General features: G+C 43.1%; 8 protein-coding genes and 2 long non-coding RNA genes across 16 annotated transcripts; 2 read left to right on the forward strand and 8 right to left on the reverse strand.

Annotated features, from left to right (window-relative positions):
- Window positions 1–67,418: 67,418 nt before the first annotated feature.
- LOC143820665 (BPTI/Kunitz domain-containing protein-like) lies at window positions 67,419–74,649 on the reverse strand. Its single transcript, XM_077303731.1, has 5 exons — window positions 74,411–74,649; window positions 73,813–73,992; window positions 72,075–72,248; window positions 71,052–71,146; window positions 67,419–69,067 (listed from the first exon to the last, which is right to left on the reverse strand). The coding sequence occupies exons 1-4, from the start codon at window positions 74,532–74,534 to the stop codon at window positions 71,097–71,099; spliced, it is 528 nt and encodes a 175-aa protein (XP_077159846.1). The 5' UTR covers window positions 74,535–74,649; the 3' UTR covers window positions 67,419–69,067; window positions 71,052–71,096.
- A 2,000-nt stretch (window positions 74,650–76,649) lies between these two features.
- Window positions 76,650–84,059, reverse strand: LOC143820664 (BPTI/Kunitz domain-containing protein-like). Its single transcript, XM_077303730.1, has 5 exons — window positions 83,837–84,059; window positions 83,237–83,416; window positions 81,516–81,689; window positions 79,523–79,617; window positions 76,650–77,877 (listed from the first exon to the last, which is right to left on the reverse strand). The coding sequence occupies exons 1-4, from the start codon at window positions 83,958–83,960 to the stop codon at window positions 79,568–79,570; spliced, it is 528 nt and encodes a 175-aa protein (XP_077159845.1). The 5' UTR covers window positions 83,961–84,059; the 3' UTR covers window positions 76,650–77,877; window positions 79,523–79,567.
- A 12,234-nt stretch (window positions 84,060–96,293) lies between these two features.
- LOC143820489 (uncharacterized) lies at window positions 96,294–100,735 on the reverse strand. Of its 2 annotated transcripts, none has more exons than XR_013225367.1 (3): window positions 100,486–100,735; window positions 97,676–97,735; window positions 96,294–96,728 (listed from the first exon to the last, which is right to left on the reverse strand). It is a non-coding gene; the product is annotated as an uncharacterized LOC143820489 (long non-coding RNA). The 2 variants fall into 2 exon arrangements; XR_013225368.1 differs by having other exon boundaries at window positions 96,294–96,865.
- A 3,501-nt stretch (window positions 100,736–104,236) lies between these two features.
- LOC143820488 (uncharacterized) lies at window positions 104,237–110,222 on the reverse strand. The gene is made up of 3 exons (XR_013225366.1): window positions 109,978–110,222; window positions 107,177–107,241; window positions 104,237–106,230 (listed from the first exon to the last, which is right to left on the reverse strand). It is a non-coding gene; the product is annotated as an uncharacterized LOC143820488 (long non-coding RNA).
- Window positions 110,223–113,826: 3,604 nt separating this feature from the next.
- LOC143820487 (boophilin-H2-like) lies at window positions 113,827–135,112 on the reverse strand. Of its 4 annotated transcripts, XR_013225365.1 has the most exons (6): window positions 134,919–135,112; window positions 133,794–133,973; window positions 131,404–131,583; window positions 127,647–127,689; window positions 115,651–115,702; window positions 113,827–115,322 (listed from the first exon to the last, which is right to left on the reverse strand). XR_013225365.1 is itself a non-coding variant. In XM_077303392.1 (5 exons), the coding sequence occupies exons 1-4, from the start codon at window positions 135,040–135,042 to the stop codon at window positions 127,652–127,654; spliced, it is 522 nt and encodes a 173-aa protein (XP_077159507.1). In that variant the 5' UTR covers window positions 135,043–135,112; the 3' UTR covers window positions 120,764–123,446; window positions 127,647–127,651. The 4 variants fall into 4 exon arrangements, 3 of the variants coding, with proteins under 3 accessions (XP_077159507.1, XP_077159506.1, XP_077159508.1); XM_077303392.1 differs by lacking the exons at window positions 113,827–115,322; window positions 115,651–115,702 and adding an exon at window positions 120,764–123,446; XM_077303391.1 differs by lacking the exons at window positions 113,827–115,322; window positions 115,651–115,702 and adding an exon at window positions 124,948–125,647.
- Window positions 135,113–138,387: 3,275 nt separating this feature from the next.
- LOC143820773 (tissue factor pathway inhibitor 2-like) lies at window positions 138,388–150,306 on the reverse strand. Of its 2 annotated transcripts, XM_077304000.1 has the most exons (5): window positions 150,066–150,306; window positions 145,882–146,061; window positions 143,847–144,026; window positions 142,377–142,550; window positions 138,388–138,850 (listed from the first exon to the last, which is right to left on the reverse strand). In XM_077304000.1, the coding sequence occupies exons 1-5, from the start codon at window positions 150,181–150,183 to the stop codon at window positions 138,840–138,842; spliced, it is 663 nt and encodes a 220-aa protein (XP_077160115.1). In that variant the 5' UTR covers window positions 150,184–150,306; the 3' UTR covers window positions 138,388–138,839. The 2 variants fall into 2 exon arrangements, with proteins under 2 accessions (XP_077160115.1, XP_077160116.1); XM_077304001.1 differs by lacking the exon at window positions 142,377–142,550 and having other exon boundaries at window positions 150,066–150,291.
- A 1,733-nt stretch (window positions 150,307–152,039) lies between these two features.
- On the reverse strand, window positions 152,040–160,151 carry LOC143820772 (tissue factor pathway inhibitor 2-like). The gene is made up of 5 exons (XM_077303998.1): window positions 159,978–160,151; window positions 159,416–159,595; window positions 157,785–157,964; window positions 155,449–155,622; window positions 152,040–153,831 (listed from the first exon to the last, which is right to left on the reverse strand). Exons 1-5 carry the CDS (start codon window positions 160,066–160,068, stop codon window positions 153,803–153,805), a joined length of 654 nt encoding a protein of 217 aa, XP_077160113.1. The 5' UTR covers window positions 160,069–160,151; the 3' UTR covers window positions 152,040–153,802.
- Window positions 160,152–166,337: 6,186 nt separating this feature from the next.
- On the forward strand, window positions 166,338–169,355 carry LOC143820646 (guanine nucleotide-binding protein G(I)/G(S)/G(O) subunit gamma-11). The gene is made up of 3 exons (XM_077303699.1): window positions 166,338–166,784; window positions 166,884–166,981; window positions 168,984–169,355. The coding sequence occupies exons 2-3, from the start codon at window positions 166,886–166,888 to the stop codon at window positions 169,107–169,109; spliced, it is 222 nt and encodes a 73-aa protein (XP_077159814.1). The 5' UTR covers window positions 166,338–166,784; window positions 166,884–166,885; the 3' UTR covers window positions 169,110–169,355.
- A 2,688-nt stretch (window positions 169,356–172,043) lies between these two features.
- On the forward strand, window positions 172,044–212,583 carry LOC143820981 (putative acyl-CoA dehydrogenase 6). 2 transcript variants are annotated; one of them, XM_077304476.1, is made up of 9 exons: window positions 172,044–172,269; window positions 179,252–179,372; window positions 191,918–192,047; window positions 197,918–198,024; window positions 200,161–200,328; window positions 204,270–204,443; window positions 206,507–206,668; window positions 206,782–206,932; window positions 209,714–211,947. In XM_077304476.1, exons 1-9 carry the CDS (start codon window positions 172,090–172,092, stop codon window positions 209,811–209,813), a joined length of 1,293 nt encoding a protein of 430 aa, XP_077160591.1. In that variant the 5' UTR covers window positions 172,044–172,089; the 3' UTR covers window positions 209,814–211,947. The 2 variants fall into 2 exon arrangements, with proteins under 2 accessions (XP_077160591.1, XP_077160590.1); XM_077304475.1 differs by lacking the exon at window positions 209,714–211,947 and adding an exon at window positions 212,086–212,583 and having other exon boundaries at window positions 172,046–172,269.
- Window positions 212,584–212,732: 149 nt separating this feature from the next.
- BET1 (Bet1 golgi vesicular membrane trafficking protein) lies at window positions 212,733–222,659 on the reverse strand. Its single transcript, XM_077304477.1, has 4 exons — window positions 222,484–222,659; window positions 217,012–217,127; window positions 215,472–215,528; window positions 212,733–214,156 (listed from the first exon to the last, which is right to left on the reverse strand). The coding sequence occupies exons 1-4, from the start codon at window positions 222,500–222,502 to the stop codon at window positions 214,001–214,003; spliced, it is 348 nt and encodes a 115-aa protein (XP_077160592.1). The 5' UTR covers window positions 222,503–222,659; the 3' UTR covers window positions 212,733–214,000.
- Window positions 222,660–224,851: the final 2,192 nt, after the last annotated feature.

A 224,851-nucleotide genomic window follows, 5' to 3' on the forward strand; every position in this document is an offset into this window, starting at 1 on the left:
ATTCAAACACATCGAAATACAACACTACATGGTGTTACATAAAAACCCATCCCATACTAGTACACCTGCCCAAAGGGATCAGTCATACAACAGCTGGCCACCATTAAAGCTGTTCCAAAAAAATGGTGGCAGATCTTCCTTTGGGGAGGGCATCAAATACCCCCTGCTCTGGCCTCAGCCACATACCTGATGAAAGAACTCCATCTTACATGCCCTGCGGATTCATGCTGCTTTTCTATCTATGCCACAGGTCTGCAGTGCCCCAGATCCATCCAAACCTGTAAGTGGGTGGATTTGACTTCTTTGCAGAAAACATGCAGAGACAGAATTGACAGAATGAAAGACAGGCACTACAGAACAGATTGATAGATATGTGTGCAGTTAACAGACCATTGCCTTTTATATAAACAGTACTCACTTCACTGGAGATTTTGCAAAGATCTTTGGTAAGCATGGTCCATAAAGTGTAATATGATCATGAACAGTGAATATGACACTGGATTCTAACTTCTAAAAAGCTATACAAGCTCTGGACTGGTTTATACAATATCTTCTAGACTCATGCCTCTTTCTTCACCTTTGTGCTGTGAAGTCTAATTCCAATTACGGCGAGGCCTGCTCCGTAGGTTGGGAGGATCAACTAATTGATAATATACTAGGGAGAAGTCAAGAAGATATCAGGGTATGTGTCGGGTGTTCTACCTTTAAACAGTGAGAACTGCCACTAATTCTCAGGTTTGATGCCTAACGCCTTGGAAGAGAGGAACAAAGAATAAAGATCACACACAGAGTGCTTGTGGCACTGCTTTCAGGAAGGTGAGGATAAGAACGAGGAAGAATGCTTATGTTTGTAGACTTGTTTCAGAGCTATGTGGTGTTAGCTACATAAGTGTGGCGATTTAGAAGAAACTCCCTGGAAACTTTTGTACCAGTTATCTACACATTTGTTGTGCATAATTTACATGCGCTGGTCATATGCAAGTAATTGAATTTTCTATCTAAAACGTGTTAGGAGTTATTGATGTTCCTGACTCAAATCATCTGTTCCACTTAATATTTCTGGTAAGGCCTTGGAGGAGGATCATGTCTCATGGCTTAAATTCCACTCAGTGCTTAACACCCACTTAGGGCAGCTGTCCTGCTCCTGAGTGCCTCCTCCTCCAACCAGCCAGCCATCCCCCACCCCTGACCACCCCTCCTCCTTCCACTTCCCTCTGAGGCTTGGAGGCTGCAGATTCCTGCTGCGGGAGAGCTGCTCCTGCCTGTGAGTGTCTTAACAGCTGCCTGCAGCCTTTCCAGGTCCTGGGGGAAGAGGGAGGTCATCTGCAGAGTTCTTCCACTCCACCCCCATAATCTAGTGCCCATTGTATTCCTGAATGCAACGGGCTTGGCCCTTAGTATCATATAAGCAGCTTCTCCTGTGGATATTTCTTCTCCAAAAATAAGGTGTTGGCAAAGGAGGAATCGAATTATAGTTCTGAGAAATCAAGAAATTTTATTTTAAGTTACAGCAGTGTATGAAGCAATGAATGCTGGAAGATTTACCACACACCTCTGCCAATATGCCTCAGTCCAGGCTAAATAATCTTTGCTGTTCAAGCACTGGACTGTCTTTTAGAAGACAGAGCCAAATACGTTAAATCCTTCCAGATACCAGGAAGTTGGATTAATCTGACATATACTTATTGGAACACTCTGGCCACCTTGATTAGCACACAAAGTCAAACTTCAGAGATTAGTAAAACCACAGATGAAACATTGTTTTTGTTGAGGTATTGCCGAAGTTGAAAATAAAATCTCTCTGGCTACTGCCGAGATATTGGCATTCAGTGCGTTTCTTTTTAATGGCCTACATTTTTATATTGAAAAGGAATCATTTTAAAAGAAGAGTTGGCTTTTATACTCTACTTTTCACTACCGGAAGGAGTCTCAAAGCGGCTTACAATCACCTCCTTTTCCTCTCCCCACAATAGACACCCTGTGAGGTAGGTGGGGCTGAGAGACCCCTGAGAGACCCTTGAGAGACCCCTGATATTACTGCTCTGTGAGAACTGCTCTATCAGGACTAGGACTAGCCAGGGTTCACCCATCTGGCTGCATGTGGAGGAGCAGGGAATCAAACCGGCTCACCAGATTAGAAGCTGCCGCTCTTAACCACCACAGTTTGGTGCTGTGCATTTTACTGAAGTGAACCCGAAAGGGGAATGTCTGCATTGGTTTAACAGGGCTGCCTATGGAATATTGCTGGCCTCTAAAGTAATTTCTTTCCCTCGAAATCATTGGCACTTAACCTAGTTCATACAATCAAGCAGGCATATTGCTGATGTGCATGTGAAACTGCCTTCTATGAGGCCATTTCAGCTATCATCATCAGTTCTCTTACAATGCGAGCTTCCAGGTGGGCCCTGGGGATCCCCTGAAATGACAGCTCATCTCTAGACTTCAGTTGCCCTGGAGAAAACATGCTCTGGAGGGTAGACTTGTGGCGCAGAGTGGTAAATGGCAGAAATGTTGTCTAAGGCTGTCTGTCCATGAGGCTGGGAGTTCAATCCCAGCAGCTGGCTCAAGGTTGACTCAGCCTTCCATCCTTCCGAGGTCGGTAAAATGAGTACCCAGCTCGCTGGGGGGTAAACGGTAATGACTGGGGAAGGCACTGGCAAACCACCCCGTATTGAGTCTGCCATGAAAACGCTGGAGGGCGTCACCCCAAGGGTCAGACATGACCCAGTGCTTGCACAGGGGATACCTTTACCTTTAAATATGATGAGAACAAAGGCAAGTCTAAGTGAACTGTGATTTTAAAATTTGTCACAAATTATATCCTTAGCGCCCCCCCCCCCCAATACATTTCATCAGGATCTTAAGGTACAAAATATAGATATTCTCAATTGAATCCCATAATGGTGGAAGTTCCACGTTCCTTTATCCCCGAATCCTTTCTCAATGCCATGAAATATGCCTTTCAAGTAAATTTCACTGGTCCCTGAAGATGAGTTTTTAAGCACGCAAAACACGCATGCAAATGTATTTAAAAATGTGCACCTCTTGTCCTTTTGATGGCATGCATGGAGCTTGGAGATTCTCTGAAAAATGAAATTCAAAGAGCAGGCTCATTTGAGAGCCTAGATTAAGGGTGCAATGTGTTTATCTGATTTATCATTTGCTTTTGTAGTGCCGGTTATCAAGTTGTGTGCTCCTAATGGCATATTTGCGCCTGGAGGAATAACCATGCATGAAGAATGACTGGATGTTATAAGCCTATTGTCAGGAGAATCATTCATTTGCAGTGATGCAATGAAGATATCAGCATATTCATAACCTGAACATTCTAATGATTGGGACAATTCCTCCCCTTTACAATGCAGTGTGTAATCCAGACTGTGCAACTGATAATAATAATAAATAATAGCTTAATATCTATATTAGCTATTTATCAAATTAAGACTCAGCTGCCAAGCAATTACAGATTCTATTTAAAAGGAGTGTTCTTTTAATTTCACTTTAAGCAGATCACTAGAGCAGTAAATGGGTGAAATTTAAATATCTTTACATACTGCAACATTTCAAAGAGTGTTTTTTGAGTATTCTGAAGGAAGTGCTCAGGTTTGAAATAACTGGTGACCTACTGCTAGAGGGCAAAGACAGCTTTAATATTTATTCTTTCATTAAATTACCATAGTAACACACCAGAGTCAAAATGGTTTTTAAGCAAGCAGGATGAAATCCTTAAACTAAGGCTGTCACCCCAGAACCTGACTTCTCATATCTTGTGATGCTCAAGAATATTGGAGAAAGGACCGATAATGATACCCCTATCTGTGAAAATATTTGGTTATAAGATGTTATGACTAACAGTTTAGGTAGCAACATATGACTGCCTGGCCTACCTGTAACTCTGAACTTGTGGGGCCAAGGTTGTGGAGTGGAAAAGGTCATCACAATTGCTGTTTTCTATCTGCTATTTTTTTGTTTTGTAGTTTTCCTATTCTTCGAGGTTCTTTGTTATAACTGCATCGCCAGTGTTGTGTGTCCTTCATGCTGGATATTAGAATACACAGCAGCATCATTTTTAACAGGAGCACAATTTCCTGGTATGCAGCTTCCACAACTTCCTTTTTCTCTGTTCTTGCCCACACCACGTCCTAGAGTGGCCTCCAACAGTCTAAAACACTGCCTTGGATTGGAGAAACAAGAGTTATCACAAGCGCCACACCATTTACCTTGCGCTCAGGATGCAGCATAGATGTCAAGAGTTATCCTTGACCAGATTCAGAGTCTGATAATGAAATAAAATGTCAACAAATCTGATAGTGAGTCTTTCAAGTACCCTTTGCAAGAATCTTGATCTTAAAGGTAAACATCCTGAGTAGCTAAGATCAGGACCTCGGTCTTCTAAACCAGCTTTACTGTCCTCTCATCAAGATTGTTTCAGCTTGTTCACTCTTAGCCATTGAACCTCAGTCATCAGACATTGGATCACAGTCTCTACCAAGACAACAGATGTTTTGGATAAAGACACAAAGAGTTGGGTGTTGTTGGCATATTGAGGACACCCTATTCCAAAACCATGTAAGATTTTTCTTCAGGGTGTAGAGTTGCCATGCCTCCTGCTATGGGGGTAGGGCTCCCATTTTCTCAACAGCAACCTTCTTATGCCTGACCTGAAGGATTGGTCTGAGCAAATCCAAAGCACTACCATATAAATCCATGTTTCGACCTCTATGCATTTCAACAGGATTGTGTGCTCCACTGTACTGAAGGCTGCTGATAAGTTCAGTAAGAATGGCAGGGAGGCATCATTTGGTCTACTTCTAGTTATCATGGATGCTTTAGACTGTTCTTTCATTGAGCAGGGGGTTGGAATAGATGGCCAGTATGGTGCCTTCCAACTCTATGATTCTGTGTCACCTACTAAGACCCCTGTGATGTTTCTGTCCTGTAACCTCGCCTTGAATCAACCTGAATGAGGTCTAGGGCAGATTATTGACCCTGCTACTTCTTTTTCTATCATTTGGATGGGAAACCAGATGATAATTGGCTACATCATTCTTAGCATTCCCCGCCCCCCCCCAGCAACGGATGGATGGCTGCCTGTTTTAAAACACAAGGTAAGATGCACCTGGTTGGTGACTGATTTCTAGGCGCTGACTGATGTGATCTTTATATGCTCAAGGTGTCCAGGACTGGCAAGAGAGTAATGTACAAGCGGTGACCTTCACAAATGCCAGAATCCTGTCAGCATACATTGCAGTAAGCAGCTCAAAATGATCTGTAAAAGGACCAGATGTTGTGCTGGAGGTTTCTACTGTCTCAGCCATAGCAGAAGCAGTATCTACATTTGAGAGTAAAAATATTGCAAAAGCATCACAGCCAATTGATGGTTCCTGGGAGCTTAGAGGCTTGGTCTTTGGAGTTGGCAAGTGGTAAGCTGCTTTAAACAGCAGAGCTAGGTACAAACTAGGTGCCATAATAGTAGCAGCAAAGTCAGGTTTCTTTGCCACTGTCATTGCTATCTCATAGGTCTTCCATTGATTTCTGTTACCTGTCAAACTCAGAATGTGTTTTCCACCAATGACATTTAAGATGTCCCCACTCTCTTCAGGTCACTCAGTTCCATCATAAACCATGGGGCCAGATTAGTCTTGAGGGTCAGAGAGATTGATAGGTCCCCCCCCCATGTCAATAGCTTCTAGGACAGTGGCTCTCAACCTTCCTAATGCTGCGACCCTTTAATACAGTTCCTCATGTTATGGTGACCTGTATTGTCTGCCAAGAAAACCCTAGAGGGCGTCACCCCAAGGGTCAGACATGACTCTGTGCTTGTACAGGGGATACCTTTACCTTTACCTCCAGAGAGACTGTCCAAAATAGCATCTCTGTGTTGCATGTGAGAGGAAGCATTTCCTTACCTCACCACAGCTGCCTATGACACCAAGAGAGAGCTGTGGAAATCCATCGGAATCATAACAGAGACACTTGCTTAGGTTTCTTTAAAGGTGATACATACCTCATCATGTGTGAGTTCCTATACATCGCAGATGATGTATTCATCTCTACCCTGCTTTCCTCCCTAGTGGGTATGAAGTGGCTTACAACAAACAGTTTTTCCTTGTCTCCATTTTCTCCCAGCCTTGTGAGGTGGGTTCAGTTGAGAAAGCATGACTGGCTCGTGGTCACCATGCAGGGCAGCAGAAGTGGGGGAGGGACCGTAGAGGAGAACTTGGCACAGATGCTGTTTTCATCCCTGTGATTCCGGCATCAGGCACTTGCTTGTTGCCTTGAAGGGTGATGATTCTCTAACTTAATTACCAGAAGTCAGTGATTAAGAAGAATAAAACATGCCATCATATTAAAAAATGAAAAGCTGAAACCCTCCATAAATATTCAAGAGGTATTTCCTCCCCTAAAGATACAGAGAAAATACCATTCAGAAGAAGCTGATTTGACCTTGCCAAGTGGCCTGACACCACAGGGCCCTAGAGTAAAATACTCTTAACTATTATAAGGATATTATAATAGCTGCAGGAGACAGTTATCAGGACACAAGTAGCAGAGAAGCAGTCTCAGGAGGGGATTATTATCTGCTTGCTTAGCTCTGTAAAACAGCAGACTTTGAAGGCACATATCTAAAGGCATTCCTTCTTATCTTGGTACCAAGATAACCAAACTCAGGAAATGGGAATCCATACATTCCAAACTGTCCAAAGACACTATGGGGGAAAAAATAAGTTCAATTTAACAAAAGTAAAATTCCAGTTACATTGAGAATAAACCCTGACAAGCACAAGGTGTAGACTCAACTTGGCCCCTAGTAAATAAATAATAATAATGGGAAAAGGTACATACGAGTTTCATTGCATGAACTTTCAGAAGTAGCAATGTTACCACTGAAAGCCTGGGTTTCCAGGGCCTCTTCTGCATGATGGATAAGCTGATGAAAACTCACTAAATACATCGTTGTTTTTCTGATCTCTGCACAGCAGACTGAATTTACTCCAGAAAACTGATTTTGCTCTGCATGGTGAACTGCCTCTTCGGTGCTTTAAGCGTCCTTCAAGCGTTGTTTCGGAAAGATGCTTTTCATGGATTCATTTCTCTCATGCCTGCCTGAGATGGTCTTCTAGTCATGTAGAGAAGCTCCTTAGTTATGCAGATTAGTGACTGCATTAGAGAACAATGAGTTGACAAAATTACAGGGGGCAGGGCTATGAATTGTTTCAAGCAGAGAGCATTGCAACATAGTTTTTCAACAGACTATATTCAGTGCAGAACAAGGATTGTAAGATAATAAAGCGGTCTAATCTGGTTGTTTTTTAAACTGTTTTATTTGGGTCTGTGCAGAATACCTCCAGGTCAGAAGATGTGAATTCCAAGCTAAACCTGTACATCCTTCAGGCTGCGTATATCTGACACTCGGAGAAGAGAAGCCTGCAAGTTCAGGACATCCTGACTTGTGCAGATATATTTTACCCAGTTTGATTTGGTGCTTTGTGCTCTGCCTCCATTCAAGGAGGCGATCATCTTCTCATTAGAAACCAGGATCAAGGCACCTGTTGATCCAGAGAGCTCTCAAAAACACTCTGAAAGGAAAGGTGAAAAGAAACCTCCTCCGTCCCTTGCCACTTTTTAAAAGGTGCTCTTAGCGCATTGCAAGTGATTAAATTATTGTACAGCAAGTTGAGCGAGAGAAGCAAAAGTGGTCCTAGCTGTCCATGCAATTTAGCAAAATGGATGACTCCAAAGACCTTCCACATAAAGAGAGGACTGGCGCTATGGAGAGCTTGCAGTGACTCAGCTGCAGCTTGCCTGTTGCCTCTTCCATTTGTTTATTATTGAATTCGAAATCTTCTGAGCTCTTTCTTTAATGGAAGCCATTAAAAATCAAATGCAGCAAAAATGATCTAGAAGTGGGGAGGAACAGTTAAGGAAATTTATGCTTTGAAACTCTGGCAGGAGGGTACAATAGAGAAATATACTTTTGGGCTGATAATGCACATACAAAAACTATTACTATTATTCATTTATTTATTTCTCATATTTACATGCTGCCCTTCCCCAGAGGCTCAGAGCAGCTCACAATGATTTATAATTTACAATACAATATAATTTACAATTTAAAACACTTAAAACTAATAATTATTCACATCCATGTTCACTGCTATTTCTCTATCAGAGAAGAAAGGGAATAAGGCACTTTGTTAGTACAGTTATAGAGTTCATATTCAGTTGTTTCTGGCTATGCCCAGGCGTTCTTGGTTTAAGTTCTTTGTTTAAGTAGAGAGGCCAGTTCCTTGATGGTACAGATGTAGGCCTCAACCATATGCCAGGCGGAAGAACTCTTTGAAAGTTTTCTTGAAGTTAATGGATTCACACTCTGGTGGATCCTTTCTTAAGAATTTGCATCGGCTTCATAGAACAGATGGACATAAATTTATTTGCTTGGTTTAAATACTTCAATTTGTGGTTTGTAACGACCAGAGTAGAAACCATTCAGGATGTTTGTCTTGTATCGAAATTAAAGCACTGAATGTTTACCTGGCTACAGTGATCCAGCCTCTGATTTCATCCAGATTATGAGCTCAAAATGGGGCTGTCTTTGAAGACTGTCTGGAAAGTTCCCCTGGTCCAAAATGCGTCTGTCAGGCTGCTGTCTGGGGTGGCATAAAAGAACATAGTCTCTGTTCTGAAAAATCTGCCTGGCCATTAAAATTCTCCTCACAGCCCTGCCATCTGTGCCCTTGACAGCAGAGGCAAGGTGGGCAGTGACCACAGACAAAGCGTTTTTTTAGTGGTGTCACCTCACCATTGGATTGCTCTCCTCCTTGAGACTTTTTTGAAGCCTGCCTTACTTTCCTTACCAGGCGCTCAGGTGTTTAATTAAGGGGATGATTTTTCAAACCACTTCTTTTTTTACAATCCGACTTTAGTCTGAGAACTGTTGTAGGAGTTGCACTTCCAGCTGCTTAATGTTTTATGTTTTTTAAAATGCTCTCCGTGGGATTTCAGTATTGGGTTTGTAATCCTGAGGTTTCAGTTCTGGGTTTTCTTAGCAGCTAATTATTTTACTGCATTTGTTTTATCATGCTTTATTGTGTCAGGGTCAATCCTGGCTAATTCTTGGAAGAGCTTTACTGTGTTAATCTTGTCATACTTTACTGTCAGTTGCCTTGAGCAGTTTCCCTGGAGAGGCAGCGTAAATTTTGTCTTCAGTAACTGAACCATATTTTCAGCTATTTATAGAGTTGCCAAGTGCCAGGTGGGGCCTGGAGTTCTCTTGGCATTACGAGTATTCTCTAGTATACAGAGATCAGTTCTTTAAGCACTGTCTTCCCCAGGCATGATCCCTAAATCTCTAGGAATTTTCAGTCCAAAGTTGGTAACCCTAATTGTGCAGACCAACTTGTATGATCCTTGGAGGGATCATAGTCTGGACAACCCCCAATAGTCTGGACAACCCTGAAAGGAAGCGGCATAAAAATAAAATACCAAATGAATGAATGAATGAATGAATGAATGAATGAATGAATGAATGAATGAATGAATCTCTCTTGCTGCCTGCTAGCACTTCAGCAGCCACTGGGAGAATAGTTTGGGTCAACTGAATTACTGGTACCACTTCCATTGAAAATTTCCAAATGTGAAGTCATTACAAAGTGACACACTAAGATTTGTCAAAATTGTTGAATCATCTGTACAAACTATTAAATATATGGGTTCAATAAGACATGGACATTCAGATTCAACAACCAACAACTTTACTAGAACCAGAAATACTGAACACAGAAGACAATTATAACTGAGGAACTTACTTACATGCTTAAGACTTCTGCCAAGACACATGATTGGCTCTTAATGGAGGCCCATGATAGGTCCATAAGTTTGTTTGCTGATTGGCTGTAAACCAGGCCCTGGCGAATCCCTAACAAGAATTCAGAAACCCAGTCCTTGCTGCTAGCTCAAGGTTTCAGAATGTTCACAGACACAACACAAACTTTACCCTATGGCAGGGGTAGTCAAACTGCGTCCCTCCAGTTGTCCATGGACTACAATTCCCAGAAGCCGCTGCCAGCATTTGCTGGCAGGGGCTTCTGGGAATTGTAGTCCATGGACATCTGGAGGGACGCAGTTTGACTACCCCTGCCCTATGGTGTATGTTTTAGGTCTTAACTAGGTGTGGTTTTTATTGCCCGTAATTTTTCCATCTGTTTTTTTTGTTTTGTTTTTGCTGTTAAGGTAGAGTTTTGTGGGCTCTTTCAGATTATTTTGTTGTTCATCAACATCTTGTGAGCAAATGCATATCTGTTAGAGAGGCAGGGTACAAATATGTTAGATAAATTCTGCAAATAGAAGAGACTATAAGAGATCTGAACCTTGTCAGATCCATAAATGAATTCGATAGTCTCTTCAGAAAGAGCAAGCTGTAGTGGAATGAATTTTAATAGAGCTCCATTACAATAAAATAATATAAGGTTTTTGGGTTAATAACTCAGGGGACTCACATAACAGGAACATTGTGATTAAAGCTCTGGAGGATACATCACAAGTTCTTTGAGCCCAGCTGAAGTTCCTAATGTTACTGCTTCCTGCATAATATACTTAGTGGTAATGGTTTAAATAAAGGGAATAATTTTAAATAAATAGAGTAAGGAATAAGGTAAAAATGAACAATCTCTAATAGGGAATGAGTGCTTTGGAAAATGTCATTGCTGAGACTGTGAGAGTTAAAGTGCATGTTTACTTATTTATTTGTTTGTTGCATTTTTAGCCCACCACTCTCTGGAGACTCGAGGTGGGTTACAATACATATAAAACCCCATTAAAACCCCTAATCCCATAAGACTGAGCATAAAAACATAAACCAAGATTAGCAGCATAACCCCCCCTCTAGAAGCCATTCCCCTCGGGGTAGGGGGATTCGCCCGATGTTAGCATGTATTAGTATTAGTATTAGTATTAGTAATAATTAGATTTGTTACTCGCCTCTCCCTGGATGCTCAAGGCGATTTACAGCATAAAACCTATAGCTTGAGGAGGGACCCATAGATCTTAGTCCTGGCCTCAACCAAAGACCTGGCAAAAGAGCTCCATCTTACAATCCCCGTGGAACTCTGATAGGTTTGTCAGGGTCCTCAGCTCTCCTGGACGCTCATTCCACCAGGTCAGGGTCTGGACCAAAAAGGCCCTGGCCTGGGTTCAGGCTAGGCATATTTCCTTAAGGCCAGGGTTGAATATGGATTGAGTTTCCAAAAGCCATACTGTAATTAGAGGGAAAGGCTTTTTGAAAAATAAAGGAGAGCCCAAACAGGTTCAGAATGCCGCGGCAGAGGAGAGGGCTCCTGCCTCCCACCCAGCTATTTTCCTGTGTGGAAATAGCACACTGGACAGGGAGTTATTTTCTCCTTTTGCTGGGCACATATGCAGATTACTCCACTAAGAGCAGCAAATACAGGGTAATAACCCCCTTTTAGCATAGTTTCTGCATGGCAAAAATAGTGCCTGGGGGCATTCTGAACCTATTTAGGCTCTTCTTTATTTTTTCACAGCCATGCCCAATATCTGCTGTATGGCTGTGGATAACCCAGATCCAACTCCTCAAAAAACCTAACAATGTACTTTGGCCCTGAAAATGAAAATCTGGGTATATGGGGGTATACTCAAAGCAGCTGTCAATTCAAACTGTGTGCAAAATATATTTGAAAATTTGAATTTTTACAGATATTTTTAAACATTGCACATCTAACGTTCTTTGTCATAACATGCATGGAATCCTAAGCAGAGATGCAAGTGTTTAAATCCATTCCAGTCAAGTAGCTGAAGATAATAATTCTGCTTAGGATGGCACTCCATTTGCTCACCTATTGTGGGAAAGTGCAGTAACATAATGGGCACAAGTACTACAAACTGTTGACTTGGGACTTGTATGGTGTGGTTTCACTTCAGCAGATGGGTTTACAATTCTTCCTTTGGAAGACAATTCCCCATTACCCCTCAAAAGAGGCCCTTCAAAGCACTACTCCATGAAAGGCCAGGTAAATAGAACGCATGCTTGTCTCCTTACACTAGTAAAAACACTTTCTGGTTACTATAAGAACGGTTTTTATCTATTCCAAAACAAACCAGGGCACATTTTAGAAGTCAGTATAGTTTTCCCTGGGAAAAGAAATCCAAGTATAAACAGAAGAATGAAGCATTCAAAACTAGTTATAATGGAGCATTATGCAGAAGGGAAATTTGCATTCTTTAAACTGATTGAGAATATTATTACTTGCACTTATCTCTGCTGTCTTGTCATTATCTAATTTTGTTTTATATTTTTGGAGAGCTTCCCAAACCCCTTGAGAACCCTTCACAAAAACTGCTTCATCAGCATATTCTGTCACCTTGATGCTTACAGTATCTTCCTATTAGATCGTTAATATTTGGGACCCTGAACTGTCGCTTTTCCCAGCATGCATTTAGACTATAGCTTCACCATAATATTTTCTGCTGAAGGCTGTAATGTCAAAAACAAGGACCATTTAAGCACAACTGCAACCCTCTGCATTAGCGTCTTCAAATAACTAAAGTTTGTCAAATTTTCTGCACAACTTTTTGCTTCCTCAGGAATAGATCCAAATTTAGTGCCCTGTTACCCCCACACTTTCTGAATCCATTTTTCAATTCCCCCTTCAGACCTGCACACATAGTTTTCCAGTGAGGAATTCTCAATTTAAAATTTTGTTTCCCATTACCCTTTCATGTCATCAGTGTTGCATGCTCACTCCCCTCATCCGTCCCCTCAGGTTTCCTGCAGATAAATGCCCTTTGTGGAAAGGAAGCTGCAAAGTCGGAGCATCAGATGGGAATTCTACTCCTCCAGGAACAATGGGAACACTCAGGTGCAGAAAAGATCCAGCAGAATTTACTTAACACTGTGCCCACAGTAATCAATCAATCAATCAATCAATCAATCAATCAATCAATCAATCAATCAATGAACTACATTTATATACTGCCCTCCCCTAAGGCTCAGGGCGGTTCACACAGAACAATACATCAAACTCAGGGATCATAATGAATGGAAGGTAACAGTAATAATAACAATAAACAGAGAAGATAACATTCTAACACAGTGAACAATTGAACAGACCCGTGGTTGGTCATATCTGTCGCATGGGTTCAAGGGAGGGCGGTTTGGGGGCCCAGTAAATGTTGTTTAGTTTCAGTCGACCTCAACCAAATGCCTGGTGGAGAAGCTCCCTTTTGCAGGCCCTGAGGAACTGTTTTAGTTCTGTTAGTTACAACATCCATCTCAAATTGGTGACTTAGGTTTCTGTTGGTGTTCCCCAGAACTGCTTCCTTCAGAGCATCCTTTTCATTTAGTAGTGAGCTTTGATCTGTGCTCCCTGCTCCAAGTCTATCAGTCCCCTATTATTTACTCTGGGTGGCCATAACCTTATTCACAAGGTTTGTTTTAGATGAGGATCAATCTTATGAGGGACTTCTTATGAAAAACAATGTAACAGAGCTATGTAGAAGTCACTTCATTACACAGATTTACTGCTTCTGGGCTCTGATGGGGAGAAATGTTTTGTGTACATTATTGGCATCAGTGTTTCCAATTGACTTAACTCTGAAGGCATCATAAATCGAGTTCCAGGTGGGTGCCACGTGCATCTAGCCTACAGACAAGCCCACAGAATAAAATATATATCCAGCGCATGAATATGTGCATAGATGCCTGTTGTGAAATTTAAACAATTACTTCCTGTGATCCTTCACAAGAATTATGAGTAGTCAATTGTTCCTATAGTGACAGTGACTCGCTTTTACATTATCGTGGCTGCCAAGAGAGCCCTCCAGGGTTATATTTCAGCATACAATGAGCATGAGGGATTATAGTCTCTGACTGGTGGATCGGAGTAGTGAGCAAGGACTTGCTAGCAGCAATCTACCAGCAAGCTCAGCTTCATCTGGGCTAAATTTGTTCTCCTCTTCCTGCAGGCATCAAGAACCTGGTGAGGCCAGAGGCGTGAAAAGTAAGAGCAAAAGGGCTCAGCCTGTAGCATACAGCCTTTGTCTGGAGGCCAGTGTCAAAAGGATTTTTGTTCATTGCGTTTGTAAAACACAGCTCCTCTACCATGAATAAGGGTGGGGCTTAGGACTGTCTCGGATAATATCTGGGCTCATTCTGCATGTGCAGGATAATGCACTTTCAATGTGCTTTTGCAACTGGATTTCCCCGTGCAGAACAGGAAAATCTACTGCTAAAGTACATTGAAAGTGCAACAATCACTGTGTGTGAAATGGGCCCTGGTCTCCCTACTGAAAAGACTTAACAACTTTGACCATTATTAAAAACTCAGCCAAAATTGACATCCAGAATGCACCTTACGTTTCCCCCTTTCTCTAGAGAGAAGGGGGTGACTTGTTGGGTTTTCAATGAAATTAAGTGGACTGGTTTTTAAAATGTTTTTCATGTATTTATATGGTTGTATTCCTAATTATGTATTTTATAGAATGTTGTGAACCGTCCTGAGCCTTTGGGGAAGGGCGGGCTACAAATTTGAATGTGAATCAATCAGTTGCTGACTAAGGAAGTGGTACACACAGAGGTTCTGTCCAGACCTTTTGCTGGGATGGGGTCTTGCCATTGTAGTCCCACTCCTTCTTTCTCCATCTCTTCCATGTATCTAGTTAGGTTAAGACAGGAGTAACTGACCTAAGGTCAACCAGTGACTTCCATGAGTAAATGGGGATTTGAACCCAGGTCTCTCTGGGCCTAAGCATGATAGCTAGCCACGATCGCCTTTCAATTTAGCAGAGAAATGTTGCATCTATAGATTTTGTGACCAATGTGGCTTCATGTATCTAGTTCCTGTTGGTGTAGCTGGTGTTCGTTGCACCCCACAATGGGTGCAGAAGTTCTGGCAGCATTTCTTCTGAAGAATGCCCTCCATCAGGCTTGAAAAATATAAAATGAGAACCATCTTTTTGAAACCACCAGGTTTGAGTGGAGCCTTGAGGGTCTGTGTAGAGGATGGTTGCCAACTCTGGGTTTGAGAATTCCCAGAGGTTTGTGGGTAGAGATGGGGTGAGGAGGGGGCAGGGGATAATGCCATAGAGTCTACCCTCTGTAGCAGCTATTTTCTGGAGGAGAACTGATCTCTATCGTCTGAAGATCCAGTGCGATTTTGAGAGATCTCCATTCTCCAGGCCCCAGTGGAAGGATGGTAGCTCTATTTCAGAAGGCCAATTCTGGGGGGACCTGAGCACCAAAAGAGGCTTGCTTTAAGTGGTAAACTTGGCCTGTGTCCTCCGCCCTACCCTGAAGGAGGGAATCCAGCCTGGTGGCTCATCCAGACCAACTGGTGGCTTGAAGTGTGCCTGGCCCAGCAGTTCAGAGGACATCTATCTGACTGAAGATTTGGACCATGCCTGGCTGGCAAAGGTGTGTGCATGCTTAGGGCAGTCCAGCTGGCTCTAGGCACCAAAAACCCTACCTGTCTGTGGGGCTTGAACTTAAATGTTTCAGTTTTAGAGTAAATTATAAGGTGGGTATTTCAGTAACTCCAGGGGTAGTCAAACTGCAGCCCTCCAGATGTCCATGGACTACAATTCCCATGAGCCGCTGCCAGCAAATGCTGTTCAATGGATAAGCGAATGCTGGCAGGGGCTCATGGGAGTTGTAGTCCATGGACATCTGGAGGGCCGCAGTTTGACTACCCCTATGCCTGTTCAACCTGAACTGATAAAAGAGGTTGGTATATGAGGAAAGACTCCCAACTATTATATGAATTGGCTCTGTTGACAGTCAAACCTTTTAAGGACACAAACTTACTTGCCACCTTGGTGTAGTGGTTAGGAGTGCAGAATTCTAATCTGGTCAGCTGGGTTTGATTCTGCACTCTCCCACATGCAGCCAGCTGGGTGACCTTGGGCTCTCCACAGCACTGATAAAGCTGTTCTGACCGAGCAGTGACATCAGGGCTCTCTCAGCCTCACCTCCCTCACAGGGTGTCAGTTGTGGGCAGAGGAAAGGGAAGATGACTGTAAGCCGCTTTGAGCCTCCTTCGGGTAGAGAAAAGCGGCATATAAGAACCAACTCTTCTTCTACTACTATGGAATATATATAAATCTTCCAGTCTAGCAGAGGATTGGCCCCTTAAACATCAACAGTATTTTAAAAATATAAGCTTTGGAGAGTCAAAGCTCCCTTTGTCTGATGAAGGCAGCTTTGAGCCTCAAAAACGTATACCTTGGAGACCCTGTTGGTCTTTAAGGTATTACCAGACTCAAATATTGGAATTGTTCACTTTTTACATTGCTACCTGGCACCTTGATTTTGTTAACATGTTCTATTGGGTCTGGATCCATCTGATTATGTTCCAGCACTGAAAAGTTGATAATGAAGCCTTCAAATTAAATCAGCTTCTTTAATCACATATTGTGTTCATGTGGGTGGAAATCCATGGGATCTGAATAAAAGCACTGAATCACTGAATGACGCCAATAGTGACATTGCATCAATCTAGAATGCCAAAACAAAACAAAAAAAGCACCACCCAACCCTTGTCATAGTTACAGTTTTGGAACATTCTTCTGGAGGCAGTTTCATATAAAGGACTCCACGTGTTGATGGAAAAGACTTAGTGAAATGACAGTCATCTCCAGTAGGTGTCGCTGCAGCCAGTTAGAATGGAGGAAAGGGCTTTTCTCCGTAGACTGGACCAGGCTAGAACTGATAAGCAAAAAATCCAATCATTGATGAGAAAGAAACTTGATAAGCCACAATATTTTGCAAATTCATTAACAGGTTTCTCCAAGATACTTACTCTGGTGCAAAATGTTCAGTGCCTTTTTTATATGAATTGGATAACTTATAATCGAGCCAATTATTCTGCACAGAACTGGTAACCTTTCCAGTCTACTGGCAATGGAATGTTCTAGGAATACTAGATGAGTATTGAATTTACAATAACGTGTCACCTTTGACACAGCATGAACTAGCTTGGATCTGAATTGACTTCCCTCTTTAGAAATACAATTGCTTGCAAAGATGTAAGTTCTTTTGAATCATACATAAAGAGCATTTGCTCCCTGGAGTGGAAGGGGACAACCTATAGTTACTATATGAATAAAAGCAACCACAATTCTAAACAGGAATAATTCTTCATTGAAAGAAAGTTTCCATGACTTTATGGATGGCTGAGAAAAACAGTCTGCATCGAGATGTAATCAAAACTATTTCCATGCAAATTCATACTTCACTTCATTGTGCTGCTTGATTTAATACCCTGAATTGATAGTGGTATGCCAAGTGGAACCTTATTTTCTAGCATGAAATAGGTTTATGCTTAAACTTTTTGTAAAATAACTACAGAAAGCAGTTGACACCTAGCATTTTAGATTATCACATACTGGCAGAAATGGAGTATTTGGTTATATACCTCAGAGAGGTACCACAATATCCCACTGATTATTTAATTTTTAACACTGATCAATGGATAAGGTATGATATTTCACAGGTATCCTATTTCTGTTTTCGTCTAATGTGATATCCAGTGATCCACGTGACAGTCACCTCTAGACTCGGCTTCTGCAACTCGCTCCACCAGGCCTACCCTTAACCTTGATCTGGATTCTACAGCTGGTCCAGAATACAGTGGCCAGGGTCCTCACAGCAACATCATGGAGATCCTACATCTGGCCCGCTCTCCAACAACTGCACTGGATACTAGTCAAATTTCGGATCCGACTTAAGGTTCTAGTAATCACCTTTAAGGCCATGTGCAGTCTGGGCCCAGAGTACCTGAGGGACCACTTCTCTGCCTACACTCCTCAAAGAGTGCTACATCCTGCCACCTCCAACCGGCTGGTGATCCCTGGCCTGAAGGAAGCTTGCTTGAACTTAACCAGGGCCTGAGCCTTCTCTGTCCTGGCCCCCACCTGGTGGAACGAGCTCCCAGAGGAAATCAGGGTCCTGACACAGCTAGACATTTCCGCAGGGCCTGAAGAAGGGAGCTTTTCCGCCAGGCATTTGGTTGAAGGTGACTGAAATGAGCAAAATCTACTGGGCCCCGAACCTCCCTCACATGAAACTAATCGCCCTGAACCGACCAACCATGTGACTGTTAGAATGTTATTAATTATTGCTTTCTCTGTTTATTACTGTTATTCTGTTATCTGTCTGACATATATATATATACTGCCTCAGGGGAGGATGGTATATGTGTGTGTGTGTGTGTGTGTGTAGGTATAAATAAGTAAGTAAGTTCTGTTGCATATACACAGCTATGCTTCCCAACCATATTCTGCACCACCGTGCCACTTCTGGGGTTTCTTGAAGCCTGAAGAATGGTTCAGGGGTTTCTCAATGGTAAAAAAAACTGAGAAAGGCTGGCCTCAGCACTAACTTGTATATTAACATAAAAATGTATAACATTCATTTTTTCAGAGCATTCCAATTTTCATGGGATGACGGTCCAATGGGACTGGCCAAAATAAGAGAAAAGATATTTTACTGTCACATTATCATTGCATCATTTTAGGATGCTGTTATGAGTTTGGTCTCCAGTGTCAGTGTCTTTAAATGACTGGGTATCTCTAGGTGACGTGACCTTGATGAATCATTTTTGAAACACTCACCCAGAGTTAAAATGAAAAACATATATAGCTGTTCTGTCCGCTGTACTTCATGAGTGCACTCACGTTGCAAAAATGCTTTCATATCACAAAGATATTTTTGGTTGTTTAAACTATATTTTAAATAACATTTTAGGATTTATATTCCTTCACCCCTTCCCTGAGTCTAAGGTCTTTGCTAGTTAGGGGGGGAAATGCATATTATTTACAGTAGCAGGACTAACATGGCTCCGGTAGTCATTAGAGCTTATCTAAGGAATCTGATTCTCATGCCTCCCTTTAAGCCTTGGGTTTGGGAAGAGACATTTCCCATCCTGCATCTGTCTCTTCTGCACACAGATGGAAGGATGGGGTTGTTGAACTGATGCGTGGAACAAGGAGCTTAATTGTTACTGCATGCCATTACTGTAACGGTTTCATGAAATAACAGAAGGCGTGCCTGAAAAACACAATGCTGGGATAGTGTAAATCCAGAGGATTTGCTCTTTCCAGTGACATACTGGGACCGGTAATGGTAGCAATGTGTAAAGACTTGTGAGATGTTAAGGATCAACACTGTGCCTCTTGCATGAAATTGTTTCCCTGTGACTTCTTCATGGCCGGGTGGATGTGCTCAGCGGTTTGTAATTATTTGTTGGGAGAGGGAAGCCAACCAGCCTGCGGATTGTGCTTTAGTTACATCTAGACTGGGCTGTTGCAATGTGCTGTACTTAGAGCTACCCTTGAAGATCACTTAGAAGCTGCAGATATGATTAATTGATTGATTTGATATCATCTTTATAACACCTATCCTGGTAGACCAGCTCTGGCTGGTGTACAATATGACAAATCCATATACAAAAGGACAAGAATTCTAAAATTAAATCAAAACAGTTAAAAACAACAAGAATAAAGACTTCTAGTTAAAAATAATCAGCATCAGCAGTCTGGTATCTCAAATCTTAGTTAAGTCCGACACTGGTCTAGATCTCCTGCAGTCAGTGGTAGATGGTACAGATGTGGGTTGGTAGGGCCCAATAGAAATTAGGTGTTCACATTTCATCAGCCCCAAGCAAAAGCCTGGCGGAAGAGTTCCACCTTTCAGACCCTGAGAAACTGTGCTAGCTCCAACTGGGCCCAGGTGTGTTCTGAAAGCTCATTCCACCAGGTTGAGGACAGGATGGAAAATGTCCTGACCCTGGTTGAGGCCAGATGCATCTCCTTGGGGCCAGGGACCACCAGTTGGTTGGTGTTCGCAGAGTGTAATGTTCTTTGGGGGGTGTAGATAGGAAGGCATAGGACTGGGACCGCGGAAGGCCTTATGGGGGGAGAACCAATACCTTAAACTTGACCTGGAATTCAACTGGGAGCCAATGTGGCTGTTGGAGCACTGGTTCAATGTGTGCCCTGCAGTGAGGCTAGAGCCAGTGTGGCCTGTGTTATTGGACTTTGGTGTTGGACAGTGGGATCTGAGAACAACTGCTGTGAGACCCTGTGGTTGATGGAACTTGCTTCCGCCTGCTGGCCAGGACAGATGATGGTGAAGCTTCTAAAGAATGCTATCACAAGATCTATGCTCTTAATGTGTTCTGGACTGAATCCTTAACTTGGATTAATTTGGGGGCATCCAACAGGTGCCCAGAAACCCATAGTTACTGTGATGAATTCTGAAGGAGGCCTGAGTAGTTCCGCCCATTTCTATTTAGAAATCTCTTCTTCAGTATAATTTATGAGCTGCTATTCAGGCTTTATGTCAGAGCCTCTCTTTGAACATGAGACTGATTAGCAAAACTGATATTAAAGATCTGAATAGGGCTAGCAGTCGATGTTACAATCTACAAAGTAAGCTCCTCTGAAAAAGAGGAAATTGTGTACATCAGAAAGAGCCCTATATTTTTTATCCCACTGACAAAGATAGACACATATTGCGCATGACAATTAATATTTCCCACTTTATTGGGCCAGGTTTGTTTCTTGAGTTTCTATGGCTCAGTGGGGGGCTGAATGACCCCCATTCACTGAGCAGCTGTTAATACATGCCCCAAAGTTAACACAATTATTTGGATGCTGTTTGAGTCTCCTGGTTTGCTAATCAGTGCATTTATGAACAGTTATGGTGCCGCCACTAAATTACTGTTTCAATATAATAAGTCAATTGCACCCTGGAAGCTAATGCACCCATGGTTCCTATAAGAATACCTAGCTTTTCAGGTCATAGATGAACTCCATGTTATAAGGACCATGGATTTTAAACTCTAAAAATGCTCCAATTGAACCATCAGGTCTGTTTTCAAAAAAAGAAAAGAAAAAGAAAGGCATAGATTTTCTTTCTTTCTCCCCGTTTCCTATGCAATCATGTTTGGTTTAATCTGGCACTTAGGAAATGTGCTTGTTTGTTTATTTAGTGCATTTGTATCTCACCTTTCTTCCCAGCGAGGACCCAAAATAGTTTACATTGTTCTCCTAGTAGTGCCGAGACTGTGCATATATTCAACAAGGCATTGATTGCTCTGAAAGAGTCAGACAGTTTCCATTTATGCTCTTTCTGTCCCACTTGGCTCTTTTTCTGGTCCCTTTCATCCAGTCATTTCGATAATGAATGCACTAGCTCAAGCGAATAAGAAACTAGGTAATGTGATTTCTCTGAATTAGTTTGTCGATTACCATGACTGTCTGTATGATTATGTTTCAACTCTACGATGGCCATGGCATGTAATTTCTTTCTGTTTTAAAGCCACTGGTCAAAGTTCACTGCCAACATTTCACCTAAAATAAACTGTTAAATGAATGTGTGAGTTATTACTCAGGAAAAACAACGGACAGATTTTTAAGCAAACGCTAGAATGTATATGTGTGTGTTTTAACTAAAGGAGCTGGGTATATTATCGTTTCAGGTAAATGCAACCCGGTTTCAGCACAATTGACTCTGGGGGTGAAAATGTACTTTCTGCCCCTCCACGATTACAATCCAATCACAATGTTGAGCATAGAGCAAGGGGCTGATCTCATGCAGAGCTAGTCCTAGATTCAAGCTGACTGTATTAAAGATCTTTCCATTACTTCTGGAAGCGTATAAAGCTCTGTAGGTTTAACAAAGGCATGTCTCTTTATATTAAAAGGAGCAAAACTCACACAAACTCTTTGACATGAATAGAAATTGTGCTTGACGTTTTCACGGCCAGTGATATTCTGGCACTTTTGTTAAACCCAGCAAGACTTCCTAACATCTGTACAAATTTTCTATTATTTCAGTAGGTCTAATGATTGCCTGCAGTCCTGCCTGGATCCCATTTGAACATCTAGGATTAATGCTAGTGTGGAAACTGTAGAGAAAAACAGTTCCAGTTTTGCTGTATTATATCAGTGATTGAGCTTACAAAGTAGTTGAGACTAGTTATCTTTCATCTTAGCCTTTCCAATTTGACATGTGAGATTAAGAAACAAAACAACAGAAGCAAGCCAAAAATGGCTTAGTTTAAGAGGCTAATTTATCAGCCAGTGTAGATTATGAACAGCTTTGGGTGTTGGTGATGTGCTATACTGGACCGTGAAAACAGTACGTCCCAACATGTATCACAGCTGACTCAATCAGCGCCATGAAGCAAATTATAATGATTGAAGGAGAAACAAATGAGCAAACGTCCGGGTTGATGTGTATCACTTCAAAACCAGTGGAAGTCAATGGGATTTATTTTGAGGTAAAAAGGTGTAGCGTTGGCCTGAGAACTTTTTCATGAAATAACATTGAAAGTTACTATTCAATAGCAGCTCAAATGCGTCTCCAGAAGACAGCTTCCTGATAGCTAGGTAAGTTAGTGTCAGTATTCTGCATCCTGCAGGAGGGAAGAGTTCCGAAACACACGTACTTGAAGAAGGAGGCTTTTACAAACTGAGCCCAAATGTCTTTGTTCTACCCCATCCTTTTCTTTCCCTTCCCCCAAATCCTATCAATGCCAAAATTCCTGAGAATTGTAGTTTGTCAGAAAGGCTACCATCTCTAAGTCAGGAAATTCTTAGAGATTTTGGTGGTGGAACCTGGGGAGGGCGGTGTTTCAGGAGGGGAGGTGCTTCAACAGAGCACCGTGCCATTGACTCCACCCTCCAAATCCGCCATTTTATCCCAGGGGAAGAGATTAATGCTGTCTGGAGAAGAGCTTTAATTCTAGGAAATCTCTAGACCCCATCTGGAGGTTGGCAATCTTATAGCTGGAGTCCTTAATAATGAGCAAGGAGTCCTGTCAAAGGGTAATTCCCAGGCTAAGGACTGCGCTAGAAACTTCCTGTGGTTTTTTTGAGCAAACTGCAGGCCTTTCACTTCCTGTCCCTCTAGGTAAGGTAAGTCTGAGAAAAGGTAAGAGGGAAGGAAGAATCCTGACTAGAGGGAAGACTAGGGACAATAAGGTTGGCAGTGGAGCATTCGGAATAGGTGAGGGTTTTACAAGATTGCAAAATATGTGTGGTGAATAACAACTAGGACATCATTTCAATGTTACACCCACTTGCTAATCTCAGCAAGTCTGTCAGCACCGGTTATGCTGCTGTTCAGGTGGCAATCAGTGGGGTTGTGAGTGACTCAGTCCTAAAGAGTTTCAAGCTGCATCAGTGGTACAATAGAAAGTGCTCAATGAAATTACGGTATCTTAACTCTTGTTTTTCTCACCCAACTTGCAGGTTCTTTGCTCTGCTGATACCAGAAAATAAAAACTGCAATCTGTTCAAGAGGAAAGTAAATATTTATTTTGAACAACAAACAGTGAAATAAGTGCAGAGCCAGCAAGCAGCTCCCAAGTAGCAGGATTTTCAGAAAACAAACAGTATTAGCAAACAAAAGATATTACGCTTTAAACAGCCCTTACCAACAGAAGGAAATTTGCTGACCTTGCAGTTGGAAGGAACAGGAAGGTAGGAATTTGGGGGGGGGGGTGATGGAGTTGAGAAGGGCTAAGCAAAATTTAAGAGAGGACAAGAGTAAAACAATGGAGCATGTGAAGAGTCCAGGAGCCATTGGATAGGTATTGGAAATGTCTGAATGCCTGTTTGCCTGTCATGGGCAAACATGAAACAGTGCTCAAAACTATGTATGCATTATGTACATAGGCATAAGGACACACAGTGATCCTTTCTTCATCTTCTGGCGGAACCCCATTCATACTGTTCTCATATTTTCTGCACTTGCAGTTTCCACAGAGGAGAGAACTGGTGTTTGCAGGGGGATTTGTGCTTCTTTGCTGTGTGCTTTTCAGTAATGAAAAGGAGAAGGTTTCTGGAGGGGAACAGGTGACTTGAGGGCAGAAGGTGAGCTGAGGCTAGTTCAACAAACATTTGGAGGAGGATAATAGTCGCAGAACCCAGAAGTCCTAGATCCGGTGGCTGGTGAAAATGTCTATATATGTTTGTGTGATTCATCCTTAATGTAGTCAGAGATGCTAGAAAAAGACAAGGACCTTGACAACATTGCCTGGGAGAAAAGCAGAACAAAGAGAGAAAACGAAATCACAAGTCTTCATAAATGTAACTGTTTTTCAAGTGTCTGTGGATGGATTTAAGTGTAGTCAAGGACTTTAACTAATCATGGGGTGTGTGTTAAGTGCGATCAAGTCACTTCCAATTTATACTGACCCGATGAATTACTGTCCTCCAAAGCGTCCTAGGGCCATGGCTTCCTTGATTGAGTCAATCCATCTCACGAGCCTCAGGGGAGGGCAGTATATAAATGAAATGAAGGAATGTTCAGTCTTCCTGTTTTCCTGCTGCCTTCAGCTTTTCCTGGTATTATATTCACCTTTTATTTAGTCAAAGACTTTGGAATATGCAAGATCTGTAGAGTGCATGATTCAAAGGCATATTATGAATACCCTATAGGGGGCGTTGGAGGAGATGTATTTTTAGCATAATTAGAATCAGAACATCCCGATGTTTTTCAGATCTTCTCCAGTGTCCTGATTGCTCAACAGGAGACTTCCTGCTCTATCGAGCACATTTCCTCTCCGCTTGCCTCCAGAACAGAACAAACAGACTGACTGAATAAAGAAGCCAATTTGACTGTTAAGAATCTCTCGCTCTCCTGTTTTTACACAAAGTTTGTTTCTCTTCTGAATGAAACTATTTTATTCTTTGAAGCAGCTTGGTGCTCTGCTCTCTCAGATCTTTAAATTAAAACTTTGCCAACAGGAGACACCAGAAAAAAAGACAACAACCTGGACCATATTGCCCAAGAGAAAAGCGGGTGAAAAGAGAGAAATGAAATCAGTCCACAAGTCTTCATAAATATAACTGTTTTTCAAGTGTTTGTGGATTGATTGAATGAGTAGCCAAGGGCTTTAAATGATTGTGGTAAGCCTGCCTAATTCTGGGCAATAATGGAGTGAGCCCCACAGGTGCACGGTAGATATTCAGCTAATGCTTGGGGAACTGAGAAAGCAAATTAGCATTCTATGAAGAGATGTATTTTATTCAGCAGATTAATTAAAGAAATCAAGTAGCTGCATAAATTATACAAAGCCCTTTTCAAGTTGCAAAAGTTATGCATCTTTGATAAGTTTCTGGTGTTAAACCAGAGCAAGCCCAGAAGATGTACACTTGCCAGCCTTCCTGATGACAAAGGATTGAAAAGTCCTTTCTGATTTTAGTGTAGTAATCTTACTTCTCTGCTTAAGAAATTATCTTTTAAAATTTTGGGGTTTTGTTGCTTATGTTTCACCAAAGTCTTGACAAAAAAAATCTTGCAGTTTTGCATGTAATGGCATGTATCCAACAATGCAGCTTATCTGATGGAATGGCATTTTTTCGTGAAAAAATAGGGTGGCAAAACTTTTACCAATATATCTTCTCCCAATGCAAATTCCTACTTTGCCCCTTTCTTACTCTCAGAACAAAAGTTGCAGCAGAAGGGGGAAATGAGAAATCTCGACACTGTGAAATCCAGGTATTTTAATAAAGATTGTTTAATGTTTTGTTCTTCTTATTGTTGTTGTTATTTTTATTTTGTAAGCTACCTTGGGCAGGTGCCTGGATAGGCAGCACAAACATTTTCTGATTATATAAATAAATGGGCTATTCTGCTACTGAAGACCGATTATGCAAGGCAGCGGCTACACCGGGCTGCTGCTGGTTTCTAGCAGCAGGGTATTATGCCCTGCTGCTTCTGAGAATCCATGGGGGAAAGAATCCCCTGGCAGATGTCGACTGCTGGAAGAGTCCGCCGTGCTATGTGGCAGCAGTGGCAGCAAGGGGGGCAGTGGGGGGCACGGGGCCTCACCAGACAATGGCAGGATACCAGCGTGCCACTATCCTATCATTGTGGGTATAGGGAAATGCCATGTTCAGCTCCACGCTTCTATGGAGCTGACCAGGGCATTTCGTGACCCTGCAGGGACACCGTAGGATGGGGGAGGATCTGAGCCCGAAGGCCTGGCTCTTCCTGTGTGCATGGGGCTGCCCCGGCAAAGCCTCTGATGGTGACCACGGCACCACAGGGAGCCTCAGTCAGGCCAGGGTTGGGAGGGGGCCAGGATGGCATCGGCGCTGTGTGCAATCAGGGATTTTCCCTGCTGCCTTGCACCACCAGCCCAGACTTCCCAAGCTGTGCATAATTGGTCATACTGGGCAAATCTTAAGAAGACTTCCTCAAAGTGAAGTGCCTTTTCTTTTAGAGGAAGTTCCATGTAAGGTGGAGAAATGCTGGAGGAAATTTCCCTGGCAGCTGGTTGGATGCTTCTTACTATGTAGATTTTGGCTGAAATTATTTAAGAAGCAATTCCCCAACACCACTAGCTTTGAAGTGTGGCTCTGTTTTCTTGAAAATAGGTGGTTGTCTCCTTCCATCTTATTTTTTGGGTGACATAAAAAGAGAGACATTGAGCACGAAGAACCAGAAAATGGCATTGAAAAGGAAGCTTTGTGGATTGAGATTTCACAAGGTAGTTGAAAAGGCTATATTTGTACCCAGATATTACCTTAATATTACTTTAATTAAGTGCATCACGTTTCAAATCTATAGATAAAGTTGGCGGTCCAGTCATTTTTCTCCCAGAGATGCTTTACTCATAGGAAGCTGAGCGACTGCACAGTAAACAGTCATATTGGCTGTTCCCAGGAAAATCTATACAGCACGGCATCTTGAGCTTCAGAGAAAAAAACAACTTCCTTCCACTGAATTTCCCAACAATTCCATCATACTAATTAAGGTTGCTTTAGTATACGCACTTGCTTGTAAGCAAAAGCTGGTTTACAGGGGATGCCAGTGAATTTACAAGTTTCCAAGTGTGCCTCAAATATTTCCTTTATGACTTTCCTTCTGGCAGTGAATGTTGATGTCTGTGGAATTCACAACATTATTGTTTTGCTTCAGGTCACTTTAGGTCTTAGAATGTGTTGTTCTGTTCTCAGCAGGAATAATGGAACATCATCTTTCAAAAGCATGTTGTTTGGTTTGTGTTAGTTCTATAGATTCGGTATAATCTGTTTCTTTAGTCAAAAGTTTGTCTGATATAGTGTAGGACAGCAAACCGTCTGTTTTAGATTAGGGAACTGGACCTCGAGAGCATCTGGTCAGTAGTCTATTTTTCGTTATTCTAAGAATGACTGAATTGTGGAATTCACTTCCAATGGATAGAACTTAGATGGCTTTAAAAGGGGATTCGTGGGGTGAAAGCTCCATTTGATAGCTAAATGAACCTCCATGGCCAGAAATATCAAATGGGGATTAGTCCCGAATCCATGATGACACTGCCCCGGCGCTTTCTGCCCATGCAGAATTGGCCATAGTGTTACTCCAGACATTTGGGGGTACTTTGCATATATCTAGGTGGGAAAAAAGCATAACAATCTATATATGACCAGCAAATGTGGTTCAGTAGAAAGATCATTCCCCCCCCATCACTGTAGACGCTGGAAGATATGTCCATACAAGCATCTGGTTGCTGACCGATATCTTCACTGATATCTGCATCCTTTTCTTGTAACAGACACCTCGTGAGATAGGTGGGGCTCAGAGAGTTCTGGGATTGAGATGGGCCCAAGGAGCAGGGCATCAAATCCAGTTCTCTTAACCACTACACCATACTGGCTCTCTTAGGCTATTCTACTAAACCTGTTGTTGCTGCTGCTGCTGCTACTACTATGCTTATTCATAAAGATGAAGGACAGGAGGAGGATGTGTCCATGTACTCACCACTCTTTCAGAGATATGATCATAATGTTCTCAATTCTAATGTCCTTTGAGACCCTTTTCCACTTCAGTGACCCTATTTGGAAGCAGAAGATAGTTTTAACGACACCAGTTCCCCTCTCATTTCATTGTGCTATGGCTGTTTAAATGATTATTAATGTAAATAGTTCAGTGCTGTCATGCTGTTTATATCTTTACTCTGCAGAATGTACAGCATATGAAAATATATTTCAGCTCTTTAATGGACCGAAACTAAACTTTGATGGCTCATAGACTGTCAATTTACTGCCACCGGAGCTTTTAATGGCCTTATCTTCACATTTCCATTTTCAGTAATCTGAGGTGCTCTTTCTCTGCATGCTGCCCAAAATCTTCATCTGGGAGAGGTTTACAAAACACAGGGTCCGTAATGAAGAGTATTTCTGACAGCCTGTTCAGTTCTTGTGCATGACAGTCACAAACCTGTTAAGAGCTTCAAAATAGTATCTTATTTAGAACTGTGGTGCATTTCTTCTAATGTTCTCAGTACCTTTGAGGACTAGATTTACTGTAGAGTGTTCAGGAGTTTAACAATATTCATAAAATGTTGAACATTTTGGTAGCTATGGAGGCAAAAGCTGTAATGTGTACTATTTCGACACACAAATTATCCCCCCCTCTTACCTGAAAGTATTCTCAGTCTTCAGCAAACAATAATGAGTAATGATATAAAGGCTAGCGAGTCAGAATACAAATAGGGACATGTGGGTTCAAATCCCTAATCACGAAGCTCACCAGGGTGTAGTCTGCACAGGGCTTTTTACCCACTCCCAGATGGACTAAATCCCTGCAGTCTACACTGAATTTAATTTTCTTTTAGATTTCGGGGTGCTTTAAATTTTCCCTCTGCAGTAAATGTGCAGATTTTTGCTTTTTTTCAAATTAACTCACTGCTTCATGCCTCAAGCAGTCTTCCCAGATTGGCCAGGGCATCAGTTCAAAGACTTCCTGGTTCCCAATTACAAGGCTTCCCTTAAAGTGACTGTGCTCCAGAAGCCCTAACTTATCTCAGCAGATAAATCCTTCTCTCTTGGATTTATTCCCCCCCCCCTGCTGTCTCCAATCCTCTCCCCCCACCCAGTTCAAGAAAAGAGACTCCTGCTGCACTTGGCTCCCCTCCCCGTTCTGACCTTCCCCAATCGAGTGCAGAACATTTTCTGTTTAAATTGGGAGGGGGAATAGAGGAAGACCTGAGTTCAAATCAATCTGAATTCAGCAGGATCTACAATGGATAGAACAAAGTAAGAATCAGCCCAGGTGACTAGACCCATTATTACTTCTCTCTGTAACTTACCTAATAGCATTGTTTGTGTGTTTGTGAATCATGTACATGACTCTGAGCTCCTACAAGGAAGGGCAGGATACAACCATCATAAATTGCTGATCATCAGTACTCATAATAGTATAAAATGGAACTTACTTCCCTAGAAACATGGAAGGACCGTGGATCAGTTGTAAAAACACATACCCTGAATGCAGATTCAGTCCCAGGCCTCTCCAGTGAATGGATTCTAAGCCAGAGAAGGTGGAAGCTTGGTGTCACCTAGAAAGTGAGAAGACAACACTGTGAGGTCGAGCTCAGATTCATGTTTTCAATATTTATTTTCTGGAGTTTTTGAGTGGTCTGGGACAAGCATGTAACCTGGATTGCTGATTTGTTCCTGGGCTTTAACCATCCTTTAATTTCGAAATACATAGGTATTCCATCATTTTCATGCAAAACAGACACAGTTATTAAACAGACTAAAGTAAGAAAATTTGTATTTGTGTATAATTATTTCCTAATGGCAATTCGCAATGTACACAAAGTATCCTGATTAAAGAAATGTATATGCAGTGCCTTGGCTCAGACATTACACAAAACCATGGTTTATTTTAAGTATGGTTCGTTTGTGTAACCAGGTTTCATCTGGCAGACACTCATTTAGATCCTGGTTTTCCTCAACAAATGCTGGTTTCATTGCCTACTCTCTGTCACATGGGAGGGTGTTTCCATAGAACGAGCCAGAATTAAACCAGGGCAAAGAAAGGAAGTAAGCCCTCAGATGTCACAGGAAGCCATAGTCGAGGCTAATGGTAATAAACCAGCTGGGTGACCTTGGGCTCGCCACAGCACGGATAAAGCTATTCCAACTGAGCAGTAATATCAGGGCTCCCTCAGCCTCACCTACCTCACAGGATGTCAGTTGTGGGGAGAGGAAAGGGAAGGTGATTGTAAGCCACTTTGAGACTCCTTTGGGTAGAGAATGCGGCATATAAGACCCAACTCTTCTTCTGCTGCTGCTTTGGTCGATTCTAACTAATCTTAGTGGAGTGACTTATTTTAGTGGAGGCAGACTAACCGTATTTAGTTCAAATGAACTGTGGTTTAGTTTGTTTGAACCATGCCATTTTGCCCATTTCCCCCACAAATTTTGGTCCAGAATTAGAAATTTCAGGTTCAACATTTCATAGACTTATGCAGCTCATTTGGGGATCTCTCCTACTACAACACAGCCATCTCAGCATGACAGCTGATGTCAACAGCCTAAAGGGAAATAAATCTGAACGACTTTTCCCCTTTAAGAATTGCTCTCCCTGACAACGTAGAAGGAGTGAATGGCTGTAATTTCTGAAACGTATAACTGTTCATCAGTTGATTGGCATCTGCACATTGTCAATGTTTAAGCTAGCTCCTTGACCTGATTGCTGGCAAGCACGGAAGGAGGAAGCTGTTGTTCAGCTATTCAGAAGGCTTCCTAGTGTGCTAATAAGTACTGCAGATCTCACACAGAATGCCAATTCACTGAGAGATACATATTTTGTTCCTGTCTATATGAAACTCCACACAATTTAATATCAGCCAGGTGCCGGCTTACATGAATACCATGTGGACCTCTACAAAAGCCAGATGCTTATTGGTTGCTGCTCTAACCATCGAAAATGCCCTCCCTCAAGGAGTTAATCTGGCTGCCGCTCTGCCATTGGTAGTGAGGGTTCCTTGGTTGGTTTTCTGCTTCCCCTGTTATTTGCCCTGCCACTATGCTGTCTTTTGATTTTGTATTTATATCTTTAAACCACCCGTGGCACCGCGGGCACCACGGACTAAATAAAAGGCTAAGGGGTTCTAGGGCGGGATGTGTCTGTGATGAGGAAGGATCCGGATTGGACCCTTCCTCTGGACAGACAATCGGAGGGACCAGTCGCCAGGCGCGCAGCGCCAGCCAATTGGTCCCTCCAAGTCCCTCCAAGTCCCAGCCCCAGCAACTGCGCACAGCGCGGCTCGCAGTTGCTCCCTTTGCCACTGGCCTGCTGCGTCGGAGGCGCGAAGCGCCTCCAACGCATCAGGCCGCTGAGGGAGCCCCCGGCAGCCGCGCTCCGCTTCCCTCAGACACCGCAGCCCGCCGCCATTGCCACGCTTCCCCTCGATGCTGCAGGTTGCCGCCTGCCCGCGGGGAAAGGAGGGCCCAGCCGCCGCGCCTGTGCCAGCCCTGCCGACGCAGCCGATGCCACCAACGTCATGCCTACTCGCCGGCCCCCGCACACAAGAGCGGCCCGCACCACCACCCGCCGCTGCGTGGAACGGGGCCATCGCCGCACACCCTGCGGCTCGCACGAGGACGCATGCTGCCGAAAGCGCCCAGTCGCACTTCTCCCGGGAGCCGCGGCTGCAGCCCCGCCCCAGCCACCTCCCAGCCCGAAGCAATCCCGGAGCACCCTTTTACATCGCCGCCCACCGCGCCGCTGGCCCCGCCGCACAATCAAGCCTCCCGCAAGCACCTGCCTCCTGCCCTCCATGCAGCTCCAGAGATCCAGGTAGGCTGCGCCGCATGGGCCCCCGGCCACCACTCTCGCCGCCTCACTGATCGTCCTGCACCCGCCCTTCGGTCCGCCCCTGGCCCCAGAGAGCCATGCCGCCGAACTCCCCAGGCCCGCTAGCGCCCGCTGCATTTCAGGGGCAGTGGGCTTATTTACTAGTTTTTAATAATTTTACTTTGGACTTTTGTACATCTCAGTTTTCACCACAAGCCAGCCATCCTTTCTGCAGTTAACAAATTAATGCTTTCAAAGTATTGAAATCAACAAACACGCATAAATAAAACTATTGTAATCAAATGATTCTCTAAAATGTACATCGTTTTAGATCAACAACCAGCTCCAATCCAACAAGCGAACAGTTGTGACTCCTTGGAAGATGGGCCACTGCCTGGGCAACTTGGGCTCTCCTAGGATGTCTGATCTTACCATATCACTCCTAAGTTCTTCCTGTAGCAATTGACAGCTGTTCAGTCCCACAGTGGATGATAGTTGCAGAATGTTTATGGTTTCTGTTTGGTACATTTCCGACAGTCATGACTAGTCCAAGCCTATTAACGCCATTGTAATCCACAAGACTTGTTTGTTTATCCCTATCCTTTCCCTTTATCCCACATGGTGAGTTTCCTCACTATGTCATCACTTTTACTACCAGATAAGACACTGGAACAGTCTGCTAGCTCAACCACATTAAGTTTTTCCTATTAATGAGGGGCAACCATTTCTCTTCAATAAATATATACCCCCTGTCACAACAAAGTATTCAATAACTTTCCCAGGTATACTTCTTGGGGGGGGGGGGCAATTGAAAGTTCTCTAAATAAACATTGTTTGGCCAGCTCCTTCCTTCCAGTAAACAAGTTGAAACACTTGAAAGTCCAAAATCTCCATTATTTTTCCTTCTCTCCCTTTTCTGTAAACAATTCTGAACATTGTACACAAAAATGAGCCAAAATGGTTTCTGCTTTGATGTGTGTATCAGATTTTTGTTTACCTGTTTCCATGTGCATTTGAAGCTCATCAAGTCAACATCAAAGGGTTGCTCTAGTGCCACAAAATGGAAGTGAAGAGAGGAAAAGAAATCTTGCATGAAGAAATCCATGTGATTTCCCTCTCTTCATCTTTGTGTTAGAAGAGATGATTAAGAAACAAATGAGGAGCATTTTCTGTTGGCATTGAACAAATGCAACACCTTCAATCGTCTCGCGACTTCAAATGCCATCTTTGCTCTTCCAAAACAAAATAATTAATAGAGACATATGTACTCTACTTAATGCTATTCCATAGAGATCCATTAAAATGTTGTCTCATTTCTCATGACTTCAGGATGCCAAGACATTTATTTTTTCTTTTAGTTTCTTAAAACACTTACCTTCTCTTTTCACCCGATTAAGGTCCATACTAAACCATACTTAAGCTAACCCAAACCTCAAGCCATATGTAAAAAAAAAAAATCTTGAAAAAATACATATTTTTAACAGGTGAAATAATATTAAAAGAATACTTATACATCTCATGGACTTCCCTAATCATGACTCTAACTCTTCTCTAGCCCTAATGCTTAGTCAGAATCTAACTACTCACCACCTAAGCTAACCCTAACTCTAACCTTAAGCCTTAAATCTGTAAAAAAAAAAGTCAGAAAATATTTTTATATTTTAAATATTTAAATAATGTAAAAAAATTAAACATCCTGAAATTTCCTTACTTTTGGGCTCCTTTTCTAGCTGAAATAAACTCTAGTGGCCAATTTCCACTCTCTTGGGAAAAAACAGTGGTTGTACCACTGTTCAAGAAAGGTGACCCAAAGCTACCAGGCAACTATAGACCCACCAGTTTGCTATTCATGATAGGAAAGATCTATGCAAGCTATTTAGTACTGAGACTAACTGAATGAGTAGTTTCAAGAGTTGGCCCAGAACAAATCAGACCATTGTTTAATTATCTACCACTTTGCTGTCAAATATTCAAGATACTCTCATGGAAGACTTTATGCTGCTTTTTTGGATTTAAAGGCTGCTTTTGACTCCATCTCAAGATCCCACCTTTGGAGCAAACTAGTATACATGGAAATGGATACTTGGCTCCTATACTTAGTTTACAATTTATATACAGATATGAGTTGCCAAATTCACTACAGAAAAACAGGAGCTTTGACTGCATCGATAACCTCCAATAAAGGGATTAAACAAGGCTGTGCATTGGACTCGCATGCATTTAATCTGCATATTTAGGATTTGACACAAAACCTCCAAAGCAAATATTTCCATGCGCCGAAACTTGGGAAGACCAGAATCCCACTACTCTTATATGTGGACAATGCAGTTCTTCTTTCCGATACCAAAGTTGGTCTTCAGTCCTTATTGCAAACTTTTTGAGGATCTGTGAACAAAATGAACTTAAGGTAAATTTTGCCATATCATGGTATTTTCTAAATCAATAAAACAACAATGCTGGAAAGTCAATGGGCAAAAGATTGAGAAGATACATCAATTAAGTTATCTAGGAATCACTTTTCATCATTCCTTGAAATGGTCTTCTCATTGGAAACAAAGTCTGAACCTAACAAACCAGAAAACAAATTCTGTCACAAGGTTCTACTTTACAAAAGGAGGTCAGTACTTCCCTGCAATGCCAAACGTTTTTAGATCTGGACTGTTAACAAAACTTTTATATGGTGTTCCTATTTGGGGCTAGAAAAACTCCCCTGATTTGGGGAGCGTTCAGTCTTCCGTCTTGCAATGCCAGCTTGGCATTCCTAAGTGCATCTCCTATTTTACTATCTGTTTAGAGATGAGTGTTACCTTAATGGCCTCCCAAAGCTCTGAAAGTTTTCAAATTTAACAAAAACATAACCAGAAGTAAACTGTTGTATGCCATCATTTCCCAAGCAGTAGAAAATGAGAGAGACTCCAGGGTAATCATCTCTCCAACAGTTAGCAAGTTACTTTGATAAAATCAACTCATTCCATATGTACCACATTAAAAAAAACTGACTTCTAAAAAAGTATTTGTTTAAGAGGAAATTATGCATCTATTAGCATACTGACTTAGTTGACTTCACCTGCTCACCTGAGGAGGTGCACTCCTTGCTGATGGACAAGTAAAATATCTCTAATTTTCATAATTAAGGTCACCAATACAAATAGTTCCAGCACTAGAAAAGAACATAGTCATTCAGCAAGGCAAAGATCATCTAGAAACCCTACACAATTTTTGAGTGCTGTTTTAAAACTAATCCAGTTAGTTATTATCATGAACAATTTAAAATTATGTTAAGAAGCATTTTGCATAAAACTTACAGGTGTGGATTTTAATACTTGGTCAGGCTGTTCTCTTCTGTTGCCTCCTAAGCTGCTCCGCTTTCTACATGCACAGCTTCTCAAACCCAGATGACCAAGCTGTTGTTATTGTTATTATTTAAATTTTTATACTGCCCTCCCAGTATGGCTCAGTTGCTTTGGTAGGAGGAACCACTGAGATGTACCAGAGAGGAGGCGAGTCAGTTCCTTGTTTTCATGCTCAATGCTTAGCTTCCCTCCTCTTAATCTATTTCCCAATGATAATTGAGGAAAGAATCTTAGCTCAAGAGACAGAGAGTGAGGGACAAAGAAAATGTATATAGTTGCATAACTATGGTTGCTATAGCTCTAGTAGTATATTGTTATAGTGTAGAGAGCTTAGTTCTAATTGTTACTATTTTTTCTCTATAATTACATCCCATTTGCTTCTTAGCTTAGGTTAAAACAACTGAAATAATGTTTTTCTTTTTTCCCCTCTCATTGTTAGGCCCCTCTTCAATCTTTCAGGTCTATCAATGGACATTTGGGGGTAGTTAATATGGCCGTTTATGTTCATATCACCTAATAAATTTGTTAAAATATATATAAAAATTAATTAGCCCTAACCCATTCAGGAAACCCTTCTAGGGCCGTCAAGAAACCCCAGGGTTTCATGTAACCCTGGCTGAGAAAGCCTGTCTAGAAGGAAGCCATTTCAAATGTATTTATACACCATTTTTCTCCCCATTGAGGGGGACATCATTTTTACCTCTTCCATTTTATCCTCACAACAACTACTCTGTGAGCTAGGTTAGACTGATAGAATGGCCCAAGGTCATCCATCAGTCATCCAGTGGGATTTGAATGTGGCCTCCCAGATCCTGGCATGACACTCTACCTATTACATTCTCTTATCTTTGTCATCCATCTTTTCAGTAGCCTTAACCAGAGCCGAGAAGATTAGCAGCTTCCACGACATGTGGCATATTTTGGTATTTTAAAGGTAAAATGAATGTATATATCTTGGGCACATTTTGTTTTTCAGCTACTAGCTGATTTAAAAAAGAAAACTATGTGAAACAATGTGACATTTTGACACATTTCTGTCTGGATGTGAATACTGCAAGGGGCTTGCCATTCTGTGTTCGAACACAAAAAGAATAGAGTGGATTCCTCATGATTTCTTATTTGAGGACAATTTACATACAACAACAATTTGGTTTTGTGTCTGAGAAATAACACAAAGCGATTGGCTGTAATCCCAAGCACAGTACAAAGGAAATATTATTTCTACCATAAATGATAGGTAAAGAGGGAGAAGTGTGAAGTTTCTTTTCTGGATTAAGCAACCCTATGTTTATTAAACACAAAAGAGGGCGGTGGGGGAAATGCTTCCCTGCTCTGTATAATTCCTAAGGAAGATGTAATCATTGTTTCACTTGAATGCAGCAGCTGACAAAGTGAGGGAAGATCTTTCCCAGTGCTATTTCCAGCCGTCTACAAAGGATCTTTTCAAGTCCACCTACCGACTTAATCTTTTCATTTCTCCTGTACTATAAATAATTATGCAACATTTCAGCACTCTGTTGTTTGCAGGTGTTCTACTTATTGGACGTTGTCATTTTCATTAGAGGGAAAACATGCAGAAAGTACAAATGGAAATGGCAATGACCAATAGTAAACACCCCTCAAATAGCCAAATGCTGAAACATTCCAGAATTGTTTTCATCACATTTTCATCCAAGGACTCGACTGTGATGATCTGAAACAAAGCAATATAACCTAAATGCCTAGATCATTCTGAAACATTATTTCTCAAATACATTTCTCTTGTCTCAATGTCAGCTGGGATTTTAACCTCCAAGTTCTATATAGCTGGAGCTGTATTAAAAAAAAATTTAGCATTTGAAACCATCTCCTCACAGTTGGATACATTTTCACAAAGATTTGTTTTCCCCAATCCCATAGGAAGGTTGACACAGATGTGTTCAGACAACAATTTGGGACAAGAATGAACCTTGTTTATTCTTGGGATTGTGTACTTTGTCTCCTTTCCTCTAGTTTAATCCAGTTTTACAATCCCAGTTCGTGTACAAGAAATAAAATTTATTAAGGCACCCAAATCCAGACATGACTATATTTTATCCTTAGATCAAAGGTTTCTTAAACCAGGAGGTCTTTGATCTTGGCTTGACATGTGGTTAAAGAGAGGAGAACGAAGCACATGAACCCAAAATAACTTAGACACTGAATACTTGAATGAATAAATCATACTTCCTCTTTGCCTTGATTGTTGTGTGTTGCTATACACGGGTGGTGATGGGATCCTTGATTTTTGTTGTTATCTCTGAATGAGAACTAGCATTTGTTCGGTATCTCCTCCACCTTGCCTTTTAGAAAGGGACTTTCATAACAGATTAAAATGCAATTAAATTAGTGGGGTGGGTGCTTCCATACTTGCCATGTGTCTGGGGTAGGGATGCCAGCCTCCAGGTGGGACCTGAGGATCTTCCAGAATTACAGCTCATCTCTTGACTAAAGAGATCAATTTCCATGAAGAAAATGAATGCTTTGGAGAGTGGATTGTACAAAGTTGAAGTCTCTGTCCTTCCTGGGCTCAGTTGCCAAGTCTCCAGCAGTTTCCCATGCAGCAACTCTACCGACCTCCGTTCCTTTCCGATGGCCATGGGGGTCCTGGCAACCCTAGTGTGGGATGGCATTTCCCACAATTCTCAATAAGGCATTTTGTCTGTTCTCTTCCTGTTTCATTTAATTCCACTCCCCTAACCACCACAAGTCTCTTGATAGTGGTGGGATATAAATCTAAGAATAAATAAATAAAATAAAAATATTGGCAGCTGAATGATCAGCAGCAAGGCTGAGCAGTCCTAACAGTTCATATCTAAGAAAAGATTTTTCTTAGAAAAGAACACACACATTTAGCATAGTAAAATGATGTTCTGGCTCAGGCAGTAAACTTTAGGCTACTCTCTTGGTGTACAGTGCTTGCTCTTTAGGACTTTTGTTGTCAAAACCGTAATTGGCCTCCAGGGAGGCCCAGGGAGAAAGGCAGGCTATAAATAATGTAACTGAATAAACCAGAGAGGGGGCTGCAGCTCAGTGACATGGCATAGGTTTTGCATGCAGGATCTGCAGGTTTAACCCCCGGAACCTGCAGGTAATAAGACCTGGTAGTAGTTGTTGTTGAGAAAGACCCCTGCCTGAGAACCCACAGAGCCTCTGAAAGTCAGAGCAGACAGTGATAGACCAGGGATCCGACTCAGTAGAAGGCAGCTCCATGTGTTCATTTAAAAACAATATCTGAATTGTTTTGTTGATGCCTCATTGAACTGCGGTTAGGATTGTCAGCTCTGGGGTTGGGAAACTCTTAGAGACTTGGGGGTGGAGCTGGGAAAGGGTGGGATTTGGGATGGGGAGCGATCTCAGCAGGGTATAATCCCATAGAGACCGTCTTCCAAAGCAGCCATCTTCTCCAGGGGAACTGATCTTCTTCATCTGGAGATAGTTTATAATAGCAGGAGATCCCCAGATACTATCTAGAGGTTGGCAACCCTTGGGTGGTGGAAGGTAGGATATCAATAGATAAATAAATGTTGAGCAGTGGCCAAGAAATAGAGACAGCCAATCTGCAGGTATGTGGCAGAAGAACATGCTTCCAGGGTTGCACAAATCCTCCCCCCACCCATGTAAGGTGCAGCTATATCTGTAAATAACCCTGGCCGTATGTCATGCTACTCCTCCTCTATGTGTCCTGAGAATAATCCATGTGCATCATGCAAATGTCAGTTTAATATATGTAGGTCAGCTATTAAAGTCACTGAATGATTGACACAGCCTAATTGCAGACCACCTTTCCGATTCCACAGAAATACTTATTATTCTTACAGATTTGGCCATTAAGCAACACATAGGTGCAAGTGGTTCAGCAGCGAGGAAGAAAATAGTAACGCTTAAAAGGAAGTCATGCCATTTCCTTGGCCTGATGCTTGCTTGAGTTCATTGCTGCAAGCTCCAGAACAAAGCAGTCGATTTCCTTTGCCTTTCCTGAACGCTACCACTTCAGATTTTGTTCTGCTTTCTTTCAGATCTTGGACAGCTGGGGATATGTTACCAATTTACTCCTCTGATTGTGTGTGTGTGGGGGGGGGAGTCTTACCTGAAGCAGCCTGTGTTTTGCTAGCACTTTTTCTCTGTTTTTCCATATATAGAAGATTAATCTTCCAGGCATAGCTCTGGGTTTGCTCACTGTCTGATTTTAACTTCTCATTACATGACTTACACACTGCGCGGGGGGCTCCAGGGACACTGAAGCCTCCTGTCCACACACAAATGTAGCGCTGGCAGCAGCAGCAGCAGCAGAAGAAGAGTTGGTTCTTATATGCCGCTTTTCCCTACCCAAAGGAGGCTCAAAGCGGCTTACAGTCGCCTTCCCTTTCCTCTCCCCACAACAGACACCCTGTGGGGTGGGTGAGGCTGAGAGAGCCCTGATATTACAGCTCAGTCAGAACAGCTTTATCAGTGCCATAGCAAGCCCAAGGTCACCCAGCTGGCTGCATGTGGGGGAGTGCAGAATCGAACCTGGCTTGCCAGATTAGATGTCCGCGCTCCTAACCACTACACCAAACTGGCAGTGGCAAAGATACCGATAGCAAATGTGGATTCGGCCTCATAGCTTGTGTGAGACCATTTAGCTCTGCTTGAACAAGAGATGTTCGACCACCCCACGGTTCAGACCCTGAACAGCCCACCGCTTCTCCTCTAGCTTATAAACTGTTTTTGGTTTGTGAGAGGTGGCCTCTGAAACCTACTTGCATAGCTGAGATTAAGCAATGATGGCATATATCTGCCTTTCTCAATTTTTTTTTTTTTTTTTACCATTGAGATACTCCTGAAATATTTTTCAGGCTTCAAGAAATCCCAGAAGTGGTGCAGTCCTGCAGAATATGGTTGGAAAGCATAGCTGTGGACATGCCCAACTGGGGCTCCTCCCCTTCCTGCCTCCTCTAGGACCATCATAAGCCATTTTGTGGAGGAGCAGATCGATATGACCATATATGTTTATAAACAGAGAGACAGAGTGATTCACTCCCAGCCATAAAGGAAACCCTTCTAGGGCCATCAAGAAACCTAAGGGTTTCACAAAACCCTGACTGAGAAAGCCTTGTAGGAATAAATTGGTTTGACAGTGACTCCTCACCTCCCCAAAAAAACTGCTGAAAATTCACAGTACTGATCTAAAACTGAAATAAGGTTGTATTTTATAAATGACCTAAGTTCCTGGGAAGTATCAGTATTATGTACATTGGAGGTGAAACTTGAGCATATTTTTCAAAAAATATGTAGAAGTAATGTAGAAGAAAAACTGCTGCAAAGTTGAATGTGTATTTACTTGTTTGTTTCATGTGAACCTTGCCTTTCTCCCCCCAAAGGGGATGCCAAGAGCAAACGGTGGCTCTTCAGATGTCCATGGATTACAATTCCCATGAGCGCCTGCCAGCTGGGGCCAGTTTGGCTTCCATAGTAGAGCGGCAATTTGAAAATGGTTCACCCAAATCCTAGTTTGAAACATTCAATATATTGATATATAGTGAATATATATCAATATATATCATGCTAGTTTGACACAATTTATCAATATATCAATATTTATTTGGCTTGAGATTTGATGGGACTCCATTTGACTAACCTTTTAAAAAATTTCTTGGCAGAAATAATTGTGGTATTTTGTGTATTTTTTTTCATTGTTGGCCACCTTGGGATAACAAACAGTGGCAAAGTGTAGCTCAGACTCAGCAGGTCTTGGAAGCAAAGCTGTGTTAGTACTTGGATGGCCACTAAAGAAGACTTTACAGAGGAAAGTAGCGGCAAACCACCTCTGCTTCTCACTGGCCTTGAGAGGTCCTTGCTGGGATCACCATAAGTTGGTTATGACTTGATAGCATGTACATATATAAACTGCCTTCAGGTTCACAAGGTAAGAAGTCTAATAAATGTTTCAAGTAAGTAAGTAAGCAAACAAGCAAGCAAGCAAGTAAGTAAGTAAATAAATACTGTACTGGGTGAGGTCAGGACTGCATTGTTCTCAATCAATACACAAGTTGGATTTCTTAGACTTCTCCAGGCAAAGTCCTTTAAAATGTACGTTCTATAAGAGTAGGGTTGCCATCCCTGGGTTGGGAAATACCTGAAGACTTTGGGAGAAGTGCCAGGAGTGGGAGGAATTTGGGGCTGAGATGAACCTTAGTGGAGTCCACCCTCCAAAGAAGCCATTTTCTTTAGGGCAACTGATCTCTTTAGTCAAGCGTTGAGCTATAATTCCAGGGGATCTGCAGGTCTCATTGGCATCCTTAAGAGTCTGTGACTGGATGAATAGGCTGGCTCTCGAACTTGTATAGTCACTTGTTCAACGATACCATAAGCTTAGGGTTGCCAGCCTCCAGGTGGTGTCTGGAGATCTCCCAGGGTTATAACTGCTCTCCAGGTGACAGAAATCAGTTCATCTTGAGAAAATGGCTGCTTCCCCTCCACAAACCCCACCCTCTTTGGGCTCCACCCCCCAAGTCTTCAGGTATTTCCTTGCTCAGAGCTGGGACCCCTACCCAAGCTCAAGATTTAAGAATGTTCTTGATAAAAAGTGACAATGTATTTAATTATCTAAGGATTTCACACAATTAAGCCTTTCATACTGTTTGTCTCTTGAGCAAATAATATGCAGTATTTTCTCAGGAGATCTGTCCTTTTACTTTAGTCAAATTGATCTATTTGTAGATATGGAATAGTCCTCTTAAAAGCCTAATTAGATAAGAGATTTTCATGCCAAAACATCAGCAGTAATGCAAAACAGCACTTAATTCCCAGCTACCTAATTAAATTTAAACAATCCCTTCAGTGTCTCATTTTCCTAGGATTTACGATATGTTAAGCATATACTAAGGAACTTTGCTGATGGAGAATAATCATTATTGTTGCACACGTCGTGATGTGACATTCCAACATTTCCTGCAGGCAAAAGTGGCTCTTGGTTAGCTTGTAAGAATATCTCTTGTATAATGGGGATCAATTATAATGATTGTAGGATTGTAGGAGTCCTTTGCTAATTGTTTATACAATACAGACAAAAATTAAGCCTTATCTTATGCAAAGCCCCTACTCAGACAACTCTGAGTAGCTCTGCCAGTCGTTTATTAACTGCTGAAATATGTACTGTTTAAAACAAAGGGATGGCAAATGAATCATGCTTTTCCACAGATGTTTTGATATCCAAAGTTTACATAAATATCCGTGTGTGCATGCATTATATATGTTATACAGAGTGCTGTGTGTGATCATATACGTGTAACATAACCAGGGAAGATCTGGTTGTTGCAGATGAGACATTCCAAACCTGAACCTGCCTTGGTTTGCAGTGCTTATTTTATCTTGAGCTGAGTGCCTCATATGACTGAACTGATGATTTTTAATGTGAGAAATATTTCAAGTAGTTATGCGTTTGTGCAGTTGATGGCATTCAGCGTGGTGGCTAGCCGCGTATGTTTTTGGACAGGGAAAGCTGTGGAGTGACTATGAAACGGCACACTCGTAGAACACGGGTCATATAGTTTACAACCTCGTTTACTGAAAACAGAGAAAAGAACTTGAGCTTTCAAGGCTGCTACTTGCTGTTTGCAATCAACTTGCTATTTGAACAGCAGGGTCACTGACAGGAATGTGAAACTATGGGCAGTCAACAAGAAGCCAAGTCAATGTGGAGCCATTCTGTGATGGAAAGAGCCTTCTCTGGTAGAAGAAGCCTTCGTCCACTGGAGGAAAACTCCCCAGTTAGAGGAATCAAGTACCTATTGGTACCTATTGGTTGACTCCAAGGATTCCCCTCCTCATTTCCTTCTCGCACACATTTCTTGGACCCCATGAAGGCTCTCTGTAATAGAAGACACATAAAAGCAGAGTATTTTAGGTTCTAAACGTCAATATCATTGACAAACGTATCTGGATTGTACTTTAAATTTGCAGTGCAGAATTAGGACATTTTCACCAGTTTCCCTCTGAATCTATACACAGAAACTAGTAAAGAAGAGCTGGGGGGGATTTTTATGTACAACCTTTATTTTTTCTAGGAAATAGAAGTGTAAATGGCGAAGGGAGCAGACCAATAAACTATCATTTGGCAGAGTCTCTATTAAGGACAGTTCTTGGGGCCTCTTAACCTTTACCTAATAAAAGGAATGCTGGACCAGGGGGTCAGCTATGTAGGCTGCAACCAGCATCCATTGATGTGGCTCAGAGTTTCCATATATTTAAGCCAAAGCTATAAATCCCATAATCTTTTGAGACTTCCTCGTGGAAACTTTGATGCTGTTTAGCTATAGCAGTTGCTTTTGAACCCATAAATCCAGACTGAGTCATGCTTTCTGTTCAGAAATCAACAGACACACCACCAGAGCCCCTGATGGCTTAAGATAAGGTCCAGAAGTTAGCCTCTTCTAGGCCCAAGTCTCTCTGACATCCAAGTTTTCTTTTGTACTGCCATCTGGTGGTCTGTCGCAGAATATTATTTTCCACCTATAATAGTCCTATGGAATGATCCCTGGAACTTCAAGGACTATAAACAGAACATCAGAAAGTGCATGTTGTGTATGGAATACAGAAATACCTTTTAAATCCTCGTTGCAAAGCAAAGGAGATTGTAAGCCAAATATTTTCCATTTAAAACTGCCTTTACTTGCTTTGAGCACATTTGCATGAGAGGCAGGCAATGATGTATATAAATAAACATCAGGCTCTGGATCTCTCCAATCCAATACTGTCTGTTGCTCCCCAGCAGACAACAGTCTTTCCTAATACCAGCTACCTGCAATTATGTAATTGAATCTGAGACATCATGCATGTAAATAAAGAGCTTTCCTTCTGAACGATGGCTCATAGAGCCAGTGTAGTATAGTGGTTAAGGGCAGTGGTTTCTAATCTGGAGAGCCAGGTTTGATTCCCCACTCTTCCACATGCAGTCGGCTGGGTGATCTTGGGCTAATCACAGTCCTGTTAGAACTGTTCTCACAGATCAATTCTGCCAGAGCTTTCTCAGCCTCAACTGCCTCACAGAGTGCCAGTTGTGGGGAATGAAAGGAAAGGCAATTGTAAGCCACTTTGTGATTCCTTCAGGTAGTGAAAAGTGAGGTATACAAACCAACTTTTCTTCTCCTGATGTTAGGAAGATCTGTGGGTCAACCAGGGAAAGACTTCAGATTAGGTATCTGCAAATTACATCATGAAATTTCAAGTATAAGGCTTATGATAGAGGTGTACACATGGAACTGCCTTATTCCAAGTGAGCCTTTTGGTCTATCAAGGTTACTATAGTCTACACTGAACAGCAGCAACTCTACAGGGTCTCCAGCAAAAGTCTTTGACATCACCTTTTATCTGATTCTTTTAACTGGAATGCCAGGGACTGGACTGGACTGGACTGAACCACAGTCCCATTCCCAGTCCTGGTTGGATGTGATAGTAGCTGGTTGGCGATGACACCAAATGACAGGCAAAGCCATTTACAATCACACATTTAATTTTCTCTAAGTGACAAATTCAGACGTGAGAGAAAATTATGATTTATTCGGAGTTCTTGTAGATAAAAAGGAGGTTGGCTTGCCAGTCACCCTCTCCAGTCCTTGAATGGATTGGGAGTCTTTTTAAATTTTGCATAGCTAAAAGTGAAGGGGAGAGGCATGCATAGCTGCCGCTGAGAGACCAGGGAAGACGCCACACAACATGACCAGAGTTTCATGTGCAAGGAAATGGCATTATAGATGGCTTTACATTTTGCTTCCACCGAAAGACAGACAGGAATGAATGTTCATTTTTTTTGTAATGATGCTTAAAAATTCACTAATAGTATGCACAAGCAAATCTTCTCATGCATTGACTGTAGTGCAGCTACGCATGCCGATCGGCTTGCATGTATGTGTGCAGCAGCACTCCGATTCTGCCCCACATCTATGAGAAAGACAGTCCTTTATGTGCTCAAAATGGTTGTTTTGATGGAAAAGCCAAGGCAAACCAAGTGTCCTACGTTTTTACTCAGTTATTGCATTCTAGCAAACAATGATGTTCAATTTATCACAAGATAATTGAGGTTTTTTTTATTTTAAAAACCCCAACTAACCAAATGTTTCTGTTGTGTTCTCACAACGAGAAATGAGACCTCCTTTTTATCTACAAGAACTCCGAATAAATCATAATTTTCTCTCACGTCTGAATTTGTCACTTAGAGAAAATTAAATGTATGGTTTGTAAATGGCCCTGAATAAAATTTTCACTTCAGTTTGATGTCTGTGACCATCGAAGGGCAGAGTGTAGAATGCAAAGTGCCAATTAAATTCTAATGAGGGGAGGTCAGACTCCTTGTCTCAATCAAATGCTTCGCCTTGGCTTAAATATGAATATTTATTTTCAAGATCCATATTTCATTCAACATTCACTTATAACACTTCGCCAATTGAACAACTGCCCTGAGCCATATGGGAAGGCGGTATAAAAATCAAATAAATAAATAAACAAACAAACAAACAAACAAATAAGGTTGCATTTCACACCAGTGTCTATTGGACTACATTAGTAAAACTAAACTTTTTCTTTGCTGGAATGAGCAGTTGGAAATTTACAGACAATGACCTGGCTTGAACAATGGCCATTCGTAAGTTTCTGAAAAGGTCCATATCTCAAGAACATTAAATCCAATATTTGAGAGACACTGGATACCTTCTTTTATCACGTTTTCATTTGCAAAGGCAGTGGGAGGAACTGGGAGAGTGAAGGAAAAGAATGATTCAGCATCAGGTCAGAGACGTCACTCAACTAGTAATCCCTTGGGCTAATGGAGTGGCAGAGTATTCATATCTGGAACAGCTTTGCTGTATAATATAAAAAGCTAAGGCTTCGGTGGGAGGAGAATGGATGGGGCCAGCCCAATCTTTGGACCAGTCAGAAGGTGAGAAGCCCTTTCCCGCTCCCTGGACATTGGACCAATAGGGAGGCGACACAGCCCGACCCCCAGCCCAGCCAGGGGCAAGAGAAACCAGAGTATTTTATCCAGTCCTTGAATCATATTTCCTTCAAGATCAAATTCTGACATGGGAAATTGGGCAGATGGGGGGGTAGAATTATTGAAAGAAATGAAGTATTATGAGGAGGAGGGTGTAAGGTTAAGGTGCTCTTGCCCTCATATTCCCCCTTCCCACTTTCAGAGGTCAGATTTCATTTCCAGGTTCAACAGGGTTGCTGTTCTGGACTGTATGCAGGTGGAGCAGCAAAGCAAGTAACTAAACCAGATAGACTATTATGCAAGATACGCTCCAGATCACAGCCTCCACTTCATGAAACCACTCCCTGCTAGGGTGTAATTAGTTTGGAAATTTGGTTTGTAATATATGGCTACATTCATTTACATTTGGACTTGAGGACTTCTGGCTTCTCACCCTCCCATATGAATATGTGAGAAATGGTGATTTATAAAAATCCATGGTGCAACAAAGACATTTTCAGGTTTAGGTTCAGATAGCTGTTGTATTAATTGCTCTTTATCAATAAGATATTAAATGCTAATGAACCATGTGTGAAAAACAGTAAGTAGAACACTGATAAGAGACAGCTTCACAACCGCTAACATGGAACAGGAGAAATATCCTCTTCAGTTACTAGGCAACTGGATTAGGGTACACCACAGAGATTCCTTGGAACAGAAGACAACAATTTCTGAAAATGCTATAAATTTACTTTATGTTTCATAAGGGACTTCTAAAGCTTAAGGTACATGCTACTTCTACAGCATGTTGGCTAAAATATGCTCCCCTGTGATTGCACATCCATTTTTCCTTGATAATGTGCTGAAGTATCAGTCTTTCAGGTTCGCTCAGTGATGTGGTTACTTTTCATATCCACATCAGAAGCTTTAGTGAGGATGCAGTACAGGTGTGGGAAGTAAGTAACCATGCTCTCCAGGTAATTCATAGGAATCTTCCTTCTTCCTGTCATGCCATGGTATACTGTAGTTGTCTTTAGCCTTTCCAGACCTAGTAGGATATATGTTGAATCCCAAAAGGCTGCCTGGGACCCCAATAAATGACTAAACCTTGGGTTAAAGACCCCTGGCATAATGCAAATAATGAAGCATAGAAAGGCCAGATGAGGCTGGATATCTGTAATTAGATTTCCCATCTCACATCAGCCAAACTGACAAAACAGTTATCCTGAAAGTTGCTCTGTGTGGTAGATTAGGTTAAGGGATAGTGAGTGGCTGTTTAAAAGTCATTGTTCCATATTCCTTTCTTCCCCTAAATAAAAAGGGGCCACCAATTGATATATTAATAAACCAGTAGCACCTCGCCCAGTCTGGTAGACCTTCCCCCCCACACACACACACAATTACCATGGCCACTGGAGACTGGGATTATAAAATCTTGGACCCCTCCCTCTTTTCTTGTAATCTACCCCCCCCAAAAGGCCTAACAATGCCATGGTGATCTGCTGGAGTGATAATGACTGTGAACAGTTGAGTTGAGGGTCTGCAGGGGAATCTAGAATGTTGGTTTTGCTACCATTGATTATATCAATTATGTTGGGTTTTTAAATATATATTTTATATTTTATGTAAACCGCCAAAAGCCGGCCAGACCAAGAGTGGCAGTCTAAAAATTTGAAAAGGAAATGAGTGAACAGCCCATGGAAGTGAAATATGAAACACATGCTGGTTGGTGGTAGACATAACATTTCAACATGCGTCAACGACACATGTCTAATGAGCTAAAGCAAGTTAATCACTGACTGTTAATCTACATTATCAGTGGAGTATGGCATAATGTGTTTCATATTTAGCCCTGTACTGGATTATTTTCACCTAGGTGCCTGTTGATTTCTGTGCATTGTGTTCTAATCTAGCTAAAGAAGGTTTCAGAGTCAAGTTGCTCCTTAGATTTATTACATTACACAATTGATCCTGGGTATAGATACTGAGCCACATGAACTGATTTGTGGATCTGTATTGGCAAGGCTATTTAAGAATCCAGTTAGATAAACAGAATGTTTATAAGGTAAGTTCTTTTAGAAAAATACAGTATTTGCTGGCGTATAAGACTACTTTTCCCCCCTGAAAAACATGCCTCCAAGTCGTCCTATACGCCGGATGCACTTCAGTTGGGATGGACATAGCTGCCCATAGTGGCCCATAGTACTGTAATGTAATGTAACAAACTCTATATTTTGAGTGGAAATGTTGGGGGTCGTTTTATACGCCCGGTCGTCTTATATGCTGGCAAATACGGTAATAGCAGGTAAGATGCATATAGAATTCCACACTATAAAAGCCAACACACCTCTTCATTTGCATCAGCCACAGGCAGAGCTCTCATTAAGGCAAGATCTAAGAATGCAATAGGTATATTCATTATTTATGTATTTAAGAACTTTCTCCAGCACCTGCTTTCAGATGGCCTCCAGATGGCTTGCATGAAATTAAGAATAACTATAAATAAAGCAAAATACACTGTAAAAGAAATAGTGTTTTTGGCAGATGGAAGGAATCAGAGGTAGACCTGTTCCTCCCACCCCTGTCCGAATGAGATCTTATGGAGTACTTTTTCAAGGAACAACTGTGGAGTCAGGCACACCTAGCCTGATTCTGGTTTATGGCTCTATTTTACCTGCAGACCCTCCTGTATACTAGGAGCCCCATGTGGGAAACTATGTTGCTGTCATGGTTCCCTTGTTCATTTCCTGTTCTCTCCTTCACTAGAAGAAGGCTTATATACAGTGCTGGACCATTCATCAGGTCTGGGAGGTGTCGCTGAAGACTTTTCCATTGAATAAGTATGTATAAAATATATGAGGCTGCTTTTTATGGAATCAGGCCATTGGTGCAGCTAACACTACACTGTCTACTTCCCCAGGTCTAGGTGGTTACCAGTTCTTGCTACCTGAATTTATTATCTCTTTATTCAGCTTTTATACTGCCCTCCCAAGTGGTATAAACCAATGTGGAAATTAATGTGGAACTTCCTGTACATAAACTTACTTTCTTAAGTCTCTCTCTGGTCTTACTTCAAGGATCTCAGGGTAGCATGCATTGTTCTGTCCCCTCCTCACAACCGCTAAATGAAAAACAAAAGTCGGTGTGGTGTACTCTGCCATGGAAGCTTGCTGGGTGACCCGTGTGCTCAGCCTAACTTCCCTCATGTCCTGAAGATAAAAAGGAGGCAAGAAGAATGATGTCAGCCAAAATGGGTCCACACTGGGGACAAGGGAGAGGCATACGTAAAATAAATGAATATCCTAGAGTCACAGTCAGTTGAATGGTGAGTGAGATTTGAAAATGGGTCACCGAGTTCCTAGTCCAACATTCCTATCACTACATATAGATTTTCTACATACCAAGTTATAGCCCCTTCCATAAGATGCTCTGTCGCCATGCAAGAGTGCACACATTCAAGTTATATTGCAGACTGTTGTTTATAAGTTATATGATCTCACTTTGGGTGTAGAGGTGATACTGGAAACTTTAGATACAAACATACTAATGTTCACTTCTTCCGTGTAACTAGAATGCACAGACTGGCAGTCCTGCAAATTTTCCTGTAGAAATGCTGCAAAACTTGAATTTGTGTGTGACTTTTTCTTATTTGAACTTGCACTGAGGGTTGGTTGAAGCTTGTCAAGAGGATTAGGCATTCTAGCATCTGTCATGTTTTAAGCTATTCTGATTGGGCTTTGATGCCATTTTTTTATTGGATTTAATCATAGCTGTTTAGAATACGGTAGATTAGTCACTAGAATTCTTTTTAAGTTACCCTCCCAACATGCAGTGACATTTCTAAACCTGCTATTTTTATTTATTATATATCTATTTAGGATATTTCTAAGATGCTTCGTCATAATCCTGCTGGGGGAGGCTTACAGTTATAATCATATTAGAATGCTAGAAACAAGCCTGTTGAATCATATGGGCTCATGCATTCTATGGGCGCATTGCTACAGATCTCTTCCTTCGCTGCCCACAAGTCACAGCCATTGCTTGGCTTATTTTACAAATTATCACACAGAAATAGAAGTGTAGCATTTTCCATTGCTCTTCATCTCAGTTCACGGCCTCGTAACTGCTGATGCTGTCATTTGGTGACTGGAACTGTGCACTGAGCCTGCCCTCAAGGAGAAACTCTGTGCCCTCTTGAAGCTTATGAACTTCTCACTGTCAAGTATGTCTTTGAAGAGCCTCTTTAGAGAGCTTGCTGAAAACCAAGGGAAACTCTTGCCAAATTGAAATTCAAAGAGAATGTGAACTCTTTGGAAACCAAACCAAAACCTGCAAATGTGAGCTGAGTGAACCCAGGCCACATCCCAAAAGAGCCTAATCCACATGCAGAAAAACAGATCCAGAAAACTTGTAACTAAGACCCTTACATTTATCCTTACAGTAGAATTATGATTGCTGTGTGTACTGCAACATCTGAACACACATAAAAGTTGGAAGCCTATTACAATACAGGCTCACAGTGATTAATGGCTCCTATGTTTTATAATAATCCCAAATAAATTTTAGGTGATCCTTACATGGGAAATTGGACAAATGATGAGCATATCACAACAGTCAATCTGATCCTGTGACATAAGAAAGTCCTAATCTTATGAAACAGCTTTTATAATGAGTTGAAAACAAGCAGACAGGAGTCCTGGTTTAGTAATCCTATAGCCAAGCAGACTAATAAATTGCAGACAAACTGACAATTGTAGAGAAGCAACAAGCATCTAGATGCAGGCCCATTTTGTAGTTGATTTTCCTCAGAGGTTATTCTTACCAGGTCTTCCTCAAGAGGCCTCTTCCAAGAATTAGCCGGGATCATTACAACTTAAAAAACACCACACACCTGAATGCAATTTAAGTAATCTAGGGGGACATAAATTACCTCATATTGACTTTCCTATTATTTATAACTCTACACTTGTATAGAATGCAAGCCCGTCTTCTTTTCTTAATCTGCTGCATTGCCTTCTGTTCTAACATTAGCTGGCAAAAACACTCCCTAAGCATACTGAATGTACTACCCAACTTAAAACAAACTTATCCCAGTAATTCCATGTAACTGCATGTGAAACTACATTCTAAAATAGTTCTGCAGGGCCTGCAAAAGGGAGCTCCTCCACCAGGCATTTAGTTGAGGTTGACTGTACCCAACAACACTCACTGGGCCCCTGAACCTTCACCCCAGTAATCCATACACCTGACTTGGACAACCATGGACCTGTTGGATTGTTGTTCTGTTTGATTGTTATTATCTTGTTATTATCATTATCTTGTTATTATCATTATCATTACCACTGCTGTTATTCTATTCAATATGAAAACCTGGTTTGATGTGGAACAGGCTTCCTCAGGAAGTGGTGGGTTCTCCATCTTTGGAAATTTTTAAACAGATGCTGGATAGCCATCTGATGGAGAGGCTGATTATGTGAAGGCTTAAAAGAGTGGCAGGTTACAGTGGATGAGCAATAGGGTTGTGAGTGTCCTGCATATTGCAGGGGGTTGGACTAGATGACCCATGAGGTCCCTTCCAACTCTATGATTCTATGAATAATTCCTGTGTGTTCCATGTGAACCACCCTGAGCCTCAAGGGAGGGCAGTATACAAATGCGATAGATAGATAGATAGATAGATAGATAGATAGATAGATAGATAGATAGATAGATAGATAGATAGATAGATAGATAGATAGATAGATAGATATTTAAAGCTACAGATCACAATTATAACCTTTGTTAATATCCAGCCAACAATTAGATTACAATGCATTTACAATTGTGCAATGTATATTAGTGATATTAATGTTATTTTATTTATTTAAACTGGCTGGATTAGAATTATAATTGCAGTTTCGAAGTGTGTGAATTGCCACATCTGAACATATGTAAAAGTTGGAAGGGCAGCATATTCCACTTTGTGATATTCTTATATCTTAGTGGGGTAGGGTTACTATAAAATAAAATACTATAAAATAGTGCTAGATCTGTACCCAGATTTTCACATGTTGTCTTATTTGTTTTAACAGATGTCATTATAGAGCACCCCAGAAATACTTTAGTAAGTCAAGAAATGGCTCTAGATATACCTTTCATTTTCATCAGAAACCTAATAAAAGCCAGAATGTGCATTAGAAATTTTAAAATGGTATGGTTCAAAAGAAAATTTGTAAAGATTTATGATGCTGTAATTAAGGAAGCTCTGATTGGATCTCGAAATTACCTGTTCCAGGTGGAGGAGACCCAACTAGTCAGAGATGACATTTATTTTGATTTATTAAAGTTCAATAATGAATTATTGGTGTTTTTGCTTAACTCTAGAGATATAAATATTTATGGAAATTACAACCAATATGAAAAATAACATGATACCTCTTAGAGTTTATTAGTTTTATATTGTCAATAAGAAATAACAGTTATTGTTCTGAGGTAACTTGTTTTTCAATTGACACATTTGTTTGCGGATCTGTCTATGTGTGGTGCCTTTTAGATCTCAGTTATTCACTTAGAGATCTGAAAACCAGTCACTGAATCAACTACATTACAGGGGGGAAATGAGCGAGTTCCCAGTGCAGAAGGCATCTCCAACAACGTTCTTCCATGCAGTTCATTTTGTCCCATCTGTGCACTTTCCATCATTGCTGTAGAACAGATACCACTACAGTAGTTGTGAGTTCCTGCATTGAGCTGGGGGTTGGACTAGATGACCCTGGAGGTCCCTTCCAACTCTGTGATTCTATCATAGATTTATAACAAAGCATTTTCAGACACATGACCCTGTAGCTGATATATGACACTGTAGACTAATGTTATTTTTTGTTGTCTTAGTTTCTTTTAAAAACTAATTCAGGAGTTTACAATTGCTGCTGGAGGAGAGGACAGCTATGCCTTTTCCCTCCAAGACAGATTCAAACAGGTAGCCATGTTGGTCTGAAGCAGCAGTATGAATTTTGAGTCCAGTGGCACTTTTAAGGCCAACAAAGTTTTATTCAAGGTATGAGATTCGTGTGCTTGGACAAAATACTTTGACATTGTATCCGAAGAAGTGTTTGTGCACACGAAAGCTCATACCTTGAATAAAACTGTGTTGGTCCTAAAGGTACTACTGGACTCAAAATTTGTTCCTTTCCCTTCCAGCTTTCCTTCCTGAAGAGTTCTCCCTCCTTGTTCCCCCCTATGCATTTTAAAACCTAGCCGTGTGTAATTTCATGCTCAGAGGCATCGAAAGCAAATGTCATCTAAACATTGTCATCATTTGCTTCACTGAAGACAGAAGTAACATTTTAATATGATATCTTCAAAGCCGTATTCACATTCCCTGCATTCTGTGCATTTGGCTTTAGGATGTGTGCATAAACCCCATGTCACACTTAAAAAGTGACATCTATCCTCATCTCATCCTTACTTTCCTTAAGTAATATATCAATAACAGGGGCAGGGTTAAGTGCCCTGTTATGGCCAGTTGGACTTCACAGATACTCAGAGAAGAACCAGATAGAAATAAAGCCTGAATTAGTAGTTGGTCCATACCTGAGGCACAGCAACAGATGACAAGGATCAGCTGACAAGAGAGGAACTAAAGCTCAGAAGCAGCATCTACAGACCATGGACAGCTCCACGGCGATAGTCAAGAGATCAGTCCTGGGGCCGAAGCACTCCTCCTGATGCTTCTCCTAATGCTGTTCCCCCACCCCACCCCCTTTTACCAAGTGCAGCTGCAGAAGCTGCAAGTTGAAGTGACAGACCAAAATGAAGAACAAAGTTTCTTAATCCCTTCCTCTTCATGCAATTGTCTCCCCCCCCCCTCATGAAAATCCCCTCTCATTCAGTAACTCTTGAGGAACCGCCACAAACTGCATCAGAATTTGGGAAAGTTCATGGCAGTTTTTCAGTTCACAAACATTGTTTTGCAAACCATGAACCAGCCAAAATTCATGGTGAACTTTAGTTTGTCAGCTGATTCGGGCCCATCCCTCATTATTACTGCTTAGAATTGTGATGTCATGATTCTCATCTCATTTCAACTGCAGAAATCCCCCTTCCAGCTTAAGCTATTTTACTCAGAATGTGGCTTTTACTTCCAGCTGCTGTCGCCTGGACAGCCTGATGTTTTTCTCTTTACTGTAATCCATATATTTCTCTCCTGGATTTTCACCTAAACTACCTTTCCTTTTGGAACTGATTAAAGCTATCTTGCATAGACTGAGACAAGGAAGGTGATGATTGGTTTAGGCTCCCGGCGTTTTTTGATGAAATCCCTGCTTGATGGATATGGGCAATTTGATGGGTTTTCAAGAAAGAAACAAGATCCTAGGAAGAGAAGGGGAGAAGGGAAAATCTTTTGAGAATGGAGCTGATCAGGTGAGATCTGAAGTAGGTTGAATGTTGATGCTACTATCTTCCATTTAATTAGAAACTTTTGAAATGGAACTAGAACTTCTGTGCCACTCCCTTCATGGTCACCCAGTGCATTCCATAGGTCATATATTCCCTTTTTGGAATGGTTACACCTGCCATCTTTGTCAATTTTTAAACTGTGGTTATTGGACTGTATTATTGTAGAGATGGTAATCTTGCCCTCCTATGTTTTTATGTTTTTATTATGTTGTGAACTGCCACAAGCCAGCCAGTCCAGGAGTTGGCAGTATAGAAATCTAATAATAAAATATTGATGGTTGGCATGCAGAAACTTGCATTCCAATTATGGAGAGGGTCAGAGTCAAGCAACGTCTTTACTTGTTCACCAACAAGGAGAAACCTACCTTCATTCCAGGTTGTCCCCTACTGTTGCAGCTGATCAAGGATTTTTCCATTTTATCAAAGACTCTGATTTATCAAAGGCAAACAATAAATTGTGAATTGGCTTTGACATAAGCTGCTGTCATAGACGCAAAGCTCAAGGAGAATAGGTTTGTGTTGCTTGAAATAGTTTCTCACTTGAGCCACACTGGTCTAATTCAAACCTCTTGACACCTTCCCTCTTGAAAATGAAGGAGCTGTGTTTCTGCAGGGTGCAGATGAGTGCAAGAGTACTACCGCAGCAACTAATCAAATGTCAACTCTTATGGCTGTGCTCCCCCCCCCCCCCATGAATCAAAATTCTAACAAGAAAGGCATTTGTCGACTAGGAGAGTGTGGTGTAGTGGTTAGGGTTACTATTAACCTCAGACTAAGGAGACCAAATTCAAATCCCTACTCATTGGCAAAGACCTTTGGCCAGTCTCGCTCTGTCAATGTAGCCTATTCCACAGGGTTGCCTGGGAGATAAAATGCAAACAATGAAATAAAAGCCACCTGGAGCTCACTGTGATTAAAATGCAATACATAGTCGAGTCGTACTAATATTAGATGACGCGTGAAAAACATTAGTTTTGTTTTTTACAATTCATCTGGAGAACTCAAAAGGGTATTTTGCAGCAGTTTGACAAAAATGTACTACATTTTGAACAGAAAAACATCATTTACTTGACAACCTCAAAACATGGTGTCTTTAACGATCCACAAAAATAGCTGCCATGTACAAGTTAACATTTTCAGACTAGGCTCAGGGAGTTTAAGGTTTAAAGTGACCTCTGTAGATGTTTTTCAACCCATCCACACCCAAGACCATCATGTTGCAGGCTGGAATTCGATATGAGACAGAGTAGGAGGGCTGTCTTCTGCCTTTCACTTGCACACAGCTTTCTTTCAGTTGAGTCTTCGTTACTTGCTTGAGAGCAAAGGTACCTTTACGGGGGGACTTTAGTCAAGGCCAGATGGGTACATCAGAATGACGTCCACCTGCCACAGCGGGCTTTATCTTAAATATGGGAACCTTGAAACTATTTCATATCTTGAGGCAAGGCTTAAAAATTACTTCCTAAGGAGTCTCATGACTTTGTTGAAAGTTGACGTGGACAGATATGTTAAAGGATGGTAAATGAATGGTAACAGCTGGAAAAAGCCTATGTCACAAGCAAAACACATTCCTTCCTCCATCTTTCTCATGGTGCAATACAGCCAGAGCAATACGATATACTGCTCATTATCTTTAATGTGACTATAGGCAGATTTTGGGGGTTCTGGGGGCTGACTGATTCCATTATTGGGTGAGACCTTTGTGCGTTGCGTAGTAACTTATTATCTTTAATGTGAAACAAATTTTCTTTCATCTGTAGAAATATTTGTTTCTAAAATAAGATTTCCAGAGAAGAAAGAGCGAGTCATTATCTATTAATTTCATGCATCAAGAATATGATTCACAAAGCAATGAGGATGTTGTTGACCATGCATCAGAGTAATTTCTAACTACAGATCCTGTTACTCATGACTGCCATATGAAAATCAAATTAAAAAATAGGATTCTATTTAATATCTTTTCTACTTCAGAGAATAATTTGCAACATGAGGTACTTTTGTAAGCTTTTTGTTTTGCTTTGGTTAGTATTTGTCGCACTCTGACTGTGTATGCACTGGGAACTTCACTGCCCCAGCTCCCGTGCAGGAGCACAAATTGGGGCAGATGAGGTGCACCAGGCCAAAAGCTCCCCCGTGTGGGTGCAGGGAGACGTGGGGCAACCTGCCATGATTAAAACTCCAGCCTGTAGCCTGGCATGAAAGCCCCAGTGCGTAAGGTAAGTTTAAGGTGCTTCCAATTTTAACACAATGGAATGAAACACCCTGCAAAGATCAAAACAACATTGAGAGTCTATAAAACTGCCTCTGCTTGTCACTAGACATGGTATATTTGATCCAAAGGAATTCATTCAAAAGGAAACAAAAGTCAGTGTGGTTTTTTTGGTCTATTACGGTTAATAAATATACCTTAGCTGGAGAATTTCAGTTTCCTTGTTTGACAAGCTCAGGTATATTGCTTGTCTCCTCTATCACAGAGGCAAATTCATAAAAACATGACCAAAGTCAAATGTTCTGATAACAAAAAAAAGTGAAGAAGATGAAATACTGTGTCCTATGGGTAGAAGGTTTTGGCTTCTAGGTATTAATCATATGAGAATCATATTAATCAAATGATTTTAATGCACGTACTGAAACTGCCTTAGAAGTAATTCATTTTGTGTCTCTGGAAATATTAATGAAAGAAACAGGTTTGATAATCTAAGGATAACAAGTTCAATGTATCTGGTAAACTAATGGCCATATTTATAGATAGTCGAGAAATAATTATTATTTTAAATGGTTTTAAGGAGAGAGTAGACCATTGGGGAGTTTACATTTGTGGGCAAGCGTTATAGACTATTTTTATCTTCTGATTTGATTGATCTGGTAAGCTTACCTTGAAGTATAACATGTGACCTTCGAATGTAATTACTTTTCTGAGGCTAGAAATCTTTTAATTCTTCCTTTGCTCCAAAATAGAGATTATATGGAGACATCTCAGGTTTTTTATTGGACTATAATAGCAGACCTATTACTCTTTTAGCTGTGAAATTTTATATATCTGTGATGGCTTTTAGCAGGCACTCAAATGGGGTCTAACTTTTAATATATTTTAGAAATCTGCTTAGAAGTATTACGTTAAGAAGCAGTCCAAGATAGCAAGATTCCTGGTGAATTGCTACAATTGCTCTGACTTTGTTGACTTTGTTGAAGAAATAGAAACCAAGTTGTCCACGAACTTCTTGGGAAGAGATACAATGGTACTTTATATCAGCTCTCTTCATGAATGCTTCATAACTAGGTTAGGGACCCTGTGGGCTAAATGTTATTAAAATACTACTGGTTGTGTGCCTGTTTGCATGAATAGTGCTAGACAGATGGAGGATGAAGGGTAATCTCCAGGCTTGTTTATGCCTTTCAAGTACTTTGTTGTGTTAATACAGGGCAAGTAATGGCTGTGTTATTTCAGATATCACTGCACACGCAGCATACTGTGCTAGGCTTCTCTGAAGAATGCATTTGAATATATAAAGCTCTTTTATACTTTTATCATGAGTCCCTCTAGCCAGGAATTCCTCTGTCTGGCAGAAGCTCTTAAAGGCTTTGGGTAGATCTGACACTTGAGATCTTTTAAAGTGGAGATGTTAAAGACTGAAATTGAGACCTTCTGTAGGCAATGCATCTACAACCACAGTCCTTCCGTCCCTCCTAAAATGGTCAAAGCAATAGAGAGGGTTGACTCACCAAAAAGACACAGGGAACATGAATTCTAATTATAGCCTCAACATGTTGGGCGTTTCTCAAAAGTGAAATACTGAAGGCACAATTGCAGACAATTCCCCTGAGAAGGAAAACTGTGAAGAACCTAAAGAAACCAAGTTGGCTCCATAAACAGATTTTAAAAGAATTAAGTAATAAAAAAGACTCATTGAGGAAATGGAAGGAGGGCCTTATAACAAAGGAGAATAGAAACAAATAACTAGTGCATGTAGGGAGAGTGTAAGAAAAGCTAAAGCTCAATATGAGCTTAGGCTAGCAAGAAATGCTAAAAACAATTTAAAAAGTGGTTCTTTAGTTATATTCAACATAAGAAAACAAATAGGGACATGGTAGGACCATTGTCGGGGCAAGAAAGTGACATTGTAACAGGTGATGAAGAGAGGGCTGAACTGCTAAATTCCTATTTCTCCTCAGTCTTCTCTCATGAGGCGAATCATGTTTGATATAGCAAAATCATTTCACATAATGAGGGATGGGAATGGTGGCCTAGGATCACTGTAAGGGTAGTCCATAAATACCTCGTTTCTTTAAATGAAACCAAATCCTCTGGGCCAGATGAATTGCATCCAAGGGTACTAAAAGAACTTGAAGATCTAATTTCTGAGCCTCTGTCTATTGTTTCTGACAATTCTTGGAGAACCGGTGAAGTGTCAGAAGATTGGAGGCAGGTAAATGTTGTCCCCATTTCAAAGAAAGGGAAAAGGAGGATTCAGGTAACTACCAACCTATCAACTTGATGTCTATAGGTGGCAACATTTTTTAACAAATCATCAAACAGTTGGTCCTTGAGCAGTTAGAGCAGATGGCTGTAATTACTAAGAGTCAGCATGGCTTTCTCAAGAACAAGTCATGTCAGACTAACCTTATCTCTCTTTTTTGAGAAAGTTACTACCTTGCTAGATGAGGGGAATGTTGTGGACATAGTATACCTTGATTTCAGTAAGGCTTTGATAAGGTTCTACATGATATTCTTATTGACAAGTTGGTAAAATGTGGTATGGATCCTATTACTGTTAGGTGGATTAAGAACTGGTTGACAGATCGCACCCAAAGAGTGCTTGTTAATGGTTCACCATCATCTTGAAGAGGAGTGATGAGTGGCATGCCTCATGGATCTGTCCCGGGCCTTGCATTGTTCATCATATTTATAAATAATCTGGATTGGATGAAGGAATAGAGGGGCTACTTATTAAATTTGCATCCAATTGCAAGAGGTGCCTGGTCTCAATAAGGTCTCAGATCATTTTAAAATGTCATAAAACAATTTAAAATGACACAAAACATTTAAAAATGTCATGAAGTCTAGAGTATCTAACTGAGAAGATTATAGTCACCACAAATAATAGTTCATTTTGAGTGATTTTTAAGTACCCCCACATGACTGGTGGTGGTCTGTACACTCACTGCTTCATTCTTCCACTCATGTAATAAGAAATAAAGGATAAAATTCATAGTGGTAATCCAACAGATTTTCAGTTTCTTTTAAAGTTGTCACACAAGCTAGAAGCAACGTGTTGCGGGGAACCTTTAAGTAGCAGCATGAGAAGTTGATAGTTCCTTGAACCTTTTGTATGTTCAGAGCGTGTATCATTGTACTGCTCCAATGGGGTCCTCTTGTTTGAACCTCAGTAAATAATTGCTATTTTCGTGAACAGACCCAACAACCTTTACAAGTGAAGTCCTCTTGAGCAAACATGTTCTAAAGGAAATGACTGTTCTGAGGTTTGAAAGAACCTGTTGAAAAAGTTTTACCTTACAGTGTCAGCATTCATTATGACTGGCTTGTCACTTTGTGAAAGGTTTCTTCTTATCCTTACAAAGAAGATTTCACAGATAAAAGGATCCCAATGCCCTGTATACTTGCCATTGATACAATCTGGATGAAATTCTCAAGAAACATGCAGGCAGCATCAGGTACTTGGGGATGGCTCAGTGGGAGGCAGAAGCCAGATGGAGCAATGATGGCAGCAGGATCGGTACCCAACCACATGAGATGAGGCACCCTCACTGGGACCAGTGGGAAGGCACATGAGGCCTGTCTTCAAAAGGGCCAGGGAGGGACTGAGGAGGAGCTTCTAACTGTCTACTTCAGGCTGGAGAAGGAGAAAGAGGAAGAGAAGGAGTGTTTTGAACATTGAGCCCTGATCTGACCAATGATTGCTCCTTCCACATCGATGCCATGGGTCAGTCCCTCTGCTCAAATGTGGCCCAAAAGGCTATTGGTAATACTGGGTGCATTAAACCCAGCAGAAGCTACCTTCCTCTTGGTGCTCCTGGCCCTCCTTTCCTGTCCCCTTCCCATGAAACAACACGTGTTTAGCCAGTTGCCCCTCTAATCCCAAATATAAATTTTTGGGTTGCCTATGAATGGTTGAAGTAGGGGATCCTAGGGTTTGATTTAAATAGGCCTAGTCTTTGGAGGGGTTAAGAACGGATGGCAACTAGTAGCACATACACCCCACAGCCATTTTTCTACCCAAAGGGTTTGCTTCCATGTCAGAGTGGCATTGGGAGATCACATGCAGGGAAGAAACCGTTTGGAGAGGAGAGCACAAGTTGGCGACAGGCTCAGCATTTTTCTCTGGCTGACACCCACTATGAGTTAAAATGCCCCGGACAGTGGCACCCTAAGAATGATTGCACGTGTTTCTTTTGCCATCAGGTCTGCATGATTCAGTGTTCATCCAATTCAAGATGGCTACAGAGCCCTGACTTCACCACTGGTGGTGGTCTGTACACTCACTGTTTCATTCTGCAACTCATGTAATCTGTAAACAGCCCGTGGCGCCATGGGCGCCACGGACTGTATAAAGGAGTAAGGGGTAGTGGGGAGGAGTTAGGGCGGGACCGGTCCGGGATAAAAACTCGGAGGGGCCAATCAGGAGCCGCAAAGGGGCTCCTGATTGGCCCCTCCAAGTGTCCATCCCGCCCGAAGAAGGCAATGGGGAGCCGTGCAAAGCGCGGCTTCCCATTCCCTGCTTCACCCGCACAGGCACAGGTGAGCGGTCCGCCGTGCCGCCTTCTCCCGACCGCCGGAGCGGCTTCGCGGCGTCGTAGATGCCGCGAGGCCACTCCGGTGGCCGGGAGAAGGCTTTGGGGAGCTTCGGGGGCGGGTGGGCCTCTGCGGGTGGACCTGGCCGCCTTCTCTCGCCCGCCGGAGCCGCTTCGCGGCGTCTACGACGCTGCGAAGCTGCTCCGGCGGGCGAGAGAAGGCGGCCAGGTCCACCCGCCGAAAATGGCCGAAAATGGCCGCCGCAGCCGCCGCCAGCCAGCCACCACCTGCCACCCAGGCACCGCCGAAAATGGACGCCGCCGCAGCCTGCCAGCCAGCCGCTGCCGCTGCCAGCGAGCCAGCCGCCCAAAATGGCCGCCGCCGCCGACAGCGAGCCGCCGCCGCCCCCAGCTGAGCCGCTACCGCCGTGACTGCCCCGCTGCCGCCCATCAATACAGGTAGGCCGCTTCCCCGCAGCCCCGGCCCCACTGTACCCTTATGCCGGCCGGAGGGGGGAGGAGGATAAAGACTTCTGCGGCCCCACAGCTGCGGAAGCCTTTGAGAGTCGGGGGCAGGAGCCCGCGCCCATCTAGCGCCCATTTTATTTCAGATTAAAATGGGCTTTAGATCTAGTAAGAAATAAAGGATAAAATTCATAGTGGTAATCCAACAGATTTTCAGTTTCTTTTAAAGTTGTCACAGCCTGTAATGAACTGTCCCACTCATGATAGCTGAGTATTGTTTAACTTTAAACAATAGTTCACTATTGTTATCATATTCACGTTCAGTGACAACACTGAAAAGCTAAATGTTCTTCCTGGAAAGGCAGCCAATGTTTTGTTCCTGTCTTCTACTATAACTCATTACATCTTGTGTATGAGAAGGGTAGCTTCTGCTAGAACATCCAAGATCTGTAGCATGCATGGTTCAAAAACATGTGCAGAATTTCCTACATCAGAGGAGATGTGCATTTAACATAGTTAGATCATGGACTTCCTGATAGTGTTCAAGTAGTCTCCTTCTATGTCCTGATTGGCTCGTTTGGAGACTTCCTACTCCTTTGAACATACTTCCTCCCTGCTTGCCTCCAAAACAAGCAGAATTAATACAGAACAACAGACAATAAAATAGGTCTTCCTTCCTTTCCTCCCTCCCTCCCTCATTCCCTCCCTCCCTCTCTCTCTCCTCTTCCTATGTAGTTTGTTTCTCTTCTTAATAAAACTTTTATTCTTTTAAGCTTTTTAGTGCTTAACCCCTCTTTGCATATTTAAACTCTGTCACCAGATTCTTGCTTGAGTCATCCGCCTTCTGACCTTTCCCCCTTGGATGCCAGCGGTTCTTATCCTAATTCAATTAACCTTTAAAAGTCACATATAATATTAATGCAACAGGAATTCTTAATGGCGTTGGACCAACAGGGATAATAATATAGTCAGAAGCTAACCTACCTCAAAATCTGCTGGCCGGACCGCTTCATTCTGTGTAGCAGCAAGTCAGGCTCTGATCTCAACTGAGAATGGCTTTGGTAATTACTCATTGGCTGGTAATTGGTAACTGATGCTGTTGAAACCTGCTTGGCAGCACACTGAGCTCTGGGTAACATGTTGTCATAGTCTCTTTGGTGCGTACAGAAGAAGACTTCCTCTTTCAGAAGAAGACTCAAAGAAATAATTAAGAGAGATCACAGCCCAGAAATATGTTCTCAGTGCATAATTTAAATATTTCTAATATTTTCAAAGAAAAGAAAATAATTATGAGGTTTTTAGGAGGAAATATTTGTGCATTATATCCCAGATAATTGCTACTAGTCCACATCTGCTAATCTCCCTTATTTACTGTACTAAATTTCTGGTCTTTGGAGGTCTAATTCTTATATTTAGTGCTAGCATGGAAATATAAGAAGAGCTCTGCAAGATGGTACCAATAGTCCTCTGTTTTCCAATTGCACCTTACCAGACATAGAGTTTCTTCCCCCTAATTTGCACTAATTGGACCATATTTTATATAAGGTAAATATAATGCAAATTTGGGAGATCAACAAAAGGGGCATGGGGTTTAAGAGCCTTCCCTTATATATCTTTTTGGGATTCTCATAATGGTCTCTCTCTATTTTCGGGTACATTTTTGATAGACTGGCCATGGTAACTGAACCCTGATTATTTGTTCACAGTACCAATTTAAAACACAGAGCATGGATGCCCTGCTAATAGGGAGAGTGCTGTTTCATGCCCCTGGTTGTGCCCCGGATCGCAGTGTGGCCAGATGAGGGAAATTGGAATTTGGCAATTTCCCTCGTCGCAGAGCAAATTGTGAGAAAATTCACACCAACCACTTGAGAGCTCTGTGTTGCTGCTGACATCATGTGGAAACAGCACTAAAACCTGAGAGCAATGGGAGGCTGTCCTGGGGGCAAATTCCTCATGCAGAATCGGTCAATGAATTAATCATCTGGACAAGCAGGCAAAAATTTTAGTTACCAGGAATTTGCTTGTCATCTAAAGGTTAAGATGTCACAAAAAAGGCTGCAAGGATCTGGCTGAAAAGAGGAAGGGTAGCTTTAAATCAAGATAAGGGTCATGCATAAGGAATTAAAGAATTCCTTGCATCCTGTTTTGTTCTTTGCAAGGATCTGGAATTAAGGATATTGTTGTAAGGAAGGATGGCAATTTGTCTTTTATGTACACCTTTCATCTGGATGTCAGAGGAATCTGTAATTGCCAGTCAAATTGTGCTAAGAATCAATTCTATTGTATGCTTATAACATAGTTGCCTTTTTACAACTTTAAGAAATTGACTGGCTGATGAGCTCTCTGCGTCACTTGTCATCTGCTCATTCCATGTACATTCATCTGGTTTTCATACAGTTTATTTGTTTTCAAGCTCTCAAAAATAAGGAAGGCTAAGGACCAGTAGTAAGAGATCCTAATATTCAAACAAATGCAGCCAGCCACTGTCCCAAGGTCACCAGAAATGTGCAGGTATGCTGGTTGTCCTTTTCCCTTTTGAGAAATATATGCCTCACTAATCTCACAGAGTGCTCCACTGTATGGGTGATTGTATTACATTCAAATGGAAATGACTTCCTCAGCTATTGACTTGAACCATATTTTATCAGAGACGTAGAAATACAAAGCTCCATTTTCACTGACAATTCTTCACTACCTTGTAAAGGTAGTGGGATCCTGAACTCTCTGTGCACCAAGCAGAATTCTGGAGTGCCCAAACTCATTATAGACTTCCTGCTATAATAATTATGCTCCACTCAGCCAAATATGGTAGATGTTTTCCCCTCTGAATTTTTGCACATCAGCTTCTGATTAAACTAGTAGGTATTTTAAGTTCTGTTCTCTTTTTATATTATGTGCATTTGTAGAACTTAATCGTTTTCATAGAAAGCTTTTCTCTTCAAAGGTAGGTAGAATCCCAGACCCTCTGCTCCCATCACTTCTATTTGCACCTAAAGGCCATATTCAGACACGGCAATAAATCATGGTTTAGTCAAGCCCCAGTTACTTGTGAGATCTAAAAGTCGATGGTTCAAAACATGGGACTTCCAAATTAGGTATTGTGGCTAGTCTGTTAATTACAGTTTAATTAATAGCTTCAGTGGATGGAAATCTTCCTAGTCCGTGGGAATTTTTGGTGGGATCCAAGCCAGAGCTAGCCGTCCCTTGCTTACCCTTTATTCTGCACTGTGAGAAGAACTTTCTTGGCTAGCAACCACAGCGTCTTTACAGTTCTCATCAAGGCAGAAAAATAAGAAGGTAGAAGAAACACTTATTTGTAGGTTCCAGGAATAGTCTTCCATCATAATCTCAAACATGTTTTCTTGGACTTAAACCCCCTTAGAATTTACCCCCAAATAAACATGTATTTCTTTGCCTCAGCCCTAAAAAGAATGAAGTACCCGGATGCAAAGGGAATTCAAGTTTCTAATTTGGACCTCTTGTGGATGGGGCAAAGTCAGGATTTGCAGCTTGGAATACAGAGCTCAGGAAAGGAGCACCCACTGACATTCTCTCTTCTAGATAACTATCAAGAAGTGCAGGATCCTGCCTTTCTCCCTAGTCACTTGCCCAAATTCTACAGGCTTCAGTAGAACTGAATGCACAAAGTGAACTGACGATTACAACCTCAAGAAATAACTTGCTGGAGATGTTCTGAAATGTAGCTCAGCGTTTCCCGTGATGCATGTTAAGTCCTTACATTTGACACAATTCTCAATCACGTCTCCTGGGAGCTTCCAACTTGTATAAGGCCAGGACGTTAGCTTTATCGCTGAGTGAAGATTGAATTAGCATCCTCCCTGCTTTCTGACCCACACATAACATAGAGGGCACAATGCATTTGGAAGGGCTCACCCGCTCTTCTGTGAAAGGCAACAATACATGTGACATATCCTCACTATTCATGCTGAGTGTTAAGTCTATCCACAATAGCGAAAGAGGAATAGAGTGAGACATCTGGGTGTGGTGAGAGATTTAAAAGTAAAACAAATCTCTGAGCTGCCAGTCTGGCAGTCCTAGAGCAGCTGTATACTAAGTTTTATTTATTCCCCTTGCCAAATTTCCCCCAATGGATTTTTGCAGAGCTATTTAATATTTGCTTCCCTTCCCTTTTGTCCCAAATGAGACTCAAAGCAGCTTACAATATAACCCCTGCCCCCCCCCATAAAACAGGAGAAAATGAGGCTTCTGCATAAAGATCGGGTTCTTATCAGAGCAAAACGCTAAAGCCCTTCCGCTGAAGCAGCCTGGCCATGGCCAGAGATTAAATACCTGTGAGCAGAGGAGAAACAAATGCCACAATATCCTATTCAGCTCCTGCTAGCCAGATAGTGGAGCCTTCCCAATTTCTTCTCTTGCCAGGAATGAGGAAAATCATTTTTATTTGAAAAGTAGCTAGCAAGTCCAAAAGGTTTTTGCTGTTGACAGCAGAAAAGATTTGGGGAGCCCAGTTTCCTGATAGCTGGAGTCCACAGAGAAATATCTTTGTTATTTAAATATTTATTCCCCACTTTTCACCACCATCACCACCACTACATTCACCTACTGCTGGTTAGAGTGCGACCATTGGTCAGATGACTGTACCCTCGAACTTGAGTGAGCGAGGTAATTCTTTGTACATCTTAGTTTTCTTCAATACTGATTCCATGCAGTAGGTCATGTAACATGTCACAATTTGGTTGTAGCCGCAGGTCTGGATATATACACTACTTGTATTAAAGCAGATATATTAGGAAGAGAACTTTAAATGTACTTAGTAATGTGAAGCTTTAGAAGTGTGAGGCCACCTTTCTAAATAATCTGACTTCATTGGACTTAGGAAGGTCCAATGCTTACAATTGTACTATAAATGATAGTATGTGTGTATCTTTCATCTTTTTAGCCCAATCTTCCTCTACAGCACCCAGGATAGAGTATATGATTTCCTCCGTTATCATTTTTACCTTTTCAAAACATATAGGAAGTAAGTTAGGCTCCAGGATAGGGATTTGCCCCAAGGCTCACAGTGACTTAAAGCAGGATTTGAACACACAGCCGTTGAGTCCAAGTCTGACCTCACAACCATTACCTCAAAGCAAGTTACTGCATCCCAATCTGACAGCCCAAAGGATTGATGACTGTCTTTTACAATCCTAGCTCAAGAGGTCATCTACAGCTACTAAAAGAAATCTTGAGAGAAGTAAAAGTTGTCTGCTTAGAACAGGGGTAGTCAAACTGCGGCCCTCCAGATGTCCATGGACTACAATTCCCAGAAGCCCCTGCCAGCATTCGCTGGCCATGGACACCTGGAGGGCCGCAGTTTGACTACCCCTGGCTTAGACTATCTCCTGCAACCTTCCTTCTCCTTAGTAGCAGGTCCAGGCACCTTTGCCTACATTTTATACCTCCAAAAATCTGCACTAGGTTTTTCATCGCTGAAGAGAATCATCCCTGAATGTGATTATCTCAGCTTCCCACAACTATATCCATGACTCTTCCATGTTATTCCATCATATGGTCAAACCTTTCCCCTAACTAAGATTCTTTTAATGGTGTCTCTGTATAAGTAAGGCATCCCTCTTTAATAATCAGAATAACAGAACAGAAGGAACTTTATACATACATATATACATATATACATACATACATACATACATACATACATACATACATACATATCAAAGCTCATAAGGCATCTAAGGACACCTACTGCATTTATTAAGTTGAAGGCAGCTAAAAGAAAGCTCCAGCTATTAGAAATCAGCAAGCCACAAAGAATGTCAGAGCATAAAAATCAACTTTATTATGAACAAGCTAATAATCATAATATGAATTTTGGGAAGGAAAGTGAAGAATCAACACTATCCAAATTCTACTCCATTTGCACATGGAAAACCTTCAGATATTTCCAATTTCCCAATTACTGCCTATTATTTAGCATACCTTATAACAGAAGAGATTGAAAAATAGCTAGCAAGTCCAAAAGGGTTTTGTTGTTGACAGCAGAGGTTTTGAGGGCCTCTGTTTTATGCTAGTTGGAGTCTACAGAGAACTATATTTATTACTTAAGTACATATTTATTCCCCACTTTTCTCCTCAAAGGGCCCGATCATAGAAAAATGCATTTAAATAAAACAGGTGAACAAAAATAACCACCTTCATCTTTGGCTGGTCCAGGACCCAGAGAGCCAAGTCATCTGATGTCAGAGGGCAGAAATCATGAGCTAAAAGCCAAGAGTTGTTTAGTTCCTGCCCTTTGGTTTGTACCAACATGATCACACCTTTAACCATGGTCAAAATTTATTCCGGGCAGCAGGAAAAGAAAACTAACACTCTGATACTGTATCTGGCAGCAATGTTCTTTCCCAACTTTCTCCTTGTGCTTTTCTAATGTGTTTCCATTAGAGTTGCGGGCCCTGCACTGGTACCCAGTGAGAAATGATGGACTGCCTGATTAGCATCACGTTAACATCAGCATGTCACTTCCTGTGTACATCAGAGGTGATGTCATCACACCAGAAGTGATTCCCTCATTCCACTTGTCACAGTGCTAATGCTTTTATTCTTTCCTTGACAAGATGATGAACAAGCCATCTGTAATTCAGATTGCATCAAGCCTTTCGTCTACACCAAGGACTTCAGAAAAATGGTAATCCTTTCATATGCTATTGCGACTCCAAAAAGGGCAGCCGTTAGCATGCTCCCAAACAGCCCCTTTCCCTTTAAGAAAGTTTAAAAAAAAAAAACACACCCATTGCAACGAATCTGTGTTGATTTGTTGCAACGGAGAGACCCATCCAGCTGCCCGGTGTGTTTGAGCTGTCGTTTCATTGTTGCCACGCTCCCTCCGAGTGAAAAAAAAAATCCCCCCCCCTCTCACGGGCCCGATTTTCGGCCGAAAACAGTGTAAAAAATAAAGGGAAAATACATCAGCAAACGGGATTCTCTGTTGTTTGTGCTTAGTGACTCTGGGGAGGGACTGAAGCCGGGGAAGCCTCTAAACAGAGGCTCGCTGGTGCGTTTATCCCCGCTCGCTCGGAGAAAAAAAAAATGGCGATCGCTTCGCCGGAAGATCAGAGGAGAGAGCCAGGGGGAGGGACTTTGTAGAAACCGCAACAATGTTAACGCACAGGTCTTTTTCGCTAGTGTTGCAGATTGGTTGCAGGAGTGTATCGCTTTCCGGAGATTGAATCCACTTTTGTGGATTTCCCTGAAAGCGCTACAACGAAGCGCCTTTTTGCGGATCGGTTTCAGGTGTGTGGCAGATTGTCAACGACGTTGTGCATAACGGCAAATCAATAGCGTTTTCAATTGGCAATCATTGTGCGATTTTGAAGGCGTGCGAAAAGCCCCTAAGTCTCCCAATCGGTGAAAACAGAGCATGTAAAGAGTTCAGATATGTGATTTGATGTGCCATGCAGTGATTGTTTGCTGTATACTTCTCATCCTTATGTTGATGTTTGTCTTTTCCTATTAATAATAAAAAAAAAACCAAATCACAATTGGAGTATTTTTATTCCCCCTGAGTGATACAGGGCTTCCTTCATCACAACTCCTTGCACCCTTTCAGTCTGCAGAAAGCAGAGAGAGAAGGGATGGCGTTCCCTGTGACTGTGGTTATAATTCTTCATGTAAAACGTTCATTTCCTGTCACATATTTGATGCAGGGAAATGTATGCTGGACTAAATGTAGCTAAATATGAAAGAGGCAGCTTGATTTCTGTTTTCCTAATATAGCTACCTGTTTGAAACAGAGTAGACCAAGGTTGTATATTTGCAAAGTCTAGTTATTTAAACTGATTTAAAACGTTTTAACTTCAACTACAATTCCTTCTTTGGAAATTGATAAGCAGAGGCTAGGTAGCCATCTGACAGAAATGCTGATTCTGTGCACTTAGTCAAATAGTAAGTGGATGGGCAGAAGGGCATCTTCTGGGCATGGAATTGGGTCACTGTGGTGGGCAGCTACTTGTTAATTTCCTGCATTCTGCAGGGGTGGGACTAGATGACCCTGCAGGCCCCTTCCAACTCTTGGATTCTATTTAATGAGCTGACTTGGACTGTGATCCTCCATTTGTTCTTGAAAGCTCAACTCTTATTTAGCAATAGCACCGAAGGTGAAGTTTATTCAGTTTAAAGTAATGGTTTTCAACCTTCCTAATTCACCCCATGTCGTGGTGATCCCCAACCGTAAAATTATGCAGAAATTAAACCGAAACTGACCAATGACGTGAAGCTCTATTATTCATGATTGTATATAAATTGTTTTTTCCCCCCAGAGTTTGTCAGGTCAGTTCTGCCTCTCGTCCCACCAGCTGTGCCTGGCAGGAGACTGCCCTAGAGGTACTGCTGGAGAGGCTGGAGGTCAAGTGGTCCTGACCCACAGGTTGAGAACCACTGGTTTAAAGAGATACATAGATAAATGATTCGGGATGTGGTGGAAACAGAAACTATTTTGCTGAGAAAAAAAGACTATAAGAGATCCTGCAGAAAAGGGGACCATCTTTGCTATGGCAGTTTGTTACCGGCATTGCAGCAATAATTTAATCCAGGGGTAGTCAACCTGTGGTCCTCCAGATGTTCATGGACTACAATTCCCATGAGCCCTTGCCAGAAAATGCTGCCAGGGGCTCATGGGAATTGTAGTCCATGAACATCTGGAGGACCACAGGTTGACTACCCCTGCACCTGTGAAGTTTATCTACCTCAGAAATATCCCTGGTGCTATCAGCCCCAAACTGCTGACTATCCCCACCTCCAAAAAAGCTACAGTCCTATGTATATTTCCACTCAGCTCAGTACCCTTCCTTCTGAATAAATATACATAGGTGTGGGCCACATAAATCCTCAACTTTAAAGGAACAGCTTCCGGAACTGACTGAAGGGAGTGCATGCGAGCAGAAATTCTAACGTGTCCTATAGTACAATGGTCCCCAACCCCCAGTCCAGAGACCGATTCCGGTCCGTAGATCAGTTGGTACCGGGTCGCGTCTCCTCCTCACCCTCTTCCCCAGCTGCTGCCTCGGGGGCTGCCCTGCGATTCTGCAGCCTTCTCACCTTTGGTGCTCTCCAATGGCGACCATGGCTGGGGCTCCCCCTCAGCATGGCATTGCGCAGCTGCTGCTCGCAGCGCCCCACAGTGGGTCTCAGCAATTCAGGGATGCCAGCAGGAAAGCAAATGGAGCAGGGGCTCAGGCGGTGGTGACATCCCTCAGCAAAATACTACCCCCCCCCCAGGCCTCAGTAAAATTGTCAAGCGTTGACCAGTCCCTGGTGATATAAAGGTTGGGAATCACTGCTATAGTAGAATCTACCCAGATGGCCCAAACTAAAAACTCGCACACTGTTTTGTATCATTTTGGATTAAGGTTAAACCTAATACAAGGCATGATTTCATTTCCTCTTTTGGATTTTGTACTGATTTTCTTGAAAGTCTGTGTTCCCCTCCCCTTACCTGCAGTTTATTTTTTGCGATAAATAAAAGGTCACATTCTTGCCTCTACTCAGGCAACCACGATTCCGTCAAGATGTCATCTTCAGGCAAAAGATCTAGAAATCCAAGAAAGGGGTCATTGCATAATTTGTTCTCTTTAAATCCAACAGAGAAGGAATCAGCAGGGGAATCCCCATCAGTTTTCCCCCTGGGCAGTAGACAATGATCCTGCCCCAAGCCCCAAATCCGACAGAACTCAAGCTGGAGCACACCTTAGAGGGGCTCCCTGAAGCAGAGGTTTGGTGTGTGCTGCCTCAGTTACCCTGATTGCAAAATGTTTGATGGTATCAGACTAAACTATCAGCATGGAGCAGCTGTTTGTCCCTTATTCAGACACTGGTTTCCTGTTTTTATAACCGATAGGGGTCCAAAGTGGCTAACACATCTTTCCTCCCACCCTCCTGTCCTTCCCACCACTACCCTGTGAGGAAAGTTGGGCCGAGAGTCCAGCTGGCTTAAGTCGCTTCTCGCAAGAGTGGGGAACTTAATCTGGCGCAGCCCAATCCCAATCCTGAATTCTTGCCACTTAGTGTATAATGAAAGTGAAGGAGAAAAGACAAAGGGTACAGCAGACTGGAAGGGAAGGACCCATGACCTTGAGAAGGCACCCTGGCCTTCACCTCTGCCTCCCCCCCCCAGGACTCCACAGTCTCCTAGAGCTCCCATTAGTATCCTGATAATCTAGAAACAAGTGCACACATTTCCCCATATATCTACTTAATGAAAAGGAAGACAGTAAAAAAAGAAGAAGAAGAAGAACGAAAGCTGGGACTTCAGAGGGACCACATAATTTTGTGAGAACAGTGCCTCCATTTGCCCCCCTGTTGGTGTGGGCATGATGACCAAGAGGGGAGGTAGACTCTCCTCTTCTCTAGTGGACTTTAAACAGAGATGGGTAGCTGTCTAGCTTGAGATGAGACCAGATAGTCTAGAAGGCCCCTTCCAATCCCCGCAGTCTAGTATAGAAAGTAGTATTACGATTACCAGGATCGCAGTACTTCAAACAAGCATTTTTGGTTTTAAATCGGTTTAAATTTCCTTCACATCCTCCATAGGTGAATGGATAGCAACCCCTTTTCTTTAGGTCATAAAAATAACTTTTGAAGGAACCTTCGCATGGTCCTGGATCAGATGGTTGTCGGCATGAATATTTCACATCTAAAGGAAAAAGAATCTATGCATCAATCAAAATCCCAATCTAAGGTCAATTTATGGGCCATGCTACCTGGGCTGGTTCTGTACTTAGTTTTTTCCGTTATCAATCCTGCTGAATTCAGATCGATTTGAACCCGGGTCTTCCTCCTTCCTACCCCCCGAATTGAAACAGAAAGTGTTGTGCACTTGATTGGGAAAGCTCAGAGTGGGGAGGGGAGTGGTGATCACAAAGCTACGTGTCTAGTTTTCTTTTCCTGAACGAGTGACAGGGTGGGGACAGAGAACAAGGCAAATCTCTACTGAGAGAAATGTGGGCTTCTGGAGTGCTGTCACTTTAAAAATAAATATTGGGAGGGAAGTCTTGAAACCGGGATTCAGGAACTCTTTGAACAGATGCACTGGCCAATCAGGGAAGACTGGTTTGCTACGTCAGCATTGGAGGAAGTTAATCCGGCAAAATGCAGAAGATCTACACATATATTGGGGGATTTAAAAGCCGGTTCTTCAAATACAGTGAGTTATATCCGCTCCTGCATATTGCAGGGAAAAGGTAGGGTCATGGATGTTGCAGAGGGAAAATTAAAAGCACCCAAAATCAAAATGGAAACTGAATAGAGTGCAGAGGGGAGGGGTGTATTCAGACTGGGAGAGGATAAAAATCAAAGTGCAGATTTGACCCAGGTTGAGCAAAGCATCCATCCATGCAGGCTTTGGTATGGCTGGCAGGACCAATGGCCCATGGAGTACCTCAGTCCTTCCGTAATCCGTCTACAAGCAATTACACTGTGGCATGTTCCAGGCATGGAACACTGACCACATGCTGCACATTGGCAACAAGGTTATGAAAAGTATGTGGCCTTTTAAAGATGGAAGGTTGTGTTCTCACTAATCACAGGCAATTTATTTCCCTATTTTTGTTCCACTCTTATCCACAGTGGGGACCCCCTGCATTCTATTTCAAACCTCAGTGAGGTTGTGTCAGGCAAAGATGGTTTGAGGAGACCCCAGCAGGGTTATTAGATGAGAACAATATTCTGTAGAGCTGAAATGACACAGCATGGCCATCTCGCAAATGATGAGTATGCATAAGGTAAAGGTATCCCCTGTGCAAGCACAGAGTCATGCCTGACCCTTGGAGTGACACCCTCCAGCATTTTCATGGCAGACTCAATACAGGGTGGTTTGCCAGTGCCTTCCCCAGTCATTACCATTTACCCCCCAGCAAGCTGGGTACTCATTTTACCGACCTCGGAAGGATGGAAGGCTGAGTCAACCTTGAGCCGGCTGCTGGGATCGGCCTCCCAACCTCATGGACAGACAGCTTCAGACAGCCTTTCTGCCACTTACCACTCTGCACCACAAGAGGCTCTTGTGTATGCATACTTTAAAAAATAGGTTTCAAAATCCCATTTTACAATAAATTTGTAGAAACCAGTGGCTATATAAGAGGTGAACAATAGAACCAGCATTCTGTGGCCATGATGGTCGGAGTACAGATCAGCCATGAACACTTAGCATGAGAAGAAGCCACCATTCGAGAACAGAATTATACAACAACTGGACTTACAATGAATCCTATGGCACAGTGATGCGCATTCATTCAAGGTTCTGAAGTTATTGGCATTCGCGTCACATCCACCATAAGTAAACCTCCTGCAGTGTTGAGTGTACCTGTCGTAATACCACCTAGGAATTGACGCCTTACAAACTCCTCCGTGTTTGGGCTGCAGGCATACATCATAGGGGTCTATAAGAAAAGGGGAAAGAAAAGGGGCTTCAGCACAATCCAGTTGCAGTGTCTAGGCACATTATAAATACATCCCACTTCAACAAACGCAGACTTGGCAGCAGAGTATTATGGAAAGTTAACCCAAAAGCAAGAGGTAATTGTCTCATGGCCATTTTGCAAAGTCTTGCACCATCTTCCAGTTGTCCTTCAAGAGGCAACCTGATATTGTGGTTACAGGATGGGACTAGGACTAGGGAGGCAAGATTCAAATCCCTCCCCTCCCCTCCCACCATCCATTTCAATCTAAAAGGGTCAGATATAGCAGGTAAGACGAAAGACTTCTAGAGGCCGCGATCGGGAAGAGCCCTTGCCACCGTGCGTAGAAAATACTCATTCGGGTAGTTGTCTGACTCAAAGCCTCTCCGAAGGCGATTACCCGGCTCTTCAGCAATGCTCAACGACTGGACGCGCCCCACGAGCAGCAGCAGCAGCAGCAGCAGCAGCAGGAGGGCCCCGCCTGGCAGGAGGGCGTCGTGCCGGGAGCGAGAGAGCGGCGTCATGGCCCGCCAAGAGGAGTTTGCGGCTCTGCCCCGGCCAGCCGCCGTCCTTATAGGGCCCGAAGCCGGGGCAAGGAAGGCGCGGCACCCCTGCGGCCTCGCCGCTTCAGCGACTACCCCAATGGCATGAGGAGTTTCAAGGGGAGGGGAGACAGGCCCGGGGGGGGGGGAGACTAGGAAGGGCTCCGCTGCGGGGTCAGGGGAAGGCGAAGCAGTCTCGCTGCAGCGTCAGCCTTTCTGGGCTGATCCCGGCCGGGGATGCTCCATGCCGAAGTCAAAGCAAAAGCAGGGGCAGTTTCTATTTGTGCTTCCAAACTTCATTTTCCTTCCTCTTTCTGAGGTGTCTGATGCAGGTGAATTCCCCATGATCGGTTAGACATTTTGGAGGACGATTATAACTAAAATGTTTGTTCTCCTCAAAGGTGGGTCAGGTCCAGACATGCTGAGGCCTTAAACTGTGTCAGAGCTCACAGCCTTAACCTTACAATGGGCATTTAGTAACTTGTAGGGCCCCTCATCACCTATATATTTTTGTGTTTCTGTTAACCATAAACCTAATTTATCCAAGGATCCTGGGAAGGGCGTTCATTCATTATATCTGAGTAATCTGACACTTCGAGGGATGGAAATATATTAGAAATTGGAACAGAATCAGCAAGATGTCGTGTTAGACGAGATCCATGATCCGCCAAGAGAAGGAAGAGAGAGTTGGTTTTTATACCCCACGTTTCACTTCCTGAGGGAATTCTAAAGCAGCTGCTTCTGTTCTACTTTCTGTGGATGTTGGAGGAAAACAAATTTTGCCATTAGCTTACTGCTGGTTAGAGTTTGAACACTGGGCATACAATGACTGAACCCCTGTGACTGAGCAGGTGAGGTAATTATTTGCACTTCGCAGTTCTCCCCAATACTGATGCTGCACAGTAGGTGATGTAGCTGGCCACAGTCCAATTGTAGCCTCAAGCCTGGATATACACAATACTTGTATTAAAACACTTATTCCTTCGGGAGTGTTAGGAAGAGAACGCTCAGTGTATCGAGGTATCTGAAGCTTTAGCCGTGCATGCACAGCACGGTTACACCTTTCTAAACCAGTTGACTTCAGTGGACTTAGGAAGGTATAATTCTGTTTAGGACTGCACTGTAAATGATAGTAGGTGTGTGCGATTATCTTTTTAGCCCAGGCTTCCTGTATTGAGCTCAGGAGAGAGTATATGATTCTCATGTCTCATTTGGAACAAGGACCTCAACGGGGAAAGACTCTTTGGTACTTCCGTGTTCTTCTCATACTTATTAGTCATGAAGGTTCCTAGATGTTCTTGGTCCAGTTGTTTCTTTCAGCCTAATCTGGGTTAAAGAGAAGTAGGCCCATGTGGGATTCCCAAATCATACCCTGACCTAAACAGAACAGGTTGCTGTTTGCTCTGTATATACATCAGAACCTGTCATAGCTTTAGAATCTCAGGGGTGGCCAAACTGTGGCTCTCCAGGTGTCCATGGACTGTAACTACCATGAGTCTGATGACACGAACTCCCAGAGAACAACAGGGCCCTGAAGGAGCTAACATTGTTCTAGAAGGCCTGCAAGATGGAGCTCTTCCACGAGGCATTTGGTTGATATGCTTGGAATACTACATGGGCCTCCCCTAATGGCTTGCAGTTGTCCTCCTACATTTCCCTCTCCCATGGGGGATTATCAGATCAATATTGAGTTTATGATATCAAACTGCTAGTTTTTTAGTATTTTAACTGTATGTATGTATCTCATGGTTTTAGTGCTAATAATCATGCATGCTGCCGCGAAGTGACTGGCTGAAGACACGCGGCCTATACATACATAAAGTCATCTCTCCTTAAGAATCAGAAAGCCAGAGCAGATGGAACTTTTGAAGAAATGCTATATATATGGTAAAGCTTATAATTCATCTAGGGCGGGGGTAATCACCCTCCTGGTGGCAGGGTCTCATGGGAATTGTAGTTCATGGACATCTGGAGGACCACAGGTTGACTACCCCTGATCTAGGGGATACCAACTGCATTTACTAAGTTGAGGAAAGCTGAAAGAAAGCTCCAGTCATTAGAAATCAGGAAAGTACAAAGACCATGAGAGCATCAAAATCGGCTTTATTAGGAACAGGCTAATAAGTCTTTTGGGAAGATGAAGAGTCAACAGTACTCAATTTCTACTTCGATTGCATGTGAAAAATTTCAGATATTCCAATTTTGCGATTACTACGTATTCTTTAATGAGCTTTATATAGGAAAAGACTGAAAAATAACAAGGGAGTCCTAGAGGTTTTTGTTGTTGTTGCTAGCAAAGACGTTCTGGGGCCCCCAGTTTTCTGATATTTCTTTATTACCTTCTCACATATTTATTCCCCACTTTTGTCCTCAGAGGGCCCTAACAGGAAAAAAAATGCCTTTAAGTGAAAGAGGTGAACAAAAATAACCACCATCTTTGGCTGGTCCAGGACCAGCAATGGTCTTTCCCAACTTTCTCCTTGTGCTTTTTTAATGTGTTTCCATTAGAGTTACCGGCCCTGCACTGGTACCCAGTGAGAAATGATGGACTGCCTGATTAGCATCATGTTAACATCAGCATGTCACTTCATGTGTACATCAGAGGTGATGTCATCACACCAGAAGTGATTCCCTCATTCCACTTGTCACAGTGCTAATGCTTTTATTCTTTCCTTGACAAGATGATGAACAAGCCATCTGTAATTCAGATTGCATCAAGCCTTTCGTCTACACTAAGGACTTCAGAAAAATGGTAATCCTTTCATATGCTGTTGTGGCTCCCAAAAGGGCTTCGCTCAGAAGCAATTTGAGTGGATTTCCGTTATGGGACAGTACTCTGTGCCATAAACTCTCATAGCTTCTGCCTCAGTGTATGAATGCCCATTCATCCCACTGGATCCACATCAATCTCCTTTTCCAGAGATGAACTTTCATAAGGCTGGCCAGTTTTATGCTCCAATGTCAGAACCTTACAGGACGCATACTTTGGCTAGGCTGTGCTGCACTCCATCTTAACCTGGGTCAAGGAAAGGAGGGACAAGCTTCTGTATCAGACCCCCCCACACACACACACACACATCCCTCCTGTGCAACACACAGATTTTTCTAGCTGGACCACAATGACTCTGGCGTATTACATTTTTAACTATTGTATACGGAAAGGACAGTTCTATAATATCTACATATGATAAGCAAATGCTGTAAATTATAAGTCTCCCAATCGGTGAAAACAGAGCATGTAAAGAGTTCAGATATGTGATTTAATGTGCCATGCAGTGATTGTTTGCTGTAGACTTCTCATCCTTATGTTGATGTTTGTCTTTTCCTATTAATAATAATAAAAAAAGAACCAAATCACAATCGGAGTATTTTTATTCCCCCTGAGTGATACAGGGCTTCCTTCATCACAACTCCTTGTACCCTTTCAGTCTGGACTGTGATCCTCCATTTGTTCTTGAAAGCTCAACTCTCATTTAGCAATAGCACCGAAGGTGAACGTGAAGTTTAAAGTAGTGGTTTTCAACCTTCCTAATTCACCCCATGTCGTGGTGATCCCTAACCGTAAAATTATGCAGAAATTAAACCGAAACTGACCAATGACGTGAAGCTCTATTATTCATGATTGTATATAAATTGTTTTTTTCCCCAGGGTTTGTCAGGTCAGTTCTGCCTCTCGTCCCACCAAGCTGTGCCTGGCAGGAGACTGCCCTAGAGGTACTGCTGGAGCAGCTGGCGGCCGAGTGGTCCTGACCCACAGGTTGAGAACCACTGGTTTAAAGAGATACATAGATAAATGATTCGGGATCTGGTGGAAACAGAAACTATTTTGCTGAGAAAAAAAGACTATAAGAGATCCTGCAGAAAAGGGGACTATCTTTGCTATGGCAGTTTGTTACCGGCATTGCAGCAATAATTTAATCCAGGGGTAGTCAACCTGTGGTCCTCCAGATGTTCATGGACTACAATTCCCATGAGCCCTTGCCAGCAAATGCTGCCAGGGGCTCATGGGAATTGTAGTCCATGAACATCTGGAGGACCACAGGTTGACTACCCCTGCACTTGTGAAGTTTATCTACCACAGAAATATCCCTGGTGCTATCAGCCCCAAACTGCTGACTATCCCCACCTCCAAAAAAGCTACAGTCCTATGTATATTTCCACTCAGCTCAGTACCCTTCTTTCTGAATAAATATACATAGGTGTGGGCCACATAAATCCTCAACTTTAAAGGAACAGCTTCCGGAACTGACTGAAGGGAGTGCATGCGAGCAGAAATTCTAACGTGTCCTATAGTACAATGGTCCCCAACCCCCAGTCCGGAGACCGGTTCTGGTCCGTAGATCAGTTGGTACCGGGTCGCGGCTCCTCCTCATCCTCCTCCCCAGCTGCTGCCTCAGGGGCTGCCCTGCGATTCTGCAGCCTTCTCACCTTTGGTGCTCTCCAATGGCAACCATGGCTGGGGCTCCCCCTCGGCATGGCATTGCGCAGCTGCTGCTGGCAGCGCCCCCCAGTGGGCGGCAGCAATTCAGGGATGCCAGCGGGAAAGCAAATGGAGCAGGGGCTCAGGCAGTGGTGACATCCCTCGGCAAAATACTAACCCCCCCCCCCCAGGCCTCAGTAAAATTGTCAAGCGTTGACCGGTCCCTGGTGATAAAAAGGTTGGGAAACCCTGCTATAGTAGAATCTACCCAAATGGCCCAAACTAAAAACTCGCACACTGTTTTGTATCATTTTGGATTAAGGTTAAACCTAATACAAGGCATGATTTCATTTCCTCTTTTGGATTCTGTACTGTTTTTCTTGAACGTTCTTCCTGGAGCCCTTTCCTTTCTTTTAAAACCCCTCCTCCAGAGGACTAAAGACCCTTCATGTTAAAGGCCCTCTTTACCATCAGGAAAACGAAACCGTTTCCTCCCCTGCAAGTTAAATACTTCAATTTGATTTCCAAGTCTGTGTTTCCCTCCCCTTACCTGCAGTTTATTTTTTGCGATAAATAAAAGGTCACATTCTTGCCTCTACTCAGGCAACGACGATTCCAACAAGATGTCATCTTCAGGCAAACGATCTAGAAATCCAAGAAAGGGGTCATTGCATAATTTGATCTCATTAAATCCAACAGAGAAGGAATCAGCAGGGGAATCCCCATCAGTTTTCCCCCTGGGCAGTAGACAATGATCCTGCCCCAAGCCCCAAATCCGACAGAACTCAAGCTGGAGCATGCCTTAGAGGGGCTCCCTGAAGCAGAGGTTTGGTGTGTGCTGCCTCAGTTACCCTGATTGCAAAATGTTTGATGGTATCAGACTAAACTATCAGCATGGAGCAGCTGTTTATGTCCCTTATTCAGACACTGATTTCCTGTTTTTATAACCAATAGGGGTCCAAAGTGGCTAACACATCTTTCCTCCCACCTTCCTGTCCTTCCCACCACTACCCTGTGAGGAAAATTGGGCTGAGAGTCCAGCTGGCCTAAGTGGCTTCTCAAAAGAGTGGGGAACTTAATCTGGGGCAGCCCAATCCCAATCCTGAATTCTTGCCACTTAGTGTATAATGAAAGTGAAGGAGAAAAGAGAAAGGGTACAGCAGACTGGAAAGGAAGGACCCATGACCTTGAAAAGTCACCCTGGCCTTCACCTCTGCCTCCCCCGCCCCCAGGACTCCCTGTTTCCCTAAACGTTTTTTGCACCAGCTGCTAATTATGAGCTCCCTTTCTGACCAAGATGGGCTTCAGAGCTTTTCTTCCAGCCATTCCTGGATTATGATTTTGGAGACGTCTCCATTAGTGCAACATCAGTGGAGTGTGGAGAGGGAGAGGGAGATAGAGTCACTGAGGAGAGAAGTGATATTGCCTGTGAAATTTGATAGCTACGTGGCCACCCTCAGTATAAGACAACTGAGAAATCCCAGGGCATGCACTTGGCCAGCACCCCTTTTAAGAAGCTGGATCCGCCTCAGGGCTGATAGGCACAGAAAAGAAGTGCTAGCCCAGCATGTTCAGCCACTAGTGTGAGCATGTGCACTGCCACCTCCTTGCCAGAAAGTCTCCCCCCTCCAACTCCACCTGCACAGATGAGGGTGCCACCCCTGTCTCCACCCCCAGGGAAGTTTATGTGCAGACAGGTTGACAGGGATGGCAGTCCCGAGACCCAGAAGCAGACTTCTCCCCCCCCCTCCGCCTCTCCCAGGTTATTTGCACCTCCCTTTGAGCAGCAATGGCCTCCTGGCCTAGATGCCATGGCCAACCTGGGTACTATAGGCATGGCTCCCTCTGTCTGGTAATGATAGTGATGCCAGCCTCCTTGCTTGTCTATCTAGCATGCAGGGATGCTAGAATTAGGCCATGTCCTTCACTGGCTAGGTTTTGCCTACCTGCCCTCCTCTCTACCCCCAGTTGGCTTGAGCAAGGGGGTACAGAAGGTGTGGTTTTCCAAGGCTTTTAGACAACCAGTGTTTTTCCAGGTGTCCCAGATAGGAAAGTAAGTAAACATGGTCAAGAATAGATTTAAATGGGTAGCCATGTGGGTCTGAAGTAGCACAATAAAATATTTGTTTAAAAGATTTAAATGTTTGTTGGTGCTACTGGACTGTGATTTTATTGGTCAAGAATGGTTTAGTAACTCCACAGCCTCTTAGAGCTCCCATTAGTATCCTGATAATCTAGAAACAACTGCACACATTTCCCCATATATCTACTTAATGAAAAGGAAGACAGTAAAAAAAGAAGAAGAAGAAGAAGAACGAAAGCTGGGACTTCAGAGGGACCACATAATTTTGTGAGAACAGTGCCTCCATTTCCCCCCCCCCTGTTGGTGTGGGCCTGATGACCAAGAGGGGAGGTAGACTCTCCTCTTCTCTAGTGGACTTTAAACAGAAATGGGTAGCTGTCTAGTTTGAGATGAGACCAGATAGTCTAGAAGGTCCCTTCCAATCCCCGCAGTCTAGTACAGAAAGTAGTATTACGATTACCAGGATCGCAGTACTTCAAACAAGCATTTTTGGTTTTAAATCGGTTTAAATTTCCTTTACATCCTCCATAGGTGAATGGATAGCAACCCCTTTTCTTTAGGTCATAAAAATAACTTTTGAAGGAACCGTCACATGGTCCTGGATCAGATGGTAGTCGGCATGAATATTTCACATCTAAAGGAAAAAGAATCTATGTATCAATCAAAATCCCAATCTAAGGTCAATTTATGGGCCATGCTACCTGGGCTGGTTCTGTACTTAGTTTTTTTCCATTATCAACCCTGCTGAATTCAGATCGATTTGAACCCGGGTCTTCCTCCTTCCTACCCCCCGAATTGAAACAGAAAGTGTTGTGCACTTGATTGGGAAAGGTCAGAGTGGGGAGGGGAGTGGTGATGACAAAGCTACTTGTCTAGTTTTCTTTTCCTGAACGAGTGACAGGGTGGGGACAGAGAATAAGGTAAATCTCTGCTGAGAGAAATGTGGGCTTCTGGAGTGCTGTCACTTTAAAACAGGGCAAAAATAAGTATTGGGAGGGAAGTCTTGCAACCGGGATTCAGGAACTCTTTGAACAGATGCACTGGCCAATCAGGGAAGACTGCTTTGCTACATCAGCATTGGTGGAAGTTAATCCGGCAAAATGCAGAAGATCTACACATATATTGGGGGATTTAACAGCCGGTTCTTCAAATACAGTGAGTTATATCCGCTCCTGCATATTGCAGGGAAAAGGTAGGGTCATGGATGTTGCTGAGGGAAAATTAAAAGCACCCAAAATCAAAATGGAAACTGAATAGAGTGCAGAAGGGAGGGGTGTATTCAGACTGGGAGAGGATAAAAAGCAAAGTGCAGATTTGACCCAGGTTGAGCAAAGCATCCATCCGTGCAGGCTTTGGTATGGCTGGCAGGACCAATGGCCCATGGAGTTCCTCAGTCCTTCCGTAATCCGTCTACAAGGAATTACACTGTGGCATGTTCCAGGCATGGAACACTGACCACATGCTGCACATTGGCAACAAGGCTATGAAAAGTATGTGGTCTTTTAAAGGTGGAAGGTTGTGTTCTCACTAATTACAGGCTATTTATTTCCCTATTTTTGTTCCACTCTTATCCACAGTGGGGACTGCATTCTATTTCAAACCTCAGTGAGGTCGTCCCCAGCAGGGGTATTAGATGAGAACAATATTCTGTAGAGCTGAAATGACACAGCATGGCCATCTCACAAATGATGAGTATGCATAAGGTAAAGGTATCCCCTGTGCAAGCACCGGGTCATGCCTGACCCTTGGGGTGACACCCTCCAGCATTTTCATGGCAGACTCAATACAGGGTGGTTTTCCAGTGCCTTCCCCAGTCATTACCATTTACCCCCCAGCAAGCTGGGTACTCATTTTACCGACCTCGGAAGGATAGAAGGCTGAGTCAACCTTGAGCTGGCTGCTGGGATCGGACTCCCAACCTCATGGACAGACAGCTTCAGACAGCTTTCTGCCACTTACCACTCTGCAGCACAAGGGGCTCTTGTGTATGCATACTTAAAAAAAAATAGGTTTCAAAATCCAATTTTACAATAAATTTGTAGAAACCAGTGGCTATATAAGAGGTGAACAATAGAACCAGCATTCTGTGGCCATGATGGTCGGAGTACAGATCAGCCATGAACACTTAGCATGAGAAGAAGCCACCATTCGAGAACAGAATTATACAACAACTGGACTTACAATGAATCCTATGGCACAGTGATGCGCATTCATTCAAGGTTCTGAAGTTATTGGCATTCGCGTCACATCCACCATAATTAAACCCCCTGCAGTGTTGAGTGTACCTGTCGTAATACCACCTACGATTCTTCCTCTTACATAATCCTCCTTGTTTGGGCTGCAGGCATACATCATAGGGGTCTATAAGAAAAGGGGAAAGAAAAGGGGCTTCAGCACAATCCAGTTGCAGTGTCTAGGCACATTATAAATACATCCCACTTCAACAAACGCAGACTTGGCAGCAGAGTATTATGGAAAGTTAACCCAAAAGCAAGAGGTAATTGTCTCATGGCCATTTTGCAAAGTCTTCCATCATCTTCCAGTTGTCCTTCAAGAGGCAACCTGATATTGTGGTTACAGGATGGGACTAGGACTAGGGAGGCAAGACTCAAATCCCCCCCCGCCCCCCTCCCACCATCCATTTCAATCTAAAAGGGTCAGATATAGCAGGTAAGACGAAAGACTTCTAGAGGCCGCGATCGCGAAGAGCCCTTGCCACCGTGCGTAGAAAATACTCATTCGGGTAGTTGTCTGACTCAAAGCCTCTCCGAAGGCGATTACCCGGCTCTTCAGCAATGCTCAACGACTGGACGCGCCCCACGAGCAGCAGCAGCAGCAGCAGCAGCAGCAGGAGGGCCCCGCCTGGCAGGAGGGCGTCGTGCCGGGAGCGAGAGAGCGGCGTCATGGCCCGCCAAGAGGAGTTTGCGGCTCTGCCCCGGCCAGCCGCCGTCCTTATAGGGCCCGAAGCCGGGGCAAGGAAGGCGCGGCACCCCTGCGGGCTCTCCGCTTCAGCGACTACCCCAATGGCATGAGGAGTTTCAAGGGGAGGGGAGACAGGCCCGGGGGGGGGGGGGAGACTAGGAAGGGCTCCGCTGCGGGGTCAGGGGAAGGCGAAGCAGTCTCGCTGCAGCGTCAGCCTTTCTGGGCTGATCCCGGCCGGGGATGCTCCATGCCGAAGTCAAAGCAAAAGCAGGGGCAGTTTCTATTTGTGCTTCCAAACTTCATTTTCCTTCCTCTTTCTGAGGTGTCTGATGCAGGTGAATTCCCCATGATCGGTTAGACATTTTGGAGGACGATTATAACTAAAATGTTTGTTCTCCTCAAAGGTGGGTCAGGTCCAGACATGCTGAGGCCTTAAACTGTGTCAGAGCTCACAGCCTTAACCTTACAATGGGCATTTAGTAACTTGTAGGGCCCCTCATCACCTATATATTTTTGTGTTTCTGTTAACCATAAACCTAATTTATCCAAGGATCCTGGGAAGGGCGTTCATTCATTATATCTGAGTAATCTGACACTTCGAGGGATGGAAATATATTAGAAATTGGAACAGAATCAGCAAGATGTCGTGTTAGACGAGATCCATGATCCGCCAAGAGAAGGAAGAGAGAGTTGGTTTTTATACCCCACGTTTCACTTCCTGAGGGAATCCTAAAGCAGCTGCTTCTGTTCTACTTTCTGTGGATGTTGGAGGAAAACAAATTTTGCCATTAGCTTACTGCTGGTTAGAGTTTGAACACTGGGCATACAATGACTGAACCCCTGTGACTGAGCAGGTGAGGTAATTATTTGCACTTCGCAGTTCTCCCCAATACTGATGCTGCACAGTAGGTGATGTAGCTGGCCACAGTCCAATTGTAGCCTCAAGCCTGGATATACACAATACTTGTATTAAAACACTTATTCCTTCGGGAGTGTTAGGAAGAGAACGCTCAGTGTATCGAGGTATCTGAAGCTTTAGCCGTGCATGCACAGCACGGTTACACCTTTCTAAACCAGTTGACTTCAGTGGACTTAGGAAGGTATAATTCTGTTTAGGACTGCACTGTAAATGATAGTAGGTGTGTGCGATTATCTTTTTAGCCCAGGCTTCCTGTATTGAGCTCAGGAGAGAGTATATGATTCTCATGTCTCATTTGGAACAAGGACCTCAACGGGGAAAGACTCTTTGGTACTTCCGTGTTCTTCTCATACTTATTAGTCATGAAGGTTCCTAGATGTTCTTGGTCCAGTTGTTTCTTTCAGCCTAATCTGGGTTAAAGAGAAGTAGGCCCATGTGGGATTCCCAAATCATACCCTGACCTAAACAGAACAGGTTGCTGTTTGCTCTGTACATACATCAGAACCTGTCATAGCTTTAGAATCTCAGGGGTGGCCAAACTGTGGCTCTCCAGGTGTCCATGGACTGTAACTACCATGAGTCTGATGACACGAACTCCCAGAGAACAACAGGGCCCTGAAGGAGCTAACATTGTTCTAGAAGGGCTGCAAGATGGAGCTCTTCCACGAGGCATTTGGTTGATATGCTTGGAATACTACATGGGCCTCCCCTAATGGCTTGCAGTTGTCCTCCTACATTTCCCTCTCCCATGGGGGATTATCAGATCAATATTGAGTTTATGATATCAAACTGCTAGTTTTTTAGTATTTTAACTGTATGTATGTATCTCATGGTTTTAGTGCTAATAATCATGCATGCTGCCGCGAAGTGACTGGCTGAAGACACGCGGCCTATACATACATAAAGTCATCTCTCCTTAAGAATCAGAAAGCCAGAGCAGATGGAACTTTTGAAGAAATGCTATATATATGGTAAAGCTTATAATTCATCTAGGGCGGGGGTAATCACCCTCCTGGTGGCAGGGTCTCATGGGAATTGTAGTTCATGGACATCTGGAGGACCACAGGTTGACTACCCCTGATCTAGGGGATACCAACTGCATTTACTAAGTTGAGGAAAGCTGAAAGAAAGCTCCAGTCATTAGAAATCAGGAAAGTACAAAGACCATGAGAGCATCAAAATCGGCTTTATTAGGAACAGGCTAATAATTATAACAGTCTTTTGGGAAGATGAAGAGTCAACAGTACTCAATTTCTACTTCGATTGCATATGAAAAATTTCAGATATTCCAATTTTGCGATTACTACGTATTCTTTAATGAGCTTTATATAGGAAAAGACTGAAAAATAACAAGGGAGTCCTAGAGGTTTTTGTTGTTGTTGCTAGCAAAGACGTTCTGGGGCCCCCAGTTTTCTGATATTTCTTTATTACCTTCTCACATATTTATTCCCCACTTTTGTCCTCAGAGGGCCCTAACAGGAAAAAAAATGCCTTTAAGTGAAAGAGGTGAACAAAAATAACCACCATCTTTGGCTGGTCCAGGACCAGCAATGGTCTTTCCCAACTTTCTCCTTGTGCTTTTTTAATGTGTTTCCATTAGAGTTACCGGCCCTGCACTGGTACCCAGTGAGAAATGATGGACTGCCTGATTAGCATCACGTTAACATCAGCATGTCACTTCCTGTGTACATCAGAGGTGATGTCATCACACCAGAAGTGATTCCCTCATTCCACTTGTCACAGTGCTAATGCTTTTATTCTTTCCTTGACAAGATGATGAACAAGCCATCTGTAATTCAGATTGCATCAAGCCTTTCGTCTACACCAAGGACTTCAGAAAAATGGTAATCCTTTCATATGCTATTGCGACTCCAAAAAGGGCTTCGCCCAGAAGCAATTTGAGTGGATTTCCGTTATGGGACAGTACTCTGTGCCATAAACTCTCATAGCTTCTGCCTCAGTGTATGAATGCCCATTCATCCCACTGGATCCACATCAATCTCCTTTTCCAGAGATGAACTTTCATAAGGCTGGCCAGTTTTATGCTCCAATGTCAGAACCTTACAGGACGCATACTTTGGCTAGGCTGTGCTGCACTCCATCTTAACCTGGGTCAAGGAAATGAGGGACAAGCTTCTGTATCAGACCCCCCCCCACACACACACACACACACACACACATCCCTCCTGTGCAACACACAGATTTTTCTAGCTGGACCACAATGACTCTGGCGTATTACATTTTTAACTATTGTATACGGAAAGGACAGTTCTATAATACCTACATATGATAAGCAAATGCTGTAAATTATAAGTCTCCCAATCGGTGAAAACAGAGCATGTAAAGAGTTCAGATATATGATTTAATGTGCCATGCAGTGATTGTTTGCTGTAGACTTCTCATCCTTAGATGAAGGTGGTTATTTTTGTTCCCCTGGCAAGGGCTCATGGGAATTGTAGTCCATGAACATCTGGAGGACCACAGGTTGATACCCCTGGATTAAATTATTGCTGCAATGCCGGTAAAAAACTGCCATAGCAAAGATAGTCCCCTTTTCTGCAGGATCTCTTATAGTCTTTTATAGTCACACACACACACACACAGGATCTCTTATAGTCACACACACACACATCCCTCCTGTGCAACACACAGATTTTTCTAGCTGGACCACAATGACTCTGGCGTATTACATTTTTAACTATTGTATACGGAAAGGACAGTTCTATAATATCTACATATGATAAGCAAATGCTGTAAATTACAAGTCTCCCAATCAGTGAAAACAGAGCATGTAAAGAGTTCAGATATGTGATTTGATGTGCCATGCAGTGATTGTTTGCTGTAGACTTCTCATCCTTATGTTGATGATTGTCTTTTCCTATTAATAATAAAAAAAAGAACCAAATCACAATCGGAGTATTTTTATTCCCCCTGAGTGATACAGGGCTTCCTTCACCACAACTCCTTGCACCCTTTCAGTCTGCAGAAAGCAGAGAGAGAAGGGATGGCGTTCCCTGTGACTGTGCTTCTAATTCTTCATGTAAAACGTTCGTTTCCTGTCACATATTTGATGCAGGGAAATGTATGCTGGACTAAATGTGGCTAATTATGAAAGAGGCAGCTTGATTTCTGTTTTCCTAATATAGCTACCTTTTTGAAACAGAGTAGACCATAACTTTTGAAGGAACCGTCACATGGTCCTGGATCAGATGGTAGTCGGTATGAATATTTCACATCTAAAGAAAAAAGAATCTATGTATCAATCAAAATCCCAATCTAAGGTCAATTTATGGGCCATGCTACCTGGGCTGGTTCTGTACTTAGTTTTTTCCATTATCAACCCTGCTGAATTCAGATCGATTTGAACCCGGGTCTTCCTCCTTCCTACCCCCCGAATTGAAACAGAAAGTGTTGTGCACTTGATTGGGAAAGCTCAGAGTGGGGAGGGGAGTGGTGATCACAAAGCTACTTGTCTAGTTTTCTTTTCCTGAACGAGTGACGGGGTGGGGACAGAGAACAAGGCAAATCTCTGCTGAGAGAAATGTGGGCTTCTGGAGTGCTGTCACTTTAAAACAGGGCAAAAATAAGTATTGGGAGGGAAGTCTTGCAACCAGGATTCAGGAACTCTTTGAACAGATGCACTGGCCAATCAGGGAAGACTGCTTTGCTACATCAGCAATGGAGGAAGTTAATCCGGCAAAATGCAGAAGATCTACACATATATTGGGGGATTTAACAGCCGGTTCTTCATATACAGTGAGTTATATCCGCTCCTGCATATTGCAGGGAAAAGGTAGGGTCATGGATGTTGCAGAGGGAAAATTAAAAGCACCCAAAATCAAAATGGAAACTGAATAGAGTGCAGAAGGGAGGGGTGTATTCAGACTGGGAGAGGATAAAAAGCAAAGTGCAGATTTGACCCAGGTTGAGCAAAGCATCCATCCGTGCAGGCTTTGGTATGGCTGGCAGGACCAATGGCCCATGGAGTTCCTCAGTCCTTCTGTCATCCTTCTACAAGCAATTACACTGTGGCATGTTCCAGGCATGGAACACTGACCACGTGCTACACATTGGCAACAAGGTTATGAAAAGTATGTGGTCTTTTAAAGATGGAAGGTTGTGTTCTCGCAAATCACAGGCTATTTATTTCCCTATCTTTGTTCCACTCTTATCCACATTGGGGACCCACTGCATTCTATTTCAAACCTCAGTGAGGTCGTGTCAGGCAAAGATGGTTTGTGGAGACCCCAGCAGGGGTATTAGATGAGAACAATATTCTGTAGAGCTGAAATGACACAGCATGGCCATCTCGCATACTGATGAGTATGCAGAAGGTAAAGGTATCCCCTGTGCAAGCACAGAGTCATGCCTGACCCTTGGGGTGACACCCTCCAGCATTTTCATGGCAGACTCAATACAAGGTGGTTTGCCAGTGCCTTCCCCAGTCATTACCATTTACCCCCCAGCAAGCTGGGTACTCATTTTACCGACCTTGGAAGGATGGAAGGCTGAGTCAACCTTGAGCCGGCTGCTGGGATCGGACTCCCAACCTCATGGACAGACAGCTTCAGACAGCCTTTCTGCCACTTACCACTCTGCACCACAAGAGGCTCTTGTGTATGCATACATTAAAAAATAGGTTTCAAAATCCCATTTTACAATAAATTTGTAGAAACCAGTGGCTATATAAGAGGTGAACAATAGAACCAGCATTCTGTGGCCATGATGGTAGGAGTACAGATCAGCCATGAACACTTGGCCACCATTCGAGAACAGAATTATACAACAACTGGACTTACGATTAATCTTATGGCACAGTGATGCGCATTTCTTCAAGGTTCTGAAGTTATTGGCATTCGCGTTACATCCACCATAAGTAAACCTCTTGCATTGTTGAGTGTACCTGTCGTAATACCACCTACGATACCCCGCCTTACAATCTCCTACGTATTTGGGTTGCAGGCATACATCATGGGGGTCTATAAGAAAAGGGGAAAGAAAAGGGGCTTCAGCACAATCCAGTTGCAGTGTCTAGGCACATTATAAATACATCCCACTTCAACAAACGCAGACTTGGCAGCAGAGTATTATGGAAAGTTAACCCAAAAGCAAGAGGTAATTGTCTCATGGCCATTTTGCAAAGTCTTCCACCATCTTCCAGTTGTCCTTCAAGAGGCAACCTGATATTGTGGTTTCAGGATGGGACTAGGACTAGGGAGGCAAGACTCAAATCCCAAACTGCCATTAAATTTGCTGGGTGACCACGAGACCACATCCTTTCTCCCTGGGTGACCCCATAGGGCTGTTCTTGAACATGAAATAGGCAAACTTATGATAGAAAGGTTAGGAAACAGGTGTGAACATTTTAAAACGTTTGGGGAGGGACCAGGACAAAGTGGCAATTGTACTTTTATATGCTATTAAAGGCTTGTTGTTGTCATCTACTGACAAAGTGGCAAAGCAGCTGCTTGGCATTCTGAGGGCCCCAGGTTTGGTACAGAGCCCCCCCCCCATCCATTTCAATTTAAAAGGGTATAGCAGGTAAGACGAAAGACTTCTAGAGGCCGCGATCGCGAAGAGCCCTTGCCACCGTGCGTAGAAAATACTCATTCGGGTAGTTGTCTGACTCAAAGCCTCTCCGAAGGCGATTACCCGGCTCTTCAGCAATGCTCAACGACTGGACGCGCCCCACAAGCAGCAGCAGCAGCAGCAGCAGCAGCAGCAGGAGGGCCCCGCCTGGCAGGAGGGCGTCGTGCCGGGAGCGAGAGAGCGGCGCCATGGCCCGCCAAGAGGATCGGGGCGGCTGGGGACTTTGCGGCTCTGCCCCGGCCAGCCGCCGTCCTTATAGGGCCCGAAGCCGGGGCAAGGAAGGCGCGGCACCCCTGCGGGCTCTCCGCTTCAGCGACTACCCCAATGGCATGAGGAGTTTCAAGGGGAGGGGAGACACGCGGCGGGGGGAGACACGCGGGGGGGGGGAGACAAGGGCTCCGCTGCGGGGTCAGGGGAAGGCGAAGCAGTCTCGCCGCAGCGTCAGCCTTTCTGGGCTGATCCCGGCCGGGGATGCCCCATGCCGAAGTCAAAGCAAAAGCAGGGGCAGTTTCTATTTGTGCTTCCAAACTTCATTTTCCTTCCTCTTTCTGCGGTGTCTGATGCAGGTGAATTCACTACCATCGGGTGAGATATTTTGGAGGACGATTGTAATGAAAATGTTTGAGTCCAGGAGCAGCTTTAAGACCACCAAAGACTGATTCAAGGCGTGAGCTTTCGAGTGCAAGCACCCTTCGTCAGACTACGATCTTCTTACATGACAGGGAATGTTTGTTCCCCTCAAAGGTGGGTCTGTTCAAGACGTGCTGAGCACTTAACATGTGTCAAAGCTCACAGCCTTAACATTACAATGGGCATTTAGTAACTTGTGTGTTTGTGTGTGGGGGGGGGGGCAGTATTGAAGCCACCCTCATGACTGTTATGCCTAAAATCTTCGTGCACAAAGCCCAAAATATCAAACGTTCCAATAATCCAAAATAAGTCACACAACGAAACTTCTGGATGAAGCAAAGAAAAAAGTTTATTATGAGCACAATAGGGAGATGAAATGGAGATGGCTGAAAATGTGGTCCTCGCCCTTCCAGGGCTGGAGACAGTTTTAATCCTTTGCATTCCCATACTCTTAAAGTATCCATCATTGATTGGTTCAGGGCAGATGCTAAATAATGAGGTTGGCTAGGTATCTGATTTGCCATAGCTTTCCTCCCCAGGAGCAAGCGTCTTTTAATTTCTTTGCTGCAGTCCCCATCTGCAGTGATCTTGGAGCCCAGGAAAATAAAACCTGTCACTACCTCCATTTCTTCCCCATCTGTTTGCCAGGAATTGAGAGGGCCGGATGCCATGATCTTCGTTTTCTTGATGTTGAGTTTCAAGCCAACTTTTGCACTCTCCTTCTTCACCCGCATCAAGAGGCTCTATAGTTCCTCTTCGCTTTCTGCCATTAGAGTGGTATCACCTGCATATCTGAGGTTGTTGATATTTCTCCCTGCAATCTTGATCCCAATGTAATCCTGCCTGTCTCATGATGTGCTCCGCATACAAGTTAAATAGGAAGGCCTGGAGGATCATTGTCCATGGGGTCGTGATGGGTCGGACACGACTTCGCACCTAACAACAACAACAACAAAGGTATCTGATGCCATGTTTGAATTCTGCTCAGCTAGGTCAGTGGGCATCAGAACATAATTTCCAAACCATTTTCATGAGAATGGGAATTGCCCTTGGATGGGAACATTCTTTACCTCCCGTGAGTAACAGTTACAGTATAAAGCAGGGGTGGCCAAATTGTGGCCCTCTGTGGACTACAATTCCCATGAGCCCTTGCCAGCACATGTCCTGCATGTATTAGCAAGAGTTTGTGGGGATTGATTTCCATGGACATCTGGAGAGCCATAGTTCGGCAACACCTGGTGTAAAGGAACAACAACTAGTCCCCCTAGAAACTTCTTTGTATTAGTGCTACCAAATGCCATGGGGCATTCCATGGGGATGTGCTGTCTCCACTTGCCAAGCTGTAGCAGGCCTCAAAAGAAGGGGGGGTGTTTGTGTGTGGGCCAAGGGACCAAGCCCTATGAAGATAGGTAGAGGGACTTGAGAATGTTCAGCCTGGAGAAAAGGAGGTTGAGAGGGGATGTGATAGCCTTCTTTAAGTATTTGAATGGTTGTCACTTGGAGGAGGGCAAGATGCTGTTTCTGTTGGCTGCAGAGGAAAGGATGGGTTTAATTAATTATGGGAATTCAGAGGGACAACGTAATTTTGTGAGAATACTGCCTACATTTGCCCCCTGTTGATGCAGGACTTCTGAACAAGATGGGAAGTGGACTCTCCCCTTCTCTACGAGACTTCAGAGAAAGCTGGTTGTCTACGTCAAAATTTCCTGCACAGTAGATAAGGTCAGACTAGGTTGCCCAGAAGGCCCTGTCCAGTTCCAAGATTCTTGTATAGAAAACAGCATTATGGCCATGAGGACTGCAGTAATTGATACAGGTAATTTAGAGGGAAGTCAGTTTTCATTTCTTTTACATCCTCCAAATATGAATTTCTTGCACTTGATTGTGTTTAGGTTAAAAAAAAATCTTCCATGGGTGGCTTTACATGGTCCTTTATCAAATTTCAGTTGGCATTGTACAGGAACTTCTGAACTAAAAAGAATCTACTTATCAATCAAAAGTGAAATCTAAGGTTAATTTATGAACCATGTTACCTGGTTGAGCAAAATGTCCATCCCTACAGCCTTGATAGGGACCAGTGGTCCATGGAGTTTTGAAGTCCTTCTATCATGCGTCTACAAGCAACTACACTGTGGCATGCTTCAGACAAGGAACACTGGCCACATGCTAACCATCAGCAACAAGGTTATGAAAAGTGCATAAGCTTTTTAAAGATGGAAGGTTCTGTTCTCAGTAACCACAGGCTATTTATTTCTACAATGACGCCCCACTTTTCTCCACAGTGGGAACCCACTGTATTCTATTTCAACACTCAGGACAACTCTGTGAGATTATGTCATGCATCTAGCCAGCAATAGAGGGGAACAGTTACTGGACTTGACCAAAAAGATTGCAGAGAAGCATGGACAGCCTGGCCTCCTTGCTACACATGCCAAAACAAGAGTTCAGAGACCCAATCCAGAATAGGGACAAGAAACAAGCAACACAATAATATGGCCCTTTTTGGATTAGAAGCTTCATTACCCATGTACTCAACCTGAAAGCCTCTACCACTATATCTACTATCACTGCTCATCTCTAGATTATGGTGATAAGCTCTACAGGCAAAAAATGGCTACTTTGGTGGACCATTTTAAGGCCCTCCTCCAAACCTCCAGGAATATTTCCAGCACAGGGATAGTCACTCTCCAGGCCTGGAGAGCTCCTGGAATTACAACTCATCTCCAGACTATAAAGATCAGCTGCCTAGGCAGAAACGGCTGTATTGGACGGTGGACAGGGTTGTTGTACAGAAGAAACATTTCAGGCCTCCCACACAGGTTGATCAAGCACTTGAGGCATACTGCACAGGGTTGTTTGCAGATGAAACAAGAGGAAATTCATCTGCACAATAACCTTGTGCGGTAGGCCTGAAATGTTCAGAGAGTTGCGGAGAAGAGACATGGATGTGTCTTCACTCAAGCAGCAAGGCTGGCCACAGCAGTATTTTAAGCGAGAAGGGGCTTTTCTGTGGTCTCCTTGCCAACCAGCTGATAGGCAGAAAGGGAAAGCTTTCCCCCCTCAAAAGGAATGCACGCCCATGGGCCATAGATTCCCTTGTGTTGCTCTTGGAAACACCTCCCTCCCCTCAGTCAGAGGCTCTTAGAGGCTTCCTTCACAGCAGGCCTGAAGGAGGGGTGTGTGTGGAATCCTGAGCAAGAGCAGCAATTGGCCCTGGGGGAGAGGAGATTCCACCAATAGGAGTCTTTGGAACCTTCAGCATGTTGTCAGAAGTATGAATCATTCTTTATAGATATAGACTAGCAGTAGAGCCCGCTGTTAAAAAAATACAGCGGGCCCTAGGGGATGGTTTGCCTCCCCCCCCCCGGGTGTGCGGGGTTTGAAAACGCCGCGGATCGCGTTCCCCGGGGCGTGAGGAGCATTTTTCGGCGCCAAGCAAAGTTTGAAAACACTCCACAGGCCCCGTGGAAGGCAATCCGTGGCTCCCGGAGGAGCGAATCAGCTTCCACTGGAGTTGGGGAGAGTTTTTCGGCGGTGAGCGAAGTTTGAAAACGCTCCCCAGACCCCGTGGAATGCGATCAGCGGAGAAAATAATTCAAGACCGACAGAAGTTGAGAGAAATTAGAGCCTTCTCCTTTAAGGCAAACTTGTCATATGGCCACCTTTGGCCAATCAGGCCAAACAGCCTGCTTTCTCTAATCCAAATCTTGAAATATTGAGCATTAAAAGCACGCTAAGATGTCACACAATAAAGATAGGGTCACTCCGGATCAATCCTTCTTGCTGCAGAAGGAAAATTTAAATCGCCCAAAATCAAAATGGAAATCGCATTCTGTGTAGACGGCAGGGACTGAATCGACCTGGGATTGGAATAAAAGCTCCGTGCAGTTTACACCTAGGAGTCCCGAATCATATCCTGACCTAAACAGAACAGGTTGCTGTTTGATCTCTATGCACAGCAGAACCTGTCATAACTTTAGAACAGGGGTAGTCAAACTGCGGCCCTCCAGATGTCCATGGACTACAATTCCCAGGAGCCCCCCTGCCAGCGAATGCTGGCAGGGGGCTCCTGGGAATTGTAGTCCATGGACATCTGGAGGGCCGCAGTTTGACTACCCCTGCTTTAGAATCTCAAGGGTGGCCAAACTGTGGCTCTCTCAGGTGTCCATGGACTACAATTACCATGAGCCTGGACAAGGAATGCTGTGACACTTTGCAATAGAATCAAATCAAGTTACTGCATCCCAATCTGACAGCCCAAAGGACTGAGGACTATCTTCTGGAATCCTAGCTCAAGAGGTCATCTTCAGCTACTAAAAGAAATCTTGAGAGAAGTAAAAGTTGTCTGCTAAGACTATCTCGTGTGACCTTCCTTCTTCCTTGGTAGCTGTTTCAGGAACCTTTACCTACATTTTATACCTCCAAAAATCTGCACTAGGCTTTTCATCCCTGAAGAGAAATATCCTTGAATGTGATTATCTCAGCTTCCCACAATCATATCCAAGACTCTTCCATGTTATTCCATCATATGGCCAAACCTTCCCCCTAAGACCCATTATGCACGGGGGTTTTAGCGCACATTCGGGGTGGAATGGCGGCGACTAAAATCACGGATAACGCACGGAGCCGGCTGCAACCGGCTGCAGCTTCGGTGCATGCCGCCGAAAAAGCCGCGTCAGTGAAACGCGGAAGAAAGCGCAGCTTCCGGGTGAGCGGGGCGCAACCAGAAGCGGCGCCCGGATCAGCGCGTGCATAATTGGTTACTCTGGGTTTTGCCGCCGTCGCACCCCGCCCCGTGTATAACCGGTATGCGTCGCGTCTTCCCCCTCCGCGTTTTCCATGTGATCCGAAATCGCCGTTTCGGCGGCCGTGCATAATGGGCCTTACTGAGACTCTTTTAATAGTGTCTCTGGAGATCTCTGTATAAGTAAGGCATCCCTCTTTAACAATCAGAATAACAGAACAGAAGGAACTTTTGAGGACATTCTCTCTCTCTCTCTTTCTCTGTATGTGTATATACCCACACACAAATATATAAGGCACCTACTGCATTTATTAAGTTGAAGGCAGTTAAAAGAAAGCTGCAGCTATTAGAAATCAGCAAGCCACAAAGAACACTAGAGCATAAAATCAACTTTATTATGAACAAGTTAATAATCATAATATGAATTTTGGGAAGGAAGGCAAATAGTACTCGAATTCTACTCCAATTGCACCTGGAAAACTTCAGATATCTCCGATTTCCCAATTACGGCCTATTATTTAGCGTACCTTATAACACAAGAGATTGAAAAATAGCCAGCAAGTCCAAAAGGGTTTTGTTGTTGACAGCAGAGAAGTTCATTCCCCCGTCTGCCCACCCCCCATCCCTCCTGCTCAAAATACAGATTTCTCTTGCTGAACTGCAATTACTCTGGCTTATTACATTAAAAACAATTGTGTATGGAAAGGATAGTTCCATAATATCTATGTAGGACAACAGAATTATATAAATTATAAGTCTCCCAATTGGTGAAAAGAGATCATGTAAAAAGTTCAGAAATGTGATTTAATGCAGCATGCAGTGATTGTTTTCCGTAGAGTTCTCATCCTCATGTCGATGTCTGTATTTTCCTATTAATAAAAAAAAAGAACCTACTCACAATTGGGTTAATGTGAGAGTTTTCTTCCAACTGGGTAACATGGGAATCCTTTCAAGTAGACCTGATTAGGATTGCTAGCTTAGTCGCAACTCCTTCTGTTCTTTCATTCTGCAGAAAGGAGAGAGAAAAGGGATGGCTCTCCCTGTGATTGTGGTTCATGCAAAACGTTCATTTCCAGTTGTGTATCTGAAGAGAGATCTGATGCAGGAAGGTGCCCTCTGGAATAAAGGTGGCCAATCTGAAAAGGGCACTTAGATTTCTGTTTTCCTAATATCACTACCTTTCTGAAACAGGGTAGATCAAGGTAGTATATTTTTGGAGTCAGGTTTTTAAAACTGATTTTAAATCTTTTAATGGTCATTTAACAACTGGACACTAACCGTGTTCCTCAACTTCTGTTTTGGAAAGCTCAGCTCCCAACAGTGTCAAATATGAGTATGTTTGGTTTAAAGAGGAACACAGATAGCCGGTTCACCGACACAGGATGCGGTGGAAACAGAAACCATTTTGCTAAGAGAGACTGTAGAAAGGAAAGTGTCTTTCCTACCGATGGGGCAGTTACTGGCATTGTTGCAATAATCCAATCCATTTGTGAAGTTTATCCAATTCACAAATATCCCCGGTGTTACCAGCTCAAAACTGCTGACTATCCCCCCCAAAAAGGCTACAGTCCTATGTGCATTTTAACATATGATTCAAAGATTGGGTGTACTGGTTGTGAGCCAGAAGATACTCAAATGCATGAGACGCTTGTACTCCTTATTTTTAAACAGGCTTTGTTAAGATGAACAGTAGCAAAAATGAACTGACAGCTCTTATATATTTTAAGAAGCATTTTCAATTTGCTTTCCTAGTTTGTGTTTCCCTCCCTTTATCAGAAATTGATTTTTCCCAATTAATAAAAGATCACAAACTTACATGAACTCATGACAAGATAGTCCTTTCCATAGGGGTGGTAAACATTCGGGTTAAATTCATCTAGAAATCCAAGAACAAGGGTCATTGCACAATTTTACCTCTTTAAATCCAAAACAGAAGTAATAAGCAGATGAGTCCCCATCAGTTTTCCCCCTAGGCAGCTGGCAATGATCCTGCCCGAGTACCCCAAATCTGACAGAATGCAATCTAAAGCATACCTGAGAGGTGCTCCAGAGGCTTTGTGTGAGCTGCCTCAATTTCCCTGATTGTAAAACATTTCAAGATATTAGACTGAACTACCAGCGGGGAACAGCTGTTTATTTCCCTTATTCAGAAACCGATTGCCTGCTTTCCTAACCAATGGGGATCCAAAGAGATTAAGCACATCATTTCTTCCTATGTAAGGAAAGCTGGGCTGAGAGTGCAGCTGGCCTAAGTGGCTTCTTGCCTGAGCAAGGATGTTAATCTGGGGCAGCCCAATGTCAAAGCACTCCGGTGCCATTGACACAGAGTAAACTATCATGACGTCATGTCCTTTATTGGATTTCAGTTGGAATCGTTTGGGAACTTCTAAAGTCAAAAGAATCTGCATATCAATCAAAAGACCCATCTAAGGTCAATTTATGAGCCATGTTACCTGGTTGAGCAAAGCGTCCATCCCTACATCCATGGTATAGCTGGCAGGACTACTGGTCCATGGAGTTCTCAGTCCTTCCATCATGCGTCTACAAGCAATTACACTGTGGCATATTCCAGACAGGGAACACTGACCACAGACTAACCATCAGCAACAAGGTTATGGAAAGTACATGGTAGAAGGTTGTTCTCAGGAACCCCAGGCTATTTATTTCTACACTGATGCACCACTTTTCTCCACAATGGGAACTTACTGTATTGTATTCAACCTTCAGAACAACCCTGTGAGGTTGTGTCATACATCTAGTGAGCAATACAGGGGAATACTTGCTGGACTTGGCCAAAAAGATCACAGTGAAGCATGGATCACAGAGAAGCATGGCCTCCTAGTTACACACACTAAAACAGGAACTCAGAGACCCAGTGCCTTGGGAAGGGACAAGAACCAAAGTGTAACACAATTATATGGTATTCTGTGGATTAGAAGCTACAGGACCCATGTCGATATTCTTGAGGTTCAGGTACAAAAGTCTGAGAGGGGCAAGAATGTCCAACTTCAGGGAAGTGGACTTATGGTTCAAAGAGGGGGTGTACTGGTTGTGAGCCAGAAGACATTCATATGCATGAGACGCTTGTCATCCTTATTTGTGAACAGGCTTTGTTAAGATGAATAGTAGCAAGAAGAAACTAACAGGTCTTCTATATTTCAAGAAGCCTTTTCATGTATAGATAACCTTGTGTGGTGTTTGAAGATACATAGTTAGCTAGCTCTTGTCAGGAGATGTTGTTCAAAAACTAAGGCTATGGGAAGTTGGACTGACTGAGAGCTTCTTCCCAGAATGGGCTACTTTTTGTCTCATGTAATTGCTCTCCTGTAATTATTTGGGTAACAAAATTGATAGATATTACGGATGGCCCAAGATCACCCGGCCAGCTTCCATGGCAAAACAGGGATCCAAAGCTAGGCCTCCCAGTTCTCACCCTGGCACTTCAGCCACTGCGTGAAGTCTGGCACCTGCCTCCCTAAGGTACAAGTGTTCTAATGTAAATGTAAAGGTATCCCCTGTGCAAGCACTGGGTCATGTCTGACCCTTGGGATGACGCCCTCCAGCGTTTTCATGGCAGACTCAATACGGGGTGGTTTGCCAGTGCCTTCCCCAGTCATTACTGTTTACCCCCCAGCAAGCTGGGTACTCATTTACCGACCTCGGAAGGATGGAAGGCTGAGTCAACCTTGAGCTGGCTGCTGGGATTGAACTCCCAGCCTCAAGGGCAGAGCTTTCAGACTGCATGTTTGCTGCCTTACCACTCTGCGCCACAAGAGGCTTATTCTAATGCCAGTGGAGTTGTTGTTTACGTGGGGCAGCCTCTCTCAGCTTTTTTACCATTGAGAAACCTGAAACATTCTTCAGTCTTTGAGAAACCCAGATGTGGTGCAATTGTGCAGAATATGGTTGAGAAGCATACTTGTGTGCTCCCCCCACCCAGGGCCCCTCCCTCCACACTCACGGCCCCCTCTGCCACGAAATTTACTGGGCGCCCTTGAGACAAGGCCAATGAAGGGAGGTTTATAAATCCAACGGATTGATAGGTGATAGATGCATAGATAGAGCTAATGTTGAGGATGAAATAGGCAAACATAGGAGAGAATGGTAAGGAATGAGTAATGGACATAGCTAGAAGTTTGTGGAGGGCCTATGACCTGTTTTGGAGACCCCGAAGAGCCCTGGCCAGCATGAGTAGAAAATGCTGACTCGGGATAATCGTCTGACTCAGAATAAGGCGGCTTCTTCCTGTGACCCTAAATGAGGCACACAGACCTAATGGGTAGAATTCCAGCCAAGGGCCACGTATCCCATTCTTTTGCGGACTTCGCATTTTATATTCGGGTTCCTTTAATTGTGGAAATTAAAGTGAGGAAACAAAAATGCCGGCATCTGCCATGTACTCTATCTATCTGCCAATAGATTTGATTTTTTTGGAGGGGGGGGAACCAGATCTAGAGGGGTGGACTTCTGAGAATTAAACGTGTCCCAAACGTTTTGAGTTTGGAGGGGAGAGGCAGATTTCTTGGAAGGCGCATCACGCTGTGCAAGCGCACCCTCCGTCCCTCAAGCAATGAAGAGAGCAGCCGGCGCGGAGGGCCACGGAGAAGCCCCGCCGAACGCGATTACCTTCCTCCGAGGTCGGGCTGACGCGCCCCTCCAGCAGCAGCAGCAGCAGCAGGAGGTGGAAGAGGAGGAGGGCCCCGTTTGCCAGCAAGGCGTCGTGCCGGGAGCGAGAGAGCGGCGCCATCGCTTCCCAAGAGGATCTGGGCGGCAGGGGAATTTGCGGCTCTAGGCCGGCCAGCCGCCGTCCTTATAGGGCCCGAAGCCGGGGCAAGGAAGGCGCGGCACCCCTGCGGGCTCTCCGCTTCAGCGACTACCCCAATGGCATGAGGAGTTTCAAGGGGAGGGGAGACACGCGGGAGGGGGGAGACACGCGGGGGGGGGGGGGAGACACGCGGGGGGGGGGGGAGACAAGGGCTCCGCTGCCGTGTCAGGGGAAGGCGAAGCAGTCTCGCCGCAGCGTCAGCCTTTCTGGGCTGATCCCGGCCGGGGATGCCCCATGCCGAAGTCAAAGCAAAAGCAGGGGCAGTTTCTATTTGTGCTTCCAAACTTCATTTTCCTTCCTCTTTCCGAGGTGTCTGATGCAGGTGAATTCCGCATGATCGGTTAGACTTTTTGGAGGACGATTATAACTAAAATGTTTGTTCTCCTCAAAGGTGGGTCAGGTCCAGACATGCTGAGGCCTTAAACTGTGTCAGAGCTCACAGCCTCAACCTTACAATGGGCATTTAGTAACTTGTAGGGCCCCTCATCACCTATATATTTTTGTGTGTGTGGGTGTGTAGTTTATCCCAATTCAATCTAATTGGTAACCCAAGATTCTGTTAACCATAAACCTAATTTATCCAAGGATCCTGGGAAGGGCGTTCATTCATTATATCTGAGTAATCTGACACTTCGAGGGATGGAAATATATTAGAAATTGGAACAGAATCAGCAAGATGTCGTGTTAGACGAGATCCATGATCCGCCAAGAGAAGGAAGAGAGAGTTGGTTTTTATACCCCACGTTTCACTTCCTGAGGGAATCCTAAAGCAGCTGCTTCTGTTCTACTTCCGTGGATGTTGGAGGAAAACAAATTTTGCCATTAGCTTACTGCTGGTTAGAGTTTGAACACTGGGCATACAATGACTGAACCCCTGTGACTGAGCAGGTGAGGTAATTATTTGCACTTCGCAGTTCTCCCCAATACTGATGCTGCACAGTAGGTGATGTAGCTGGCCACAGTCCAATTGTAGCCTCAAGCCTGGATATACACAATACTTGTATTAAAACACTTATTCCTTTGGGAGTGTTAGGAAGAGAACGCTCAGTGTATCGAGGCATCTGAAGCTTTCGCCGTGCATGCACAGCACGGTTACACCTTTCTAAACCAGTTGACTTCAGTGGACTTAGGAAGGCAATTGTGCAGGCGCACCGTTACCCAAGGCTGCTTTCTTGTACAGCTGTATGAAGATACATTGCCAGTCACAAGCCCCTATTGTCTGATATTTGAAGGTTAGCTTCTCACAGTGGGTGACCACATCATGTTAGCCACATCCCTATTGTCTATTGTTTTGAAGGTTAAACATCAGGAAGTGATCATGCAGTGTTCTCCTGTCATGTTGGCAACTGGCCAGGAGGGTGTGCCCAAGTCACTGAAACCTTAGTCACTAAAAACACAGATGAACACAACACTTTTCAATATATATATGAAATAAACCAGGCTTCAGGATAGGGATTGCCCCTAAGTCTCACAGTGACATAAATCAGGATTTGAACACAGATCCATTGAGTCCATATCTGACCTCACAACCATTCCCTCACATGAGCTACAAAAGGAGACTTTTGGTAGGGCCTTTCTAGGTTTCCTTTGTGGTCATGATGGTGTCAGAGAAATGTGTCCTTACATCATATCAGGAACAATGACCTTCTAGGGCAGAGTCTACACTTACTTTTTTTATTCCACTGACCCATTATGCACGGGGGAAATAACGCACATTCGGGGTGGAATGGCGGCGACTAAAATCACCGATAACGCACGGAGCCGACTGCAACCGGCCGCAGCTTCGGTGCATGCCGCCGAAAAAGCCGCGACAGTGAAACGCGGAAGAAAGCGCAGCTTCCGGGTGACCGGGGCGCAACCAGAAGCAGTGCCCGGATCGCCGCGTGCATAATCGGTTACTCTGGGTTTTGCCGCCGCTGCGCCCCGCCCCGTGCATAACAGGTGTGCGTCGCGTCTTCCCCCTCCGCGTTTTCCATGTGACCCAAAATCGCCGTTTCAGCGGCTGTGCATAATGGGCCATTGTCAATCCTGTTGAATTCAGATCACTTTGAACTCGGGTCTTCCTCTCCCCCCCCTCCCCATTGAAACAGGAAAGTCTTCTGCATGTGGTTAGGGAGGCTCAGAAGAGGGGGGGGAGGCAAATGGAGACTCTCTTTGTTTTCTTGAAGGGGGAGAGAGGATACAAGAAGTCAGAGGAGGGAGGAAAAATCCTTTCTTTTCTTGAAGGGGGGGGACGAAGAAGGCAGAAAAAAAAAATCCAAGGCCGACAGAAGTTGAGAGAAATTAGGGGCTTCTTGTTTGAGGCAGGCTTGTCACATGACCACCTGTAGCCAATCACAGGTCCTCTACCACAGAGGAGAGCCCAGATTCAAAACAATGCGATTTTCTGAATATATTCAGGATTAAAAGCAGTCTCAGATATGGCACAATAAAGGTAGGGTCACTCCAGATCAATCCTTCTTGCTGCAGAAGGAAAATTTAAATCACCCAAATCCAAACTGAAATTGAATTCTGTGTAGAGGGCAGGGACTGAATCGATCTGGGGTTGGAATAAAAGCTCCGTGCAGTTTACACCCAGGTCTCAGAGAAATATATCCTCATGTCTCATTAGGAACAAGGACCTCAACGGGGAAAGACTCTTTGGTACTTCCGTGTTCTTCTCATACTTATTAGTCATGAAGGTTCCTAGATTATCTTGGTCCAGATGTTTCTTTCAGCCTAATCTGGGTTAAAGAGAAGTAGGCCCATGTGGGATTCCCAAATCATACCCTGACCTAAACAGAGCAGGTTGCTGTTTGCTCTGTATATACATCAGAACCTGTCATAGCTTTAGAATCTCAGGGGTGGCCAAACTGTGGCTCTCCAGGTGTCCATGGACTGTAACTACCATGAGTCTGATGACATGAACTCCCAGAGAACAACAGGGCCCTGAAGGAGCTAACATTGTTCTAGAAGGCCTGCAAGATGGAGCTCTTCCACTAGGCATTTGGTTGATATTAGTATGCTTGGAATACTACATGGGCCTCCCCTAATGGCTTGCAGTTGTCCTCCTACATCTCCCTCTCCCATGGGGGATTAGCAGATAAATATTCGGTTTATGATATCAAACTGCTAGTTTTTTAGTATTTTAACTGTATGTATGTATCTCATGGTTTTGGTGTTAATAATCATGCATGCTGCCCCGAGATGACTGGCTGAAGACACACAGCCTATACATACATAAAGTCATCTCTCCTTAAGAATCAGAAAGCCAGAGCAGATGGAACTTTTGAGGAAATGCTATATATATGGTAAAGCTTCTAATTCATCTAGGGCAGGGGTAATCAACCTGTGGTCCTCCAGATGTCCAAAGACTACAATTCCCATGAGCACCTGGTAGCAGGGTCTCATGGGAATTGTAGTTCATGGACATCTGGAGGACCACAGGTTGACTACCCCTGATCTAGGGGATACCTTCTGCATTTACTAAGTTGAGGAAAGCTGAAAGAAAGCTCCAGTCATTAGAAATCAGGAAAGTACAAAGACCATGAGAGCATCAAAATCAGCTTTATTAGGAACAGGCTAATAATTATAACAGTCTTTTGGGAAGATGAAGAATCAACAGTACTCAATTTCTACTTCGACTGCATATGAAAAATTTCAGATATTCCAATTTTGTGATTACTACGTATTCTTTAATCAGCTTTATAAAGGAAAAGACTGAAAAATAACAAGGGAGTCCTAGAGGTTTTTGTTGTTGTTGCTAGCAGAGACGTTCTGGGGCCCCCAGTTTTCTGATATTTCTTTATTACCTTCTCAAATATTTATCCCCCACTTTTGTCCCCAGAGGGCCCTAACAGGAAAAAAATACCTTTAAGTGAAAGAGGTGAACAAAAATAACCACCTTAATCTTTGATTTGAAAACGCTCCCCAGGCCTCGGGGAAGGTGATCCGCGGCTCCCAGAGCCACGGATCGCATTCCCCGGGGCTTGAGGAGCGTTTTTTGGCGCCAAGCGAAGTTTGAAAACGCTCCCCAGGCCCCGTGGAAGGCGATCCGTGGCTCCTGGAGCAGCGGATCAGCTTCCCCGGGGGTTGAGGAGTGTTTTTCGGCAGTGAGCGAAGTTTGAAAATCTTGAAATATTGAGCATTAAAAGCACTCTAAGATGTCACACAATAAAGATAGGGTCACTCTGGATCAATCCTTCTTGCTACAGAAGGAAAATTTAAATCACCCCAAATCAAAATGGAAATCGCATTCTGTGTAGACGGCAGGGACTGAATCGACCTGGGATTGGAATAAAAGCTCCGTGCAGTTTACACCTAGGAGTCCCGAATCATATCCTGACCTAAACAGAACAGGTTGCTGTTTGATCTGTATGCACAGCAGAACCTATCATAACTTTAGAATCTCAAGGGTGGCCAAACTGTGGCTCTCCAGGTGTCCATGGACTACAATTACCATGAGCCTGGACAAGGAATGCTGTGACACTTTGCAATAGAATCAAAGCAAGTTACTGCATCCCAATCTGACAGCCCAAAGGACTGAGGACTATCTTCTGGAATCCTAGCTCAAGAGGTCATCTTCAGCTACTGAAAGAAATCTTGAGAGAAGTAAAAGTTGTCTGCTAAGACTATCTCCTGTGACCTTCCTTCTTCCTTGGTAGCTGTTTCAGGAACCTTTACCTACATTTTATACCTCCAAAAATCTGCATTAGGCTTTTCATCCCTGAAGAGAAATATCCTTGAATGTGATTATCTCAGCTTCCCACAATCATATCCAAGACTCTTCCATGTCATTCCATCATATGGCCAAACCTTCCCCCTAACTGAGACTCTTTTAATAGTGTCTCTGGAGATCTCTGTATAAGTAAGGCATCCCTCTTTAACAATCAGAATAACAGAACAGAAGGAACTTTTGAGGACATTCTCTCTTTCTCTCTCTCTTTCTCTGTATGTGTATATACCCACACACACATATATAAGGCGTCTAGGACACCTACTGCATTTATTAAGTTGAAGGCAGTTAAAAGAAAGCTGCAGCTATTAGAAATCAGCAAGCCACAAAGAACACTAGAGCATAAAATCAACTTTATTATGAACAAGTTAATAATCATAATATGAATTTTGGGAAGGAAGGCAAACAGTACTCGAATTCTACTCCAATTGCACCTGGAAAACCTTCAGATAACTCCGATTTCCCAATTACGGCCTATTATTTAGCGTACCTTATAACACAAGGGATTGAAAAATAGCCAGCAAGTCCAAAAGGGTTTTGTTGTTGACAGCAGAGAAGTTAATTCCCCCGTCTGCCCACCCCCCATCCCTCCTGCTCAAAATACAGATTTCTCTTGCTGAACTGCAATTACTCTGGCTTATTACATTAAAAACAATTGTGTATGGAAAGGATAGTTCCATAATATCTATGTAGGACAACAGAATTATATAAATTGTAAGTCTCCCAATTGGTGAAAAGGGATCATGTAAAAAGTTCAGAAATGTGATTTAATGCAGCATGCAGTGATTGTTTTCCGTAGAGTTCTCATCCTCATGTCGATGTCTGTATTTTCCTATTAATAAAAAAAAGAACCAACTCACAATTGGGTTAATGTGACAGTTTTCTTCCAACTGGGTAACATGGGAATCCTTTCAAGTAGACCTGATTAGGATTGCTAGCTTAGTCGCAACTCCTTCTGTTCTTTCATTCTGCAGAAAGGAGAGAGAAAAGGGATGGCTCTCCCTGTGATTGTGGTTCATGCAAAACGTTCGTTTCCAGTTGTGTATCTGAAGAGAGATCTGATGCAGGAAGGTGCCCTCTGGAATAAAGGTGGCCAATCTGAAAAGGGCACTTAGATTTCTGTTTTCCTAATATCACTACCTTTCTGAAACAGGGTAGATCAAGGTAGTATATTTTTGGAGTCAGGTTTTTAAAACTGATTTTAAATCTTTTAATGGTCATTTAACAACTGGACACTAACCGTGTTCCTCAACTTCTGTTTTGGAAAGCTCAGCTCCCAACAGTGTCAAAGATGAGTATGTTTGGTTTAAAGATGAACACAGATAGCCGGTTCACCGACACAGGATGCGGTGGAAACAGAAACCATTTTGCTAAGAGAGACTGTAGAAAGGAAAGTGTCTTTCCTACCGATGGGGCAGTTACTGGCATTGTTGCAATAATCCAATCCATTTGTGAAGTTTATCCAATTCACAAATATCCCCGGTGTTACCAGCTCAAAACTGCTGACTATCCCCCCAAAAAAGGCTACAGTCCTATGTGCATTTTAACATATGATTCAAAGATTGGGTGTACTGGTTGTGAGCCAGAAGATACTCAAATGCATGAGACGCTTGTACTCCTTATTTTTAAACAGGCTTTGTTAAGATGAACAGTAGCAAAAATGAACTGACAGCTCTTATATATTTTAAGAAGCATTTTCAATTTGCTTTCCTAGTTTGTGTTTCCCTCCCTTTATCAGAAATTGATTTTTCCCAATTAATAAAAGATCACAAACTTACATGAACTCAGTATATGACAAGATAGTCCTTTCCATAGGGGTGGTAACCATTCGGGTCAAATTCATCTAGAAATCCAAGAACAAGGGTCATTGCACAATTTTACCTCTTTAAATCCAAAACAGAAGTAATAAGCAGATGAGTCCCCATCAGTTTTCCCCCTAGGCAGCTGGCAATGATCCTGCCCCAGTACCCCAAATCTGACAGAATGCAATCTAAAGCATACCTGAGAGGTGCTCCAGAGGCTTTGTGTGAGCTGCCACAATTTCCCTGATTGTAAAACATTTCAAGATATTAGACTGAACTACCAGCGGGGAACAGCTGTTTATTTCCCTTATTCAGAAACCGATTGCCTGCTTTCCTAACCAATGGGGATCCAAAGAGATTAAGCACATCATTTCTTCCTATGTAAGGAAAGCTGGGCTGAGAGTGCAGCTGGCCTAAGTGGCTTCTTGCCTGAGCAAGGATGTTAATCTGGGGCAGCCCAATGTCAAAGCACTCCGGTGCCATTGACACAGAGTAAACTATCATGACGTCATGTCCTTTATTGGATTTCAGTTGGAATCGTTTGGGAACTTCTAAAGTCAAAAGAATCTGCATATCAATCAAAAGACCCATCTAAGGTCAATTTATGAGCCATGTTACCTGGTTGAGCAAAGCGTCCATCCCTACATCCATGGTATAGCTGGCAGGACTACTGGTCCATGGAGTTCTCAGTCCTTCCATCATGCGTCTACAAGCAATTACACTGTGGCATATTCCAGACAGGGAACACTGACCACAGACTAACCATCAGCAACAAGGTTATGGAAAGTACATGTTGGAAGGTTGTGTTCTCAGGAACCCCAGGCTATTTATTTCTACACTGATGCACCACTTTTCTCCACAATGGGAACTTACTGTATTGTATTCAACCTTCAGAACAACCCTGTGAGGTTGTGTCATACATCTAGTGAGCAATACAGGGGAATACTTGCTGGACTTGGCCAAAAAGATCACAGTGAAGCATGGATCACAGAGAAGCATGGCCTCCTAGTTACACACACCAAAACAGGAACTCAGAGACCCAGTGCCTTGGGAAGGGACAAGAACCAAAGTGTAACATAATTATATGGTATTCTGTGGATTAGAAGCTACAGGACCCATGTCGATATTCTTGAGGTTCAGGTACAAAAGTCTGAGGGGCAAGAATGTCCAACTTCAGGGAAGTGGACTTATGGTTCAAAGAGGGGGTGTACTGGTTGTGAGCCAGAAGACATTCATATGCATGAGACGCTTGTCATCCTTATTTGTGAACAGGCTTTGTTAAGATGAATAGTAGCAAGAAGAAACTAACAGGTCTTCTATATTTCAAGAAGCCTTTTCATGTATAGATAACCTTGTGTGGTGTTTGAAGATACATAGTTAGCTAGCTCTTGTCAGGAGATGTTGTTCAAAAACTAAGGCTATGGGAAGTTGGACTGACTGAGAGCTTCTTCCCAGAATGGGCTACTTTTTGTCTCATGTAATTGCTCTCCTGTAATTATTTGGGTAACAAAATTGATAGATATTACGGATGGCCCAAGATCACCCGGCCAGCTTCCATGGCAAAACAGGGATCCAAAGCTAGGCCTCCCAGTTCTCACCCTGGCACTTCAGCCACTGCGTGAAGTCTGGCACCTGCCTCCCTAAGGTACAAGTGTTCTAATGTAAATGTAAAGGTATCCCCTGTGCAAGCACTGGGTCATGTCTGACCCTTGGGATGACGCCCTCCAGCGTTTTCATGGCAGACTCAATACGGGGTGGTTTGCCAGTGCCTTCCCCAGTCATTACTGTTTACCCCCCAGCAAGCTGGGTACTCATTTACCGACCTCGGAAGGATGGAAGGCTGAGTCAACCTTGAGCTGGCTGCTGGGATTGAACTCCCAGCCTCAAGGGCAGAGCTTTCAGACTGCATGTTTGCTGCCTTACCACTCTGCGCCACAAGAGGCTTATTCTAATGCCAGTGGAGTTGTTGTTTATGTGGGGCAGCCTCTCTCAGCTTTTTTACCATTGAGAAACCTGAAACATTCTTCAGTCTTTGAGAAACCCAGATGTGGTGCAATTGTGCAGAATATGGTTGAGAAGCATACTTGTGTGCTCCCCCCACCCAGGGCCCCTCCCTCCAGACTCACGGCCCCCTCTGCCACGAAATTTACTGGGCGCCCTTGAGACAAGGCCAATGAAGGGAGGTTTATAAATCCAACGGATTGATAGGTGATAGATGCATAGATAGAGCTAATGTTGAGGATGAAATAGGCAAACATAGGAGAGAAAGGTAAGGAATGAGTAATGAACATAGCTAGAAGTTTGTGGAGGGCCTATGACCTGTTTTGGAGACCCCGAAGAGCCCTGGCCAGCATGAGTAGAAAATGCTGATAATCGTCTGACTCAGAATAAGGCGGCTTCTTCCTGTGACCCTAAATGAGGCACACAGACCTAATGGGTAGAATTCCAGCCAAGGGCCAAGCATCCCATTCTTTTGCGGACTTCGCATTTTATATTCGGGTTCCTTTAATTGTGGAAATTAAAGTGAGGAAACAAAAATGCCGGCATCTGCCATGTACTCCTCTCAATAGATTTGATTTTTTTGGAGGGGGGGGGACCAGATCTAGAGGGGTGGACTTCTGAGAATTAAACGTGTCCCAAACGTTTTGAGTTTGGAGGGGAGAGGCAGATTTCTTGGAAGGCGCATCACGCTGTGCAAGCGCACCCTCCGTCCCTCAAGCAATGAAGAGAGCAGCCGGCGCGGAGGGCCACGGAGAAGCCCCGCCGAACGCGATTACCTTCCTCCGAGGTCGGGCTGACGCGCCCCTCCAGCAGCAGCAGCAGCAGCAGCAGGAGGTGGAAGAGGAGGAGGGCCCCGTTTGCCAGCAAGGCGTCGTGCCGGGAGCGAGAGAGCGGCGCCATCGCTTCCCAAGAGGATCTGGGCGGCAGGGGAATTTGCGGCTCTAGGCCGGCCAGCCGCCGTCCTTATAGGGCCCGAAGCCGGGGCAAGGAAGGCGCGGCACCCCTGCGGGCTCTCCGCTTCAGCGACTACCCCAATGGCATGAGGAGTTTCAAGGGGAGGGGAGACACGCGGCGGGGGGAGACACGCGGGGGGGGGGGAGACAAGGGCTCCGCTGCGGGGTCAGGGGAAGGCGAAGCAGTCTCGCCGCAACGTCAGCCTTTCTGGGCTGATCCCGGCCGGGGATGCCCCATGCCGAAGTCAAAGCAAAAGCAGGGGCAGTTTCTATTTGTGCTTCCAAACTTCATTTTCCTTCCTCTTTCCGAGGTGTCTGATGCAGGTGAATTCCGCATGATCGGTTAGACTTTTTGGAGGACGATTATAACTAAAATGTTTGTTCTCCTCAAAGGTGGGTTAGGTCCAGACATGCTGAGGCCTTAAACTGTGTCAGAGCTCACAGCCTCAACCTTACAATGGGCATTTAGTAACTTGTAGGGCCCCTCATCACCTATATATTTTTGTGTGTGTGGGTGTGTAGTTTATCCCAATTCAATCTAATTGGTAACCCAAGATTCTGTTAACCATAAACCTAATTTATCCAAGGATCCTGGGAAGGGCGTTCATTCATTATATCTGAGTAATCTGACACTTCGAGGGATGGAAATATATTAGAAATTGGAACAGAATCAGCAAGATGTCGTGTTAGACGAGATCCATGATCCGCCAAGAGAAGGAAGAGAGAGTTGGTTTTTATACCCCACGTTTCACTTCCTGAGGGAATCCTAAAGCAGCTGCTTCTGTTCTACTTTCTGTGGATGTTGGAGGAAAACAAATTTTGCCATTAGCTTACTGCTGGTTAGAGTTTGAACACTGGGCATACAATCACTGAACCCCTGTGACTGAGCAGGTGAGGTAATTATTTGCACTTCGCAGTTCTCCCCAATACTGATGCTGCACAGTAGGTGATGTAGCTGGCCACAGTCCAATTGTAGCCTCAAGCCTGGATATACACAATACTTGTATTAAAACACTTATTCCTTTGGGAGTGTTAGGAAGAGAACGCTCAGTGTATCGAGGCATCTGAAGCTTTCGCCGTGCATGCACAGCACGGTTACACCTTTCTAAACCAGTTGACTTCAGTGGACTTAGGAAGGCAATTGTGCAGGCGCACCGTTACCCAAGGCTGCTTTCTTGTACAGCTGTATGAAGATACATTGCCAGTCACAAGCCCCTATTGTCTGATATTTGAAGGTTAGCTTCTCACAGTGGGTGACCACATCATGTTAGCCACATCCCTATTGTCTATTGTTTTGAAGGTTAAACATCAGGAAGTGATCATGCAGTGTTCTCCTGTCATGTTGGCAACTGGCCAGGAGGGTGTGCCCAAGTCACTGAAACCTTAGTCACTAAAAACACAGATGAACACAACACTTTTCAATATATATATGAAATAAACCAGGCTTCAGGATAGGGATTGCCCCTAAGTCTCACAGTGACATAAATCAGGATTTGAACACAGATCCATTGAGTCCATATCTGACCTCACAACCATTCCCTCACATGAGCTACAAAAGGAGACTTTTGGTAGGGCCTTTCTAGGTTTCCTTTGTGGTCATGATGGTGTCAGAGAAATGTGTCCTTACATCATATCAGGAACAATGACCTTCTAGGGCAGAGTCTACACTTACTTTTTTTATTCCACTGACCCATTATGCACGGAGGAAATAACGCACATTCGGGGTGGAATGGCGGCGACTAAAATCACCGATAACGCACGGAGCCGACTGCAACCGGCCGCAGCTTCGGTGCATGCCGCCGAAAAAGCCGCGACAGCGAAACGCGGAAGAAAGCGCAGCTTCCGGGTGACCGGGGCGCAACCAGAAGCGGTGCCCGGATCGCCGCGTGCATAATCGGTTACTCTGGGTTTTGCCGCCGCTGCGCCCCGCCCCGTGCATAACAGGTGTGCGTCGCGTCTTCCCCCTCCGCGTTTTCCATGTGACCCAAAATCGCCGTTTCAGCGGCTGTGCATAATGGGCCATTGTCAATCCTGTTGAATTCAGATCACTTTGAACTCGGGTCTTCCTCTCCCCCCCCTCCCCATTGAAACAGGAAAGTCTTCTGCATGTGGTTAGGGAGGCTCAGAAGAGGGGGGGAGGCAAATGGAGACTCTCTTTGTTTTCTTGAAGGGGGAGAAAGGATACAAGAAGTCAGAGGAGGGAGGAAAAATCCTTTCTTTTCTTGAAGGGGGGGGACGAAGAAGGCAGAAAAAAAAATCCAAGGCCGACAGAAGTTGAGAGAAATTAGGGGCTTCTTGTTTGAGGCAGGCTTGTCACATGACCACCTGTAGCCAATCACAGGTCCTCTACCACAGAGGAGAGCCCAGATTCAAAACAATGCGATTTTCTGAATATATTCAGGATTAAAAGCAGTCTCAGATATGGCACAATAAAGGTAGGGTCACTCCAGATCAATCCTTCTTGCTGCAGAAGGAAAATTTAAATCACCCAAATCCAAACTGAAATTGAATTCTGTGTAGAGGGCAGGGACTGAATCGATCTGGGGTTGGAATAAAAGCTCCGTGCAGTTTACACCCAGGTCTCAGAGAAATATATCCTCATGTCTCATTAGGAACAAGGACCTCAACGGGGAAAGACTCTTTGGTACTTCCGTGTTCTTCTCATACTTATTAGTCATGAAGGTTCCTAGATTATCTTGGTCCAGATGTTTCTTTCAGCCTAATCTGGGTTAAAGAGAAGTAGGCCCATGTGGGATTCCCAAATCATACCCTGACCTAAACAGAGCAGGTTGCTGTTTGCTCTGTATATACATCAGAACCTGTCATAGCTTTAGAATCTCAGGGGTGGCCAAACTGTGGCTCTCCAGGTGTCCATGGACTGTAACTACCATGAGTCTGATGACATGAACTCCCAGAGAACAACAGGGCCCTGAAGGAGCTAACATTGTTCTAGAAGGCCTGCAAGATGGAGCTCTTCCACTAGGCATTTGGTTGATATTAGTATGCTTGGAATACTACATGGGCCTCCCCTAATGGCTTGCAGTTGTCCTCCTACATCTCCCTCTCCCATGGGGGATTAGCAGATAAATATTCGGTTTATGATATCAAACTGCTAGTTTTTTAGTATTTTAACTGTATGTATGTATCTCATGGTTTTGGTGTTAATAATCATGCATGCTGCCCCGAGATGACTGGCTGAAGACACACGGCCTATACATACATAAAGTCATCTCTCCTTAAGAATCAGAAAGCCAGAGCAGATGGAACTTTTGAGGAAATGCTATATATATGGTAAAGCTTCTAATTCATCTAGGGCAGGGGTAATCAACCTGTGGTCCTCCAGATGTCCAAAGACTACAATTCCCATGAGCACCTGGTGGCAGGGTCTCATGGGAATTGTAGTTCATGGACATCTGGAGGACCACAGGTTGACTACCCCTGATCTAGGGGATACCTTCTGCATTTACTAAGTTGAGGAAAGCTGAAAGAAAGCTCCAGTCATTAGAAATCAGGAAAGTACAAAGACCATGAGAGCATCAAAATCAGCTTTATTAGGAACAGGCTAATAATTATAACAGTCTTTTGGGAAGATGAAGAATCAACAGTACTCAATTTCTACTTCGACTGCATATGAAAAATTTCAGATATTCCAATTTTGTGATTACTACATATTCTTTAATCAGCTTTATAAAGGAAAAGACTGAAAAATAACAAGGGAGTCCTAGAGGTTTTTGTTGTTGTTGCTAGCAGAGACGTTCTGGGGCCCCCAGTTTTCTGATATTTCTTTATTACCTTCTCAAATATTTATCCCCCACTTTTGTCCCCAGAGGGCCCTAACAGGAAAAAAATACCTTTAAGTGAAAGAGGTGAACAAAAATAACCACCTTAATCTTTGGCTGGTCCAGGACCCAGAGAGCCAACTCATCTGATGCCAGAGGGGAAAAACTGTGAGCTAAAAGCCAAGAGTTGGGTTTTGCCCCTTGGTTTGTACCAACATGATCACACCTTTAACCATGGTCAAAATTTATTTTGGGCAACAGGAAAAGAAAACTAACACTCTGATCTGGCAGCAACGTTCTTTCCCATCTTTCTCCTTGTGCTTTTCTAATGTGTTGCCAGCCCTGCACTGGTACCCAGTGGGGGATGAAGAAGGACTGCCTGATTAGCATCAGGTTAACATCACAATGCCACTCCCTGTGTACATCAGAGGTGATGTCATCACACCAGAAGTGATTCTCTAATTCCACTTGTCACAACACAGTGCTAATAATTTTCTCCCACCCTTGTCAAGATGATGAACATGCCCTCCATAATTCAGATTGCATCAAGTCTTTAATCTACACCAAGGACTGTATCTGGCAGCAATGTTCTTTCCCATCTTTATCCTTGTGCTTTTCTAATGTGTTGCTGGCCCTGCACTGGTAACCAATAGGGGATGATGAAGGACTGCCTGATTAGCATCAGGTTAACATCAAAATGTCACTTCTGGGACACCAGAGGTGATGTCATCACTCAAATGATTCCTTCATTCCACTTGTCACAGTGTGAAGAATTTTCTTCTTCCCTTGACAAGATGAACAAGCCATCTGTAATTCAGATTGCATCAAGCCTTTTAGCTAAACCAAACACTTCAAAAAAGTGGTCATACTTTCATATGCTGGTTGTAGAAAATGGCTTGACCCAGTAACTCACTGAGTGGATTTCTGTTGTGGCACAGTGCTTTGTGCCATAAATTCACATGACAACTTCTGCTTCAGAGCATTCATGCCTATTAATTCCACTGGGTTCACATACACATAGACCTCATTTCTCAGAGATGAACTTCCATAAGGCTGGTCAGCTTTATGCACAAATGTCAGAACCTTGCAGGACATATCCTGTACCTAGGCTGTGCTGCACTCCATCTTCTCCTGGCTCAAGGCGATTAGGTGCAAGGTTCTGTGTCAGTCCCCCGATCCCACATGTGCACAACGCAGATTTCTCTTGCTGGACAACAATGACCCTGGCTTATTACATTAAAAAAATGATTTTTCATGGAAAGAACAGTTCTATAATATCTACATATGACAAGAGAATTATACAGATTATGTAAAAAGTTCAGAAATGTGATTTAATGCAGCCTGCATTGATTGTTTGCTGTAGACTTCTCATCCTATGCTTGTCTTTTCCTTTTAATTAAAAAAAGAAACAAATCACAATTGGTATAATTTTATTCCCACTGAGTAACATGAGACTTCCTTCCAAGTGGACCTGCTTAGGACTGCTCCCTTAGTCATAACTCCTTGCACCTTTTTGGTCTGAAGAAAGAAATGAGAAAGAAAGAGAGAAGGAGGGCTAAACACGCATCATGCTAAAGGCCCTGTTTGCCATCAGTGAAATGAAACCTCTTCCTCCCCCTAAATACTTCAATATGCTTTCCTATCTTGTATTACTCATCCTTTATCTGAAGTTTATCTGTCCCAATAAATAAAACATCATAGACTTCCCTGGACTCACCATGTTTCTTCCATAAGATGCCCATAGGGAAAAAGCATTTCTGTGGCATGACCTACAAATTAAAAAAAGGGGTCATTGCACAGTTTGAGCTCTTAAAATCCCAAAGAGAAGGAATAAGCAGAGGAATCCCCATCAGTTGCCCCCTAGGAAGTAGGTTATGATGCCATCCTATTCCCAGAACCTCAAATCAGACAGAACTCAAGCTGACGCATACCTAAGAGTGACTCCAGAGAGCTGCCTCAGTTTCTGTGATTGTAAAATGTTTGAAGGTATCAGACTGAGGAAACAGGGAGCAGCTATTTATGTCCCTTATTCAGAAACCGATTGCCTGCTTTTCTACCTAATGGGGATCCAAAATGGCTAAACATATCCTTCCCTCCCACCTTCCTTATCTTCCAGCCACCACCCTGTGAGGAAAGTTGGGCTGAGAGTCCAGCTGGCCTAAGTGGCTTCTTACCTGAGTAGGGATCTTAATCTGGGGCAGCTGAACCCCAATCCCAAATTCTAACCATTTAATGTACAATGAAAGGGAAGGAGAGAAGAGAAAGTGTCAACAGACTGCAAGGGAAGGACCCATGACCTTGAGAAGGTACCCTGGCATTCACCTGTGCCTCCCCCCTCCCCCAGGACTCCCTGTTTCCATAAACCTTTTGGCACCAGTTGCTAATTATGAGCTCGCTTTCTCACCAAGATGTGCTTCAGAGCATTTCTTCCAGCCATTCCCGGTTTATGATTTCGGAGACTTCTCCATTAGTGCAACATCAGTGGAGAATGGAGGGGGGAAGAGAAGCAAAGTCAATGGGGAGAGAAGGGATATTGCCTGTGAAATTTTATTGCTATGCGCTCATCCTCAGTAGAAAACAACAGGCAAGTCCCAGGGAATGGACTTGGACAGCTTCCCTTTCAAAAAGCAGGACACATCTCAGGACTGATAGGCAGAAAAAAGAAGTGGCAGTCTAGCATGTTGAGCATGGCCATGGACAATGGTGTGAGCATGTGTACTGCCTCCTCCTTGGAAGCAAGTCTTCCCCTCCCCCCCCAACTCCCCGCATCTGAGGGTACCGCATCTGCCTCCACTGCCAGGGAAGGTTCTGTGTGGGGAGGCTGTCTGGGACAGGCGTCCTTGGATCCAGAAGCAGCCATCTCCCCCATCACCACCGTTCAGCCTCTCCCAGGCTATTTACATCTCCCTTTGAGCAGCAACGGCATCTTGTCACAGATGCCATGGCCAAGCTAGGTACCATAGGCATGGCACCTTCTGTCTGGTAATGATAGTGAAGATAGGTGCCCTCAGCAGGGGGGTTCAGTTGGCCAACATAATTTTGTGAGAACACTGCCTACATATACCTCCTGTTGATGCAGGCCTTATGACCAAGTCCCTGGTGGACTTCAGAGATAGGTTTGTCTTGAGATTTCATGAGAGGTGGAGATAAGACTAAATTGCCTAGAAGGCCCCTTCCCATCCCCAGAGCTTAGTATAGAAAATAGCATTATGTCTATCAGGATCGAAGTACTCCATAAAGGAATCTTTAGTGGGAAATCAATATTCATTTCCTTCACATCCTCTAGATGAATTTCTCACACTTGATTCAAAATTACATTTTAAAAACGCCCCCAAACTTGTATAGTGACATTTACATCTTCTGGTATCAGATCTTGGTGGGCATTTTTTTTGAAATTGTAGAGTACCAAGAATCTACATATCAATCGAAAGTCCAATCTATGGTTAATTTATGAGCCATGCTACCTGGTTGAGCAAAACGTCCATCTCTGCAGGCTTTGGTATGGCTGGCAGGACCAGTGGTCCATGGAGTTCCTCAGTCCTTCCATCATTCATCTAAAAACAGTTACACTGTGGCATGTTCCAAGCATGGAACACTGGCCACATGCTAAGCCTTAGCAATAAGGTTATGAAAAGTTGATGGTCTTTTAAAGATGGAAAGTTCTGTTCTCAGTTATTACAGGCTATTTGTTTCCACCTTGATGCCCAACTTTTTTTTTGCAATGGGGTCCCTTAATGGCTCATAATACTGCATTCTATTTGAACCTGCAGAACAACCCTGTGAGGTCATCTTCTATGGCCTTGTGTGGATTAGAAGCTGCAGCAGAAGAAGAAGAGTTGGTTCTTATATGCTGCTTTTCTCTACCCGAAGGAGGCTCAAAGTGGCTTACAGCCGCCCTCCCATTCTTCTCCCCACAACAGACACCCTGTGAGGTAGGTGAGGCTGAGAGAGCCCTGATATCACTGCTCGGTCAGAGAAGTTTTATCAGTGCCATGGCGAGCCCAAGGTCACCCAGCTGGCTGCATGTGGGGGAGCGCAGAATCGAACCTGGCATGCCAGATTAGAAGTCTGCACTCCTAAGCACTACACCAAACTGGCTCTTGATATTGTTATGGTTCAGGTACAAAAGTCTGAGAAGGGCAAGAATGCCCAATTTCAGACAAGTCAACATAAGGTTCGATGATAGGGTGCATTGGTTGTGGGCCAAAAGATATTACTATGCATGAGATGCTTGCAATCCTTTTTTTAAAAAAACTGGCTTTGTTAAGATGAACAGTGGGTGGGTTGGGACAACATGACCATATATGGTCATATCGCCCAGTAAACGTTTAACAGTTTAAAAATATACATATTCAAAAATTAATCAACCCCACCAAGAAATCTGAGGGCTTCACAAACCTTGGTTGAGAAAGCCTGATGTAGGGGGAGAACAAGAGTCTCTACCTGCCTGATTCTGTGGTGTCTCTGGATACAACTTCAGTAAAGAAAGTGGGCAACCCTAGGAGCACAACAAAGCAGGGGCTATCTGCTCTTTAGCTCCCTGGAACTGGCACATGACACAGCATTGGGCTACCTGTGCTTATAAGATGCAAAGAGAGTTTGAGGAGACCACAGAATACCTATCTAGAGCTAGTCACTACAGCTGTTGCAGGAGAGTAATATTGTGAGATGACACACATGGCTATCTTGCACATGATGAGTATGCATACTTTAAAAAAACAGGTTTCAGATGGATAAGTACAACTGCTCTGAAGAAATCAGTCACTTTGTTAAATAGAACAGTGGAAGCAGCAGTCTGTGGCCATGATGGTAGTAACACAGGTCAGCAGTGAAAACCTATCATGACAAGAACCCACCATTCACTTAGGATCACAGTTATACAAAATACGGATTTATGCTGATTTAGTTTTGATGATCACAGACCCTCAAATATCTTTGCCAAGACTTCTAAGCTTTTTGAATGTGTTTGCACATTTTCTGGATATAAAATAAACAACACAAAGACAAAAAAAATATAATATATGGACAAGACAAGATCAAAAAGCAAAAGAAACACAATCAGACAAAGGATGTGAAGTAAATCCAATCAAAGTTAGAGAATACCTAGATAAAGATCTAAATAAGCTATTAAAATAATTATGAAGAAACCTGGCAAAAGATAAAGAGAGACTTAATCTGCTGGAACAAACTGAATTTATCATGGTCTGCGAGGATAGCGACAATTAAGATTCATGTATTGCTTCGGTTGAACTTCTTGTTCCAGACATTACCAATAGAGCTTAGTGAAAAGACTTTATCAATATGGCAGAGCAATATTAATAAATTTATATGGAATAAAAAAATACTTTAAATTGCCTTTAAAACACTGCAAGATTGGGGGGGGGGGAGAGAAGGACTAGGATTCCCCAATATTAAACTTTATTACCATGCAGCAGTCCTGATATGGATCACAGATTGGATATAAAAACCTGGGGGAAAGATCGATCAAATTTGAATAGAGGAGCTCGGTTATAGGGCTACATAATTTATTGTGGCCATGCATGAAGGATCCTGATCAAAAAGATAAATGACAGCAAATCCGGAAAAACAGCTTTATGAAGATTTGGTTAAAATATAGAGAAAAAATAAGCCCCAGCTCTTCCCCATTGAAAATAATTATTCAAAGATGATCAAGAAATGAATAATTGGAATGTATTCCCACTCAAGACTTAGTTGATGAACAAAGGAAAATGAGAAGTTGGCAAAAACTGCAACAAGAGGGGAAATCAACCAGTTGGTTTGTTTATATGCAATGGGCATCAATGATGAAAGAACGAAGAGACTCTAGTGAGAAGCTAAAAGAACAAACTGATTTTGAAAAGATGATTATGCAAGATAAAACACATCTTTTGGGTAGAATTTATAAACTTCTACTTGCTTATGAAACTGAGACAGAACAAGTAAATAATTGTATGATAAAGTGGATGCAGAATTTTGGGGAATCTATTCTGATGGAAAACTGGGAATATTTGTAGTATAAAACTGTGAAATTAACAAAATGTCAGGTCTCAAGGGAAAATTGGTCCAAAATGTTTTATAGGTCGTATTTGACTCCTAAATGTCTAATCAAACAGATAATAAATGTTGGAAATGTCATACAATAGGATCCTTTTTCCACATGTGGTGGAATTATAAATATAATTATAAATACAATTTATTTATGACTGCTACAAATCTGCCCAACCCACTGGGTCTCAGTAAGAGCTGAGCTGAGGCTGCTTGTAGTTCCACCATTTCTTAATGTTATTGCTGTTATTATGTTAATGTTATTGATGTTATTCACCTTGTTGTTCTATAAATCAGTGGTAGTCAACCTGTGGTTCTCCAGATGTTCATGGACTACAATTCCCATGAGCCCCTGCCAGAAAACACTTGCAGGGGCTCATGGGAATTGTAGTCCATGAGCATCTGGAGGACCACAGGTTGACTACCCCCGCTATAAATGATGTCACCTGGATCATTTTCTTGTTTCATGTAAACTGCCCTGAGCCTTCAGGAGGGTGGTATATAAATACAATAAATAAATAAAATAAACTGGTTAAGAAATTTTGGACAAAACTCTATGCCAAACTACAAACAATCTGGAAATGTAAATTTGCATGTGAACCAAAGGACATTTTATTGAGTGTTTTTCCAACAGTTACCTAAGGTTAACACTGAATTTTGCTTTTATGCGACAACAGCAACAAAACTTAGCATTGCTTCCTCATGGAAACAACCAAAAGAGCTGCAGATGAATTTATGGTGTGAAAAAATTAGAGAACTGGCCATTATGGCCAAACGAACAGCTATAGTTAATGAAAGATGAGGCGAAGAACTTCGAAGACACTGTGGCAACTTTTTTTTTTTTATATAATGATTTTTTTATTTTCATAAAGATAGAAATATAATCATCATTTGAGAATATACGACCCCACATTGACTCCACAGTAATATAAACTTTTGCCCAAAACTCTAAGAGCCATGAGTCTAAGAGCCGTCCACATTTCCACTACATTAAAAAAAAAAAAGGCCTGTTTAGATATACAAAAGAAAAGTTATTATTAGTCAACTTACTTGAGAGATCGTAGACCTCACATTAACTGCTTGATACAGTCTAAGAGCTATCCTAGCAGATATTTCTAGGTTTGAGTTAGATGCTTAACATTAAACATTTCTTATAGCACAGTATGAGTTTTGGCCCTGTATCAATACCCTGATGAAGGGAGAGGAAAGTAGGGCTTTGCCTTAAAGATGTACAAAGAAAAAAAATTACAAAAGGATTTCATAATTTCTCCTTATCCTTAATACAGATACATCTACAAACCATTTATACTTGACCCATTCTAAGAGCCATCCTGACAGGTATAAGTTGAGAGCTTTGCATTTTCTACAGATCAATATGGGCTTTGGCCCTATAACAATACACCAATAAAAAAAAAATAATAAGGGGGGAAAGCCCCATTTTATATTTCTAACGCTAACGATTATATTACCTATATGCCTACTAAGAAAAAGAAACAAGAGAGAAAAAAGGCACTGCTTCCCCTTTTTCATAAAAATAGCAATGTAGAATACAATATATGTTGTTAATACAGAGAATAATAAGATTTTCAGGTTTAGATTAAATGCTTAGCATTAAACATAAAACAATATAAGCTTTCAGTCTTCTATAGCTTCTCCTTATCCTTGGTTCTGATACATCTACAAAACAATTTATGCTTGACCCATTCTAAGAACCATCCTAACAGATATATTTTCAGATTGAAGTTGAAAGCTTAACATTAAACATTTTCTACAAGTCAGTGTAGGCTTTAGTCCTAGGACAATACACTAATAGAAGAAAGAAAAAATGAGAGGGGAGAACCCCATTTTACATTTTCAGCACTAATGATTATATTACCTATATGCCTACAAAAGAAAAGAGACAAAAAAAACAAGAGAGAAAGAGACACTGCTTCCCCTTTTTCATAAAAATAGAAATATAGAATACAGTATAACATTAAACATAAAACAATATGAGCTTTCGGTCTTCTTAAGGAGGTCTCATCTCGAGGCTTGCTACATCTTGTCGTTCCCGTAAAATTATATTCTGTCCCATTGGCCTTTGGCGTAGAAAGTGCAGTTGTACTCTTTCCCGCAGAGTATGCATCGATAAATCTTGAGGCCGTTGCACCTCCTGGACTCCAGTATCAATACAATTTTTTCCCCAGAGAGATCCTTTAAATCGGTTACTTTCACTGCAGATCCATATTTCTTTTGATTGATTTTTGTACACTGTTGCTTTGAGATGGCTGTATGTCTTTTTAAAAAGGGTGTCCTTATCTGGGCTGCAGAACTCCGGCATCCCATTTTCCGTCTCCAGAATTTCAGATTTCTCTTCTACTGTTGGTTTTCCACCTTGTTTAGAGCTGTCATCAGCCACTGTTATTGATCCATTATTCCTGTTAAAGACGTCTTCCTTGGCTTCTTGGATCTCCTTGAAGATATGAATTTCAGATTTCTCTTCTGCTGTTGGTTTTCCACCTTGTTTAAAGCTGTCATCAGTCACTGTTATTAATCCATCATTCCTATTGAAGACTTCTTCCTTGCCATCTTGGATCTCCTTGGAGATATTTTTGATCAATCCATCTAAGAATACTTTGTAATCTTGGGTTTGTATCTCTATTAGATGAGCCAATCTTTTTAACATAGACATGATTTTGACTTTAAAAAAAACCGGCCTCAAACAATTTTACAAGTGGCCAGTAGATGTCCTCTGTTTTATCCTCTAATGTTCCGGCACAGTCAGTTAAGGCAGAGATTCTCGTACTGGCACAGAGTTCTCATGAGATTTTCCCATTCACAGCTCTTATCTTCTTATCTTCGAAAACCAAAACAATTACAATAAGAGCTTTTGCCAATTAGTTCGAGTTGATTTGAGTCCTTCTTCTGCTTAGTTAGGAGAATTAGCCTGCCTCTTAACGAGGTGGCTTCAGGCAGAGCAGAGTAAGAGGAGGGGGGAAACAAAGGGCTTTGATGCAGGAAGAAAGACGAAGAAAAAAAAACGAGAGATACTTGCAGTAAATGATGTTTTGGAACTCAGCCGATGTCCTCCCCTCAGTTCAAAGCGTTCATTTGTGGTAAATCATCATGTAGGGTTGAAGCAGATACTTTAAGATTAAAGAAAGAAAGGAAAGTCCGAGGTAGAAAATGGCAGTCGTCCTCTGGACCTGGAACGCTGACAGCCTATAATCCAGGGAGATATACTCCCTAAAGGATTGGAGACCGCCCCAAGAACTTCCTGGGTAGAAAGGTGAGGTGGGGTTTGCGTACCCCTCCTCTTTTCTGCCAATTGCTTGCACAATTGACCCCTGTCAGGCTTCAGAGATAGCAGAGCAGATGCCCTGCTACCCTCTCAGGACGACATCTTTAGCCACACACCCCGACACTGTGGCAACTTTTGAACGATGTGTAAATGCTATTTCGTTATTCTTTATTTACTAACTTCATAATCTATAAAGATAAAATAATAAATATATATATTTTAAAAAATTCTGCACACATCCAGTATAAATAAATAAACGGCTTGCATACTTGATTGTATGGGTCGTAAAACCACCTAGGAATCCTCAACTATCTCCTACTTTTGCAGCAGGCAGATCTCTTCCTTGTCTGTTGTACACATTGTCAATAGATCCTTCTTCAACAAAAGCAGACTTGGCAGCAGAGTATTATGGAAAGTTAACCCAAAAGCAAGAGGTAATTGTCTGATGGCCATTTTGTACAGTCTTCCATCATCTTCCAGTTGCCCCTCAAGAGGCAACCAGATATAGTGGTTACAGGATGTGACTAGGACTAGGGAGGCATGACTCAAATCCCAAACTGCCATGAAATTTGCTGGGTGACCTTGAGATAAAGCCAATGAGAGAAGGAATGTAAATCCAATGGATGGATAGATGGGTAGATGGAGAGGGAGAGAGCTGCTATTGAGGATGTAATAGGCAAGCATATGATAGAAGGACAAGGCACTAATAGGATACATTTCTAGAAGTTTGTGTCTTGTGTCTGAGACCTGAAAAGTAGAAAATGCTAATTTCAAGAATCGTCTGACTCAGAATGGGGCAGCTTCTTTGTGTGCTCCAGGCTGACCTTAAATGAGACACACTGAGACATACTTGACTATTTGTTAACAGGCTGAAGGAGATCCAAGCTCCAAGCATCCTATATCGATATTCTTTTGTGGACTGTGTATTTCATATTCAGCCTGCTTTAAATATGGGAATTTATGTGAGGGGGGGGCACTAACACCTGCCATATAGTCCTCTGAATAGTTTTGGGGGTTGTTTGTTTGGGGGGAGGGGCGAACCTCCTGGCCGCAGATCTAGAGGGCTGGACTTCTGCGAGTCAAACGTATCGCAAACGTTTCGTGCTTGGAGGAGAGAGGAAAGGGCGGCAGATCTCTTGGAAGGAGCATAGCGCTGAGGAAGCGCACCCTCCGTCCCTGAAGCGATGGAGAGAGCGACGCGGGAGCCGCTCCGGAGGGCCCTGCAGAGCCCCCGCCAAACGCGTTTACCTTTCGCCTTGAGGGGACAGACGTGATCCACAAGCAGCAAGAGGAGGACCAGGAGGAGGAGGGCCCCGCCTGGCAGGAAGCCGTCGTGCCGGGAGCGAGAGCGCGGCGCCATCGATTCCCAAGGCGATCTGGGCGGCAGGGGAGTTTGCGGCTCTGCTCCGGCCAGCCGCCGTCCTTATAGGGCCCGAAGCCGGGGCAAGGAAGGCAGGCCCACGAGGTCGCCGCTTCAGGGACTACCCCAATGGCATGAGGAGTTTCAAGGGGAGGGGAGACACGCGGGGGGGGGGGGGAGACTAGGATGGGCTCCGCTGCGGGGTCAGGGGAAGGCGAAGCAGCCTCGCTGCAGCGTCAGCCTTTCTGGGCTGATCCCGGCCGGGGATGCCCCATGCCGAAGTCAAAGCAAAAGCAGGGGCAGTTTCTATTTGTGCTTCCAAACTTCATTTTCCTTCCTCTTTCCGAGGTGTCTGATGCAGGTGAATTCCGCATGATCGGTTAGACTTTTTGGAGGACGATTGTAACTAAAATGTTTGTTCTCCTCAAAGGTGGGTCAGGTCCAGACATGCTGAGGCCTTAAACTGTGTCAGAGCTCACAGCCTTAACCTTACAAAGGGCATTTAGTAACTTGTAGGGGGGTTTATTATTAAAGGGCCCCTCATTACTTATATACTTTTGTGCATGAATGTGGTCCGTCACACTTTTGGGTGTGTAGTTTATCCCGATCCAATCTAATTGGCAACCCAAATTTCTGTTTGGCAAAAACTTTATTTATCCAAGGATCCTGGGAAGGGAGTTTATTCAATACAGCTGAGAAAACAAGACACTTTGACAGATGAAAATATGTGAGATGAAATTAGAACATGATTTGAACATAAAAGAGATGTGGTGTTAGACCAGATGCATAATCTACTCAGAGAAGAAGAGAAAGTTGATTTTTATACCCCACATTTCACTTCCTGAAGGAATCCTTAAGCAGCTACTTCTACTTCTTTGGATGTTGGAGGAAAACAATTTTTGCTGGTTAGTGTTTGACCAATGGACAAACTGAGACACTGGGAATTGAGTGGGTGAGGTAATTATTTGCACTTCGCAGTTCTCAATACTATGCAGTAGAAGGCAGCTTCTTCCTCTGCTCCAGGCTGACCTTAAATGAGACACACATACTTGACTGTTAACAGGTAGAATTCCAGCCAAGTGCCAAGCATCCTATGTATTTTTTAGCATACCTTAGAACCAAAGAGATTGAAAAATAACTAGCAAGTCATAAAGCTGTTTGTTGTTGCTAGCAGAGGGTTTGGGTGTCAAAGTTTTCTGATAGGTCCAGAAAGAAAGATCATGATTACTTCAAATATTTATTCCACACTTTTGTCCTCAAAAGGGCCAAACAATAGAAAAACACATTTAAATAAAACAGGTGAACAATAAGAACCAGCTTTATCCTTAGCTGGTTCTGAATCCAGAGAGCTGACTCATCAGATGTCAGAACCTTACAGCAAGGGTAGGCAACCTGAGGTCCTCCAGATGTTCATGGACTACAATTCCCATAAGCCCCTGCCAGCAAACGCTGGCAGGGGCTCATACGAATTGTAGCCCATGAACATCTGGAGGACCATAGGTTGACTACCCCTGCCTTACAGGATGCATCCTTTGGCTAGGCTAAGCTGCACTCCATCTTCTCCTGGGTTAAGGAAATGAGGGGCAAGATCCTGTATCAGTCCCCTCTTCCCTCCTGCGCAACACACAGATTTCTCTTGCTGGACCACAATGACTCCGGGTTATTACGTTAAAAAAATGATGGTGCATGGAAAGGACGGTTGTATAATATCTACGCATGTCAAGAGAATTATGGTAATTGTCTCCCAGTTGGTTAAAACAGAGCATGTCAAGAGTTCAGATATGTGATTTAATGCGCCATGCAGTGATTGTTTGCTGTACACTTCTCATCCTTATGTCAATATTTGTCTTTTCCTATTAATAAAAAAAAAAAGGAACCCAATCAGAACTGGTGTGATTTTAGTCCCACTGAGTAAGAAGAGGCTTCCTTCCAAGTGGACCTGCTGAGGGCGGCTCCCTTAGTCACAACTCCTTGCAGCATTTCGGTCAGCAGAGAGATAAAAGTGACGCCTCTCCCTGTGACTGCGGTTGTGAATGTTGACGTGAAATATTCATGTCCTATCACATTTCGGAAGAAAAGATAAAGATGGCTAATCTGAAAGGGGCAGCTGGATTTTTGTTTCCCTGATATGGCCACTTTACACAGGCAGAGTAGATCAAGGGAATACACACTTGAGAGTCTGTTTGTAATGTTTCAGTATCACTACAACATTCATTTAATAACTTGACACCATCTGTGCTCTTCAACTTCTGTTTTTGAAAACTCAGCTCCCAATTTGCAACAGTGCCAAAGATGGAGTATGTTCGGTTTAAATAGATAACAGATTCACCGATACAGGATCCGGTGGAAACAGAAAGTATTTTGCTAAGAGAGCCTGTAGAAAGGGAAGTTTCTTTTCTACCGATGGGGCAGTTACTGGCATTGCTGCAATAATTTAATCCATTTGTGAAGATTATCCACTTCACAAATATCTCCGGTGCTACCAGCCCCAGTTGCTGACCATTCCTCCACCAAAGAGGCTACAGGCCTATGTGTACTTCCACTAACCTCAGTACCCTTTCTTCCAAATAAATAGGTGTAGGATTGGGCTAAATAAAGGGCAGACTTAAAGAAAGAGCGTCCAGGACTGATTTAAGGTAGTGCATGCAAATACCATCATTTTGCTGTGGGTCACCAAAGAAAAGCCCCAGAAGAGAAACGGTATTATGCCCTATAGTAGAACCAACCAAAATGGATGAGACCAAAAACTCACACATTGTTTTGCATCATTTGGGGTAATCCTAATACAGAATATTATTTCTGTTTTTGGATTTTACTGAAAATTCTTCCCAGAGGCTTTTCCTTTCTATTAGAACTCCTACTCCAGAGGGCTAAATATGCTTCATGTTAAAGGCCCTCCTTAGCATCATGGAAATGAAACCCCTTCCTCCCCCCAAATACTTAAATTTGCTTTCCTAGTCTGTGTTTCCCTCTATCTGGAGTTTATATGTCCCAATAAAGAAAACATCACAGACTTCCTTGAACTTACCATGTTTAATTGATAACATGCTCAAGCATCTCTGCAGCACGACCTACAAATTGAAGAAAGGGGGTGATTGCACAGTTTGAACTCTTGAAATCCCAAAGAGAAGGAATCAACAGAGGAATCCCCATCAATTATCCACCTAGGCAATTCTCAGTAATCCTCCCCCAATAACCCAACTCGCAAATCTGACAGAACTCAAGCTGAGGTATACCTGAGAGGGGCTCTTGGAGCAGAAGCTTGGTGTGTGCTGCCTCAGTATCCCTGATTGCAAAATGTGTGAAGGTATCAGACTAAACAATCTGCAGGGAGCAGCTATTTATGTCCCTTATTCAGACAATGTCTACTTTTCTACCTAGTGGGGATCCGAAGTGGCAAAGCATATCTTTCCTCCTGCCTTCCTATCCTTCCAACAATTCCTCTGTGAGGAAAGTTGGGCTGAGCGTCCAGCTGTCCTAAGTGGCTTCTTGCCTGAGTGGGGATCTTAATCAGGGGCAGCCAAATCCTAATCCTGAATTTTAACCATCTGATGTACAATGAAAGGGAAGGAGAAAAGAGAAACGGTGCGGCAGACTGCAAGGGAAGGACCCATGACCTTGAGAAGGCACCCTGGCATTCACCTATGACTTCCCCTGTTTACATAAAACATTTTGGCACAAGCTGCTAATTATGAGCTCCATTTCTGAGCAAGATGTGCTTCAAAGCAATTGTTTCCAGCCATTCCTAGATTATGATTTCAGAGACTTCTGCATTAGTGCAACCTCAGTGGAGCGTGGAGAGTGTAAGAGAGGCAAAGTGAGTGAGGAGAGAAGCCATGTTGCCTGTGAAATTTGATTGCTATGCACTCATCCGCAGTAAAAGAACAACTGACAAATCCCAGGGCATGCACTTGGCCAGCTCCTCTTTGAAAGGGCATCATACGCCTCAGGGTTGATAGGCAGAGACCAGAACTAGTTGCCTAGCATGTTGAGCCTGGCCATGGCCCACAGGGTATGCGCGTGTGCTGCCATCTCCTTGCCAGAAAGTCTCGCCCCCCTCCAACTCCACCTGCACAGATGAGGGTGCCACCCCTGCCTCCACTGTCAGGGAAGGTTATGTGAAGCCAGGCTGGCTGGGACGAGAGTCCCTGGACCCACAAGTAGCCAGCTCCAGCCTCCTCAACCTCTCCCAGGCTATTTGCGCCTCCCTTTGAGCAGTGGCGGCATCCTGGCACAGATGCCATGGCCAAGCAGGGTACCATAAGCAAGGCTCTCTCTGGTAATGTTAGTGATGGTGGTCACCTTGCTTGTTTGTCTGGCCTTTTGCCAGCTGAGCAGAGATGTTGGGATTTGGCCATGCCATGCACTGGCTAGGCTTGGCGTATCTGCTGTCCTCACACACCACCAAGATGGCCTGAGCAGGGGGGTTCAGAAGCTGTGGTTCCCCAAGGCCATTGGACTATCAGTGTCTTTCCAGGTGGCGACAATGGCTAGTCTACTTCTGGTCCCGGACAGAAAAGTGAGAAGAGTGAACTTGGTCAAAAATTGGTTTAGTGACTCAACTTCAGATCTTCTTACAGCTCCCATTCCTCCCCTGACAATCTAGACAAAAACTGCACACACATTTCCTCTTCTATCTACCCAATGAAATGAGTGAGACACTTAACAAAAAAAAAAGCAGGAAATTCAGAGGGGCAACATAATTCTGTGAGAGTGATCACTTGTTCCTTAGATCAGTGGTCCCCAACCTTTATTAGGCTGGGGACCGGCAGGGCATTGGGCCGCGCCCGCAGGGACCGCGCGGGCCACGCCCACGAGCCGCGCCCGGCCGCGCCCGCAGATAGGGCCGCGCCCGGCCGCGCCCGCGGGCCGCACCCGCAGATAGGGCCGCGCCCGGCCGCGCCCGCGGGCCGCACCCGCGGATAGGGCCGCGCCCTCGAGCCGCGCCCGGCCGCGCCCGCGAATCGGGCCGCGCCCGCGAGCCGCGCCCGGCCGCGCCCGCAAATCGGGCCGCGCCCGCGGGCCGCACCCCTCTCCCCGCCCTCCCCGCAATAAGAAGCTTCCCGGGCCGCAAGCTTGCGGCCTGGGAAGTTTTTTACTGCGGGGGGGGGGGGCGGGGAGAGTGAGCCGCGGCCCGGCGCCGGGCCGCGGCCCGCAGGTTGGGGACCACTGCCTTAGATCCCTGTCCATCCTGGCTGCTCAAATCGGGCGACAGGTGGCTAGGAGGTCTCTTGAGAGACACTGTGAATCTCTCCCTTACAACAGGGGAATTCCCTGAAGGGCTTAAGGAGGCAGTGATCCAACCTGTAACTCGCTCTACACGGGCCTACCTTTGTCTTTGATCCGGAAATTGCAACTGGTACAGAATGCAGCTGTGAGGGTCCTCACTAGGACAGCTTGGAGGGCCCATATCCAACCAGTGCTGAGACAACTGCATTGGTTACCAGTCTGCTTCCAGATCCAGGTCAAGGTTTTGACCTTCAAGGCTACACACAGCTTGGGTCCTACCTTTCTGAGGGACTTCTTGTCTGCCTGTGCCCCCTGCAGGGCTCTACACTCTGCAAGCATAAATCTGCTGGTTGTCCCGATCCCCGGGACGTTCACCTGGCATCGACTAGGGCATGGGACTTTTTGGCCCTGGCCCCAACCTGGTAGAATGAGCTCTTGGAGGAGGTAAAATGGGCCTGTAAAATGGGGCTCTTCTGCCAGTTGGGGCCAAGGAGTGCCCAGAGTTAAAAACTGGGAGTTCCAACCCTATGCTAGCACTCAGCGCTGGGTTTGGAAGACCAAGGACCTTGAGTTTATATCAGCCAGTATTGTGGGAGCAGTTCTGAGATTGGAACAGCTGGGTCAAATGAGGGAGAACTCCTGAGTTATACCATCATCTTGATTGATTAGGAATGTTTACTGGGAGATTGATGTGGGGGTGTTGGTTTTAAATACCTATGGGGTTTTATGGGTTACTCTGTTTTATTGTTAAATTCTGTAAGCCGCCTCAAGACAACATTGTCAGGAAAGGCAGGATATCTAATTATAAATAAATAAGCTTATCCATTGTTCCTCTTAATATTTGTGAAACAGCCTGGAGGCTGGAACGGGTTCGGGGTGTCCGAGTTGGATTAGGGCCAATCAGGGTGTGGCCAGCAAAGCTGCCTGCACCCTGATTGGTCCTGGCCCTACAGCTCCCACCCTCCTTCCAGCAGGAGCCAACACGTGTGTGAGAGAGAGAGACAGAGACAAACCATTAATGAGCCCTGCTTCCCTGCTACACATGAACCCTGATTACCTGCTATGGCGCCTGCTGTGACTGAGAGACATACACAGAGAGAGCTCCCCCAACTGCCAACGAGGTCTGCTTCCCTGCTAGAAACAAGCCCTCATTACCTGCTATGGCTCCTGCTCTGAGGGCAGGGGGGGTAGAGAGAGAGAGAGGGAGGGAGAGGGAGAGGGAGAGGGAGAGGGAGAGGGAGAGGGAGAGGGAGAGGGAGAGGGAGAGGGAGAGGGAGAGGGAGAGGGAGAGAGAGAGAGATGTGTGCCTGTCGGTGTCCCATTGCATTCCTGGTTGCAATGGGCTTTCTTGCTAGTAAATAAATAATGCGCAAATGCCCCCTTGATGCAGGCCTGCTGACCAAGAGGAGAGGTAGACTCTCCCCATCTCAAGTGAGCTTCAAACAGAGATAGGAAGTTGTCTGTCTAGAGAGTTCCTGCAGAGTAGATGAGATGAGACTAGATTGCCTAGAAGGCCCCTTCCCATCCCAAGAGTCTAGTATACAAAACAGCATTACGTATATCAGGATCGCAGAACTCCAAACAGGAATCTTTAGTGGGAAATCGATTTTCATTTCCTTTGCATCCTCCGTAGATGAATTTCTCGCACTTCATTGTCAATAGGTTAAAAAAAAATCTTATATAGTGGCCTTTACATATTCCAGTATCAGATGGTGGTCGGCATTTTTTCTCAACTTCTGAAGTAAAAAGAATCTACGTATCAATCAGAAGTCCAATCTCATGTCAATTTTTGAGCCATGTTACCTGGTTGAGCAAAACGTCCATCTCTGCAGGCTTTGGTATGGCTGGCAGGACCAGTGGCCCATGGAGTTCCTGAGTCCTTCCGTCATCCGTCTACAAGCAATTACACTGTTCCAAACAGAGAATACTGACCACATGCTAGCCATTAAGAACAAGGTTATGAAAAGTATGTGGTCTTTTAAAGATGGAAGGTTGAGTTCTCAGTAATGATAGGCTATTTGTTTCCACATTGATGCCCCCTGTCTCTTCACTATGGGGACCCATAACGGCTTATAATATTGCATTCTATTTGAACCCGCAGAACAACCCTGTGAGGTCATCTTCTATGGCCTTGTGTGGATTAGAAGCTGCAGTACCTATGTTGATATTGTTGAGGTTCAAGTACAAAAGTCTGAGAAGGGCAAGAATGCCCAATTTCAGACAAGTCAACATATGGTTCAAAGATGGGGTGCATTGGTTGTAGGCTGGAAGATATTACAATGCATGAGACCCTTGTAATCCTTTTTTTTTAAAAAAAACCTGGCTTTGCTAAGATGAACAGTAACCAGAAGGAACTATCAAGTGTTACATCTTTGAAGAAGCCTTTTTCTGTACATATAACATTGTACGATGTTTGGAGAGAAATGGTTAGCCAACATGTACCCCTTTATCAAGTGGGTCAGCTAGTTTTTGTTAAGAGATGAGGTTCAAAACCTTAAAATGTGGGAAGTTGATTGAGAGCTTCTTCCCACAATGTTTGTCTTATATAATCATTAGCATAACGCTAATGACAGATGGTATGGATGTCTGTGGATTTGTTGAGAATGTGCCACCGCCTTAATAAAAATGCTTAAATAAAATATTAGTTTGGGTGCAGAGATTCATTAATAGTATTAGTTGTATACTCTACCCATAAGAGATCTAAAACGTTATGGGGTCGTACCACCAACCAGGAGCTAAATGACTTTATGTTGGACAGACAACTGGGTGCCCAAGGCTTCGTATGGGCATGCCTACCCAGAGTTGACTGGAGTCATCCAGAACAGGCAGTCAGGATGAGAGACAACAAGACTGGCCCAAGATCACCCGGCTCACTTCCATGGCAGAACAGGGATCCAAAACAGGGCCTCCTGGTTCTCAGCCTGGCACTGCAGCCACTGCGTGAAGTCTGGCACCTGCCTCCCTAAGGTACGAGTGTTCTGATGCCAGCTTTTTACCATTGAGAACCCACTGAAATATTCTTTGAGAAACCCCAGAAGTGGTGCAATTGTGCAGAATATGGTTGAGACGCATACTTGCGTGCCCCCCACCAAGGGCCTCTCCCCGTCCCAGGGCCCCTCCTTCCAAGCTGAAATTGGCCATTTGGTGGGTGGAGGTTGGGTCAACATGATCACATATCATCATATCACCCGGTAAATGTTTAACAATGTTTTCAAAATATCTTCAAAAATTAATTAACCCCACCATTTGGGAACCCCTTCCAGGGTCATCAAAAAATCCGAGGGCTTCACAAAACCCTGGTTGAGAAAGCCTGACCTAGTGGGAGCAGAACAAGAGTCTCTAGCTGCCTTAGTCTGTGGTGTCGGTGGGTACAACCTCAGTAAAGTAAGTGGGCGACCCTAGGAGCACAACAGCAAAGCAGGGGGTTATTTCTATCTGCTCTTTAGCTCCCTGGAAATGGCACATGACACACCATTGGCTACCTGTCCTTATAAGGTGCAAAGAGAGTTTGAGCATAGCTATTTAGAGCTAGTAACTACAGCTGTTGCAGGAGAATAATATTGTGAAGGGCTGAGATGACACACATGGCCATCTTGCACATGATGAGTATGCATACTTGAAAACCTGTGGTCCTCCAGGTAGTCAACCTGTGGTCCTCCAGATGTTTGTGGACTACAATTCCCATGAGCCCCTGCGAGCAAATGCTGGTAGGGGCTCATGGGAACTGTAGTCCCTGGACATCTGGAGGACCACAGGTTGACTACCCCTGCTTTAAAAAACAGGTTTCAAATGGATAAGTAGAATTGCTCTGCAGAAACCAGTCACTTTGTTAAATAGACCAAGGGAACCAGCAGGCAATGGCCACGATGGTAGTAATATAAGTTGGCAATGAAAACATGAACCCACCATTCACTTGGGATCACAGTTGTACAACAAGTTGACTTACTCTGGATCCTAATGCACGTTTTCACACACTGTTGACCATCTTGGAATTTATTTTTATTCCCTCCACATCCACCGTAATTAAACCTCCTGCAAGTCTGAGTGTAACGGTCATAATACCACCTGGGATCGAGCGCTTTACATCGTCCTGGATCTTTTGGCATCAGGCAGATCCTTCTCTTGGCTATAAGAAAAAGAGGAAGACAAGGTGCTCCAGCACAATCCCACTGGGGGGTTGATGCACACTCTAAATAGATCCCACTAAAACAAAAATTTGCTGGGTGACTTTGAGACTAGGCCCTTTCTTGCTGGCCTACCTCATAGTGCTGTTGTTGAGGATGAAACGGGTAAGAGGAAGGATGGGAGTAACAATATGATAGAAAAATTAGGAAACGTAGGTTAACATTTTTAGAAGTTTGCAAAGGGACCAAAGCATAGTGGCAAAACACACAGTATGTTCCTCTAGCATGCAGCAGGTCCCAGATTTGGTACCCAGTCCACTTTCCATCTAAAAGGATCTGGCAGCAGATAAGGTGGGGGACTTGATTGATAAGGTTGATATGTTATTTATGACTGTGTTATTTGTTTAGACTGTTCTATGTATGACCCCCTGCAATGTTTTATGTGAACCGCCCTGAGCCCTACGGGAGGGTGGTATAAAAATCTAATAATAAATAAATAAATAATCGCATGACTCAGATTAGGACAGCTTCTTCATGTGCTCCAGGCTGACCTAATCTATGAGATATAATAAATACTTGATAATTGGTTAACAGGTGAAACTGGAGCCAAACTCCAAATGTTCTTTTGTGCACTGTGCATTTCATACTCTGGCTCCTCTAATTGTGGGAATCCACGTGGGGAAATAAAAACACTGACACGTGTCATGTAATCCCCTGAGTAGGTGGGGGGGGGGGCGGGGGCGGGAAGTTGCTCCAGGTCTAGAGAGGCGGATTTCTGCAAGTCAAACGTATCCCAAACGCTTCGTGCTTGGAGGGGAGACGAAAGGGCGGCACGTTTCTCGGAAAGCGCATGGCGCTGAGGAAGCGCACCCTCCATCTCTGAAGCACCCTCCATCTCCGGGAGCCGCCCCGGAGGGCCCTGCAAAGGCCCCGCCGAACGCGATTACCTTTTGCCCCGAAGGGACAGACGTGCCCCACAAGCAGCAGCAGCAGCAGCAGCAGCAGCAGGAGCAGCAGGAGGGCCCCGCCTGGCAGGAGGGCGTCGTGCCGGGAGCGAGAGAGCGGCGCCATGGCCCGCCAAGAGGAGTTTGCGGCTCTGCCCCGGCCAGCCGCCGTCCTTATAGCAGGGCCTTGCCCAATGGGAGTCTCCACGAGGAGTGCCGAGGGGGCGGGGCTCGCAGGGCGTTCGGGGAGAGGCTGGCGGGGGCTCCGCTGCGGGGTCAGGAGAAGGCGAGGCAGTCTTGCTGAACGGATCCCAGCCGGGGATGCTCCATGTCAAAGTCAATAGCGGTGTGGTGACTCCTTCGCCAGTTTCTTTCCCTGTTTCCAAACTTGAACTTCCTTCCGCCTTCTAAGGCGTTTGATGAAGGCGAATTGACTACGGTTGGCTAGACATTTTGGAGGACGATTGTTACCTAAATGTTTGAGGAGGCACTAAAAGGAATGACAAGAATGCCCTTTGGAAACCACGGGAGACGCTGGAAGCCCCACTGGAAATAACGGGAGGCCCCAAGGCCATTTGACTTGCATGGGCTCCATTGAAAAACACTACAGTAGGAAGTAGACATTACAAGAAGGATCCAGAAAATGTCCCCTTACAGGGCGAACTGTTGAACAATGCCTGTTTCATATGGATTCTGGTGCATGCACAGTTTGCAAACAAAATACATTTTGGCAGTTTGATTGTGTGACTGCAGGTGGGGAAGCTTCAGGATACCATGGTCTGCAGCCCCAGCAGAACACCATGCAGTCTTCTGGGGTGAGGTTGCCCTGGCAGGAATCCTCTGGACAGGTTGTCCATCTAATGACAAAGGGTACTATATCAGGCATTTCTCCCAAATGCATACTTCGGTAGCCATGGAAAAAAGTTTGATGATGTAATTTCTAGAGCCCGCTTTTGTCCTGTGTTCCTCCTGCAGTTGTAATTCATGCGCAAAGCAACAAAGGGTAGGGGTGTCTGTCAACAGGTGAAGGTCACGGGTGTCAAATGGAAGACAGGAAGCAGAGGAATGTCTTCTTGTGCATGAGATACTACCAAGCCAGTGTAAGTCAAAGCACTTGTCAAGACAGGTAACTGATGGGATGTGAAAAATTATTTCAGGGGCTCTTCCACAGTCAATGGGTTGGAAAAGGCTGTTATGAGGAGTGTCATTCCACTCTGGGGCCTGTCATTCCAGGCCCAGATTACCCATGGAACTCCTAAGGGGGTGTCATTCCACTCTGAGGGCTGTCATTCCAGGCCCAGAGTTGTGTATCTGGCCATAATGGAATAATCTCAGATTGTGGTGTACAATTGACAGCTAAGTTTTGACAGACCCTTCTGAGATTGATGGGCTAGCTCAGGGGAAGAGCTCTGCCTACCACCCCACTAGTAATGGCTAGACCAAATGGGTCAATCAGGTGTTGGAACAGTACCTGCAATTCTTCATCAACTAGGGTACCAGGGTCTCTCCCTTCAAGATAGTCCATGGCTACATGATACAACCTTTCCATGCTCTCGTACTCCCACCAGGAGATCAGGAGGGGATGCCCCTGGCCTTGGAGGGGTGGGCAACAAAAGGGACTCCAGGGAGGGTGTGGTTTGGGATCTGGATGAGTCTAAGGCCACATATATAAAATGGTTTGATTGCAAGAGGTTTCCTGCACCTGGGCTGGGAAGGGGAATGTGGTCTTCATTTCCAAGAACAATTTGAAAAACAGGCACCCAAACAATAAATTAAGTTACAAGTTAATGGGCTTATTTAAGGTTTTGGAAATGGTCAGTAAGGTGGCAACCAGAGTAGATCTGCAGCCTTCAAATAGGAAAACACACGTAGTCTTCCATGTCAGTCTGCTTAAAAAGGCATCACTGCCAGAAGAGTCGCACCAGCCCAGTGATGCTCTGGCCCCAATCATGGTTAATAAGGATACTCACTTTGAGCTCTTGGGTGTCCTGGACTCCTGTATGCATTGGAGTTTCCTCCAATACTTGGTATCGTGGATTGTTTTGGAGACCAAGAACAAATGGGTGGACACTGCAGAATGTATGCTCTGATCTTTGTATGGTGCTTCCATGATGCTTACCTGGAGAAGCCCCATCCCCAACCACCTTAAAAATAGGGGTGGGGTACTTTAGGAGTGGGCAAGTGTCATGTAGCCCCCCCTCAATTGTTTGAAGTATATTTTGGTATGCTGCATGACTGATCCTTTCCAGGGTGTTCATTCTGGTTTTACTGATTCTCTGGGGTTGTCTAGCTCCCCTCTCCAGTCTCCATTTGGTTCCCAGGTCACTTTACTGCTCCATTATCTCTGTCCTTTCTGGGCTGTGTCTAAAGTACCAAGTGGCCTTGCTGGCTTATTGGCATCTGGGTGCAAATACTCTCATAGAATCATAGAGTTGGAAGGGGCCATACAGGCCATCTAGTCCAACCCCCTGCTCAACGCAGGATCTGCCCAAAGCATCCTAAAGCAACGATATCTACCCTCCAGAAGTGCTGTGGGTCTGGCTGAACATCTTGCTAATGTTAGCACTCTCCTGCACTTGTTGATGCCAACTGATAAGAAGTAGGCAGCTGGTTTTAATCTGTGTCTTGTGGATGGTGATGAGAGAAAGGCTTTAGCATTTGCTAAGTCCATTTGTCATTCAATATCTTGTATTTTTTTGCCTGAGAATTCGCTTTGCCTGATTTTCACCCAGTCTGAGTTGATCTGCTGTGGAGAATCCCAGGCTTGCAAGCTTGATCTTGGTGGTTTTACACCAACTAGATTGGAAGGGTCAAGATTTGAGGAATCCAGTTTCTCCCATAGCTTGACATGGGAGATAGAGTCAAATGCCGCCTTCAGATCTCCAAAGGCAGCATAAAGGGAGCTTGTGCCCTTTTACCATACTTCTCCACCAGGTGTTGCAGTGTAATACAGTGACCTATGGTAGCTCTTCCTTTCTGGAACCCTGCCTGTTCAGCTGCAATTAGATCTTTCTGTTCCAGCCAATCTTGGCATTTAAGAGGTGTCTAGCATCAACTGATAGTAAACTTATTGATCTATAATTTGCTGGGTCCATTCTGCTTCCTTTCTTGTAGAAGGGGATAATGACTGCCATATTCCAGTTGTTGGGAACATGTCTGATCCTGTCAATGAATGTAAAGAAGGAATCTGAGAAGGCCGAATTGTAAAGAAGGAATCCCATCAGTTAATATTTCTTTCAGACACTCCGGAGAGATGTTGTCTAAGCCAGTGTCTTTGCCACTTTTAGAGATGTGATTTTGTGTCCAGTCTTTAGGAAGTTTCAGATTTCTACATTATTGATTTGTGTTTGTTGTTCCACATTGTTGTGTCCATAACTTATCATCAGTAAAAATAAATGAGTGATGAAGTTAAATCCATTTGTTTTACAACCAAATCAAATGATAAGGAAACTGTAATCAACAGTAAAGAATATTAAATAACTTATTTGCTTTGTTTGCTAATGTAAATCTTACAAGTGCTAGATCTGAAATTACTCAATTTAATCTCCTGAAACAAAATTTGGGAGGTTTAATCTTTCAAGAGTCAAAGCTCCCTTTGTCAGATACTAGATAAGTTTTGACTGGATATGTGTATTTAGTCCACTTGTGCTCATCAAGTTCTTGGAATGAGTTTCAGCAACCCAGGTGCTAGATATTTGAGCCTAGCTCCTCCAGAAGATCTCACAGGATCCAGTCCAGAAAGGTGAATTGTATAACAATTGTCCTGACTGAATCTGGTTTGCAATGTTGAACAATTAATCATACAGGAAAAGTATATATTATGAAAATAATTATAAATTTAAAGCAATTAAAGACCTCTTCAGTGTAAAGACAGTAGGTGGCATTCCATCTGACTTGCTGAAACACCTCTTCCTCCTGAGGTTTTTATTTTCTACCTGATAAAAAACAAAGAACAGAAATCAAATCACACATATTTAATCACTCTACTCACTGTAATGGCTATAACTGTGGGTGGGAGGGGGAGTTCTACTAGTTCTAGAAAAAGCCAGATAGGATCCACTGTATGACAGGGAGTGAAGAGTGAAATAAAATAAAGTATTTTAACCATGGGAAATGCCATTAATGTGGCATAATTGCACAAAACTGTCCAAAGTATGTGATTTCATGACTAGTTGCTTAAATGCAAACTTGCAGTGGATTTGATTTCAATGTTCACTTCTTCCTAGAGCTGCTTTGAGCAGGATTGGAGAATCAGTGTACATATTTTCTAAATAAAGCAATAGAGGGGCCACAGAGCTAGGAGGGAAAATGGTGTCCTTTGCACTGCCTCACAGGACAACAGGACATTTTTCTGGCTTCACTGGGACAGCTACATGGATGACAACCACATACCACATTCTCAATTTGTTCTCCATAAAGTTGCCCAAGTCTGCTTCCGCATGGGGCGATTATCTATCTTGCTTTCATCAGTGTCACTGTTCCTTGGCAAAGGGAACTTCCATATGTGGGAGCGTTCTATGCACATTGCTGTATGTTTTTTCCATACACTCCCCCCACACACATGTGATATCCACTGGGTCAAGAGCATGGTCATTCTGACAGTCAGGAGGACCTGTATTGTTCTTTCATTCATGTGTGTGCTACTATAATGGTTCTATTAAGATTTGTAATGAATGCCTGGCATTAGATTGCTATAATGCTTGAACAGTTACTAGGTTTTTGCTCAGAATGCCCTTTGGTTGTGTGGCAGGAAACAAAGGCTGGTAAGATGGTGCCTGTGAGGGACTGATGCTGGGGAACTAGGCAGGAAAATGTAACCATTCCTTTCAGTTAATGTGCTAACATGCTGGGATTGCCTTCTTTCTAAAAAGATCAGCATAAACCATACTTGAGAAGGAGCATAGTGAGGATGGGGAAAACCAGAAAAAGGATAATTACATCATGGGAAAGCTCCCTCCTCCCCAAAAAAAGTCACAGTGTGGACACTTCAAGAACAGCTGTAGAATCTTTATGCAGTGGCAACCTATTGTTGGCCACTGGGATAATTTTTCAGTTCTCCACTTTCCCTAACAGAGTGGGTGGAGTGAAGAAGAAGAGCTGTTTTTATAGACCCTGATTTTTGCTACCCGAATGAGTCCAAAAGCTGTTTATGAAACTCATCCTTCCTCTCCTCAAAACAGGCATCCTGTGAAATAGTTGGGGCTGAGAGAACTCTAAGAGAACTGCTGTGTTAGCACAGCTCTGAGAGAACTATGATTAATCTAAGGTCATGCAGCTGGCTGCATGTGGAAGAAGTGGGGACACAAACCTGGTGCTCCAGGATAGAGTTCACCACTCTTTAAGCCATACACCATGTTGTCATCTATTTATTACCGTCAAGAGATGACCCATGATCTTCTTACTTAACACATTCTGCAGAATCAACAGGAAACAGGCCCCTGTGCCATAGACAACCCAATCACATGCAGGTTTACAAGGAAATATGTCTTCAACAGTTTGATCCAGAATAAATCTTCTGCCCACGCAAGGCAGAAATCTTCTGCCTCCCTGCTGCAGCTCAGCAATCTCTCTCAGGAACAGTGTGAGGGTCTAATTGGGAGGGGGCTGCAGCAGGAAGAGGGAATTGAAAGGGAGAAAGAAAATTTAGTCTGAATCCAACCAACTGAATTCAACATTATAGCACTATTTTCTCCCATTTGTGAAGCCTATTTAATTTACCATAATTTACTCCTCCTCAAGCATTTGGGGTGGACTAAAATGCCCATAATTAGCCTGATCTTATTGGAACTTGAGAGCTAAACAGTATGGATCTGGGTTAGTGCTTGGAGGAGTGACTCCCCCCCCCCCCCCGAAGTCCAGGGCTGCTACACAGAGTCAGACAATGGTGAATCACTACTGTTCTTCTCTTGCCTTGAAATCACCAAGAGGAATTGCTATAAGTCAGCTGCAACTTGTCAGCATTTTACACACAGACAAATGTACACTGCCCTGATTCAGCTCACTGGGAAGGCAGCATAGTTAAATAATAATAATAATAATAATAATAATAATAATAATAATAATAATAATAATAGTCTACAACTACAACTGGCCATAGGATTGGAAAAGGTCAGTTTACATTCCAATCCCAAAGAAGGGCAAGGCCAAAGAATGTTCAAACTACCACACCATTGCACTCATTTCTCATGCTAGCAAAGTTATGCTCAAAATTTTACAAGCTAGGCTCCAGCAATATGTGGACCGAGAACTTCCGGAAGTACAGGCAGGATTTCGAAGAGGCAGAGGACCTAGAGATCAAATTGCCAACATACGCTGGATCATGGAGAAAGCTAGGGAGTACCAGAAGAACGTCTACTTCTGCTTCATTGACTATGCCTTTGATTGTGTGGAGCACAACAAACTGTGGCAAGTTCTTAAAGAGATGGGAATACCAGAGTATCTTATTTGTCTCTTGAGAAACTTATATGCAGGTCAAGAAGCAACACTGAGAACCGAACATGGAATCACTGATTGGTTCAAAATTGAGAAAGGAGTCCGGCAAGGCTGTATACTGTCGCCTTGCCTATTTAACTTGTATGCGGAGCACATAATGAGAAAGGCGGGATTAGAAGAGTCACAAATTGGGATCAAGATTGCAGGGAGAAATATCAACAACCTCAGATATGCAGATGATACCACTCTAATGGCAGAAAGTGAAGAGGAACTAAAGAGCCTGTTGATGCGGGTGAAGGAGGAGAGTGCAAAAGTTGGCTTGAAACTCAACATCAAGAAAACGAAGATCATGGCATCTGGCCCTCTCACTTCCTGGCAAATAGATGGGGAAGAAATGGAGATAGTGACAGATTTCATTTTCCTGGGCTCCAAGATCACTGCAGATGGGGACTGCAGCAAAGAAATTAAAAGACGCTTGTTCCTGGGAAGGAAAGCTATGACAAATCTAGACAGAATCCTAAAAAGCAGAGACATCACCCTGCCAACAAAAGTGTGTCTAGTCAAGGCTATGGTATTCCCAGTTGCAATGTATGGCTGCGAAAGTTGAACCATAAAAAAAGGCTGAGCGTCAAAGAATTGAGGCTTTTGAACTCTGGTGCTGGAGAAGACTCTTGCGAGTCCCTTGGACTGCAAGGCAAACAAACCAATCAGTCCTAGAGGAGATCAGTCCTGACCTCCTTAGAAGGCCAGATCCTGAACATGAAACTCAAATACTTTGGCCACCTCATGAGAAGGAATGACTCCCCGGAGAAGAGCCTAATGCTGGGAGCGATCGAGGGCAAAAGAAGAAGGGGATGACAGGTGGCTGGATGGAGTCACTGAAGCAGTAGGTGCAAACTTAAATGGACTCCAGGGAATGGTAGAGGACAGGAAGGCCTGGAGGATCATTGTCCATGGGGTCGCAATGGGTCGGACACGACTTCGCACCTAACAACAACTAGCTATCAAAGCCAAAGGAAAACAGCATACCTTTCTTACAGATTTTGTTACAAACTTTCTTTTTTACAAAATTGTTTTCATTTCCACCACATCCAGTATAAATGAATTTTTCACATTCTTTTGTCTTTCTGTTGTAGTAAAAGCGAGTTACTGAAGCTAAACAGACCCCTTCATCTTTAGGGCTATAGCAAAATGAGGGTCCATCTTCAAATTAAAAAGAAAAAGAGAAATTGATGAACATGATCGATGTTGCTCAGTAAATGATTATCATAGTGAAGAGTTCAAAACCAAGGCTGACTCCAAAAATAAGGTTCTTTGGTATATTTACATATTCTCCATGCTGACCCCCCCTTGTAACTTGTAAGCTTGTAACTAAGATGGTCAAACAATTGCAAAATTTAATGGATTGAATCTCCCCCCCACCCCCATTTTAACCAGATATCCCTATGGCCTTTCTAAGTGCATTCAGGTGCTTTCTTCCACAGAACAAATATAAGGGTGTTTCAAAGGGTGGATATCTTAGATATTTTATATATAAAATACCCCCCCCAACCTATTAGAATGCAAGCATATGTGTGCATACATTTATAAACAAATAGTAGCACAGATGCTTCACTGACAGACTGGGGGAGACATCAGAAGATAGGGTACTACCTGAAGAGACAGAGATTTAACCATTAGCACATGTGCTGATTGCTAGAAAAATTCTACATTTCTTTATTTCATGGTGTACCCTGACTTTATTAAACAAGGGAGCAAAAGATAGCCCTTTCCTAAAATTGCAAATATTTTCAGACATCTGGCTGTGGAAACTTGGGGCATGCCATTTCTTTGATAGAAGCCAACATGCCAGCCAAGACATGGGAGAAAATATTTTCTGGTTTGAACTTAGGAAAGGAACTCACAATGGAGCCAGACACACAGCTCTACGCTTAGACAATGCTGTTCCCTGGTTCGTGCAAGAAGGATATCTGATGTTCTCAGCTGTCCTAGCATAACTAGACTACAGATGCTCAGAGGAGGTATGCAGACAGGAATAAGCCTGATCCTTAATTACTTAAGTCACAAACAGTAAGAGGCATTTTCAGTTGCTTGATATTAGAAGCCAGCATTCCAGAAGAAACATGGGAGAAAATAATTTCTGGTTTGAACTTAGGAGGGGCACTTACAATGGAGCCAGAAACTGCTCTCTGCCTGCACAATTCTGTTCTCTGGTTCATGCAATAAGGATCTCTGACTTTCTTAACGGTGCTAACCCAACTAGACTACAGAATCCCAGAGGGGGTATGCAGAAAGAAATAATGATCAAAGTCACCAGCAGTAAAAGGAATTTTCCGCTCCCACCGCAGTGGGAGCCGGCAGGTGCTTCTTTTGTTTAAATGGTGAGAGGAGCAAAAACTTGAATCCTCTGATGTGAGCTTGAGTTTCCATTTATACCCTACAAATCAAACTAGACAGGCCCTTGCATCATTGTAACATCAACAACAAAAAAATCCTTACCTTCCTGAGGCCAGCAGTAGTCCATACAGGAATCTCTACTGTCAAATTGGTTATCATTGCCAAAACATCCCCCGTAGTAAAATTTCTCACAGGTCATTGAAATTAGATTGAAGAAATATTTCGGTATTAAAGCCCTGCAGAACCCTTCATCAAATTCCGGTCGGCATTTCTCGGGAACTCCTGAAGTGAAAAGAATTTATCAGATCATCAAGATGGCAATCCATAGTGCTGGATCCTGCAGGTAACATTCCCTGGGGAGTTTTTGTGTGGCCCAGTCCTTCTCCCATGGATGTTCTCATGCTGGAATAGTGTAGAGCAGTGGCCCCCAACCTTTTTATCTCCGGGGACCGGTCAATGCTTGACAATTTTACTGAGGCCCGGGGAGGTAGTCTTTTGCCAAGGGATGTTGCTGCCACCTGATCCCCTGCTCCACTTGCTTTCCCACCAGTGCCCCTGACTTCCTGCCATCCGCTGGGGGGCGCTGCCAGCAGCAGCTGTGCAGTGCCACATCAAGGGGGAGCCCCAGCCATGGTGGTCGCTGGAGATCACCAAAGATGAGCCAGTGGCAGGGCAGCCCCCGAGGCAGCAACCAGGGAGGAGGGCAAGAAGGAGCCACGGCCCAGTACCAATTGATCCACGGACCGATCCCGGTCCCCGGACCGGGGGTTGGGGACCACTGGTGTAGAGGTTAGAGTGTCAGAGTAGAGCTTGAGATGACTGGCTCAAATACTTAGCTCAACCCTGGAAACCTGCCAGGTGACCTTGGGCATGTCACAAATCACTCAGGCTAACTGACCTTCACAAGGTTGTTGGGAGGATTAAGTGCAGTAGCATGGAATGAAGCGAAAAATCCCTGATCAGAGAGAAAAGTGTGAGATAAAAGAGGAGAAGAAGGACGTCAGAAGTTCATGGTGTCTGAAAAGGGGGGATTGTGTTATCAGCTTTCATAGCTGGTAGATACAGTCTTCAGCTGCCATCTGATAGGTTTAAAACAGTTTTCAGTAGTTTTTCTTATGACCATTTATGGTAATTGTCTCTATGGCTATCTGAAACATATTTCTTCTGCTGGACTAAAAGCTGCCATTTCCCCATCAGTAGCCCTTTACGGCAGGGGTAGTCAACCTGTGGTCCTCCAGATGTTCATGGACTACAATTCCCATGAGCCCCTGACAGAGTTTGCTGACAGGGGCTCACGGGAATTGTAGTCCATGAACATCTGGAGGACCACAGGTTGACTACCCCTGCTCTACGGTTTCCCTCTCTTTTCAGTCCCAAAAGCTTTCTTGCATTGCCCAAGGTCTTTTCAGATCTGTTCTTCAGTATTCTTCCCCCTCCATAGACTTTGCTTGTGGCTGGGTCTAAACATTTGACCAGACAATATAATCCTGAGAAGGAAGAAAACATAACTTGGGGAGTATTTTCATACCTGAAAAGCAATTTTAATTTTTTAAAACTGAGTACATGTGGAAATCTAGTGTTGTGTTTGTAGACCTGCCGAGGACCAGGCTTGTGGTTCAAGGCAGGACTGAAGGGAGCAATAAGGGTCAGCTTGGTGTAGTGGTTAGGAGCGCGAATTTCTAATCTGGCGAGCCTGGTTTGATTCACTGCTCTTCCTCCACACGCAGCCAGCTGGGTGACCTTGGACTTGTCACAGCACTGATAAAGCTGTTCTGACTGAGCAGTAATATCAGGGCTCTCTCAGCCTCACCTACCTCACAGGGTGCCTGTTGTGGGGAGAGGAAAGGGAAGGCGATTGCAATCTGCTTTGAGACTCCTTGTAGAGAAAAGCGGCATGTAAGAACCAACTCTTCTTCAGTGTAATTGACCAATGCACGGCAAGATCCTGACAGCGGGGTCCAGTCTGTTTAAACTTGAAATTGACCAACATCATGCACTGGTGGTAAAATCCATTGTCTGCTGGTGTATATAAGTTGGGTTTTTCAGTGGGTAGAGGAATATGTGGACAATGGAAGTGTCTCAGGACAAAACCCCATAATGCCGTTTGGGTCCATCGTTCTCCAGTGGGGCAACTTACTTCTTATCATCCAGCAAGTTTTCTCACAATCTTCCTCACTTAGGAAGTTATTGGTGTTCCCCTCACAACCGCCGTAGGTAAACGTCTTGCAAGTCTGCGTGTATCGGTCATAAAACCACCTTTCATGAAGAGCCCGGCAGCTTCCTTTATCTGGTGGCTGCAAGCAGATCTCTCTGTTGTCTGCGGAAAAGACAGAGAAGGTGCCTCAGTTATCAACCAGTTTGACCAAGAAGACTTTGCATGGGGGAGAGGAGGAATCATACAAATAGATTCCACTTCAAGAAGACCATTCTTGGGAACAAAGCAGATTGGGCAAAATTACCAAATAATAAGCTGGGAGTGACCCAGAACCCCAGATTCAGAGTCCCAGAAGAGCTGGGAGCTGCCCCTGCCAGGCCCTCCATGACCCCAGGCTCAGCTACCCCCCACAATGAAACTGAAGCTCACCAGGTGCCGCTAAGGAGCTACAAGACCCCTCCCCAGCTGAGGGAGCCATTGCCATGCTTGCTGCTGCCCTCACATCAGCCACCTCAGCCCAAGGCCCTGTTGAGGCTGGTGCAGCATGGTCCGCCAACACCACAGCTGACAGAGAGGAGCTGGGTCCTAGTGCTGATCCCCTCATCCTGCTCAGAGCAGCCTTCTTCCCACCTGCCATAGCAGAGCCGGGCCTGGGACACAGGGCAGTGCCAGGGGAACACAGAAGGGATGTGGCAGGGGACAGGAAAGGAGAAGAACCAGCCTCCCTGGCTTCATTCCAGAGAGCAGGCTAGAGCTGGGAGGGGCAATAAGAGACAGATCCTAGACCCTAACCTCAGAGAACCATGGAGAGAGGATATGGGGCTAAGGACAGGCGCAGCCATCCAGAAGGGGCCCTTTGCATCACCTAACGGAAGGAGCGGGGACGTTAAAAGGGAACCATATAGACTCAGCTACAGTTGAGGACAGGAAGGAAGTAGGGAGGTAAATAGTATAAAGGTGGCTCTATCAAGAAGCCAGGGAGGTTCTCTGATCCCATACAAGAAGAGTCCAGTAGGTGAATGTAAGCTATATAAGCAAGGCATTGCTAGGATGAAGAAGTTTGTAATTCACTTAAGCAACAGCTGTCAGCTTACACTGTTTTTGGGAAATGGGCCACTGCATATATGTAGAACTAGGAAATAAGTATAAGTTACACTGCACAATGCTCCAGCATGCTACAGTTTTATTATTGGAAAATATATGTCCCTCTATTACATCCTCTGCTATTGCCCTTCCCAGGTCAACTAGTTCCCAAGCACATTTCTTGTTGGGTTGATTGGGCAGAATTGGGAAGGGCAGAAAGTTGTCTTTAACCACACATCACACTGTAGTCCACTGAACAAAGCAACTAGAGGAGAACAGCCCCTTAGAGTGACCCTCAAAGCACCTCCCAAAGAAGAGATTACCTTTCCTGACCACCTGGGGACAGACGTGCCCCAGAAGCAACAAGGGCCAGCCTGCTAGCAAGATAACTCATGGGGCTGTAGAGGGCAGCTACATGGCGAACGAGGAGGATCCCAGAGAGTGCTGCAGATGAAGAGGTATTTAGAGGCCTCTGCCCAATCCAACCCCCTTTATATGTGCCCCAGCTTCCCTGCCTCCATTTATTCATCACATGGGGTATATGGGTAGGGGGGGAGGAAATCCTCTCAGCTGATTCATGCTGCTTGCTGGAAAGTGATGTGAGTCTTTGAAAGCTACCTGCGTGTGCCGTACACCACTGGCCTTCTTCCCCAAATAATGCTTCACTGGTTCATAATGGGGGAAGAGGTGAAGGGACGGGGAGAGGAGAAGAGATCCCAGGGGTATGAATGGGGATCCAAAGTGGCTAAATACATCATTCCTAATGCCTTTTTATCCCTGTGAGGAAAGTTGGGCCGAGAGTCCAGCTGGCCTAAGTGGATTCTTACCAGAGTGGGGATATTAATCTGGAGCAGCCAAATCCTAATCCTGAATTCTAAACATTTATGGTACACTGAAAGGGAAGGAGAAAAGTAAAAGGGTACAGCAGCCTGCAAGGGAATGACCCATGACCTTGAGAAGGCACGCTGGCTTTCACCTATGACTTCCCCAGGGACTCCCTGTTTCCATAAACATTTTGGCACCAGCTGCTAATTATGAGCTCCCTTTCTGAGCAAGATGGGCTTGAGAGCATTGTTTCCCAGCCATTCCTGGTTTATGATTTCGGAGACTTCTCCATTAGTGCAACATCAGTGGAGCGTGGAAGAGAAGGCATATTGACTATGACATTTGATCGATATGCGCTCATCCCCAGTAGAAAACAGGAGGCAAATCCCAGGACATGCACTTGGCCAGCTCAACCTTTTAAAAAGCAGGATACGCCTCAGAGCTGACCAAAAGGAGAGGTGGACCAAATTTATGAACCATGTTACCTGGTTGAGCAAAGTGTCCGTCCTTACAACCTTGGTATGGCAGGCGGGACCAGTGGTCCATGGAGTTGTCCTTCTGTCATGCATCTATAAGCAATTACACTGTGGCATGTTCCAGACAGGGAACACTGTCCACATGCTAACCATCAGCAACAAGGTTATGAAAAGTACGTGAACTTTTAAAGATGGAAGGTTGTGTTCGCAGAAACCACAGGCTATTTGTTTCTACACTGATGCCCCACTTTTCTCCACAAGAGGAACCCACTGCATTCTATTTCAACCCTCAGAACAACCCTGTGAGATTATGTCATGCACCTAGCCAGCAATACAGGGGAACAGTTGCTGGACTTGACCAAAAAGATTGCAGAGAAGCATGGACAGCCTGGCCTCCTTCCTACACATGCCAAAACGGGAGTTCAGAGACCCAGCGTGGAATAGCCTTGGTAAGGGAGGAGAAACAAAGTAGTAACACAATTATATGGCCTTGTGTGAATTAGAAGCTGCAGTTACCCATATTGATATTGTTGAGGCCTGGGTGCAAAAGCCTGAGAAGGGCAAGAATGTCCAACTTCAGAGAAGTGGACTTTTGTTTCAAAGGTGGGGGGCATTAGTTGTGGGGTAGCAGAAATTTATATGTCTGGAATGCTTGCAATCCTTATTTTTAAACAGCGTTTGTTAAGATGAACAGTAGCAAGAAGGAACTAACAGGTCTTAAATTATTTAAGAAGCCATTTAACATAATCTTGTGTGGTGTTTGAAGTCAAGGAGTTAGCCAAGCATGTGTATCATTATCAAGTGGATCAGCTAGTTTTTGAAAGGAGATGATGTTCTAAACCTAAAAATATGGGAAATTGATTGAGAGATTCTTTCCAGAATGGGCCACTTGTTTTTCTCATGTAATTGCTCTCCTGTAATTATTTGCATTACACTAATAATAGATGGTATGGATGTCTGTTGATGTGTTGAGAACGTGCCATTGCCTTAATAAATTTCTTTAATAAAAGATTAGTTTGGATGCAGAGATTCATGAATAGTATTAGTTGTATACTCTACCCGTAAGAGATCTAGAAATGTTATAGGGTCGTACCTCCAACCAGGAGCTAAATGACCTTATATTGGACAGTCAGCTGGATGCCCAGGGCTTTGTATGGACATGCCTACCCAGAGTTGACTGGAGTCATCAGAACAGGAGGGCCTTCCAGTTCTCAGCCTGGTACTGCAGCTACTGCCTAAAGTCTGGCACCTGCCTCCTTAACATAAAAGTTAAAGGTAAAGGTATCCCCGGTGCAAGCACCGGGTCATGTCTGACCCTTGGGGTGACGCCCTCTAGCGTTTTCATGGCAGACTCAATACGGGGTGGTTTGCCAGTGGCTTCCCCAGTCATTACCGCTTACCCCCCAGCAAGCTGGGTACTCATTTTACCGACCTCGGAAGGATGGAAGGCTGAGTCAACCTTGAGCCGGCTGCTGGGATTGAACTCCCAGCCTCATGGGCAGAGCTTTCAGACTGCATGTCTGCTGCCTTACTACTCTGCACCACAAGAGGCTCTTCCCTCCTTAACATAGGAGTGTTCTAATGCCAGTGGTAGTATAGTCCTCTGAATAGACTTTGGGATGCTGGGGGAGAAGACGCCGAGGGCTGGATTTCTGCGAGTCAAACGTATACCAAACGCTTCGAGTTTGGAGGGGAGAGGAAAGGGCGGCAGATTTCTTGGAAGGAAGCAATGGAGAGAGCTGCCCCGGAGGACCACGGAGAAGCCCCGCCGGAAGAAATTACCTTCCTCCGAGGTAGGACTGACGCGCCCCACCAGCAGCAGCAGCCGGAGGAGGTGAAGGAGCAGGAGGGCCCCGCCTGGCAGGAGGGCGTCGTGCCGGGAGCGAGAGAGCGGCGCCATGGCCCGCCAAGAGGAGTTTGCGGCTCTAGGCCGGCCAGCCGCCCTCTTTATAGGGCCCGAAGCCGGGGCAAGGAAGGCGCGGCACGCTTGCGGCCTCGCCGCTTCAGCGACTACCCCAATGGGAGTCTCCACGAGGAGTCACAAGGGGAGGGGAGAGCTGTCGTGGGGTGGGAAGGCGCGCAGGGCGGCCGGTGGGCGTGTGTGTGTGTGGGGGAGGCTAGCGAGGATTTTGCGGTAGAAGCAGCTCCTTTTCCAAATGTCTCATAAGACAGCAGGGGAAGTTAAGGCAGTGTTGCTGCAGCGTCAGGGAAGAAAGTAAAAGAAGGATTCTACGCGCATCCTCATGTATCCTCCCCTTTTAAAAATGAACTCTTAAGAAACCCCATATCAAATCACACGTGGAAGCCAGGACTGTGGACTGGACCATTAAAAAATAGATCCAATACTTTGTTGCATTGCAGAATCACAAAAATATGGATCTGAGGCACGGATCCTGATGGATCTGAAGGTTACATTAAAATGAAACAAGACCACCTTCGTAGTAGACCATGTCTTATATAGGCAGCGGCACAAAAATCACGTATCCACTTCATTGTGGGGCTAAATAGCACAAAAATGTAGTTGAAATAGATAGATGTTCATGGCCCCTAATGATTTTTGCACTCGATCTTTAAAAACTCACCATCAAATCACATATCATGTCCGTGGCGGCATCTTGCACCACAAAAACAATGGATCCGCTGCATTGCTTGAGTGCAAAAACATGGCTCCAAAGCTTGTATCCTGAGAGTTTTTCTGTTGGATCACCCCATACGAATCATCAAAGCATATATCATATCCATGACTACAGCTTGCACTGCAAGAAATGTGCACCCACAGATTTGTTGGTCATCCCATATTCATTGTCCACTCACATATGTTGTCCATAGCCAGAGCTCGCAACATAAACATCACATCGAGCACTTTGTTGCACTGCCGCAGGGTAAAAGCATTCTTCCAAACCACAGAGCCCCCCGGATCCTTCGGGGTTTTATGTTTGGTCACCTTGAACTCATCACACTTCATATCCATTCCATGACCACAATGAACCACCAAAACAAAAGAGCACTGGTAAGGTACAAACACTGTATTAAATACTTTGATCAATGTGGATCCTCATGAGTGTTGAATAGGCTCCACCAAAATACATTGTAAGATCAGAGCAATGTCTGTGGAATGGCCCACAAAAAGATATCTGAAATGGTTCTACATTATCACGAACACTGTATTAAAATGAGAAAGCACATTCATGTCCACTGCTTCCACTGTAAAGAATTGCATCTGGAAATGCCTTGATGCCACCAAGCTGCCAAAATACCCAAGGCAGAGACGGTCATGGTCTTATTTGTGAGTACAGAATATCAAACCCATTACATGGAGACCACCAAAATAACACAGAACTCTGAAACAGTTCTCAGTGAAACAGGATCAAGAGGAGGGAGTTTGAGAGCATTTACTTGCCAGATGAACAAGATCCGGACTGAATTGTTCCTTCTCTGTTATGGGCATTTAAACCCTGGGTGTGATCAGCAGCATGAGTCTTTGGGAAGAAGCAAACCTGTGGCATGCTACCTGTGGCCTTAAATGGGTCAAAATATTATAAACTGTGCGAGTGATGGAACACGTCAGCTGCTTTGAGTTCTCAGATGAGGAGAAAAATAGACTATGAATATCTAAATAAATAGACAATTAAATTCATGGCCATGGTGATATCAGAAGCCATTAGCCACGCTCAACTGTTACAAAACAAGGGTAGAAATAAAGAGGAGCAGAAAAAAATACACCACTTACTGGAACACAAGGATAGTATGCTGAGATTTAATGTAAATAAACTTTTTATTTTGCAACTCATTTAAGTCAGCACATTTACAGTGGAAATTACTTATATTTCCATAGAGCCATTTAGCATATAACCCTCAACAATTAATACTTTCTCAACAATTAATACTTTACCCAGCACAGGTGCAAAAATACCTAGTGTTTGCTGGCAGGGGCTCATGAGAATTGTAGTCCATGAACATCTGGAGGACCACAGGTTGACTACCCCTGCGCTAGAGAATGGGCAGCTAGGGTTGAGTCAGGTTTAGAACAAATAATCCAGCAAATAACAAGAGATTAAGAGCATATATAAATGCATATGTAAAAAAGGAGATGTGATCTTACTTCCAGTTGTTAAGTTTCAGATTCCTATGTAGTTGCTTTGCATCTGTTGTTCCCCAGTGTAGTGTCCATAATTTATCATCAGTAAGAATAAAGTTATGTTAAAATAAATCCTATTGTTTTACAACCAAATAAATTGATGGTAAAATATGTAAACATTACTGCATTCACTGGTCGACATTGTTAAGTAGCTAATTGGCCTTATTTGCTCATAAAAAGCTTCCAAGAGCTAGATCTGAGTGTAATTCACTTTAATTCCCTGAAACAAAATTTTGGAGGTATAAACTTTCAAGAGTCAAAGTTCCCTCTGTCAGACATCAGATAAGCTTTAATTCTAAAAGATACCCCCAAAATCTTGCTGGCCTCTAGGGTGCTCCCTGAATTGCATCTAGCTTTCTATTGCAGCCCAACATGGCTACCCTCTTAAGGCAAGCTTACAGTTACCTGTATTAGTAACACCCATGAAACATGCACAAGTCATATTTACTAAATACTGCCCCCTAAACTTGACAAAGAGACACTCAACAGTTCAAAGATATGGCAATACCATATCATTTTCAGCAGACATTTACAACTACAATACTAACAGCAGTGATATTTATTTTTACAGTCCTGGAAAATGGGACTACCACAGCTGTACAGTGCTTAAGCCCAGCTCCCAAAACAGCAGGACAATTTCTGTATACTATACAAAAGACCATGTTTTAAACGAATGAAAACACTTACATAAAAAAGACCCAAAGGCATCAGGAAAGCTCCCCTTAACCCTATAAAGCTGTGACATCTTCTCTGTATGCCCTAACCACATGTTAAGGCAGAAAAAGCCAGTGTAGTGCAGTGGTTAAGAGCAGTGGACTCTAATCTGGAGAACCAGGTTTGCTTCTCCACTCCTCCACATGCTGGGTGACCTTGGGCTAGACACAGTCCTCTTAGGGCTGTTCTTGCAGAGCAGTTCTGATGAACTTTTTTAGCTCTACCTATCTCACAGGGTGTCTGTTGTGGGGAGAGAAAGTGAAAGGTATTTATAAGCTGCTTTGGGACTCCGTCAGTAGTGAAAAGCGGGATATAAAAAACAGCTCTATCTTCTCATTCCCCACATTACAGCATGGTGTGAAGACAGCCCCTGTCATCCAGAGGTGGCATAGAAAGATGCACATGTGTGTGGAGTCCACTTGTGCCAACCAAGATCTCTGAATTAGGTTCAGCTACCCAAGTATCTGAGTCTAGCTTCTCCAGACGATCTCTCACAGGATCTAGTCTACTGCCCTGTCTGAATCTGGTTTGCAGCATTCAACAACTGATCATACAGGGTAAGTGTAAATTATCGAAATGATAAATTAAGTTAAAGCATTCGGTGACTTCTTCTGAGTAAAGACAGCAGGTGATATTCCAACCGACTGTTGTTGAAAACATTTCTTCCTCATATCCGGGGTTTTGGTTTTCTTTGTGCTAAAAAAACAACAACAACAAAACCCAAATTACAATTAGCAATAGCTGTGGGGGTGGGGAGGCTATTATCACTCTTTCTGGAAGAAGCCAAACCCCATCCATTCTTTGACAATGGAAAGAAAGTGATATGAAATAAATCATCTATTTATCTATTTGAATTTATATACCGCCATTCCCAATATGGGCTCACGGCAGTTCACACAATAAAAGAATAAAAATACAATAAAACCCCATAAATACCCGAATCACATTACTAAAATTATTAAGACTAGAATTAATAAGACTAAAAGATGGTGGTGAAACTACTAACTCCATTTATCCCCTCGACCAGCTTGGGCCAACAGTCTTCTCATCCTACTGATGAGAGTGGGAACTGATGGACATAGGCATATGCTTTTACCACTGGAAAAGCCATGAATGCAGCATAATTGCACAAAACTGTCCAACATATATGATTTCATGACTAGGTGATTTACATACAAACTTTGCTTGCAGTAAATTTGATTTCAACATTCTTCTCCTTGAGCAGGTCAGGAGAGACAGTATACCAATTTGATAAATAAATCAATAGAGAGGCCATGGGGCCGGGAAAGAAAAGGGTGTCCTTTACACTACTTCAAAGGACAACAGGACATTTTTCTGACTTCACTGGGACAGCTACATGGGCGACAACCGCATACCACATTCTCAGTTAGCTCTGTTCAAGTCTGCTTCCATGTGTGTCAATGGTCCATGTTGTTTTCATCAATGTCACTGTTTCTTGTCAGTGGGAGCTTCCCTATGTGGGAGCTTCCTATGCACATTGCTGTATGATTTTTCTACCCATTCCCCCCATGTGGTACCCAGTGTGTCAAAAGCACTGTCATTCTGCCTGTCAGGAGGACCTGTATTGTTCTTTCCTTCATGCGTGCGCTACAGCACTATAATGGTTCTATTAAGATTTGTAATAAATGCCTGGCAGTAGGTTGCTATAGTGCTTGGACAGTTACTATTGTATAGTTCTTTCCTTCATGCATGCGCTACAGCACTATAATGGTTCTATTAAGATTTGTAATAAATGCCTGGCAGTAGGTTGCTATAGTGCTTGGACAGTTACTAGGTTTTTGCTCAGAATGCCCTTTGGTGGTGTGGCAGGAAACAAAGGCCAGGAAGATGGTGCCTGTTAGGGAATGATGGTGGGGAACTAGGCAGGAAAATGCAACCATTTCTTTCAGTTAATGTGCTAACATGCTGGGACTGCCTTATTTCCAAAAAGGTCAGTGTAAACCACACTTGAGGAGGAGCATACTGAGGATGCCACATTGTGGAAAAAGCCACATTGTGGAAACAGCAAAAGCATCCATAGAATACAGTGACAATTTGTTGTTGTCCACTGGGATAATTTTTCAGCCATCTGCCTTCCCTTACAAAATGAGTAGAGTAGTAGTGAAGAAGAGCGGGTTTTTCTACCCAAAGTGGTTTACAAATACCTCTCCCTTCCTGTCCTTACAATAGGCATCCTGTGAAATAGGTGAAGCTGAGAGAGCTCTAAGAGAAATTCAATAATAATAATGACAATGATGATGATGATGATAAATGCCTACAATTGGCTATCAAAGCCAAAGGAAAACCGCATACCTTTCTTACAGACTTTGATGCAATCTTTCATCCTTGCAAAATTGTTTTCGTTTCCACCACATCCGGTGTAGATGAATTTTTCACAGGTTTTTGTCTTTCTGTTGTAGTAAAAGCGAGTTACTGAGGCTGAACAGGTCCCTTCATCTTTAGGGCTATAGCAAAATGAGGGTCCGTCTTCATTTGTTTTTGTTTTAAAAAAAGAAGCATAAGTTCAAGAGCTTGATCAGTGTTGCCCAGTAAATTATTATCACAGTGAAGAGTTCAAAACCAATAAAAGCCTAATTCAAAAATAAGCTTCTTTGGTTTATTTAGATATTCTCCATGCTGAACCCCCCTCTCATGAGTCCTTTCCCAATTTCTGTCTGTCAAATGCAAACCCCTCTGTAAGTAGAAAAGGATAGCAGTCTTATTGATTCTGACTTTCAGATGAGATTCCATGCTGTAATTGCTACTTTGAATGATAGACTTGTCTAAATTTCACCCAGAGTTATGACCTTTCATTGAAGCTTGTAGGATAAGATGCTCAAACAATTGCAAAATGTAATGGATTGAATCTCCCCCCCCCCCACACACAAACTTTTACCCAAATATTCCTATGGCTTTTCTAAGTGCATTCAGGTGTTTTTTTCCACAGAACAAACAGAAGGGGGTCAAAGGGTGGAAATCTTAGAGGGTGGAATATATATATAGAATACCCCCCCAACCTATTAGAATGTTGTGCATAGATTTATAAACAAATATTAGCACAGATGCTTCACTGACAGACGGGGGGTGACATCAGAAGATAGGGTACTTCCTGAAGAGACAGAGATTTAACAAGTAGCACATGTGCTGATTGCTAGGAAAAAATTCTACCTTTTTTATTTCATGGTGTACCCCAACTTTATTAAACAAGGGAGCAAAGGATACCCCTTTCCTAAAATTGCAAATATTTGCAAATATTTGCAGACATCTGGCAGTGGAAACTTGGGGCATGCCATTTCCTTGATAGTAGAAGCCAACATGCCAGCCAAGACATGGGAGGAAATATTTTCTGGTTTGAACTTAGGAAGGGCACTTACAATGGAGCCAGACACACAGCTCTATGCTTACACAATGCTGTTCTCTGGTTTATGCAAGAAGGATATCTGATGTTCTCAGCACAACTAGACTACAGACGCTCAGAGGAGGTATGCAGACAGGAATAAGCCTGATCCTTAATTACTTAAGTCACTAACAGTAAGAGGCATTTTCAGTTCTCATCACAGTGAAGAAGGAGGAGGATGGGTTTTTATACCCAGCTTTTCACTACCCAAAGGAGTCTCAAAACGGCTTACAATCACCTTCCCTTTCCTCTTCCCACAGCAGACACCCTGTGAGGTAGGTGAGGCTGAGAGAGCCCTGATTACTGAAGAAGAAGAAAAGAAGAAGAGGGGGTTCTTATGTACTGCTTTTCTCTACCCAAAGAAGTCTCAAAGTGGCTTTCAGTCGACCTTCCCTTTTCTCTCCCCACAACAGACTCCCTGTGAGGTAGGTGAGGCTGAGAGAGCCCTGATATTACTGCTTGGTCAGAACAGCCTTATCAGTGCTCTGGCAAACCCAACGTCACCCAGCTGGCTGCATGTGGAAGAGCGTGGCATCAAGCTTGGCTCACCAGATTACAAGCTTCCACTCTTAACCACTACACCACACTGGCTGGTGGTGTTCCCACAGGTACTTCTTTTGTTTACGTGTCAAGAGAAGCAAAGATTCCCATTCATTTCTGACAGAAAAAAATAAAACAGGCCTTATGTTCTTATGGCATCAAACCATGCCTCTCATGCTTGGTGGCTCAGATATCCTAAATTGCAGAGCATAGACTATTTTTCACCCACCCTGGAAAATTAACGGATGCAGGAGAGAATATTTTCTAACAAATATTAGAAAATCTAACGAACACCCCCCCCCCCCCCAGTATCTCCTCATAGCTAACTTCAAAATCCTTGAGGCCTTTGTAGAGGAGAGAACAAGGGACATGCAGAATAGTACCAGCTAGATATGGGGGAGGGAGGAGGATTCACAGTCAGAGTAGTTCAGCCATAGAATTGGCTACCTAAGGAGATGGTGAGCTGCCCCTCAGTGGTGGTCTTTAAGCAGTGGCTGGACAGATATATTTACCATGGATGCTTTAAGCTGATCCTGCATTGAGCAGGGGCTTGGACTAGATGGCCTTTGTGGCTCCTTCCAACTTTATGATTCTATGTTTCTATGACATGGATGGGGCAAGGAGGGGGCTGATGTGGGCTAGGGCTTCCATTTATTCCCTACCAATCATGCTAGGCAGGCCCTCGCATCATATTAAGAAAAAAAATCTTTACCTTTCTGAGGCAGGCAGTAGTCCATACACGAATCTTTACTGTCAAATTGGTTATCATTGCCAGAACATCCCCCGTAGTAAAATTTCTCACAGGCCATTGAAGTTAAGTTGAAGAAATATTTCGGTATTAAAGCCCTGCAGTGCCCTTCATCAGATTCCAGTCGGCATATTTTGGGAACTCCTGAAGTGAAAAGAATTTAACAGATCATCAAGATGGCAATCGGAGTTAAACTTACAAACCATGGTGCTGGCCATGTGTGGCCCAGTCCTTCTCGCATGGATGTTAAAACAGAGACTCCTGTCTCCAAGCACTGTACCTTTCACCACACGCTGGAATAATGTAGGTTAGAGTGAAAGCATAGAGCTTGGGATGACTGGCTCAGATCCTTGGCTGAACCCTTGAAGCCTGCCCCATGACCTGTCACAAAATCACTCAGGCTAACCCAGTGGTCCCCAACCTTTCTGAGGTTGGGGACCGGAAGGGCATTGGGGCGCGGCCCGCACAGGCCACGCCCACACATCGGGCCGTGCCTGCGGCCCGTGCCCGCGCATCGGGCCGCGCCCATGCATCGGGCCGCACCCGCGGGCCGCGCCCACACATCGGCCCGCAGGTTGGGGACCACTGGGCTAACCGACCTTCATCAAACTGGCATTTCCCCATTAACAGCCCTCTTCCCGCCTCCAAAATCTTTCTTGCATTGCCCAAGGTCCCGTCCCTTCAGGTCTGCTCCGCAGTACTGTTTCCCCCTCCGTAGACTCTGTGTTTGGATCTAAACACTTAAGAAGATGGAATCCTGGGAAGGTAGAAAATGCAGCTTGGGGAGTACCTTCATGCCTTAAAAGCAATTTTAATTATTGAAAAATTGAGTCAATGTGGAAGCCTAGCATGTTTTTGTGGGCTGTGCTAGAATCTGCTAGTCCCTATGCACTACTATTCCTCTTCTGACATTCTCTGTTAGTGATTCTCTCTCATATATCTCACAAAAGGCCAGTTTGAAGGAATATAGTCCAGCTTTCCACCTCCTTATGGAGCATGCATGGACACAGCCCAGCTGAGTGATGGCCTCCCAAGCAATGCACCTGGAGCACAGCTCCAAAACAGGAGCTTATTTCTATCCTCTCTTGAACTGTCCATGCACAGGTGGTGGTGAACAGGTGGGCCACCATAGTTCCCAGAACTTCAAGGACATTTCAGGAGGTTGCAGAATGTCGATTTAGAAGCAATGAAAGGAGATGTTGCAGCAGAATCATATTTCCATAGGTTCAGGTGGGTAGCCGTGTTGGTCTGAAGTAGCACAACAAAAACAGAGTCCAATAGCACCTTTAAGACCAACAAAGATTTATTCAAGGCGTGAGGTCTTAAAGGTGCTACTGGATTCTGTTTTTGCTGTGATATTTCCATAGGGCTTAAATTATACCGCATGAACACCTCGAGTATTCAAATGTGACAGAAACTGGTTTCAGAATCTGGATCCGCACTGATCAGAAACCAAGAGGTAGGCTGAATTAAGCAGTGCAAAGAAGGAAGTGGTCTGAGCGGTATCAGAGAAGAACATATTGGCAATAGAAGCGTTTCAGGACAAATCCCCACAATGCCGTTTGGGACCCTCGTTCTCCAGTGGGGTGACTTACTTCTTATCATCCAGCAAGTTTTCTCACAATCTTCCTCACTTAGGAAGTTATTGGTGTTCCCCTCACAACCGCCGTAGGTAAACGTCTTGCAAGTCTGCGTGTATCGGTCATAAAACCACCTTTCATGAAGAGCCCGGCAGCTTCCTTTATCTGGTGGCTGCAAGCAGATCTCTCTGTTGTCTGTGGAAAAGACAGAGAAGGTGCCTCAGTTATCAACCACTTGGACCAAGAAGGCTGAGGGTGGAGGAGAAGAGGAATCATGCAAATAGATTCCACTTCAAGGAGACTATTCTTGGGAACAAAGCAGACTGGGCTAAATTACTAAATGGCAAAGGGGGGGGGGAGAGAAGTACCACACAATGCTGACCCCACACAAAAAGCATCCAGCAGGTGAAAGTAACCTATATAAGCAAGATTCAAATTGGTAGCTGTGTTGGTCCAAGCAGCCCCTTTAAGACCAACAAAGACTTATCCAGGGCATGTGCTTTCGAGTGCAAGCAAGTCGCCGGAGCAAAGCCACTGGAGAACAGCCCCTCGGAGCGACTCCCGGAGAAGCCATTACCTTTGCCGACCGCCTGGGGACAGGCGTGCCCCAGAAGCAGCAAGAGCCAGCCTGCCAACAATGTGGCCCGCGGGGTCCTAAAGGGCAGCATCGGAGCGAGCGAGGAGGGTTCCGGAGGGCGCTGCCGAGTCGACTCGAGAGGCGTTTGGCAGCCCCTGCCCCGTCCAGCTCCCTTTATACGCGGCCCTGCTCTCCTGCCCCCCGCCTCCTTCCCTACGCGGGGCGTCCGGGGGGGGGGAGGGCGGCCTCTTTGCTGATTCACGCCGCTTGCTGGAAGGCGATGCGAGTCGCCGCGCGTCATCGGCCTCCTTCCAAAATCCTGCTTGGCTGGCTCGTGTCGGGGCAGGACGCAAAAGTTGAACAAACTTTCCCCCCTTGGGTCTACAACTCTGTCTAAGTCAGCAGAACTTTGGCGAAAACGATCAAGTCCGCTTAAAGAGCGTTATCAAAAGAGTTGGGAAGGGACGCATTAAAACTAGAGGCAGCGATTGTCTATAGAGAAGACTTGATTGGCCATAGGGAAGGTATGATTGCCCATAGAGAATAATGGAAACATCTGTTGTGAATGCCTCAGATCCCACGCCTGGTCTTTTCTGCCAAAAAGCTGGGAGGGAGCCCAGCCCACAGGTGGCCCTATTACCTGGAAGGAAGTCCCACTGAACACGGTAGTGTACCTTGTAGTACTCCAAAATAGGGAACCTCCCTATTTGTGAGTTCCTGCATTGTGCAGGGGGTTGGACTAGATGACCCTGGAGGCCCCTTCCAACTCTATGATTCTATGTTTCTCTCTGTCCTGGCTTGGAAGCATTCTGAGTTCTTTTACTCCCAGCAGCTGTATTTACCTCTGCCCACCTATTTGCTCTGCCTTCTGTGAGTTGGCTGCCCAAGAAGTCAGTTTTGGTAAGGATGGTTAGAGTGCCGGACTAGGATCTGGGAGAGACAAGCCTGAATCCCACCATGGTGGGTGACTTGATACCACCCTTCTCTTTAGCCCTACCTCACAGGGGTATTGTGAATATAAAATGGAGGTGGGGAAAGTGATGCTCTAAGCTGCTTTGGGTTCCCACTGAGAAATGCAAGGTATAAATACTGAAGTAAAGAAATTAAAATAATTTAAGAGGAAAAATGTGCTCCAATCTATTCGTAGACATTCAACATCTACTTTGACAGGTGGAATGTGTGAATCAGGAGGCTTATGTGTACAGAAATGTATGCTAAACAAAAGATGCATTTGCTTGGAAAATTTCTAGACATCCCCCTCCAGGGGGGAGGGTAGAAAAAAGCAGACCTTGAAGTTGTCTGCCAACAAGCAAAACTAACATAAAATCAGTACAGAAATTAACCAAGGATAGAAGCCACAAAAGACAGACTATTGGACAGCTTGAGTTACTATCTAAAATTCGATTTCCTTTTGAATACGTATATATATGGTCAGGGTCCATGCTATAGACACCTTGTGTTTAGAAGTTCCTGCACAGGTAATATGTTTGTTCTTATCCACAGACTTCTGTCTGTGACTGGGTGCTTGCAGTTTTCAGTTATTCAATGTGCTTTAATATTTTAGGGCTGTTAAGAAGCAACAGTCATATTATTGCCTGGTCTGCTGCTCTCACTAAGCCTCTGTTGAACGGGGGGGGGGGGGGCTTGCCCAGGTTGTCCTGTGGCAGCTATAGTACTGCAAGTTTTCCTGAGAAATCTGCGGCTAAACATTATGAATTTAAAACATTAGAAATGTCAAATTATAAGGTAGTAAAGGCCTGTCAATATGTATTAATATTTCATGCCTACCTGTGTCTATATAAATAATCATGAAAGAAAATCTATTATTCATTTGTACTATATTCCTCACACTTGGCAAGAATTCAGTAATTGTTTGGAAGAGTACTGCTTCATCCCTAAAAAGTGGCTATCATTGAAGATTTCTTTCTCAATCAATGTGTTCAGCCTCAAAATTCAGCTTGCAGTTTAAAAGTGCACTGGAGCAAATGTAGTGGCTTTTCTGTTTAATGTGCAGATCTTGGAGGCTATCATGCCTGAAGCATCTCACTTTACACGGAAAGAGAATTCTTTCCTCTGACCTCCAGCCTCCTTTTTTATTATTATTATTATTTAATTTTTAGACTGCCCTTTTCCCAATAGGTCTCAGGGCGGTTTACAACATAGATAGTTAAAACACAATAAAATCCCCATAAAAACCCCAATTAACATCAGCAAAAGTTACATATAACATATAGCGGCGGTGGTCACAATTCTGATCTTAGTTCAGCCTGGTGGAGAAAATAATATTCAGAAGAGGGTGGCACCAATACAAGGTCAGAGAGCACTTGTGTTAGTCCTTGGGCCAAGCCGTGGTTACACGGCAGACGCCCGAGGCGTGCTCGCTGCCCTTCTAACCTCCGTCCCATCCCCAACCTGGTGGAATGAGCTCCCGGAAGAGCTGAGGGCCCTGCGGGAATTACCAGCATTCCGCAGGGCCTGTAAGACGGAGCTCTTCCGCCAGGCTTATAACTGAGGCCGGGCGGAAAGAAGATCAGCCCCCCCCTCACAAACTGGTGGTAGAGAGCGTCACCCCCCACCGTAGATGAGGATGCGGAGAGCAAATGAGTAGGCTACGCCATCGCTGTTACAATTATTGTAAATCATTGGTTTTTATTGTCATTTTATGGTTTTAGGGGACGGGTTTATGTAAGCCGCCTCGAGCCTTCGGGGGGAGGCGGGGTATAAATATAAATATAATAATAATAATAATAATAATAGATCTAACAATGATCTCGATGTTAGAGATCTCAATATTGGAGGGGATCCTCTGATGGATTAGTGGGAGAGCTGCCCTTGGGGTTGGTTCTTTCATAGGCTTCTTGACATCAACACAACACTCCTTTCTATGCTACTGGGGACATGTGAGAGGACCACCAAAGGAGCTCCTCCCAGTGCCAGCATAAAAACGATATTCTGAATGTTAATGCTGGGATGGAACGGGAAGGAATCACAATTCCACAAATATCTGATTTTACCTCTATGTGATTCTGAAAGCTTAGATGTTAGAAAGCTTAGATCTCTGATTTATGGATTTAAATGATAGAGGATTTCATTAACATTAGTTATGTTAATAAACTAGTCTATTGCTTTGCATTCCGATTATCATTAGCCTAATAAACTACAAGGCCCAAAAAATTGGGGAAAAAATTAACTGTACTATTTTTTTCAGGATCTGCACAACCTCGGTGACTTCAGTGATTGACTCTCTGCTGGTCTGTAGGTGATTGAATTTGAAGACAGCAGTGACTGTATAGAGCTGCATCTAATTGGGTTTCTGTCTTCATGAAGCTGGAATTTCTCCCTGGAATTTAATAATCTCACTATACCTGAAAATAATTCATGGACTTTCCCAGTTGAGCAGGTCACTTTAGAAGAAAGAGGATCATGGTGTGTTGTAATTTTTATTGTATAATCATCCTCCTTTTACTGCATTAAGAGCCTCTTGTGGTGCAGAGTGGTAAGGCAGCAGTCATGCAGTCTGAAAGCTCGGCCCATGAGGCTGGGAGTTCAATTCCAGCAGCTGGCTCAGGGTTGACTCAGCCTTCCATCCTTCCGAGGTCGGTAAAATGAGTACTCAGCTTGCTGGGGGGTAAACGGTAATGACTGGGGAAGGTACTGGCAAACCACCCCATATTGAGTCTGCCACGAAAACGCTAGAGGGCGTCACCCCAAGGGTCAGACATGACTCGGTGCTTGCACAGGGGATACCTTTAACTTTTACTGCATTGTATTCTACCTTTGTCATATTTTTTCTGATGCTCTGTAATTCTGCTTCTATTGCATTATTTACAGGAGGTCTTCGAGGACTGATTTAATTCCACCCTTAAAAAATTGTAATCCAGTTTGAGTCTGAGAAAAGCAGAAGAAGTAAATAAAATAAAATAAAAATTGTCTGCCAATCTGCTCCTGGAAAATTCTTCAGGAGAGTTCCACATGCAGCCAGTTTGCTCGGGACATGCAACTGCATGCTCAAATTTGCTTCATCCTTTGACTTAGAAAACAGGAAGTGAACAATACAGAAGCAACTTCTCAGTTTCTTTTTCTGGTAGATGTCCATGAAGCATATTGGCCATCACTGGAGACAGGAGACTGGAATTAACAAAAGGTGGCCCTTTATTGTAGTTCTGCTATTTTTGGAGCTAGGTTACTGTTAGTCTTCCAGGAAGGCTCTTGAACATACAGAAGAATGTTAGGAGTTGACTCCTGCTGCTTCAGACCCCAAGTCCATCTCATCCAGCATCCTGTTTCCCATAATGGTTTCTAGATGCCTTCAGGAAGTACGACAAGGGCCATTCTTGCTGGTGATTTTCCCAGCAAGTGATATTCAGCCTATACAAAGTGAAATATCTATTTTGCCGTATCTGCACCCCCTCAACTGATTTGTTTTACTGTGTCAGGTGTAAAGAGTAGTGCTGGCATGAGGGATAAGGATGAAGGTAGAATAAGTGGTGTGCCAGCCTCAGCTGTAAGTCATGCTCACGGGGCAGGAGGTTAGAGCGCTTGCACTCATAATGGCCAATTTAACAACAGCAACAAAAATGAATCCCCGAGAGACCAAGCCTAGTGCAATCAGACGACAGATGGCAGGATATGACTAACACTGTCGAGAATGGAATTCCTGACATTCATTTCCCCAGAACAGAGTGAAAGGGAGGCAGGGATCACACATATTCAGGCAGGAGAAGTCTCCAAAAATAACTTCCACGGGAGGATTCCCTGCCACCTCTCACCTTGATTATGCTAACCTTTTACTGTTCTTTGACACAGTCTCCTTTTGGTTCTTACCAGCTCATTTTATCCTTGTATCTGATTGCTCTGGCCTTGTGCCACTTATTTCCCCCCTTCCGTCTCTTACTCCTTCCAATCACTTATTTCTTCACCTAACTTACAGTCTGCCTTTCTCACTGAGATTCAAGGTGGGTCACACCATGAAAACAATGCAAAACAGTGAGAATGCTGCACAGCAAAATTGTTGCAACCTTTTATCCTGCCTTCCTCTTTCCTGTCCCTCCTCCTTCCAATGGGGCTTTGTCAGGTTTTTGGCTGCAAATCAGAATGAAGTTCTAAATGGTTTTAAGTGTTTATTTTATTGAATAATTATATTGTTTTATTGATACAGTATTGGATGAATGCACATTTTCACAGCTGTACGCTGTCCAAGACGACTGATTTGAGACGGGTAGTACATAAATTAAGAAATAAATAAATAACTGTGACTAGCCCAAGGTCACTCAGCTGGCTGCATGTGGAGGAGTGCGGAATCAAAGTTGGTTCTCAAAGTCCACCACACCACGCTGGCTTTCAAAAAAGATACCCAATCAGCTCCTGATCCATATATGAACCTATAAATACATATTGGCGAAGGAAAGGACAGCATGCCTCTCAGAACCTTACGGTGTGTTATAAATGAGGGAATGAATAAGGATCCCCAATTAAAAATAAAACCCATGGGTATGCTCTTGGAAAGGCATTTGTGCAGCATGTTACAGATGATTAGTGCTGCTGATCTGTAGCTTGCACTTTACTTGGATGTGTGACATCAAGTAAGATTAGGTGTAATATCACAATTTTAAAATTGAACCTGGACTGCAGGAAACAAATTTCAGTGCTGCTGGGCAGAAAAATCCCTCCCACAGGTGTGGAGCTGGGTGGCTGAATTAAGGGAGATGCTATTAGGCCTGAGGTGGGGAGCAAGAGCCCAGGCACGATTGCTCAAAAAGAGTTGGCAAATGATTTAAATGCATAATTTTTGACTTGTCGTGCCAATCATCACCCTAAAGTTTTAAACATACCAAAAAAAAAAAACTCTTCCAGGATTAGGAAGAAAGGGGGAGGGACAGTGGCTCTGGCAGTGCATCGGCATTTCATACAGAAGGTCCCGATCCTCCATGCCATTGAAAGGAGCAAGGAATAGCTGCTGTGAAATAAGTTTTCAGACCCTAGAGAGTTGCTTTTGGTCATGAGCAGACAATATCGACTTCAGTCAACGAACGGTCTCACTCCGTTTGTGCTCTCTGCACGGATAAAGACAAATCGATTCATCTTAATATAAACGTTGAAAGAACTAAAGCATAAATAAGCAGTCGCCAGAGTGTTCTTTGAGAGAAAGTCTGCCCTGACAGCCTTTCTAGATGCATTTTAAAAATATATATCATTCACGACCCTCCTCTAAGCCCTCCTATTGTTTGGCCTCTCCAGCCTGGCATAGAGAAGGGCCAGACATTTCCTTCGCAAACCTGTTTCCTCTTGACCGCTCTGAATGGCTGGCTTTCGCATTGTGGGGAAAGTTACAAGCCGGCATCCTGTCTCTACGGGCTTTCCGTTCCCCCTCCCCTCAGTCCAAGCACTGCTAGCTCTGTTCAAGTACGCTGGAGACGACGGTGAGGAACTTTTTGCCTCTAGGTGTACTAATCCCAGATTAACAACTCTAGGATTTCAGGGGAGCTCCCCAGTCTCTTGTTAGTGACCATCCACTATCCTATGTAGTACACAAATAGTGACCTTGAGTCTTATGGTTGTACTTTAGGAAGGTTTGAGAGATTTTGGAGTCTTGTGGAGGACAGGATGGTTTTCTGAGCACGTGCAATGGCAAGGTCTGATTGAGACAGTGGAAGGAGGGAGGTCAAACAGTGTCTTTTAATCAGCTTAAGTTAGGACAGATTCTGCTGATGAATTAAAATCCTGTAACTAGTTACAAGGAGTCTGGAAAGAGAGTTGGCTGGAGAGTCTGCTGCCAATTCGGGAAATCAGGAGACACTCGTAACAAAAGTAAGGAGCTTGGGGTGGAGGGGAAAGAGGGTGTTGGGGAGGGGGGCTTCTTACACAGCCGGATGCATTCCTCAACCCATTGCAATGTGTGTCAACCAGCAATGCCAGCGATTAATATCGAGGATCTGAGCGAGAAGGATAAACTGAAAATGGAAGTGGAACAGCTCCGGAAAGAAGCAAAGTTGCAAAGACAACCGGTGAGTGAGTACCTGGCAATGTTTTTTCCCCCCTTTCAGAAGAAGATTTCAGAAGAAGTATTTGAAGTAGCTCTTGTTTCCCTGACAAATCAGTCTCTGCTTGCTGGGCTTTTGGAGGATGGAAGGGAGGGAAAGAGAAGCAGCATGTGCACAATTGAAATGAGAGTTGGGGGTGTTGTAAACAAAGCTAGTACCTTCAACAATTTGGAGTGATTTGCCTGGAAGGAGGTTTGTTTTAGCACCATTTACCTCCACTGCAAGCTAACCCCCTGCAACCCTCTCCCTGACAATTCTTGGGAAAACTGCACAAGTTACTTCCAGCTTGAGAAACTTCTCTCTTTGGATATTCTATTTTGCCTTCTTTCAGTGTAAATATAAGGGGTAAAGTCCAAGTGTATTTTATTGCAGAAAATGAACACAGCAGGGCTGCTCTCTAATGAGTATCGCATTAGATTCCACAACTTGTGGAGGGGAGTTCTGGAAAAATGCAGAAAGGATTAATTTCCACACACTGGATTACCCCTGCCCCTCCTTTTTGCTTGGTTTCTGCCAACTCCTTACTTTCAGTGGTAAAATAAGGGAAAATGCAATAGGAATATGTAAGTAAATGAAACACGGCAGATTTTGTTCAGTGATCCTGCTGGAAGGACCAGGCTCCACAATCCAGCATCACAGCTCAGGTGCTTTCCCCTTACTACAGCCTAACTCCTCCTCCTGTTCCTAAATCTTTTGCAGTGCAGCCCCATGGAGGGTTACTGCATCTTGAAATCAATGGGTTTGCACTGGAATCAGTCTGCATAATCTCACCCTGTTGCTAGTAATGATGCCAAGCCCCATCATGCCTGTTATCCTTTTATAGCCCCCTGGGGGGGGGGGAGGAATATTTGGATTGTCTTCGCACCCCCCGAGTGTTCTGTGTTCTCTACCTACTCTTCTTACATTCCCACCCAACAGAAGCATGCAGCTTGGAAACCACTCCTGTGAGGAAGTGGCTATTGACTTCAGCCGTAGTCCTGGTGGCATAGCTTGAGGAAAAATGGAGAGCCTGTAATTCTAAAGTCAGAGAGAAGCGTGAACAGGCTGATTGTGGGGTATGCTGCAAAGGGCTACATTTGGAACCTTTTACTGCTGTGGTACAGCTCAGAGGAAATAAACAGTCTGATGACTCAGGAGGGAAAATGGGCACCCGCTGGAAATTTCAGCACTGTGATAAAAATGTTTCCATATGGTACACAATACGATGCATTTGCCACTTGACCGTTGGATTGCTTTTAGAAATCTGGACGGCGTGCATTTCCTGACAGCTTTAGCGTGCAGCCTTCAGAGAAGGAAAACAAACTGCATGGAATGGTGTGTAGCAGGGATGTCACACCGCCGCTCTGAAACACTGAGGTGCCTGTGTCACTTGAAGGACAAGGCACCACAAAACAAGGACTACACCACTCAATGTGCCATGACATGTTAACACTTTTCATTGGTGATGAAGTCATAGCTGACTTATGGTGACTCTGTGGGGTTTTCAAGGCAAGAGATTTTAGACGTGGTTCTGCCTTTGCCTGCCTCTGTGTCACAACCCTGATTTTCAATGCAGGTCTCCCACCCACATCCTTACCAGGGCTGACCCTGCTTAGCTTCTGAGATCTGATGACATCAAGTTAGCCTGGGCTATCTAGGTCAGGGTCTCTTTTTTTGTGTGTGTAAAAATGAAATATTCCCACAATGAAAGCATTGTTTGAGATACATGTGAATACTTTGTGCGGCAAAAATTATGATGTAGCAAGTTCCTACCGTTTAAAGTGTGTTTTTACTGTTTGGCTGTTTCATAGCTGCAACGCAAAGTGTGCATAAATGTGTGTATTGCTTTTGGTACTTTCATGAACCACAGCAGCCAAAACTGCATGGGTACAGCCAATTAACTTTGGAAAATTCTATTTTGCCTTCTCCCAGTGGAAAATGTTATCCCTGCATATATAAACCAGATGTGTTTTTCCCTCCTCTTAAGGTTTCTAAATGCTCAGAAGAAATTAAAAATTACATTGAAGAAAGATCTGGAGAAGACCCTCTTGTGAAAGGTATTCCTGAAGACAGGAATCCTTTTAAAGAAAAAGGAGGATGCATTATTGCTTAGAAGAACGAGACCATTTTGTAACTGGAACTTAAAATGCTCTTGAAAATGAAATCTAGTTCTGGGTTAAGTTCTAGTGGTTCTGAACTGACTTCTTATGAGAACAGAAATGCCTGTTTATAATTGAATCCCATGGTGGGTTCTTATTTCTTAATCTCCTGTACATTCTAATTTTAAGAAAGCTATTTCTTTAGTGTTATTTGGGTAATACCAATTCAACACACATGATTAAAAAACCCTTCCTTTTCATTTACAGAATACAGAACTTAAGTTTAGTAGAACCACCACATTGCACTGCATGTAAAAATAGGATTTTGTTAAGATAAACCATGAAACTATGGCAGTGTTGATCTGAAGAAGTATGCCTGCACATGAAAGCTTATTAAAGAATTAAAATTTGTTAGTCTTAAAGGTGTCACTGGACTCAAACTTTGTACTATTGTTTCAGGCAAACATAGCTGTCCACCTAGATGTAATGTCAGTGAGATGGTTATTTTAAAAACCAGATTATTGGGGGGGGGGGCAGGGAGGTCACCAGCGCAGTAATTGTTGAAATAACAAGATTGGGAAGAACTGACAAAAATTCCCAAAATTATGCTCAGGATTTTAGCCTTAAGGAAGAAAACACAAGCACCAAGGTGAGAAGATGTAGGCTGTATCCTAAGTACACTTTTTCCTAGAGTAAAAGCCACTGAATAAAATGGGACTTACTTTTCAGTAGATCTGTTTAGGATTGCTTCCATAAATTGGACTGTACGTTTTCTAACACTGCTACATAAATTAAAATTCTTTACCACGAAGCATTGTCTTAACAAATTATGCAATTTAGATTTTTTTTACCAGTTCATATTTTATAATTTTGCAAATCTTTTATTTCTACTTTACTAGTCATGGGGAGAAGCAAGAACCATGTACTGCACTGAAACTCCACCCACAGTGACTCAGAAACTTATACTGTACAATAAATTCAAAATCAAATGTTACATAGCTATTAGATCACAGGATCATTGACAGGTAACAAAAAACAGCTGGCAACTTTAAAGCCCGCAGAGCGGCATGTTGTTTACTCCTTTCGGAATTTCAGAGATCTTAAACTTTGTTAAGGGAGCAATCCTACACACATGTACCTGAGAGTAAAGGTAAAGGTAAAGGTATCCCCTGTGCAAGCACCGAGTCATGTCTGACCCTTGGGGTGACGCCCTCTAGCGTTTTCATGGCAGACTCAATACGGGGTGGTTTGCCAGTGCCTTCCCCAGTCATTACCGTTTACCCCCCAGCAAGCTGGGTACTCATTTTACCGACCTCGGAAGGATGGAAGGCTGAGTCAACCTTGAGCCGGCTGCTGGGATTGAACTCCCAATCTCATGGGCAAAGCTTTCAGGCGGCTGCCTTACCACTCTGCGCCACAAGAGGCTCTTGTACCTGAGAGTAAGCACGTCTAAATAAGCATTTGTTCTGTCATGTTAGCTTTCTAGATGTTGGTGGTTTCTTCACGTTTTTGTGTGTTATTTATAATCTGCTTTTCTCACTGACACTCACCCTGTGGGGCCTGTGGGGTTATTGGGATTTGGGGAGGGTTGTCAGATTGGTTTTATTATTATATATCCTTTTACTGTGGTTTTTACTGTTGCACACTGCTGTGAGCTGGCTGGCTGAGAGTGGTGGTAAACAAATATAATTAATAATAATAATATTATTATTACATAGTATAAATCCACAGGCATGCTCATTCAGGTATGCAAGGACACAATTTATGTTGAATGAATCAGAAATCAGATATTGCCTGGCAGGTAAATGGCCAAAGGAGGAACAAGAAAGAGGGTGGTCCAAGAAGCTAAATCTAAATCTGTTGAACATTCATTTCTAAGAAAAAGAAGTGAGGGACGTGCACAGATTGTCACCCTCACAGCCCAGGCACTTAGACCCGAAAGCTGTTTACGGCAGGCTGTGTGCAGTGAGACAACAGAGGCACTTTACTAGAAACACTAAGTAAAGGGTAGAGATTGTTGGACAACAATAATTTACATTTCATGCTTTCAGCATTCAATGTATTCAATGCACGTTACTCTTGTAAGACCAGTATTATTCCCATATTGCAGGTGTGAAATGAAAGATTTGAATCGGGCCTTTTCCACCGCAGCTCGGTATTTCAATGAGTCTGCATCTCCACTATCCAGGTTGCCAATTCTGGTTGAGGAAGCTCCCAGAGGTTTGCCAGCAGTTCCTGGGGGGGGGGAGGCGGAGTGTGGGGAGAAGAGGGCCCTGGGCAATGTGAAGTCATCTAGTCCAATCTCGGCAGGTGCCACTTCTTTCAGAGGAACTGAGGCCTGTAATCTGGACAGCAGTTATAATTCTGGGACGACACCAGGCCCCACCCGGAGGTTGGTAACCCCGCAATCCATACCACTGGTATGAGCTACAGCAACTTGCTCCCAAAAGGGAATACACAAAGAGAGAGAGAGAGGCCAAATCTCGCTCCCTTTCCTTTAACACCAACTGCCAATGAGAACAATCAAATCAGAGTCCAGTAGGACCTTTAAGACCAACAAAGATTTATTCAAGGCGTGAGCTTTCGAGTGCTTGCACTCGAAAGCTCACGCCTTGAATAAATCTTTGTTGGTCTTAAAGGTCCTACTGGACTCTGATTTGATTGTGCTACTTCAGACCTTCACGGCTACCCACTTGAATCTACCAAAGAGAAACATGTAGTGACCCAAGCGCCTTCTGCGAGCCTCAGGTGCGAAACCCGACTCCTGCGCCCTCGCTTTCCGTCCCGAGCGGCGTTGCTTCAGCCGGGGACATCAACTCTGGAGACGCCGCCAAGCCCTTCAGGGCCCATCCGCACTCTTCGTGGGAAGCCGCCGCTCCACCCGCGCGTCGTTGGAGAGGGAGCCGCTCCCCAAACTGCGCGCCCGGAGCGAGCGACCCGGCCCCTTTGCCCGGGCCCGCGCATGCTCGGCGTCCCTCGGGGGCTGACCCAGGCATGGCTCCGCGGTGGCTCGCTCTCCTCGCGCGCCAAGGGCAGGCGACACGGCCGCTGCGTGGCTATGGCTCTCGGAGGCCGAGCAGCAGCAGCAGCAGCAGCGCGGGCGAAGCCAGCGGCGACAGAGACCACCCCATATACACGCCCGAGCACTTCGCCCTGAGAGCGTCGCTGAGAAAGGTACGGGCGGCGGCCTGTTCGAGGAGTCCAAACTCAGCTGCGCACCAGAGCGCTCTCCCCAGTTGGAAAGGCGCGCTCGGGGATCTGTCACCCGCTAGCCTAGTCGCAGCCTGCCTCGTCTCCGCGTCCCCCCCCCCCTCCTTTATTTTTTGCATACATTTGAGAAAAATATACGCATTTTCCAGGAAGGTCTAGTGCAGGGGGGGCCGAACTGTGGCTCTTCAGAGGTCTACGGACTACAATTCCCATGAGCCCCTACTTGCTGGACCTCTGAAGAGCTACAGTTTGGCCACTCCTGCACTACCTGTCTAGTGTTTCTGTATTGTTGGTTCAGTGTAAACACTCCAGCTCTTCAGAGAGGAAGATAAGCCTGTGATTGCGGCTTCCGGGCTCTCATTTCGAGGAGCAACATGTCTTTCACCATAGTCTGCTGATAAAAGTGCTTCACCGCCCAGCTGGAGTGGAGTCCCTTCCAAAAGTCAGCTGCAGTTTACTGGGCAGTGGTTTCAAAGTCCAGTTTAAGCTTTGCTATGTATCTTCTAATGCAGGGGTAGTCAACCTGTGGTCCTCCAGATGTCCATGGACCACAATTCACAATTTTACTGAGGCCCGGGGGGGGGTAGTCTCTTGCCAAGGGACGTTGCCGTCTGAGCCCCTACTCCACTTGCTTTCCCGCTGGCGCCCCTGACTTCCCAGTTTGGTGTAGTGGTTAGGAGTGCGGACTTCTAATCTGGTATGCCAGGTTAAATTCTGCGCTCCCCCACATGCAGCCAGCTGGGTGACCTTGGGCTCGCCACGGCACTGATAAAACTGTTCTGACCGGGCAGTGATATCAGGGCTCTCTCAGCCTCTCTGTTGTGGGGAGAGGAATGGGAATGCGACTGTAAGCCACTTTGAGCCTCCTTCGGGTAGGGAAAAGCGGCATATAAGAACCAACTCTTCTTCTTCTTCTTCTTCTTCTTCTTCTTCTTCTTCTTCTTCTTCTTCTTCTTCTTCTTCTTCTTCTTCTTCTTCTTCTTCTTCTTCTTCTTCTTACCACTCACTGGGGGGCGCTGCCAGCAGCAGCTGTGGAGTGCCACGCGGAGGGGAAGCCCCAGCCATGGTGGCTGCTGGAGAGCACCAAAGGTTAACTGGTGGCAGAGTGGCAGGGCAGCCCTCGAGGCAGCAGCGGATCGGTGCCGGTCCCTAGACCAGGGGTTGGGGACCACTGATGTAGATGACATGTAATTGAAGTGCTATAGTTTAGGCGCCAGAGAAGAGCAAAGCCTCTTTGTGGAAGCAACCAAAGGTGGTGAATGAAAGATTTAGTGCTGGCTGAGGCTGTAGCTAGGATGATAAACTATTTAAATGAAACACTTCCCCAATAAATGCCTAGCAGAGAAACTGCATCACCCCAATTACCGAGCACGATGTGTGCTTTTCTGATGTTGCTGTCATTTAAAAAGTACAAGGACAGTACATTATTTAATCAGCATTAATGAATATGATAAGCATCCCGCTCTCCCATTACTGTCATTCTGTCATAAGATTAGGAAATAGTATTTAACTTGGTAACGTGTTTCTCTAGGATGGAATTCTGAATTCAGCAGCATTTGTTACAGTGAAAGGAAACAGGTGCATATCTTCCTGCTCTATGCATAAGCATCAACATTGCTTAGAGCCCTGCTGCCTGGGAACATTTCATCAGGATAGCAATACAATATTGCTAATTATGATCCTACAGGTTGTATGGATTTTTCGTATTATCCAGTGTCATATCCGCTCTCCTGCCAGAGCCAGGAGAGTTGAGTTAGAACCTTATTGAGCTCTCCCCCTCCCCCCTTTTCTTCTTTCAACCCTTCCCGGCCTTTTGGCCAAGCTTTATGGTTCAGGGAGGCTCTTCCTCCCCCACTGCGAGAACTCTGAGAATTCTCCCTTATCACACAGCTTGTCCTTGGTTTGTTTGTGGGGTGCTGGAAATTTACTCCCTGTTTCAGTCAATGCATCCCCTGCACCCACCATTGTTGTGTGCCGCATCACCTTATGGATCCTTTCAATAAAGACTAGCTTCTTTGCACCACCTGTATCTGGAGCTCTTCTATTCAAGGGGGTCGCTTCTGGTCGAGCAGTTCAGCCACGGTTCGTGACATCCGGTTCCTGGAAGGCTTTGATCCCAATTCCTGCACAGTTCAAAGGATTCATGTTGCATATACCCAGTGGGACAAATAATGCCCTCCAAGAGCATATTGCATGCCACATCACACATGGCTTCTGGAATCCTCCAGATTAATTGTGCTGTGGCATGAAGGGCTGGTGTCCAAAAGGCTGATAGAAAGCATGAATCAGTGACTCTGTGAGTTGAAACAGAAGACTTGCTCTGAGGCTTGGAACCATCATAGCTATTGGTGCTGTCATAGAAAGAAATAAAGGTGAGTAACAATGTCACCTGTGATAACCTAGACAAAGTTTCTGGATTGGCTGGGTTTAATGTAATGACAGTAAATCTCTTCTTTCCTTCTTTGGTAACCTCGACCAGGGCCAGGGCCTTTTCGGTCCTGGCCCCTACCTGGTGGAACGAGCTCCCGGGTGAGCTGCGGGCCCTGCAGGATTTACCAGCTTTCCGCAGGGCCTGCAAGACGGAGCTCTTCCGCCGGGTTTTTGGTTGAGGCCGGGGTCAGCGAATGAGTGCCAACATTCCCCCCCCCCCCAGACCTAGCATCTCCTCCCCACCCTCCCTGCCGCTCTGATAGCAGGGGTGGGAATAATAAGTTCCGCCATGTTGGGATTGTTTTAAAGTCTTTTAATGGGTATTTTAATGGGGATAGGACTGCTGTGACCCACCACGAGCCTACGGGGAGTGGCGGGATATAAACAACAACAACAACAACAACAACCTGGGAGACGAGGTTCAAATTCTCACTCTGCCATGAAAGTTTGCTGGGTATCTCTGGACTACTTACTCTCTCAGATCCTAACCTGTATTACAGGGTGATTGTGATGATGAAATGGATATTGGAGATAAATGCAGGGTATAAATAACTTCTGCTTGCTCTTCTGACAGCTCTAACTGTACACGAAGGCTATGTTCCAAATATTTCAAATGGTCTTTCCCCATGGAAAGTATATGGCTATAAGTGCCTTTGTATATGGTTATAAATGTCAAAGCAGATAAGGAGGAAGTAGATAATGTACCTGTGGTTGTATTTCATGCTTGGTTTTAAAGTATGAATTTTAATATGGATTTTATTATTGGTAGATTATATTTTGAGTGTTTTATTGCTGGATTGAATGCATCTGGAAAAGAAGAATATATAAGGTACTGTTGGTCTGTCAGTCACCATTATTCTGGAATCTTTTACTTCTGGAATTTGTCTGCAAACATTGATGACAAGAATTTACTCTTTTGTATTTATAACGGTATCCTGGAAACCTTGGATTAACTTGGTTTCCATGCAACCCTTTTTATTTTTAGTTACTAAGACTTTAAGAATACTTTCCTGGTAGTAAGCCCCATTGAATAAAACAAGGCTTACTGCTGAGTAGACCTGCTTAGGCATGCTCCCTAAGTAACCAGGCAGGTAATAGCTTTACTAAAATCAGACTTGATTAGACAATCCACATATTTTTACCTCACTAGAGAACTGTAGGTAACATATTCGTAATTACTATTAGGGGTGTAATAATATAAGAACTTGTGCCAAGTGAAGGTCACGTAACAGATGCTTGAACTTCAGATAACCCTTAATGCTAAACTTTCTCTTGCCATGAAAAATACTTTTTTTGGCTTGTTTCTTAGTACTTTCCTTTAGACAGCACAGGAGATTCATTAGCTATTGAGTGAAACTTTTGTCTTGTCTCTTATATTCTTAAGGTTATATGAGGATTTTGAGCAGAAAGTTTATAAGTAGTGGAAGGTTATAAAAAAGCTGATTTGATCCCTTCTTATGACTATCAGAGAACATTATGCTCAGTGAATACCAACTTGTTGGTGATTCTTGGCCCCAAAGATGTCTACCTGGCCTGACTCTGGCCTGATGGAATGAGCTGCCAGCTGATACTGGGCCCTGACAGAACTATCAAAGTTCTGCCAGGCCTATGGTTAAGGTCATGGTAACCTAAGTGGCCCTCCAGTCTCTCTTTCCCATGTTTCTCTCCCCTTTCCCTTCTTCTGTGGGGGCATATATTGGTGGGTTGGAGTGATGCTGCTGGTGGGAACAGAAGGTTTGCATTGGATTTTATTATGTTTTGGGGCCGGTCTAATCTCCTACCTCCTTGGGGACCTAAAAATGCACGTTTCTGGCAGGTGCTCATCCAATCTTCTCCTCCAAACTCCCAATGTAGGAGACTCCATCACCCTCTAAGGCAGTATATTCCCTCTGCTAACAGCCCTCACCATCAGAAACTGCTTACTAATATTTGAATGGAACCTATTTTCCTGTAATTTGAACCCATTGTTCCTAGTCTTTGCCTCTAAAGCCACTAGCCCTCTCTTGAACATGTCTACCTTTTACACTTAAGTAATTTTCTTAAGTTATCATTAAAGCCAAACTCAATGAATATCATAACTCAAATAATGCTGTATTTATTGGATTCCAAAAGGCAATTACGCATCTCATTGATTCAAAATCTCATCTTTCCTTAGCTTCTTTTGCCTTATACAAGTGCTCAAGTGATATTTCCAGGTATGAACGGCACTTGAACAATTATTTAATTAGATTTCCCCAAACATGCAAGAGCACTTCTGTAATCAAAATTTTGTATGCCAGGTCACTGCTGAAAATAAATTTAGGGTTTGATTCACTGGCATAAATATGCTGTACAGTTAATAGTCTCTAATTATAGATAATAGGCAGTACTTCTGGTAAAAAAAGATGTTCTAGTCTTTAAAATTCTTAATTCAGTTGCAGTCTAAAAACTGACCTTTCTCATCAGTGACTGGCTTCTTCAGGACTCTTCAGATGATTGCCCTTTTTATATAACACAATGGAGATTGAATTAAGATTTTTACTTTTCTTTTCTCCCTTAAAGGCACCTAAAGCAGCTTACAATACCATCCTCAGCCTCCTTTTTATCCTGCCAATAATAATCCTGTGAAGTATGCTCAGAGAGAATTCAGTGAACTGAATTCAAACTTGAGTCTTCCAGATCTTAGAATGCTGTAACCATTTTGTCATGCTGACATTCTGTTGGTTCTCCAGATAGAAGCATACTTGCCCTCAGAGTATCTTTCAAAGTCTGTTCCTTATAGCAAATAGCTTCATGACATGTTTATATAGATGCTCATGTATGCCTGGGGGAGGCAGGTGTAGCTCCATGAAAGATGGATCTGCTTGTTTCTCCGCAATGTTGGCCGATGCCCTTGGGTGCAATGTAGAGATGTTCACAGAGTATCTCTAGAAATTAGATATGGTATGGTAGTTCTGCAAGATGCCTGATCCTGAAATACAATAGTAAATAAAACAATTTTCAGAATGTGGCAATTTTTCATTGCACCCTGTATACTACATGAAAAGTGAAGTGAGTCTTCTATTTTTAAAAACAGCTTCTAGCTTGCCTCATCAGAGGTTGGCCCTTAACAGTCTGCTCTAAGTATGCTACCCAAACCCCAAGCAAATACAAAACATGATTCATAGGTTACATTATATATATTATATATATTGAAGTGCAAGCACACTGCAGTTCTAATAGAATGTGTTTCCTAGACCGGATGGACAAAGCTAAAGCTTTGAAGGGTTTTGATACATTTAACAGTCCTCCATGTCAATTTTGATCTTAGTGGATACTTCTACTTGTTACCATCAAGTAAGACTCCAGTTGTTAGCATGCAGGCTCATTCGTAGAACACCCATAGTTTGGGTGTGAGGGATAAGTTCATTTATATATTTTCAGTGAACACCTGCAATGGGTGCATAATGTGTTCTGATTCTTTGGTAAACATTCATCAAAGACAATAACAGTGCAGTTCTACAGAATTACTCCAGTGTAAACCTGCTCATTCCATTGATCTTAGACTCAAGTAATTTTGCATTGAATTGCATTGTAAGAATTTTATTTTAGAATGTGGCGTTGGAGGGACAAACAAAAGGGTATTGATTGATTCCACTTGATCACTGATTATACATTGTCTGGAATGCCCGTGATGGCAGCAACAGGGCTTCGGGGAAAATCACTGATTATGCATGACGTCGTCGCCATCTGAGGCCTGGCCCAACCCAGGCCCTCGGAAGACCCGCGTTAAGAAAACGTGGATACTTCCGTGGGCCCTGCGGGCACAGGCAAGGTCTAGGTCGAGCAAGGGCTAGCCCTGTGTATAATTGGAGGAGCCAGGCTTTCGGGCCCAGCTCCTCCCCCTACCTACGGCATCCCTGCAGGGATGCCTCTTGCTTCTGCCAGCTCCTGCCAGATTTTCCGTAACTCCAACTCAAAACAGATTTTTCAAGACCACTGTTACCTTTCCCATGCTAAAGTGATGCTGAAACTCATTCACAGTCATACTAGATAGGTAGGTAGGAAAAGGTGGTATGGGAAAAAGCAGTTGTCTCATACTTCAGAGAGTTTGGTGAATCCTGGATGTTGAGGAATCGAATACAAATCCCTTGTGAACTTGCAGATGTATCCCAATTGCTATCAAATGCATATTGTCATGATTAGCTGGCAGTAGAAGTTTCCCAGGTGCCTCTAGAAAAGTCTTTCAGAATGCAGAGATCAGCTCCCATGAAGAACAATTATTTTGTTTTCCTATAGACCTTTCTGTCATCGTTTCCCAAATCAGGAAGAAAGAAAACTCAGAATTTTTAAAAAACTTGCACATCCTGTTTGTGATGAGAGGCCTAATCCTCAATCAGTTTAAAGTGTTTATTTTATTTTAGGTCCATTGAAGATAAAGAAGACTGAACTAGCTTATACATTTCTTTGAATTAAAGACCCAACTGCATTATCAGATCAGCCTGAGTATTTATAAACCCATGAAACTGCCTTTCACTTTTCCTTATTCCAAATACAGATAATTGACAAAGAAATAAACCCATTTGTGGACAAATGGGAAGAAGAGGGCCAATTTCCAGCACACCAAGTGTTTAAAACTCTGGGGAAGGCTGGGTTCCTGGGAGTGAACAAACCAATAGGTAAGGCAAGAGAATGCTTAGTCTTTCCTTGGAAAGTAATGTCTGTCTACTTAGCATTGGGTTTGGAGACTCAGCATTTCAATTAATCTATTGGAAGCTTTTGAAATGGGGAAGGGGCAAATAGAAATATGATCTCACCAGGTTCTGTCACTTTTTTTCCATCACCGGAAAAAATAATTTTGTCTACGGCATTATTGCTAGCATATTTTTAAATTTCCAGACATGCAGGAACAATGCTTACATGTCCTTCGAATGAAGGGCATGACCCTTCTGGATTTCTACAGAAGCAAGTGTTTAGGGGCATAATGATGGATGCATCAACATGATATGTCATGGGTTAGCTTGGATTATAGAATTAAATTAATAGCTGGCTCAGTCCCGCAAAGCTGAGAATGTTTTTATAAGGATCTAACAGGGTAGTGTGAAGCCAGTATGGGATCTTGTCTTTTGCTCGCAAATCAGGAATAAGGCTTCTGCTCTTAGGTTCATATAGCAGAGACAGATGGACTGTCAAGGGTTAATGCTTCACAGAGTCTGAGAATCTTTGAGTGACGAGCTGTTCAAATGGAATTGTGTAGAGAGCGTCAGTTAAGGAATGACAGTTGGGAACTGACAGTTGATGAAGAGACAATTTAGCACTGACTGAGAATTGGGAAGGAGGCTAAAAGAAGGGTGGGAGTTTCACAGAAGATTCTCAGCTAAGATGAAAAAGGGATAGAGTTTCTAGTTTAAGAGAAGTAATCCCTGTCCAATGAAATAGGAGATACCTCTTAAGAGAGGAATGATTCCTTGGTCAGTATATAGAGAAGGATCTTAGCAACTTGCTTGGGTGTTCCTGTTTTCAAAACCTTAAGAGTCAGTGAAATTGAGGAACTTATACTTGTTTTTGATTCTTGACTACTTGAGAGTTTAAACAGACACTGAAAAGAAAGGCACAATGTTTCAAAGACCTTGCAGAAAAGTAGAAAGGCCCACTTGTTGGCAACAAAATATCTTGAATATAGTGTGATTACAAAGTTACCTCAGTAATTATCATCTGTTCGCTTCATACATTGTACCCTTGAATCCACCTGACCTTTTCCTCTCCAAGTTAAATTAAATATTTTATTTTTTAAATTTCAAAAGCACTTGTGTGCCATTACAGAATTATAAGATTTTGTTTTCCCCTCAAGTCCCTGTTTAGAACAGCATTGAAATATATAATAAAGTGACAGGGTGGGACAAACATAGATCAACAAAAGAAGAAAATAGATATAGGGGTTGCTCAGCAAGTAGGAAAAAAGAAACAAAGGGAAAATACTGTGTGTGAGGGATAGAAGAGAACAAAATCGGCATAGGCGTGTTCAAATCAGCATCAGTTTATCACCAAGAAGATACAGGGATGGGAGCAACTGGTTTCAAGACAAGGGAGCTCATGCAGTCTACTAGCAGACAAGACTAAGGAGCATGGGCTCCATCCCATGAAACTATACCAGTGCACATATTGGAGGGCAGATAAATCCATACAATAAATATACCACAAGTAGAAGGTTCTGAGCATTGATGGTCCAGGCTAGCTTGATCTCATCAGGTCTCAGAAGCTAAGCATGGTTAGCCCTGGTTAGTATTAGTACGGGAGACTTCCAAGGAGTTCCATGGTTGCTACACAAAGGCAGGTAGTGGCAAACCACTTCTAAATGTCTCTTGCTTTGAAAACTCCATGGGATAGTCCTTAGTGGGTGGCAACTTGATGGCACTTTCCACCACCAGATGGCTCAGAAGTAGGCAGAGAGAGATGACAACTAGGGGTTATATGAGGAGCAACATTTCAATGTGCCACCTTAAATTCTGTTTCTGATCTCAGAAAGACAGCTAACTTTAGTAAAGGACTCTCCTCTAGAGTAAGCTAGGTAAATCTGGATTTGAACAGGAGAGAAGAGCATTTATCTTTAATCTATAATGAAACGCCTGGGGATCATAGTGGAGAGTGAATGGAGGAATTTTAGGACAGACATTTTGTCTTTAGAATAGGCTATATATGTGTGTGTGTGTGTGTGATAAAAATAATATATTTATTTAAAAATAAAAAATGATCTCTTGCTCCTCCGAGGCACCCTGCTATATTTGCATTTGTAGTGATTAAAATACTTGATACATACAGCCCACTTTGAAACTAATGCTTGGCACTGAAAGATGGACTCACACAGAATGAATGCCATGCTACTTTAGCTAAACTAGTTAAATCCATTCTATGCAGCATCACTGCAATTGGTACCTTTTGAAATGTAAGATTCGTAGTAGTGCTATAACTATAATCTCTCTGTAAAGTATGTGCCTCTGATAATATGAATTAAATTGAACTGTACTAAAAATTCAACTATCTGCTTATTTCGTCAGTTCCTCTAGTATGGATTGCTGCTGCTTTAAACCACAGTTTGGGTTAAAACGTGCATATGGAGTAGACAGATAAGTTTACAATAGCACTTAATTTGAACCCTGGTAATTCCAGATGTACAAAAGGGACTTTCTTTCTAGTAGGTAAGCTTTAAATTGCATCTGGAGCTAATTGTATGGGTCATGCTTAAAATTTTAGTTGACAGATGTGAGCACTAGGGTGTTTATGTTTAAGAGAAATGCATTTTCTCTACCAAATAACAGAGTAAAACGGAGCAAAAGCTTTGTAATAATGCAATGCTTATCTCTTTTAATGCCACCACTTTCTGAGTAGCTCAGTTTTTAACATAATTTCAATGTTAGCATCACAATGTGCTGCATATTTAAATTCCAGAAGATTAGGATTCTGTTGCTATTTTGCACCTTGGGTCACGTTTAGCTGCATAAGGAATGACATGTCACTGAGCCTAGGAGAATTTTAAGGTGAATGCTCTGAAAATATTTTCAGAATTTATTCAGCTGTGGCTACTTGCATGCTGCTCACATAAAAGTGTAGGGTTTTGTTGTTTTTTAATTATGGCATCTGTACGCTTTACAGAGCAGACCTAAACTGAATCATATACTTCTAAGTCCATTAAAGTCAATGGGTTTAGAAAGATATAACTGTGTTTAGAATTTCACTGTTTGTCTCTCATGCAGGCAGTGGACATTTGTATTTTTAAACGTGCCCCACCTTAGCATTTGTGGCTGTGATGGACTAGTTAGGCCACACCTTTTCCTGAGAGCAACCAATGAGAGCGGGTGGAATGTTGGAGAGTGCCAGTTGGAAAATAGCAGTTAAGAACAATGGTTGAGTGTTGGCAGTTAGGGGAGTTGAGAGGGAAAAGAATGTTTGGCTGAATAAGGAAAGCTGGTGAAAATGGGCTGAAATAGTCAAATTGCAATCAAAGGATTCCAGTTGTGGGAATAGGACCGCAACATTTCAAAGGAAATGAAATGTGACTTCTACCTTACTTTCTTCAGTTTTACATTAATACTGTAAATAAAAGTTTACTTGTTTTGATCAACCCTATGGGGTTGAAGGGGGAAAAAAAACAGACACATGCAATTGAATATCTTGTTAGGATATGAATAAGTGGTAGCAGTGTGTGAATGGAACAGAGTTTGAGCACCAACACTAAAAACTCTGTGTGGGTGAGATTAAAGGGGGCTGGGCTTCCCTGTCTGTGGATGTCTCTGTTAGTGAGAGAGGACCTGAGAGAGTGGGGACCCAAAGCAGCTAAAATGGAGGAAGCATGTTTCATTCTGATTTTTCAAGATGTAACTCAGTGTTTCTCCAGCTAGGGACCCTTGCAGATCTTGCAGTTCCACAAGTACTTTTATAGAAGTAGAAAGTAAACCCTTCTGATATTCATATGGCAAATGTGTATATAAATTAAGCTTCTTGGTGTTATACCAGTGGGAGTATCAGCTTTCCACTTGTGTTTAGAATTTGGATTAGTGTGCAGCACAATTTTCATTTAAAAGACAAAAAAAATTGAAGTATATACAGCCATGGCTCGGGACATGAGAATAAATCATATTTCCATGAAAAAAAGCTTAATCAGACAGTAATGTCACTGTTAGCTGTTGGTAGCCATTCATAATTAGTTCTTTGAAACATTTTAAAAGGATGTTTGACAAATCCAGTTAGTTCTGAGCAGTCACTTTATAAAATACACATGCCACATGACTGAAGTCCAAAGTCCATTCAGGCAGACAATGCTAGATATGAAAAGCTGATTATTTAAATTGAAGGATATAAAGAGAATATATATTTACTCATCTAGATCCAGTTATCCAGCCAGTACTTTTGAGTTAGGCTAACTGGAGAGAATGGAAAAGAGAGGCAAAAACCAAAATACAAAGATATAAAGCACTTGTGCCAGATACGATACTCATTCCTGAAATTTTTTTACCCCTCATTAATGGATGATGATGGGCTACAGTCCTACAGACTGAGGTATCTTTGGCACGCCTCATCTTCTGCCGCCTTTGCTTATCTTTCCTGTCCCTTTCCTTTTCCTTGTATTTATTTGGATTGTAAGCTAGTGGAGTCTGAGGTCTGTATTTTTTTTTATTATACAGCTCCTTGTTTCTAAAATAATTTTGATAATTAAGATTCTGCTCATGAAGAGAGTTGAGTTTTAATACTTGCTTTTGTATGTATTTATATCGAATAAGACATAACCTGTATAGCCAAATATAATGCCTATATATGGTGTGTTGAATATTCCTGCTGAAAGTGGGAACTGCACTCAAGAGTGAAGCAGCATTTAAGATAACAGAAAATCTTGATATATATCAAGAGGATATAAACACATTCCTGAATCTTTGAGAAAAATGATAAACATAGGAATACTCACGGACTGTGCCAGCTTGCATGAATTTTTGCAAGGCTTATTCTATGTATTTCAAATTTTATAAATCTGAAATCTATTTTATAAGTAATTAATTGGAATTGATAGATTCATCTGAATTTATAATTCAGAGTAATTTGCTAAGAGCCACAACAGAAAACAGTCTTCCCCTCCCCATGAGTAATGCCCCGTTTGGATCTTCTCTTTTTTTAGGGTGCCAGGAATGGTGTCTTTGGGGTGTCAATGTACCCACAAACATGACATTGAGGACCCCTGCTCTAAGTTAACGTCCCATTTTTTGAACTAACCTAACCTCCCCTAATTTGGTTAGTCGTGCATTAGTAGCTTGAAAGGGATGGGGGGACCTCTCACAGACTTATCCTATGCAAGTTTACTTATATATAAGCCCCAACGAAGTTGATGGGGCAGATTCTTAAATATGGTTGCATACTAGTGTTGCCAACTAGTAGAATTGGGATCGGGAGGGACTTCAGCAGGGCATAACACTATAGAGTTCACCCTCCAAGACAGCCATTTTTTACTAGGGACTGATCTCTGGCATCTGGAAATTAGTTGTAATTTCATGAGATCTCTAGCACCCCCAACCCCATCCTGAGGTTGGTAATGCTAGTACATAAGTTTGAAGCTCTAGTTGCATTGGGAACTATTCATATCATGTGAACATCTAATTTCAAGGCTACATTCAATGAAACATTGTTTATATTTCAGTGAAACTGTTGCTTAAACAATTTATTTTGTTTATTAAAAACATGCACACTGTTTCATTGCAGAAAAGGGACTTTATTGTTGGACTAGAACAGGCTTTCTCAATGGAGGCTTTGCGATACCATGGAGTTTCTTAATGGCCCTGGCAGGGTTTTGCTGATTGGGTGGGAGTTAAATAATTTTATTTATTTATTTATTTTTAAATCATTGGGTGATATAACTATATTGTCATATCCTGTCTCCCGGTCTGCCCTGGAGGGCTGGTCTCTGTTGAACTGTCAAGAACCGTGGGTCTCCTGAAGGAAGCCACCACCCTCAGATGAGAAAACCAAAAATGAAGCCCCACAAAACCAAAATCATTCAAACAACATAGTGGTGGCCATCCTACCTGACTGCAAAATTGCTTTGTAACTTTCTACAGACTTAAACAAAAAAATTAAGGACCTTCCATTTATTATTATTTGGGTCCTGAATATTTTACATGAAAGATGGCAGAGGACATGAATAATACATTTGAAGCCAAATTAAATCAAGTATTGGCGCAATCTCTAGAGTGTACAATAAACAAGAAAAGGCTGTGTTCATTAAAATCCCTTAATGCCAACATGGCATGAAACCATACACACTTCTAATTAGGGGGATGATATAAATAGAACACTCCAGACTGGACAGAAGTGTGGGTTAGTGTAAAACAGGAAAAGGTTTCTCTGCTGGGTAATCATACCTACTGTTAAACCAGATGTGCAAAAGCATTGGCAGAACCCTCACGAGGATTTCAGAAAAAAAGGTTTATTTTTGAAACGTTCAGAAGAGGTGATGATAGCTCTTGAGAGAATATGAGCTGCAATTTTCAGTGTCAGCCTTAAAAATATCGTTAGAATAATTAAAATGTAAAGTCAACATCTGATGTAACAGTGCCATTTAATAAACATCAAAACTTTGGAAACAAAGCTCAAATAATTTGGGTTTAGGATTTTGGAAGTAGCTCTAGGCTATAAAGAGCCTCTTGTGGTGCAGAGTAGTAAGGCAGTAGACATGCAGTCTGAAAGCTTTGCCCATGAGGCTTGGAGTTCAATCCCAGCAGCCGGCTCAAGGTTGACTCAGCCTTCCATCCTTCAGAGGTCGGTAAAATGAGTACCCAGCTTGCTGGGGGGTAAACGGTAATGACTGGGGAAGACACTGGCAAACCACCCCGTATTGAGTCTGCCATGAAAACGCTAGAGGGTGTCACCCCAAGGGTTAGACATGACCCAGTGCTTGCACACTTTACCTTTTTATAGGCCATAATGACTTGATGCAACAGTTAGGGTTTTTTCACCCTCTATTCCATGCATGCTTGGGTACCAAAACTCTGGCCTTTTTCCTACCAGGTAAGCATGTGTCTCTTCTTTGTGCTCATTGTGCACCATCATACAACACACATAGGTTTGGTTCTTATACCATGAATTGAAATGTTTGAACTATCCAGATGCCATAGTAAATGTTGCCTTCCTTCTTCTCCTCTGCATCTAATCACATCAAAAGAAGCAGTGGCGCAATTAGGGCTGAACTTAGGGGCAAAAGTCATAAGGGGTCCAGCCATTTGGGCTTAAAGATGGGAGCACAAATTTAATTTGCAGTTTTGAGTGACCAATTTCAAGGTAGGGCCTGGAGTTCTCCTGGCATTACAGCTAATATCCAGGCAACAGAGAGGAATTCCACTGGAAGAAACAGCAACTTTGGAGGTTGGAGTTTATGACATCATATCCCAAATTCCACCCTCCCCTGGCATTACAACCAGATCTTCTGGAATTGCTCGAGCCAGAATTGGCAACTTCATTAACTACATTTAGGAAGACCCAGAAGAAAGTTTTATGAGAAGGCATTTGGTGGAGGGGGAAATGCTTTTGTCACTGATCTAGATAGTCTAGGCTAGCCTCACCTTGACGTTTTATGCACTGGAGGTTTCATGCCGGGCTGCAGGCTGGAGTTTTACTTGTGGCAGGTTGCCCCACCTCTTCCTGCACCCACATGGGGGAGCATTTGGCCTAGTGCACCTCATCCACCCCCGTTCTGTGCTCCTGACAGGGGGGTGGGGCAGTGAAGGTCCCAGTGCATAAACGGTCCTTGTGAGAACTCAGAAGCTAAGCAGGGTTGACCCTGGTTAGTATTGGATGGGATTTGGAATTCGCACTGCAGTGTCAATTATGTATAAGGTCATGGAATTCAGTGGACTTAGAACTATGCTCAGGAATTACATTCTTTCAGACATCCTACCACATGTAAACAATGCAGCCAACATTAACTCTGGGAGCTGAATCTGGAGCAGTGTAAATTCTCTCTCTGTGTGTACTCAAACAATCCTAACAGAAACTGAGTGTGAGGCACAAAACAACCCATGACATTCTGATGTCAGGGATCGTGAAGAGACTTCTGGAAATCAGAACCCATTTGTTATTTTCATACCCACTGGATTAATAGTTGAGCTTCAGTTGCACTCTACTGAACACTGAACATAACTATACAAGGAGAACCTGTCACTTCATGAGACAGACAACACAAGTGACAGGAAATCACTATTTCGAACTTTTAATTATCCTCATGGGAATCTTAGCAAGTTTCTAGAAGCACTTCCTGACAACAACCAATGCTTTTGGCTTTTACTTTGGAATACTATACGTAGCTCTAACCTGTCTGCTTTGTAAATAGCTGAATCTAACTTGACAAAGAGGAGAATTTTTCAACTGAAGGAAAATGACCTGGGGGAAGACTGTACTTATGGAATTTCTCCTTCTCCATATTACTAGATAATATTCCCGAATGTAATTTCCACTGAATCTTAACCCAGTGCTTCATCAGTTTTGTTAATATAAAAACAGTCACATTTTCTCTCTGCTCTTGGCCTTTTAAGGGAACCGTTTGTTCTGTTTGGTACTAGTGACCCATTGGAATGCCTGTTGGCTTTTATATTTCCTATATTTGGGGGATTCCATTCTCCCTTCTCAGAAGGCAAAGGTTCAACCTGATATCTGCTCCACATAACATCATTTTATTTATTCTAATCTGTCTGGCATTCTGCCCAAGCCATAAGATGAAGTATTAAAACATCTTCTCCATGCCCTTTAAAAAAAACTCCAGTCTGATGAAGAATCCTAAGCAGTTTGAAGGCATGAAGACTGTTTTGTGTTAATAGATGGTCTTACATGGTATTTTCAAGCTGTCCCTGTTGTTTTTGTTGAAAAGTGCATACAAATAATAATGGTTTTCATGATTACATTTATATTAATGGTGGAAGGGAAGCTAAGTTAACCTTGTGTTTGATGCCCATAATCTTTAACTGCTCCTGCAGAGCAGATTAAATAAAGGAGTAAGGGCTAAAGGGGAGGAGATAGGGTGGCCTCTGTCCGGGATAAAAACTCGGAGGGCCCAATCAGGAGCTGCAACGTGTCACTCGAGGGCCAAGCAGCCAATTGGCTGGTTGGCCCAGCCTCACCTGGGCTAGCCGGGGAGTTGCCGCTCAGAGGAAGAAGCCTTCCTCAGCGGTAAGTCCTCCAGCCGGCTTCCCCTCGCCCAGGGAGCCTTCTGCCAGGCCCTGGGGCAGGCTCACCTGCTCCTGGGCCTGGCAGAAGGCCACAAAGCCCACCCCTGCCGTCCCGAGCCTTCTGCCGAGCCCTGGGGCAGCCTCGCCTGCCCCTGGGCCCGGCAGTAGGCCGCAAAGCCTGCTGCCGCCTTCCCGAGCCTTCTGCCGTGCTTTGTTTTTCCCTTTCTTCCTTCCTTCCTTCCTTCCTCTCTCCCATCTGCCTCTTTCTGGCTACCTGTTTCTCTCCCCCTTCTTCTGTCTCTATCTTCCTCCCTTTTTTTCTGTCTTTCTCTCTTCCTCCTTTTTCTCCTTCCTTCGCCCCATCCCTCCACCCACCCACCATGCTACGGCCTGCTGTATTTTGGCCACAGCGGGCTTAACATCTAGTAATTATATATATTTGTTGGCCAGGCGGCACACTTGCTGGGAAATTCAGTTTCTTTAAAATTTGATTGACTTGTATAATAATTAAGGTGGAAGGTGCAAGGTTTCAGTGTTTGACATACACTGGCCTGCACATTGTTTGACATAACACATTGTTTGACATACACATTGATTATACATTGGCTGTTCTATGTTAAAATCCATAGTAATTAATCTGTGTTAAGTCGAGCATACTTTCCGCTGTGTTGGGAGCAAGAGATGGCCCCGTAGCTTTAATTTTAAATGAAGATGGCCTTGCTGCCATGCTCATTTGCCAGCTTCAATATGCTTTGATTTGAAATTAATCACAACAACATGTTTGTAATTAATCATCGATGTCTGCTCAGGCCTGTGATAGCGAATTAACTGTAGAAAAGATTATTTTGGCATTCGGTCCACCAGAAAATACAAGTATAAAGGAGACTTTGGATTGCTGCTATCACTGCCACTTGTCTTATAATTGGGCACAGAATTCTTATTGCTCTGATTTTAATCACTGAGATGACTAAATGTTCAATCCTAAGCAGAGTTGGAAGGATAAAACTTTGCATTGGGTTGCACAGTAATAATTCTTCTGTTACTGTTGAAGTTGAGATTCCATTCTTAGAAGGAGTTTGTTTAGAGTTGACTATACACTTGCTAAGCTATCCAGATTCATAAGTATTGTTAATTTATTTCCAGAAAGACTAGTAATGTGCATCAACTAAAATATGTGCCCTAATTCTGTTGATTTTTTTTTCATGCTTGAACTTCTAGTGCAAGGCTATGCAATACTCTTGCTGAACATATGTCATTGCACTAATACGACAGGCGTAAAGTTGCCCTTCATTTTAAATTTTGTTTTACATTAAATAAATTACATTTATTAGGAGAAAATTGTCTTCATTTCCCTTCCTTGATTTTCATATTTATGAATTCACAAGGACATGCTATCCAACTGTTCTGAGCAGGCTTTTTCAACCAGGATTGCTGCAAAAGTAGGCTTCCTCTGGGGAAAAATGGACTTTTGGGGAGGTTAGAGTCCATGGCAGTATACTCCACTGATGTCCCTCCCCTAGATGTCTAGGAATTTCCAACCAGGAATTTGCAGCCTCATCAAAAGACCTCTTTCTGCCAGAGATGCTAGAGAGTTCAGAAAATTGGACTAGATATTATTGAGAAAGAGGAGACCAATGGTCTGACTCGGTATGGAATGACTAGTCTGTGGGAGAGGGGAGGCCTGGGTAGCATACACTGAACAGAATGTCCTGATGAAGACAATGTTACAATCTTTTTTCCTAATGAATTAAAGTCTTGTAGATAAATTAGCTCTGCCCTGTAGCAGAATCAATCAGCACTCCCTCTGAATTTGTTTACCTCATGAATTCCACCCAGGAATGTGCAGCGTGAATTTAAAGCTATGCTGCCAAGCTGTCACCATAGAAACCTTGACAGAAATATAGAAAGACCAAATCCATCAAAATCAGAAACTTGGTCCATAATTTTACCAAACATAATGGTGCTTTAGTCGCATATGTGAGAAACGCACATTTCCTTCTTGCATGCATACCTTTTAAATTTTACAAGTAAATCCATCAACTGTTCCTATTTAGCAGAAATAGCTGTGATTTTCTGGTCTCTTAGTGTAGTAAAATCAACTGTTGCTATTTTTGCCATTGGGGGAGACCTTGTTAAAGTGTTTTATCTATTTTCAGGTTTCTATTTCCAACCCCAATTCCCTTCTTCAGAACATAAATCTCTGAGTGGGGAATGTGTAACTTCTCTATTGTAGTGTACATATATAAAAGTATGTGTGCATGAACACTGACACATTACTTTGGAGTACCACGACTGGAACACTTGATATAGCATTTGACCTAAACAGGTGTGAGGGATGTGGGGAACAGTCTAGAATAAACAGCAGCACTGTGAAAGGGTGCCTTAGCTTCTTCCCCTTGTACTTTTCACTGATTAAACTGCCCCTTCCATCTGTACTGCTCTTAGCTTCTGCAGAAAAAATACAGGTACAAGTATCTGCCTTTTTCCCTACTGTGGCTAAATGCAACTGGAGAGAAAATAGCTTAAATTGGGAAAACATCAGGAGAAAGAGTTGAATTTCCCCCCCACCCCCAGCCCCGTTACTAGTCCCTCCACAACCAACCCTGATAGCTTTTGAAGGCTCCGGACTCCACTTTTGGACTTTGGATCATGGAACTCCATCCAACTGGTTCCTAAGAAATCATGTCCTGAACAGCTTGAAAATCCCCATAGTGCAGAAGCTCATATATATATTGATGGTAGATAACCTTTTATAGGACCATTACATTTTCTAAATATGTCTTTACCCACAAGACCAAATGCTTTCTAGGATTTTAAATCATTGGCAGATTAGGTGTTGCAGAGTAAAGTATTATCGCACACACCAGGTGGAACATGGCCTTCAGCCGTTTGTTACAGATTCTGTGTGAATTTAGAAGGGTGATATTTTATGAGTGAATTGTGGATGCTATAAATATTTTCCTGTTTTTATCTGTGGAGTGCTGAAAAGAGTGGAATTAGGAGATCAGCATTCTTGATGAGGTATTAATAAGTGTTCCACTGGCGTTACCTAACTATATATGGACATTTTTCTTTCTTAAATCATTTTATGATTTCTTAAAGTACTTTCTTTTGCAAACTAGTCCAAGAAATGTTAAGCAATTAAAACCATTAATATTTTATGTCTATTATAACAGAGTATTTAAAATTCATTTGTTATTCTTCTCTTGAGCTGTTTTAACATGAAACTTCCCATATGCCCCCTTTCAAATAATACATAAAACCATAGAGAAATTAAAGCTAGAGTTAGAACTCTTAAAATCCAACTATTCTAGTACTGATAACAAGCCCCTCCTGCTGAGTGAAAGGAGGACTGCCTCGTTTCTTGAACATTCTGTAAAAAAATTTTTTGTCCACCTTGAATCCATTTATTGTAAAAAGGTACATTGACCTGATGTAAATAGAGTAAGGGAGTCCCAGGGTCAGCTTCTAGAAGTTTAAGTAACAGTTTTATCATTTTAAACATACAGTAATTTTTTCATATCCAGAATATGGTGGCCTGGGATTGGACTTTTCCTACAGCATAGCAGTGGCAGAAGAGCTGGGAAATATTTGCTGTGGAGGTGTGCCTATGGCCATTGGAGTGCAAAGTGACATGGCTACTCCAGCCCTTGCAAGGTAAATTTTTCCAAAAAGAAATCCCAACTCTTCTTTGTTTACCTGCACATAAGTGTTGTTTTGCTTCTGGGAGTCATAGGGCATCAGAACCCTTGGAACAAAGGCTAACAGGAGCAGTCCAGTTTGGTACTATGTAGAATAATAGGAACTATTACACGCTAGACAGATTCAGCAAGAAGGACTTGAAAGTATCTGGTTCATCTCATTCACTGTGTGACTTTTAAGCATACCACTATTATTTCATCCACACAACAGTTTACAAAGTGTCATAAGGATTATTGAAATAATATATATTAAGCCACCATTCCGTTGTCCTGATCCATATTGGTAAGTCATTGGCTCCTTTGGTGGTGGTGGTGGTGGTGGTGGTGGTTGGGATCAGAGTCAAATTGCGCAGCAGGAAGGTCCAATCACAAAATTTCAATACAATGTAAGGTTTGGCCCAGTATAATACGTGTCCAGCTTAGGACTGATCTGCATGGAATTTAAATAATGATGACGTGTGATTCCGGGGAAGTGAGGGAACAAGTGCTTGAAAACATAATTAACCATGGTACAAAATATTTTTGCATTATCCCCCTGCATGGGGCACAGGCCACAGATCCCCTGGTCTTCTGTAGGAAGCAGCATCACAGAACACCAGCTCTCTCCCAAAGAAAAACTATGGTTTTTGTGTTGTTGTGAGAATTCTATTGCATTTTTAAAGGGCAGAAAATCAGCATCCTCATGTACAAGAGAAGAAACTTTGTGACTGAATCACTGAACCAGAGTCTCCCAAGTTCAGGTCCAGTCCTGTAACCAGCACAGTCATGCTGGGTCTCAGAAATCCACTATTATGAAGGAAACAAATAGATATTGACTGGAACACAACTGAGAGCTATACGCAGGATGTTCTATCTTTTTCTCTGCTCTCATTCCCTTCTGAATTAACACCACCACATTATAGTGAATCTGGACAAGTTGAAATGGAGATATTTCTCCATGATTTATTATGTGCCAACCCTTGGTTCAGATAGTTATAAACTTGATGGCTTCATCCTAAGAAATTGTTCCAAAGAATCCCCCCTGCTTTAAACATGAATGGTATAATCACCTCCTCCAGACTTGTAGCCCATTTATTGTACTGCAGAGATTAAAATGGCAGCTTTATGCAATAGACTGTGAGAGGTAGTCCCCAGGACAGACTTTTATTATTTGTAATGCTTCCCCATGGCTTTAAAATAAATCAATAAATAGCGGAAGCATGGCTCAATTCCTCCTCAGTGTTCTGGCTTACATTCACAGTGTTTTTCAACAATGTGGCAAAGACATTTTCTAGGGGATTAATCTCAGTAATTCACCAGCTCCACAAATCCCCTGCAAAAATGGTCGCATTTGCTGCATACACTGTAGTCGAGATGAGACTTGGAGAGAAAAGGCCACGGACAACACATTTATGAGTACCTGGTTCTGGTGTAAGGCACTGAGTGGAAGACGGCATTCTTTGTACATAGCAGATCCCAGGTTCAAATGTGGCATCTCTGTTTAAAGAATCTCAGGTATTTGGGCCAGGAAATACTTCAGTCTGACATGATGCATTGTAGTAAGCAATACTGAGGTAGATAGACTGATGCCCTGATGGTACAAGGCAGCTTCATATGAGACAGGTGTTTCTGCAGCAAAATGACAGACTATGTTGAGAAATGCTGAACTGAGAGGCTTATGGTGTTACATGAGAATCCAGTAGTGGAAACCCTGTTACCCTACATAATTTGGCATTTCTATGCCAAAGGAGGGCAACATTTCAAATGAACCGTTCCTGTCTATGAACAGAATATGTTGCTGGTGAAGGTAAGAGCCAGTTGGTGTAGAGGTTAGGAGTGCGGACTTCTAATCTGGCATGTTGGGTTCAATTCTGCACTCCTCCACATGCAGCCAGCTGGGTGATCTTGGGCTCGCCACGGCACTGATAAAGCTGTTCTGACCGAGCAGTGATATCAGGGCTCTCTCAGCCTCACCCACCTCACAGGGTGTCTGTTGTGGGGAGAGGAATGGGAAGGCGACTGTAAGCCGCTTTGAGCCTCCTTTGGGTAGAGAAAGACAGCATATAAGAACCAACTCTTCTCCTTCTCCTGAAGGCTGGAGAGAGTCTTGAAAATATACTGGCTTTTACTTTTGTATGTATCTAAAAGACCATTTCTGGTTTCCTTGGCTCATTCAAACAGAACTAGTGGGTATTCCGAGGAAGCATAATATAGTCAATGGAAGCTGATGACCTAAAGGAGCATAATTAATCACAATGATTAGTGAACACTTTGGCAAATGTAAGCAAAGAGTTATTATTCATAGGCAGGCTTCTATAAACATGCTTTGGTCTTGGGTATTATAAGAAAATTCATGTCTTTATGGCTTGGGCACAATGAAGTGAGGAGGGTATGGTACATATGGATGTTTTATCAAATGCTGGGCTAGATCCAGACTAAATTTTTCATCAGCGGGTTGAAACTCTTCTGCCTTTCCCTCCTCCTACTATACCCCACTAATCTCCACAAAATGCCACTCTTTGGGGCAGGGGGGCTGAGGAATGTCATGATCGGGGGGGTTAGCAGGAAGGGGGGAATCAGTGGAAATGGCCAATTTTAGTTTGGATCCAACCCACTGTAAATGATAATGGTTATTAGTTCTCTCCAAGAAACAGCTCAAGGTAGCTTGCATTGTATTCAAAGCAGTAAAAGTAATCAAACAGCAGTATTGAACAATAAACACTCTAAAACACCAACCAGAAAAAAATAGTAATAATAATCAGCAAGAATAAACAAGACAACAAAAATCAAAGAATCCGTGAAAACAGGGCAGTCAGATGAAACAGTGACTGGTAAGATCTGGGGCAAGAAAATTTAATAAAATAGCCATGAGAAGTTCAAACAAAAGCCTGGGCAAAGAAAAGTTCTCTTTACCTGACACCTAAAAGACAAGAGAAACTCTGGGGGGAGAGAAGCTTTCCACAGACATTATGCCACAAGCAATAAAGCCCTGCCTTTGGTTACCATCCCTTGACCCCTATAGATGAGGGCATGGAGAGCAGAGCCTGAAATTAATGTTCAGCTGACATGCCAGATACTATTGCAGCTAATGGTCTTTTGTGTAATTTGAACTTGAAGTCAAAATGGGACTTTAAAGTAAGAAATTATCTGGGAACAAAAGGTTAGTCACTACAGATCTATACCCAACCTTGACCTTCTGTGGTTTTTGTGAGCCAACCCATTGTGGAGAGATTCTAACCTTGAGCAGATCAAAGCATGAATCCAATTCTAAATAATCGTGGTATTTCTGATGTGCCTCAGTTATGTGTTAACTACCAAGAAATGCTGCCCCATGTTTATGTCAAGTGTAGACTCAACATTTTCTTTCAAGGAGTTAATGACCAGGAGAGCAGTAGTGTCGAAAAGGTGCACCCATAGCATGTCTTAATGAAGTGAACATAAAGAGTCCAACTGCAGCTGTAGTAACGATTTCATCAATATGTCATATAAAGTGTCAGTCATAATTAAAAAGTTTTCTCCATTTGTAATTAATTGATTCAATTGTATGACATGCAGCAAAACTTTTCTCCCTGTGAGGTGCCTAAGAAGAATGAGTACTATCAATTCTACACACACACACACTAAACAAGTGGAGAGTTGGCCCCATTAAATCAGAATGAAGAGTGTGCATTAGACATGTTTTTATTCCGTGAGGGAAGAATCCCATCTGTCAGAAAGCAAACTGATTGCTCTTTAAGAGGTATTAAGGACACATTTCCCTTGCATTTATATGCAGAGACTTAGAGTAACTCTAGTCAATGTAATAATGATAATTAGATCCTTCGGTAACCACTCCCCCCTCCAGGCATTTAAGACTGTTGTCAGAATTACATCGAAGTTGTGTTTTATTTTGAGGGTGCTGCTGTCTACTATACAAAGGAGAATGACTTTCTCATAATGGCAGAGAGAACTGAAGAGACCATGGCTCAGTGTCAGTGATATGTAAAGGCATATAGCAAGTTTCAGAGTCAGTCCCTAGGGTTTCCAGCTAAAAAGATTAAATGGTAGGTCATGTAAAAGTTCATTACCAGGGATCCTGGAGAGCCACTGCCAGTCAGGGTAGTCGGTCCTGATCTTGTGGAAACAAGGGTCTAATTCCATGTAAGACAGCTTCATGCACTGAAGAAATAATTTTTCACATGTGGATACAGTATTTGGTACACAAAGAAGAGTCATTTTTATACCTCGCTTTTCACTGCCTGAAGGAGTCTCAAGGTGGCTTACAAGAATTTTGTGTCTGGATATGAGCAGGGCTTTCTTTCAATGTCCCTTTTCAGAAGTATTTCATTATCTATTCCTTCAGGTTAGCACAGCGTTATCTCTCTTCAGTTTCCCATGGGTGGCTAGTGAAGAGGGGGAAAAGTCACATTATGGTCAGCATATCTTTTATACCACAAGGTTGTTGGAGTAAATAGGGCACTCTCCAGAAGACTCCCTCTGTTTAAACCATTTAGGAACAATCCCAGATTAATAGTTTGGGAGCAGCAATCTTATGATTACTTGAACCTACATTAGCAAATGAGATGGTACAAAGGCTATGCAAGTAGATTTGCTTGTACCAATAATGCTGTGAGCTCTAATATGAGTAGTTTCTGAGAACTGATCCCCAGACTACGAGTTGAGAGCAGGGGTCACCATCCTTTTCTTTAATGAGAGCTACTTCTGAGTAATGAAAAATATCCCTACTTAGTTTGTACCCTGGCATGTTACCAAGTTTTGTTCTGCCCTAGAAACAGGACCAGAAATAATGCCATCAGCTAAGCAGCACAATAGAAAACCCTATGAAACAAAAACTTTTTTTATACGTACAAAAGCCTAGAGGAGCCTAGAGGATCTTTATCTCCCTTGTAGGGGATGCACTGGATGCTCTGCAATGGGTACCGGTAGATTCCTACTTTAGAATATACATTAGGAAAATAGAAGGTTATGAAACCCGTCTTTCTAAATCTTGGGCAAAGTGGAACCTGTAATGTCTGAAACAGACTATCAAACATAAAAGAGATTTAGAACAGACCTGTGAAGCTTTTGACCCATCAAACTGGAGCCAGCCCAACGGCCAGGTAAGCTTGCCCACTATGGGGTCAATAAAACTATTTTTGCTGCCTGTGTGGTACTGTAGAACCAGGGGGATTTCTAGGTATTTGGCAAGCGACAGTCTGTGGCTGATGGGCTGCTTAGTGGTCTGCTGGCCAGGGAAATGGCCAGTGGCTGGCCTTGACTACATTCACATATCACAAACCAATCTCAGTTTGATCATGATGTAAAGCAGCTTGAAATCTTTTGGATTCTACATTCCCTTCGTTCTATGAACCAAAATGGAAGATTTCCTGGTTTGGGAAGTCTTTAATGTAATCAGTTTATTTTGATTTTGTTAACAAATTGGGGTGTTTCTTGCCCACAAACTGTGATTCCAACTACAGTTTTTTAGAATCAAACCCCAGTTTTTTTAAAGCATTCAGGTTATGGTCAGTTAGAAAACTTCCCAAACCAAAGAAGTGTTATGCACAAGGCAGGACCCAACTCCACGAATCCAAGCTTTAGCTGTAGATATAGCTCTTGAGCGTCATTGTTTATAATCAGATTGTGAATGTTATCGTTTCTTTTTAATTTAAAGTAACAGTTTATCAATTATTATTATTAAATTGTGGGAAATGTTCAGATTAAGACACATTGCATTTGTATTTTGAAAAAGACCCATGCAAATTCCCTCCCCCATTTTTTCTATATGAGAAGAATGCTATCAAACAATTTCTGTTCTTAAATCTTTTTTAAAATCAGCATATAAAATTATATTATTTTACATTACAGATTTGGATCTGATGAGGTGAAGCAACAGTTTCTTGCCCCTACTATTGCAGGAGATGTAGTGGCTTGTTTAGGGGTCAGTGAGCCTGGGGCAGGCTCAGATGTTGCTGGTAAGTGCCTGGAATGTGTCTTCCATTGATCCCAGTGGAAGAGTTGATCCATTGATCACAGAGGAGGAATGCTAAGCAAGCTCCAGTGAAAGGCATGAAGACTGAACTTGCTAGCCAAAATATCACTGATAAGTTCCCTTTAGTTCTACTACTGCCTACTTCTACTAATAGGCTAGATATCAGGAAAAAATTTTTTTCACAGTCAGAGTAGTTCAGCAGTGGAATAGGCTGCCTACGGAGGTGGTGAGCTCTCCCTCACTGGCAGTCTTCAAGCAAAGGTTGGATACACACTTTTCTTGGATGCTTTAAGATGCTTAGGGCTGATCCTGCGTTGAGCAGGGGGTTGGACGAGATGGCCTGTATGGCCCGTTCCAACTCTATGATTCTATGATTCTATGATTCTACTACTACTTCTACTACTTTAGTTCTTCTATTACTACTTTAATGTAACTGGGACTGAAAGGATTCTAGAAGGGATTGAAATACGCAAGATCTATAGTGTCCATGATTCAAAAGCATATGAAGAATGTTCAACAGGGGGCATCAGAGGAGATGTGTATTTAGCATAGTTAGAAGAGGAACGTCCTGATATTTCTCAAATAGTCTCCTCCTGTGTCCTGATTGGCTCATTTGAAGAATTCCCACATCCTTGAGCACATTTTCTCCCTGCTTGCCGCAAGAACGGACTGAATGAACAAGGCAGTTAGGCAATTAGGAATCTCTCTCGCTTGTCCTTCTACACAAAGTGATTTCTCAATAAAACTTTTTTATTCTTTTAAGCAGCTTGCTGCTCTACACTCTTTGCGTATTGAACCTCTGCCAACAGAAAGTTGGTGTGAAAAGCTGTTTCTATCAGTTAAGGCGGCCCACACAGCCCTCCATGATTTTGGAGGACCAGTTTGTAAACCTTCCCCTCAGATACCAGGTGCTCTAAAGTTAGCAAGTGTCTAAGATCTGGGCTTGCTGCTGCGAGGTGAGTTTTGTGTTGCATAAAAAGAATATAGCAGTCACTCAGGCAAGAATTGTATATTAACCATGAAGATTTACTTATTTACAAATTGGTTTCCAGGAATAGATCAGCATCACAGGTCTCCAGAGAGACAAAAGAGAAACCAGGCTGAGACACATCAATTTAGAGATTGGTTTCAATTTTCTTTAATACTTCCAAACTTCTACCACCATGTTGGATCCTAACAAACACACAGGATTTCACCCACACCAGCTTGCCCTCTCCTAAGAGTCAAACTAAATTTCACAAGGTCTGCTCATTGCCAGAGAGGGGCCTAATGATACGGTACTCTCTTCTATGTCAGAAGCAGAGCTAAACCCCTCTGCTACTATCAAGAAGAACTAGCCTTTACTCTATCTGCTCTTTTTCTGAGCTAGACTGGAGCTCTCACAGCTCTTTCCAAGGCAGAACTGAAAACTCCTGCTGTATTTCACCCCAACATTCCACCTCCTCTCTTACAGCATTGCCACAGGCTCAGGTGAGTGGCTAGTTTTCCCTTCGAAGCAATGCAGCCTTTTGTTCATCATAGTTGGAGCAGACAGAAGCAATTAAGCGCAGAAGAGTCTGTGGGCACAATCCAAACCCATGTTCTCAAGCAGGGCTGGACTGGCTATTTAATCTACAGGAAATATCTGGGGGCCAGTGGGGGTCAGGAGCAACTTGCTTGGCCAGGAGCCAGTTGTTTTAGATCCTTTATCAGCAGTGGTAGTTGGTGTCAGTTTTCCAAGTGTGTTTCCCTGCAATGGGTGAACTGATGCCCATTGTTCGCACTGCTGAACTAAGTTACCCCTACAATACTGTCCTTGTAGTGCTAGGGCACCTCTCGGCTTGGTTTGGTCCAAGGCCATTTTCATCTTGTAAACTGTAGTTCCTTTCTGACATTACATCCATTACATGATTGGTGAACTCCTGGTTCATGTGGTTGTAACTTCTGGAAGGGACATTTGCATTGCCGTTGGGTGAAAGGAAGAAAAGCTTCTCAGTGGAACACTTTATTATTCACAGAAGAAATCAGGGAAATCCCAAGCAAAAAAATATGGCTCTTCTGTAATATTGAAGGATCATCAGAATTTTCAGGTTTCTGACCCTGGGAAGAACTATTGACCTGTCTCTTTGTTTTCAAATAGGTATCAAAACCAAAGCTGTAAGGAAAGGGGATGATTATGTTATAAATGGCGGCAAAATGTGGATCACATCTGGGTGTCAGGCTGATTGGATGTGCCTGTTGGCAAACACAAGCGATGGACCACCCCACAGAAATAAATCTCTTTTGTGTCTGCCAATGAAGCTACCAGGTAACAAAGCGAGTGTGTTTATGAATGCTGTACTAACACAGCCATGTAAAAATACTCATGCATATTTTATGTGGGGTTTATTTCTACCCCAAGCTAAATTTCAGTATATCTTGTGATAGAAACACTCTCACAAAAACAAAAAGGGCTTGTGGTGGTAGATATCATTATGTTTCACAGTTCTAAAACATCCAGAGTTTGGAAATACACTTTGACATGAGGAAGACTACCCTGAAAATCTTGGGGGGTGTTTTCTGCAGTCACAGCTTAATTTCAAGTCTCACTGAATTGAAGCCGGTATCGCTTTAATCCCTTTAATCCATATCCTGTTCCTGCATACTGCATCTATTTTCTTTATGGGATTTTTCTCCTCCTAATTGTAGAATTTATCACTGTATACTAATAAGAAAAACTGAATTGTAAATATTTTTCTTCCTTTTTCTGTATGTGCTGTTGATTGGTCTCTGCTGATTGGCTTCTGGCAGGAGCAGCTGCTTTCACTGCTGGGCTTTTCATTTTAGTACTGCCTTCATTTTTCTGCTTTATAAGCCCCCTTGAGTGTTGTGATAAGCAGGGTTCAGCATTAATGTCAGAAGAAGACAAGCCTTCTTGCTTACAGCCAATCCCTCTTCTCTTCATAACTTGTGCTTTACACAGTGGGGTGAGTGAGGGGAGAAACACTCACCAGGGCTGCTCTCTTTCTGTTATGTTCCCTTTCCCTTCCATCTTGGCAATTCTTTTTAAAGTAAAGGGGACACATTACACATGGAATAATTTTCTTTAAAAAATGAATCTAAGGAGCCATTGCATTTCTTTCTTTTAAAAAGAGAGAAAACAGAGAACCTTGTGTATAGGGCCTTTAGACTTTAAGCTACGACATGGCTGAGGTGGCTCAGTCAGTAAAGTGCTTGTTTGGAGATCACAGGTTTGTAAGGTTGAGCCTAGTTGTGGATCTTAATTTTTTCTCAAACAGGAATGTTAATTTCCTAATTTTCCCAGTGATGATAGCCTTGTCTTGAAACGATGTTCTAAGTAACCAAACAAATAGGCTTGGGAAAATATGGGGTGGGTGGGTTAACAGGAACATAAGAGATGGAGAGGAACAAAAGGAGGAAACTAAATATTTTAAAGACCACCTTTGGTCTTTGTAGATTTAAAAATTATTTCCAGAAGATATCTGGAACCCAACGTGAGAACAGATGAATTAAGGAACAGCCAAAGATAAAAATGAATACTTGTAAAAACATCATTTGAAACAGCCAAATAAAACTGAACAATAACACAATCAATCTAGAATGTCTTAGTTTTGGAAGGGGTCCACCAAAGCTGTATCTAGTTTGTTTCTCTTGAAATATACACTGTGAGGTCTTGCAAAGTACATGATGGTTTTATCATCATATTATACCTGGATCCCTAGTGAAAATAATTGTGTTGTGTATTTCCAAAATACAGTTAAGCTCAGGATTTGTTTCAGAAAATAACAAAAATATATAGGATTGGTGAGAGACTATGGAAATTGCTTGGGTGGTGGGTGAGAATGATAAAGTTTGACAGTTGCAAAGGTCCCCCCAGAAATATAATAAAGATACTTGCAAAATTCTGCACCACAAAAATTCTCTGCAAAATTTTGCTTGATAGTTTGACTAGCACACCAGATCTGTCTGCACTTTTTTGTTTCTCTCATTTTCCCAGCTTTGAAATGATTATTTAATATATGCTTGTTTATATACTTCTTTACATATATTTTGATGTGTTGTCAGAATGCAGAGAAGCCAGTTGTTTGTGCATTCTGGGGAGAAACAATTGATCTCAGAAGTTAGTCATTCATGTACTGCACCTGTTTAAACTACTTGTATCTTTCAGCTTTAGCATTCCCCCAAGGTAGCTAACATTAAAAAAACAAAGAATACAAATGATGAAAAACAGTCAAAACTCACCATTACAGATGGTTTACAGCTGTTACATTTAAAAATAGGCACAGGATAACCTGCAGGTTCAGTCATTGATACATTTCAAAGACTTTCTGGAATAAAAAAGTCTTTTGTTTGCTCCAAATGGCAGAGCTCTCACCACCTAAGGGACTTAGTTCCAAAATTTAGGGGCAGCATCTAAAACTCCCTCCAATCTAGCTCATCTCAGAAAAGTCTGGTTCTTGCAGGAGTGCACATTTGATAAGTAGTGGAATCTGTGCATGTTGATGAGGGTGGAGAGAGTCCTTCAAGTACTTTGGATCCAAGCTGTTCAGAGCTTTAAAAGTTAATATCCCTAGAGAGCCAGCTTGGTGTAGTGGTTAAGAGCGGCGACTTTTAATTTGGTGAGCTGGGTGCAGCCTTAGACATGATGGGAAGTTCCCCCAATTTTTTAATTCAGTCATCCACAGGCAGTCTACATCAGTAGATACTCAATTTAAAAATTTCATTGATAGAGGTTCTACAGCCCCTGAAGATTTTTATAGATAGCTTCTAGTGTAGCAAGTGTGCAGGCTTTGCCCATCTGTCCATTAGTTCACAGTCCAAGTATATGTTTTCCAGTATATTTTGTGCCTGGGAAAATGAAATTCTTTCCCAGATGGCAAATCCATTGCTGTTGTGGTGTCTTTCATAACTGACTTGTGAAATAAAATAAAGTCTGAGTCCAGTGGCACATGGAAGTTTATACCCAGAATTAAATGTGCAGAAAAACTGTTCAAGGAGGGCGTTCTTGTACAGGGAGTAGAGCAGTGATGAAATTGGTTATCTTGGGCTGGTGACCTTTCCAGTTCTTCATTTCCAGGCCAGCTGTATTTGCTGTTAGCCTAAGGTGACCAGATTGTTCCACTTTTGGAGAGACATCTGGGGGCACCTGGCAAATTGTACTTATGTTGCAATTAAAAAATATATACAATACTATTTTTACGTTCTATGCGTTCTATGAAAATTTTTGTTGCTCCATATAGACCAAATTTTTAATCAAGAACCCCCTCAGTCAATGGTGTCCCGCTTTACCAATGTTAAAATCTGGTCACCTTATGTTAGCCTCAAAAGTTATCATATTTTGCTATACACTTGCTGATTGGCTGAATAGCTCTACTTTACTAGGAATCTTTGCTTTTATCATTCATTCAACTGTTACATTTTGTAATCAGCTAACTCATTAACGTCATAGTTCTGTCATATATTTAATGTCCCATAATCTCAGTGAGAAGGTGGAGTGTAAATGAAAATAATAAATAAGGTCGCTGCAGGAGGAGGAGCTAGTGGTAGTGGGCGGGATACAGTGGCCAGCCAGTGGGAGAAGCTGGTGGTAGCTTGTCAGTATTTAGTTTCCTGATATAGTTTCCTTCTACAAATAAATGTAGATTAGAAAGATAGCTCTGGGTACCCTTATGCAATGTGAACATATTCTAGACGTGTGCTTGTCTTCACTCTTGAATATCAATTCATTGAATTGTGATTGATTGCCATTAGAATTATATTCTTGGAGTGAATAAAGGGCATTAAAAAAAACTCAGCTATTCAGAGATTTGAATGAGAAGCCAAAAGGCTAAAATGTTTCAGAGTAATTTAAAAAATTCTTTATTGTCCTTACTGCTTTATTTTTGTTTGTTAAGAAAAATGTTTTGCTGTTCAGTAGCTACACAGAACCCTGAATGGGTTTGACATCTGCAACTTTTTAAAGTCATCTTACTTTAAGGAAGAAACAATTCCTGTGAAATGCAAGACTTTCTGTAGTCTTGAAAGTTCTGATTTGGCTAATTAGAAGCAACAGGGTCATTTTTATAAATTAGATGGAAATGGAAACATTAACTGTAACCAGGAAATTGTAAGACGTTTGCACACATCCTTAAATGTATTATTATGCTAAACATAGAAAGGAGTCCATTAGAGTTGAAGAAAACACGTTTCCAATTTAAAACACACTACTAATTGCTTCTGGTGAATTTCTTGATGGAAACTTATTCTCAGGTGTTCATATTGCTAAGAAAATAGACAAGATCGGCATGAGGTCATCAGACACAGCACAGATATTTTTCGAAGATGTCAGAGTTCCCAGGAAGTATCTCATTGGGGAGGAAGGAATGGGCTTTACATACCAGATGTTGCAATTCCAAGAGGAGCGCCTGTGGGCGGCTGCCAACAGTAAGTTTTTAGTTGCTTCCTGGGCAGTGATACAAGCTTGCCTCTTACATAACAGTATTCAGAATTGATTTTGTGGTGTACAGACTTCTCATCATGCTGGCAACTTTGAAAACCAGTTGCTGGCTGAATGCAAACCCCTTGTCTGTGTAGACAGCTGGGCTTTCCTTCCTTGTATGTTTCTGAGATTTGTGCAGAAGACACACAGCTGAGTTAATGAACAGATGGCAGGAGGATTTATAGCTGTGTTGCCTGTGTCCATGGCGGGGGGGGGGGGGATGCCTGGCCTTCTGGTGTTTTATTATAGCTATGTTTTAGCTCCAGGGAGGCAGGATTTGGCCCCTGCCTCTATTCAAGGCCCTCCAATGGCTCCACTCCCTGGATCTTTCCACCACATATTTCTTTGGCCATGCGCCTGGCTGAGGGGGCAGTGTGACTGTATCCAGACCCACCCATGTTGTTATTTGAGTCAGGATCTTTCTTTAGCCAGCTCCCTTATGCCCACACAGTTCAGGTAAGTATTCCCCTTATGTCACTCCTGCCATTTCCTCAGGAGACCCAACTGATTCAGAGTCAAGTGTAGACAGTGGCTGATGGAATTTTCCATTTGAGTGGAAAGTGCCTTCCTTTAAAACGTCTGTTGTCTCTGGGCAAATGTCAGGAGCCAAAAGAATCCTGGACAGCGCCAAGGTGAGCAGTACACATCCTTGAATTCCAGCAGAGGAATCATAAGAAGTGGAAAGGAGTCCTATTCAAATAGCCATCAGGACCTACGCAAATGAAGTGGATCCTGCTGGAGGGAGGGGAGGGGCAGAACTTCTGCCATAGGGGCACTACCTATCTTGCTTCTATTGACCTTGTTAAAGGCAGCTGGAAGCAAGAAGGACATTAAACTATTGGAGCTTCAAGCCAAGGCCTGCTGCATCAGCAAATATATTCTGATGATGGGGACATGCCAAATATGTTGTAGTGACATTATGCTAGGCAAAAATACCAGCACTGTGTGGGATTTATCTATATGGGTCCTAATACCCATAAACATCATTGAGTCTTCGGTCCCCAACATCTGGTCAATGCTCCATGCCTCTGGCAAAATGGACTCTGGCTCAATGAAAGTTTCTGCCACAATTTATTAGATGTTTGGGTACCAGAAGACTCAGCCGTTTTGGCTCACATGGCTGCACCTCCGGGATCTATGTAACCAAATTCCTACTGGAGCAATAATTTAGAATGGTCTCTCAGGCCATGTCTACCATTTAAATATAATGGAGATGTACATTGTCCATGGTTCTTATATTTCAAAGATTAATAATTCTTGGTGGAACGGCTGAGTCTTCTGGTACCCGAACATCTAATAAAAAAGGGATGACCCAAAATTTGTGTAAGTTATTGTTCAGAGATCTATTAGATGCCTAATTCTAATTCCATGATTTTCTCAGTGTGTATCAAACATATTTGTCAAAGTACTATAAATGTTAGCTGTAGTTGTAGCAATGAACATGGAGAAATGCACATCCATTCCTATAACCTGACAGCAAGCTGGAATTTGGACTGTGCTTATGTACCTAAAAGACTTGCTAACATCTGCATGTTCCTCTCTTAATATGCCATAACAGATACAGCAGGACCAGAAAAAATTAATTTTGCATTTTAACATATCCTAATACTTTTCCTTGGAGTCTGTTCACATGTCAGCTGACAGACAAGTGTTGAGAGGGAATCCTATTGTATACCAGCACATATCATGCCTAAGGAATTGGCTATCACATGCTCATTTAAACACAGACCCATATTCCAGTTTTTTAGGACTCATGGCCATTCTAACCTTGCCACTTTGGACCAATTTTCAGACGTTTTGCTGCTGTTTGTATATGTTAAAAAAATCATGATTTGAGCACAAACTGAAGCAGTCACATGGCCACTGTATGGTTTACATAACCCAGTCCACTGCTTTTAGGACTGAATGCACTGATCTCTTTTGTAATTACTTTAAGGAGATCTATATTAACATTTTTTAAAGTTCTGTAGGAAATTCACTTGCCTGTTTGTGTCTCCGATTCCTATAGCCCTGACATCACTTGAAAATGTGATACAGGAAACGATTGATTATACTCGCCAGCGTAAGACATTCAACCAGCCGATCCTTCATAACCAAACAGTGCACTTTCGTCTAGCCGAACTGACAACTGAGTTGGAGCTCCTTCGTTCCCTGGTGTATCGGGCTGTTGGTGGGTGTGGTAGTTTTGTTTTCACGTGACAATTGGATGTGAAAATACTCATCCATTTATCAGAACTGGCTACCTTGATCAGCAGCTAAACATGAGTCATGTTTTTATTCTAGCTCTCTACATACAGGGCAACAATGTGACCAAATTGGCATCCATGGCAAAACTAAAGGCAGGACGTCTTGCTCGGGAACTAACAGATAATTGTCTTCAGTTCTGGGGAGGAATGGGATTCACGAATGAGGTGCTAGTGAGCAGATTCTACAGGTGAGTGAATGTTTAGTGACCAAGCAAAGAAAGTATCAACCTTGCTTGCAATTTAGCACACATCTACGCACCAGCTGAAATAAGATTTTTAGGCTTACTGAAAGGTGTTGACGTAGAACCAACCTTTTCTGTAGTCCAAACTATATTGGTGCTCCACATATGTAACACGGCTACTATAGTGTTCCTAGCAGTACCTTCCTAAAGGTATATTAAAATATGTTTATTTTTGTCAGTGCTCCAGAAATACAATTTTTTGTTTTTGTTGTGCCAAGATCACAACAGAGACTGAGAACTCCTGGAAAACCATATACTTGATATACAGATGGCAAAATCAGGATGCTTCCTATGTGTAGGCACCTGCTTTGGCCATTCATTGGAGAAAATGCCATTTTCCCTCAAATAGCTTTGGCTTCAATTTTATTATGAATTATTATTAACATTTCATCTATTGAGTAACATTAAAAATACTCAAAGGAGCTGCCAGGAAAGGCTTATACGTAACTTTCCCTACTTTTGCTGTGATTTCATTGCAATATTTTGATTTCGCAGTGATGTTCATTTGATAGAAAGTTTCAGTCATCATAACCACAAGGCAGGCCCATTCTGTCACACCCAGAAGCTGATCTGCTACGTAACCATTAGCTTCCGAGCAAGCTGTAGTATTTGATGATACATAGGTCAGTTTGCTATTGCCTCAACAAGAATTAAACGCCACAGCATCTGTTTTAGACATTCAGACTCCATGTTGCTTCATAGAGAAGGATTTTAGTCACGTATGATGCAAATTTGTCAGCTGGCTTAAACTTAGGTGAACCTTCCCCAAGCTACTTCCATTAGAAAAACATTTTTCCAAGCGCAGTGGAGAAAGGAATGTACAGAAGGCAATTTCCTTCGAGCCACCCACGCTCTGCAGGATTTTATTATACAAGACCTTCTCTCAATATATTACTTTTCACTTTTTATTAGCTAAATGAATTCATTTTATTTCTACAGAAACAAAACATTTATACTCATTTGTGATATTTACATTTTCCCATGTACAAGTTCACAAAGGAACATTTTCACACATGTATTTAGAACTTTTAATTGATCACGTTTTGTAAATCCACGCCCCATTCCACCAATTCCTAATGTGGGAATCTCCCATTAATTTAATCATTATCCATACTCATATGTGACTTCTCATCATCATAATAAATAATGTACATAGTATGTAAACATCGAAGGCTTTGCATCAGACATGAAATGTGTGTAGTTCTAGATCTAATTAACTCTGGAAAGTAAGGAATAACCACAGAGACTCTTCTGTTTTTTAATACCATCTAATTCTGTTGCTTCATTAAAGACCTTCATGAAAACTGCAGAATACTGACTGCTTGTAGGATAAAAAATGACTGTTTTTATTAAGCAACAAACAGAAGACCATTAGCTACTCTCTGTGAGTAGTAAAAGAACTATGTAGCTCTGGGCCTTTGACATCCTAGAGGTGTATATAGTTGGTTTCCACTGCTGTTGATTAGTTGCCATTTAGACAGTAGGAACTGCTCATAACCCACCACTATCCAGGCAAAATAAGACATGGCAGAAAGTTAGTCCCATTCTCTCTTCTTGTCCCTCTCTACCCTAAGCATACAAATCTTATCTATATATTCTAATGGTGAAAACTGAGTTTACAGAGAAAAAAAAACCTGACGAACTATTTCAGAACCCTTTCCATTGTCTTCTGGATGGCAACAATGAAAGGGGCATGAATCAGTCACTAACTGGGAAAAAAGCTTTGTGTGGATTCCCCCATGTAGCAACACATTATTTGTGAAGTTTAAGGGATGATCATTGCTCTCATCCCTATTCCAGCTGACCGTATTTAACTTTTTAGCAGAGTGAATTGTTTAGAAATCAAATTTGCCAGCAGAAACCCTATTGCATAAATTATACGCCTTCGTGCCTCTTGTTTCTTTGCTTTATCATAACTCGCAAAAGTACTATTTGAAGATGAATCTAAATCATGAGATGTACATGAACTTTTCAGTTGTGCCTTCCTGATGGTGGCTAGCAAATGATCAGGGGAGTCTCAACTGAAAGGGCTATGAAGTATGAATTGCCCATTCTATGTGAATTTGGGTTTCTGCCATTCCAGATTATATCTCTCCGAAGTCTCAAGATCAGATACATTTTCCATATATATAACCTTATATTTTAAGGCAGATAGTTGCAAGGACATAAAAATATATAGTCCTACATCTGTGCACTATGGTCTAGTTTAACCAGCCTAGTGAGAAATCAGCCTAAAGTCAACATTACTCCATTCTCAGAAAGTATTAATATTAGACTTCAAATATTCAACCTTAGTAAGATTGCATTTTCATGAACAGTGTGCTCAGTTTTGTAATCAGCAAAAAAACCTCCATATCTAGTGTAAGATTTCATGGACTGTACAGCTTATGTCATGCAAGGAATATTTAATCAGACCCACTGCTCACCACATGTAACCTCCTCTACTTTACGTAGTATCCCATTTATCATCTGATCACTGCCCTGCCCCTACAAAGAGATACTGATCTGGTACAACAGCAAAACGGAGCATATAGCATCTGAGTCCCTTTTAAAGGCTTGTGTGATCCAGATCTCTGCATGGTCTATCCTTTGTATTGTAATTGCTGTCAAGTCATTGGAATTGTTCAGACATAATTCACTTAAAATGCATTTGGTGTGGTACATGATAGATGTGAAATAGTCACTCATTTTTCTCTTTTGTCCTGTTTTTCTTTTCTATAATGGCAGGGACTCAAGATTACTCTCAATAGGAGGTGGTTCTGATGAAGTCATGCTTTCTATTATATGCAAGTACATGGAGATCTTACCCAACAAACAGCTGCCATAAATCATAGATTTCCTCACATGTAATCTGCATTAGGTGAATTGTCTTCTTCAGAAAATAAAATACAATACAGCAATTCTGAAAGCCAATAAACTTGACTGTAATTATGGTTCAGTTTGCTGGATTCTTGCCTTGCTTACAGACAATAGCTCATGTGTAACCACTGCCAAAAAAAAAAGCAGCATACTCAGGTGCTCTTTTTCCTAGATTGGGGGTGCATGATATGGCGTTGCCAACTCTAGCCAACTGTCTCATAGGGATGCAGCCTGTTTGTGACTAGCTTATTCTTATGGTTCATTACATCTAGCATAGAGCCTACCTCTCTTTTATGCTGATGGTAAAACATGCTGATCCAAGCTACATAAACTCCCCAAACCTAGACTACTGCAGTGTACTCTATGTACAGCTGTCTTTGAAGACAACTTCGAAACTGCAATTTGACCTTATTACGTACGTGCTCTTTAGCTGCAACTGAGTTATAGCCCACCCCAGCAAGGGGCTTTCAAGGCAAGTGAGAAGCAGAGGTGTTTTGCCGTTTCCTTCCTCTGCGGTCTTCCTTGGTGATCTCCAATCAAAGTCCCAAGCCTCCTTTAACTTCCAAAATCTGATGAGACTGAGCTATACTGAACTAATGGTGGGATATAAATGTAATAGAATATTTTTTTAAAAATTACTAACTGCATCTAAATGCTTAGTATTCTTTATACATATTATGAAGTTCTTGAATTGTTAGCCTGTCTTCAGTACAGGAGAACACGTTACACCAATTTATCCTGGGTCTCCAAGAATCACTAGAGCCTAGAAGTACCAGTGAGGTATGTCTGGACTGATCTAGAGTCATTGATCAATGCTCTAAAAAATAGACATTTTTACATGGACTATGTAATCAAGTAGATAACTTATGTACCCTAGTCAAGATGTAAAACTGAAGATGAAAGGTAGAAATGGTCAAATCCTACCAACTGATGCGTATTGCTATTCTCGCTTTCCTATGTTTTCTTGTCTTTCTGAAATACCAATACAAATCATTTTTTAAAAGTCATTGTTCAAGAGGTTTATTGTTAGTGCAGCAGTGTTCAGTGTGAAAGTGATTTAAAAAGATAATTCACAGAATAGATTACAGAAGAAACCTGCTGAAGTTCCACCTGTTTGCATAAATTAGTGCAATTTATTACTGACCACCAAGTAGTGGTAATTTACTAGCAATAAACTGCTAATATTGGATTGTGATAGACCTTATAATTTTACACCATTGTATGGAAAGAACAAAATCTTCCTGTCTTTAAGAAATAGGAGTATGAACCATGGCATTTATGTAACTGGTAATAATGGGTATTAGTAAAATTTTCCCATTTGTGAACTATGTATTGAATCCAGCCCACTTTTTCATTCAGTGTCACCCAGTTCCCCTTTTTATTCCAGCTACTATCACACATGGCTTTCATCCATCCAGGTCCCACAATTCCCAGCACAGCCTTTTTGGTGGTCAGTAGGGAATCCACTTCACACTTTCTCACCTGTGGTAAAATTGTTGGATCAAATCCTATGTCTTAAACCTGTGTCTCGCTCTCTCAGCAGAATCTGGGGAGAGGGAATTGAAAGGCTATACGTGGCTCAGGTCCTACCTATCTGCGGGACTGTTTATCTCCTTATGCCCCCACAGAGGTCTTGGTGGTCCCAGGACCTTGGGAAATGTGCCTGGCCTCAAGCAGAGCCAGGGCCTTTTGCTCCTGGAAGCTGAGGGCCCTGATGGAGCTCTCTGGGTTATGTAGGGCCTGCAAGATAGAGCTCTCCTGCCACGCAATTTCTTGAGGCCAGGCTGAGACCAGAGTAATAAGATTGGGCCTCCCCCTTTCTTCTTGTAATCTATACCCCCCCCCAGGACATCGCCTGGGGTCAGGTATTTGGGCATTTCAACTGGGAGTGAAGGAGCTGAGGCCCTTGGGGGGGGCAGAGCAGGGGATAAATGGTTGCTGCCATCAAATTATATTAATCTGTATTATTGTATGGGGTTAAATTTATAATGTTTTATGCTTTTAATGTAAACAGCCATGAGCTGGCTGGGACAAGAGTAGTGGTATACAAGTAAGTAAGTAGGTAACTAAATAAGTAAATAAACAAACAAATAAATACTCTTCCCATGTTCAGTGCACGTTTTCCCCCCAAGCTGTACACTTTGAATCTCAGGGCTGTGGATTGCATGTTTCTCACCTAAAATTATTCCAAGTACAAGATATGTATATATGACAGAAGCTTATTTGTTTCCTTCTATAAGAATATGAGAGGTTTGCTGGATGAGACTAGTGGCCCAGCTATATCAGCATCCTGTTTCACAGTGGCCAACTAGTTGCCCTGGAAAGCTAAACAAACACAGCACAGATGGCAAGGTACTCCCCGTGTTTCTTCTTAGCAATGTGTTTCAGGTTCACTGCTTCCAAATATGTTATCTATGCTAAATGCTATGCTGTTCCTAGACAAACTTTTTTTCATATCCTGATCCATAAACAGGTTAAGGGGAAACCTCTGAGTCTAGAAAAGCTTCGTATAAATTTCTACCTGCCACTTTTGAATGACCAGGTTAATACCCAGCTTGTATAATTCAGATGTTCTTTATTGGCAGTCTTAATTAGAGACTGATAGCCATCTAAATCCTGAGGAACAAAACATTCAGTGAAGAGACTCTTGGCCAGGTTAAGCAGTGATGCGGATCTAACTCTACATCATGATTATTACCCCAAAAAATGAAAGTTTCATCATGACTGGAGCTTCCACTGTAACTAGTACAAGTGTTAACGCACATTCTTGATAATGCTGCTTCCTGTAAAGTAAATGTGTGGATTTTAATAATACATTCACGTTAGCATTTCTAAAACCTTCAATAATGGGGAAAAACATTTTCAGTAATAAATGCATGCCAGCTAAAAGGTTTCATACATGTTTTTATTCTATAACAGATAAGAACTACAAATCCTGATGTGTTTCATTAAACAGTATTTAAAGAATTTTGCCAAGCGTGACAGTAACTCTTCATACTGTGAAAGACGGTGTTATGCTATAACAGCAGGGTAATAGTTTTGTTACCTGCGGCATAAAAACACGTCAAGTGGCTTAATAGGATACCAATGGCTAACGCGAGTATAATAGGTCTTCTCGTTAGAAGGCATCTGGTATTTTTCTGGCATCACAAAATATTCTTTAGTACAAAATCTGTAATACTATAGGTCCCTGTTTTCAAAAATGCTTTCACAGTTATATGAACCAAAAATTAAATGTAAGGTCACCATGATGCAGCTCTCTCAATGAACTAAAACACAGTCATGTATCTTAGTGTTTGCAGCCATTTCCCCCAACCTGGAGAGGTTCACAGCACGGCCGAATTACCTGTTAGTGCTGTCAAAAGAGTAACCAGCCTCTCTGTGCTGGCACTAAGCACATAGCACTTCACCAAGAGGAACCAAATGCAGGGACTCTGGCACAAGGCCAATGCTGAAGGAGGCACTGACAAAAGCCTACATTCATCATAACCCTTGCTAAGCTGGATCGAATGCCTGTTCTGTCCCTCCACAAACAAACAACCTGCAGTTTATGGAATTGGAGCAGTAGCCATTCTACCACTTTTGTTCATTCTAAATTAAAATAAATCCCCACTGCAACTGTGAACAAGCCCCTGTGGGCACAAGCCAGCCAAAACACGGTCGAGCCTAAGCCTCATTAATTTCACTGAGTACGTTAAAAGCACATGCTTAAGTTTCCCACTGAACTTAATGAGGCCACACGGCCAACATTTTTAAAATTTCAATACAAAATGCAATGAGATTGCTTTTTACTGTGTCTGTCAACTTTGATAGGGAAAAAATCTGTAGTTGCAAAGTGGAAATTTCATCTTGGACAGGAACACCCTCCCCTTTTTGTTCCTCTGCAATGTTAAAAAAAACGGCATGACATCTCATCCTGCCTCACCCCAGCAGCTATTTTTGTCTTCCGAGTGCTCTAACCTGAGCAAAATTAAATGTAAGAACTGTAGAAAACAAGGGTTTACTTAACAGAAAGATCTCTCGTCTAACAAATAACAAGAAATTTACAAAGCAGTCCCAGGTGTGTTAATAATGTTTATACGAAAAATAGTTCCCCTTTTTACCTTTCTACAGTTCTGATGCCACTAATTACAATGTCCTAATGGAGAATCTGCATCACCTCAATTTAATAATCCAGTAAATGACAAAAAAGACAAACAACGAAAAGAGCATCATGTAGCACAAAAGTTTTGTTTGGCTTCCTCTGGAAAGAGTTTTTAGTCTACCCATTGTCGCACCAAGGAATCCACCCGTTGAATCAAAGTCATCATCCTATAGTAAAAAAAAAGAGAGAGAATATTATTTGCATTATTTAAGAATTGACAGAGAAAGCCAAGCAAACCCCACTAGAGAGGAAATACCAAAGTTTTGGTGCCATGATGGAGAAAGTTCTTTTGCAGGTGCCACCTGTCTAACATCAAATGGTGGGGGCCACCAAAGCAAGGCCCTCGAGGATGACCAGAATGAGCAAGTAGGTTCATATGGGAGAAGGAAGACCTTAAGGTATTCCACACAACTGAACAAATTGGCATCCAATCCTATTCCTACTAAGGTAAATCAAACTGGTGCAAGAGATTTTATCTGCAAAGTGCCTGGAGCAGTCGTCTCTGCTGGCCAGAACCCAATAGACCCGTTGCACCCAGAAGAGTTTTGCAGATCTACACACAGTGGATGCAATATGGTGGTGGAAAAGTATTGTTTCTTTGCCACATCAGCGCCATGGAGTAGACTTTCAAATGAACTCAAGCTCTATACACTGTGAAGCCCAGAGGAGTCCAAGACATGGCATCAAGAATCTGAACAATCTACACCTCCTTCCCCACCATGTCCATGCTAATGCATCACTGAAAACCCTGAAGGGCACAGTTTAGAAAAATGAATCCAACCCCCCCCCCCAAAAAAAATTTAGAGTATCATGCAGAGTTGCTTTCCCTGATGCAGAGGCACATGTGCATAGCAAAACATAATAGCCCCGTTGGAACAGGCCAGTGGCCCAGCTAGTCTAGCAACCTACTTCTCATAGTTGCCAACCAGACACTCCCTACAAGTTGAGCACAGAGCAGCAAGAAGCACATGTGCAGAAGTCTTCCCCCAAAAAGTTAAGCATCAGCTGTTTTGTGGATCAATGGGAAATGGAGGTGGAGTAAATACAGCTCCCACCGGAGGTTAGAAATGCTATCATTTAGAGAGAGCTACATCTGTAGCCCCATCTGTTGATTGGAGAAGGGAACCAGGTGTGTAAGCACCCAATTGCACTCATACATCTAGCTATGAGAGCACATTCACACAAGCAAGCCATGCTGCTAGCTGAGTTAGGCTGTTTGTCTTTAAAAGGGAATCCATGGCATGTGACTGAACTATATATGGACACTTTGGCACTGAAGTATCTTCTTAACAGATATTTCTAAACAATTAGAGGCAAAGAGATGAAAAGTCCCAAACTGAATCTGTTAAAAGTATATTGGAAACAAAAACATATAAACCTCAGTAAAGCCACATTTCAACAAAGAAAACACAAGGAACTGAATCCAGGGGAAAACACACTCTGAATTCATACAGCAAGTGAAAATGTGGACTATATACGTACCATTTCAGCTAGCATTTTATTTTGCTGTTTAACTTCTGTTCCAATTTCAATAGAAAGCTGTTATGGGGAGGGAGAGGGCAGAAAACGATCCATTATAACTTGCATGACTAAATATTAGGCAAAAAAAAATCTGAGAACTAAGTATAGCTGAGAAATTTCTAAACAATGCCTCCCATCTTAAACAACCAGTTCAAAGAAAAGCATCCATAAAAGTACTCTATAAGAGAATCATCAACAGCAGGCTGTACTGCAGTTTTTCAAACACAAATTATCTTTAAAAATAACCGATTTCCTTTACTTTAGTTACTATACTTTCTGACTATATTTACAGCCCACCTTTCTTGCTGAGACTCAAGTCGGGCTACAAAGCCTGCCAGGAACCTGGATGTGATCCTGGATACTTCCCTCTCAATGGAGGCCCAGGTCACCAAACCAAACTACTAGCCCTCTACTTGGCCTTAGAACATCTAGCCACAGTGATCCATGCAACTGTCACCTCTAGACAAGACTTCCGCAACTCACTCTATGCAGGCCTGGCCTTAACTTTGCTCTGGAAACTACAACTGGTCCAGAATCCAGCGACCACAGTCCTCATAGAAGCACCATGAAGGTCTCACATCCAGCCCCTTCTCCAACAACTGCATTGGTTACCAGTTGAATTCCAGCTCAGGTTTGTTTACCAAAAAGCCATTAATGTATAGCCTTATTCCCTTGGAATAACAACAGAAGCGCGGGAATGTTGTTGTTACCTCATCGAAGATAAAATAAGATTGCAATAGCTTTGTTCAATTTCTAGTAACAGCATTTTGTTTACAGTTGTCTTTTTAGTTTCCCCGCAAAAAACCCCCCCAGAATCCCTGGCCAGTCCGGCCTGGAGAAAATTCACCTCCCGATCCCAAAGTAGCATTTCCTTGGGCCTACAAGCAAGGGCCACAAAAGCCAAGCACTGACACAGCCCTGTCCACCCATTCACAATACGTGGATAGTGGAGAAAAGTGTTGTAATAACACAGAGATTCCCACCTATTCACCGTGCACTTTGCTGATGAGCCCATTGTGTTTCACAGCTGTGGAATAAACTAAGTGGTTGGTCATGCTCTCCATTTCTATTTTGTTTGACAAAATCCAGTGTGCCGTTTTTTAAAAATTAAAGTTCAATTATGAGGAGTTTCATGGCACTGAAAGAGTCTAGCTTGATACAACTTTCACTGGCTGGGTTTGCTACTGACCCAGCTGACTTATAACCCCCTGGGGAGTGCAAAGCCAACTCACAGTGTGTCACCGAAGCACAGCTTCTGCTGTGTCCCAACATGCAGCTTGAATCATGATTAGCCAAAAGGGCAGCTGGACTTTAAATCCAATTAGAGGAGGAATTTGTTCCATGAATGAAGGAGCTAGGCTTTTCAAAGTGCAATATTTTGCCAGCATTTAGTTAAACAGCCTGAATTTTTACTATATTGCTTTTTACTATTTTTACTATATTGTGCAAGTATTATGTACACCAATAAATGTTATTGCTGTTACCATAATGATATACTTACTGATTTTATGGCAGTGACTTTTGAACGCAAACTTTCAGTTAACCTTTCATTTTCTTCCTCGTAGACACTGTATCCACTGTTGGCATAGCCAGAATTACCACCAGCTGTTCCTTCACCTGAAAAGACAATCAGTTTAGGCACCAGAAAAACAGTCAGAGCATAGGGTTTCTCTGGAGAAAATACCAATTTTGCTTTCGTTTTTACTGTGCCAATAAAAAGGTAAAGGTATCCCCTGTGCAAGCACCGGGTCATGTCTGACCCTTGGGGTGACGCCCTCTAGCGTTTTCATGGCAGACTCAATACGTGGTGGTTTGCCAGTGCCTTCCCCAGTCATTACCGTTTACCCCCCAGCAAGCTGGGTACTCATTTTACCGACCTCGGAAGGATGGAAGGCTGAGTTGACCTTGAGCCAGCTGCTGGGATCAAACGCCCAGCCTCATGGGCAGACAGCTTCAGACAGCATGTCACTGCCTTACCACTCTGCGCCACAAGAGGCTCATTTAAAGGCCATAGACCTTTACATAGACCAAAATAATAACAATGTAAACAACAACACATTTACAGAAAGTGTATAGTAAAATAAAATGAATCTTAAAAATAGGGTAATATTTTATATATATATATATATATATATATATATATATATATATATATATATATATATATATATATATATATATATATATATATATATATATATATATATATATATATATATATATATATATATATATATATATATATATATATATATATATATATATATATATATATATATATATATATATATATATACACACACACACACACACACACATATATATACATACATATATATATATATACTGTATAATTTATATATTTCTAAAGTGGGAGAGACCAAAAAAAGTGCTTTACACTTTGCTAGATTTGGGAATAGGACAGGAAAGCTAATAACGTCAAAAGCTGTTTAACTCTCAAGAGTGAGATTAGGAGCTTTGCTTCTAAAACGACATTCATACAAAATCAGAGGGGAAAATGAACTAGAACAATTTTCTCATCCAAGTAGTCACAACAAGAGAAGTGCCACGATATTAGTCATGTCACTTGTACACCAAGTCACTGATTTAGTCAGCAGGCCATATACGAAAGAACTGCTTCACACGGTTAAAGTCCAGAAACTGCGTATGTCTAACACAGGGCGTGATTGCCTGCTTGACGTGACATCCAAATGATAGTCCTATTCTTTCCAGAGTACCAGATTCCACATCAAAAAAACCCTGCAAAGTTTCTCAATTCTCTAATTCGTAAGTGGGAATTAAGCTGTCATGTCACTAGGTAACAATGATTCAAAATGCTGGTACTTAACTGAAATTCCAGGATTATTTTCTGGAGCGTTCTTATGAGATTTGTTGTGTAATATTAGCTACTGAACAGCTGCAAGGAAGTCAACTCTTGACTAGCTATCCCTTGACTTCTGACCCATACCTCCAGCACAAATATACCTCTCTCTCTGTCCTCAGATTCACACTGAACTGTGTGAGGCAGGGGGAGCAGAATGAAAATAGCCCTCCTGCACCCTCCAGATGTAGGTCACACAAAATGTGGAAAAGTGAAGGAAAGTTTCTCTCCCTGTTGGAGATGCAGTAGGCAGTTCCTACAAACACCTTGTGACTGAGCAACCTCCTCACATTTTCTCCTAAGGATAAGTTTATGCAGACACTTACACTAAAGAGCCACAGCTTACACTTTCTGCAAAAGGAATGTGTGTGTGTGTGGGGGGGGAGATCCCTTCCCTCAGCTTCTCAGCACTTGGGGGAGAGAACCAATGGCCACCAACAATTATGGCTGGCTAATAAACAGAACTTTTGAAAAAGCAGCAGAATGGAAATATGGAAGATAGCTATAAGGAAGACAGATACAGCCAAACCCCAGAAAATCAACTGCTGACTAAGTTACAGTGTGGACAACCTTTCTGAATGGAATTTCCTAATTATTCTACAGGGAAGAAAGGCTTGGAAGAATATTTCTGTTTTCTACCCAAACCTGCTAACCTGAAGTTAGCCAGCCTCTGTATGTATTTCATAATATGACCAGAGTGGCCATGTATCTCCCATTTTATGCACAAAAATTAACACCTGGCAAAGGGAAAGGTTAATATCAGATAATAGGAGTTTCAGGATATACTGTGTACATTTAGTGTGGGGAAGGATTTGACAGATTCAGTGGAATTCACTATATCAGACTAGGTTCAAGCTGCATGTAGTCCATTATGGATGCTCCAGTGCTGTTTCCCAAAATACTCATGGTTGCTGGTCTATGTTATCTGCATGTGTGATGAAGCATATGCAGACCCTGTTATGTAATTTATGGCAACTTCAGCATCGGCTACTTAATGTCTGTATCATCTTCCCTGAGATCATCTCCTGCTCTGTTGCCTGCTTTCCTTTTCAGTTGCAGCATAACTCTTTACTAGGCTCTTCATCTGATGTTACATCTGTTGAGTTACTAATGCCTGGTAATATATATATTTATTTGTTTAGGCCTTTTGTTGTCATTATTAGTTGACTTGTTGTATTTGATTTGGATGTTTTGCTTAGTGGTTTAATAATTAGCATTTCCCCTTCCTTCTGTAATTCTTCAAAAAGAATTGGAGACATATGGATTGGTTCCATTTGGTTTTATTTCCCTTCTATTCTTTTAATTTTTTAAAATGCTGCTTATTCTGTTATGCAATACATATTTCAATTTGTTTATTATTCTTATTTGTCAATTGTGTGCATGGGACTGGTTCCTTTCGAATATTGTTCTTATTGGCTTATTAGTTTCAGCTGCCCTGAAGGCCTCAGAGACAAAATGTTGGGTCAATGTTTATTAAATAAATCTGTCTCCTGCACCAGAGAGGTTGGTACTTTCTTATTAAGACTACTAGCTTCAAAGCCCGTTCCTAAGAACGGGCCCCCTCCCCTGGTCCCTGGCTAGGCAGCTTAAGGTAGCTTTGGGCCACAGCTCGCAGCCAGATCACGTGGGGACTGGGCAGCTCGTTAGCAGGGCTGAGACTGAGCTCCTTAGTAGGCAGTCAGCAGACCCAGCCTAGCAGGCCAAGAGGCCCTCGTTAGCATGGCCTCCACCTACGACCCTTTGCCCAGGGCCTCTCCCCTTACCTGTTGCTGGCTCCAGGCACTGAGGCATCTGAGAGCAAAGAGGCTACCGTCCAGGGAGGAAGGGAGCTGCAGAGGCAGGGCCAATCAGGGCAAAGCTGGCTGCACCTTGATTGGCCCTATTCCAGCTTGGACAGCCGGACACGTCCCACCCCCTAGGCTGTTTCATAAATATATAGAGGAACAACAATGGATAAGGACGGCTGAAAACTGGTTTAACTAGCCTGTTAAACATGTCTGAAAGGAAGAACACCAAAAACCCTGAGGTAACTAGTGTTAAAACAGCCGTACAAATCGTCTTGAAATACAAAATAAGTAGCTCAGCATCCCAGAGGATGCATAAGTTAGATTTTATTTATTATTTATTTATTGCCTTTTTATACTACCACTCCCAGCATGCTGGCTCGTCAGCATGATGTAACATCATTTATACAGCCAGCCTTGGTAACTTATTGCCAAAACTTGGTTAATGTGATCCATGCAACAATTAATTGTTTTATTTTATCTTAATATTTATTTTTACTATAGTTTTGTATAGATAATAGCAAAAGGAAAGAAATCCCCACAAATGTTGTTCACATAAGGAAAAGAAACTATTAGAAGAATTACAGAAATACAAACAAATAAAGAGATTTTCTGGTTCTCTGGTGATTTTTGTTATGATGGGGTCTTTCAGTTTTGATTCTATTGCTGTGATATGGACCTGCTGGCATTTTATTCATTGTGATGTAGATTGTGTTCAGTTGATCATCAGCCATCTTGATTGTTCTCAGACAGACATGTGAGGCAAAATATGTTTGTTATAATTAAAATAATTACAAGTTAAAACAAAAGATTGCTCCAATCAGTCACCTGGTGAGCAAGCTCAACTAAGAGGACTCTGCCTTAGTGGAGGCCTGAAACATTACAATTTTTCAATAAAGGAGTATCAGTTTTATTTGGAACACATCTGATTTGATTTTTTCTCATGAATTTTACACACATATGTCAAAATCTATTTTCCTTTTCAGAATGTCTGTACAGCATACTGGTGCCATAACGTGCTTGATACATGGCTTTTATGGTGTATTCTGGAAGGGGCTGAGGCCCAATGGCAGAGCATCTGCTTGGCATGAAGAAGATCCCTAGCATCTCCCATTGAAAGAAAAGACACTAGGTGAGGTGAAAGACATTTGAGACCCTGGAGAGCCCCTGCCAGCCCTGAGTAGATAAAACTGACCTAGATGGGCATTAGTCTGATTCAGCATCTGATTGGTCTGATTCACATGTGATGGGCATTGGTCTGATTCACATGTGATCTGTGGGCACAGACTTAATATGTGATTTTAACATATTTTTGTTCCACGCAACAATCATGAGAATCCACAAAATAATCCATGTACGTACATTCATTTCTTGCACCATGCTAGCACTACAAAGCTCAGAATCTCTCCTCCCCCTATTTTTGGTGCTGCCATCTGTCCGTGTTTTGTCATGTGGTGATGATAGTAAATTTTGGGAGTGAATATTAAGTGAATAAAAACAGAAATCACATGGAACCATGGATACAGGTTTTTACAATACAAAGCACTACATCCATCTGTTTATGGCAGTATTCACCAGTAAGAATATTTTTTGCAATATGAAGGGACATCTGTTGTCTGTGTTAAATGCCATTGACTTTTGTTTTATCCAGTGTACAAAACCAGACCACTACCTGAGGAGACAAACTTTTACCCAAGCTGACAGAACAAAAGGACAACAAAATCGGCTCAGCAAAGATTTATTCTAAGACCAGCAAAGATTTATTCACGGTGTGAGCTTTCATGTGCATTCACGCTTCCTCAGACAATGGAACAGGGATCATAAGAGTACAGAATGTAAATTAGTAGCAAATTAATAAATCAGCACCAGATATGCAGTAGGATAATTCTTTGGTAGAAAAGCAGTCCTTTGAGTTCAATTGTCAAAACAATGGGGCAATAAAAATGTAGAGCTAGTGATTAATGGCAACAACTTGCCCTGTTGCTAAAAGAAGGAACTGAAAGCGACCTGTGGTTAGCGAAAGGAGCAAACCATGACACTATCCTAACTGCTTGCCACAGACCCCAAGGGAGAGCAGACGAAAGCATCGTCTCAACACGCCCCCCCCCCCCACCCACTCACTCCCTCGCCCGACCCTAGCCCTCTTTCAAGCGAGGGGCTCCTTTACACCCCCCCCCGAGAGCGCAAGAGGGGGGGGGGCGAGGGTCTGGCCCCTGACGACGAACCGCGGCCTTGGCAACAGGCCTCTTCCGGGGGGCGGTTTGGGGGTACCTGGGCCCGTTTCCCGCATCCCCGTCGCCCCACTTACTCAGCCCGGCCCGCCTCATGGCTGCGGTGGGGCAGGGGGCGCCTGACGAACCCTCTTCCCGCGGCCACCAACGGGGATCCCCTCTGAGGACTCTGCCGACACCGATCACCCCACAAGCGCCACGACATCACTCGGCTCGCGCAGCGCCTCCTGGGCGACGCCGCTCTGGTTTCGGTTTCGCACGGCCTTCTGGGTAGCGTAGTTCCTGATGAAAAATCGCTTGGTCGCAAGGATTTCTGGGTAGTGTAGTTTCGGGAGCAGGGCTGACGACCTCAAGGTGCTGTGAGTGGTCCAAAACATCACCACTTTCAAGACTGAACACCCCAGAGAGGCGTTTGAAATTTTAATAAGCGCTACCCTTGCTAGAAAGTCACCCCACGCTTGCTTTGCAGGACTGTTGCACCGATTATTGAGATAGTAACTCAAAGGTGGCCAGACTGTGGGTCTCCAGCTGTCCATGGACTACAGTGACTCATAAAAATGAGCCTGGCCACCCCTGGATGTGATAGCCTTTGTTTGCTTCGTTAATAAATCAATATGCTCACGTACCTAGGGATAACCCCACAGAACAGCTTTGAGAAGCTGAGAGACTGATAAGGTGAAAATTATACTTTATTAAGTGAATTAAAATGCTCAATGGAACTCAGTTGTGGGTAAAGACATATAACATCATCATGCAAACTCCTTTAAAAATGCTCATGATTATTATAACCTGGTCCCTCTTGCAACATAATTAAAGGCAGTGTTGCTACCGGTGGTGCCATACACTTTGGATTGCTGTGTTATTAAACTCATAGCGAGCTTGGAATGCACCTGAATTAATTTGCAAAGCTAACTGGTCTCCCACAATTGTCCTCCATAGGAAAGTTTTATGAAAATTTAGGTTTATCATGTTATATTATGAATGTGACTCATTCCAGATTCAACAGGATTATAGATTTATCTCCTCCGGTGATTACTTTGAAAGAAAAAGGCTGCATTTCGAAGATGTGAATAAAACATGGACAAGTTTCTTTTTATGATTTTGCACAAACTCTTGACAAGCTGTTCTTATCAATTGTTTGTCACTCATAGCACAACTCTGTTTATTGCCATTACAGCAATAAACTGTAATCCCAAGGATGCTGGGTATTACAATATGGTAGAAGGAAGCATACCGTAGGACATATATTTTAAAATTCAATGGGTGCTTAATACATAACACATGCATACATCTAGTTATCCCTAGTGAAACTGACAAGACTGTTTTTCTCCCCCACCCATCCAGACAACAAACAAATGCATTTCTCATTTGTTTCCATAATTTTTTTTCCATTTTATGTCCCATGGCTAATAATTGCTTTAGGATGCTTAGGGCTGATCCTGCGTAGAGCAGGGGGTTGGAGTAGATGGCCTGTATGGCCCCTTCCAACTCTATGATTCTATTATTCTAATTGATATACCTATCCATTAATTTGTCTAATCCCCTCTGAAAGCTATCAGAATCAGTACCCATTACCTATTGTGGCAGTAGAAGAGCAAGTTTGAGCCCAGTAGCACCAGCAAGATTTCCAGGGGATAAACTTTTGAGAGTCAAACCTCCATTTGCCAGAAACAAGTCAGAGAGAGGAACTCTCAAAACATATACCAAAACTCTTGGTCTCCCAGGTGCTACTGATCTATCTGTGGGAGCTCTGAAGTGGGAAGGTCTGTGGTACCTTCTCAGTTTTTTTTCTTTCCGGCCTACATGAGGCAGAGCTGTCATAGTAGTAGGAAAGGCAGGAGCCAAAGGGGGGCTAATGGTGTGGGTAGTGGGATGTCACCTCCGGGGTGTGTGGTCAGCTTACATCACTTCAGGGGCTCCTCAGAGTCTGAAAAATTATTTCACAGACTCCTCCACAGACAAAAGGTTTTAAAAGGCTGATCTAACTGTTCTACTGCAGACCAACACCGTTACCCTCGGAAACTGGTGATGGTGACGCCATGTGAGGGGCAGTATAAAAATCGAACAAATAAATAAATTGCTTAAGTTAACTGCAGAGCCTCTTGTGGCACAGAGTGGTAAGGCAGCGATATGCTGTCTGGAGCTGTCTGCCCATGAGGTTGGGAGTTCGATCCCAGCAGCCGGCTCAAGGTTGACTCAGCCTTCCATCCTTCCGAGGTCGGTAAAATGAGTACCCAGCTTGCTGGGGGGTAAACGGTAATGACTGGGGAAGGCACTGGCAAACCAAAGTATTGAGTCTGCCAAGAAAACGCTAGAGGGCGTCACCCCAAGGGTCAGACATGACTTGGTGCTTGTACAGGGGATACCTTTACCTTTACCTTTAAGTTAACTGCATAGTTTGTGAAGAAACACTTTGTCTGTGTGTCCTAAATCTATTAACCATCA

Source organism: Paroedura picta, chromosome 11, assembly GCF_049243985.1.
Source record: "Paroedura picta isolate Pp20150507F chromosome 11, Ppicta_v3.0, whole genome shotgun sequence".
NCBI lineage: Eukaryota > Metazoa > Chordata > Lepidosauria > Squamata > Gekkonidae > Paroedura > Paroedura picta.

Excerpts from the sequence above, each read along its gene's own strand:
- LOC143820665 (XM_077303731.1), bottom strand. The coding sequence starts at position 74,534 with ATGACGCCGCTCTCTCGCTCCCGGCACGACGCCCTCCTGCCAGGCGGG. Across the intron at positions 72,249-73,812 it reads ACTGTGCCATAGGATTCATT|ATGTGAAATATTCATGCCGA; the intron begins GTAAGTCCAGTT and ends TTTTTCCTTTAG. Across the intron at positions 71,147-72,074 it reads TTTGAAGTACTGCGATCCTG|ATCTTTTGCCTGAAGATGAC; the intron begins GTAATCGTAATA and ends TTGGATTTCTAG.
- LOC143820664 (XM_077303730.1), bottom strand. The coding sequence starts at position 83,960 with ATGACGCCGCTCTCTCGCTCCCGGCACGACGCCCTCCTGCCAGGCGGG. Across the intron at positions 81,690-83,236 it reads ACTGTGCCATAGGATTCATT|ATGTGAAATATTCATGCCGA; the intron begins GTAAGTCCAGTT and ends TTTTTCCTTTAG. Across the intron at positions 79,618-81,515 it reads TTTGAAGTACTGCGATCCTG|ATCGTTTGCCTGAAGATGAC; the intron begins GTAATCGTAATA and ends TTGGATTTCTAG.
- LOC143820487 (XM_077303392.1), bottom strand. The coding sequence starts at position 135,042 with ATGGCGCCGCTCTCTCGCTCCCGGCACGACGCCCTCCTGCCAGGCGGG. Across the intron at positions 133,974-134,918 it reads CTGTCCCTTCGGGGCAAAAG|CCAAGAGAAGGATCTGCCTG; the intron begins GTAATCGCGTTC and ends TTTTTCTTATAG. Across the intron at positions 127,690-131,403 it reads GTTCTGCGATCCTGATATAC|GTCGTGCTGCAGAGATGCTT; the intron begins GTAATGCTGTTT and ends TTCAATTTGTAG.
- LOC143820773 (XM_077304000.1), bottom strand. The coding sequence starts at position 150,183 with ATGGCGCCGCTCTCTCGCTCCCGGCACGACGCCCTCCTGCCAGGCGGG. Across the intron at positions 144,027-145,881 it reads AACTTGCTGGATGATAAGAA|GAGTTCCCGAGAAATGCCGA; the intron begins GTAAGTTGCCCC and ends TTTTCACTTCAG. Across the intron at positions 142,551-143,846 it reads CTACTGCTGGCCTCAGGAAG|ATGGACCCTCATTTTGCTAT; the intron begins GTAAGGATTTTT and ends TTTAATTTGAAG.
- LOC143820772 (XM_077303998.1), bottom strand. The coding sequence starts at position 160,068 with ATGCTGCCCTTTAGGACCCCGCGGGCCACATTGTTGGCAGGCTGGCTC. Across the intron at positions 157,965-159,415 it reads AACTTGCTGGATGATAAGAA|GAGTTCCCAAAATATGCCGA; the intron begins GTAAGTCACCCC and ends TTTTCACTTCAG. Across the intron at positions 155,623-157,784 it reads CTACTGCCTGCCTCAGAAAG|ACGGACCCTCATTTTGCTAT; the intron begins GTAAAGATTTTT and ends AAACAAATGAAG.
- LOC143820646 (XM_077303699.1), top strand. The coding sequence starts at position 166,886 with ATGCCAGCGATTAATATCGAGGATCTGAGCGAGAAGGATAAACTGAAA. Across the intron at positions 166,982-168,983 it reads CAAAGTTGCAAAGACAACCG|GTTTCTAAATGCTCAGAAGA; the intron begins GTGAGTGAGTAC and ends CCTCCTCTTAAG.
- LOC143820981 (XM_077304476.1), top strand. The coding sequence starts at position 172,090 with ATGGCTCCGCGGTGGCTCGCTCTCCTCGCGCGCCAAGGGCAGGCGACA. Across the intron at positions 200,329-204,269 it reads TCTGCCAATGAAGCTACCAG|GTGTTCATATTGCTAAGAAA; the intron begins GTAACAAAGCGA and ends ACTTATTCTCAG. Across the intron at positions 206,933-209,713 it reads CTAGTGAGCAGATTCTACAG|GGACTCAAGATTACTCTCAA; the intron begins GTGAGTGAATGT and ends CTATAATGGCAG.
- BET1 (XM_077304477.1), bottom strand. Across the intron at positions 215,529-217,011 it reads AAGTCACTGCCATAAAATCA|CTTTCTATTGAAATTGGAAC; the intron begins GTAAGTATATCA and ends TCCCCATAACAG. Across the intron at positions 214,157-215,471 it reads ATAAAATGCTAGCTGAAATG|GATGATGACTTTGATTCAAC; the intron begins GTACGTATATAG and ends TTTTTACTATAG.